Source organism: Dipodomys spectabilis, unplaced genomic scaffold, assembly GCF_019054845.1.
Source record: "Dipodomys spectabilis isolate Male_0828 unplaced genomic scaffold, ASM1905484v1 ptg000241l, whole genome shotgun sequence".
Classification (NCBI taxonomy): domain Eukaryota; kingdom Metazoa; phylum Chordata; class Mammalia; order Rodentia; family Heteromyidae; genus Dipodomys; species Dipodomys spectabilis.
This window is the reverse complement of record NW_024870918.1, coordinates 7,401,286-7,689,643: the sequence shown is the minus strand read 5'-3', so window position 1 is coordinate 7,689,643 and position 288,358 is coordinate 7,401,286. Positions and strand designations below refer to the sequence as shown.

Here is a 288,358-nt window from a genome sequence, read left to right as displayed (position 1 = left end):
CTGTGTCTGAAGCCGACTTATTCCTTAAGACTCTTCAGCTCTGTTTTTCTTTTCAATTGTTACTGTCAAGGTGATGACAGAGGGGTTACAGTTATGTAATCCGCGTAAGGAGTATATTTCTTTTTAAACTGTGTCACCTCTTCCCTCATTCTCTCTCCATTTTTATTTTGTTTTACTGGTATAATTTGAGCTTCATTTCTGTGTGTAGGGACAGAAAGTTTAATACAAAGAGTTAAAGGAAACAATGGAAACAGCTGTTCTAAGGGAAACCAATCACCTAGAGGACAGTGAAAACAAGACCAGAGAGAAGAGGCTGTCCTGTGTTGCATAGCTGCCTTAGCAGCTGTGTGAGTAAATCAACCTTTATGTAGCTCCCTGGCAGATAATCAATGGGAAGAAGCAGAGGCTGTGTATGTACCCTTCCCATGGGCTCCCAGAGCCAGATTCCAAGCTTCATGTCAGCAGCCCATATTGCACTAGTTGCTCCTCTGTGTAAAAGCCAAGCATTGTCAGATGGGAGGTACCAGCCAAGTTCAGTGTCCCAGCAGGATGAGGGTGACTTGTTGTGCTAGGCCTCTGTGCCAACACTTCTTTGAGTAGAATAGAAACTTAAACCCTCATCTTTGAAGTAGCCTTTGTGGGTAACTCCAAGCTGGGCAGTAATTCTATCCGCTGTTCCCAGAGGTATAAGTGATAGTGGCTTCAGAGAGATGATGCCACATCCATGCCAGAATTCAGCTGGAAAAGGGCTCTGTGGTCTCTGCTCAAATGCATGGGGTTTATTAAGGGTGGCTTGTGTATTGTGATAGAATGGAAGAAATGAGTGAGACAGGCTTACCATAAGTAACAGTTCTGGGCGGTGGGGGGGGGGGGGGTGAACTATTATTCTTATAGGTCTGAAACCCATGAAGAGTTTGTTTAAATAGTCATGCAAACGCGGAGACATCACAATCAAGGGAGCAGGGTGCATGTCCCAGCCATTTGGGGGGCAGGAGTCGGAGGATCTGCGTCCGAGACAAGCTCCAAACAAAATGCAGATTCTATTCTAACACAACTAAAGCAGAAAATGTCTGAGGGCACACAAGTGGAAGAATTCCTACGTAGGAAGTGTAAAATACCGATTTCTAACCCTAGTACCACGCCCCCAAAAAGGAACGTTGTCATAGCTTTAGAAATAAGAAAACAACACAAAAAAATGTATGTCACATGGTTTCAAAGTACACACGTTTACACCAAAATTAAATGGAATATGAAACCTTAATTTGTGTAGTAAATTCTAATTCATGATTAAGAATGACAGAAATAAGAAAGGAAGATTTATTTAATAAATATTTTTTGTTTGGATGGCAAAAAAATGCAAAATCAATTCTAAATCAATTCTAGATCAATTAAAAACCTAAATATGGATAGCATATCAGAGGCTGTGTGTGCTTTCCCTCCCAGAGACTGGTTCTAGCCCTAACGCTGTTCTTGTCAATAAGGTTTTATTGGAACCTAGCCACGAGACAGGTTTCAGATCATAGCTGCTGTGTACAGCTGCCTTACGTACTGCTCAGCTTCAGGGGTCACCATCCATAACTGTCTGCTATGAGACGGCACTGGAAGCTTGGCAGTGCATTGGTCCTATTTCCTAACCATTCAGCTGCGGACACGCAAACGTCTACCATAGGAGATTTTTGACAAGGATGAGAAAGGGATCCACAATTGCCATGCCCTAAAGTGAAAACTGACCCAACTTCTTTGAACACAGTCTTCATCTAATGACTGAGAAGAAGATTCTAAAGAGGGAAAATGAGTTGACTAGGAATGAACAAAAAAAAAATGAGTAATGATCCAGTGTTACTCCAAATAACAAAGGTGAAATGGCATCCGTCAACATATTTTTTTTTCAGGTGTACTTAGAAACTGGTAGCCAAAATGAAGAAAACAGAGCAACTGAGGAATACTCATAGTAATAAATAGATTGTCACAATGAATAAAGTTCAAGTACTGGATAGCTACAAAATTGAACACATAGGGAGAAGCAAAGAGAAAATCATTATTTGTGGTATTACTATAAGCATATGAAAGTAAGCTAGATTCAGCAAACTACAACTCCTGAACTAAATCCATCCCTAAAGCTGTTCTTGTCAATAAAGGTTTTTTTGTTTGTTTGTTTGTTTTGCCAGTCCTAGGACTGCAACTCAGGGCCTGGGCACTGTCCCTGAGCTTCATTTGCTCAAGGCTAGCACTCTACCATTTGAGCCACAGCACCACTTTCAGCTTTTTCTGTTTATATGGTACTGAGGAATTGAACCCAGGGCTTTATGCATGCTAGGCAAGCACTCTACCACTAGGTCACATTTGCAGCCTTGTCAATAAAGTTTTATTGGAACATAGCCATACCCACTCATTTCCATATAGCCTGTACTTATTATTCTTTCATAATAGTGAGGAAACATGATAAGCCATCCATCCATGTATCATCCTCAATTACTGATGCTGTTGAAGATGAAGGTGACAGGTTTTGGTGAAAGTGACCAACTTCTCCTTTCTCACAGAAGGATGGATGCCAGCTCTATCTGTCCACACTACAGAGACTTAACTTTGATAAGAAATGTACTTATTACCTTACTCATGTAACTGTAACCCCTCTGTCTGTACATCATCTTGACAATAACAAAACTTAATTTAAAAAGGAACATGATTCCATTGGGGGAGACGATACAGTAAATTAATGATTAAGGCTTAGAAGAAAATCAATCAGAAAAAAAAAAACACATTCAGAGCTTTCTGATTTAAATTGTGTTATGAGGGATAATTTTATTGCAAAGTCAAATTGATTAACCTCTAGAGGCATTGACAAGTTCAAGGCAAGAAAAAGGGGCCTGGGTTGATAGTTGGAAGTCCTGGGAAGATAGCAGGACTTCCAGGATACTATCAGGCTTACCAAACATTAATATTCTCCTCTGTCCAATGTGAAAATTAATTACTAGTGTTCCTAAAGCTTTTTACCACACTTAGAGTGGAACTGTGCTCATCATAATGACAAACAGGTCTCAGTGTCATTGTTGCCATTCTGTCACAGTCAACACAATGCTTTGAAAGTCTGGTGTGAATAATGAACAATATTCCAATAACTGAAAATGATGGGACGTAGAACTCTACAGCGAAGGCCTGGAATCCTCAGGTATTGAATATTTTGTTGGGATGGGCTCAACGCGCAGTAGGATTTAGCATGGATTTAATAAGCCAGATGCCTTCCTAAGCCAGAAGCTTAAAAAGAATTCTGAGCCACTGGGGAGTTTTTGACCATGGTTCTATATTTGGAAATAATGATTTTATTTTTCCAAATTTTACCAATCTCTTCTTTTACCCATTGGAGGGAGAAGTCCAGCATCCTCTTTGTGTAGGATGATTGTATAAACTAATTTTACCATGTGCTTTAGCACTGACAGCCCAACTATGGAGTCTCATGGAAAGCAGAACAATTGTTGAATGCCAGCTTAGTTCCCCGCCTGAAGTGGTACACTTGAGTTAGTTGATGAGGAATGAATAATACACAATTCTATGGGGCAAAGTGGAATCTATACACACAGTGCTTAAATTCCAAGGAAATTATTTTTGGCCTTATCTGAGTGATTCTTAGTATTTTTCAGTTTTGAGAGATTTAATTGCAGACCTAATTTCACAATTTAAAAGAAATGCCTCTTGTAAGAAATCATCTAGTTAATGCTAAAGGAGCTTTCCAGAGTCTTTCCAGGACTTTGAACTCTTAAATCCCATTTCCGCAAATGAACAGATAATTTTCGGAAATTGTATGTGTTTATGGAGTTCATGACCCATGTATTTGAGAAATTGGCCTTCCTACAGGAATATACAAAAAAGAAATGTTTCATAGCTTTGCTGGGAGGAAAGTTATATCATTGTAGAGCTATCCCTCTATGGCTCAAAGGAGCGTTTGAAATCCAGGCACAGGATGAACCATGATACCATCTCCTGAAAAAAAAAAAACCTATTTCCTATGTTTACACACCATTTGTTTTTAAAATGTTTGAACTCTGACTGCTAAATTGGGGTTTTGTGGTGTAAAGCTATAGTGGTTCGACTTCAGAAAGCAATGAATTCATGATTCTCAGGATATTGTCCAAAACCTTTCAAAAACTAATCAGGACCACTGGAGAATGTTTTGAATTAATAGCTACTTTTGTTAGTCTACAGAGGAATAATGTAAGGGAAATCCTCTCATATCCTTTAGCATATGCTCTGAAACAATAAGAAAAATATACAAAAGTTTCCTTTTGAGAATATTCTTGGAGTGCCATCCAATACATAGCAATGGTTATTTATGTTGTCTCCAACATCTAAGAACTATAACTGGAACAGTTGTGCATAGGAGCAACACATATTAAGGGCTGTGAAATTCATATTTCCCAAGGGCATCTATTAATTCCCAGGCCAGATTGACTGTAGTAAAAATTAGGTCTTAGCTGAGCATGGTGATATATGCTTGTAATCTTAGCTCTTCAGGAAGTGTGTATTGTAAGGATCATGGTTTGGAACCAACCTGGGCAAAAGGTTAGGGAAATCTTTACAAATGAATCAGGCATGGTAAGCTGTTCTGTAATTCTAGATGTGATGGGGGCATAGATATGGTTCTCCTAATTAATTAAAATTATAGGGTTCTGTTACTTGTGTTTATAAAATACATAGAATAATTTTATGTTTATAAAATTACACTTATACTTTTATTTTAATTATTTATAAAAAATAACCACTTAAAAATAACCTAGTGGCATTTGCAGTGTGGTGCGCTATTTCCCTTTAACACTTTTTCCCCCCTTTATTTGGATGGTCTTTTTTTGATGGTCCCTACACTCTCCATCTCCTGAAAATCCAGTGTCATCTGCATCATCCATTACTTTTAGTGAAAAATTTACCAGGCGTTTGCTTTTCCATAAAATCATCTGGCAACACCTGGATATTGCCCTATATAGGACTGTATAAGATCTAAGGGCACAGTCTCTCTTGGTGGTCATAACCTGCCATTATCCCTCTGCATGCTGGCTGCTGCATTCTTTTCTCTATATACTCTCTCTGCTGAGCATTGCTGAGCGCCCCCCCCCAACATCTCTGCCACTGTGGAGATGCCGAAGTTTCCAAAAATATTAACAACAGTAGCTCCTCTGCACAGCACCTTTACAAGAAAATAAAAACTTTAAAAATTAAAAAAAAAACAATAAGAATGTGTTTTCTATTTCTTTTCCCATCTTTAAGATGAGATCTTCCTTTTTTACTTCTTCTTATCATGTGGGTATCAGATAAATTGAACAAAAATGCTTTGTATTAATTAAGCTTCTATTAACTAATTTCATTCTGCTCCACTCTGGCCTCATTATTGTGACCAGAGGCCATGTTTGGAAGAGGGATACTGGCTCAGAAGCAAATCTTAATAGCAGTTTGCCTCGTGGAATCAGATTCAACTTCATCTCTGATAAACAAAACATTAGTGAATGTTAAGTGTACTTGGCTGACAGTGTCTACACTTTCAGAATGACAATCCCAAGAAGGTCTGGTCACTCCCTCAAAAGTATTCCTCATAACCTAGCACTGGTGGCTCATGCCCATAATCTTAGCCACTTAGGAAGATGAGATATGAGCATCAGGACTCTAAGCTAGACAGAGCAATGGAGTTGTTGAGATTCTCATCTCCAGTTAATGAACAAAAAGATAGAAATGGACCTGTGACTCCAGTGGTAAAGTGCCAATCAAGCATAAAAGCTAAAGGGCAGTGCCCAGGTCCTGAGTTCGAGCCCCAGTACTGACACAAAAATATACAAATGTACTCCTAATAGATTAATGTGCAACTATGTCTGGACACATCCAAAAATGTCTGGTTATGAGTGGATTTTCATTTGAATTAAGTTTTACCTAGAGCTTTTAATATAACACTAGAGAAATAACAAAAATATGATTTTGTACTATTAAACCTACCAAGAGTGTCAGTGAAATGAAAAGAACTAAAAGGGCTCAAATTCACATCAAGAGAGGTGCTTCAACACACATATAGACACAGACACAGACAAACAGACAGATACACACACACACACACACACACACACACACACACACACATTCCATCTATTCATGTAAGTGAAAGATGAGCAAGGTCAAATCTAAAATGTAGAACAGTAAAGGTATCTATAGATATTGATTGATATTTTTAAGAAAATGCTTCACAACACATGCAAAACAAATGAACAAACTATAGAAATCTGGTTTTATGAACCAAGTTATTTATTTATGAATCAAGTTATTATTAATGACTATGGTTTCTCTTCTGATTGAAAAAAAACCCTACTTCATTCCTTACACTGGGGGAATATAACATAAGAATTTGCCATCTAAAATGCAACTAACACAGGAAGGTATAAATATCATAAGTAGCTATCAAATGCACATTTGGTCCAATAAAAATCAGAGAACTCTTCAGCTGGCTGGAAAACAAAGATAAAAACTAAAAATGAGTAGGGAAACAAGCTGTTTCTCTCATTGAGAATTTTCAGCCCAGATAGAGAAAGGTTTTTATAGCCAGGAAAAAAGGAGAAATCAAGGTTGTTTGACCAGGAGAGGCAAGGTGAAATCCCACATTTATGAATGACTAGTACCCACTGAGCAATGCAAGAGAAAACGTTTTCTGAATGCCTGGATAGGCAGGCAACATTATGTAGATAGAAAATACTCTCCCTTCTTGTGATTTTTAATAAAGGTTAATGTCCATTGCCAGTCTTCCAGCGCTTAGACTTTAAATTGTAGTCTCTCAAATGCCAAGAAACTGCCACCTGGAAGATATGGTAAACATATATTCTTTCTTCTTCTGGAATGACAGAGATACAGACACATAATTGCATATCTTACACTTACTTTTGACAAAGTGGTAAATTGACAGCATTTAGATACATGGCAATACAATTCCCTCTTTCCTCATGGAGAAGAGTATTGAAACCGACTTTGGTCTTGCCCAATTTCTATTGAAACCGACTTTGGTCTTGCCCAATTTCCTAATACATTCTCTCAGAAGTTTTATTGCAACAAATGGGCTTTTTTTTTTAGTGTTCATATTTTAGAGATTGTTGCCATCCTGGGGCTTAAACTTAGGGCCTGGGCACTGTCCCTGGGCTTTTCACTCAAGGCTAGCATTCTACCACTTGAGCCAGAGCTCTACTTCTGATTTTTTGTGTAGCTAATTAGAAGTAAGAGTCTCACATTCTCACATCCCAGGTTAGCTTCTAACCACAATCTTCAGATCTCATGTTTCTGAGTAGCCAAGACTACAGGCCTGAGCCACCAGCACCCAGCTAGATGTAAGAAATAAATTGAAGAAAATAGAGTTTAGGGTGAGAAGGTCCAATGTGTATAGAAATGAAGACAGAACAATCCACAAAAGCAATAAGGGTAACTAGACACAGACTTACATATCAAAATGAATCCCAAAATGCACAAAAATAACACATATATTCAGGAATGGCTTATAGATAATACCATGAAGAGAACATGTGTAAAATGGCTGAAAAAGTAAGCTAATAACATACTTATTATCAATTACCCTAAATTTTTAATTAAGAAAATTTCAAGGCAAGACACAAATGTTTGCTCAACTTCTGATTCTACTAATGTCAGAATAAGTAACTTCCAACTGGGTTTCCACTGAAAAATGGTAGACTATCCAGAGACACAGTGTATATGATGAGCAGATGGGAGTAATCCATAAAGGTGTGTCATTGGCCAACTACACAAAGAAGTTTTTTTTAAAAAAAATAAGTTTTTATTGTGAAAACACTGTAAAGGAGGGGTTACAGCTACATGAACAAGGTCATGAGTACATTTCTTATTAAGCATTGTTGCCTCCTCCAGATTTTACGTTGCACAGGAATCCAAACCAGTAACCCTAGTGTTTAGGCTACTTTTCCCCTAGGGTGTTTTCTGGTTGGAAAAGACAAAGTTGGGCCTTTTCAAGGTCATGTGGAACAGCTTACCACCTGTGGCACCAAAGCATTCCGAATGGATCATAGTCCAGATTGGAGGCTTCTTCTTTGATCTTGGGACATTCTTTGAACCAGGAACATTATGATAACAAAAAACAGTTTAAAAAGAAAATAAAGGCTGGAGACGTAACTCAACTGGTGGAGAACCAGTTGTAATCAAGAAGATGAAAGAATACATTTCCACTTCCAACCAAGATGAAAGAAACAATTTGATGTGCTCTCTGGCCTCTGCTTCGTTCATCTTCAGTTACTGTGGCGAAATCTACTGAGCTTGTCTACTTGAAAGGAGAAAAAGGTTATCTGGGCTCACAGTTTGGGAGGGTGCATGCCCATGGTTGTTTAGCCGCATTGCTTTTGAGCCTGTGACAAGGTAACACATCAGGAGAGGAGTGTGTGGAAGAAGAAGCTGCCTACTCATGGGGCCAGGAAGTACAAGACATGCAGAAAAAGAAAGAGACCAGGGTCCCACTGACACTTTTTAAAGGTGCACCTTCTAGACGTCCTACTACATCTTGTTAACACTTATACTGGCTGCTGAAAGTGCCCGCTGAATACTAAGTCACCAGCACTTGAGCCTGTGAAGTATGCCACACAAAAATTCTAGTAAGCCTTTTTTAATTTAAATCTTATTGTAAAGATGATATACAGAGAGGTTATAGCTATGTAAGTCAGGTAATAAGTACATTTCTGTTTGAGCAATTTCACCCTCTCCCTCATTCTCTCCCAGTTTTCCTCTCCCAATCCCTCTCAAGTTGTATCATTCATTTCCAACACAGAGTCTAGTAAGTATCACTACTGAATTGGTTCACCATTCATATAATAAGACTTTGACAACCAAGTTTACAACAGTTCATTCAGAAAGGGAAGAGAATGGAATTTATGGAACTGAGTCTCTTAAGATCATTCTGATCTTAAAAAGGAGGAGGGTGAAGACAAGGAAAAGCTAAGCTTGACAAAGACATAACAAAAAAGGAAGAAAGGATGGAAAAATGAACAACAAAAGAAATAAAGTGCAAGGAAAGAGAGAACGAAAGAACGAAGAACAAAAGAAAAAGAAAGAAAGAAGGAAAGAGAAAGAAAGAAAGAAAGAAAGAAAGAAAGAAAGAAAGAAAGAAAGAAAGAAAGAAAGAAAGAAAGAGAAAGAAAGAAAGAGAAAGAGAGAAAGAAAGAGAAAGAGAGAAAGGAAGGAAGGAAGCAGGAAAGAAGGGAAAGAGAGGGAGGGAGGGATGGAGGAAAGGAGGGGAAGGGAGGGAGAGAAGAAAGGAGGGGGAGGGAAGAAAGGAAGGAAGAAAGAGAAAGAGAAAGAGAAAAGAAAAGAAAAAAAGCTGCAGACTAATATCCTTCTGAAACAGGGTGCAAATCTTTAGGAATACAATTGTAATCCCAGCACTTGACAGAGAGAAGGATGGTGAATTTGAACCCAACCTGGGCTACATATTAAGTTCCAGGCCAGCCAGTCTATGTAGCAACACTGTCTTGAACTAAACCCAAACTGAAACAAATAAAGCAAAACATAAATAAATAAAAGTATTTTTTTTCATTTGTACAGAATGAATGCATTTGAAATGTTATTACTCTTGGTACTTTTGTTTTTTCGGTCGGTCCTGGGACCTGAACTCTGGGCCTGGGCGCTGTCCTTCAACTCTTCAGCTGTAGGCTAGCTCTCCACTACTTGAGCCTCAGCCCCACTTCCGGCTCTTTCTGCTTATGTGGTGCTGATGCTGAGGAATTGAACCCAGGGCCTCATGAATGCAAGGCAAGCGCTCTACCACTCAGCCAACTTCCCAGCCCATCTTGGTAGTTTTTAATTAGCTATCCATTATTAACCTTATTATTGTTGTTACTATTATTAGCCTCACAGATAAGTTGTCACTTTCTCCTCTAGCCAAGTGTCATTTCTTCCTGTTTTTTGAAAATGTTAGCATTGTTAATCGTAAAAAAAAAATTTCACTGAGGTATTTCTGTTCATTCATATAATGCATTTGACCAAATTCATCCCATACTTGACTGCCTTTTCCTAGTGTCTCAAAAAAAGAAAGAATCAAGAGGAAAATAAAGGAAGAAGGAAGGAAGGAAGGAAGAAAAGAAGGAAGGAAAGAAGGAAGGAAGATACTCAGGAGGCTGAGATCTAAGGATCCTGGTTCAAAATTGGCCTGAGCAGGAAAGTCCTCAATCTCCAATTATCCAGCAAAAAAACAGGAAGCAAAAGTATGTCACAAGTGACAGAATCTAGCCTTGAATGAGAAAAGCCAAGTCTGGAACATGAAATGCTGGGTTAAAAACTGCATATTGGCACACACACACACACACACACACACACACACACACACACACACACACAAACTGTTAGGGAGGGAGGAATTGGGGAGGTGGAGAGGGAAAGGATGGTAGGGGAAAAACAAAGGAGGGGGTAACAATGCTCGATAGGACTTGTACTCATTACCTTACTCGTATAACTGTAATCCCTCTGTACAGTATCTTTACAATAAAAATATATATTTAAAAAATCAGTTTTCATGTACATGTTTCTAATTTGTGCAGCATGGCCCAGTTCACATCAAACAAATAGACAGCTCACATATTTGCAAATCTGGCTGCAGGACTAGGTGTAACATTTAGCTTAGGGATTTAACAAGCAGCTAAAATGGAAAGCCATTGCCTGGGAGTTTAGATTTGGTATGTGGCCATCGCCCTGGGTATGTATATAGAACTTCAACGTGTGGAAACAAATGCAAACAAGCTAATGCAAACAAAGTATGATATTGTCCAAATACAAATTGTTTTCTAAAAAAACAAATAACTTTGACAAATATTATTGCATTTTACTTGTGCAATAAATAAACATTTATTTGGAGTGATATTGAAACTGGAAGAATTTCAAGAATTGAAGCACCTGAGGAGATTTATTGATTCCAAGGTACATATAGAAGGCCTACCTTTATTTGAATATAAATATTTAGATATTAATAATAAGCCTGCATGATATTAGAATGACTGAGACATGATCAATGATAGGAGATCTTTTAGGACATCTCTGAGCTGGAACATTAATGTATTAGTTTCCTGTAGCAACTGTAGAAATTGATCTTAGAGGTTTAAAATAGCACATATTTATTCTCTTATATTATTAGAGGTAGCATATCTGAACTCAGTTTCACAGGATGGTAATGAAGAATGGACAGGGCCTACTCCCTTCTAAGACTTAAGGAGAGAAATCCTTTCCTGTCTTTTTCGGATATGTTGCTCATATTCCTTGGCTTCTGGTGACTCCACCACCCTCAAAGCCGTTAAGTAGCATAACATTTTGTTTTTGTTTTTGTTTTTTGTAACAATGCCTTTGTAGTCAAACCTCCTCTGTGCCTCTCTCTCTCTCTCTCTCTTTCCTCTCTCCCTATGCATATATGCATATATGTGTGTATACATGTGCATAATGTATATATGTGTACATGTGTGTATGTATATATGTATATATACGTATGCATGTGTGTGTAAGAGTATATGGATGTGATTGTATGCAGGGCCTACATAATGCAAGTTATCTCGACATTCCTGATATAAAATTTTTCTTTTTCCATGTAACATTCAGTTTCCAGGATTTGGAAAATGGGGGGAGGTAATAGCCAGTCTAGTAAATTCTATAAAAAATAGAATTACCATCACAACAATTTTTTTCTCAAACATGAATTTGGAATGTCAGAAGTGACACTAATTTGAAGCAGATGGCAAAATGGACTAAACTCTTCTATTTGTTCCTTTAGTTACTTTATGGTTGACTGTAAAAATCACTAATATTGCCGGGTATCTGTGAGACACACCTGTAATCCTAGCTACTCAGGAGGCCTAGATCTGAGGATCCCAGTTCAAAGGCAAGAAAGTCTGTGGGACTCTTATCTTCAATAAATGACCAGACTGGAAGTGGTGCTGTGGCTCAAGTGGTAGAGCACTAGCCTTGAGCTGAAGAGTTGAGGGACAGTGCCCAGGCCCAGAGTTAAAGGCTCACGACTGACAAAAAAAATTTTCTTAAAAATCACTAATATTATGGGGTCACACAGTTGAGTTATATGTGATTAGTAGCCCGATGGCTTTGCTGTAGATCACACCTCTGGTGTGTGGCTTACATGGATAAAGAGCCATGAGGTTATGGTTATGTGTGCTCACATCAAGATTACTTCAACTCCTGACACCTTTCTCCAGGCCTTGAATCACCTTACTTCTTTATTCTATGATTGTCATCAAATTTTACCCACTGGGGGATGCATTCAAGACTTAGGTTTTCATATCCAGGTTTGGCCACTTTGAGAAGTAATTTCTCCCCTGTGATGCAGACAAAGCAGGCATGCTTTCTTAACACACTTAACTTTTCAATTAAGGAGGTTTGCGTGAAAGAGAAATTGAAGATTTTGGCTAAATATCAAGAAATTGACACAGTGTCTTCATATCCTGTAAACAGTATACAAGTTAATAATCTGCCTTTAACTAATTGACAAAATCATCACAAAAGTGTGCAAAGGTTCTTCTAAAGTATTTCCCCTTTTTTGCTAAGTCAGGATTCAACTAACCACCTGATCATTTTACCGTCTTGAAAAGAATATTAAAACTGGTGGCTGGGCATGGTAGTCTATGGCTGTAATCCAAGCTTCTCTACTTTGCGGGCTGAGACAGGAAGATTATTTTGTTTAAGGAAGTCAAGTTCAGCCTTGTCAACAAGGTAAGAGTCTAACATAAAACACAATATTAAAACATTAAAAGGTACTTTATCATAACTTATTCCTACTTACCGTCTTTAAAAATTCTGCATGATAACTAGACAAACAGTTTTAATATTTTCCTGTAGTGTTTTTGGTAAGATGTCTTATCAAATTTTTAGGAAAAGGGCAATCTCCAAATTCTTTTTTCTTAATATATATTTTTTATTGGAAAGATCTTGTACAGAGGGGTTACAGTTACATGAGCAAAGTAATGAGTCCAATTCCTATCGAGCATTGTTATCACCTCCTTTGTTTTTCCCCTACCATCCCTTCCCTCCCCACCTCCCCAACTCCTTCCTCCCCTCCTGCTCCCCCCCACACACAAAGTTGTAAAGTTTGTTTTCAACATACTGTCTCATTGTTACAATGGGTCATCCTGTATCCTTATTTCAGCATTTTGTTATTTCCCTTCCTGTCCCCTCAGAAAAATGTATATACAAGATGCAGGACACCGGAATCAAATCCAGTGACAACAGGGGTTGCACCATGGGGGAAGAATGTACAACGAAACAACAACAGAAAATCACATAGTACATTATAAGTGCGTTAAAAAGAACAACAACAAAGATAAAAACTCTTGTGTCTCTATCTTGGGAGTCATTTCACTTAACATCATCTTATCTGGTCATATGTACATAGCTTTTGACCTTTTCTGCTTGTCCTAGACATATACTAATTATTGCAGATAAGGGAAACCATGGGACCTATATTTCTTTGGGCCTGGTTCACTTCACTTAACATGATTTTTTCCAAGTCTTTCCATTTTCTAACAAATGAGGCGAAATCATTCTTTCTGATGGAGGCATAGAATCCCATTTTATATATATATATATATATATATATCACACACACACACACACAAACACACACCACATTTTTTCATCCATTCATCTACTGAGGGACATTTGGGTTGGTTCCATATCTTAGCTATGGTGAATAATACCGTGATAAACATAGTTGTGCTGGTAGCTTTAGTATAGTCTTGTGATTAATTGGGTAAATGCGCAAAGTGGGATTGCTGGGTCTCAGAGGAGCTCTATGTGGAGTCTTTTGAGGCACCTCCATACTACTTTCCAAAGTGGTTGAATGAGTTTGCACTCCCACCAACAGTGCAGTAAGGTTCCCTTCTGTCCACATCCCCTCCAGCATCTGTTATTAGAGTTCTTGATTATAGCCATTCTAACTGGGGTGGTATGGAATCTCATGTTCTTTTGATTTGCATTTCTTTTATGGCTAGAGAGGTTGAGCATTTCTTCATGTGTCTATTGGCCATCTTATTTCCTGTTCAGAGAAGTCTCTCTGTAAGTCTTTAGCGCACTTATTAACCAGGCAGTTGTTTCTTTGAGGATTTGTTGTTGGGCCATCTCCAATTTCTTACATGCTTTATGGTTGAGATTTTTAGGAAACATCCATTGCTGCTTAAAAAAATGCTTACTTGCTGCATATTTTGCATTTTTAAAATTTTGTTTCTTGTAAAGAAACAAGGCATCTGCCTGGACTCACTGCGATTGAAAATATTCTCTGAAAAACTTGGTTTGTGTTTATCTAACTTGTCCGATTAATTTGCATCCTTGAGTTTCCTGTCTACAAACATTCTGAATGGAACATTTTCTTTTATCAAACTAAAAATCAAGGGGGGAAATTTTATCAAAGGGAAAAAATGAATACATCAGAAGTTGTTTAAGTGGTAATTGGAAGGGGAAAGTAGGAAAGAACCACCACTTTGCGTGCTCCAAGTTACAAAAAATACCAATATTGCTCTACTTGAAGCAATGCGTATTTGTTTTGTTCTTATTTTAACTCTTTGTTGAGTTGTACACTTATTATTTTTGCAGTGTTCTATACACGGCATTTGACTTCTTTTCTTGTTGTTATTGGTAGTCATGGGCTTGAACTCAGGGCCTAGGTGCTGTCTCTAAGCTTTTCTTCTCAAGACTAACACTCTACCACTTTGAGCCACAGCTTCACTTCAGCTTTCTAGTGGTTAAGCATCTCACAGACTTTCCAGCATGGGCTGGCTTCCAACTGCAATCCTCAGATCTCAGCCTGTTGGGTAGGATTGCAGGCATTGAGACACCCACATCCGACTTAGCTTTTGTTATTGAAAAAAAAATAAAAATATAAAACAAGAAATCATGGCACCAGAGCATTTGTGATAGAACACAAAGCTCAGTTATAGAACACAGTGTTCTCTGCCTATCAACAGTCAATCTCCATGCTCCAAAACTTGATTATTCCAAGTACATAGTTACACTGATATTATTAACATTGATTACTTAGAGGGAAAAGAGAGTTATTTCTATGAAAACTAAACCAAATGCTTTGCAAACAATCACCCTGCTAAGTAGTGGAACACATTGTTCAGTAGTCTGTGCATAAGCTGATTGCAAAAAATCTGAGACACAATAAAATTTCTAACTGCTGTAATGCAGATTGACTCATTGTCTTTAATTTCTCTCTCTACTTCAAAGAAAGGAAGTGGAAACCATATGCAAAATATTGAGTGCTGTATATATAAGATCATCTTCCCAGAAGACCCAGTTCTAAGACATGACTTTAGCTTGTGAGGTATATATATATATATATACAGAGAGAGAGAGAGAGAGAGAGAGAGAGAGAGAGAGAGAGGTATATATATAGAGGTATATATATATATGTATATATATATACATGCATATATATATGGGGTGGATAAATAATAATTATACAACAATTATCTCATAGGTGATTCTATCTTCTGTTTGTGTTCAAGGCCTTACTAACCCTCAAGAATCCCACACCACTGGGTCAAGTGAGAGTGTTAGTCACACAGACAGTGATATGACAGGTAACCATTAGGAGAATCAGGTAAAGAAACTTTGTTAAGAATGGTAAACGGACCCACATAACTATGAGGAGAATGGCGAATCTACACACATACTCGGCTTTTACTTCCATTTTTAAAGTCAACCAAGAACAGGCTTTCTCACCCCAAACGAGATCTTTTTGCTAATTTTTTTAAAACATAAAACCTGCATGGTCCATATTAAAACTCAAAAAAGACATGAGAATGATGGGCCATCTCATAAAATTATAAAAGTCCCCCAAAATATTAAGAAATTCTGCTGGAAACAGCTGAAGCCAACACAGCGGACAGACTCATCCAGCCAGGGACAGGCAACAGAGCCAGGAAGCTTCAGAATACCACAGAATGTTCCACGTGATTGAATGAGAAACTCAGCTGTAATCAGTTGTCCAGAAGAATCAGAGAGTGTGAGGGAAGCCATTTTAGTCTATGTCAGGCTATAACAAAAATGCCAGAAACTGGATGACTTGTAAACAACAGAACTTTATGTATCACATGTCTACAGGCCAGAAGGTTAGTCTGGCCATGTTGTATGAGAATCCTATTTTGGGGTGAAGAGTGATAACTTTGGTTTGCTTTTTCCCCTGCCAGGACCCTTCTGCGTCCCTGAGCACTGATTCTATTCATTAACGGCTTTACTTTCATGACATATTTATTTGTCTACTGAAGGTGCCGTCACATTTGAAGCTTCGAATTTTAAAATACGTATTTGGAGGCAACACAAATATTCAGGACACAGCAGAGGTAACTTTGATTTCACCATACAAGCAGGTGCTGCAAAGAAATTTGACTTTAAAAATTTAGTCACGTGAGTAGAAAGTTAAGCTTCTTTTATCTGGTCAGAGAGACTGAGGCTTGAATGTGTTGTACAATGAGAATAGTTTCAGTTCTGGCAAAAGGCATGAGCTATACATTTCTGGTTATTACAAGAGTTGGAGGAAGTCACATAAAAGAGATGAAAAAATGATCATTTTTCTTATTTCTCTCTCTTTCCTTCTGTGTGTCACACACACAGACACAGGCACAGGCATACAAACACATACACATACACACAGATACATGCACACACACAGAAAGGCGAATTAGCTTGTCCCTAAGAAGAAAAAGATGATCAAATATCCTTTGTCAATCATCCCAAGTTAGAGAATTAGCTCTTTATCGGCTGCCTGAGTAAAATGCATAAAAGTCATTAAAAATACTCAGTTGAGTCTTAAGTGTGCGTCTATAACTCCTTATTCTCACCAAAGAAGTCTCCTATCAATGTAACTATTCCCAAGAATATCTTATTCCATAAAACAGTCTCAAAACGAGGCAATATATCAGAAATATATATAGTGAGATATATATATATATAAATATGCACATATATATTGACTCGACTCAAGGTGTGTCTGGGAAGCAAAATCCCACCTTTCAAGTGAATTAGAACTTAAACAATGAATGATGCATGATGCATAAGGGATACTTAGTAAATATTTGTTAAAATTACGTGGACAGGTGTGGTAACCTGCCTCCCAAGCTGTTGCCTTTGTCTACTCTCAGTAATGCTTGCTTTAAAGAGGCTGTTCTTACATAATTATCCAACAAAATACAATTGAGGAGGATGTGTTCATTCAAAGAACAAGGCTACAAAGCCTCACGCTTTCACTGCTGAGACAGTAAATAAGTAGTTTGAATCCATGAACCACTGTGAGACTTGGAGCAGAAGAAAGCAAGAAAACACAGATGTTAGGGACGGCTGGAGTGCCATGCTATGTCATGCATATGTCTGCATGTGACGCAACAGCACTTGTGTAAATGTGCAGCTAACTCAAAACACCTTTGTGAAAAAGAAACCACTCCGTTTTCCAAAAAGGAGTGTTGAAAGAGCACAGAAGTTGCTATTGGGATCTTTAAATGAGGTAGAGGACATTGAAATGTTTTTTCCTTAAAAGCTATCAGGCTGTTACTTGCTGTCATATTTGACCTCACCATTATTATTAATTATTATTAATTTTTTTGCAAGTAGAATTTTATTTAGAAACTCACACATTCATTTACTTACCTATTGTTTATCGTTTCTTTTAAGCAGATTGGCAGAAATTACAACAGAACTGACCTGGCCCCAAAAGATGAAAATAGTTACTTGTTCTTTCCAGAAAGTTTTCTAATCCCAGCTTAGAAGAAATCAAAGCTTAAATCTAAATGTCTGGGGCTCCGTTTATGGAGCATTGGGAAAACAGAAAAAGATGAGCCCAGGGTTGAGGGTTTGTCTGAGCTGTGTTCGTCTTAGATCTGTGATCATAAGCCAGCTGCTGTGCTTCTTTTAATAATCTATAAAATGAGGGTAGCAAATGAAGACCTAAAGAGAAACTGAGGCCCCCACAACTGACGGTGAATTTCTTGAGTCTCATATTCAAGTTGTTATTGTTAAGCAGAACACTCAAAGAATTTTATCACGTTCCCTTTGTAACTTTTGCTGGCGCTTTAACACAAGAAAGCATTGTACTTAAAAAGGGAGTCATACTGTTAAAAATCTTACTGGCTCTGAAAGTTCCCATCTTCAGGCATTTAAGTGATTGGGGAGCGCTAGTCTAATTCCTTCTTTGTACCATTGTGATTGGCAAATACAGATGACCTCCCCAAACCAGAAGTTACTTTCATTTCACAGGAATTTTCCCAGATGACACCGCCATGTTAATCGCTACCTATGGTGGCTGTGTATGGTTGTGTAATCAGTTTCCTAACAGCCCTGAGTTTCTTTTCTTTTATAGCACAAAAAAATCAAAACGATTGAGAGTTTCTGAAATCACACCAGCCACCTTACTCAGCACTGAAGACACTGAGCTGTTGCTTTATTTTGTGTTTAAACCGCTTTGAGGGTCAGGTCTAGATAGAGGGTCTTCTTTCCCAACCCTCACACTAACTTTCTGGGAAATAGATCCATTTTGCTGAGACGTTAGGGTCCTCTCCATTTCTGTTCCTAGGGAGCACCAGTGCCCTTTTACAATCTAATTCTGAAATCTTCTGATTCCAAGTCTGTCAGAGAACAGAATGTTACAAAGTAGCATTAAAAAATAAATAAATAAAAAGCATGAAAAGCTAAAACTAAATCATAATAATAACTGGCTTTAGTGGCCAGAACAGCTGCGCCCCTCTCCCTGATCACAGCCTTCGGCTTCGTCAATTAATTCATCTGTAAATAGTGCAGTGGTCTCCAGATGCAACTTCAATGCTTTCGGCTTCTTAAGGATTTAAGTTTAAAGGCAAAGGCTTTCTGCCCTAGGTGTTACAACTAAGTAGTGTCCTTTTCGGTTCTGCCCGAGTCTGTTCATCCAATCATCTCCCGATATGCAAATAAACCTTAGCCCGTGCAGATAAAAAGGAGCAAATAAAGCCAAGTGCTCTATCAGAAACCAATTGCTGAGCCTGTCACCTGTATTCCAGGAGCCGACGCAGAAATGTCCGCAGCAAAACCAGACATACCTGCTCCACTGGACAACGTGAAGTATGAATACACTAAGGTTAGTCTAACTTTGTACGGGCTGCTTTGTCCATCTCTTGTTAAAGCATAAAAAAGGTCAGTTTAGCCAAATTCTGTAAAGAGCCCTTTGTAAATGGAAAAAAAAAAGGCTTATAAACTACAGGTCTAGTAACCTATTCAAATTAGGAATTTAAAATCCCGCCAACTTGTCATACATTCATTTCTTCAGATCTCTCCAAGTGATAGTAAGCCTGTTGTGTGTGAAAGGTTCTTACACTGGAAGTCAGCGGACTTTGCAAAACTGTTCTGTTCACTTTAGTGCAGCCTGCACGTCTGATAAGTCAGCAGAAAGGCATTAGAAGAACTTGTTAAAACAGCCAAGCAAGTGGGATATATTGGTTGCCATAAACAGAGAAACAGAGCATACTTTTCAATATATTTAATAAAAATGACAAAATCAGAGGACTTAAGGCTGAGAATGGAACGAAGACTTTCAAAAAAAACTTGAAATGAACTTGTATTATTTTGCATATTTGCAGAAAGAAAGCATGCTTCGTTTTCCAGTCAATTTGTTGCCACTGGAGTGAATGTGTAATTGTTAACTGATAAATATTTAGAGCAACAAGAACAAGAGACAGTGCCAGACTTCAGACTCTGCACTAGCGAGAAACAGCAAATAGAGTCTGCTGGAGCTGCGAGTAACTCTTATTTCAATTATGTGTCTGCTTTCCTCATGCATCCCGGCACTCCAAAACAAAGAAGACAAATAAAAAGCAATCTAATTCAAACTATTTAAAATTAGCTTTATGGTGTGCATACAGAAAGTAAAGTAATAAACTGAAGGAGTTTAACTCAAGGGAGAGTTATTTTGCTTTTGGAACTAACCAGTGAAAAACCAAGACCATTAAAACTCATGATAAAATATAAGTCTCCAGTATGTGAGATTTATTTCATTACATGTAATTGTGGTTGGTTTTGAAATCCTAATGCCTGTCACATTTTGAAGCACAGTAAATGCTCAGCTCTTTGGCTCTTCTCCTCAGGACAATGCCAGCAGATATAAAGTTGTACTTATATCATAGTTGAAATGCAGCCATGACATGTGTTTTGGTATTACTTCTCCAGGTTTTACTAGTGAGAAAATTCCTTGCCAATTAATTGTACTGTGAATGGGAACATGAAAAGTACAGAGAGACCTAGTCTCAAACCATTTTCTTTTGACAATGTCAAAAACATCCCAGGATTCCAGTCTCCTCACTTTCTTATTCCAAGTTGGTCATTTACTGAAATTTTATTTCAAAGTAGGTACACTTAAATACACATAGCTCAGGAAGATAAGAATTATTGATGATTACGACAAGAAGTACATTTTCCTGTGGTTCTACCTGGGAGAACATTCTGGTAGTTTCAGGGCCCCTTCACCCTTTATTAAATTTCGTTTTGTAGAACTTTGCAAAGTCATCCTTGTCATGCATTTTAAGGAAGCTGTACAATGAAATAGTCTTTTCAGTGGATTACCCTTTAAACCTATAAATAATAGCACTAGACAAAGGAGATGTTCCATAAAATCTAACGTACAACTGAAGAGCTATGGATTCCATAAGATAGAAAGTTGTGTTTTGAGGCTGAAATCTGTTTACTTCAGGCATTGCACAAGACCATTTGTGGCAAAAAGTGACTAATCTAAGTGTTTAAAAAAGGGGGAAGATTTGAAGTACAGGTATTTTCTCTTTGCATGAGCACCTTTCTGGATAAAAACCAACAGTTCAGTTCAGTGGATTTTGATTGGCACATGCATCTTCTATATAAATCCTATCTGTTCTAGTGGAATTTTATTGTTTGAGCTATAGATGACAATCTTGTCGTACTTGGGAATTTACCAGTTATGTATGTTTTTTAAATCTAAGTCAGTGAGCTTTTACAAATGCCTTTGTATTTCCTTTTTAATCATGTACCACTAAAAAATTGTTTGCACTTGCAAAAGGTGTTGGAAAAATGGTGGCTATTAACTAAGCTTTTGTTTGCAAACCAAGAAAAGAAAAAATTCATAATATTTAAGGAATTGGTTGTAAACCAGCCTATAAACATCTGTATTAGCTTTTCTGAATCATTTTCATATCCTTCTTTTTGGTTGCTACAATATATTGGTTATTGGGGCAAGAAAGAGAGAGCAGACAAGCAGAATTGGACAACAACAATAAAAATACAGCTAAAGTAGTAGCGCTACATACTTACTCTTCAGCTTGACAGAACAAACAAACAAAAACCTCAGGGATGCTTAGCTTCTTTTATGCCTTACTTTCTTCTAAAGGAAGATTATTCTTTTCTTGAGGTAGAGGAAATCAATTAGAACTTCAAAACTGGTTTCTAAACTGATATAAAGCTAAGCATCAGTGACTCACACCTGTAATCCTAGCTACTGAGGAAGCTGAGATCTGAGGATTGTGACCCCAAGACAGCTGGGTAGGAAAGTGTCTGTGAGACACTTCTCTCTAGCTAATGACCAAAAAGCTAGAAGTGGAGCTATGACTAACATGATAGACTGCTAGCTTTGAGCAAAAGAGCTCAGGAGCAGAACCAGGCCTGAGCTCAGGCTCTGGAACTGTGCATGTACACACATGCACACGCATGCTCATGCACACACACACACACACACACATGCAAAATAAATAAAATCCTAAATCCACATTCTCATTCCCCTTCAATTCCCATATTTTCCAACTCATCCTTGGTATTGAGTCTTTCCATGAAGCACTTCTTTGATAGGTATATGAGTTTTTTCCTTTTTAAATAAAATGAAGGTTATCAAGGTACCCAATTTTTTAAGGGGAGTGGAAGTATTTAATGAATCGAATGTCTATAAAGCGCTTGAGTTCACCTGGGGAGTAGTTGACTAGTAAATTGCCCTCAAGCTATTTGGTTTTCTGGGTCCTTTCCAGTTTTTCCAGAGGTGTCTTCTACTGGCCTTTCCTAAATCTGTTTCCCATAAGTGTTCCTTGCATCTCATTTCCTTCTTCAAGTGTTTTGTCCCTCTCCCTTTCACGGTTATGTCCCATCTGACAAAGACCACACTGGAACCAGATTCCCAGGGTTTAACCAAGATTCCAAGGAATCAACAATTTTCTCTTAAAGGATTTGGTAGCTTGGTTTTCCATTCTCTTTTTATACAACTTTAAGAAAGCACAAAAAAAAGGACTTTAAGAAAACAAAATGTTTAACGTGGTTATTAAATTGAGATTATCAAACAGTAGAAACTGGTTTGTTGATGCAGAGAAAGATTTGATCAGCTAATGGTATTTTATGCACACATATGCACACAGGAAATGATAGATACACTTTACAAGGTTTATTCTGCCAGAGATTGTTTGGTTCTTCACAATCTTCTCAAGTGAGTCTCTCATGTTAACTGCTGAGGAGGTTACAGATAAGGATAGTCTCAGGAAGAGAATGGCTAAGTAACTTGCCTAAAGTGACACACATAGTTAGCCTTTGAATGCAAGCAGGGTGAACTCTCATAAACTTAGATTAATGCCATTGTATTGGGACTTCATGGCCCAGTGACAGGCCAACAAAGTAAGTTTACCACCAATTTAGAGGGAAAAAAAAGGTGTAAGGATGATTGAATGAAAAGGGAGAATGGACTGGGGGGTATGGCACTAGTGGTAGTCCACCTGCCCAGCAAGCTCAAGGTTCAACCTTCAGTACTGACAAAATAGGAAGGAAGGAAGGAAGGGAGGAAGGGAGGAAGGGAGGAAGGGAGGGAGGGAGGGAGGGAGGGAGGGAGAGTGGGAAGGAAGGAAGAGAGGGAGGGAAGGAAGGGAGGGAGGGAAGGAAGGAAGAGAGGGAGGGAAGGAGGGAGAAAGGGAGGGAAGGAGGAGAAAGGGAGGGAGGGAGTGATAAAAGACAAACATAACTAAATATAACCCTGTGTGAAGGCTATTTTCTTAGAGAATGTGTGGGGGCAGAAGACAAGGAAGTAAGAGAATAATTCCTCATGTAACAGTAACCCCTCTGTGCAGCATCTTTACAATAAAATATTTTTTTTAAGAAATGGTGTGTAAAAAAAAACACTGAAATCAAAAGGGCAAAGACTCTTACTTTGGATGTGGGTGTCAGAGAGAAGTCCTATTAGTAAGGAATGTCTGGAGTACGCCTGATGCTTGTGGAGAATGAGGTACTCAGGTAGCCAGGAAGAACAAAGATGTAGAGGTAACAGCACATTTTCAAGTCTCTGTGATAGGAACTTGGTACGTTCAAAGAACTGTCACAAGTGTGATATGACCGAAACCAAATGAATAAAGGCTAGAACATGTCAGGTGAGACTAGAGATGTACTCTGGGACCACCCTGGTTGGTGGAGCCTATTTTCAAGGAAGCATGAGTCCTTGAGACAAGATAAGACTTGTGTTCAGGGCAGAGGTGATTCTGCTGTACTACTGATTTCCTTTGAGTAATACTCTTTCACTTCTGACTGAAGCAAGATTTTTGTTCGTGGCTTGGAGGTAGATATGAAACAATAATGGAGTGTCTGCAAGGTGTAAGAGTTTAACAAAACACTACTCGATTCGATTTCCATCTTTTGTACTATTTTAACAATAGGAGCTTAGCCAACAACTTCTGATCTCCTTAAGTTTGAGGCTCCCCATCTGGAACTAGGAATATTCACAACAGCCTTGAAACGCAACTGCCTTGAAAATTAACTCACTAGGACATTTGTGGTAGTGTGTGGGAAATACTTTGCACTCAAATATGTGGTCCATTCTTAAGCTTTCTTTGATAAGATGGTGCCTACATTTCTGATGTGATTCAGTTCTTAGTGTTAGATGAGTTGATATTTATACTACTTGTCACTGTTCAAAGCTCAGGAATCTGAACTCAGAGAGCATGCCTGACAGTAGAGATTACTCAGCATTTTAGATATGAAATCTCTGTGAACTGGATTTTGAACCTTGTCATTTCATATCTGATATTTTCTAGATAATAGTGCATTTCCTTAACTCCTTAAAACAATAATACTTAATCTTACTCACAAAAGCTTAATCAGCAGAAATGTCAAAATAAATACAATGTATACTTCAAGAGTTTTCTAGTCCTACTCCATAAGTATTCTCCATATTAGAAGTGTTTGCCTGACTCTTTAAACATAGAGTTCATTTATTAAATCTCTCACTCTTTTCCTCAATGAAAAGACTAGGTGAAAAACACTTCCCATGACAAGATTACAGGTGTCTCACACCTGTAATCCTAGCTACTCAGGAAGCTAAGATCTGAGGATCATGGTTCAAAGCCAGCCTGGGCAGGAAAGTCTGTGAGACTCTTTATCTCCAATTAACCATGAGAAAACCAGAAATGAAGCTGTGGCTCACTGTGGTAGAGTACTAGCTTTGAACAAAATTGCTCAGAGACAGCGCCCAGACCCTGAGTTCAACTCCCATAACTGATTTTTTTTTAAAAAAGAAAGAAAAGAATAGAAAAGTGTGGCAAACTCACTGGAAGCACAACCCAAGCTAGAGGTCAGGCCTCTAACATGGCCCAGGTAATACGTAAGATGACAACACAAATCAGCAAGGAAGAAAGCTTATGAGAATGCAGGCACTGATGAACTTAGGACATGTCCTTCCTTGTCTTCCACAGAGGTTATCTGGTTTAAGGTGGTGATATATGGAGACAGTTTGGAGTCTCATGATGAGATTGGGTTGAGGAGATGTACAAGACATTTTCCAGACTTAAGTAGCAACCCAGACAGAGCCATGACCCAAAGAACTCCAACAATGAATCAAAATTTAACCAACAAAATCCTTTAAATAAATACAGTGGACTCCCTGAGGCCCAAGTTTGGTTTCTGCAGTTTCATTTATCTGGGGTTAACTGATATAAGAAAATACTAAAAATAAAAGATTTATAATGTTTCAATCACCTGCTCTTGGTTGGAGTATGATAAAATCCTGCATCATTTTATGCTGTCCCACCTGGGAAGTGACTCACCTCTTTGTCAGGAGTCCATTCTGTATTCTCTATCATTAGTCATTTCTGCCACCTGGGACACCAGATCGCTGGTCACCGTGGAGAAGTAGCCCTTGTTTTACTTAAACGTGGTCACAAAGTGCGAGAATCATGATGCTGGCAGTCTTCCTGCTACAAAAGAACTGTAAGAGTGGGCATCGGTGGCTCACGCCTGTAACCCTATCTACTCAGGAGGCTGAGATGTGAGGATCGCAGGTCAAAGCCAGCCCAGTCAGGAGAGTCTGAGAAACCCTATCTCCAATGACCCACCAGAAAACCAGAAGTGGAGCAGCAGCTCAAACTGTTAGAGCATTAACCTTGAGCAGAAAAGCACAGGACAAAGTGCCCAGGCTCTGAATTCAAGCCCCACCACCACCACCACCAACAACAAAAATAACAACAACAACAAAGCTAGAAAGGGATTCCCTTAAGTAGACAGTTGAAAATGAAGTGAGGTATTTCAAGAGATAGATGACATTCATGTAACTGTTATTACAAGATAGTGCTTTAATTGTTCTTTGTTATTATTATTATTATTGTGAAAATACCATTCAGAGGGGTTACAATTACATGGGCAAGGTAATGGGTACATTTCTTATCAAGCATTGTTGCCTCCTCCTTTGTTTCCCCTTCCATTCCCTTCTCCTCTCCATCCCCCCATCCCCCTACCTCCCTACCACCTCCCCCACTCCCCAACCCACACACCAAAGTTTAAAGTTCGTTTTTCCACATAACATCTTGTAGATCTCATTGTTGTAATGGGTCCACCTGTAACCCTATTTAAACAGTTTGTTTTTTGCCTTCCCCTCCACAAATTAGATCAGCATCAAATACAGTGAAAGCAGGGCTTATACCCTGGGGGAGGTACCTACAAAGCAACAAAGAAATCATCTTATAAATATGTTGGAAACAATTGCAAGAAAGAAGAAAACATTTGAACCCTTAACTTGGGGTTCATTTCGCCTAACATCAACTTGTCTGACAGTTTCTGTTTGTCTCAGACATATACTAGTTATTGAAAATAAGGGAAACCATGGGACCTCTAAATTTCTTCCTTTGCCTAATTTCTAAATTAAAATTTGTCATACACATATACATATATACACTTACCTATCTATGGGGAAAAGCCTTAGCATCTATAGTACCAGCATAACTAGTGGCTCCAGGCATTCCCTGAAGTACTGCTCAACTTTAAGTATATATAGAACCTTCTAGTGTGTCCATAGGCAAAACGCTTTATGACACAGAGTACGTGTGGTCCAGAATCTCTCTACAACAGAGTGATAGTGTGACTTCAGTAAATGCAGTACTGTCTTTCTTTATCCCTGTCTAAAGTGACAAGGAGTCAGACTATTATTATCAAGCAAAAATGGAGAGAATTAATTTCTTCTCTTCTGTTTGCGTCACCTTCTCATTTTACTTATATTCCTGTGACTGCAGTTAAGTATTTTCCTCCCATCTGTTATTTCCGCTTTCATTTCCTTTTGCATTTTTCTACTTTGAGTCTCAGCATTTTTGTTTTGTTGCCTCAGGGTTTGAGTTGGAAGAAGCTGCCAGAGAGTGAACTTTGCTTCTGTTCCATGTTTAACAGCCCATCTGACTGACGTTAGATACCTCTTATTGTCTACTCGTCCCTCTCTTTCATCTCTTTCTCTCACCCTCTCTCGTTCCCCCTGGTCTCTGGCCCATTGCTAGGTTTCTCAGGCTGAAAAAGGATCTACACATGTTCAACACACATCTCTCCCTACCTATGTCCATCACCAGCTGCCAACTCCCCTGGCTGTGATCCTGGCTTTGGGGGTGGGAAATCTATACCCAGGGACTGTCATCACCCTTCCTCTCGCTTGGAAAATCATAAAAGAGATGTTTGAGGTCCTGAAAATGTGATCTGTAACAATCTCTCTGCCACTAGCAAAGTACTGGCTTCCCTCCCATGCAAAAGGCCAGAGCAGCTGGCCCCGCATGAACCAACCCTGCAAAGATAACGCCGGCTTGAGCTGGCAGGGGTCAAGGGCTTGCCACTTCACCCAACAAGGCCCCAAAATCCTGAGCAGCAGATGAGCCTATGAGCATCTTCATTTTGCCCAGTAGTGAAAGCCAGAAACAGTTTTGAAACAGAAATGTATTAGTTTAGAATCTTAACTTTTATACAAAAAGCATTTAAACAAAAGAACTTTTACTTTAGAAAAGCAATTGTTTCCCCCTCAAAATTAGAACGTGGACACGATACTACATACAGGAAACAATGACGGGATCAAAATTGATGTACTACATCTCTTTAAATATGACATATCCAAAATGTAGACGATAGAAATCAATTTTTAAGTTTCCTCCATATTCCCATTGACTGTGTGTCTATATAAAAGTACTTGAATATGCATCGGCATCCATAATTTCCCATCAATACTAGGAACTTACAGTTGATGTATATCCTACATCTTCATTATTAAAAAGCTATGCTCAAGATGCTCAACGTTTCTCAAATAGACTAGATTAATGTCAAAGTTAATGAAACTCAAGAATATTTTACTTTGATAAAATCATTCTTTCCCTCCTAATCTTGCCAATGCCTGAATGGAAAATACAATCACTGTTGCTATGATAGAGCATTTCAGTAGGCCTAAAATAGATGTAATAATTACTCTAATAAACATTCACTGGCCTAAGCTTTTCCATATAACAAGTTATTATAATTACAGGAAGGGTGATGTTTCAAATACATTTGGTCATGCAGGTAGCTAGAAGGCAAATACCAAATGTAAATCTGAGAACATTAACACAGTAAAAAAAGAAAAAAAAAAGATAATTGAGGTCGTTCCTACTAATAAATTCTCCATAGTAAAGAGGAAGAAAAGGATGTTGCAAGCCTGGCCCTTCAGGCTACCTCCCTCATCTTATTATCTGTGCTGAGTTCACGTTCGTGCTGATGTCTGGTTGTGGGGGAAATGCACTGAATGTATAACCTGCAGATTTCAGAGTACCACCTTGCAGCCTGCACTGCTACATACTCAGAAGCCGTGGGACTGTGCTCTGAACTCATGAAAGTAGTCTCTGCACTATCATCTAGACACTGATGGCTCCACTTCAAATTGGTTTGAGGGACTTTAATCAGTACTGCTAAAACATCCATTTGATCTCGGATGTGGCTTACGTTTCTCACCCTGGGTTTCAATACCCAACACAAACTGACTTCAATTCAGGTTCCTTTCCACAGGAACCCTTATTTTACAGCTGATTTCTTCACCCGGCTGAAGATACCGAGATGGGTATACTCTTTTGCTAGTGGTTTCCCTTCTTTCCCTGATTCTTACTTGTTCTTCCAATCCACATAGGTCTCTTGTGTGAGTCTCATGGTGCAATGTATTGAGTAAAACATTGCTTTTGCTATTGGATTCTATAACTTTTAGTCCTAACCGGCCGGTCTTGATAGAAACACACTCTTCTGTTAGTTTCTCCAGATGATGCCACAACTAGTTGCTCATTACTTGACAAAAACTTTTCTGATTAGACCAAAGTGACCATTCAGGACTACGTTAAATAGAAGCATAAATAAAATTGAAAGCTGATTTCACATTATTCTGAATGATTTGGGACAGTGGCCAGTAACTGACTTCTGAAGTCTACCGGATAAATCATGTTATCACTTTAGGTTAATCCTCATTTATGAATCATTCCCTAACTTGAATCTGAAGGGAGAACTTCATGAGCATGATTGTGATAATAAAACAAAATAATGCATGCATATTATAAAGATAATTTCACCAAAAGAGTTACCATATAAAGTAAAATAAACTATAATGTACTCAGGCCATATTATTGTGAACGTAACATCACAAATAATTACATGTCTACAGACATGAAAAACCATACAGAAAGTGAAATGTCTCACTATAAGCCCAGTAACACAAAATCAGTTCAGCAGTTTGGTTTTATTTGCTTTTAAATGGGATTTTAAAAACCACTTTATCTCTCAAATGATGAGAGTTATGCTTCCAAATATAAGATATAGAAAGTCTGAAGAAGTAAGATAACCTTTGGAGTTCAGAAGGCAGGGGAAAACAGACTGACTTCAAAACACAGGACAGGTACAATAATGCATTTAGGCCTTTTATATTGTTTTTGTTGTTCCTGTTTGTTTGCAAGCTCATGGGTAGCTATGTGGACACCTATGTTTAACATAAAGCAGAATATCATATGCAATTTCTTAGCAGAATGTAAGCATCTTACTTTGGAAAAATAAATTATATCCTGTTGGAACAACTGTTGAAATCATATGAAGAAGTAATATATTATTAAGCTAGAGGTTGAACTATAAGAAGAAAATAGTGAAATTCCAGTATAAGGAATACTATGAATAAAAGTACAGGGAAGAAAGCGGACTGGTGTTTGACACAGTAGAAGGAGCCCCAAACAACGAATAAACTAAGGACCACACACTGAAATACCAAGCAGCGGCCAGGTAATAAAACATCTCAAGTACAATCCTAAGCAGCTAGACCAAAAGGAATTATAAAGTGGTCTAGGAGAATTGAAGATTTAAAAAAAAAATCTAAACTTGGTTGGTTGAGGAAGATTCCACTAACAGGAAAAAAATTGAATTTCAATCAGCCAAAGGGAGGAGGTGAGGAGAACAGAGAGAGATATTTGTGGGGTAGTGATGAGGAGCAAAGAGTGATCCAAACAAGGAGGTAAGTATTGCAAGTGTCATTAACAGATAAAGGAAGTGTGTGTGTGTGTGTGTGTGTGTGTGTGTGTGTGTGTGTGTGTGTGTGAGAGTGTGTGAGTGTGAGCGAGAGAGAGAGAGAGAGAGGGAGAGAGAGAGAGAAGAGAGGAGAGAGATGGAGAGAGAGGGAGAGAGAGAGAAAAGAGAGAAGAGAGAGAGAGGGAGACAGAAAAAGGCAGACAGATACAGAGACAAAGAAGGGAGCATTTGATGAGGGAACTTAAAGAGAACATAGAGCTTCAAGTGTTTCTATGGCTGGGAAATCCCTTGGTAAGACAAATACTACATGGCAAGAAATAGGAAGTAATAATGGGAGTCTGTATAGTTTGCTTCCAGTAGCCAATGGCATACTTTTCATTTAGTTATTATTTATTATTGTTTTATAAGAAATAGGAATTTCATTCTCCTGGAAACAAGAGTATCCCATAACTAATTTACCTTCAGATGAGATTTTAGCTCCTAGATTGCTTAGCGAAACCTATGAGAAAAGAGGCATGTAGTTGAAGAACCTGGGGAGGGGAGGAAGCAGAAATAAAGATGTTTGTTCTGTGTGCATTTCCATGCAACAGAAAGGTTTAAAAAGATCAGCAGGAGATCATTTTTTAAAGTATGAGTTTCCAATGTTGTAGTCTTGAATTTGCATTTCATTAATAAATGAGCTTTGATAGTCATTCTTTGTACTAGAGAAAAATATTTCACAAAACTAAATTAAGAATTACTCATTTTTATGATGGACTAAAGCCATGTTCTGTCTCTGTTAAATGCTACAACAGCTTCTCTCTTTATCCCTTCATTACTTATTTAAATTTTCCTGGTTATTTAAATATATGTGTCCATAAGTAAGTAGAGGATGTTATATATTTCAACTTTTTGTTAGGCTTGTGAAAATACAAAATAGCTCGCTTAATTTTGAATAATTTTAAATTGATACATACAATTTTCAAGGAAGGTCGACTTATTCACTGGGTTTGAAGCTTGAATCTTTATTCAGAAAACTCCTCTCTTTGTTGGTATTTAAGGATAACTTATTAATAGCTTAGCCCTGAGGAAAAATGTACTAAGGCATGACTTCCCTAAGGTTTAAGTTGGTTGCTATGCTAAATGCAAATTACCTAGTTATTAAAAATTCCACCGCGATAGCTATCAGGGTTATAATTTCTGCAAATGAGTATACTGCGATAGTTGTGATTTGCTATAAAATAGGGTGGAGACAGCTTCTTTGCTTGCCTGTTTGCTACAATAGAATTACTTATAGCACCACAGTATCCTCTGTGTGTTGAAGTGTTCAAGAAACTATAGCATAGACTTGGCCAGAAGAAAAGGGCGGGAAAAGAAATGAAACAGTCCAATGTAGTTTGATGCAGAGACTGATGCGAAAAAGTATATAATATACCCAGATTTGGAAGAAATAGCTCCAAGGCAATTCTTCCTTCTCTGGTAGGGTGTCTGAATAGAGACAAAGACCGGAAAATTCATCCCGTCAGGTCTCCAGAATTTTAAAACAAAGATACTTTGGTTCAACTTGAACTAAGATAAATTCTGACGAACGTGCCGAATTGCCCAACATTTCCCAAGAGTGAATCAGCACAAATTTCCTAAGCAAGCTTTTTAAAAAAAAAAATCCTAAGTCAAAGCTTTAAAGTAGTAAAATAAAGCATCAGATAAATAATCAGTCATTGAATCAAATTACCTGTAGGCCCAAATAAACATAGCCACAAACTGTGACTGTGCGTTTCAATGTGTGTGTGTGTGTGTGTGTGTGTGTGTGTGTGTGTGTGTATGTTTTGTATACATGGGTGTGTTTGGATGCGTGTGTATGATGGATGTGCGTGTTTATGCGTAAAATGCCAGAAACAGCCACATATTTTGAGAGAGCTAGGGGTATGCAGTATGGAGGCTTGTTGTGGCAATTCTCCAAGTTTAAGTCCATAATATTTTCCGAAATTTTATGAACACATCTTTGAGTGCAACTTTGATCTCCTTCTGACCAACAGATCTTCATCAATAATGAATGGCATGACTCAGTGAGTGGCAAGAAATTCCCTGTCCTCAATCCTGCCACTGAGGAGGAGATCTGCCAGGTCGCAGAAGGAGATAAGGTGAGTATCAGAACACTGTTTCTATTCTTTGTTTCTCGCCATTCTAAACCATTCTCACCACTCTTGCTATTCTAAGCTCCTATACCCCACTAGAAGCTGAAGAAGACATCATGAAAACACAGATAAACAGGATCTCTGGGAAGACTGTATTTGTCATCTTTGGTATACCACACTCAGCAGTCATGTAATAATCATGACCTATACTCTGGGGATTTGGTTATCTTCTGAGATAATCATGATCTATACTCTGGAGATTTGGCTATCTTTCTAAGATTATTTTTCCTGATTATTTTTCCATTGAAATATTATCTGTGCTTATCAACAGACAACCTATGACCAAACTGATCATATGTTTAAAAAGTTGAGAAATAATTTATATAAAATTATCCTAAGTTGCTAGATAAAAATAAAATTAATATAGAACTATTAGAAACAATGTCATGCCAAGTTATTTATTTAAAAGTCATTGAATTAACATTAATCGATGCCTTTATAATGACTGAATTTGAATATCTGATTATGTAGTTATTAATAATCACAACAAAAACAAAATCCAAATTTAGTTTATTCTCAGCGCTGTTTTGATTTAGTACTTAAGGGAATCATATAAAGAAGATCTTATTTTTAGCTGCAGTTTAAAGTGATATTAAAATGTTAGAATAGAAAAATTGGATAAGTTACTCAAATTGACATTGCAAAGAAATCATGAAATTAGCATTCAAACAGACAGAGCCTGTGATGAGCAGGCTTTCTGATTTTCCTTGTAATTATTGTAAAAGTAAGACAGGATGACAGTAAATAACCTGAGTTATTATTAAGAACGCAAGACTTCTGAACTTGGAGTGGAACTGTCTGCCAAAATGTGTCTAATTTCACATGATTTTTCTGTTCTTTAGCTGCTTAGAGGTTACTAGCAATACATCTCTGTAATGCATATGCTAAATGCAATGCTAACAAGATTTTTTACTGTATGGAAAAGATTACTGGGAGATGAACTCAGCAAAATAAAACAAACAAACAAACAAACGGTACTATTTGTGTACAGTAGACTTCAGTCCACTTCCCTGCCCAGTTCTATTCCTTCATTACCTCAGTCTGAATCTCTGAGATCACAAATCTCAAAGTACAGACTGAGCCAGGCAGGCCTATTCCCAGACAGCCATAAACTTGGGGAGTTTTTCAGGTGTTTAGAAGGCCACAGCTTCATTAAGTTTGCAGCATTATCAGTACATGGAACCCGGGTCATTAAAAAGCAAAAGTACATTTTAAACACGGGAGTCAACAAAATGAAAAGTTACAAACAGAACCTAACTGTCACGTGTCACTCACTCACTTTCAGATTTTACTTTCTGGGTCTACTGGAGAATTCAGACATGGATCAATTCTTCACGCGGGTTCTCAGTGACTCAGGGGAATAGTCCTCACACAAAGGTCCTTTGTACTATTACTCAACTCTTTCTTTAATGGCTTCAGTCCCAGGCCACCTCATCAACCAAACAATTCCAACTTCATCCCGCCCAGCGTCCCACCCCAAATATTGCTAGCTTGTCCTTGCCTCTGTGTGGATCCAACGTGGGCGTCAGGAACGGGTCCAAGTCACCATCTGCAGTTAAGAGTTCAGAGGTCCCACATTTGTTTTGTACTCACTCTCTTTGAATTCCTCTTTATATAAGGAAATGGAAGAAAAAAAAAACAACCACTTACTTGGACCACTGAATATAATACATGAAGATCTTCAGAAATACTGGATACAGGAAGCCTCAAGCCCCAGTCATTAGCTGTTTTCAAACTTCTTCCAAGTCTTCTCAGATCTGCCCTGATAGAGTTGTTCTTTCCTGCCTCCTCCTGAAACATTGTCTTTGGAGAAGCCTCATACTGTTCTCTCTAATGACTAATTTACATTGCCACCAAAAGTGTATTAGGGTTTCAGTTTTCATGCACATACCTACCAGTGTTAAGTCTCATAATAACCACTTGGCTTATGGCCAGGTAATGTCAGTAAAATACAATTTTTATTTGTACTTCTCTGATTGCTAGTGATATTGGACAAAATCTTCTAATACCAATTGATATTGATAGATCCACTCATACCATTTCCTCCTCCCCTTATTTTTATTTCCACTCTAGGAACTGAACTCAGGGACTTCCATATACCAATGGAACAAATTCAGTTTGTTTGTTTGCTTGCTTGTTTTCAGATAAGCTCTGAAGCTTTGATAAGGCCCCACCGTAGACCATAATCTTTCTATCTCCACTTCCCAAGTAGTAGGGACCACAGGGATATACCTCCCTCTCACACCCTCAATAACTTGTTTTTGTTTGGACTGTTTGTTGATGTTAATTTGCTATGTGTTCTGGATATTAATTTATGGTCAGATAAATAGTATGCAATTCTTTTCTTTTCTTTTTTTTTTTTTTTTGATCCAGTCGTGGGGCCTGAATTCTGGGTCTGGGCGCTGTCCCTCAGCTCTTCAGCTCAAGGCTAGCGCTCTACCACTTGAGCCACAGCGCCACTTCCGGTTTTTTTCTTTTTTGCTTATGTGGTGCTGAGGAATCGAACCCAGGGCCTCAGGCATGCAAGGCAAGTGCTTTACCACTGAGCCACCTTCCCAGCCTGCAATTCTTTTCTTCTTCAGGCTTTTTCTTATTTGCTCTGCAATCTCTGAGTTTTGCATAAAAACATTTATTTATTTTGTTGTTTTGTTGTTGTTTTGTAATGCAGGAGTCTTGTAGAAGTAGATCATTGCCCATACCCCTATCATAATAAAAGTTCCTGTAGTTTCTAGGAATAGTCTCATACCTTTAGGCCTTTCATTCAGGTTTCTACTTGAGTTGGGTTTTGTATGTAATGAATCATAAAATTTGTGATTATCAATTCTCCCAGCACCATTGATTGAAGAATCCATCCTTTCTTCCATTATGTTTCTAATATCTTTGTTGAATATTAATAGGTTGTACATGCACGAAATTAAAAAATAAACAAAATAAAGGACTAGATGTGGACAGAATGAGCTCCTGAGGGCTGCATATTCTTTTTCTGTGCAGATATAAGGCCATTCACACACACACACACAATAACTGCCGATTTATTTATTATTGACAAGTAAAAGAAAACAATATTCTTCATGCTTTAGCTACAAAGCCTTGAACCATTAGATTTGCCCTAGTTTCTTAGATGAACAGCTGGTTTTGCTGCTGAACAAATATTATGCCTAGGTTCCAGCTGAAACAGTGTCAGGCAAGTGTGAAGACTTAGATGTCTTAGAAATGACTGCCAGTGATTGGTTCTGTGATTATTCTCATTATTCCTGTACAAGGAAGAGATTGGGGACTCTCCATAACACCTAGCAATGCTGCAAGTCAAGTCCGAATGCTAGCTAATTGGATGGATATCTGATCAGAAGTTGTTGTTCCAACAGGGAAAAAAAAGTCTAGTAAACTAACATTGCTTACTGAATGGTACAAATCTAGTACATTACACAGTCACAGTAAACCTAATATGCTGAAACTGACTCTTGAGATAATGAGCCAAAAGGTTGTCGTGATTTAATTGATGAGTAGAATGGAGCTAACAATGGCCTGTAGTCTTTATGTTTCAATAGTATCATAAAGAAGGGGGCGGGACAAGAACAAATGGAGATTGGAAAGCAAAGTACAAATGTGGGTGGGAACTGTTTTCTTTTCACTTCGATGGCTCTTTTAGGCTCTTTTGGCTAATCCTGAAAATGCTTTTATAATACTACAGCATGACCTAACAAATAATTGGTTAGATAAAAGTAAATGTCTATTAAAGTAAGTGCTTATGACAGGTATAAAAGTAAAACTGGTCTGATAACTATGTTCTCCATTCATTCCATGAATGAGTTTAATCTGGGAATGTACCATCTGGGAATGATTGAAGAGTTCAGTCCTTCCTTAACGAGGCCTAAGTAGCATTGTATATCATAAACATTTAAACTGCTTTCACGTTTTCAGATTGTGATTGTGGACCTTATTTTAAAATAGAAACATTTTAAATGTCATAGACCACAATGCTAGAATGTTAGCCAATGTATCAAATTAGTTTCTGGTTAATTCAAAACCTATTTCCTTGGCAATGCTAACCAAATCCAAAATCCTTTATGTGCCTAGTAGTTTTGAATAATATAAAAGTTTTGTTATATAATGGCAGTAGTTGAAATTGATCAAAGGTTAATATTAATAAATAAGATGCATACTTGCATTACATTGGTGTATTACATAGGTTTATAAGACAGATAACTAAACTAGTATAATTATTAAATTTAATAAATTAGTTAGCTGACCACTATAGGCTAGAATAAGTATACATTATAACACAGTAAGTAAGGAATATTTATTGCAATATATTTGGGATAGCCTTGCAAACCTATAAGACCTATACTCAAAAGTAGATGTGGGATTGAATGTTGGTTCTACTATCTATTATATTTCATATATGTAAGATCTACTTGCCTAGCAAACAAGGTCCATGATATTTAAGTATAGTAGCAACTTGCAGCCATAAGGAACTGATTTTAGTAAGTGTGGCTTATTAGGTTCTTAACTAGTAGCTATCATCCAGATGGATTCATCCAGCAAGGTTTCTTGTAAGTGGTGATACTTGAACTTTGTCTGTGTAGGAAGCTGACTCAGTTCAAATGACACACTTGGCAAGAGAATTACAGGGGCAAAAGCTGGGTAAGCTAGAACAGAAAGAACATATAGCTTGGGCAGGGTGAGGTGGAACACAAAAATGTTGGACCAGGCACAAGGACTTTGGCCTTGAGATTGTGGATATAGGGGAGTGATTGAAAACATTGGAAGGAAAAGTGATATAGGATTTAAAAAATAAAAAATAAACAGCTAAGTGAAGAATATTAGCCTAGTAGCAATAGGCAAGACAGTTGGAGCCATTTTGTGTCACCTTATCAATAGCCTTCACTCTCACTGTCACTGTCCTGAAAAATAATCTAAATAATAAAGGCCTACACTAGTAGAAAGCAAGAGCACTGGAGGTGTTAAAATAATTACCTGCTTGATTTTCATGTTGGTTCATTTTCTTGGCTATCATCTGCCTCCATCCAATGAGCTTGACCTGATGCCACATCCAACTTTTGTGTCAAGTATTAGCTTAAGAAGTCTTCAACATAACCCTGTGAAGCAACATACCTCAATTTTAAAGTTAAGCAAATTCAGTGGGACCGAGGAGGCTCACATCTGTAATTGTAGCTACTCAGGAGCCAGCTCGGGCAGGAAAGTCTGTGAGACTCTTATCTCCAATTAACCACCGGAAAAATGGAAGAGGCACTGTGGCTCACATGGTAAAGTGCTCACCTCGAGTTGAAGAGCTCAGGGACAGAGCCCAGGAAATTGTACCTTCAAGTAATCGTGAATCGTCATACAACATATTTCACCTTAGAAGACAATAAGCCCTCTATACCTACAAGTTCTGCATCTGAGGTCCAAACAAGGGATTAAAACTGTTATCCTATCACTTCTGGAGACTAAGTGATTAGGCCATTATTTCCTAAGCAATACACTACAGCATCTACCTAGCTTTTGCTTAGTATTAGGTAATCTAAGTTATCTAGATATGATTTAAACACGTGGAAGGATATGTGTACGTTATATGTAAATATTGTGTCAATTCATATAAAAGACTTGAACATTCATCAGGTTAGGTTATCTACAAAGGGATCCTGAAATAAATGCCTCTTCAATGATGAGGAATGGCTATATTTTTGCCATTTGATTGAACGTTGTGGGACACTCTTTTCAGGTTAGCATTTCAACGTTAGCAAACTTGTAATAATGATAGAGGATGAATTGGTATAAAATCTTTGAATGGATGGATGAGCAAGAGTAACCAGAATTCAAATCTGCATTGTAGATTGTTCCCAAACAGTCTATCATGACCCCAATCCTCTAAGATTAAATGCAACCTGTGAGAAAAGGAAGGATTCAAACATAGATACAAGAAAACCTTTATTTGTAACAGCATTTGCCAGGGATGTGCTTTTCATATGGCAGAATTATTTGACTTGGAGCCAGTTTCTGCACATCCCTTTGGGAGACCAGCATGCCCGTATTTGGCTAAGGCCAATGGCAGAAGAATTCAAATGAAATCTGTGTCACACAGACCTGTTTAAACAAAGAGCTGTATGTGTTTTATAAGCCATGGCATCCACAAATCATGCTGGCAATCTAATTCTTGGTCATTGCTTTTTTGTCTCCCTGCAAATAGTACTGTCTTGAATTTAATTTGGAAAAGGTTAAAAAATGTAGCCCCAAATAATATTTAAGTACAAAACAAAAATATGGATAATTAGTAGAATAACCTCCAAATGCACTGTATATCTATTTTACATGAAAGCATTTTATTTTATTCCAAGTACTCATTGTTCCTCCAAAAGTTTGACAGTGATATAAACCAATGTATGATGTAGTATAGTGAAAGAATCTTTGCATATAGTCAGTAAATACTGGCAGTAAATCAGAACAGCTTAGACTACTGAAAATACTTCTTGCACCAGTTCATAACAATTTGGTGAAAAAGAGCAACGGTCCCTGATTTACTGCATTTCTTTCAACACACAATATTTTAGCTTTAATCAAATGTGAAAGCAATACACATTCAGTACAATATCAACTTTGTGTTTCACATTTTGATCTTTTCCTGGGTTAGCCATATGTTGTATTGTACCTTTGTGTTGCCGGGGAAATCTCCCATTTGACCACACAATCACAATTGCAAACAACCAATATGGTAACACACAGTGTACTATAGTCAATACATTAAAATGAGACTCTCAAAACTGTGTCATAGATGGCGATGCTCTGTGCACAGAGCAGCTGAGGTCTGGTGTTTGGAGACTCAGGTGTGTTACATGCACTTTCAGTGTATTTGCCATCTGTTATTGGCTTCTCTGGATTTAACTCTGTTAGGAATCAAGGAGAGTCTGTGTTATTAAAAAAAAAAGTTTATGTATTTGCATTATAGTTTTTGGACTTGTAAGGTTGAGACTTCCCAATGGAATATAACCTAAGGACAGGGATGTAAATTTGAAGTTCTTGCCCCTCTCAAAGAGAGGCTTCATTTTCAACAACTTCAAACCACTAGGATTCTTTCCTTCCTCCCACCATAATTAGCAAAGGAAAATTATGCCCCGTGCCCAAAGTTACCACTTACTGGTCTGTGATATCGTCACGATTGATAGAGTTCCTATAATAGTCCTACGTACAAAAATATAAGATTAGAATTCTGTATGCTTTTAAGACGTTTGCACCTGAGTCGATGGAAGGAATCCCACATGAAGTAGTTATAAAAGAAGTGTTAGACTTGTAGTAGGTACATTCTTTAGGAGGTGAGTCTAAACAGAACTCTATAACACAGGGGAAATGTCAAGGCCAAGTCTGAAGAACTAAAGGTGCATACCTGGTTTAGAAAAACACAATAGAGAAGAAAGCATAAGTTAAGAGTTCCAACTCATTAATATAAGTATGGACTTACTATTATTGGGCCTTTTCTTGAATCAGTGTAGTTTTAAGCTGAATATCATTAGTAAAAACAAAAACAAAAAAATCCTCTTTACCTAATTAGAAATTGAAAAAGGATTTTGCATCTATTTGGGAAATGAGGGTCTAGCACAGGCCGACCCTTCTATGGATCAGTCCATTCTATCTAGTGCTTCTTGATCCTGTTCTCCTCTGCATAAAATGAATTAGTACATGGTTGTAATCGTCTCCAATAGTAAAGTTCTAATTCACTCTTCTGTAAGCTCTTCCTGATTGTGTCTGACTGATAGAGTCTCCAGAGCCCACAGTAGGTATTTGCTATTTGGGATGTTAAGCCTTGTATATAACTCTTCTAACCAAAAGAAAAGGGTATTGAGGAAAAGCAGTGGTCTACAGATGACCTACATTTAAAACTCAGTTCAACAGCTTTAAGGTTATTCACCTCGAACCAATATTGCCCCTCCCCCCTCTCTTCTCATACACACACCCCTTACAAAATGGGGGGAGCATATTTGTCTAATAAGATTTCTGAGAATTAAATGACTGAAGATGTGTAGTTAAGTATAGCAAAGGGTCTTACTGACGTATGATAGAATAACACTTTATCTTTCTAAAAAATTGTTTATTCATCAGGAATCATTCCATCATGCCGTTACATTACACAAATCCAATATGTTGGGCCTATTGAATTGAACTTCTTGTGACTTGCAGGCAGATGTGGACAAAGCAGTGAAGGCCGCAAGACAGGCTTTCCAGATCGGTTCTCCATGGCGTACTATGGATGCTTCCGAGAGAGGACGCCTGCTCTACAAGCTGGCTGACTTGATTGAAAGAGACCGTTTGCTGCTAGCAGTGAGTATGATACACACTGGATGATATCCAAACTGGGACCTTTCAAAAACACTCAGCGTTCGAATTGTCAAGTCCATTAGATCAGAGGCTATGCAGATCTCCTCAGGTGATATACTGGGTTTCCTCAATGACCTTGACCCTCAAAAGTATGTCATGGAAACTTCCATCAACTTTGTTAACAGTGGCCCAAGCATTGCTCCAGAATGAATTTTGCATTTGGTAGTCTAACTCAGCAAAATATTAAATGAATCTTTTCTTTCCCTAAAATGTGTCTGCACACATGCACACAATGTTCACCAAAAAGGGTTTTTTTTTGCATTTTCAAGGGTAAAATTGGTAAAGAATAAAGACAAGAAATCCTATTATTTAGAGAAATTATGTTTTAATGTCTAGCAGTTGTGTTTATTAATGTTATCAATTGTATAAAAAGCACAAAACATGGGTGGGGGAAGGCATTTCTTCCTTGTCTTCTTGAGCCAGGCATTATAATAAAGCCAGTTTAACACAAACTAATACCAGGTTCGATTTCTGGAAAAATAAATGATTACTTTTAGAATTTTAAAGTGGCAGTAATGAGAAGTCCTTTATTTTTATTTGAAGAAATTAGCAATTGCAGTTAAAGGATAATTTATTACTGGGATATACAGAGTAATTCAAATTATGGCAAAAAATAAAACAAGAAGCCTTTTACAATGAAACTGCTTGGCTAACATGTCTTAGAAGGAAGAAAGACTTTGATAAATTTTAGCTTCTCTTACGTATCTGATTTATGGAGTGTATAGTATTAACTAACTGTTAACATAAGTCCTCTATGGTTAAAAAAACCACAGACATACAAAATCATGTTTATTTAAATTTTGGGATAGTTTACAGTTTAGTAGAGAGGCGGAATAGCTTTAGTAGTTAATCACTTGCACATTCCTGCCAATGATTACCCCAAGAACATGACATCCCAAAGAACTTAAGAAAAACAGAACAAAACAAGAAGAAAGTCATTATAAAAGGACTGCTAGACCAGAAAATATTAAACTTTACAGCTTGAAAGAATAATTTGGGCAATAGTACATAGTTTAAAAAAATCTTTATAAAAATTGTATAGATTTTTTAAAAAGGTTAAATTTGTATGAGTAAATTACTTGTATCCAGGTACAATATAAAAGTTAAACAGTGTTATCAAACCATCAGATAGAATGACTAATAATAACTCATCACAAAACACCTGGAACGGTTGGGAGCTAGGTATACTCAAGATTCTGATAGGAAATACCAGGCTTTAGCCCCCACGCTACTTACTACCACACCACTAGTATCTTGCTTTATGACCAAAACCAGCTTAATATTTCGACTCTTTTTAGGTCTTCCTTTTAAAAAGAAGAGTAAGACAAGGTGATTGAAGAGGCCTTCTATTTCCAAATCCTTTTTTTCTTTCCATTTTTTGTATGTGTTTTTTATTGTAAAGATACTGTACAGAGGAGTTACAGTTACATGAGTAATGAGTCCATTTCCCAACTCACCACCCCCCCCCCTGCCCTGGCCAACTTGTAAGGTTCGTTTTCAACATAGTGTCTTGTACATCTCATTGTTACAATGGGTCATCCTGTAACCTTATTTCAGTGTTTTGTTATTTCCCTTCCCCTCCCCAAATTAGAAAAATGTATGTACAAGATGTAGGACACTGGAGTCAAATACAGTGACAACAGGGGTTATACCATGAGAGAAGAACATGCAAAAGAAACAAAAAAAATCACATGGTTATATTATAAATACATTAAAAACAACAGCAAGAAAGATAAAACCACTTGTGTCTCTATCTTGGGGTTCATTTCACTTAACACCATCTTATATGGTCATATCTACATAGCTTTTGACCTTCTCTGCTTGTCCTAGACATGTACTAGTTATTGTAAATAAGGGACCTATGTTTCCTTGGGTCTGGCTTAGTTCCCTTAATATAATTTTTTCCAAATCTTTCCATTTCCTAACAAATGGCGCGATGTCGTTCTTTCTGATTGAGGCATAGAATTCATATATATATATATATATATATATATATATATATCACATTTTCTTGATCCATTCATCTACTGAGGGGCATCTGGGTTGGTTCCATCTCTTAGCTATGGTGAATAATGCTGCTAGTTCATAATACTGACCATATATTTTTCTTCTAAAAATTTTTTTCAGTGAAATTTTAGTTGTGGAATGGTTTGTTTTTCAGACAATGGAGTCCATCAATGCAGGAAAAATATTTTCTAATGCCTACCTGATGGACTTAGGGGGCTGCATCAAGACATTACGCTACTGTGCAGGCTGGGCCGACAAAATCCACGGCTCCACCATACCGAGCGGTAAGGAGATGGGTGGGCCACCACCAGGGCTGTGTGTGGTGGAGACAGTTACAGACCTGAGCAATTGAACCTTCTCTAAAGAGGTCAACCAAATACATTGAAATTATTTTCCCCTTTCTAAGCCAACACATTTCTGAATTTATAAGTTAAATTAAGATTAAACCAATTACTTCTAAAGTTGGGCGTAATCACACAGAAGACAAGACTAGGGGTAGTTTAGAACACTATCAATTAAGAGCATTCATTACTGTCCACTTTTTAGGTGGTCAATTAGTGATTAAAAAAAAATAAGTCTCACTACTTCCCTGCCTGAGGGGGCTTCTAACTGCAATCCTCAGCCTCCTGAGGAGCTAGAATTACAGACAGGAGCCACTGGTACCCAGCAAGAATATTCTTTATAGCTCAAATTACTGATCTGAGTAAATTGTCCCTCAAAGGGCCAAAACTTTTCTACACCGGCCTCTGCAATTAATGATGTAAATTCTATTTCCATAGTGACTTTTCCATCCTTGCTCTAATATAACTATTTATTCTTTCATGTTCCATTATAAGTCTGTTATGTTCAACTGTGCCAGTTAAGACCCAGTAGAGGTAGACCAGACCAATTATACAAACTCCTGATTCGTTTCAAGTAGTTTAAAGTAAAGTGAGACTGTGCTTATAGCTTGAGTTAATAATCTTTGTGTGTGAATGTGTACATATGCAATATTTAGTGGGATGTGCATATTACAGATTAGACATAAAACATTTCACTTGAGGAAGCATTTGGGAAACATTAAGGATAGTATTTAAGTTCTGTAAATGTAGGCCTGTATCTCCAGGACTGGACCTGGTGTGCATTTTTAATCTAATTGCACATCCAGCTTAGAAGTTAAAAGAATAAGACAATAGTAGTACTGAAAAGTGGGCTTAATTTTATTAGTTGTTTCATTTTGCCTTCCCAAATCATGGGAAAACCACTGAAAGCGATGGGTCTTGAGAGGAGAGTTTTTGTTATGATAGCCAAGAAGCTTCCATGGGAACTAGAATGGAACTGAGCACAGAGAACAAAACTCTCAGGAAGACCATGAGCCTTGCCCGTGAATTGGGCAAATTTGAAGGGACAGAAATATCTTGTACTTTGAGCATTTTTTAGAGTTTGCTTTTTTGATTTGTAGGCAAAAAAGCCCACAACACACCAGTAACATTTTAGAACAAGTCCATAGACAGTCTTGTTACTGATAGGGAGATATTTTACCATTTTAAAATCATGTTACCCTTTTAGGGAGAGAGTCTACTACCAATAGAACTTTGAGCTGCTGGGAATGTATTTGAATATGGTTCTTCTCTTAGCTAGAGATAACCCACATCCTATAGCTTCCTTTTCGATAAACTTTGAAAATAAGGATAAGTGATCAAGTTACTTTTCCGAGTATGTTATTGCCTACATCTTTTTTTTTCTACATTGTGTTTTCTACCATTCCAATTTGCCCTTTGGGTGGGGGAGGGACGATGCTTTCATTTTGTAAAAGTTCTTTCTCTGTTTCTTTTTTCTTTCTTAAACTATCTTTCCATGAGTGCCAATGTATTTGCCTATAGAATTGGGTTATGCTTTTCTTATTTTCCAGATGGAAACCTTTTCACTTACACAAGACATGAACCTATTGGAGTCTGTGGCCAAATCATTCCCGTAAGTTATTCTCCCAGATGATTTTCAATGGGGGCGGGGAGGAATAAAACTCTTGTGCTCATTGATTTAGTGATAAGACTCTCTCAAACTCAAATGAATGCTTATATATTCAACAAGTAGGACTTGTTGAATCTGGTCTTGCTGTGACTACCCTTGGATATGAATTAGGGAATCCAGGAAAATATCCTAGCATTACATGACAGTTCACTTTTTAAAATTTGTATTATCTGCTCCTTATTAAGATCCCAGCTGTACAAGCATGCCCCACAGTGCTCACACAGGCTGCTCAGTTGAGCTGCAGGCCACAACTGGAGTGAAGTGTCCTGTGGCCTACTTCTCTGTTTCCGCTTGAAGAATCCTTGCCATGGACACTGTAGCAACCAGAGTTTTCAGATCCCAAAATATATTTTTAATTAAAACAGAAGAAAGAATACCAGAGATGGAGTACTCTGTGGAATATATCTTTAGAAAACAGGCTTGGGATACTGCAGTCTCCTCTGTGAGAACATAGCATTTACATGAAATCACAATGATTTCCTTTACATGGTTTCATTTATGTGAAATCACGATGATTTCCTTTTAAGCCTAAGGATAAGGGAATCATCTAAATATGATCGACACACTGAATAAAACTAAATAGAAACATGATAAAGCATTCTGAAGTTTCAATGAGATTGAAATAGAACGATACTGAAATTTTCAGTAAAATTGCTCATTAGTTCAAAAGCTAAGCACGGAGTCATTCCTTGTTTTTTTCAACAATCTTCAACTTTATAAATAGTCGTCTTAATGAAATATCAATAGAAATCCATAGTGAAATCTTACACAGAGAACAAATTGGTCCTCTTAGTTCACATAGCTGGTGGTGATTTTACTGAGATCACAACCCAAACATCACTCTGTCTCTAGATATTATATTTTGTCTCTAATATTATTTGTCCTGAATATTGTTCAGAGGAAAAGCACTACTTTGCATGGAAAGGGACCTGGTTTTAATTACACACACAAACACACACACACACCACACACATACCATACACACACACTGTCCTAGATATCAGTACTGCTAATAATATTACTGGATCTATCATAAGTCCCCTAAATGACAGGGAAAAAAATCATACTTTGAGTATAAATAGCTTACAACATAGTTATATGTAAAATCATGCAGTAAATTTTCCTGGTAGGAAAAAAATGACAGTATTTGAGTATATTTAGGGGCTCTCCTCTACTTCTCCTATCTATTTAAACATAACTATAATTTACTCATTGTTTAGCCATATTTTAGAATAAAATAGATGATTACACCAAGTAGAACCTTATTAGTTAACATCTACCTGTAATGCATCTAATGTTAGAAGTCGCATTAGCACAAGTAGCTATGAGTAACACAAGCACCCTACTGTCAATGATTGCTTCCTAGTGGAACTTCCCATTGGTTATGTTCATTTGGAAGATCGGGCCTGCCCTGAGCTGTGGAAACACTGTGGTGATCAAGCCAGCTGAGCAGACACCCCTCACTGCTCTTCACATGGCAGCTTTGATAAAAGAGGTAGGTTTCCTGCCGTCAGTAACAGGCGGGCCTCACTGAGTACTACAGTAAACTGTCCTTTTTTACAAATGGCTCCTGGGTAAATGCATGGAGGGCTGGAATTTCTAGAAGCCAGCCCAATGAAATTGGCCCAAATGCATGACAGGAGGCTAGACTCAGCTTAGAGTCAATCACCTTGTGACCAGTTCTTTCTTTTGTTTAGCTCCCAGAGCATAAACTTATGGTGAAATGAGTGCACCATTCTTTCAAATGTTACAATGTTAAGTTGTCTTGTAGCTGCCACTGGGGGCAACTTCGTTAAATTCGTTTAAACTTAACGAAACTTTTGACCAATAGGAAGGTTGGAGGTCACTGTGCTAATGTGCTTGTTTGTAATTCTCAGCCATATTCTTTGTAAGCGCATGTGTCTGAGTGAATGAATAATTTAGATCCCTGTTCCCATCATCGTTTATATTTCCCTGCTTGTTCAAAGTGACAAGGGACACATGAACTTGATCTTCCTCAACTGTCCTCATTGAGTGGCCATACCTTGCCTTGTTCTTCATGCCTTACCAAAAACTCAAAATAGTGTCATCACTGGAAACATAACATTTAGAAACTGTGTAGGCTCGCTGAATCCATGTCTTAAAACTGTTCTTTATGTCAAATTTAAAATAAGCAAAGGAGATGTCAGAATCAAGGAAATTGATTTCAATAACATGAAATTTTAGTGACCCTGAGATTAAGGTCTGTGAACTTTCATCCTAAATGAATAACTGTGCTTGTCTAATATTTTAATTTTACTAATTAAATAATATGAATGACCACTCACAACTCAGCTGAGCAGTAACAGCTATGAGCTAAAAATGTGGCCACCCTTTAGTCTCTTATTTTTACACAAGAGCATAACAAATGCACTGTTTTTTTTTTCTTTTTAAGTATTTTAATACTGACTTTTATATGTTTTATTTCATTGGAGGTCAGGGAGCAATGGGAGTTGAATTCAAAGCCTTGTACTTGCTAGTCAAACACTCTATTTGAGTTATACGCCCCCCCCCCTTCCTTATAGGATGCTCTGAAGCTGTTATTATAAAATTCAGAGACACTATCATTCAAGTCAGGATAGAAATGATCCACAGATTTATCCTGGGGAGAAAGTGTGCCTCAATAATGCAGCCTTTGAACTTGTTCTTGTGCGAGCTAAAAAATAAGATGTGGAGAAGAAATGATGATAAAGACACACGTGAATTTCTCTTGGTAGAGCGTGTCAGAAAGTTGCATAAAGGAGGTGCCTCAACCCTTTCCTCTGTTTAAAATTAACATCTGAGTTCCGTTGTCACTCCTTTTCTTTCTACCTCATAGGCAGGTTTTCCTCCTGGAGTGGTGAATGTGGTCCCTGGATACGGGCCGACTGCAGGTGCAGCCATCTCTTCTCACATGGACATCGACAAAGTGGCTTTCACTGGCTCAACAGAGGTATGTGAACACGTCATCAGCCAGTCCCTCCACCCATCACCCTGTGTAACTATTTGTAAGCCGACACTTTCTTCAAACAACACTTCTTTTTCATGATTTGTTCTTGTTTCTCGCATTCAGATCTGTTTATACTACACACGCAGCAGTAGTTTGAATGAAATGAAATACTTCTTACAATGCCAGAAGGACTAAAGTAAACTGAGTGGGTTTCTTCCTTTCTCTTAGTAGAAATACAGCCACTGAGCCTGTGTCATCTGACTGGTAACATTTATGACAGAAAATACAAATTAGACCACAGAGACTTATGTGAATGAATACAACCGCGTTGTATAGGTTAGGAGAAATGAAACAGCAGAGCCTCAACCTGAGTTCCTTATTTGGGGTTCTCTCTTCTGTGATCATCCTGAAGAGAACCAGAAACCCAGCCTTGCTTGATATTACCAATGGCCTTGCCTACCTTTCCTCTCTGGCTCCAGTATGGCTAGATATAAAATTAAAAGTAAGACAACAGCCATGGGTACTGCAAGAAGAGAAAGTGGAGAAAGAGGCGGGGGACCGAAGAGAACACTAAAATGAACATTCTAGTTGCTGAGTAATGTGATTATTATGGATGAGTAGTTCCTATACACTACAAATGATGCATAGAGATATGAAATGATAAGATGTTAAATTTTATTTCTCATGATCTTCTATTAAAGCTAGGTAAGCAGAGTGTACTTTTTCTTTGTTTTTCTTAGACACAGACTAGAAGAAGATCAAGTTCTAAAAATCCTTAACTGTTATAAGGAAGAGCAAACCCTGAGTTTCAAATTTCCTATGGATGAAAAAAAACCCAGTAATATACATAAGATGTACTAATAGCTGTAGGAATGGAGAGGCTCAGTTTGAAACCTGGCAGAGAAAGTAAAAGAAGAAAGGCACAGATTCTGCAGCCTAGCTTCTAAACCTTCAGGGATTCCAGGGCATTGGGGGTCCAGATAACACACTCAGGGATCCTCTCCCCTTATTCCAACAGCAAAACCACTGCCTGTTTGTCTTGAATCACCCCTGAACCTCACTTGTATGAGGACCTTTACCTATCACAAGAGAACATGGGAAGGTAGATGAATCAGGAACATCTAGGTTCAAATTCAACTCCCCTTAGCAGTGTATCTTCACAAACTTCCACACCTTTACATAGCAGAGGCGACAATATCCATCATACTGAGCTCATAGAATGAACAAGTGAATGAAACATTTAATGATCTATCATACACTCAGAAAGGGCTTGGCTCTTACATGTTTAGAACTCATTTCCATCTTTTTCCTCTACCCAACGCTTTACTTTTTACACTTTTTAGGTAGTATGGCAGCAAAATTTCTGCTCCATAAAATCTCCCCCAACTCTGCCACCTCGTCTACTCGTTTCTTCGTTATTCCATACATCTTGTCATTTCTCCACACTTTTGCATCTATGTAACCAAATAGGACTCTACCATGGCTACCACACGCTCCCCTCTCCAGCAGGCTCCTTGTGTCTGCCCTTCTAAGAGCCTCATAACTATAAGATGTTTTCATTTGTGTTCCTGTTGTCTGTGAGAAATAGTTATGAAAATGCACACCAGCTCCTACTTACTTCTGTTCCTTGCCTGAGTCTTCTCAAAGGCTGCCTTTCTCATGTGTCTCTCCAGAAGGTAATATGATGACAACTTCTGATTAAATACTGAAGAATTAAATGTCAACAACACTGATTTTAGAAGCCACACATCAAAATGTGCATCTATGCTTAATACCCACTTGAATGCTCCTCCGAACCTAATTTTGGTTCTCTTTTGCTTCTTTGGGTCTATTGCTTGGCTTATATTAGGGAACTTTCCAAATGTTCTCCATAAATCAACATCTCTCCATCATTATATCAATGAGACATAGTCTACTAAGTTAATCATTCAAAGTAGCACTTTGAAATACAATAAAACCCTGACCACATAACATGAGGTAGAGCAAGTTAGAATATTTCCAGTAGCACTGGTACTTCGGCTCCCCAGAGCAAAGCCACAGTGTCCTGGTACACCCTCTTACCAGTACTTGCAGTTTTTATCTTTGTCTTCAACATAGACTTGGAGGGGGAAAAAATGATGATAAAAAAAACTTTTTGCCAACTTAAAAAATGATATCATGGTACAAAAATGAATGCGTCCTTGTGTTGCTCCTAACTATCTTTGTGGGACAATTCAAGCCAATCTTTCATTTGTAAAATGTAACCTTACTTTTGACTCATATTTCTGGACAGCTTTTGAATTAGTTCTTTAGACATCTGTAGCTTTTAGAAAAATAGTCTGATCTTCATTTGCCAAGGCAAAAGGTATTTGTTTCACTAGAGTTATTCTGGTAAGCATAAGCCTAACTAGAAAAGGTAGAGAAAAATGAGAGGGAGCAGAAAGAAATTGGGGAGCTTCCAAAGGGGAAAGGACAAATACTTTATGTCAAAAATGAAAAATTCTTCATTATTTCAAATAGAAGTGGTCATCAAAACACATTGTGGAGGCTGGGTGTGTTGTACCACTCCGTTAATGCCAATACTCAGGAGGAGGAAGTGGAAAAATCACAAGTTTTAGGCTTACCTGAACTGTAGAGAAAGACACCATTGAATAAAGAAATAAGGAAGAATGAAAGAGAATGAATTGAGAGAGGGGTGAGGAAAATGGAGAGGAGGAAGGGAGGGAGGGAAGGAGAGAAGGGGGAAGAGGAAGAAAGGAAGAAGGGAGAGAGAGAGGGAAGAATGGAGGAAGAGAGAAAGGGAAGCTGGGAGGAAGGAAAAGAAGGAAAAACGTAAGTTGTGAAAGTAAATGGAAATTTCAAACAAATTTTTCCCAATGAAAATCTACTTTTAGATTAGTTTTCAAAGCATAATTTTAGGAATTTGACTTAATCCCATGACATAGTTAAATAAAACAAAATATTAGCAGATTAATTAATGATCCATTCTCTAATGTACAGAACAGTTAGTTGAGTATACCCATTCAAAATACAATTGTTATTGTGTCATTTAGTTGGAATAAAAACATTTTATTAAAAATCCAACATGTAGATTTAGTCATAAACACTGAGAATAACAAAAGGAAAAAAATTATTGTCCCTAAAACAAAGAAAGGCAAAAATCATCTCAGTGGATTGTCAATCAATACAATAAAGAAGAGGTAATTATTGAAACATGTCAGGTTTTAGAGACAGAAAAACAGAAACAGAAGAATATGTTCTTAATGAACACTAATGCAGAAACAGAAAACAAAAGCAATGTCTTTTTCTGTAAAGGAATAGCTAGCATAAAAGAGGAAACCAAAATTGCAGGATTCCAGTTCATTCAGTAATAACATAGAGCATAGATATAATTTTTCTTCTGTTCCACTGACTAAAGCTGTGTGTGTTAGAGAAAAGAGTGGGCAATTTAAGGGACATATGTATATATATATGCATGACATAAGTATGTGATACATATATATGTATATATATATATATGTATATGTATATTATCATTCAAGGCAGACTCTGAAAGAGTCTTTATGTGTTTCTTTGGGAGACCAAGAGAAGAAAAGGATCTTGTCCACAAAGAATTCAAGGAAGAGCTAGGATATGGGAAGAATACAGAGGTATCCAAGTTGGGAAAGGAATATGATTTTTTAAAAAAGATGAGGGGAGATAAAGAGTCCTGAACATTAATAGAAGAAAGAAATATAAAATAGATGAGTTGTAGTGGTGTCATGACAGACATGTCTAGTCAATCCACAGATTAAGTTCTAAAGAAAATAAAATAACCTTCTGGGTGGCTCAGTGGTAGAGTGCTTGCCTTGCATGCATGAGGCCCTGGGTTCGATTCCTCAGCACCACATAAGCAGAAAAAGCCAGAAGTGGCGCTGTGGTTCAAGTGGTAGAGTGCTAGCCTTGAGCTGAAGAGCTGAGGGACAGCGCCCAGGCCCAGAGCGCAGGCCCCATGACTGTCAAAAATAAAATAAAATAAAATAACCTTCTGTCCAGCCATACACATAGATCATCTATCATGTTCTTTATCCAGTCTCTTGCCTGTGAGTTTTTTTTCTTTTTTTTTCTGATGGATCTCATTTCTGTAAACTTAGAATAGGGAGCTTTTTATATCTGAAGGTGCTAAGTCTTCAAAAATGCTACTCAGTGCTTCGTAATACATTTAAGGATGGCACAGACAATACAATATTAAATGAACCTCTCTTCATGAGGAGAGACTAACCCTCCTCATTGGCTGATACATTTCAGGTTGGCAAACTAATCAAAGAAGCTGCTGGGAAAAGCAATCTGAAGAGGGTCACCCTGGAGCTGGGGGGAAAGAGCCCCTGCATTGTGTTTGCAGATGCTGACTGTGAGTAGCTACTCCTTTGTTCATGTTTCACCCTTCTTCCTTTTCTGAAATCTTACCAAACTATAGAGTGAATTTGAGTGTTACAAACAGCGTTATCCTGACATTTGTACACATAAATAAACACAGTTTAGAATAGGCTATGATATCATAATATGAAACTTACATAAAATAAGTGTTGCATTTTTAATAATTCTACATCTTTAATCATTAGCATTGTTTTAAGTAAGGAGAAGGACCTGAGGCATGTTGGGTTGAGACCAACTGGGAGACAGTGATTTCATACTTCATTCCTGGTCCATTCACTCTGGGTCATATGTGCATTAAATGAGATGGTCAAAGATAAAGGAAACCTATTTACAAACTTTTTTTCCTATCTCCAATAATTGAATTTACATATGTAAAGCCTACAGTGATGATGCAATCCCACATTTATTATTGTAGTTCATTGTTATTATGTCACCAGATAGAATTTCCACAATTCCTTCTTAAATAGTAATTCAGTAGTCAAAATAGATGGTCAAATATTCCTCTGCATTATTGATATGATGTTAAAAACAGAAGTTTTAGGTATTTTGTAGAATCTGCCTGCGATGCTATGGTGATATTAGTTGAAGGTGGGTTTTTTTGGTAATTACTACCATGTTAATCATTCTGTAAATGTAATAAGATTTCTAATTCACCAAACCTATTTGTAAAATATATCTAGTGCAACTTAGTTGCTTTACTGTTGGATTGACTTTGCAGCATTTAGAAGAATTAGGATCAAGAAATTCCCAATTGATCAAGATAACATTGATTAAGATGACATTGCTCAAGACACACACACACACACACACACACATATACTCTCTCTCTCTCTCTCTCTCTCTCTCTCACACACACACACACACACACACACACACACACACAAAGTTCCCAATTAAGCAACTTAGGCCCAGTGTAACATGTAAACCAAACCAAGAAGAGTTTATAGGTAAGAGTTTCTATAATATTATGTGTGATTTTACACTGATTTTTAAAATGCTTTTTCTACAATAAAGTAATAATTTGGAAGAGTGATTGTAAATTTTAGTTGGTTTTGTTGTTAATTTTTCAGAAATATCACTTTTGCTATTCATCAAAATATTTAAGAACATTTTGAAATTATTTGAGACAACAGACTTTCAGCTAGCTAAAACCAGAGGCTCCAAAACACTATTTATACTATACAAAAATATAATAACTATTCTAGTTTACTTATGTGTCTTAAGAAATGGAGTAAATTCACAGTAGTAGAGTATGAATGTCTTCATTACCCATCAATAGATAGTTATGAAATCATTTGCAAAAAATATTTGTAATAACATCTGATCTTAGGATAAAGATCCACATTCTTGGTGACATCCATATTTTCTTCGATACAATGAAACCACAGTTTCTAAAACTGAGCTGAAATAAATCACTTCTAAGAGAAAGAACTAAAATCATATTTTGTAATCTTGGTTTCTACAATTCCAAGTAATAACTGCCTTTTTTCAGGTTCTAGTATATATATATTTGCTATTGTTTCCATAGTAAATATAGGATCACAGCAGTTAATTTCTATCTTACTTAGTAGAGGTGAGCTGTATAAAGTCCATGTCTATACCATACATTACTTTTCTGTAACACTGTTTTGCCTATGAGAAAGATGTATGTGTCTCTCTCTCCCTCTCTCTCTCTCTCTCTCTCTCTCTCTCTCTCTCTCTATATATATATATATATACATATATATATATTAGAATATATTTCCTCTTTACTGTGAATGTTTTCATTATAGTGGACAACGCCATTCAAATGGCACACCAGGGGCTCTTCTACCACCAGGGCCAGTGCTGTGTAGCTGCTTCCAGGCTTTTTGTGGAAGAATCCATCTATGATGAGTTTGTACGAAGGAGTGTTGAGCGGGCTAAGAAATATGTTCTTGGCAATCCTCTGACTCCAGGAATAAGTCAAGGCCCCCAGGTGAGTTTAGAAAAGTTACAGAAGGAATAGCATTTCAAGGGACAAGAACAAAATAAAGTCTATTCTAGTTGTCAATTTTGATTATATTTGTTAGCTTTTCAAATGAATGCCAAGAACCTTAATTCTACTATAAATTGATGTCACTTTCCCAAAAAGAAATTGATTGTTTTGTTATTATTATAATATATTATATAATGCATACTATTATATATTATCACATATTATTATTAATTACTTCTCTCTAAAAACCTGAATTTATCTGAAGCCCTTTCTCAGTACAAACATATAAAAATACATACAAACATACTTATAACCAAAAAGAAGAGAAAAATCTAAGATCCTTCATATTGAACATTGACTATCCAATATTTTCTTCCAATGGAGAATATACAATTAAACCACAGTTTCTAAAACTGAGCTGAAATAAATCACTTCTAAGAGAAAGAACTAAAATCATATTTTGTAATCCTGGTTTCTACAATTCCAAAATAAGCAATCCACTGGTTAAGATTTTAATCTCTGGAAGTGAATGTATTTTTATGACAGGTTGCTCTAAGTAGGATAAGTAGGTATTTTAGAACTTTGAGAAACAAAAGACCAAAACCTCTTCAGGGCTTATCCACCCTGCAATTATTCATCTGTTGCTATAAGAAGGAACTTAGGGAAAGAGACACTCTTAAGTGTTAGCCTAGTGTTTTAGCTATTGGTGATTAAGTATCAGTCTTTTAAAATATAGCTATAGGCTCTTTCTCATAAATGTCACGAGAAAATCATTATGTAGAGAAAATCATGACTAAAAATGTTTATAATTTTAATAATTGTTTTCTTATTTTAGAGCTCTCACACTCAATATTTTTGGATTTTAGAGCAACTGCAATACAGTTGTGCATTATTTATATTATATATATTCATATGAGTATCTTTTCCTCCATTTTTAAAGTGATTTTCCTGTTTGACTTTATAGATCAAAGTATGTGCTTTAAAGAAAACTTGAAAAAAAAATCAGTGTCTTAATTTAAAAAGGCATTATTGAGTGTATATGAAATGTCCAACTTCAGCAAAAATAGCACTTTGTCAAGGCATCGAGTAAGGGATTTTTTAATTACTGGTCATTTTTTAAATTTTGGCTTCTTTCATATTCTTTTTCCTCTTCCATGAGTGACCATAGTAATCTTGGGATTGTGAAGTCATAGCAAATGATAAATGATACTAGATAGATATAGATGAATGATTTATGTATTTATTCTCATTTACCTGGAGAGCGGTTTGTCTTTTTAAAAAAAATTTCTTTCTTTCTCTTCCCATCAAATCTAAGGAATCAGTGAAAATATATAGTCAAACACACAAAAACATACAGTTTGGGTTGGACAATAGTGGCTCACGCTTGTAATTCTAGCTACTCAGGAGACTAGGATCTAAAGTTTATGGCTTGAAACCAGCCCTAGCAAGAAAGTCAATGAAACTCGTGTGGCCAGTTGAACACCAAAAACCCAGAAGTGGAAGTGTAGTTCAAGTGGTAGGGTGCCATCCTTGAGCAAAAAACTAAGGGACAGCAGCCAAACCCTCACTTCAAGCCCTTGTACTTGTGTACCAGTACAAAAAGGGAAAAACAATAAAAGAAAGAAAGAGTAAGAGGGAAGGAAGGAAGGAAAGAAAGGAGGAAGGGAGGGGAGGGAGGAAGGTAGGAAAGGAGGAAGGGAGGGAGGGAGGAGTGGAGGAAGGGAGAGAGGGAGATAGAAAATGAGAGAAGGAAAAGAAAAACATACCATTTGACTATCAGAACTGGGCCATCAGCTCTTAGATTTTATACAGTAATACAGAAGCCAATGAGTTTTCTAGTAGTAAGATCTGATTTGTGCAAACATGATTGAATAGTACCTTTTGTTGAAAGAAAACAAAGTTCATCTTTAGTCTATCTGAACACTTCTGAAGATCCTATGTATTTATGGTGAAACAATATTAACCAGACTAAATTGAATGTCCCCTTAAGAATAGCCAAAACTTTCTCTCCCTCATCCTATGCTCTCCTGAGATGTGCCTCCGTCTTTCCTGTGCATTTGAATGACCTAGCAATTCATCAGGTCTAGGGATAGAACGAAGAAGTTCATTTTGCTACCAGATAATAACGGAACTGCTACCTATAGGAGATTGTCAGGAGCAGAGCACTTAAAGCTGAAGTCCTTATCTTTTCTACATGTTTTCCAACCATTTTTTTTTCAACCTCTTTCTGATGTATAAATGCAGGGATTGGATTTTTATCAGGTATGTACACTGGTCACTGGCAGGAAAACCCCATGACTTGAAATAAAAATATATTATGATTTTAAGGTAATAGTCTGATTAACACCTAGTTGGCTCAGTGGTAGAGCGCATGCCTTGCATGCCAGAGGCCCTGGGTTCGATTCCTCAGCACCACATAAGCAAAAAGAAAAAAGCCAGAATGGCGCTGTGGCTCAAGTGGTAGAGTGCTAGCCTTGAGCTGAAGAGCTGAGGGACAGCACCCAGGCCCAGAGTTCAGGCCCCATGACAGGACCCAAAACAAACAGACAAACAAACAAACAAACACCTAGTAATAGAGACTGCACATGAGGTATGTGATCCTTGTCTACTTATTTGTGAGACCATCTGAGCCAAAAACTATTTACTGCCACCTATTTAGCCTGATTATATCAAAGAATATGCTACAACATATATTTTCTTTTGAATCAACACTTTCATTCCCTTAATTTTCTGGAAACAAAAAGACTTTCTTTGTTAAATGACCTGTTAAAGTCGGTGCACTGAAGAACCTTGAGAAACATTGTACCAAATATCCTTCCAGAGTTTCTAAAATAGTTTCTAACTCTAGACAGCATTTAACTCAGATGTGAGAGCTGAATTATATGAGGTTATAAATAACTACAGAATTTTTATTTCTGAGCTTCAGGAGATGGAGAAGTTTTGTAGAGCTAAAGAAGAGCAGGAGGAATGCCACTTTTCACAGTGAGAAGCAACACATTCAAATACTCCACACCCTGCTTAGCTCTTAGATCTGTTGGGGTTTTATTTGTTGTTTTGTTTTAACAAGCTATACTACAGGCACATAGCCCTCTCTAATGATGTCAGTCAGTTAATGCTTCAACCTCGAAAGTGTAGGAACAGATCTTATATGGTACCCCTCATTCCAGTGCTTGGAGAGAGATACTGTGCTTATTCCCAACAAGAGTTTATACCTCTTTTTAAATTCCTCTTAAAAGTATAATTTTAAAAAAGCACTAATTTCTATAATACTTGCCAGAAATTTGTGTCATCTGTTTAAATGAGACGTAATAATCAGGACTGGCTAGAAATTGTCATCAAACCTACTGACCTAAACTGAGAAAGCTCGCTCAATTCATGGTCAGAATGTACCATCCAAGAGTATCTTCCAAGGAAAAGCTGCTTCAGGGGTAGCAAGATCCAAGCGAAAGAGTTTGAACCTTGAAATCCAAAAGCACCTACATCCAAAGGACTATGTGCGAAACAAACTGTAACCAAACCTCTGTTTTTCAGTCAAATGTCCAAGATTATGATTAAACCTTCATTTTGAAGTTGTGTGATTCATATATGTTCCTAGTGTCAATATATGTTTCTTATATGGCCTTCTATGCTAAATGTAAACAGCCTCCATGGTGTTTCTTTCCCTAAGAATTCATGAGAAATAAATGCACGCAAGAATTAATCTGAATCTCTCTAAATTCTGTGGGAATTCAACATTAGAATGAATAGCAAAGATCCTACATTTTCAAGGCTCAATCATTTAAGTTTACTTTTCTACCTATGATCATTTTTCAAATAGGTAGACAAGGAGCAGCATAATAAAATTCTTGAGCTTATTGAGAGCGGGAAGAAAGAAGGCGCTAAGCTGGAATGTGGAGGAGGACGCTGGGGAAATAAAGGCTACTTTGTCCAGCCCACAGTTTTCTCTAATGTTACAGATGAGATGCGCATTGCCAAAGAGGAGGTAAATGGTTTATGGTTTCATTCTGCTCTGTCCCTTTGGTTAACTCCCCCCTCTCTCTCTCTGATTCTCTCTCTTCCTCCCCATCTCTCTGAAAAACTGTCAGGTCTTTCTCAGTAAATACTACTCTTAAGTTATTGTTATTGCAAAAGGTTTATTTATAATTAATGCCACATACATTAAGGAATCTGTTTGGTCTGACAAGAATTTCTAGCTGAACCCTGAGCAAGATGCTTAACAGTATCTGAGTGTTCACAGCTTGAAACTAACTGGCAGGATAGGAGTCCTGTTACATATGTGATAGTCCACATAAACACAAAGGGCATTATTTTGCATGAAATAGACCAGGCACAGGAAAACACACACCAAATGATCTCAATGTGTGGCATATAATCAAGTCAGCCTCATGAAAGCAGAGAGTGGAATGGTGGCCACCAGTGTGTTTGTGGGAGAATTGAGGTGGACACTAAGGAGCTATTGATCAAAGGATACACTTGCTTTAGACAAGAGGAGTATGTTCAAGATACATACTGTACAGTATAATGACTATAGCTAAAAACAATAGGTCATATTCCTGAGCACATTTTTTAAGTATTTTAACTACAGATGAGTGCATAAGCAAATGCTTAAGTTCTATTTTCTGAGAGGTAAGAGGCCCTGTTTCTACTTATGAGCCATTCAGCCCCACCTGCAGTATGTTTTTGGACCTATATTTTTGATTGGTTAAATTACTAATTTGGCATATGAATGTATACAAATTGAGTATACTTTAGACCTATGTGTGTATAAATTATAAACACATAATGTGCATATATATAATGTGTATATGTCTGTATAATTATTTACCAAAGATTTAACCAATATTAGGAAGTCTAATTAGCTAAAAAATACATGGAGCCAAGTGCATATAAAAGCACAAGTTTGAAATATATAAATAACGTATATATCAGTATATATATATATATAACACATACCATTACATTATTTAATTGTACATTTTGGTTAAATATTAGATGAGATTAAACTAAATAACTTGATGGAAGCTGTCTTCTAGAGATATAATATATAATGAGTTTACATATAAGAGAGGTAAGTAATTTATCTTGTGTACTCTGAGGGGTTTTGAACATGCAGAGATTGCTGAGCTGGCTTTGTTTTGTGAATGTGCTCCATCATACACGATGATAAAGACACTGACAGCTCAAAGCAACTAAATCATAATTCATCCATTAAGTAAATTTGTACTTTGTACTTTATGTCCATAATAAGAGGACCTGTTTCTTTTCTTGCGTGTGTGTGTGTGTGTGTGTGTGTGTGTGTGTGTGTGTGTGTGTGTGTTCCTTGCTTTCTCTTAGCTGTTCCATTGGTTTATTTATGTTGTTAGTTTTGTTTTGCTTGTTTGTTTTACAAACCTGGTGATTTTACTCAAAACATCTTACTGTCTTCCTTCCTGATCGCTGAGATTTCAGACATGTGCCAAAACACTCAGTTCTGAAGTTATTTTCTTTATATCTTCCATGTTGTCAAAGTAAGGTATAAGGAAGGCGTAATCAAGTTTCCACAAAGAAATAAATAAATAGAAACTGGGTGGTGTGGCTCATGCATGTAACCCTAGCTTCTCAGGAGGCAGAAAATTGGAGGATCACTTTTTGAGGTCAGCCCCCATCCCCCAGAAAATTTTTGAAATTGTCATTTCCACCGGAAAAGCTTGAGTAGGATTACACAAAGAAGGGGAGGGGAAACTTACACTATCATTTAAAATACTTCATTTAAACCTACTTTTATGTATTGCTTTCATTTTCCTGATGTAGATATTTGGACCAGTGCAACAGATCATGAAGTTCAAAACTGTAGATGAAGTGATCAAGAGAGCAAACAATACTACCTATGGCTTAGCGGCAGGGATCTTTACTAAAGACCTCGACAAAGCTCTAACCGTCTCCTCTGCGCTGCAAGCAGGCGTGGTGTGGTAAGTCAAAGTGTAAAAATGCACAGGTTTTCATGTGAGCTGCAGCAAAAGGTTAACTTCATTTGTTGTCTCCAGCCCTTAATTTCTCATTTGCAATTTTATGTCTTTCCACAAAGTAGCAACACCAGCAAGCAAGCAGCAACAACAACAAAACTAGAGAAACACTATATTGGAAGAACTATCCTTAATGCTATCCTTTACAAAATTACATAGACTGAACATTTATTTTTTATTAATTCATTTATTTTTATATAATTTTTATTTATTTTGTAAATTGATGTACAGAAGGGTTAAAGTTACTTAAGTCAGGTAATGAGTACATTTCCATTTGAACGGTATCACCGCATCCCTCATTTTCTCCCAGTTTTTCCCTCCTGATTCTTCTCCCCAACAAGTTGTATAGTTCATTTTCTACATAGTGTCTAGTGAGTATTACTTTTACAATTGTTCATCCTTTGTCCCACCATTTCTGTTATCTCCTTACCCTCCTCCAAACAGATCAGAAATAAAAAAACAGCAATAAAAAATGCAAAGCAAAACCACAAAGCAAAATAACAAAAAAAAAATCTCTTATTTCCATTTGTTGAACTTCATTTTAATAATGATCATATGCATATAGCTATTAAGAACTTGTGATCCTCTTCTAAGAATATCCACCTTTGGTCTCACTGTGTGAATGTTTACAGTCCTGTTTACTATCATGTCCAAGTGAAACTTTTTGTCTTTTACCATCCAGTGTGTTTACTTGTAGATTTATAGGCACTTTCTAATTACAACAAATGAGGGAAACCATGCAATCTATGTTTCTTTGGGTCTGGCTTACTTCACTTAAGATGCTTTTTTACAAGTCTTTCCATTTCCTTACAAAAGGTGCAATATCATTCTTTCTGATGGAAGCATAGAAATCCATGGTGTATATAGACCACATTTTCTTCATCTATTTGTCCCCAGAGGCCTCTGGGCTGATTCCATATCTTCACTATGGTAAACAATGCTTCCATGAGCATGGTTGTGCTGGTAGGTTTAGTGTGACCTTGTTTGCGTTCTATTGGATAAATGCTCAGGAGTAGAGTTGCTGAGTCGTAGGGGAGCTCAATGTATAGTCTTTTGAGGAACCTCCATTCTGCTTTCCAGAGTGGTTGAACAAGTTTACACTCCCACCAACAGTGTATTCAAGTTCCCTTTGGCCACATCTCCACCAGCATCTTTTATTGTTAGTTTTCTTGTTCATGGCTATTCTAACTGAAATGAGGTGGAATCTCAATGTAGTTTTGATTTGCATTTAAAAGCTGCAAGTGGTGCTGTGGCTCAAGTGATAGAACACTAGTCTTGAACAAAAAGAAGCTCAGGGACAATGCCCATCCCCAGAGTTCAAGCCACAGCACCAGCCAAAAGAGAGAGGAGAGGGAGAGTAAGAGAGAGGAGAATCGTTACGTAGTTAGATTTTTCTTCTAACACGGAATAGTAGGATGCTTGAAACAAATCATTCATGCAGTGCAAAACTATCTTCTCACCCATCTCCTCACCCCTTGTCTTCATTTTCTTTCAAAAATCTGATTTATGCATATTCTTGCAACTAGATGTTTATATAAACATCTTCAAGACTTTAGTGATATTCAGTCAAATTCCCGTTAACATCTCTGTGTTAGCAGGTTACTGAATCAGATAATGAAAACCAAATTGAGTATCATATGGATTGGAATTACAACAAAAGTTGATTTTAGCCTAATAACTATATAAACTTGAAGATACGTATAAAGCTTACAAATTATTAGCAGTAAAGAATGCAGTACAACAAATCCCACTCTCTAATAACTGCCTGTCTTTCCCTTTATGGCTTACCAGTCGTTCAAGTCTATCCCAAGCGTAGTTGTATGATTAGATTTATTTCTAGGTAATATATGGGCATACTTACTGTCTGTCCTGTCTTGTATAGTGTTTTTCATATTGCTGGGTTACACTGAAATTCAAGTAAATGGAATTACTACAAAGTTTGATGAATTTCTACAATTCACAGTTTTTCATAGGTTCAGTGTTATTTAGACGTTATAGAGAAGAACATCACTTCTTTTGTTTTTTTCAGGGTAAATTGCTATCTTTTGTTATCTGCCCAGTGCCCCTTTGGTGGTTTCAAGATGTCTGGAAATGGACGAGAAATGTAAGAATAACCTTTTTATATAGATAAATACTATCTTTGATGAAAATTGTTGTAACACTTGGGGAATTAATCCATGTTTGCCTCTTTCAAGAAACGTGCCTCTATTCTTTCCTGCATATTCATACCACTAAATAGCTTATTAAAGGTTGTTGTTCTCTCTAAGTGCAGAAAGGCAAAAGCAAAAGGGACAGATAATTTATTATTAAGGTCCTACTGTTCATAGGGACCATATTAAGCACTGTATGTTGGTGGTTCAATTATAGACTACTTTTAAAATTTATTGTTACATATATGATGTACATCTGGGAAATACTTCCAGAACTGAGGTGAATCTTTAAAAGAAGTATGATCTAGTTCCTTGAATATACCTCTTAAATAACTAAATTTGTGGCCTTATCCCAAAAATGATTTAGTGTTCAGATGAATGATTTTCATATATTAAAATATTGTTTATATAGACTCAAAAATTTAAATTACCTGAATGATTTCTTTAGGATTTTAAAAATCAATATAAACCGAGAGGGAAATTTGACTCAGATAACAGTTTTTATGGTTGTGACTAGATTGAGAATATTGTACATAAATATTGTACATAAATGTGCTTATGAGCCTTCAGTTGCTTTTGAAACCAAGATAGATAGGCTTCTTAATATATACATTACATTTTATATATTATATGTACACACACACACATACACACACATAAACCTGTGGCACTATATTTAATGTGCAAGTACCCTTCTGCTCTTAAAATGTTCTTAAATAAAAATGAATAAACCAGAAAAAGATATATTTAAACATGAACTCAAACAAAGGAAAGCTTCCCATTTTGTTAATATCACGTAAAATAAACCTTAGTTTTGAGCCTGAGGGATGACAAAAATTCTATCCATTTCTCAATATCAATAACTGTGTTCTTGCTATGAGTAAAGCTCTAGGAGTCCCAGAGGTCTGACAGTATAGACTCTATATCACTGTGTTGGCAGAAAGAATATGTAAAAAAAAAATAGAGTGGAAAATGGCTATACAACACAGTATGAAATAAGTCAAAATAGTTTACCTCATGAAGTTAGGGAAGTAGTTAAAGACCAAGTGTTGAAGGGCAGAAAATCTGACTAATGATAAAGCATTAATTCAGAATCTCTCTAACAATCATGATGTTCATCTGTTAAAGATGGTTAAGGGTTGTGTGAGAATAAAAGAAGGAAATAGGTTTTGAGATTCTTTTCATGCTGAAGTTTCTATGGTTTGAACTCCATTACCTGAGTACATAAAATGTTAATGGAAGCTGGTCGCCGGTGGCTCACATCTGTAAATCCTAGCTGCTTAGGAGGCTGAGATCTGAGGATAGAGATTCGAAGCCAGCCTGGGCAGGAAAGTCAGTGAGAATCTTATTACCAGTAAATTATTCAGAAAATGCTAGAAGTGGTTACTATGGCTCAAGTGGTAGAGAACTAGCCTTGAGCTAAAGCAGCTCAGGGACAGTGCCTAAACCCTGAGTTCAAGCCCCAAAACCAGCACAATAATAATAATAACAATAATAATAATAATGTTTGCTGGAGTAACAGAACTCACAGAAGCAGCATTGCTACATCTAAGTGAAACAGAGTTCAAGTAAATAGAGAGAAGAGCATTTTTGCACATGATGTGTTGAATGCTGAATGGCTAGTCAACGTGGTTAGTGTAGACTTCTGTGAGGAAGGGTTTGATTTCAGTGTGAAATACATGTAAATTAGGAGGTCCAGAATCCAAGGAAATTGGCTTGGGTCTGCTTATAGGAACATTGAAAAGCCATGGATATCTTCTCTTGAATGGTCAACTATTAAGACGTGTGCAGGCTACGAGAAGACATGGGGAACACAGAACTAAATTTGAGTCATGGCCTCATTCTGTTTTCTGACTCCTGAGCCTCCATTTCTTCATATTTAAAATGGAGATAGCATGCCATGCCACTTTGAATGATTTTACAATTCAAATGACATAGAATGTTCAGTTTCTAGCCTTATGACTACCCACGTGAAGACACAAGTTTTCTTTCCTTTCCTCATTGCTATTCTTTGTATTTTCTATTACTGCAACATTCCTACACAGAACTAATTACTTTCTACAAAAAAAAACTATTACAAAGGTTAGATTGTTTTAAAGGGCAGCTCATGCCTTGCTGGCCCAGTTTCCCTGGGGATAAAGGCAGAATGTACAAAGGGTAAAAATATTAGACACAGTATGTCAATTTTGATGCATATAATTTTGTCAGACTTTAATTTGAAGTATAGGGAAATGAAATAGGAAGACTAGAAGCAGAAATCTGCCATCCATAATTTCCTTAAACTTTATAATTTGGGTCTAAATAATTTCCTTCTTGAAGATACAAAGGAAAAGATTAAATTATAATTATTACTTCAGAAAGTCTAGCTGAGATTGCTACTGTTAGAGTCTCCTACTAAAATTGGAGAATAAATAAGCCAGCCATTTACTGGATGCTTTGTAAACGGAATTACTGAAGTAATAACTCAAGTGACCCTCTAGAGATAAATTATAATTTGTGTTCAGTTGAAAGGAGATCCCTGAAGAAGACAAAACTAATGACATGTGGAACCCAGAGTGTTCAATGGTAACATGGGATGCCTAGCCTGATTTCTGAATCTTTGACCATATATTGCCACTGTGTTGAATGGGAGAAAGCTCTCTCTGTGTGTAATCCTATTTATTATCTCAGAGGTTAACTTCAATCACTTGGGACTTGGCCATTAGGACATTTCAAATTCAATTAACCCTCATACTTCCCAATGTTGTCCTCCCTCTTTCTCTCCCTCCCTCTTTCCTTCCTTCCCTCCTTCCTTCCTTCCTTCCTTCCTTCCTTCCTTACTTCCTGCCTTCCTTCCTTCCCTCTTTCCTTCTCTTTCTTTATGTGCAGATACTGGTGCTTGAAATTAGGGCCTTGGTGGTATCCTATAGCTTTTAAAACTAAGGGTGGTACTCACCCACTTGAGCACAAAAAGGTGGATTGGGGAAATGGGTCTCACAGACTTTCCTTCCCTGCCTGGCTTCAAATCATGATCCTCAGATCTCAGCCTCCTGACTCACTAGGATTATGCATGACTGTACCACCAGCACCTGACTAGATACTACTTTTCCTTGCTTCTTTCAAATAGGGGGTGCAAGGCAATGTTGTAAATGACTGGGTTTACAGCAAGAAATCAGATGAATAATTTTGTGTGATTATATTTGACAGTGCAATTCAGCAAATATTTCCTCCTTTTCTTCTTAATTAGTGCAAAGTTCATTTCTAGGCACAGAGGGAAAAAGGATGTAAGTTGGTACTTTTTACTTAGAGTGTGGCTAGTGGAAGGCTATTAGAAATGCAATCTCAAACCTCACTCTAGAACTACTGAATCAAAATCAGCATTTGCATAAAGTCCCAAGTGATTTGTACAACGAAGGTTTTTAAAGCACAGAACTCGTAACTCATTGATGCAGTAAGATAAAGAAATGAAGCAAGTGTTCTTGTGATCCAACACAGATACAAATGTGTGTATAGGAATCCTAATGGAGGGGAACTACTGAGAGCATGAATGTGACAATAATCTCAATTATAACTCTCCTGAGAGTATCAAATGTTCTTATGACTCAAACTACAATGGAAAGCCTATTGGTGAAAAATCAAGGGTTAATTTAGCTAGCTTTTGAGATAAAATACTACCTTTTAATGGATTTCAGACAGCTGAGTCTAAACCCTTTAATTACTTTGAATAACATGCTCATTGAAGCTTTTAAAAAGGTATTTTCAAAAGCTTAATTGCCCAAGAAAATAATCAGTGTAAGGGGATTAGGTTTCTCAGAGGGGGAAAATAATGTCTTCAATGTACCTGTCTACAGCACAAGAAGAAAGAGGGGAAAAAGGATCAAGATCTCATTCCTTTTCACACCTACATGTGCGCTGGTGTTATGATTTTAAAAAATGGTTGTATATACATGTAATTTCATCTTCTTACCAAAACAATGTAGAAGATAACTGAACCCAATCCTTCTGGGTATCTCTTCAATGAAGGGTAAACCATCCTTTGTACACGTGGTGAGAGGAATTAAGCTGATGACATCATACAGGGTACAAACAGCCTGGCATGTTACTTTGGGTACTTGGTGTAGACTTAAGAGTTACATGAGAAAGTGACTGGGGAAAAAAGAGGTTCTTTAAAGAGGTGAAAAAAGACACATACAAAACTACAAAAGGTAGAATTTAGACCAATCTTTATTGCCCAAGTTCCCTTTTAATACATGCAAGCAATCTAAAAAGAAAGAAAAGCCTATCAATAAGAGGTGAGGTTTTATTTTGTTTATCTTTTTGCTGTAAATCAAATGATAGTCTTAAAACTATAGCTGCAAAAGATGAGAGACATCTTGGAACATGAAAGTAAGGTGTTCTTTCCCTTCACCATCTGTGCTGATGGAAGTGGTAACTATAAGCTCCACTTGAGATTGCAGTTTTTTTGTGTGTTACTCCTAAGTGATTACATAACACAACTTCTCTTGTTTATTTATTTGAACTGAATCCAACATTGCTGAAATTCTTGTTGAATTGCCTTTGGAATAGTTAGAACTTCAATAGACAAGTAATATTAAACATGGACAGACTCTGGGAAGTCAACTGAAAGTATGTGATTATTTATTTAGGAGGGAAAAAATGTTTTAAAGAAGTTTTCTACACAAATAGATTCATGTTCCACTGAACAACTTACGATCAGCGAGCTCTTCTGTGAAATTCTCTGCCCATAGCAAATACCTCCCATTGTCCCTAGCCAAATAAGCAAGAACGAACTTGCACTATATCAGTGACTAGCTCGTTTTCCACAGTGGTGTTTATAGATGTTTTTCCTTCTCTCCAGGGGAGAATACGGCCTGCGTGAATACACTGAGGTTAAGACAGTTGCCATGCAAATCTCTGAGAAGAACTCCTAAAAGAACCCTTACCGAAGTAAAAGGAAGACCCTTCTCCATTGTTGAAGCATCTCCTACAGTTACTAATACAGTCAGATTTAAATAAAAAAAAAGATTTTTCTTTGATTTTTTTAAAACATAGCTAATCATTAGTGCTAATACTACTCATGGAAACCATGTTGTGAATTCTGAAACCATGAAGTATGTTCCTTTTCATATGTGATCCCAATTCCTAGCCTAAATAAAAATGATGGATTTGAGTGCAAGATAGCTCTATGCTTGTCATAGTCATACGCTTTCCCTTGTAGTTACATATCTAGAATACCACCTTGTAGAAAAGGATCTGTAGTTATTTAGCCTTTTTCCCATAATGACTTCTTAAAGTACTTAACACACATTAACTGCACAGTAAGTTGCTTGAAATGTTTCCTATAATGTCATGTCTGCTTGTCAAATGAAGTACTTAGCTGTATCTGACTACAAAGCTTAATAAAACACAATCCTGCATGATTTCTGTTCAGTTTGATTTTTTTTTTAGATGAAAGTTTGGGTTATTGTGATTTATCTGTGTCACTCAAAAACATCATTTTATTCAGCATAAAATTGCACTGAAAAGTAAAAATCCAATCCACTCATCTTCACATGGGTCTAAAGAAATGCTTTATTTTCCAGGGGAATCCTTGAAAATCAGTAGCACACATTTGGGATGGGTCCTTTGTAAATATTAACTTTATATATAGTTTTAGGCAGAAATAGTATAGAAAAAGAAAAGCAAAGGCCAAGCACTGGTGGCTCATGCCTGGAATCCTAGCTACTCAGGAAGCTGAGATGTGAGGATCATGGTTCAAAGCCAGCCTGGCAGGAAAGTCCTTGAGACTCTTATCTCCACCAGAAAACTAGAAGTGGCACTGTGGCTCAAAGTGGTAGAGCACCAGCCTTGAACTTAAGAGCTCAGGGACAGTGTCCAGGCCCAGAGTTCAAGCCGAATGACCAACAACATCAACGAAAAAAGGCAAAACACTGAGTGATCTGTTAAATGGAAGTGCATTACTTTATTGGAGAGCAAAGACACCATCCCTACAACTCTAACTAGGAGGCATATAAGAACCTTAAGACTGAGTGATCTGCCCAAGGGGTGATGATCAAGTCTAGTCTAGAGAATTGGGAATAGTTTAATAATGAGTATTATATTGGAGATGACTCTTCATATTGATAGGATTTACAGTGAGTAAAAGGAGAAGGCGGCAGCATGATCCTTCTGGATACATTTCATTATAAACACCAGGATCATTCTGTAACACTGTGTTCCCTTCCTTAACAATATCTCCTAGGTGCTGAAAAAAACGAAAACCTGTTTGGTTTTTGTTTGTTTGGGGTTTTGTTTTTAAAAAAAAAAATTTAAACTTTTTTATTACAAAGAAGTTTCCAATTGACAAAGTGTTTATAAATACAATCTATCTTGACTAAGGTCACCCCTCTGGTACCTACCCTGTCTCTCTTTCTTTTTGATTCGGTAGGACATACGTGGGAATCTTGGATTTGATTATGTTTTAATATACCTTTTTTTCTACCAAATTCCTTTCCTCTGGCCTCCTTTAACTCAGCTGAACATTAAGGAGAGCAGGTTGGGTGATGCTGTTTCACGTGAGAAGGCATCATTTGGTAATATAGGGAGAAGGATGAGGATCACATATCTGGTTTGAAAGCCTAACTATCCCATGCTTCTACTATACCCTTTCATTCTCATGTAAGAAGCAAGTTAGGCCCAAGTAAAAGCAAGTGAATGTTTACGTATTACTCTACAAATTATAACATCTCCTTAGTTCAACAACTTAAAATTTAAGCCAAGTAAGCTTTATGATAACCTTTACTCCAGATTCAGAGCTTACATCAGTTTATATTTTTATTTTTGTTATTTAAGTCGTTATACAAAGAAGTTTCCTCTGAATAAAGCAGTTTATAAAGACAGTGTATCTTGATCAGTGGTATCTCTGTCAGAGTCCTCACCCATCTTTCCCTTACCCACACCTTCTTTCATTCTTCATAATGTTGTTAGCTATACATTGAATTCTTGGCAGCATTCTTTCCTTCTTCTCCTCTGTATTGATCTATCCCTTTCCCCTTGACCCCACTTCCCCACTTTTGAGGAAATGGGAAGACCTGGAAAAATTATGTTAAGTGAAATCAGGCCAGAGAGACAAAAGCTGTCTATTTTCCCTTATATGTGGAAGCTAGATTTAGCTTATAAACTTATAAGTGAATACATCAGATGGTATGCAAGTGTATACAAATGGATTAATTAGTGTAATTAGAAAGGCAAAAATCAACGGTCAGCAAAGTAAATTTATTTTTATCATTTTACAGTAATTAATACCCTAGTGACTCTGATATTATATCACTGTAATGGCTATTGGTAGACAGGAGCAACAATGTAAGAATGAAATAATTTCAACAATAATTTCAATCCCAATTTTGAGTTCTTCAAACTTGTATAAACTTATAAGATTTGCAGTTTGAACTATCTTGTAAGATTTAGGACAGAATTGCCATCTGAAACCAAATCTCAAGCATTTGCTAGAACTGAAAGGTCTTTAGATGTTGAGAAAGAAAGATATCCAAATAAGGGAAACCATGAGACCTATGCTTCTTTGGGCCTGGCTTACTTCACTTAATATAATTTTTTCCAAGCCTTTCCATTTCCTAACAAATGGGGCAATGTCATTCTTTCTGATGGAGGCATAGAATTCCATTGCGTATATATACCACATTTTCTTAATCCATTCGTCTACTGAGGGGCATCTTGGTTGGTTCCATATCTTAGCTATGGTAAATAATGCTGCAATAGGGGCTTCCAGCCCAAGCGCTCAGTGGTAGAGCGCTTGCCTTGCAAGCCTGAGGCCCTGGGTTCGATTCCTCAGCACCATATAAGCCATAAGAAAAAAGCCGGAAGTGGCGCTGTGACTCAAGTGGTAGAGCGCTAGCCTTGAGCTGAAGAGCTGAGGGACAGCGCCCAGGCCCAGAGTTCAGGCCCCACAAACGGACCCAAAAAAAAAAAATAATAATAATGCTGCAATAAACATAGTCATGCCGGTAGCTTTAGTGTGGTCTTGTTTATAATCATTTGGGTAAATGCCCAAAAGTGGGATTGCCAGGTCATAGGGGAGCTCTATGTGGAGTCTTTTGAGGAACCTCCATACTGCTTTCCAAAGTGGTTGAACAAGTTTACATTCCCACCAACAATGCAGTAAGGTCTGAGTCAAGCAGAAAAGGTCAGGTAAGTTGAGTTAGGGGAATGAACCCCACGATAAGTATTCAAATGTTTTTTGTGGTTTTTTTTCTTTCATGCAATTGTTTCTATCATATTTATAAGATGATTTCTATGTTGCTTTGTATGTCCCTCCCCCACAGTATAACCCATACTTTCACTGTTTTTGATGTTGGTATAATTTGTGGAGGGGAAGGGGAAAAACAAATTGTTTAACTAGGGATACAGGAGGAGGCAACAATGCTTGATAAGAAATGTACTCGTTATCTTGTCCATATAATTGTAACTCCTCTGTATGGTATTCTCACAATAAAAAAAATAGAAAGATATCCAAATACAGAGAAGTGGTGAGTTTTCCTAAAACCAAATAGTGTCTACATTTTAAAATATATGTTTAAAACCATGTGCAAATAAATTAATAGGTAGACACGTTACTGTTACGATAGAATCCCACCAGGACATCCTTCAATGTATAACAAAGAGTGCTGAACAGGACAAAAACCAGAAGCGAGTTTAAATATTTGAAGATTAACTCTTGGTTGTATAAATAAGACATTATAGGATTACACAGAATAATATCTGTTTTATATTCACTCATCCTGAGTCTCTGGACATTATTTGTATTCATTCCATTATGTGTATGAAAGCTATACTGGCAGTAACTCTTTAAATCTTGAAAATTTTCAGTATTTCTTATTAGTCCAACTATAAGAAATTTTTATGAAGAATTCAGTTTTGTAGTCATAAACATGATTTCACTCTCCTCAATGCCCATATAGTCATAAGTATTTTCACCTCAAAGAATATCAAACAAAGTGATAGAAGGTAAAATGCAAAAACATTGTTAAGTCTCAAATGCATATTCTAAAATGTCTAGTCTCAGAGGATTTTTTTCCTAATTTTTCCTTTCTTTTTCTCTTCCTTTGATAGTTTTTCCATATGATATATTCCCCTGGGTTAATTATGAACTAGTCAAGGAAAAACAGTAAAGGGGAAATAAATATTTCTTAGATTCTTATGTCAACTAAAAACAGAACGACTTCAAGATGGAAAGTTATAGCCATTTCTCCACATGATTCAGGAAAAGGGTGATGAACTCAATATCTTTTCCATGGGCAATGTGTGTTTTGGTGTGTATTATAATTTTTGTGTATATTTATAATTTTTCCTTTTCCAATTTTATTTTCTGGCTTATTTTATTTTTCTGGCTTATCAGACTGCCTACAGTCTAATCACAGCTGAGAAGTACCTTGAAATCAATTAGCTACAAATCCTTTAGCCACATAGAAATTGTACTTTCCTGTCAAAGTACAGTTGTGCTACACACATCCTGACCTTTGGAGTCAGGTTCCAGTTTCAACTGCATTAGCAGTATGAACTTAAATCAATTATTAAACCATCCCCACATAGTGATCAAACAACAGGTTGTGGTGCCTTTTGATATTTTGGAAGTAATAAATGTTTAACTTAAATCATATTGGCTCATGGAGTGAAAATCCCTGTTTGCACTCACTGGACTTGGGGGTTGGGATGAGTTTCTCTATCTTTCTAAACTTTATCTCTAAAAAAAAATTAATACTACTAACTACTTTTTGGATTATTCTGACATTAAGTGATGTTTGTAAAAGGTTTAGTAAGATTCCTATGTAGTAACAAGTGTCTATTGAATATAAACGATCTACTTAACATCTTGACCTAATAATTATTTCAACAAATCTTGACCTTGACTCTGTATCTCTTTCCTTCATACTCTTTGTGTCAGTCTCGCTTTGACATGGTAGGCTAATCTCAGTTAAAATCCCATCACATGATTTGCCCATCGCTTTTATATTTTGCTCTTTTTAATCATTCTCTTCAGATAAAGGTTAGACTTCACTATCAAAGAAAGAACAGGGTGGAGAAGAATGTGAGCCAAAAAGCTGGCTTAGAGTTGAGGTTAGAAATATAAATACATGTAATACCATGGTAGAGTTTGTTCTAATTAAATGAACTCAGCTGCCTTTCATCCAGTTACTAGTCATCTCCATTAATCCTTAAGCTAATAGTTAGAGACAGCAAACTAAGTGAATGACAAACAGAAGAAGCTGGATTTCAAAAGCAATGCAGGAGCCCGCAGTGATCGTGGTCACTGGTTGATTGATTCGGAGACTCAGCCCACAGGAATTCAATGGGAAGGATTAGGAAGCTGAAAGGCACAGGGCTTAGCATTTATGCCCACTGTGCAGTCATCCACATTCATGTAACCACAAACGTCAGAGCAGGAAAAGAACTTTGTGTTCTTCTAGCTCAATAACTTCATTTTACAAAGGCACGAACGGAGAAATCAAGAGGCACTTGAAAGGTTGCTAAATATGAGTGGTGGAGTGTTGGTTAATTCCCTATGTCTTTTAACCCTTGGGTCTGTACTACTGCCATTGTACCATGTGATATTTATTGCAGGCATTTATCTGAGTTTTGACTGAATATACAATATCCATTGGCATGTTTTATTTGTGTATGTTTTATTCATGAAGTTTTAGTCATTCTGTATCAAAACAAGAAAAGTTATACAATGACTACTTTTATACTCCTTTTCTATGTATTTTGGTTATTAAAAGATATTTTACTTTTTCCCTAAAAAAAAGCTAAAATGATCATTTAGTGAAGCTGTAAAATGATGCAAACTGGTTTCTATTATTTTCAAAAGAGTCTTGAAAATTTAGTGACAAAAATTTAAATGGATAATATCAGTATAAAATTAACAATCCATTACATGTATGTAATTTCCAGTGGAGAGAGAAAATGTTATGGGCTTAATTCTGAGGACTGAAATAAAAACCTTAAACAATGGGTTAATACTTTGCTGTGCCCAAGCATATTTTCAGGTGACATTGAGAGTTTGTGTGCTTCACAAATAAACAAAAGGCCCTGTTCACACATTACTTTTGTTTTTATAGAAGATGAGAAAGACATGCAGAACTATGTAAATAAGGGACCGAAGGAACAGAGTATCATTTCCTGAGAGGAAACAAAACCACTATTGTTTGAAAGGCAGAAAAATCACTTTCTCCCAGAGATTGAGTTTTTATTTTTTTTAGTGGAAGAGGAAGTATTTTTCCAGCAAAACTCAAACATGCTTAGATTAAGGAGGAAGACTGTTCTGGGAATGAGGGGGCGGGGGAAGGAAAGACCCAGATTCGAAAGCTGAAATTCTTAATTTGCTGGAATATACAGCAAGACAGGTGGTTTGGGGAAAGCACTTGAAAATCTCGAATCTGAAACCAAGTCATAAAAATTCATCAATGAGACACACAAGAACCTTAGAATAAATACTGAATTTGTTGAAGTTGAATTTCTCTAAAAATTTCCAAATATCAAATAATTATAGATTCACATGTAATTATCAGAGAAAAACAACAACAACATAAAATGAGGCTTTCAGTGTGGCTAAAGTGGCAGAGCACCATCAAGTTCAAGGTCATGAGTCAAATCCCAGACATGCCAGAAAAGAGAGAGACAGAGAGACAGAGAGACAGAAGAGAAAATGAATCTTTGCATGTTCTTATCCAGTTTCTCCCAAAGGTAATGTTTACAAAACTCTAGCTGAATTTCACAACGAAAACATTGATGATCACAGCCACGGTAGAGAACACTATCAGCCTCACCTGGGCCCAACCCGTGACTCTCAGATACCAGGCCAATGGCCCGTTTCATCTCACCTTCTGAAGATCACGAGCAAAATACCAGTTGGCTCCTCTGTATCATGTTCCATGAGAAGTCACTGGGTACTTTTCTATCAGATTTAAAATTTCCTTTGTTCCCATCCCCTTTGTTACAGTTAAATCCAGATCTCTCACTGATACACTTTATTGACCTCCATAGCCTAAAGATCAATGTTCAGTTTTCTTGATGGAAGTAAGCTGCGGAAAAACAACTGTAGAACTCCTTTCATGCCTACTAAACATCACTTCCCATAAGGCTCATGAGATATCTATCATCACCCACCCACACACACACACACATCAGCTATATCAGACCAAACTCTTCCTCTATAATGAAAAAAGAAGAGATTTTCCAATACACAAGATTGACTCGGGTAAACTGAAGTGATGATAATTGCTCTACAACATTCCAAAACTTTTAAACTACTGATTTGCAAAGGTAAAATATTATTTGGGTTTGTATCCTCCAAAAACGAAGGGAAAGGTAGTTTGTAAGCATTCAGAATATTGAAAACAAAGGTGAAAGTACAAAGGAGAAAGTCCACAGGTTAAGAATTTTCTCAGAGTTAAACTGTCACTAAGGGAAACAATCCAAGTGGAGCTTGGAGGAATAAGGAATGAAAGAATGTACGCACAGTACTGAAGGGATGGGAAAAGTGTGCTTAATCATGGTGATAACGTGGATGCTGAGTCCTGCTGACTGGCCTGGGCAGTTGTGGCTCATTCCTGTAATCCTAGCTACTCAGGAACTGAAGTGTGAGGATTACAGTTAGAAACCAGCCCAGGCAGATATAATGCATAAGCATCTTTTCTCCAATGAAGTAGCAAAAGACAGAAGTGTTAAGTGTGGTTCAAATGATAGAGGACCAGTCTTGACTGAAAAAGCCTAACAAGAGCATAAGGCTTTTAGTTCGAACCCCATTACCAGAACAAAAGAAAGAAAAATGAAACTTCGAGTCAGTAGTCATCCCAATGCTGATCGCTCTTCTTTGTCTTCCTGATAGCCATTGCTTCTTTATCCCTGTTGAGCTAGTTGACTTTCTTACATGGTCTCTATCAGATTCTGTCGATTTCTCATCTACAATTTGTTGTTCTCAAGTCTAACTCTCGTGTTATTTTTCTACATCCTAGGCTGACCTAAGAAATGGACACATGAGATTTTGAGCTCATCCTTTTATAATATTCTTAGGTAGTTTATTATACTATGTATTTATTCTCATAACTCATCATAGAGTCAAACTATATTATAAAATCCTCATTACTGTCATCTTGGCCTTTCCCTAGTATTTAGTCATATTACAAAAATAAGTAACTTTATACCTTGAAGCATGCGTGTTGAGTCTGCTGTGGCTCTGACGTTTGCCCTCCCATCTTCTGAACGCAGTAAATCTAGAGATAACAGAAAGGTATAGATGGTAGTATTCTGAGGTGGGGGACTGAGTGAGAGTCAGAGCTGCTAGACATCTCATCATGCACAGGATACAGGGAGACAAGATTAATCAGATCAGAAGCACGTGTTTCTTAACACAGCCAGCCACAAGGATAATGGAAAGAAATACCATGGAGATCGTTCTGTAGGAAGCCTAACTAGGACCAGACAGATTGTCTGCCTCGGGCCAGCTCTCCTTTCGGTAAAGCAACAGCTCTGAAGGCTTCCTGTTCTTCTCGCCAGTAAAGATGGTAAGACTCAGTCAATGCAGAGATTTAACTGATGTCAGAACCTCTCTTAACATCAAACCAATCTAGCTCCAGAGGATGTGAATCATGAGGAATCACAGTTCAGTCGTTAACTGCTCAACCATTCATTATGCTCAAGATGGTCGCTGCATTTTGTCAGGAACTGTTCCATACATGATTAGGTTTGATTCTGTCAACAGCTCATGTGGAGCTGGAATGGACTTGTTCTTCCACAGGAAATAGGAGAACTTTCCATTTCTCTGACATTTGCTGACTTGTTCAAGTTTTTAGAGAATGTTGCTGAATGTTGATCTTATTACTAGAGACAGTAGTACTTTGAGGCTGCTCTGACTTTATAAGTGCTTCATTGTCCTTATAAAGTATATTAGAGGACCCTCATAGTATGTATAGCAAAGAATAGAATTCAGTTAAGGAAGAGGAGAAAGAAAGGGTGCGAGGAAGAGGAAGACATCACTTAGGGTCAGTGGAAAGGTGACACTTTAAAGAGAAGCTGCGTGGAAAGTGGACGCCAGTGAGTAGCAGCATGTTCATCACTGAAATTGATCTTCTCTTCTTTCCATTCAAAAGTCCGTGGTTTGACCTCTTACTGCTGATTTTCTTCTCCTCACATTTTATACTAAGCAGAGCATGAAGGATGGGGGCGTAGAGACGGAACAAGAATGGAAGGAGTAGGTTGAAAAGTACAGCTTGTACATAACTGGGCATGTTTCCTCTTCCTTCTGTGATCCTAAATTGCTTTCTGTTTACCAGATGATAAAAGCATCAAAAGAACTCGTGCGTAGTGACGGAGGTGGAATGATAAAGCAATTTCTGAATCATTCATACAAATAGGTATTGGAAGGAACAACAACTGTTAGTAAGAGCCAGAGAACTTCCCCAAGCAAGATTTATAACATAAAACATCTGGAAAATAAAATCTCCAGACCTGGCTGGTGTGGGGACCTTGTTATATAATAGAAAATGAGAAGTCTGCCCTATCCCAGAAAGTGACAAGTCTGCCCTATCTTGATCCCAAGCAGAAAGAGGACAGAGGAAAATGTTTGGCTACAACTTGCTTGTGGAATAATTGCAGGTTCCCAGCAACATCAAACAAACAACAACAACCAAAAAAAAACAAACAGTCCTGACCTTATTGGCATGAAGTGCTATTAGGTTGTCAAGGATCTTGTGATCTCCAACTACAAGAATAGGCAGAAAATGACTGTAGTGAGATATTAAAGGATTGCAGGTTATTCTCTTTATAACTGCATTATCACATTTATCTCCAAACATTTGAGGGGAAAATATCTCAAATATAGTTTTCCCACAGGACAATGGATGAAATTTAAGAAAAGAATGATCTTGCTGAGCTTATAGAAGTTCCATCTGATCTTCTATGATAATAATCATGTTAGAAGCAAAGAAATATTGCCAGCTATGATGTGCTTATATTCAGCACGTAAAGCAGAAGCACTGAAATTAACTTTCCATAAGTTATCTTCATCTCAATTAATTTTCAAGGGATTTTTGTTTGTGGCAGGTTGTTTGCCTTAAGTTTAAGGAAGACATCAGAACTAAATAATAATGAAGTAAATTCCTCTCTCTAGAAACACACAAAGCTTTGCTGGGTCAGGCATAGAGTAAGAAATGCAAAGAGATCCAGTATACCTTATGGCTCAAGCTTATCATTACTATGAATGCTCTAAGAGTGTCTGTTGGACATTTGCTGTAAACTAGCCAAGAAGGGGCAGTGTCCTCACTCAGATCCAATTAATAATTTACAGACTAAGCCAATTCCTGGCATCATACAACCTGGCACTTTTCTCAACATTAAATATGACAACTTCATTAAAAGTGGGCTGTGCAGTCCAGGTAATATGCAGCTGGGAAATCTGTTCATTTTGTCAGCTTGGCATGCATTTGAAGAACTTGCTTTTTTCTATTTTCATTTCATATGGTTTGGAAATATCAAACTCCTCTAACTTCAAAGATAGACTTGCAATCCAGATCTGGCCAAAAAGAATCTTTACCACTCGGGAACTAAAGATTAATGTAGGGCCAGGCATGTGACCTAGATAAGTAAGTCAGAGCATTATCCAAGACAATAGCTAGACCTGTGGGGTTGTGGGTCTGGAGGGACTTCTCTGGAGCTCAGAAGTCCTTCTGCATCCAAGGTTTGACTGAGGAGGGTAGAAGAGTCACTGAGAAATCTGAGATAAGGTACCCACCACAGACAAAAGTCTTCCACTTTTGAACACTGGTAGATTGTCCATATGGTGAGTACTAGACGTTGTACTGCTTCAAACACACACACACACACACACACACACACACACACACACACACCAGTCTTCAATTTTAAAGCAGTATCTTTTATTCTAAATTTGGTGTTCTATTTCTATCTCTTTTCAAAGTAAAGTGCACAATAGCGCTCACCTGAGAATCACTGGATTTAGATAAATCTATATTTGTTTAAACATGAACTTTTGCATTCTCTCAGTTTAATTACCTCTGAAATATAGCCTTGGCACTTACAGGTGAAAAACTACTTTTTGTCTACTAGCCTAAACAGACTGTAATTGACGTCATGAGCAAACAAAGATGAGTTTCTTTATTCTTATCTTTAATCTAAGATTCTATCAAACATAGTATTGTGTTTATTATACACCAGGAAATACACAAAATAATTTTGCATGAATTTAGCCATTCATTTTCATTTTTATATACCTACTGAAGACAGACTCTCTTTACAGACGTGAATTTATGATTGATAGTCTCATCAACAGTCTCTAAGAGTTCACTTTTCCCCATATCCTTCCCAGTTTTTTCCCTGTTCTTAATTGTGGCCATTCAAACTGGAGTGTGGTGAAATGTTAATGTCTTTCTCATTTATATTTCCTTTATGACCAGGAAAGTTGATTATCTATTTATGTGTTCGTTGGCCATTTAAACTTCTTTCAAGAATTGTCATAGTTTATCAAAATGAATACTAGGAGATGAAAGGTGTTGCCAGAAAGTGGGAAGGTCAAGAAGGGAGGGTTAGAAGAATGGAGAGAAAGACAGTCAGTGAATACAGTCATAATATTCAATATACTTAAGTGAAAATGAACTAGGTGAAGGGATGCTGGAGGTCCATATATAAATGAGTCCATATATATGAGACATAAGCAAAGACAAAAACACTAAGAATCTTCTGTTTCTTTCATCAAACTTGGGCCAGTCTTTTCCTTTTCCACTCCCTTTTCTCCTCCTATGTGGCTTCTTCCATGAGTATCTCCCTAAACGCCTTGAACTCATCAAGGTAGTTTATGTTGGGCTGCAGTCGCATATTAAACACCCAAATTCCACTGGATTTACACGATGAACATTTACTTCCCTATGACATAAAATGTCATGTGAGCACTACAGCCTGGCTGCATCCCACACCAGTGCCACCTGCAACGTGGTCTTCAGGGCAGGCATTTCAAAGAAATAGACAGTGGGAAGAGACATTGTAGCTTTTACCAGCCCAGAAGAAATGTATTACACATCCAATCCAGTTTACAGACCCTTGAGACATCTTATCAGATTTATAACCCTTGCCAGCATCACAAGAAAATTCATTATACCTCAAACCCAGATCAAAAGAATACACGTTCCTAAATATTATATGAGCTCAGCTATTTTTTACAGTCTTTTTCAATCTTCCTGTCACCATGGCAACCACATTCCACAAAATGCATAAAGAACTATCAAGAGTTATAAGAAGTCTTTTGGTGATTCTAATTTGGGATTCACTGGGTGTTCATTTCTTCTTACAGTGAAGACTTAGCTTCTTGTGATGGATAGCATCTGTAATTAACCCAACAAACATGTATTGCCACCTCAATGCCAATTATAATCCCTAAATTTATGAGTAACTATGCTCATGTCTAACAGCTATACATCCGAGTAACAAGATTCTGTAAGTCCCCAAGTAACTTGGTAAATATTGAGAAATCTTTAAGAATGTAACAAGATAATAATCAAAGGAAAATCGTCAAAGATGAAAGCACACACACATTTAATACCAAATGGCTCTGCCTTTCATTTAAAAAAATCAGGATATTAAGAAATTGCCATACCAGAGTTTATGTGAAAAAAGAAGTTGATACTTGGCACACTGTTGCCCATGCCAATTCTAATTTATTTTTTTTTCTTTCTTATAGTAAATGGCAGCTATGTTTATGGAACAACAGGCCTAGACCTCTGTACTCTATGTGTATGTGTATATGTGTGTGTGTGTGTGTGTGTGTGTGTGTGTGCATGCATACTTTTTCCGATGTTCTAATCATTCTGTTAAACTACAAGGGACTGAAACATCTCTATCATATAAAGAAGGAAACTGAATCTCAAGGAGAGCAAGGTATTTCAAGGTCAGAAACACAGTAATTGTGAACTTGATATTCAAATCTAACCCTGGTTGACATGACTTCAAAACAAACTGACTTAGCCAGGTACTGATGGTTCATACTTGTAATCCTTGCTACTTAAGAAGCTGAGATCTGCAGGTCATGGTTCAAAGCCAGCCTGGGCAGGAACACCCTGGAGACTCTTATCTCCAGTTAACCACCAGAAAACAGGAAGTAATGATGAGTAGAAAACAGGAAGTAATGGTGAGCAGAAAAGTTCAGGGAGACTGCCCAGGCCCTGAGGTCAAGCCCCATGATCAATCCAAAAAAAAAGGAACTGACTTTTTACCAGATGTAAACATGTGCATAAGCCCTTCCCTAACACACATACACACATACATACATATACACACATGCACACATATACACACAGGTACACACATGCGTGTGCGTGCGCACACACACACACACACACACACACACACACACACACACACACTCCATGGCTCTGCTCTTTCTGCATCAGCAAATGGGTAGGGAAATAAATGAAAAGACTGGCAGGGAGGAACATTGAGGCTTTCCCTTCATCAGAAGCCTGAATAAGAACAGATATGTTGCTAGGGGTGACACAATGTGTTCCCTCTATGCTTGTGTGCTTTCATTCCACCAACAAATTCCTTCCTTTATCCTCTCATTTATGGATCTATTTATTCACTTATTTATTAACTTCAGGCTTTTTATATTATTGTTTAATGTTCTACTTAACACCCTCTCCTTAGCCAAACCTTCACACCCACAAGGACTACATTCAAAAGAATATCCTGCCCAGCCCTCTGAGTAATGAGGGCTCCAGGCCTGCCCCACTGCACCCAGCTCCCCACTTATTGTGACCACTATTGGTTTTATTAGAGGACAATGAAGCAAAACCCACTTGGTAAGGTTTCCTCAACAAAAGATGAATTTTATTTCAATGGAAACTTTTAGAACAAGGTTAGACAAATGAAGAAGAGAAGAGGGGAGAACACAGTCAAGACTCGAATGTCTACCCTACGAAATTAAGGAGAGGTCAGGAAGAGGTGAGTAAGGGGGGAAAGGGATGACGTTAATTAGGATGTACTGTACTCGTTAACTGTTTTGTTAAATGGCAACTCCTCTGTTCCACTGCTTAAAGACAAGGATAAAAGGGAGAAAAATAGGCATTATTTTCAAATCTTGCTTCCACTGATTCTTGTGCAAATTTAAGTCCAAAAATGTGATTTATCATGTGGGGATGAAGATGGAACTCAATCCATTATGTCAACAGATTACATAAAACACACAACACAGGACATAGTACATGCCAGTCACTATTCTATAACCCCTCCTCACCCCCCCCCCCCATGCTGTTCCATGCTCTTACTGAGCACAAGCTAGAACAAGAGGGATGGAGATAATAGGTTAAAAGGAACATCAGACTGCAATATTTTTGTTATGATGAAGACTACTTCTTAGTCTTCATCATAAAGTAGTCTAAATAGTCTTGGACTCTGCAGGATTCAAAACCTAAGCATTTGAAATAACAACCCCCTTCTTGGCAGTCTAGTTCTGTTTGGCACCAACTTCCTCTTATGGATTGAACAGGGCAGAGGGTGACAGGAAGCAAAAGACGCATGAATGGGTCAGTTGATATAAACCCTCTCCCTCCAGCCTCGCCTAGAGCAGATCCATCTCTATTTTTAATGTATTGTTTGTCTACCATTGTTTTTAAGGTTATTTCAAAGAAAATAAAAGGAGATTGAATATTTCTAGCCTAAGCAGATACCCAGTTAAATAGACCTGAGAGTTTAAGAGTGGTATGACTCAGAACTCTTCCACATCCTGATCCTTCATCTCAGATTAAAGCCTGTGAGTTTCCTCACCTCATCCCACAGATTATTACTGAAAATAATCCTCTGTATAGGAAAATGGAAGCATTAGAGGATCCCTCTGAACTTTGCCCAAAGAAGACAGAATAATAAAGTGCTTCTCTCTTTTGTGTGCACACCTTCATCCTGACCTGCAGAGTCCTGACCCAGGTCCCCATCAACAGCATTCGAAAGGACCTGCCTCTCCCTGGAGCACTGGGGGAGGAGTTAAATATTGTTAGAGCACTGCTATGATACACCTTTTTTCTCAGCACCATTTTATATGTTCATTTTGTTTCTTTAAGTGAGTTAAATTTTTGAAGGCCAGAAAATTTTGACAAAGGATTATTAGCCAAGCAACCAAGCAGACTGCTCTCATTCCATCATTAGCAGCTCTGAAAACTCAACTAGCACCTTGCCAAAGCCACATGGCAACCAGGGCTGCTTGCTGCTAAAGCACAACTGCAGCTCCTAAAGGCATAGTCCCAGCAAACAGCATTTGGCCCTCACAGGTCTAACAGAAGACCTGTGGCTGATGTAAATACAGCCCCTCATTTGCAGGAAGTGACTGCCTTCATGAGTGCAGAGGCCCCTGTCACACTACCCTTTCTTTCTGGATATAGAAACAGACCACCACCCTGTGCTGCCCCCTGGTGTTGCAACGTGAAGCTCAATCAAAGGCTGATCTTGCGTGGCTGTTCAGCAGCAGTAGAGCAACTGAGCTGACAACCCAAATGAAGAAGGAGAGGTGGGGCCAGAGATGGCAGCAGGGGTAGATGCAGCAGCAGTGGTGGTGGCAGGCACTTCCCTGGCTGCAGCAGCTATAGCAGCAGAGCTGGCAGCAGGTACACAGTAGGGCAGCCACTACCAGGCAAGGTGACCTTCACCCCTACAGAGTTTGCTTCCTCTGCTGTAGGACAGAGAACAGTTCTAGGACAGCAGCAGAGCACCCTCTGGGTAAAGACAACAGAGTGTAAGATAAAAGGCAATAGCAAAGTCCAAAGTGGCAGCAGAGACATTCACTCAAGTAGAATCAGAAGTAACAACAGTTGTTTTTTAAGTACTAAATTAGATTTAGCTACTTCAATAGCTAGGATGATTTTATTACCAGAATTAACTAGTTACTTACCTATTTTGTTGAGCCAAGAAGAAACCCATCAGACCTGGTGCATTCATTTTTTTTCTTTTCCTTTCATGCATTTTTAAATTATTATAAAGGTGATGTACTTAAATCCAGGAGTGAAATCCAAGAGCAAATTGGAAATGTTGATTTTTTTTCCTCTGACATAGACAGAAATGCTGTCTTATCCCTGTCATTTTTCAAAACTTTTCATTCTTTGGTGTTTAAAGGAAAAATCTGTTATATATGCATAGGAAATAGAGCAATGGTAATCATCCACTCATTCAGTATCTACTGATCAATTTGAATGCTACTGAAATATTATCAATTTCTCCTCATTTCATTTTCTACTATCACAGACATACTTTTTTTAAAAAAAAGTTTATTGTAAAGACGATGTAAAGAGGGGTTACAGGTATATAAGTCTGGTAATGAGCACATTTCCTTTTGAACAGTGTCACCCCTCCCTCATTCTCTCCCAATTTTTCCCCTCCTGACCCTTCCCTCCCAAGTGTGTAGCTCATTTTCAACGTGTCTAGTGGATTTCACTGATAATTTGGTTCACAGTTGGTCCCAGTGTTTATTCTATACTTTCCCAACACCCTCCAATCAGATAATCATGGCAAGGAAACCAGACAGCCTTTTTATAAATCTGGTCTGGGTTCAGTTCATTATCATAAAAATAATGAAAATTTTCATCTATGTGGAGCTGTCACAAAAAAGAAGAGGAAGAAGAAGGAGGAAGAGGAGAAGGAGGAAGAGGAGGAGAAGGAGGAGGAGGAGGAGGAGGAGGAGGAGGAGAGGAAGAAGCAGAAGCAGAAGAAGAGGAGGAGGAGGAAGAGGAGGACGAGGACGAGGAGGAGGAAGAGGAGGAGGAGGAGGAAGAAGAGGATGAGGAGGACGAGGAGGATGAGGAGGAGGAGGAGGAGGAAGAGGAGGACGAGGAGGAGGAGGAAGAGGAGGACAAGGAGGAGGAGGAGGAAGAGGAGGATGAGGAGGAGGAGGAGGAGGAAGAGGAGGAGGAGCAGGAGGAAGAGGAAGACGAGCAGGAGGAAGAGGAGGAGGAAGAGGAGGAAGAGGAGGACGAGGAGGAGGAGGAGGAGGAGGACGAGGACGAGGGCGAGGAGGAGGAGGAGGAGGTCGAGGAGGGCGAGGAGGAGGAGGAGGAAGAAAGGACGAGGAGGACGAGGAGGACGAGGAGGAAGCAGCAGCAGCAGAGATGGAGCCACAGCCAGAATAAAATCAAGAGTGGACATGGCCAAGATAATGAGGGATGGCTGAACTAGGCAGAAGGTGAAACAGTAGATTTCTGGAGCTGGAGAAAATCTGAAGGCTGTAAAGAGCCAGAAGGAGAGAGACTGGGCACTAGTTACTGGAAGATTAACTTTGAAAGAGCTTTCATACTCACCGCCACTGTCTAGCCCCAAGCCCCAAGATTGGGCCATAGGCCTAAGAGTCTTAGTACTAGGGCCTGCATAGAGCTGCCACACTGCTTTCCACTGTGATTGCTGCTGCCACCCACTGAGGATTCTGGTGGGGGGGGGGACATCAACTGTTCCCAGAAGTGCTTTGCCACCTACAGTTTCTATTTGGGTCAAAGGACCCCAGCCTGCTGACTGGGAATACCAAAAATCCAGTCAGTAGCTCACAGGAGAACTTAGGGATAGATAGCCTGTCTGTGTAGGCATCTGAGAGTCCCGGAGGTGTTCCCAGCACATTTGGATATCCCCAGTATCATAAAAGGAAACCGTAGTGTTATTTAGTAGCTGTAACAATAAAGTGTGACGTTTTACAATTGGCCATTTCTCTCAAAGAGGGATAGAACCTCAGTGAAAAGGTATTAAGCCAAGAGCGAGAGACAGAGACAGACAGGCAGACAGCAACAGATGGATGGACTGACAGAAAGAACAAAATAAGAGTTAAACAGAGCTGCCATGACAAGAAGCACACGATCTCCCATTCTGTGAACACAGGTAAATGCCGGTGGTATTGAGAATTCTTTGGTGCATCATTAGCATCCTTTCTACACTCAGATCACATTGCAAAAGCAAGTAAGATTCTGTAATTGCTCTTGGAGGTTAATTGATCATGTCTGAAGACATTTTTGGTTGCCACAACTGGATAGGAAGTGTGAATAGTGTCAAGTGTACAAAGACCAAGGAAGTTGCCGATACTCAAATTTATAGGACAGCCTCCAGCCACAGAGAATTGTCTAGTCCAGAATTTCAGTAGGGCCAAGATTGAGAAACCTTGTTTTAAAGGGAAGAGGTTGAGAAAGATGGTCTTTGATAGTCATGTGCTTTTCTTATGAAAGAGTTAATTGGATTTCTAATAGAAAAAATATTTCCTGCTCTTACCTTGACCAGAAAATACAAATCTCCTTTTCAGCTAAAATGTGTCCTTTCAAGATCCAGTCTAACATGAAGATTAGTAACTGCCAGGAGACATTTTCTTCTCTGATAAAATGATTCATATAAAATATATATTATAAGCATAGGTCCCATGGTTTCCCTTATTTGCAATAACTAGTATACGTCTGAGTCAAGCAGAAAAGGTCAGATAAGTTGATGTTAAGAGAAATGAACCCCAAGATATGTATTCAAATGTTTTTTCTTTCATGAGGTTGTTCCCAACACATTTATAAGATGATTTCTTTGTTGCTTTGTATGTCCCTCCCCCACAGTATAACCCCTGCTTTCACTGTATTTGATGTCGGTATAATTTGTGGAGGGGAAGGGAAAAACAAATCGTTTAAATGGGGATACAGGTGGACCCATTGCAACAATGAGATGTATAAGTCGTTATGTCAAAAACGAACTTTACAACTTTGGTGGGGAGGGGGAGGTTTGGTTGGGGAGGGGGGGGGAGGCTGGGAAGGGATGGGAAGAGGAAACAAAGGAGGAGGCTGCAATGCTTGATAAGAAATGTACTCATTATCTTGACCATGTAATTGTAACCCCTCTGTACAGTATTTTCACAATAATATATATATTATACAAATAATATATTAGATGTGGGTATAAAATATATATTTGTAAGTGTTTCCCTGAGATGACACAAGGAAATCATGGTCAGTTCAGCTGTTCCTGTCAGCTCTACTAAATGTATCATTTGACTTCATCTCACCATATTACTTTTTTCTTCTCTCTGTGGTGCACCAACCTAAATAATCAGGAGAATGTAAATGGAGACTTTTCATCATTTCCAAATAGAGCAATCACTCAGGCACAATTAATTTTCACTAAATTTGGGATGATATTAACAACTCATAATTAGATAGTAATCATGATTGTACTTATCACACAAAAATGATTATAGGATGGGCAAGAGCCTCAAACCTCTAATGCTAGCTACTCGGGAGGCTGAGATGAGAAGGACTGTAATTCAAAGCCAGCCCAGATAGAAAACACTGCAGGACTCTAGCTTCAAAATAACCAGCAAAAAGCAGGCCTGAAGGTATGGTAGAGCACCAGCTATGCAAACACAAGGTAGCTTCAAGCCCTAGTACTGCAAAATAACAGTAACAATTACTATTATAGCAACATACAGAAATATAAATAGAAAAGGACAATTTTTTTTTGTAAAATGTACACTGAAGTCACAGTTATCTCTCGGAGGTTGGGGCTAGACAGTGATCATAGAAGACTAACTTTCTGCTTATGAATATGTAGGCATTAAGTTTTATGTACTTTGCTGATAAATGGTAAACGATGGCATGAAAGCAACTTAATGTTCTTCTTTACCCAATTCTTAGAAACATCTCTTTGTACGTAAACGCCATCCTTCTACTATGATGTTTGTTGAGCCCTGGCTTGCCCCTAGATCTCACTTGCCAACTTCACTTATTTATCTAACCCCTCATCTTTTTTACTTTACCCACCTAAATATAATTTCACATAGTACTTGTCCAGAGCAGTTCAGCTCCCCTTCCTCCATTGACTTTAGACTTAAGTTAATGGTTTACCAAAGCCAATCTTAGAACATCAACTTAAAAATTTCACTAAATTCTAGAATACTTACTATTAGTGCAGAATTAAATATCAGCACTCCAGCTTATATCTGGAAGTTTAGAAATTATAATGCATCTTTTTTTTTTCCTTTTGGATCCTACATTGGTATCACTTTTGTATCAGAAATGATCACAACCAACTTTGCTGTGTGTTCAACCTCTATGTAAGTCTGGCCTTCCCTCCCATCAAACCCTTCTTAGTGAATCATAACCAGAAAAATCCACTAACCCTTTCACTGAACTTCCCACATGTTTTCATGTTAATATTATTATTATAGTCATTTTCACTAATTCCAACTATTTTACATATTCATTTATTCTAAAACCTCTTAATAAATGTAAGCGGAAAAGTACTCAGAGGTGTGAAGGAATTCATGAGTAGCTACCACGAAAGCTGGTACTGATTTCTTCCAGCTAAGGGCACCTAGGGAACAGCGGACGTAGACTACATTAATCAGCTTTCCTCAACTGTAACAAAATAGTTAAAGCCACTATTTATAAAAAAAAAAAAGTTATTTGGGTTCCTGGTTCAAGAGGTTTTGGTTCAGGCCTCTGACAAGAGCAGCCTATCAGAGCAGAAGCTCATGGTAAAACTTGCAACCCAAATAATGAGCCAGGAAGCTGGAAGATACTAGGTTCCCATGACCTCCTTTATGGTCACGCCCTCAATAAGCTGTACGTCTCCCCCCAGATCCTATCTACCAAAGATTCCACCACTTCCCAATCCTGGGGACTAAGGCTTTTCACATGTGAAATTTTGAAGGACAATTAACATCTAAACTTTCACATAAACAGAGACCCTTAGGGATTCTCTTCTTACCTAGAGATGAATCCTTGTAAAGGAATTTGATTGTCATGAACCCATCCCTGGGAATTTTATCAACTAGGGAAGATGACTTCATATCACTATAGAAAGAGACTGGAGTTTGATACCAAATCCAGAGCCTATTGCCTATTCATCAGGCTGGTTCAGATAATACTTTCTGTCTCCACACCAAGAAAATTCACCATACATTTCTTCCACGTACCCTCACACACCTGTGGGTCCACCACTCCCAGGAATCTCAGGCCTCCATTTCTTTCTATAGCTCAGGTTGCTCGGTCACCTTCAATCACCCAACCCTGGGTTTATTTATTAGAGATGCAGAAATGAAGTACCACCAAAGGAAGTGGCTACACAACATAATGTTTTCTCTCAAAGTAGTAGAAGTTAAAAATCTACTATCAGAGCCAGTTACTGGTGGCTCATGCCTGTAATCCTAGCTACTCAGGAGACTGAGATGTGAGAACCACAGTTTGAAGCCAGCCAGGGTAAGAAAGTCTATGAGCTACGCTGCTTGTCTGGTAAGATTATCCTAGATGTATACTAGTTATTGAAAATAAGGGAAACCATGGGACCTATGTTTCTTTGGGTCTGGCTTAATATAATTTTTATCAAATGGGGCAATGTCATTCTTTCTGATGGAAGCATAGAATTCCATTATATATATACCACATTTTCTTGATCCATTTCTCTACTGAGGGCCATCTGGATTGGTTAGCTATGGAGAATAATGCTGTGATAAACATAATTGTGCTGGTAGCTATAGTATGGCCTTGTTTGTGATCATTTGGTTGAATGCCCAAAAGTGTGATTGCTGGGTCATAGGGGAGCTCTATGTGTAGTCTTTTTTTTGGGGGGGTCCGGTCGTGGGCCTGAACTCTGGGCCTGGGCGCTGTCCCTCAGCTCTTCAGCTCAAGCCTAGGGCTCTACCACTTGAGCCACAGCACCACGTCCGGCTTTTTTCCTTTTTGCTTATGTGGTGCTGAGGAATGGAACCCAGGGCCTCATGCATGCAAGGCAAGCGCTCTACCACTGAGCCACCTTCCCAGCCCATGCATATTCTTTTGAGGAACACCATACTGCTTCCCAAAGTGGTATGACCATATAAGATGATGCTAAGCAAAATGAACCCTAAGATAGGGACACGAGAGTTTTTTTTCTTTGTCGCTGTTGTTTTTAATGTATTATGTGATTTTTTTGTTTCTTTTGTATGTTCTTCCCCCATGGTATAACCGCTGTTGTCATTGTATTTGATTCCAGTGCCATGCATCTGGTGTATACATTTTTTTTTAATTTGAGGGGGGGAAGGGAAATAACAAAATGCTGAAACAAGGATACAGGATGACCCATTGTAACAATGAAGATAAACAAGACACTATGTTGAAAATGAACTTGACAACTTTGGAGAGAGGGGAGGGAGAAGTTGGGGAGTTGGGGAGGGAAGGGATGCTCAGGGAAAAACAAAAGAAGGGGTAACAGTGCTGGACAGAAAATGTACTCATTACCTTATTCATGTAACTGTAACCTCTCTGTACAGTATCTTTACAATAAAAAATATATAAAAAAGAAAGTCCATGAAATTCTTCTTTTTATTTATTGTGAAAACACTGTACAGAGGGGTTACAATTACATGGTCAAGAAAAAGTCCATGAAATTCTTATCTCCAATTAACCACCAGAAAACCAGAAGTGGAGCTGTGACTCACAGTGGTAGAGCATTCTCCTTGAGTGAAAGAGCTCAGGGACAGTGTCCAGGCCCTGAGTTGAATAACTGAGCTCAACAGGCCCCATGACCACCACCACCAACAAAAATATCCCACATCAGAGTGTTGGCAGGGTTGGTTTCTTCCCAAGCTGTCACTGGCCTTCTGTGCTTCTCCTTGTCTCTGTCTTCCTCTGTGGACATTGTCTTATTGAGCCAGTGCTAACCTTAATTACCTCATCCTCACTTGTTACATTTACAACAACCTCCTTTCCAAATCAGGTCACATTTGGAAGAACCGAGGATTAGGATTTCAACATATGATTTTTGGGGAGAAGACACAATCCAACCCATAATGAATGGCTAAATGATTATAGTTATGCAGTCACTACAGAGGAGACTATCCAGCGAAAGCCACAGAGAACAGCTACTCACTTCATAGTTAACCCAGTGGGAAGGGACACTCTGAGAAGAAGACAATATAAAAAGGATGCTATTTGAGCCAAAGCTGATCATCCTGTCAGAAAAATAGTCACCCTAAAGTTGATCTCGCCGATACCACTTACCTAAACTCTAGACTGCAACAGGCCTCGGCAGCTCCTTAGACATCTGAAACCCAATTCTTAATTTCCACCTCCGTCTCCATCTTCATCTATTATTCCCTCGCTCCTTACATTTCAGAAAGCCTGCTTTCATTTATCTCCAATCTGTGTTCAGAATAAAATAATTTATAACCTCTACTGATACCACGAACAACTTCCTCTGCCTCGGATGCATTGGTTGAGAATTTTTGACCTCACAATGGTCCGAAAACAACACACTTTCATTAGCAACGAGTTTTGAATCTGGAACTTTTCCCAGACTCTGTGGCAGGATGTTTTCTTGCTGTGGGTCACAGCAGCAGTGAACTACAGTTCCCGTTCAGCACATGACCGTGAGGGGACACAGCATCTGAATCTACAGGGCTGTGTTGCTAAGCTATGATATTTGCTAGGTTAGGCATAGTCAATGTTTACTTACAATGCCTTCCAAAGACAATGTGTTTTATCAGAATGTACAAAGAGCATCTGTACCTTGATGCAAATGACTTGCATTTCTACACAGGGGTCCCCTGACTGAGATTCCAGTTCTACCCTTCCTCCCTTTTCAGTCCAGATCTCCTGAAAAATGTAAAGTTGATCATGTTGCTCTTTTACACAGTATTTTTGGAGGTTTCTCACCAGCACTACTTTTCCAACTGCATTTACACGCTCCCTTTTTTCTGAAGGGTCAACCTGCTGGTTCTCAACAGCCAGATACAAATGTAGCCCAAGTACAAAGGTACTGGCCGTTCTCTTTGCCTGGGTCATTCTTCTCTCAATGTTCACAGCTGACATTCATTTCTTTCAAAACTCTATTCAAATGTCATCTCAATCAAGCCTATGCTAAGAACCTCAATCAAATGGTAACTTTGTTCCAGATCCTTCTGGTATCCTTTGCCCTGATGAAGACTTTTTCATGAGATTTACCCCCTTCTACTCTACTTGTTATGTTTTGAATCATAAATGTCCCCAGAAGGCCTTCATGATCAAGAATGAGTCACTACCTGGGTTACTATTGGGAGACTGTGGAGCCTTTAGTAGATAGAACCTAGTGGAAAGCAGGTTGGCCATTGTGGGCGTGTCCTGAAGAGGGTAATAGGGCGGGACCACTGAGTTCCTTCTTTGCGTCCTGACACCTTAAAGTGAGCCGTGTTCTTCTACCATGTGCTCTCTGAAGGGCGCTCTATGCTGGCACAGGCCCAAAGCCTCAAGCCAAGTGACCATGAGTAAAATTAAGCATTGACTCCTGTGAAAGCAATTTTCTGAAATATTTTGTCACAGTGACCGAAAACTAAAACTGTCTTTTCTAAGCTAGTCCCTTTGTAAATATTTCTGTGTAAGCTACCAAGAGGCAAGGAGTTTTGTTTTTGGTTTTGAAATCAGTTTGGTTTAGTATTGCATTTCCAACCTCTGAGAATGTACCTGCAGATGTTCAACAATACTTACTAAAGAAAGCAGAAAAGTACAAAGGAAGGTGGGAAGCAGAGGAGGAGGAGAAGAAGGGAGTGAAGAGAAGGGAGGAGAGAGGAAGAGAGGAAAAGCAGAGAAAGAGGCAGAGAAAGAAGAAAGGAGAGAGCGGAAGACAAAAGAAGGAAAAAAGAAAGCAAGGAAGGAAAAGAGAACAGAAGAGACAGAAAAGAAAGAAAAATTAGGAGGAACTCATCTGGTTTATCTTCAGGTGATTTTAGTAACCTTCAATGATTTGGAAGATATCTTGTAGTGGGGCCTAGAAGCATAATTTTCTAACTTTTGGACATGGTAGTGATCATCAGGCTCCCGCTGGGATAAAAAGCAAACTTCTGTCCTCCTTTCTTAGTGTTTTCCTGAAATTTGGACATAGAATTCAGTGTAGCTCAAACAAAATCTGCCCAAGGAAAGGTAAATAAGTCGATAAAGTCCTTTTCAGTTGTCTATTTGACCCTAATAATTGGAAAAAAATCCATAAAAATTCTCTTTCTGTCATATAATAGGAAATATCACTGTATTATATGTGTGGAACAGTAGGCTTCAGGAATGGGTCTCTGTGTGTGTGCGTGTGTGTGTGTGTGTGTGTGTGTGTGTGTGTGTGTGTGACTTCACAAGATTTGAGCAGCTTTATCTCTGAATAAAAAAGACAAGAGTAAGAGACGACACTCACCACAACCATTTAATTTTACGTGTCATGTGCAAAACAAAACCCTATTCTGATATTCTGATATTGTAAAGCCTGGCCCAGAAGGGTTTCTTTTGAAGATAGCCTTAAATTCATCTTGCTGTTCTGAAATGTGATGACCACGGTTTGACCACATGTCTCTGTCCTTCCCTTGTGGTATTCCTTTCGTCTCTTCCTAATGTTCTTAGGGACCAGGAGAAAACAGAAGAAGTGACAAGACGAGATCAGGACAGATTTAACCCTGAACCAGGGAGTCGCTAAAATGCAGTTTAAAACGTCTTTGAAGAGCCCTTTACAAGGCCTCTCCTGGACTCTGAGGTAGACATAACAGGCATGGTGACAAAAAGAGGTGACTCAGAACTTGTCTCCCCTGCTCCCCCTGCCCCAGCCAACAAAGATCACAATGCAGAATAATAGGGAAGAGGAAGAGAGTCAATTAGAAACCATAGAATAAAGTTGCACCCTTGCACAACACATACTCAGCCACAAAATGACTCACTGACTCCTTCCCGCAGGATTTCTCAACCTTGGCACTGTTGGAACCTTGGGCTGTATAAGTCTGGGCTGTGTTGGGGGTGTGGGGTGGGGATGCAGCTTGAACAGTGAGATATTTATCACTCTTGAGTTCCTTTCTTCTGATAACATTCTGCAGCCCTGGGGATGGGAAGCAAAGTCTATGCCAAGCTGAGATTCACTGCCTCAGCAACATAGTTTAGCAAGAGATAAGCAATGAAACAAAATCACAGGCCGTTAATAATGCTAGATGCTTTTCATAAGGGATTATTTTCACAGCAATTAGTATAGAAACCTGATCATGCTCCCTTCTCATTACATTCTCCTGGTGTATACCAACTGGAACGATGCCCATTTTATAGGCAAGGGCACTGAGGCACAAAGGCTGAATTGACAGGGTTGCACAATCATAATTAGTAGTACTGCGATTTGAATCCCGCCTGTCATCTTAATCTCGGCCCAGAGCTATGAGAAGTGATTTTTTTTCAAGTGTTGTTAGACTCACTCATTTTCTCTACATGACTAAAGACTGAATCTGGAGCTATGAAGAGAATTTCTGCTTTTATATATAGAGTTGTAATTTTTGCGAATATTTTTATCTTTTCCATTCTGCACCTCATTAACCCAGTTTGTGTTGGAATCTTTGGTTACGTGAGTTCCTGCTCCTATATCCAGAGAAAATATAGGCTAATTTGAAAAATGGGGTACATTTTTAATCTTATCTTTGGCAGTTCAGTTACTCCATAAGGCCAAAAATAAATCCCTAAGTTTAATAAAATATTATGAGCTAGGACCAAATACATCCAGTTATTTCTACTGAAGAGGCTCCATCACAGATGAAATCTAAATGCCTTCTTCGTATTTCATTTTAAAAAAATAGCAAAGGATTTGAATTTTAAAAAAACTTTAATTTACATTACCAATTCTATAACTTATTCAGAAAATACTAATTGGATTGTTCCTGTGTAAACAGGATTCTTACAGAGTTCATTAGCTTAATTAGGATGCTTGATAGAGTAGCTATCATTTTATACTCATCCTCTTACTCCAATAGAACATTAGATACGGCTTTTAGTGACTCAGTGTCTGTGGCCTATTAGTATATTATTCCAAATCCAGAAAATACTTGAACATCAATATAGGAACCATAATTGTTATCAAAACCCTAGTAATTCACCACATTTCACTATGGATGGTTCTTTGTGGAATCAGAGGTTGAGGTAAAGCCACCAACTAGATTCTCTAGCTGGCACCGTAATTCATAATGAAAGTGAGACACCGGAAAGGTCAGGAAGGCTAAGGCCTATGAGGTCTATTAGAGTGAAGGATGCATCATTGTGCTTAATTATGGCCCAGATGCTTGTCAAGTGATGTTTTGTAATCTTGAAGACTTAATTTAAATGAAACATTCTATGGAGCCATGACACTGGGATTATACCCTCTTGCTATTTAAGAGGTGAGAAAGAGACCCAGATCTGTTAGTTAGTGCGGACTAAACTTCCTACAAGAAGCCAGAAGAGCAAATCACATAATATGTATGGCAAGTTATTTTTTATGCACTTGCAAGTTATATTAGGCTTGCAAACATCAGGCAGATAATAAATGTATAGTTTCTACCTCCAGTTACTACCATTAGTAAGTATAAATAGTCTAAATGTAACCAAACCATAGATATTTCTTTCACAGCTTTCTGCAATGAAGAATTTCTACCAACTCTGATAAAAATTTCCTCCATTCACCTTAAATATATTTACCCTATATTAAAACATTAAGCTACTTAAATAACAAGTCTATTGCTCTTGTCTGCAGAAGAAAAAGATCAGTTCTTTCTGGTTTGACCCTTTGATAACACATCTGACTTCCTGATCTATTCTCAGTCTGGCCACGTCCTACTCATCTTTTGGGGTCTATTTTTAAATGTCATTTTGAAGACAGGTCTTTCACTAACTCTTAAGTAAGTTTCAATGTTACACACTGTCCCTAAAGTTATATTGTTGCCAGGTGCTAGTTGCTCACACCTGTAATCCTAGTTACTCAGGAGGCTGTGAGCTCAGGATTGAGGTTCAAAAGGAACGTAGGCAAGAAAGACTACTAGACCCTTATCTCCAATTAACCAGAAAAAACTAGAGATGTAGCTGTGGTTCAGTGGTAGAGTACCAGTCTTAGTGAAAATGCTAAGTAAGAGCATGAGGCCCTGGGTTCAAACTCCACTACACACACACACACACACACACACACTCACACACACACACACACACACACATACACACACACACACACACACACACACACACACACACACACGGAGCTATATTGTTATAAATAGCATTTTATAATCTTTTTGGTGTGAGCTTATTTGTTTAAAACCTATCTTCTCCTTTGATGCCTTTTAGTCCCTTGTATCCAGGCCTGGAACCATAGTGGAGACTTCATGTGTATATAATGAATGAGTAGTAAATGTATGGAAAATAACGATAAGAGTGACCATATCTTGCTTAAGACAAGCAAAGAATTGGCCCCTGCTCCTCGTAAGCTCATTTCTCTTCCACAAATGTCTGAGATATCTCTGTGGCCTATTTAGAATAAAATCCTTTTTTTCTTGAGCCAGCTGGAATGACTCTGCTACTTGTAGCAAAAACGTCCTAAGTCATAGCCAGAGAATGGAGACACATTGACTCAAGAGTCAAAGCAACTATACAAACAACAAGGCAACATTCCAGCAAGAACATCCATTGGAGGGAATAAGCATTGTAAGTGTTTATAAAACTCTAAACAATACTTGTTTTTATACTTGTCTCTTCCTCAGGCTTACACAGAAACCCTTAACCAAGCTTACACTTGAAAGTTAACCCTTTATTAAACTGACCTCTGCCTCCACCTGGTGGAGATAGACAGAACCAGATGCAAATAAAGATCAAAAGCTATTGAAAGTTTTTTTCATGACCCAAACCACAACACTTACCCCAAAATTCAATTAGATGACCTTGTGGAGTGTGTTTTACTCAGATGCACTGCAAAAGACATAATTGGGGCTGGACACTGTTGGCTCACACCTGTAATTCTAGCTACTCAGGAGGCTGAGATCTGAGGATCATGGTTTGAAGCCAGCCTGGGCAGGAAAGTCCATAAGACACTTATCTCCAATTAACCACCAGAAAACCTGAAGTGGTGCTGTGGACCAAGGTGGCAGAGCACTAACCTTGAGTGGGAAAGACTGGTCAGAAGTTGAAAAAGAAGAGAGAAGAGACTTGCTTCCTGTTTTAGATTCAATTGCCTTTTTTTTTCTTTTTTAGCAGCAAGGATTTCAATTTTCCTTTTGTCACTAGTTTATGGCTAGTCTGTTATATGTACAACAGTATCATTATTTTCCCAAACGAGTAAGAAATTAATATTGTTTTAATAAGTATATTAATCATTTAAATTTCCTTTTGTGTTAATTGCATATGGCATACTCTGCCTATTTCTATTAGCTTGTTTTCATTTTCTTCTTAGTACATACAATGTGCTACACAACCAAGCATCAGTGGTTCATACCTATAAGCCTAGCTACTCAGAAGACTGATATTTAAGAATCATGGCTCCAAGTCAGTCTGAGCAATGATTCTGAGAGATTCTTATTTCCACTTGACCAGCATAAAGTGGAATTGGAGGTACGGCTCAAGTATAGAATGCTACTGTAAATGAAAGAGCTGAGCAAGAGGTCTTGAGTTCAAGCTCCACCAGAAAAAAATTACCATCTATGTTTTTATTTTTCTTTAGGAAATTTTTCCTAGTTTAAGAACATGAACTTATTTTCTTTTTCTGTTTTTTTTTTTTTTCTGTCCTAGGGCTTGAACTCTGGGCCTGGGTACTGTTCCAGAAAGGCTAGCACTCTATCACTAGAGCTTTGAACCGTAATCCTCAGATCTCAGCCTCCTGAGTAGCTAGGATTGTAGGCGTGAGCCACAAGCACCCGGCTTTATTCACTTATTTTAAAATAATCTTTCTCATATTTTAGTCCATGTAGAGTAATATGAGGTAGAAACTTAAGTAGAAATCTTTCCCTCTCTGCCTTGTCATAGACCTGTGCCTTTTATATGCTTGACTTGATTGATGTTCAATATACGTTTTCACTGGAACATTTTAATCATGTCAGAGACAACCTCTCAACAAAAGTGATATAACACTGACAATGTTTTCCGAATCCCACCATCCACACACAACCAGCAGCTATTTCCGGGGGGTGGGGGGAGGAGGAGGTAGCGATAAACGAAGTTCATAATAGCGTAACAATTCAGGAGTAGATTCAAGACAAAAAATCTATACTTCAACTGTCTGGGTTGATCCATTTCAATTACAGGTACCAGTTTTAAGTTAAAGACTTTGTGCTCAAAAGAAGAAAGGTTCTTAGCCATTAATCATGCCATAATCTTTGTGTCTCAAATTGTCTTTTGACGGATGACAAAATGACACCCATCTTGGTCAATAAAAGATCAAATAAAGCACATTCAAAGAGAGGTGGCATTGATCAAGATGCATTGTGCTCCTAAATTGTCGTGCAGAATTGAAACCCCTTTCTACAACTAATTAAAGATAAGATTCTTTAAGTTTTTGGAAGATTTCATATTGTAACGGTGATATATAAAGGGGTCACAGTTATATAAGTGAGGTGATAAGTACATTTCTTTTTGAACAGTGTCACCGCTTCCCTTGTTTTCCCCCAGTGTTCTTCCTCTCAACACCCTCCCCACCAGTTGTAAAGTTCGTTTTCAACATAGTGTCTAGTGAATTTCACTGCTGCATTAGTTCACCCTTTGTACCGCCATTTCTGTGCTTTCCCTTCCCCTCCCAAAATCAGATAAACTTACACAGAAGACAAACAGGTACAGAAAATTTAAAAAAAACAGCCACAAAAAGGAAAAAACAGAAAAAATACAAAAAGTAAAATGAACATGCTCTCATCTCCATTTATTGTTCATTTCCATAAAAGATAAGATATTTAAAAAATAAACATCCAGCTATTTCACTGGCTCTATGTATTATAACTAGTGCTAATCTCCCTTACCACTACTGTTTCAGATACTCAAATGCTCATTTCCCCCCACCGTTACATGGAGAAACCCTGAAATTAAGCATCAACACTGCTACCATTTAAATATAACCCTCCCAATTTATATATCGGACATTTAATCTTAAGTCCAACTGTATTGAGAGGTGACCTTCAAGAGATGGTTTGCGGGGCTGAATTCAGTAGAAGAGAGCGAGAGAAGAAGGGGGAGATGATTTGAGCTCTTAATAAATTATCATTGTTATCCTAAGAATGAGTTTATTTTCCCCAAAGTGGAGTCCGTATAAAGGATGAATTAAACTGCCTCTCTCTTACCCACATGATACCTCCTATAGTGTATATAACAAGGTCCTGAACAGATGTGATCCCTCCATCTCCAACGTCCCAGCTTTCAAAACCGTAAGCCAAACAAGTTTGTACTCACTGTAAGTGATCCAATCTCTGGACTTCTGTTATTATGGCACAAAATCAGCTGAAACAATTCGTAATAATAGTAGCATCATGACTGTCATCATCATCATCATCATCATCATCATCATCATCATCATCATCATCATCAATGAATCATCACACCATGCTGTTATTTACTTAACACATACCTAAGTCATGCTTTTTTAAACCTATAGATGTTATTCTACTTCACCTTCACAATCTTACAAGGTAAGTACATCATCCTTCATTTTTAAATGAGAATATCGCATGGTGGTTTCCCCACTTTCAAACCAATTTCTTACCCTCATTTGAAACTTCCAAAAAGTGCATTTTATAGCAGCCTTGGGTCATTTGGTTGATTCTTTTCCTAAAATGTAATCGATCAAGTAGTTCTTTCTTCACATGTAGTCAAACATGTGGAACACATGTCTGTAAGTAAACTTCATTGATTGATAAGTGTATATGTTGTACTCTTAAAAAATAAAACAAAAATTAATTAATTAATTTTATCAGTCTTGGGGCTTGATCCCTGGGCCTGGGCTCTGTCCCTGAGTTCTTCATCTCCTGGCTAGCGTTCTACCACTTGAGCCACAACACCACTTCCAGTTTTCTGGTGGTTAATTGGAGATAAGAGTCTCACTGACATTCCTGCCTGGACTGGCTTTGAACCACGATCCTCAGATCTCAGCCTCCTGAGTAGCTAGAATTATAAGCATAAGCCACCGGTGCCTGGTAATTAATTTAATTAAGGTGTATGCCTTTATATTTTGTTCTGAATATTACATAATGGTGTAATGTTGTAATGTGTTTACAAAGGTGACTGCAAAATTTTTCTGTGTTACTGTATATTACAATGCTATAAGTCCTCACTTGAACAAGTAGTGTCTCTTCTCCCAGATCATGGCTTTGACAAGTTTCTTTGTGTGGCATTGGCTTTTGACAAGTTGCAGGCCAAAGTTTCAACAGGCCAAGTAGCTTCTGCTTTTATTCTCTTGAAACTCTGAGGCAGATCCAACTGCCTGACAGAGATAGATTCCATCTTGGATTTCCAGCACAGCTGCTGGCTGGCTGCAGCTGCCTACAGGAATCTAAGCAAAGCCAGTAGAACTATTCAGTCTATAGAATTGTCTGAACTAATAACACATCATAATGCTAGGATATTTCTGACATTGTAAGATATAACTCATGTAAAAGCATAGATGCAGACAATAGTAATTTTTTAAGAAATTTCTCAGTTGAATAAAAATTTTCTTAGCATACTTTAAAGGGCAATATAGATTTTGTAAGGACAATGGTAGACTTTTAAAGGCTTTTTAATAAGGCCTGTAAAGTTTCTCAAAACAATGAGTCAGAGAATATAGAACATTAGTCTTTGCCTTCTTCTGGTAAAGGAATGTATTATGAGCTGTTACCTGCTCAGGAGACCTATAATTTTTTTTAATCTTTTGACTTTTATCATCAAGTAACTTTATTGACATTTAACTTATGTTGCTTTGCTTCCCTTAAAATGGAACTTCAATCCACAAAATAAAAATTAAAAAAACAACCCTTTCCATCCTTTCCATTTATGTATCATGTAGGAGACTGACTTCTGTTTGTAGATTTCCCTCTGTGGAAAACAAGGGGCCACATCTTCTTCGTCTCTACCCTGATACTGTCAGAGGTATGTCTCTATCCTTAAATGACTTTTCCACAAAATAAGTCAAAACTCTGCCCATGTAACTGTAACTCCTCTGTACAGTATGTTCACAAATAAAATTAAATTAAATTTAAAAAAAAAAAAAGAGCCATACCCAAAAAAAAAAAAAAAAAAATAAGTCAAAACTCAATTTCAGGTAAAAAAAATCTGTGCATTTATTGTAAGCTAATAATATGTCATGAAATGGATTAAGACTCTAAGATCAAGCCTAAGGGATCTAGAATGGAAGAACTCCGAAGACCTCAGGAGAAGAAAGCAAGAATACACGGCAGGTTCAATCCTGAGAATGACCCTGGCAACAGATACCCTAAGGCTGCTAAGTCTTGATGTACCACCAGTTTAAGGCAATTTCTTAAGATAGTTCCTGACTAGTGAATGTCCATTGCAACACATTTCTCATTGTTTCTTACATGTCCTTAAATTTATCCCTTTTTATTTCTCTCAAGCATATTCTTTATTAAAGTATTCTAATAGATTGACATCGATCTCCCAAGTACAACTAGAGAATTCTATTTTTAAGAATTGAATTCTTTATCAGTGGTATCCATAAACAATGCTAATCTATATTTCTATGCAGGCAGGTCATTTCTCCTATTTTTTTGTTTTCTCTACAAGCAATAATGTGAATAGCATTTTATGAAAGGTTGATAAATATACATGTTAGTTAAGTAGAATTTACAGACACCTTCGAGTTTACAACTTGTGCCTAAAATACTAGTACATGTAACTGGTTCTAAAGAATTCCATTTTTATCTCATTGTACTGTGACTTTTTTATTTTCAGTTTTCCACCTGATATTTTCTTTCTTAGAATGAAAATTCAAATGCCATCATTTTTTTGAGTTGTTTGATCTTCATTGACCAAATATTGTTTTTGTGAAATTACAATATTAAGATGCATTCAGCATTGCAAAAGTTCACAATGCTCACTTGTTGACTGTATCGAATTCTACTACAAATATACTAAAATCAGTGACTTCTTTTGCCCATGCCCCCATCTTTTCCCATGAGCGTTCATTCATTCCTGTTTTTCCTGTGATAAATAAACCAAGGCTTAGAGAAAATTATTTTAGCAATAGCAGAAAAGATGTGTAAAGGGATATTCTATCTCATCTTGCTTGTTTACTGTAAAGCCTTTGCTATATAAACAAAAATGATGTAACCAAGAAGTGTGTCATAATGATCAATAGGATTGATGCCTAACTTGAACATTCTAATAAGCGCCTGTTAATTGGAGAAGTCTAGGTGCTGGGGAAGGTAGATGTGAACAGGAAACAGATAGGAAGCAAGATCTTCTCATTGTAGGAAAGCTGTCTCTATGCACATAACTGATGTTTAAATGGCACAGTCTAAGAGAATATACCATTTAATCAGAAATAGATTAAAGCTTAATAGATTAAAGCAATTATTTGCAATGTGGGGGCTTCTTTTACATTCAGATAAGCAATCAAAACAAAACAACTGCTCATGGAGCTACTTACCTCTCCGGCACATGCTAAAGGAAGAGTTCAGCCTCACACCATTCGTCTCTAGAGGCTGCTCTTTCTCCCCAATGTCCCCACAACTGCATTTATATTAAAAACTTCTAACTTTAAAAGAGAAAATGCAAAAATATGGAAATATTATTGCATAGTATTCCCCTAGGAAGTCAGAAATTGATCTAAAAATTGGAATTACTGACCAGATGCAGTGGTCCATCACTGCAATTCTCACTCTTTTGGAAGTGGAGATTAGGAGGATAATAGTTTTTTGCCTGGGATGCCGGGCAAAACAGTTAGCAAACAAATAAGCCAAGTATGGTGGGTGTAAGCTATAACCCAGCTGTGCAGCAAGCATAACCTAGGAGATAGTATTCCAATACCAGCTCAGCAAAATGACCAGACCCTTTGTGGAAAATAACCTAAAATAAATAAATAAGTAAACCTAGAGATGTGGCTTAAATGGCAGAGCATTTACCTAACAAGTGCCAGACCCTTATTGAAAACAATAATGCTCTCCATAGGGGGAAAAAACCTCACAATTTTTACAAAAAGGAAATGAGCTCATAAGAAATCATATGTATTTTATAAATTTGAACTTTAAAACAAGTGTGATGCATCATAGGAGCAAAATAGAAAATTTTTTTGCCACATGACAAGGATCAAAATGATGGCCTATTTTATTTTCAAAATGGGAGTCATGGCATGAACAGCACCAGGCACAGCAGATACACAGAAAAAAAAAATGTCTGTATATGCCCAACAATACCTGTTGGCCAGGAAAGCCAAAACTAGCCTAAAGTAGCATATTAGCATCACAGAAGAGTAAAGTACTAAAGCTGATGTCAAGATCTGGAAGCCATATTTGGAGGGCTCGGGTTTCAGCTGAGATTGGAAATGAGAGTTGTCATCTGAAGACAGAACAAATAGAAGTACCTGTAGTCCAGGTGCAGCCAACAAAGCACTATCCAGAGAGCAGAAAAGACCAGGAAATAAAACAAGTAAACACAAGAAACCACATCTCTGTGCAAGCCAAAGTATATGAGCTGAAGAGTGAAGGTCCAATTGTAATGGCGAAAGGAAACTGGGAACCTGTGGAAAAGACATGATCCTAAACTGGAAATGGTGATTTTAGCTTCTCAGCCTGCAGACACGAGTTTCTTTTTTTAACCTATTTTTTATTTTAAATTTAAGCCTTGAATTGCTGACCTATGGTGTCTCTGTTCTTCTGGAGCCTTTACCTCAGCAGTAATAGGTTAAAAATAAGTAAAACATCACATGAAATATTAGAATTTATGCTGTATTTGTGGCTTGTTTTCTGATCTGGCATTTAGAAAGACACAAAAGCAAGTCACACAGAAATCTCAGAAGGAGATATCTTAAGTTGGTACCAGATAATAGTTGAAGAATTTCCCTTCATTACTTACTCTGGGTCTCATTGTAAGACTCTTTAAAAGAGAACAGTTTTAGCTCCACCTTGTGGTAACCTATGTGGAAAGCCAGGCTCAGATCCTGCTCCTCTGTGGGGTAGGGGAGTAGTAAGGTATAAAGAAATTATTTCATTTCTTTTCGTAGGAAAAGAAATTTGCCTTGACCAATAGTCTCAGACTGTGCAGAAATGGGCTTTTTGTGGGAAGCACTTCTAATATCAGAAATATCAGCATAACCACTGCTGATCTTTATATATCATCTTGCCAGTAGACCTTATGAGTATGGCTTTATACTAGTGCTAATGTTCAACTGTAGTAATATATATTACAACAATCCAGGTTTCTAGATTCTTTTTCAAATTCAGAAGATCTGAGAGCATTAGGTCCACAATAATTAGCAGAACTAAGTATAATGCTTGGTATCTATTGCAGATCCATTCCAAGTTGGAAATAGCAAAAGCTGTGTAAAATAAAACATTTTGTACACCAACAGTGTATAACATGTTCCTTTACATCCTTGGCACTGCTAGTTCCTGCAACAATTTAAATGATGTTTATTTCTGTGCAAAAACATAGTGTGGGAAAAAAAGAGGGATGACACTGTTCAAAAAGAAATGTACTCAATACCTGACTCATATAACTCCTCTGTATATCTGTATACAAACCATAGCCCTGTATATAAACCATAACCCCTCTGTATATAAACATAGCCCTTTACAATAAAAATTAAAATTAAGCCAGGTGTTCCCTGGCTCATACCTATAATCTTAGCTTCTCAGGAGACTGAGATCTGAGGATCGAGGTTCAAAGCCAGCCCAGGCAGGAAAGTCCTTGAGACTCTTATCTCTAATAAACCACCAGAAAACCAGAAGTGGAGCTGTGTCTCAAGTGGTAGAGCACTAGCCTTGAGCTGAAGAGCTGAGGGACAGTGCCCAAGCCCAGAGTTCAAGCCCCATGACCAACAAAATGTTTTCACTATATTTGATGTCAGTGCCCTGCATCTTGTATATACAACTTCTCTAATTCGGAGAGGGGAAGGGAATAAACAAAATGCTTAAATAAGGATACAGGTTGACCCATTGTAACAATGCACTGTGTTGCAAACAAACTTTACAACTTGGGGGGGGGAGGTGAGGGGGAGTAGTTGTGGAGGTGGGAGGGAAGGAATGGTAGGGGAAAACAAAGGAGGCAACAATGCTCGATAGAAACTGTACTCATTACCTTGCTCATGTAACTGTAACCCCTATGTACAGCATTTTTACAATTAAAAATGTACAATAAATAAATAAATTAAATTAAATTTAAAAAAAAACAAAAAGCAGAGTGTTAAGTATCACGACTACCTAGGTTGTGATCATTCAGTCTTTTTGATAATGTCCTTCCCACAAACAGAGTGTTAAGTAACACGACTACCTAGGTTGTGATTCAGTCTTTGATGAAGTCCTTCCCACACCGCTTGGGGCCTTACAAACACTACAGGAGTAGACTCTGGTCAACCGTGTGGCCTCAGTGTATGTCAGTCTCGGTGTATTCCTGTCAGACAAGCTTGCCTATCACCTGGTAGAGCAGCTGTAACTATAATCTTGACTCTATTTTACTTTCTCATGATGTCCTTATCAGTAGTAGATTCTGGGATTTTTCCTCGTGCATTTATTTATTTCATTTTATATCATGGTTATATAAAGAAAAATAGGCTCCAGAACTTAGTACCATGTCTGACACTGCAAAATCTTCTCAGTCTAGAGGTAGTGCAACCCGACTTGTTGAAAGAATGATTGGATAAAATCCATTCATGTTGTCTTCAGTTCAATTAGAAAGGAAAAGGGGAGTCATGGATGTGCTCCTGCTATTGCTAAGGAAGAAGGCAAAGCCAGACCGCTCAGAATCGAGCAGGTATTCCTTGGCTTTGCTCGGCTGTACGCACACTGTTGGAACTTACTTACCAGTCAGCTTGACCTTGAATGTGATGCTAAGACCCTTCCAAAAAGGTCTTCCTGGATACCACCAGGAACACGGTACCACTTGATTTCCCCACATACACACAGGTTTCTGAAATTTATTTTTCATAGTGTTTCTGATCCAATTCTAAATTCTAAAATGTGTGTAAGAATCAGATAATTAAAAAAATCGGAACAAAAGCTAGGGTTTTTGTTCCTTAGAAGCAGATGCCTATATGAATCATTTATAGTTTATTTTCAATCTGCCAAGACATTAACAATAGTAAAAACATGATTGATAACCACATGAACAACATATTTAAGAAAAATGAAACTGGAAATGCATGTCACAATATCTTGTTTTGTCTTTTTTAGATGTATAGGGCTTGGAAATTAATATTTAATCTTTAAATAAATTAGCCTACATGAATAACTACAGAATATACTAACCAAGCTATAATAATAAAAGGAACATTTTGTTCATTAAAAATGTCCCCAAAGTCATTTATATTAGATTATAATATACTAAATGAAAAAATCTATAAAACTAGATGCACTGTAGGATTGAATCTATTTATGAAATCTGTGTATAAAGATTGTGAGTCTGAAAAAAATATATCAAAGTGTTATCAGAAGTTACTCTGAATGTTTTTCCTATCCATTTCTTCTATTAAAATGGATGTTTGTTAGCATTAATTAGCCACTACTATGCATTTTTAAATAATCAAAAGGATTTATATGAGAATTTTTATGGTATGAATGAAGAAAATGTTTGTCATATAATATCTAATATCCAAGATGAGGTGAAATGGTTAGATTTGTTTCCTTTACTCATAAACTTTGAGTCATAAAATCTAATCATGGAAAAGCAGCAGGACCATCCAAAGAAAAGTAGTCAAAGCAACCGTTTATAAGAGACTTTTGTTGGTCATGAGGCTTGAACTCTGGCACTGAGTGCTGTCCCTGAGCTCTTCAGCTCAAGGCTAGCACTCTACCACTTGAGCCACACCACCACTTCCAGTTTTCTGAATGGTTTATTGGAGATTAGAGTTTTACAGCTTTCTTGCCCAGGCTGGCTTTGAACTGTGATCCTCAGACCTCAGCCTCCTGAGTAGCTAGAATTGCAGGTATGAGCCACCAGCACCCAGCTTGTCAGACTTCTTAATTCCTCTCACAAATATTAAAATACTTGGTCTAGATTCATTTCTTTGCCTTCCAATTTTTCCTCACAAATTTAATTGATATGCATGTGAAAAACAATATAGAAATAAATCATAGCAATCCAACCTTCCTAGTAGAAGCCTATTCAAAATAGCTTTGGATGCAACAACCATTGTTTAAGACCTTTGTCTCTGTAGTAACACAGAAATGTTTGAAAAAAATGTTTGCAACATCTCTCTGGAGAATGAAAAGTTCAACATTTCTAAAAAAGATTAAGCATAAATCAAGGAAATATTTAGCTGCTATCAAGTTCCAAATTGTGCATTTACTTATAGAGACATTGATAGTTGGTATATACTGTCTGAACATTTATAACATTAACATTTGTTCTAAAAGTTCACCATGCTGGGCTCATGCCTGTAATCCTAGCTTCTCAGGAGGCTGTGATCTGAGGAACACGGTTTGAAACCAGCCTGGGCAGGAAAGTCTGTGAGACTCTTATCTCTAATTAACAACCAGAGAGCCAGAAGTGGAACTATGGCTCAAAGTGGTAGAGTGCTAGTCTTAAGCAAAAGAGCTCAGAGACAGTTCCCAGGCCTCGAGTTCAAGCCCCATGACCAACAAAAAATAATTATAATAAAATAAAAGTAAAAGTTCACCTTTAGGAGATGAACACTTTTAGAAATACATGTCTTATTTCATCATCCTTATGAAATAGATTAAAAACACCTCCTATATTTGACAACATAATAAATAAATTATCTGAACTTATTACCACACAATGCAAGGATGGTCCAAGTATAAATTAATATTCGCTTTATTTAGTCATGTGCCTTATAACCTACAAACAATAAATCAAGCCCATTGATAGTTAATCAATTCCTTACATCATAGCAACATTTCTTATGCAAATCACAGAAGTTCTGTTTCACAATGCAACTGCCTTAAGTTAAATTGATTCAATTGAATCCACAAGCATTTCTCCAGTGCCTACCAGTGCACAGCACTATTCTAGGCATATAAAAGAGTAAGAAGATAGGATCCCTGCTCATAAAGAGCTTACAAACTGGATAGCAAACATGACTTGTACATACAAGAAACAATAAAGGCCCATGTCAAATCATATGGAAATTAATCAAAATAAGAAACTGGAGGCCAAAGAATCCAAAGAAGCTCATGGAGGGCATGATACAGTTGGAAATGGAAGTAAATCTGGACAAGATAAGTAAAGAAAGGAAGTCTTCATTGACAGAGGAACCAGTGACCATTCTTTTTCTCAGTAGAAGAATGAGGAGAAGAAATTCAAATGGTAACCAGAACCAGAAAGTCAAATGGCAGGCAAATTGGCTAAGCTCTGGAGAGGGATACTGTAAATTTAGGAGATGCAGCAGAGGCCACAGCAGAGGAATAGGAGGGCATGGAGTACTACTCACCAAAGTCAACTCCAATGGTACAAAATTAATCATGCTTAAACACATCAATACACTAAACAAATCCATCCATTAAAACTCCCTTAACAAAGAAGGCAAGAACAATGATAGATTACGGGAACTGAAAACCACAGAATATGCTAACTGGAGGCCAACTGAGCAGACCACGAGGTGACAGCAGTCACATCTAGTGCTTTATTAATTTTTTATTTCTTTATTCTTTTTAAACTTATAAACTGGTTGGATCATTTAAGACCCATGTGTCTCCTCAAAGTAAGATACGTTTTTGGAGCCTGGGTTGATCAAAAAATCCTAACTAAAACAGGATGTTCTTATCTAAAATGTCTATTGCTTTCCATACTCGATTCAACAACCGGTCAAAAGGTTGTGAGTATCTATTTGTGGGGAATCACATTGGGGAGACAGCTTAAATAAAAGGAAAAGGAATTGGTTCCAAAAGCAAGTTTATACATGATGGCAATTATTACTTAAGTTAGAGGAGAGCAGAAGGTCACATATTTGTTCTCATAATTCAAGAAAACAATGGCAGAACCAATATGTAAGTTGAAAGTTCAATTACCAAATATACTTGGTAACCTACACTTATTGGATCACACTTATTATTAAACTCAGTTTGCTTGGATAAAAGGTTCAGAAACATCCAGGGGAGAAGACGGTTCCTTCTCTGACAAATCCTTAAATGGGAAGAAGATGAGGATCCTAGCTGGAGAAAGATGGGTGATTCCGTGTTGGACCCTGTGTGCTTGATAAGCCCTGAGCATCAGAATGGAGCAGCTGTAACTCTCCAACATTTGTTCTTTAGGTCTTTATACCGTGCATTCATTTAAGCAGGAAGGTAAGGAAGACTTCTGCACATTCCGGTAGCTGTGAAGGTTACTGCCCACCAGCAGCTGCAGCTGTTTAAAAAGAGGGTGGGGGAGGGGAGAGGGATGAGAATTGAAGAGTCAAACGAAACTTTAGCCTTTAATGTGCTAGTGGTATCCTGTATTATCCCAGAGGTGCTCCATTCTGCAACAATAGTTATCATTTTGTACTAAGAAGAATATTTCTATATTTCTTGTTTTACAAAGTCTTCTCAAATTCTAAAGAAACAAGAATGAAGGCTTTACCTATTGGTTACCATAATTATCATATAGATAATGGATCTAGACATCTATTCTTTCCAGATTTTTAATTTAAGATTCCTTCATTGTTCACAGAATATGGAATATGATAGACATTCACAGAGTGACAACACCTCATGGCAAAACATCAGATAAATAGCATCCTACAGCATGATGCTATCATTTTTTAACAATAAAGAGTATGATGAGTCTTGAGCAGAATTTGAGTTTGAGAAGTCAGAATTTTCCACTCACTACTCCAAGTACTAATTTGATAAGGCAATATTCTAAAACAGTATGTGTGAGATGCATGCTTCTAATCCCTTATCCCCAAAGGAGCTAGATACTGCTAATCAGGACATATGGAGCTGTGCTGGTCTTTATCAATTCACAGAGAAAGAAGCTCAGAACTGAGCATATTCTAAGCATAAAATTAGAAGTGGACTGAATTCATACATACTACTACTCCCTCTTTGTTATTGTTTGCTTATTATTTTTGTTTTCTTTTTTGTTTGGGGTTTATTGTTATTTTGTTGTTTTGGTTTGGTATGTTTGTTTCATCTAGACTCAGCATCTTGTGCACACTGGACTTGCTTGTTCAGCTGGTGCTTGAGTCAGATCTCTATTCCTTCCTCTTGTTCATTTCTCTAAGAAGTTCATCTTTTTAAAATTAAACCCGTTTGATTTTTTCAAATTACTTATGTGGGAGAAAAGTCCTACTAATGTAAAAAGGTGTAAGGTTAGGAATGGAGGCTAAGTTGTAAAAGACTAAGTGCTTAATTGTCTCTGTCACATAGGGCTCAAGGCACATGATTAGCTTTTGCAAATAGGAATCTACTAATTTGAATATAGCCAATCCCTCTCCATCTCTGCAGGAGACTTGTCCAAGCCCCTTTCCCCCACTCAAAGATAGACAAAGCTAAGCTGTACCACTGTAACATTTAGGCAATCATGATGACACAATGACCCAAACATTTTCAAAAGGCAGTTCATCGGATCTTCAGATGCAAACACTACAGCTGCAGGGCTAACTATATTTAAAAATGACAGAGGTTGAATAAAGAAAGGTTAGCAGGTTAGAAATGCTTTCTACCACCAATTAGGATGAATCAGAGGAGGATCCTTCGGAGACTTTCCCAAAATTTCTTTCCATGTATAAAAACAGTCCAAATGAGCACTAATCACATTTGCTATTTGCATAAATTAGAGGAAGGTTTTTACCATTTCTGGTCAGTTTTTAAGGTCCATTTTTTAAGTGCTATTAAATTTGCATTATTCAATATTCCCTTCCCCATTCTCTTCTTTTCTTCCCCTCTCCTTCTCTATCTTTCCCATCCTCTTTCTCCTACCATGGAAAGGAAATCAACTCCATGAATGTGATGCTTTGTGATGGGTTCAGACATAGACAGTGAGGATTGTGGAATGACTGATGAGCAACAATAAGGCCCCTTGCTGTCAAATGCCTGATGTGAAGAATAAAACAAGAGGAAGCATCACTTGTTAGTAGGAAAATCAGCACTGACAATGCCATCAGGTCCAACCTGCTCGCGCGGCTGCCATCTTCTTGTTTCTCATCTTGTTCTCCAAAGCTTGCTACATGGTAAGAAAGAACACAACCAAATTAGCTTTCCCGGTCTTTTCAACTGTGTAACAGCAACAAAGACAGTGATTTTAACACAACCACCGTATCCTACCAGTTTCATCTTCTTCTTCAGGTCCAGATTTGCTGCCTTTTGGCCCTTGGCAGTTGCATTGAGATAATAGATGGCCAAGCTACATGAAAAACAAAATAAAAATGATGGTGGTGTCTGCAAGGCTCTTCTTAAATTTCCACTTACAGCGTAGTCCTTATCATGGGAGTGGACACTAAGGTATTTCCTACTCCAAATCTAATTTTGTAGATTAAAAAAATGAGGTCTAAGGAGATATGGAAGCACATGCACAATTACAGAGGGTAGGATGAAGGTTTGGAGTTGGTCCAAAGACTCCTAAATCCACGCTTCTGTCTACTATTCCACCCTGACCCTTACTACCAGCTTTCTCTGGGAAGTCTGTTTACATCAGTGTACATTATAATGAGAAGCAATGTTTTAAATTGATGACAGTGACATCCAAGGAAACAGAAAGCCTACTGAAGCTTGGAAAAATATGTTGAATCAAAATGGGGACGACTTTCTGCCTGAAATTCCCTCCTTTAGTCTTGACAACTAAAACTGCAATCTTCATAAGCGGAGCCTTGTTTTTTTTTTTCTATAGACTGCATTGTTTTCATATCTCCTCACCCTTTCCCTCCCCCAAAGATGTTTTATAAAGGTATATTTTTGGATTTGTCAATGACATTTACATTTTTGGAAAGAGTAAATGCCAGCCCAGCAATTCTGCAAAAAGTAAATATGTTCCTTTTCTCTTGAGGCAACATGAACAAAATGCAGTTAACATTTGAAGAAGGTAACTGACTTTGTTCTTTGTTGCAAGTAACTGTATCTTGAACACATTTCTCCTACTTACTAACATGCTGGATAATATCCTTTATGAGCCATCTGGTGCAAGCTGCAAATTTACTGATATGGTCTAACTGGGTTTGTGTATCTCGTACATGACTAACTGAAATTGCATACATGAAAGCATCAGAGGTAATGTCTAGCATGAATAAGTGCTCAATAAATGTGTATATGTGTGTGTGTGAAAGAGAGAGATAGAATAGAGAGGGAGGGAGGGAAAGAGGGAAGGAGGGAGGGAGAGAAAGTGAGAGACAGAAAGAAAGAGATTTATAAAGAAAAGTCCCTGGATATTTAGAGTGATGGTCTCTTTTATTTCTGAATTTTCTATCTATCCTTAACCTTTTTTCTGTTTTATAATGCATCTTAAATGAATATTCCTCCAAAACCACTTTCCTTCTCCAAAGAACAACGCTAACTACAGAAACCTGACCTGAATTCCACTCAGATACCTGAAAAATGTCCAGGCAGGATTAATATAGTCCACTGGTAAAACTCAACCTGTTAGCCTATAATCCTAGCTACTCAGGAAGCTGAGATCTGAGGATCACGGTTCAAAGCCAACCCAGGCAGGAAAGTCTGTGAGACTCTTATCTCCAATAAAACCACTCAGAAAACCAGAAGTGGTGCTGTAGGTCAAGCAGTAGAGCTCATGCCTTGAGCTGAAGAGCTGAGAACAACACTCCACCTGTTTGTAACATTTTCTAATTAAAGGTCATAGAAATCCTAGCCAACTCTAGGAGACCCAGGAGACCTCCAGATTTGAATAAAATCAAAGCAGTAATAAACTGAATTTTTGCTTTTAAATTAGAAGCTCAAGGCTAAAGTCAACCTTTGTAGACCGCGATTTAACTAGGGATGCTGTCCGCTTTCCTCTGGCTGTCTCTATCAAGGATTGGCAAACTATGGCCTTGATGCCAAATCTAGATCTCAGACTGTAACCTTTTTGTGTTCTCTTTCCTTTTTTTCTTTTTCCACCTCTCTCTCTCTCTCTCTCTCTCTCTCTTTTCACTCTGGGCCTGGGCGCTATCCCTCAGCTCTTCAGCTCAAGGCTAGCACTCTACCACTTGAGCCACAGCACCCACAGCTTTTTCTGCTTATGTGGTGCTGAGGAATCGAACCCAGGGCCTTGAGCGTGCAAGGCAAGCGCTCTACCACTGAGCCACCTTCCCAGCCCCTCTTTCTCCCTCTTGTTTGTTACAGTGCTAAGGGCTGAGTCACCCAGGGGCTTACCCAGACTGTTTTCTATGTCCCATGTCCTAAGAATATTTTTTACTTATTTAAATGTTTACCTTAGTTTTCATATATAATATCCTCATTTTCACCTGTTGGTCTAAAATACATACTATTTTGACCCTTTAAGAAATGCATGCTGGGGGGGGGGGGCGGGGGGAGGATGGGAAGGGATGGGAAGGGGAAACAAAGGAGGAGGCTACAACGCTTGATAAGAAATGTATTCATTATCTTGCCCATGTAATTGTAACCCCTCTGTACAGTATTTTCAAAATAAAAAAAAAAAAGACATGCATGCCATGTGTCTAAAGTATACCTAGTAACTGCTCTAAACACTGACTGGAGGTGCAAATGAGTAGAAGAATAAGAAACAAGAGTGAAAAGAGCCATGTCTCATTTCCACCTATTAGCTGCTTCATTTGGGGCAAATTTTCCATGGGCTATTTATAATCTGATTAATAAAGCCAACCTCTTCAGGTTTTTGTGGAAATTTACACCAGCCATAGAGAGTGACCTTTGAACAATGTTGCTCCTTGGCTTAAGAAAAAAAATTGCTTTCAGCAAATTAATCATATTATAACAAATCTGATTTTTGTATTGCATGTTTAAACTCAATTTCATTTATACTACTGAAAGGCTTGGACGGCCAAATGTCTCAGGACAGCTATTAGTATGCTCTTATAAGCTATTGTGTGGTGACATGGGGAGCAAGATTTTCCCTTCAAGGAACATCTGGTGAGTATGCCATATTCAGCATATCATTCTGCAACACATCTGCACCACAGACTTGCTACTAGATTCTTAATAATATCTCGTCATCAAGGTTTGGCAATAAACAATAGTAATCCATTTTACTGTTCAATTATTCTTATGGTTATTAGCTCTTGCATAGAAGGTGTTGTAGTGTAGAGTGAACATTGGATTCACCCTGAAAGGGTTTCCTTTTCCCTTTCCTTTTCCTTCCCTTCCCTTTCTTTTCTTTTCCCTTCCTTTCTTTTCCTTTCCTTTCCTTTCTTTTCTCCTTTCCTTTCCTTTCCTTTTTCTTTTTCTTTCCTTTTTCTTTTCCTTTTCCTTCCCTTCCCTTTCCTTTCCTTTCTCTTTCCTTCTCTTGTTGTCAATTGTGAGGCTTGAACTAAGGGTTTGGATGCTGTCCATGAGGATCTTTTTGTTCAAGGCTAGCACTCTACCAATTTGAGCCACAGCACCACTTCCATCTTTCTGGTTGTTAATTGGAGATGAGTCTCAAGGACTTTCTAGCCTGGGCTGGCTTTGAACCATGATCCTCAGATGGCAGCCTCTTGAGTAGCTACGATTACAGGCATGAGCCACCAGCACCTGGCAAAAGGGTCTGTTTTGATTCCTACGTTACTTTAGCATTATCTTCAGTGCTTAAGAAAAACAACTTCATTCTTGTATGTCAGTTGCTTGATGTATTTTAAAACTGAAGGAAAAGGCTCCTCTCCTCATGATCTTCAGAGGATGTTGGATCCTCAGTCCTATACTTCATACCATTGCACGTTTCCTTCCTCGCCTAGCATTGTGTTGCTTTTCCGTAAACGAGCCCAGCTTTGTGCATCAACTTTGTTCCTGAGATGTCCTGTCCTGGAAGAGGCTTACTAATTGCCTGCCTTCACAGGAAGCAATGGCAACATCAGAATTCTCATTTGAGATGGGAGGGGGGATTGAAAGAAATAGGCTTTTATGTAAGTTTAGCTATTGTGATCAAGAGTTAGAATGAATGAAAGCTGTATGGGAACCAAAGCCTGCGATGTTCCTCTTTGGAAATCACTTCTCACTTTGAATTCCCACACCCTCTAGCGCTCTGATTTCTGATTTCATTATCGTGGTCACATAGCTATTGACAGGTCTCTAAGAACAACAGTGGAACTATTTTCAAGAACCTTTAGGCCTTTCGACCTAAAATATAACCCTTAGGGCCCCTGAGGGGAACATTAACTTAGAGACTCATTATTTCTGTATATTCACAGCCATCTGCTTTATGGACAAGAGGTGGGAGACATGCTGTCAGGGGAAAGCTCAATGTGCCGATTAGATTTAGCTTTTAGCATTTGTGTTTCCCTTGCTTTAGTTGTTTACAGAAAATTATTTTGGTTACTTGGGAACAAATCTTATAATCCTGGGAAAGCAAAGACAGATGCAGATGGCTGGGAATTACATCCAATAGCATCAGCACACAGCTCAGGAATTTTAGCTCCCATCACCATGTAATCCGTGCTGAATTTGGTGATCTTACAGTACACCCCTTGCAGGAAGGAAGAAACAGGCAGGCAGGCAGACAGACAGACAGACAGACAACAGTCAGTAATATAGGCAGACAGACAGAGACAGAGAGACAGACAGAGACAGTGAAAGAGAGAGAGACTGTGAGGAGGAAAAAGAGCTAGAAAGACACAGTAGGAGAGAGAGAAAAGAAGAGAGAGACAGAGATGAGAAGGTTGAAAGGTAAAAGGAGCCCAGAAGAGTCTTTCTATGAGAAGAGGAGATACATACACCATCACCAGAATGATAGCGATGACTAGTCCAGGGTTGGAAAGCTGTCTCAAGATTTTTGCCATCCAGCTTGGGAAGTCATTCTCTAGAGTCTCACCAATGACTTCAAACATTCTGTTTTTGCCACTGTGAGGGGAAAAAAACAAGAGTGACAAAGAGAGGGTGTGTGTGTGTGTGTGTGTGTGTGTGTGTGTGTGTGTGTGTGTGTGTGTGTGTGTGTGTGTGTGTGTGTGTGTGTGTGTGTGTGTGTGTGTGTGTGTGTGTGTGTGTGTGTGTGTGTGTGTCTATTTAAAACAAATGGGAAAATCCTGGCTACAGCAAACAAATGGGAAATATTTCTCAAAAACTGCCTCAGAACCCTTGGGTTGAGAATCTGATCGAAGCTACATCTGCTGATATTTCAGCTTAATCCCTTCAACATATGAATAAGATTTGAGAAGTATTTTCCCATCATGCAACATGGTCCAAGTTGCTAAGAAATTAACTGCAGATTAGATTTTTCCATATTTCATTGCTAAGGGTTTTAATTGAAATATATTTCACGTGGAGCTTGTAAGGCTGCCCCTCAGCTAGCTATACTTGTTTGAAGTGAACACAGAGTACTCAATTTTTAATTGGTTTTGGAAATGAGCACAAGAAATAGCCTGGTGGAAGAAAAGCCACAAATAAAATCAACTATCTGTTTCCATGCAATAGTTTCCATCCATCCTGTTTTCCACCAGACCTCCCTCACCAAGGATGATAGCAGTTTTCTGAATAATTTGCCCTTGACCTTCAGTGCTCCTTCTGCTGGAGGGCCCCAAATGAAAACCAACAAAGACCTATTAAGTTTATCGGAGAATAATTCCTTTAAGCTATCAAAGTCAAAGCAGGATGTTTTAACTTAATATAAAGTAATGTTATAACAGAATAATCATTAGAAGTGACTTTTCTGTGTACATGCATTAACCCTACTATAAAAAGTTGTGATTTTTCAGTAGTGATTTGTTTTTTGTATTTCAAACAATCCTGTGTACTTAGAGTAAAAGTTTAACACTTAATATGGTACTTAGTTCTCCTTTGTTTTTTAATGTTTAAACATTTTCAGTTGCTAAATGAACATGACCCCTAAGCCCCAGAGAATTTCTTTTTTTCTTTTCTACTGATCAAATTAGTATTTTCTCTCATCACACAAGAGTGAGTCTAAGTAGTCACGGGTCTTTGGGCTTGTGTTTAGCTTCATTTTTTTTTTGTTTGTTTTCTTCATAAATTACAAATCTGGAGAGAAACAAACAAGTATTGTAGTAACACCATATAACTTTCATTGTCCCTAGTGCATGATCTCAGTTATTTATAAAAGATCTATGTAAAAGGAAAATAGACATATAAATGTCAAAATACAGAGTTGTTATTTCATGTTTATGATATTATGGATAATACTAGTTTAATATTACAACATTTCTACAATTTCTATATTTCCTGGGATATATAATTTTTGCAACACGGTGAAAACATATAAGGATTGAAATGCCACAATATGTGTAAAACCAAGGGAATTTCTATGCATTGGTAGTTAACAACTATGAACCTTGCTACTCAGAGGCTGAGATCTGAGGATTACAGTTCAAAGGCAGCCCAGGCAGGAAAATCCATGAGAATGATATTTCCAATTAACCGCTAAAAACCTGGAAGTGGAGCTTTGGCTCAGCTGGTAGAGTGCCACCTTGGTAGGCCCAGGCCTTGAGTTTAAGCCCTAATATCAGTGTCTGTACATGCGCATGCACACACACACACACACACACACCCTAGGGAACCAGAAATTGTTCAGAATTATTGACAAAAAGTGAAGGGGAAGTGGCGCTGTGGCTCAAGTGGTAGAGCGCTAGCTTTGAGCTGAAGAGCTGAGGGACAGCGCCCAGGCCCAGAGTCAAGCCCTATAACTGACAAAAAAAAAAAAAAAAAGTGAAAAGGGTATCAAGTGTTGAGACCTATGACAGAACAATTAAAATCGTCTTAACATGGAGATCAAAGAAATAATTTTTAAGTTGTCCAACTATTTGAGGTAAACCCATTTAATAGTCATTGGAATAATTTTCTCGAAAATTTGTTGTGTGCATAAAGGGTCAATACGCATCACATCTGGAAATGTCTGCAACTTAATCTACCTCAAATTCATCTTTACCAATCTTCTCCCCAACCCATAAGAGATCAGGCAACCTTTAGCAGACACTTGAGACTAATCAGTCCGTGTAGACTTTGTAGAGACAAAAAGCAAAAATAACATGCTTCTCATTTCTAGAGCAGAACACACTTTTCAAACTCTTGCGCAGACAAAGAAACATTGCCTTTTTTCAAGAATATGAAAGAAAATGACTAAGTAGAATAGACATGCTCCTTCCCAGAGATCCCCCCCCCAAAAAAAAATTAAATTTCCTTAATCTCAAAATAGAGAGCCATGTACTGAGAGTACCTAAATTTGGTGAAAGTCAGATAGTATGCTCACAGTTTGCGACATGGAGAACTTGAAAACCTGTAAGAATTAATTAGTATATACCACAGAATTGAGAAATAAAAGGGAAAGTGTAGGTTGAAAGGGGATGAAGATGTTGAAATCATGACCCAGATCAAGGCACATTATATACATAACCAACACAACATTCAAGACACACCCTAAAACTAAGAAAAGTGAGGGCAGGCGTGGGTTTGGCAAAGGTGGGGGAGAATGTGGAAAGAGGCGACATTGCTCGGGATGTACTAGATTTGTAAACTGCTTTGGTGAATGCCAGCTTCTTTGTACAACTACTTAAAGATAATAAAAATATTCAAAAATAAAACAAATCGTCTAGGTTAGAAAAACAGAAAAGCAACTAAACTTGTGCAGTCCTTGTCTAACCCAGTGGGATGGAAAATCTAAATACACTTGTACAACCACTCACCTCTGTATTTTCATGATGAGCTATCCTTCAACACCTAAGGCTTTTTGCCAGGCTTTTCTGAAAAGGATCGCCTATCAATTAAAAACCTGAACGTATTTTAAAATTGTGACGTTGAATAATAACACATCTCCTGAACTTTGTATGTAGATTTATCAAAATGTCTCCTTCGAGACTGTAATTTCACCTTTAGTCTCCAGATGTCACTGTCTGCATGATTGAAATCAGTCCATTTGAAAACACACACACACACACACACACACACACACACACACACACACACACACACACACACACACACACACACACACACACACACACACACACACACACGATTTCCTGATCCTCACAGAAATCCAGCTATCTTCTGGCTACACATTTTCTTTCTTTTACCAGGAAAGTAGTAACTTACACTATCATTAGAGCACAAAATGCCTTTAATGTCAAGTATATGGCCAATGAACCTTTGACTTTAATTTGACCACTGGGGCCTGACAGCAGGAGGGGTAAACACAATGTGGCCCAGCATCATGTTTATTATTCACATGGACTTCAAGGTCTCATTCCCTTCAAGCTGTGTGAATGCTGGCTGGGAATTCCATATGCATTCTCAGGCAGACTTGTGGTCGATCCACTTTTAAGTTTCTCTGGGAAAAGTAGTCCTACTCTGCAGACCCCAGGGACTCTGCAGTCTGCAAGGTAAACTTTAATGTGGATCAAAGAGCCTTCTTGACCCTTCATTGCTGACTTCATTCATATTGGGGAGACAAACTGAGGAGCATAAGTACTTACTAACATAAAACATTTGGGATCACAAATAGTATGATCCTCTTTATACTTAGTAGTAGTTAATAATGTTTCTCCTTCCTTTGTTTGAACAATCTCTGTTTTAAAGGTGATGCCTGACCCCTGCAGAGATGCATTAAAGAATAGCTGGCTACCGGTGGATATGATGATAAGCCTCAGAAGCCTCACACCTCTAGATCATGTGATCAAACCTCCCGCATAGCTAGCTATCCCTTACTGTGGAAACAACTCAGACTCACCAACTGTGTTTCACTCGGGCAGTGCCTAGAACAGCATAAACCATTCCCCCTTTTATTATACATGAGAAAATGGATGGACACTCCCGAAGACTCTTCCTGTGCCTCTCATTGCATAATCTTGACTACTCAGTCTCATTTCTACCAATCAAAAATGTCATTGTTTAAAAAGAAAAAAAGAAACTAGTCTGCTGTGTGGGATAGGTGGCCATCCCCACTTCCTCCTCCAAATGAGCATGATGGCTCAGAGAACAAAGAACTTAAAGACAAGAGACCTGAAAGGGCCACAATCAAAAGATGGCGGGAGAGACACGATCATGTAGAGGACAGGCATGGTGGACAGGAAGAGGATGAGCAGCAGCATGCCCAGGTAGAAATTATTTGATCTGGACGCTTTGAAGACCCTGGCTTCAGGAACGTTGCAACACATCACTGCCCAACACTGGAAGTACATGGACGTGTGGAGCCGGAGGATATTGATGCCCGGGAGGCTAGGAGCAAAGAAGGAGCCCATCCTAGAAAGAAAACAGAGATTTGCTTAGCGTTCAATCTCACCACATACCAAAGACAGAAAGCATCTGTTTATTTCATGCTGCCTTGTTACAAAGGGAGAAGCTGTATTTCCGTATTGAAACACAAACTTACTGATAAGTAAATCTAACCAGTCAATTTCCATCTTCTACACATATTTCCCACTTTATGATAGGTAATGTAAGCACCATTCTTTAATAGAAATTATGCTCTGAACTGATTCCACATATCATTAGCAAACATAAGAATATAAAAGTAAACAGTATGCTACAATTGTTTTCATTTCTTCATGCCTTTCCTAAAATGAACCTAATTTCCCCTAATACTCATGTCATTAACATATCTAAAAAATGACCCTGAACGTCATTCATTTTATTCAAATAAACTGCACATTTAGATCAATCGTTTTTGTCATGGGTAAATAATTTTGGCTTGTTGAATAAGAAAACATTTAAATGCATTTTTGTTTTTCTGATACCAGTCTTTTTCTCATTAAACCAACTATAGCATTTTAGAGTTGAGTGGAAAGATACATTTGTATGGATATATGTATTATAAATAAATGATATTTTCTTGATAATTCATAGTTAGCTTTGTGTGTTTTCAAGATCAGATTCTATGCATCCATTTGCATGTAGATTATCTTCCTACTTTCTTATGTGACTTGTCCTGGAAATCCACTGCTTTGTGCATCTAATTTTTTAAAGTGTTTTTGCCAGTTCCTCACTAGATTTGCCTATGGCTGGTGCTTGACTACTTAAACCTCTTAACTGCTAATTTTTAAGTGAGGTCTTCATTCTATTGTTAAAAAATTCTCTTATTATCATTAAGTAGTTGTACAATTCAACATGACAGTTTATGAATACAATTTACTAGTTAATTGGAACCAGAGTCTTGTGGCTTTATCGGCCTATTCATCAGCCCTCCAAAATCTCAGCCTTCTGAGATGCTAGGATTATAGGTGTGAGCACCAGTGCCAAGGTTGGATATCTGCTTTTAAAAACTATTATTAAATGCCATTTTTAAACAGAAATTACTTAAGCAAGGTCACTTTTACTTGGTGAGTTAGTTGATTATATCAATAAAATAAATTTCCATTTTCTTAGATTGGAAAATCTATTAGTTCTATAATGCAATATGATTGCAATTGATTAGTGCAAAAACAAAAACAAGATACATACGTATTATTTTATAAGTAGACTAAGCCTTCACTTTTCAACTGTCCTATCTGTAATAAAGCCTTCAGCATTTTTGGTTAGGTTTAACATTTTATACATACTGAACAAGTCAGTATTCAGTTTAAATTTGGTATATACAGAAGTAATTTTTATTTGGATGTGGAAATTAGCTCCTGCTATTAATGAGTCAGGCCAACCCAAAGTTAACTCATTTCTTTAAAAACTTGGGAGGACGCTGGCAGAGGTGACACTGATCACGATGCATTATACTCACAAATTGTTATGTTGAATTGAAGCCACTTCATACAACTAAAGATAATTTGTGTGTATGTGTGTGGGGGGGGGGTGTAGTGCGCACGCGCAATTGTGTATATGTGCATGCCTGTGCTGGAGCTTGAACTCAGGGTGCTTTATTTTTGTTTGTTTGCTTTTCTTCTCAAAGCTAGTGCTCTAACACTTGAGCCAAAGCCTCCCTTCTGGCTCTTTGGTAGTTAATTAAGTACATTCCTGCCTAGACTGGACTCAAACCATGATCCTCAGACCTCAGCCTCCTGAGTAGCTAGCAATTAATTGCTGAGTATCTCAGCAATTAAAAAAATAATAAAATCTTGCCACAATTTGGGCTATTTTGTCAGTAAGAGTTAGAGAACAGTTCTTTAATGATATTTAACATACTGAATTGACCAAAATGTTATTAAAAGTTATTTTTAACAGAAAGGTAGAGTTTAAAACAACTACTGACAACCCCATTTACTTTTGCTACGAAACACTAAGACAGGACTTGGAACTCAAACAAAGGATAAAGTGGTGATAGTACCAGCTGGTGGGTCAGAATTGCAAAGTCCTAATTTCTGTCCCAAATTCTAATTCCTGAGAGATAATACATGAAGATGACCAAGCTCACATGGACTTTGCGGCTTGCTTGGGCCACTAAAATAGGAATAGGAGCTAACTGTCTCATGCTTTTTTGATGGAAACTTTGTAAGCCATGAGTGGGTTCTGTTCTTTTCTCCCTCTTCTATTGTGACCAACAAGGTTGTAGACAAATCCCAGCTCATACGTTTATGTCTTTAAAGCAAAGGTGAGCTGTCTTCTAACCTGCACTGGACATGTTCTTTCCGTAAGACAGTAAGAGCTGAAGGCTGAGTTTCATTTCTGTGCAACCTGATTGAATCTGAGACAAAATTTTGCATGTCATTCCAAATCTAGACATTCCTAAAGCCGCCTTAGACCTGAACACAAATGGGCATTGTCTATAAGCAAATACTTGTACACATATTATGTGCATATATTGGTAATGAATTTTAAAATAAATATCACATTGACATTATAATCAAATGACTAAAGAGCAATAACCTAGAAAAATAGGTCCTGGTATATTAATGTCTGAATCTTGAAGATTGGTTTATCATTCACAGTTCACTAGCCAGGTGAGCTCACTAAATCCTTCACCCAGATTTGATCCTATCACCTGAATTAAAAAATTATTGTGATAATTTAGCCCTATGAAATTCTTCCTTAACCTTATGCAATGACTTTCCATGAAAATCAAAACAAAAAAAAACCCACAACTCTTCCTTTATTTAGCCTTCCTATTACTCCAAGACCATGTGGATGTAGGTAAATAATTCACATCTCTGGATCAAGTAAGAAAATGAATAAAGAAATCTCCTAACACAGAATATTCAGTGGAACATTGTTGGAGCAATGTTCAGAACTCTTCTCCTCAATCTCATCACTGTGTTTGGTGGTTCACACCTGTAATCCTACCTTCTCAGGATGCTAAGATATAAGGATCAAGGTTCAAAGCCAACTGTTGCCTCTTATCCCAATTAAGGCCAGAAGCAGAGGTATGGTTTGAATTGTAGAGCACTAGCCTTAAGTAAAAATGCCAAGCAAGTCCACAAGGCCCTGAGTTCAAGCCCTATGTGCACACATAATATATATTATATATATAGTATATGTGTTTGTGTATATATGCATTTGTGTATACATATGTATAGTTGTTTTAAAAAGAAGTGTGTAAATACAGTTTTATTAATCATTTAGACAAATTATAATGTGTTTTGTCAATAACATCTACAAAAATAACTTCCATGTTTCAGCAGTTCTAAACTAGAATATGAATGTCTCTAGTCACAAGCTAATGGAATTAGATGGTAAAGCCCCATAATTTTTATTGTTTCTCTCCGAAATGGCTAACTCAGGGATCAGATCCTTACAGCCCATGAAATACTGGCATCATCAGCATCTCTGGAGACCTATTTGCAGAGTGAGCCTGCTAATCTTATCTTATACCTCCCTCATACAAATCTTCCTTCTGCATAACATCCCCACTCCCACACCAACCCCCCAGCGGCTAGAAGAGTATTTATGAAAAGCATTTGACCTCATGGTGACCAATGGTTATCTCCTTCTGGAACTCTGGAAAGCATGTGAGCACCTCTGTATATTCATATAACACAATCACTCCGTAACACCCTACTCAAACTAATCAGAAGCAAGCTTGGCCAACGAAAGAAGAATGAATATACAGAAAGCATAAAGGAAGTGGATTGCAGACACTTTGTGGTACATCTGGGAGAGATGTTTAGATGTTTCAGAACTTCAGTGAACAATAGCGGATTAAATAGTTGCAAAATGGCACACGACACCCATCAGGACAGCAGTTATATCAGTCTTTTGGACAATAAAAAATGATTTCTAAGACAATCTGTTGTCTTAACTCTGAAAGAACACAATAGACAAACAGCATATGTTTGTGCTAGTGGCACCCACTAGGACTGAGAACTTAATGACATTTGTGTGAAAGGCATAGATATAAGGCAGAGGTTTCCTCATTACTCCAAGACAGATGTGAGCCATTTTCTGCTATGACACCAGATTTCCCTCCAGAAAGTGAAAGACCAGAATCCAGGGCATCAGTCATCTCTCCTTGAGCCATCTTGACTTTCCTCCCTTCTTGGAGAATGAAGCACATAATCCAGCCCTTCGTGTCTCTTTAGACATTTGAGCCATATTTGCAAGGATGGGGACAGACATTGCATTTTTAAACACATCGGACAGAGAAAATGGTCTGTTTATAGTGTTTTCTCCATTTTGACTCATCTAGTAAGACACAGGAATTTGAGAACTCCCACTGGTACGATGCTGTACCTGTGAGGGTGGTCTCAATGTGAGTGAAATAAGATGGTTTTAATATTTCCAAAGGGTTTAGTCTCTGTCAGAATACAAAGGTTCAAAAATATACAGTCTGGTCATGGTTAAGGGATTTCAGAGATGTAAGAAGCTTGTTGAATACCTGAGGCTAACCTGGCACTGTGGTAGGACAAGGTGACAGTAGTGTGATTGGTAGCACAATACTGTATTGGACACATCTCAACTGTGACTGCTTATGGGTTAGGATGCTTTTAGTTCAGAGTGACAGATTTCTAAGACACATGGTCCCCGGATGAATTGCATGCTGTGATTCTGTTTTTAAACACAAAAACGGTTTCTACTATATTAACTTATCATAACTTGTCATGGTTTACAGTGGAGATGCTTCCATTTCCTTCATATCAAAAGAAACAATTCTAATATAAAAAGGACACTGTAAAACAAGTTACAAACTACAGATCCTACTTTAAATTTGAACATCTAAAAACATGTTTTGTCTCTATAGATTATTGAAGATCATTTTTAAATAGCTATAAAATGTATTTTAAATATGTTTGGTAGTGATAAAAATAAAATCTGTTGCTCAAAAAGACTTTATATTGATGTATTTTGTATTTCACAGGTGATCATTGCTGCTTACATATTAGATCTTGGTGTCACAGAATATAAAAAGACATTTATACAAATAAACTTATCAAGTAACACACACATACCCATGATTTGATGAGGAAGGTTTAGGAAAACAGGAAGATGAATTTGAAGACAATGACTTAGAATATGCAAAAAAAAAAAACTATTTAGACCCATGTAGCTTGCAAAAAATAAAATTAGAATCCACAGACTGTTCCCCTGTGACCCTCACCCTACAGGACTTTCTGCAAAAATGACCTTGGAGACTTTTTTTATAAGGATAAACTGCTCAACAACTGGCCTACCATATCATGCCTTGATTGAAGATCAAAGCGAGGACGTTGCCACTGATATCAAATTCTGTGTATGAAGGCTAGAGAGAACACAGGTATTCATGAATGAGCATCTCAAATGTAAAAGTCAGGAGTGCTTCTGAGTAGGTCTGTCTTTCAGTAACAGCAGAATAAGCAGTAGTATACATAACGAATAAGAAAGTCATGTTAACATTGTAACACTCACGTCAAAATGCTGCCATGCAATTCTGTGTAAGTATTTCTAGTCACTCTTAACCTCTGATGGTGAAAGTGAAAACTGTAGCCAAATTTTGGGGAAAACAGTTTGATGATGCATAACAAAGAATATCATTTACTTTCATCCTGTAACACTACTTCTAGGAATTTATCTTAACAGAGCAACTTGTGACAGTGATAAATTTTAACAAGAAATGAAATCATCTGATTTTCTAACAATGGTTGAATTAGCCCAACATATGACAGTATTGAAACTGATTGCAATCATTTTAAAATATTGTCATGGGTAAAAACTACGTTTTAATGATAAAATACCTGTAATGTTATAAACACATTTTCATCAAATCTACAGGAAGTAATAAATGACTGAAAGCTAATCAGCAGGTGAGAGTGATAGTCTGTGTTTTTAAATTTTTTCTTTTTTACACTTTTTTTTCTATTTAACAATGCTTTCAACAGCAAGCAAAAAATAAAAAAAAAAAGTGAAGGACTTTGGTGACACCACCATAGGTAAACTCCCCTTAGTGCTGCTCCCTCTAGCAGCCAAGAAGAAGACTTTGAGAACGCCAGGCTAGACATAGATACCCCCAACAGGTCTCAGCTGGCCAGCTGTCAACACCAGCTCCAGAGCCTGTGCGACACCCATGGGAGATCCCTCCCTTGGGGAACCAGCTCTCGGTGGGGACCCAAAGTTCCCTGACCAGATTCCCTGCCTGAAAGAGAGGGATCATATCTGAAGAGGGCAAAGACCCAAACTCTTTACCTGCACCTTCTGTGGCTACCCAAGAAAAGATCCCAGGACACAGCTCCCCTTCCTGTGCCAGCAAACTACAAATCCCCACTCCCCCCAAATCTCCCTCCAACTCCCATTCCCACTAAGTTAGGCTGAGAGGAGAGGCACAATGTCTCCAAGCCTGCAAAGCAGAACATTTTCTGCCCCTTGAAATAATCTGATTTGACCATCCATGTGTTCCCCTTTAGTTATAAGTTAAGATCTGACGATGGAAATCTAGGTAACAGGTTCACTCCAATATCAAGGGGATATCTGAATCCACAAGGAAAACTAACCATGGGAGGGCAATCATGACTCCACCAAGAGACTAAATAGAGAACACTAACGAGACACAAGCTCTCACAAACAAACTGGAAACCTCTTAATTTTTTTCCTTCTTACATCTTCATTGCTATTGTGTTTAGTTCTAGATATACAGTATGGTGGTTGCTAGGCTTTTTTTCCCCTATTTATGTGCATAATTAATTCTGGTTGTATTTTTGATTACTCGGTTTTCTATTTCTCTATCAAGTACTTTTTTAATTTTAGCATTACTTTTTTCTCATATTTTTTATTTTTATTTTTGTTCATTTATTTATTTTAATTTTCTCTTTTCCTCTGAATTTAGGTCTTAATTCCCTTCATTCTGTTCCTTTCCCTCTAGATACTCATCTACTTTTATCAGCATCTCCCTCTATTTTTCATTATATCCTTTAGTATTTCTTTTCATTTTACTTTTACCCATTTCCCTTCATTTCTTGTCCTTCTCCATATTCTTTAGTCCATTGATCTCTAATTGTGTGCATCTGACTTAGAGTATATTTGGTTCCACTTATTTAGAGAATACCTATCTATGATATCAAACCTCTAATGTATGTACAACTAGAAAGTGTTGGGCTGATTCTTATCTTAAAATCATGTTCTCTTGTCATACTGCATTGGCTTTTGTTTCCAAATGGGCAGAACAACCCATAGACACAGAAAAAATAGGGCAAGTCAATGAAACTCAACTCCCATTGAAAAACAGTCGGTGAAAGACCCAAAGGATAGCTCTCAAAACACTTTAAAAAGTGCTGCTGGTAAATATACTGAATATGGCTGCACATGGCTATGAATGAAAGTGATGAGGTTAATAGAGGAATTCATGGAATCCACAATAGAAGGCTGAATGAATTCCAATAGAAGGAAAGGGAGGCCAATGAAAATATGGCTACTCAGCTAAAGGGTTTGAGAGACATTAGCTCAGGACATTAGCACAAAGCCATTCTTCATGTAAACGACTACTAATAGTACCAACGTGAGATCCTTTGTAAGGATAACCAGATAAAGTTATCCAGGTGATACATAAGTTATCAGAGCAGGAAATTTTCTTTCAATGGAAGTTCGTTTCCAATAGCAAAAGTAACACAACTCTATTATACTTAGTTTGAGATGGAGAGTTTAGAGTAGATGGACTAATTCAGACTTAGAATGTCAGAAGGTGGCCAATATGAAGTAAGACTATGAGACATGCCTATAAAGGGAAAGATCCTCAGCAAAACCTCAGATATTAATATTTCCAGGTTTACTTAAGCACTTCCATATCCCTAATACAATTCTCAAGCCATACACACACATATTCACCCTCACAATCACACACACAAGATAACCTGAGAGAAACTCTGCTTTTTCTAAACCTTAGGACTCAAGAATATTTATGTAATAAAATAGAACAGCTCTCTATTTTATAACTCTCACAAAACTATTTCCAATAGTCAAGTACCTTGTCTCCAAAGTCTCATGAATCCAGTTCCAAGTTAATCACTTTTGCCAAAGGCAATAGTGCTTTTCCTTTACAACTGATGCATAAGCATTTCAGGAAATAACAGGGATTAACAGCAAATATAGCATAGCAAGAATCATTAAGTAGTAAGATAAAACAGTCAAATGATGTCTAATAAAATAATAAATACCTCTGTATAATAGATACAATAATGACAACCCAGAGAATTTCAACATAAATTAATTGAGGACACTGTTAGAAGGTACATAAAGTGTTAAATCTATTCTGCTGCTTTTCTAGAAGCATAATGCTCACAGAAGGCAAAAATGGTTGGTTGGCAGGTTTTGTTCTAAGATAAATAATGATAAAAACGTGTCCTTCACAGGAGAAAATATTGCTTCTTAACTGGAGAATCTGAACTTCAATTCTTTCTCCTTTTATGGGAATATTTTGCCCTGGATCATCTATGTTTTTCTCCTAGAGTCCAGCATGATCAAAGAACACATTCAGAAAAAAAATGCTCCATTGGGTGGCTTATACTGTCTGTGAAGTGGGAATCGTTTTTCTCTGTGTCAGTTCAACAATTAAATCTTCAACTTCCTTAGAATGATCTCACATTTAATCTACGAAACTATGGAACACAGAAAAAGAAAATTCAACTTCTAAGTTGCTTATTTTCTTTGATCTCTCACAAGTACATAAATCTCTTGAAAGGCATTTGAGATAGTTCATAACTACTGGATAGGAAAGCACAAAAGACACCCTTGGGAATGAATCCTTGATCTACATCTTGAAGGAGGAGCAGCTGTAAGAATAAAAGCTTTGATTTTGAAACTTTTCTGATGCAAGCAGGATATGAGAGAGTCCTAACTACCAAGGGTTCTTGTGGGATAGACAATTAACCTGGATCTAAATCTATCACACTTTGCCCTCCCATTTTGCAGCTAGATGAGCTGGATCAGACATTTACCTCTCTGGGGGCCTTAGTTTCTTCACAGACAAACTAATGAAATGAAGTGGGTCAAAGGTCAAAGCGCATTACAACCTGTAAACCAAATCAGCACTGTCCCAAACATGTGGATAAATAAAATCTTATTTTAAATTAATCTTATGGTAAATAAAATCTTATTGTACTAAAATTTATTTGGCTGAGCATTTCTTTCATGAAAACAAAAACAGAGCTTACTGGCTACAGAGACCATAGGATTTTCCAAATCTAAAGTATTTTCTGTATGACCCTTTATGATTTCTACAATCCTTTTCTTACCTAGGAATCTAATTGGAACCAGATATTAAAGAATTGGAATTCAATACATCATATATAAAACATAGAACATCCCATTCTAAAAATGAAGCACATGCAAGAGCAAAAAACAACAAAAAAGTGACATATGTGGAAAATTAAATGCTCATTCTGAGGTAGTCTAGGAAAAAATACATGAGATTATAAATATATTTTAAAATAGTAAAGCAATATGTCACTACATATAAAGTAATTTATAACATGCTTGTTGACTTGCTTCTACAATAGAAGAAAAAAGGTCAATGATGTTGGGTAGGGAGAGGTTTTCTTAAAACCTGAGACAATGCTGTGATTCAAATAAGAGAAATGAATATTAAGTTCACTCATGGGTACTTCTACCCACACTGTAAGAGGCCAGCCACAAGGGAGCCTATTTGGATTTGGGCAGGGAACAATAGTGAAGGGATTAGATGGTATTTTCTTAATTCTAGACCTTTGTTTGTAGAAGGCCAACATCAGTCAATTGCCCGGAGGGAAGACATACGGTACCCATAGAACTGAAAACGTCTGGGGAGATCCATTGTCTCCTTGTAAATTCATCTATTTGGAGCAGATTGTCAACCTATGGATATTGTGACATGCAACTCGGGACCTCAGAAAGAACTAATTCTATCGTTGAATGACCTGTCTGGCATTTTTCACACAAACCTCAGTTGCCACAGCTGGAATCACTCTACTTGGAGCTGTGGGGCTGCTCTGGTCTTAGCTTTAGATCAACCATTCTCCAGTGTGGTCTCCAAACCAGAGTCAACAGCACTTTCTGGGGAACTCGTAAGCAAAGTTAATTCTTTGGTTCTGTCCCAGAGTTACTGAATAGAAATGCTGTGTTTTCCCAGGTCGTCGGGGAATACACATTCAGCTTGACAACCACTGATGGAAGACAAATCTTAGCTTCATTGACTAGGATAACTCAGCTCTTGGAGCTTTGTACTTGAACCCTAATTGATCGTAGGACCCTGTTGACTTCCAATGGGATCTGTCCACATGTTTGAGTAAGACTATAGTCTTTACTATATTGTCCCTGTTTCCGTGTCTTACACCTTCTAGAAGATAGCAATGTCTTCTGCTGATGGTGTGTTTTGCTATCTTCTTCACTGCTACCTAGTATCTCCATGTTCCCAGTAGGGAGCATGAGTTTATTTTCTAATTCTATATTCTACCTCCTCATCCTAACACTACTCTACTGCAAATAAACTTGAGTGAAAATGCAATACAGTCCGGGCTCTAGTGGACCATGCCTATAATCCCAGCGACTCAGAAGGCTGAGATCTGAGGATCTCAGTTCAAAGCCAACCTAGCAAGAAATCCATGAGAGTTTTGTCTTCAATTAACCACCAAAAAGCCAGAAGTGGAGCTGTGGTTCAAATGGTAGAGCACTAGCCTTGAGCAAAATAGTTCAGTTATGGCCTCCAGCCCCTGAGTTTGCACACACACACACAAACAACATTCAACAAGGTAGAAACCTAGTTGTTGGGGGCTGGAAAGGTGGCTCAGTGGTAGAGTGCTTGCCTTGCATGCATGAGGCCCTGGGTTCCGTTCCTTAGCACCACATAAGCAGAAATAGCCGGAAGTGGCGCTGTGGCTCAAGTGGTAGAGCACTAGCCTTGAGCTGAAGAGCTGAGGGACAGCGCCCAGGCCCAGAGTTCAGGACCCACAACCGACAGCAACAATAACAACAACAACAAACGTAGTTGATGGCCCTGAAGTTAATCTGACATGGGTTTAATTTCACATTCTCTAAGTCTCCGTCATAGGAATAAAATAAAAATAATATCTACCTCACAGCATTGCTGTTAAAGTTACATGAAATACTATACATAATCTCTTGTGGCATTTCTGAAGCATATTAAGAAAGTAATATATAAAAGGTAACAACTTTATACACTATAACATGGAATACAATGTACTGTGATTGTGACCCATGCAGTTTGTGAATCATATGGTATTTATTCATGGATGATCTTCTGCTCCTTCATGAAGTCTGAGGAAATTTCCCATATTTTCCATTTATATAATTTGAGCAAGGATCTCCTTTCAAACACAACTGTAAACAAGTTCCTCAGATGTCAGCCTCCTTGAGTACTAGTATTACAGGTGTGACTCACCAGTAGTCAGCAAATGTTGCATTTCTAGTACTTAAAAAAAATGTCATTAAATTTATTTTTTACCAGAATTCCAAAAATAAAATTGATTCATTGTAGAATATTTGGAAAATATAGTAAAGCTAAATATGAAAGTAAAAAGCATGGGTAATTCTACCATGAATGAGATTATTTAAATCAAATAATAATATCAATATAATTTTTGGGTCAATGATGATATGAGCCACAACCAAGATAAGTCATTCAAAATGAAGATTAAAATCTTGTTTTGATTTTGAGCGTTCCGTCAAAGAGCCTTCCTAAGATAACATGAGAGAAAATTCTTTCTCTAGGACCTAAAACAAAACCTTGTTTCCTGTATTTTGTAATAACTCAAGAGCTCTGTCAGCACTCAATAAATAATAAATTACAGTCATTTAATTGCAGCTTTTATGCATCCAGGTCATGTTATTTTTGACTTCATATTTGCAGTCAAATTTTCTACCATTTTAAGGAGAAAGCAGCAAGGGGATAAAAGACAAACAACAGCCAAACAATGGTCTAAAAAAGAAATAGCAGATTTTACGTGTGCCCTAGAAATGCTGAGTCAGGTGAGGAAAATAGAACTGAAATGAAGCCAGCTGGATATCTCTTAGCAAGCAATGGAGACGCATCGCAAGAGGATCTGGGATCTATACCATCACCTCATGTCGTGCACCAAAGGGCATTATCTAAATGGGAGGGAAGCACTTCCAGAAAAAGTTCTAGAGATGAACTAATAAAAGGCACTGTCTCAGAGTCAGATACCCAAAGGATCTAGCCCACAATCTTGTAAACAGTCTTGAATGTAGGACTTGTCCAGAAACTAAGAAACTAGAGAGTATGAGACAAAAGAGATCAGCTATAAAGGAAAGAAACTGGTGAGAAGAGAAACATCATTAGGTCTAGAACACCAAGCTGGAATAGCTCCATTGGCCATCACTGGAAAGGGATCTTCCAAAAGGAGAAAGGAGAGCAGTAACATAAAACCAACACTGTAGGTTAACAGCCCTCTCCAAAGGGACAGAATCCTGTCATAACCAGATCGTTAATGGCACCAGGAAGTGGAAAATCAAGTTCAACAAGGTGCTCAACACATAACACCAGCTGTGTGACCAGAGAACTTCTGGTTCAAGTAATAGAGGTCAAAGATTAGTTTCTCTTTTCAATGCTTTTGTTCTAGATGAGAAAGAGAGTTAAACACATTTGTTAAAGAATCATCAAATACTGCTACTATACATATATACTATGTTTACTATGTTGTATATAGTATATATATCATATCTACACATATATAGTATCTATGTATATATAATATATTTACTATATATGTATATACAGATATGTGTGTACATATGCATACATATACACATATATGTATATATAGTATATATACATATATATACTATATACACACACACATATATATATATATATATACTCTCTATATATATATCCAAACTACAGGTTGGACTAGAGATTGCTTCATAGGTTACATTTGATTGAGTAGTCAGGGAAGAGAAGATTTCCATCAGCTGAGTTTTTAATGATGAGATTAATGATGAGAAGGAATCTACTATGCAAAGTTGTACGAAGCTCATGCCTTGAGAGAGAGGAAGTAATGACTTCTTGTGGTTGACCATAAACACCAAAGCTCAAGTCTGCGAGCTTTGTAAAGCAAGAGCAAAGGTTATAATAGATCTCAGAAAGAAAGGAGTAGATCATAGAGTGCATGGGAATTTACGCCAAGTGCTTAGGAAGCAGCTGGAGGATTTAGACAGAGTACTATCAATTCCCTTAGCTCAAGTTTAACTCCAGGATAACTGGGGCCAGTTTCATTTACCAAAAAGAAAAAGAAAGAAGGGACAGAGATGGGGGAATGGACTGTAAAAACCTGGCAATGCATTAGGGCACAGATGATGCCTCCTCCATTACCTCCCTTAATAGAGTCTGTGCCAATGGGGTTTAGAGAAACCTGTGTTATTCTATCAAGAAATTAAGCTGTTCCAACCCAAATTTGACGCTACTTAGCAAATCCTTAGCAGTAAAAGTCTTGAAACTTCATACACACACACACACACACACACACACACACACACACACACACACACACAGAGTACCAGTGTCTCTTTTAGGCTCTTGTTAGACTGCGAACTTCATAAAGAGTGAAATAGTTACTGGATCCTTTTATCTGCCAGTCTACTGCATGGCAACTGACATATGATAATTATCTCGTAGTCTAGGAGAACTCAGAGGAATTAGTCGATACCCATCTTCCCCTGATTCTAAAGATGCCAGCTTTAAAGGGAGGAGAATGGCAATGAAGCCAAGATTTTCCGAGCTCAACATTTTCACTGGCAGATCAAAGGCCATCGCTTTAGCTGTCCTGTGTTGCTTTTTATTCCAATGTTAGAAACTCAAGTATATAGAAACTCAAGTCTGGCCTCTCTTTAATGACAATTGTACTCACTGGTGTTCACTTAAGGACAATCTAACAAGGATATCTCATCCATCAGACCCGGGAGCCCTTCTCTGCATAGCATGTGTAAACGATGAATCCCCAAAGGAAATCTAAAGCATCATACTTACATATCCATATTCCAAATCCCAGCACCAGCAATAATTGCAAAACCTTACAAAACACGCCCTGAGGAAATCACCAATGAGGATTGTGACGTAAGTGGTGAGAACATCAGAAACGGTGAGCCGCACGAATTCCTGTGGAGAAAAGAAGACAGAGACGTCTTCCAACGGCCTTAGTGGTAATGTCAGACTTGTCTTGTTTTGAAAGGCTATCAGCTTGAAGATGACGATGAACACTTAACAGAACTCAAGCAGCATACCTCAGAAGTAAAAAACTATTTGTCTGTATTTTTGTTGGTCTAAAAAGATTCCCTCACCATCTCCAAATTACTATACCAAAGCTTTTCTTCTTACTTTTTTAAATTCGTTTATAACTATGAAACACAAAGTCAACTATGAAAATATTCACTGCAGAGGAATTTTAAGACGCCTAACGTACTAAATTGCATATTTAAAATAGGTAAAATGTTTGATTTGAAAATTACATTCCAATATAGTCATTTAAAAAGTGCTGAAAATCCTGATAGGTAATGGGATTTTCAATTTTACAAAATAAGTTAGGTGATATGAAATAATTTTTAGCAATGGGATTTTAAATTTTACAAAATAGGATATGTGATATGAAATAATTTTTAGTAAATCACACTATATAGGTAGAAATGATTATGCCTACGGATATGTGTATATAAATGTGGAAATGAATATGCAGATGTGCATGCATGTGGAAATAAAAGTTATGATATGGATTTGAATTTATGAGCAAAGTATATCTATTATGAGTTAGTTAGAGAAGAGGGTCATTATTTCTTCATGGAAATCAGATGACAATAATTAAGTGTTAAGAATGAAGATACAATCACACATTTTCCATCATCGTAGCTTGTTTCTGCAAGTCTCTTTTTTTATTTCGTTCCAACAATTTATGCTTTAGGATTGAAACATTAACCCTAATAGGTCATAATTTTTCAGAAGTACTAGTGTTCTATGAGTCTTTTGGCTTTCCTTTCTAGCAACCTATCATCTCTCTTCCCTAATAATTAGAGAGTTGTCTCATAAGACAGAGGTGCACTTGGTGAAGGGCATTAGATTAGTTTCTAGCCTTGAACTTCAGAGCTGCGATTCCTACACTTTCTGCTAATGTCATCTCCTTACAAGTCCAAGTACCATTCCAATAACACTTGAAATGTTATTAGCTACTATTTCTTTTAATTTTAATATACTTTATTTTTTAAATGACTGGAACTAGTATCCGTCCACAGTGTTCATCAGCTAGCTATAATGGAAAGACAAGGAACAAAACAAAACATTATTGAAAATGCATAATTCAAACAATGTCTTAGCATTCATTCCCATTAATTCCCACCAAGAATAGTAGTAGGAGTCTTCTTGGAAGTGATCTCAAAGAAAGAATGATACAGTAACGAAAGAGTGTCCTCCTCCCCCCCCCCCCCCCCCCCCCCCCCGGTGCCTTCCCATGGTGACAGCTTGTAACAGTGAGCCTTCACCCTCTGGAGACCTGCACAAGCAGCTCTTTATATTCTTGTGTTGCTCCTCCCTTTGTCCCAACTCACTGGCTTTTGTTCATACCCTCATACTTCACCTTTTTCTATAGCAGTGGGCCTTCGTGGTACTAATCGCTCTTAACTCACATCTTATCTCAGTTTATACTGATTAATAGACATCATTGCAACATTACTAACTAAGAAACCTTCTTTCACCTCTGTTATAAGGCCAGCTCTCAGAGCCCTCATTTTATCTTTGGTTACTATTGTATTTTTGCCTTTTTGTGGGTGTCATTCTTTTACTAATGATCTTCTCTCTCTCCATCCTCCATAGATAATGATTTTTTAATATCTTTAAAATATATCACAGTGCTTGGTGTTTAGCACTTGTTCGATACATATGGAATTAGTCTCAGGTTTCAGGAATATGGAATGAAGAGCTTTGAAGGTAATCATTCTATCTCCCGCTACTTGGGTCCTAAATTTATCTCTTCTAAACACACACACACACACACACACACACACACACACACACAAACACATATTTTATTTCATTTATTATTTATAGGTTTCTATAAACATATATGAAATATGCATGCCTGAAAAATTAGTTCCTCAATAAGTAAACAGGATGTGACACAGTTTGGGAAATATTTTTAAGTAAAGTCAAAGCTTTTCATTGTAGCATACATTTTGTACTCATGTATGTTCAGTATCACATCTATTTATTTAATTTTTTTCTCATAATTGAAATCACAACTAATTGGCCTTAACCCAATGAACATGAGATTAAGTTAGACATAATATCAATATTTGTTGAAATGATCTTAGTAAGTACACAGCAAGACGTTATGCTAATAATTTCCCAAAGAGGTTGCATTACCGCTGAATCTAAATGGTTGTCTAACAGAAGCATTAAGATAAATTCAAAATTCTCTGCTCCCAAAGAAAAACTAAAGTCAATTTACTAAATAAATGCACATTACAAATGTTAATAGAATGAGTTAAAACAACACACTTCTCAAAATAAAATCTGAATCTATACAAAAATAAGAGGACCCAAAATGAGTCTTTGTTGGTTTTGTTTTATTTGATTTGGTTTGTTTTCCCCTGATTAGAAAACAAGCTATATGAAATGTTATTCCTTTTCTCTAGTAAAACACACTACTCTTAGATTAAAGGAATTTACATAATTGTCATGAAAACAAATAACTTAAAACAATATTTCCTCTAAGACTCAATTTCCTCTAAGGCTTCAGGGAAAAATCACTATTTTATTCAGTAATTATGATTACTACTAATTCTAGTATTCGTGTATGTTCCCCCAAGAAACAACTTTTATTTTGATGTTTTTGGCAAGCAAGTAACACTAAATAGAATTTCTTTGAAATATTAGCTTAAAGCTGTATCTAAATATAGGTGCTTGATTAGAAAATAAGCAGATAGTACAAATTTCTTCAGACCATTTCAAGCTATTGTCCTTTTAATGTATCACACACACACATAAAGGTAGACAAGAATACTGATATTATATGCAAATATAACACTATATTGTATACAATATATATAAATATATGTATATAAATTTATATACATATATTTATTTCAGGGAATGAGTATGAGGATTGCATGAATTAATGTATATGAAACTCAGAGATAGAAAACGCAGGGTGCTCAATAAAACTGAGCTGTTTTATTCATAAACAACCTGCTCTTTTATTCCCACCTGCTGATAGCATATTCTGTCTTCATAAAATTACCTGTCCCACCATTGTTTCCCAGCAGGGTCCTCGTGGTACATCTGCAGGATGCACGTAAAAGGGAGGCCCGGTGGTATTCCCTGAGAGGGATGCATTGTAGGCCTTGATCATGTTGGCCTCCCACAGCGTGATATTGGCCTTCACATGCTTCTCTTCTTCAATCTAAAAGGCAGAGATGGGAGAAGAAATCAGACAATTTCCAAAGGCAGTTCTAGCAATCTCAAGACTGGGAAAGTAATACACTGGTGGCAAGGACATTCCAGACAAAGACTCACCTTGTTGTTAATCTCATCCATCAGAGCAAGAATAAAAACATACAAGTTGCCTAAAAGAAGAGCGAAAATGCGTCCCAGAAGCCATTTCAGAGCAATGAGAGGATGATAATCTTCCAGTTCAGCAAATAAGTCAAACAGTGTTGGACAGAACATTCCCAGGAGAGACATAACCATGTTCATCTACCAGGAAACACAGGGAATGAACCAGGTTAACGAGATTTTAGAAATTACTATGGTTTTCCTCAGAATTTGGGGGGCTTTTCGACTAGGTTCCTATGATCTTTTATGCAATGGAAAAAGACTTTTAGAATTTAATCACAATAAAGACCATATTCCACTCACATTCACAAGATGCATATGTGTATAAGATTGCATATGCGCCAGTAAAAATGATTTGTCTCCTTCTATAGTGAGGGATAAAATTTACATCGCTTTCTTCCCAGGGAACACATCTTGTTCTCCATGGTAACTGATTGTGATATGATGATGTGCTTCATGGTGAGTGAAAACAAATAGAAAATGATCTGCTTATGAAGAAGGTCCAAACTGGGAATACTAACTTATCAAACACCAGCACATGAATTAGTTTAATCAGCTACAATGGACAAACTCTTTAAAATTGCCTTAGGACTAGATATTGAAACTTAGGGAATGCAAGTTTTGAGAGAAAGAGAGAGAGAGAAAGAGAGAGAGTAACAAAAGGAGAATATATATGTATATGTATGTGTATTCCACTATTGGGCATCTTTTTATTGTATTATTATACTAGATAAGATTAAAAAAACACCACAGAACATAGGCTAGTTTTATAATGATGAAAGAAAGCTTTCAGGTAACTCTGTGTTTTCTCCAAGTTTTTGGCTCAAATTGTCACAACTGAACATTTTCCATTTTTTCCCTGAGTATTTATACTTGGAAAGATTATAACTACCAGACTATCCTTAGAAAGTAACTGCTATTACTTTTTATTAAAAGCATCCTATCATTATGGTCAACAAGATATAAAACTCAGCCTGGCATAATATTAAATCGGCTTGAAATAATTTTAGCCTCACACACACACAAAAAACAGCAGATGCTGTGCAATTAGGCATAAGGCAAATTTAAATTTTGTTTCACTAGATTTCTAAAATTGTTCATGAGTCCCCATTATTTTCTAAGTTTGCCTCTAGGATTCAGGGGCTTCTAAATTCGATGTTCGACAGGTTCCTATAAAGGATGACCCTTTTAATGATAATCACACGCATCCATCAACAAGGCTCATTTATTCTAAAATAGTATCAATATAAACTAAGGACCAAAGCTCCCTAATAAACTTCCCTATGCATAATATTACAATTAGAAGAGAGAATGTTGAAAGCAAGCTTGGTAAATGCTTTGAGTTCAAGTTAAAAAAAAATCCATTTTCTTGGGCTGGGAAGGTGGCTCAGCAGTAGAGTGCTTGTCTTGCATGCATGAGGCCCTGGGTTCAATTCTTCAGCACCACATAAGCAGAAAAAAAAGCCAGAAGTGGTACTGTGGCTCAAGTGGTAAGAGTGCTAGCCTTGAGCTGAAGAGCTGAGGGAAAGTGCCCAGGCCCAGAGTTCAGGCCCACAACCGAACCCCCCACCAAAAAAAATCCATCTTCTGGACAAAGGGTGAACAAATGCAGCAATGGTACCCACTGGACACTACATGGGAGATGAACTCTACAACTTGTGGGTGGGACTGGGAGGGAAAAACTGGGAGAGAGTGAGGGAAGGGGTGACATTGTCCAAAAAGAAAAGTACTCAGTACCTGATTTACGTACTATAATCCCAATGTACATTACCTTTATAATAACAATATTTTTAAAATCCTCCTTCTTACTGACTTACTTTCCATTACACATCGGATGTTATAGTCCCTTAAATGTATGGTTCCTCATTTCTATTGCTGCATATAAATGCCTAGATTTTTTTTTCATTTGGAGCATTTCCATATGTAGCCTATAGCATTGCTTCTCTGAGACTTTGCTAACATACTCTATATTCATGGAGATTATTCTTAATGTTTAATTTTAACAATTTCCACGAAGCTCTGCAGATGTTTCCTTATGGGAACTCTATGCTTATCACAAACTGAACCTGAATCTGCATAGACTTTAAATATGCTCAAATTCAAAATCATGTTCCATTGTATACTAGAACACGTTAAGAGAGAGGCCATGCCCTAGCAGGAACTCATGACCAATGGAGTCCAGATTCTAAATTTCTACCTCTCACCTCTTATGGTGACACAATCAATGGGCAGACCCTGAGGGATCACTTGACAAAGAGCTGGCCCTCTTACTGACTAACATTATAGAACAACTGCAAGCTTTGGGGAGAAAGAGACAAGGGTGTGCTGTTCAACTTCCCAAGCGAAGAAGAAACAAATGAAAACCCAGACTTGCCCATAGTTGGCAAGCAGTGTGAATGCTTCCAGTGAAAAGAATTTAGGAAGCAAGGGCAGGAAAGTAGCTGTTGAAGAATTCAGGAAACTTAATCTTTCAGTGGCACATCCGAGATCTTTGGAGAAAACAACATGGCTTTCTAGAAAAGACGGTTGGCTCCTAACACTGTGACTCTAAACCCTATTGCTGCTCAGTCTCATTCCATGTGTAAAACAGAGTGCTGGGACTCCATCCTTTCTCAGATCTATTTGGAGTTTAATCTTCCATCACATCAAAAAGTGAAAGATAGTACAGATTAAGAGACAGGAAATGTGCATCAAGCAGGGTTAGCCACAGAAACAGGATGGAGGGATAGATGGAACAGCTTCATCTAGAGTTCCGCCTTCGACACACAGCCCTCCCAATAGCCCATGTCAGGTTCGAAGCACGTAAAAAGCATGCAGAAACGAACTTCATTTTTCTCCCACCACCCCAGGGTGTCAGGATCTTGCTGTGCAAATTCCTGGGATCGTTTCACGGCCCAAAAGATGAGGTAGCCACTGGCACCGAGTGTCAGAAACACAAAGAAGTTAGCCAGAAATCTCAGGAATCTGATCAGATGGACGTTTTCTTCTACTTGGGCGGCTCTCTCTTCTGTGATAGCTTCCTGTACCAGGCAAAGCACAATTAAAACAACAACAACAACAACTTTAGTTACAGAGAGTACTGTGAACTCCGCAGTGTAAGAACTAAACATTTATACTCAATTTGATATTCAAACCCCAAGGAAATATTACCCATCAGGCCTGGCAAAGAAGAGAAAGCAGCAAAGATGCTGGCAAACAAAATGAACACTGAAATAAGACAATCTGCATTCTTAAAAATAATCGTGTTTTCAAGGAGAGGATCAACGGGGGAGTGGGAGAGGAAGAAAGGAAGGATGAGAGCTGTTCTCATCTTCAATGCGCACGTGCAAAAATGGTACTAGGGTATCTGAGGAACATCTTCAATGTGCACATGCGGAAATGGTACTAGGGTGTCTGAGGAGATGGGTGAGGATGGGATATTTGGGGAAGAGGTGACATTGGTCAAGATGCCTTGTGCTCAGAAGCTGACATGTTGAAATGAAACCTTTCTGCACAGCTACTCAAAGATAATGAAAAATAAATGAATAAAAATAAGACACCCTCCTCCATGTATGTATGTAACGCTGTATAATAAAGCTTTATAATCATTTTATATGATGAGCTCAGGGTGTGCTTGTAGATAATTAGTAAGGATCGTTCTTCTGTTATTCAATTTATCTTATTCTGATTACTGGTGGTCTCCTGTTTTAACCGAACAACACTTTTTAAACCAAATGTAGAGGTGAAAAGTACACGCTGGATATTTCCAGGTCGACATCAGAGCCAGAAGGCAGACACATGAGTTCACCCATCTTCTAACTGTCAAATCCTTTGCGAGGTAGAGCACATGCAGTGCCTCCAAGGTTACTCTTTAGAAAACAAGGAGCAGACTCCCGAGCTTTGTCTCTTTACCTTAAAGTTCATCGTGATGGAATTGAATTTGTTGTCAGCTGTTTCGGGGTTGCCTATGAGGTAGTCCCAGCTGCAGAAGACCTTCCAGCTGAAGTTGAAAGTATTGTCATCGCCACCTCCGTCGTCACCAATGTTTTTGGTCATCCTGTCAAGACAGGGAGTTAACGCTTGTTCACAGGCACATAATCTGTATTAGTCTTTCCTATCCCTCCTCTCTCTGCTCTTCATTTGAAGCAGTTTTGATTACAAGATGACTTTTATGCCATTTTCATACTACATTTAATGTGCTTCTAAAGTATTCACCCCTTAGTATCATCGTGTGTGTGTGTGTGTGTGTGTGTTTGTGTGTGTGTGTGTGTGTGTGTGTGTGTGTGGATGCTTGTCCTGGGGCTAAAATGCAGGGCATGAAAGCTGTCACTGAGCTTTTGTGCTCAAGGTAGTGTTCTGCCACTTGAGACACAGCTCTACTTTCAGTTTCTTCTTCTTCCTCTTCTTCCTCTTCTTCCTCTTCTTCCTCTTCTTCCTCTTCTTCCTCTTCTTCCTCTTCTTCCTCTTCTTCTTCTTCTTCTTCTTCTTCTTCTTCTTCTTCTTCTTTTCTTTCTTCGTCGTCGTCGTCGTCTTCTTCTTCCTCCTCCTCCTCCTCCTCCTCCTCCTCCTTCTTCTTCCTCTTCCTCCTCCTCCTCCTCCTTCTTCTTCCTCTTCCTCCTCCTCCTCCTCCTTCTTCTTCCTCCTCCTCCTCCTCCTCCTCCTCCTCCTCCTTCTTCTTCCTCTTCCTCCTCCTCCTCCTCCTCCTTCTTCTTCCTCCTCCTCCTCTTCCTCCTTCTCTTCCTCCTCCTCCTCCTCCTCCTCCTTCTCCTCCTGCTCCCCTCCTATTTCTTCTTCTTCTCCTTGAGTATTTTGTTGGAGAATGAAAGTCTCATGTACGTTCCTGCCTGGGCTGGCATCCAATTTCAATCCTCAGATCTCAGCTTCCGGACTAGCTAGGATTACAGGCATGAGCCACTAGTTTATGTCTAGATTCCTCATAGCTGGAAAACATGCAATATTTGTCTGTGAACTGGGCTCAATTATACAGAAATATGAAATTATTCTGTTTAACTGTTTATAGAAAAGTGGGTGGGATTAGAGAACACCATGTTAAGAGACATAAGCCAGGCTCAGAAAGACTTTTGTGCAATCCTAATGCAAATTGGTTACATGTATTCAAATAAGAATTTAGTTTTTTGCTTTTATATATTATAGTGCATTCATTATAGATTTAGTTCAATGGTTCGAAATTCAACCTACTGCACATCTTTTTTTCTCTGTCACTGTAAATTAAATTTTACAACGCACCTATTATGAAATGAGCCCATACGTGTTCTTTTTTTTTTTAATAGTGATCTGAGACCAAAAGGAGGAAGAAGAGCAGTAACATAAAACTAGTACTGTAGGTTAACAGCCCTCTCCCAGAACATCTAAATCCCTGTACCTTTAGCCCTACTTTGTATGGATGCTTATATATTCTTTTGAAATTTATTTGTTCATTTTGAGATGTTTGTTTCCTTACTAGGAAGCCAGGTGGTTCTGGAACTTCTGAGATTCCTACCTTCACTTCCCTCACATTGGGAGTACAGACATGCACTGCCAAAGTTCATATTTTCTATACAGCCTAATAGGTTATGAGAAATACCTCAACACAATTATTCCTTTCATCCGTCTCCTACGTTACCCCTTGAAAAGGTTAATGTCACGAATTTTCATACTTGTTCTCATCAAAGCTTAGCAAGTGATCAGGGAGTTACTCGTTTTCTCTTTCTTATACCTGAGCAGGTTGAGTCTCCAAGTTATAAAGTCATTTTCTGGACCTTATCTAGCAATAACCAGGCAAATACATCAAGATCTCAGGTTCTCCACCTTTATTCCACGTCCAAACGAGGACATCAGTGAGGAATGCTAAACTACATACATGTCTCTTTTTTTTTTTTTGGAGCTTTGAAAGGATCAGAACCAGATAGTTCTTATCATGAACCGAGGGAGAAAATTGTTTATTTGATAAACATGGCATTGTCACTGTGCAAAGGGCAGAGCCCCAACTAAAAATGCCCACTTGGCAGATAAGTGATTGATGGATCTCTATTACAGAGTTTTACAGCTGAAGATAACCTCTGACAGAAGGAGCTTTAGCTAGAGGCAAACTCGAACACCCTGACATGAAAATCACATGGAAAAAGATAAAATACTGAAAATAACAAAGGAGGATGTCAAAGGTAAAGCTGCTCACACACATTTTTATGGAGGTTTGGACCAGACACAAAGTCTTCCACGTACAGCTCTACTTCTTATCTAAAAGAGCACAAATGTACCTACATATCATGTTTTTCCTTCTTCAAAGGGGTTATAGTTCTGAACTGCTTTATCTATGAAAAATAATCTCAATATATCATTTACTTTGACAGAGCTGTCAGGGAAGGTAATTTATACTATTGCTTAACATTTTTATATTGAATTTTTTTGTCCTGAACTTCAAGTCTACCCTGTTATTTGCACACTGGCATGATTTGGTTATTTTATGATGCATGGAAGTTTATATATATATAGATATAGATATGTATATACATGCATATGTAAATATATGTATATGTATATATATGTTCTTATGGTGCATGGACATTTTGAATAAATCAAATAAATTCCTCTTTAAAATCTTAAATCAACTCTGATACTTGCAGATAGCCTTTAAGAGAAGTTAGGAAAAGGAAGAGAATTCTGAGGAAGGTAAGAAAAGAAACTCTTTAGAATCTGACAGAATAAGACATAAACACACACACACACACACACACACACACAGAGCAAATCGTTGAATGGATGAAACAAATTATCATGTGCTGATTTCTTCACAGAAAAAAAAAACAGGCAAAGAATAACACAAAAATATATAGGCATAGTACATTGGTTAAAACTACTGGTCAATCTTTGTAGTCTGTTTCCTAGCTGGGAACCATAAGAAGAAGGACTTTTTAATTTCATTCACTGTTAAATTCCCAGATACTAGGCCCTCCCTAGAATTCCTATCAGAGGTTCTCCATATATAGTTACTTAATGAATGAATAAAGCTGCTTGAGTTGTACACATAAGCATCACTTGGAAAAACTCCCCTAAATAAGTAAAAATATCATAAATAGCTTTTATCTGAGACATAGCATACATGATTGCTGTGCTATTGTTACTCAGACGGACCTTGTGATGGGTTTTCACAGTATTCTCTCACTTTACAAACCACTATTCCTAGTTCATGTTCCCATGAAGAAAGATCCTCAGACTACAGTTCATCACTGTGGATTCAGAAATGGACTGTGGTGAATTCATGTTTTCCTACCTCATTGCTTTTCTACCCTAAACATTTTCAATAGAAGCTCAAGTGTATTCTGTTGTTGGTGATTCTTTTTTCATTTTTGTTTATCTGTTGTTGGTTTGGGGTTTTTTTATCAGCTGGTCCTAGGGTTTGAATTCAGGGCCTGGGTACTGTCCTTCATGCTCAAGACTAGTGCTCTACTACTTCAGCCACAGCTCTGCTTACAACTATTTTCTGAGAAGTTTATTGCAGATAAGAGTCTCACAGACTTTCCTGCCCAAGCTGGCTTCAAACCGAGATCCTTGGATCTTAGCCTCCTCAGTAGCTAGAATTACAGGTATGAGCCACCAGCATCTAGTTTGAAGTGCATTTTGAAGGGGAGGCATGCTATTCCATGATCTATTATAGGTTCTAAAATTTGCCATTTGTATCTAACATTGTCATCTTCGGTGAAAATATCCCTGAAGAGTAAAAATATTGGACTTAGATCAATGAGGAGCTCTGATTGGTTAATCAGACAAAAGATAGTTTATTTGTGGGTGGGACTGAAGAGGCCAATCCACATCTACAGTTGTCTCACCTTGGTAATCCTCACCAGCAGCATGTGTTTACTGAGCCCCAAAAATGTGACTAGTAGCTAGGTGTGCCTACAAATTCAAAGCCATGGGTTCAAATCTCAGTACTGAAAAATAAAGTGCATAGAGTAATACACATCAGGTTACAATGACTTTATTCTCTCCCCCCCCCAAAAAAAAGATACATAAAATTTCATTAATAGATTAGGGATTTAGCTCAGTGGAGAAGCTCTTGCCTAGCAAGTGCAAGTTCCTGAGTTTGATCCTCAGCTCTGAAAAAAAATCAATAATGATTTTATAATGAGTACATCTGGAGAAGATATTATTTTTGGAAGATATTATTTTTGAATATCATGCCCTTAGCATGCTAAGGGCATGATATTCAACCTTGTTTATACTTTTATATGGCTACAAGAAATTTTTAAATCCTATATTTGTCTTGTCTTGTACCATCTTGCTGGGGATATGTTAAGTTTATCCAAGAGGAAACTGTATTAAGCACAAATTTATTAATGTATATATTAATGCACAACCGCATACTCATTTGTGGTGATCTTCTCTTGTGCAGCTCTGGGAATTAAACCCAGGAAGAGTGTACCACCACCCCTGACTCTATGCTCTGAGAATATCAACATTTTTAGAATAGGCTAACAATATCCCCACAAACTTCAATTTATGTATCATAAATAACCCCCTGAGGGGTGTTACAAAATTCCCTCTGCTGGTTAGAGGACAGTCAGGTAGAAAGTCAGTGAGACATTATCTCCAAGAACAAGCCAGGTGTTATGCTGTGGTGTGGTATGCCTATAACCCCAGGTATACAGGAAGCATAGGTAGGAAGATTATGGTCTGAGGCCAGCCTGGCCAAAAAGTACAAAAGGGTTAGGGACATAGTTCATAGAGTAGAGCACCTGCTAAGAGGTACAAAGCCCTACTTCAGACTAGTTCCACCAGAGACATACAGAGATAGAGACAGAGGCAGAAGCAGAGAGACAGAGATAGAGAAAGAAAGAGCAGGAAGAAGAGGAGGAGGAGAAGGAAAGGAAGGGAGGAGAGGGGAGAAGAAGGGCAGACAAGGAGGAAAAGAAGGAGAGCAGAAGGAGAGAGGAGAGAAGGGGAGAGGAGAGGAAGCAGGAGAGGAACAGTGGTTCATTAGTGATCATTAAAAACACTATCTGGCACCGCTCAGTGATGACTTGCCCAGGGCTCCACATTCAGGAGGTATTAGATTCCATTCTCATCCTCTCTCTCTCTCTCTCTCTCTCTCTCTCTCTCTCTCTCTCTCTCTGTCACACACACACACACACACACACACACACACACACACAGAGCTAAGTACAGTAATTAGACGTGCAAACACATTCTAAAGTCTATGAACACTAAAAGAGTAACACAGAAATGACACATGATACACAACCCAGCCATAGAAATGATGCATCTCATTTTTTTTATTCCAGTCAAATAAAATGGTCCAAAGACCAGAAAATAGCGTGGACTTTGTTTTTTACAGTTTGGTTCTTCGTTATCAGATGAACAAGATATTTTGTAGCTTAGATTTCTGATTACATTTGGAACAGTTAAGAATATTTTGGATATGTGTTCTTAATGCGGATTTTTTTCAAGTCCTGAAAAGATTCTTGAAATGAAATCTGACATTTTTCTTTGAATGAGCAAGCAAATGAGGTAAAGATAGAATGCAAGACATGTCCCAGTCTGCACCAGAGCACCCCTGCTTTGGCTAAGTGGATATTGTAACCCTTCTTAGGCTCTTAGACAGAAAATATGCCCACAGGGAGGCAAAATGTTTGGTTTAAACATCAAAACAGAGTTCATGGTATCATGACTGTATGCACAGCTAAAAGAACAGGGCCCTTAATTGAGATATTACAGCTCTTTTCCTCATCTGGTTCAGAAAATTAACTAAAAAATGGTTTTCTTTTATAGTCCCAAATAACTGTGGTAGGTTTTGGCAGTGTCTTTATGTAATCAATGTCCCAGTGAAATTCTTTCCTCTACTCCAATAAACCCTTTCCCATGACAAACTATGATTATACAGTTGATTTCAATGATCTCACGGGGTCTTGTTCATTTTTGTCAACTTAAAAAGCTAAAGTTTTGTTTGTGGATGAGTGATTATATACTGGCTTAAAAGAAATTAACAGAGAATGCATTCTGCCTACTGAGCTGATGCTGCTTCACAAGGCTTTTTGCATGCAAGAGGTCGGGAGCTTCTCCCTTGTCTTGGAACCCTTGATTGATACCTTGAATACAAAAAGGCCCTTTGCAAAAATGTGCAGTTTTTAAAATACAAGATAGGCACCATCATCCTAAGCCTTTGAAGGTGACTCAAAGGTCTGGGTTCTTGTTCAACCCTTTTGCTTTGGAGAATATTACTGTCCAGCATTTGTACTGATATTAAAACTACATTTCATCTCTCCAAGACTGTGCAAACACTAGACGTGACATAAGAACAAACTTATATCCAGTTCTCAAATAAGTTCCCCCTTTGATTCCAGGAATCACTGTGTATTTCCCAAGAGACACGTAAAACTTACGCTTTGAGGACCACCAGAAAGCTGTATCCGATGCACATGATCCCCACCAGGAAATAAGACAGGGGAAGTCTGAAGTTCAGCCATCCGATCGTTCGTTTATTGTCATAGTAGCCATAAAAGAGGATGGAATATTGTGCCAAACCCTAAAATCCAACAATAAAACCACTTAGCAGATACCGCAAAGAGAAACTCAAAGGACAAGAGAGCCTGGAGAGGAAGAACGAGATGACATTTCTTTTCAAATATGGGGTCACCTCTCTGACAGGAGCCCTAGTTTTTGTTCCACACTGTGAAGGTTTTGGCTGACACAGGATTGACAGCTTCTTGGTTTACATGAAATTCAGTGACTTGTAAGTAGATAACATTTTAAACCAAGCCCAGGCTTGCTCCACTGTGAGTCCATTACCGTGACAAACCCCTTGATTTAAACATCAAAACAGAGTTCATGGTCGCATTCGCTTTACAGTGTTGAAAGCTTGCTTAATACGGTCAGGGAGGAAATTCGTGTCAGAAAAATGATGTAGCAGGTTCCCTTTTCCAACCAACTGAGCCATAATTAAAGCAATTCTACAAAGTGGGGAAAGAGAAGGAAGGGGTAACATTGTCCAAAGAAGTAATGTACTCATTACTTGACTTATGAAATAGTAAACCCTCCGGATAACACCTTCATAATCACAATAAAATGATATTAAAGACAAAAGAGCAGTCCTCCTTCAACACAGAGGTTGTGTTTCACCTCCAACTTATCAGAAATACGAAGTATTCAGGAGCATACTGGAGGCTGAGATCTGAGGATCTGGATCAGAAAGTCTATGCGACTCTTAACTCCAACTGATGACCAAAAATCTAGGAATAGAGCAGCGGCTTCTTTGGTGAAGCAACTAGCTTTAAACATAAAAGCTCAGGAACAGAGCCCAACCCCTGAGTTCAAGCCCCAGGACCAGTACAAACAAAGACAACCAGATGAGATGACATTGGGTCTTCCATTCATAAAGATTATAACAGCATTTTCTCTAATAAGCATGTCCATTGATATATCGTGTTTTCTTTCCTAAACATTACTTGCCAAGAGTTACCATTCCCCAAAGCCTCCCAAGAAACTCCTGTTCATACAGATAATACTAGCATACTTTGTTGTTTCCTCTTCTATGGTGTTCCTCTTCTTCCTCACCATAGAAGAACACACACATCCTCTGTTTTTCACTCATCAATATTAATGCATGGTGTCCACATTACCATACAGCCGCTTCCATCTCCTCTCTGATTTCTCTCTAACAATCGTTTCATATTATTGTGCTTTGTAAAATGAGAAGACAATAACTTGCCAATTTGAGAGATTCTCTTAAGATCAGATGACTCAAACTAGAACCTTACAGAACTTAACTGCTGCCTTTAGCATCTTTACTAACTGCTTAGTTGTGGGACTTACAATCCCACAATGCAAAAAGAAGTGGGGAGACAGGAAGTGTGGAAAGGAAGAGAGAGAAATGACTCAGATGCCAAATTCCTGGGGAGAGAATGATGCAGAGTAATTGAGAAAATAGCCTTAAACAAAGATCATATCTAACTCAAATCAGAGGTTAATGGAGATGGAAAGAAAAAAAAAAAAAAACAATCGCTTCCAAATTTGCGGCAATGTTTTTAATACCGGAAGAACTAGTGGGAAATAAATCAGCAGAAAATCTCCCAGGAACTCGTGGGTTTAATTAGGGCTGGGATGAGATGAGAGGGTTGTAAGTAAATAGCGCTGAACTTTCCTGCTCTACACAGGCCTGTATTTTTTTTAGTTTCAGAAAAATAAAAGAAGGACATTATGGGATGGTTAATCTTGTGTGTCATCCAGCGTGGACCCTGAGGAGAGCAGATCAAATAGTTTTGGGGTGCCTCTGGGAGGGAGTTTCTGGATGAGATTAGCTTAATCTTTGAGTCAATGAACTCAGTAAAGCAGGTTGTCCAGCCCAGTGCATTGGGCCTTGATCAAGCCATCTGGGGACTGAGGGCAATGCATAATAGAAGGAAGAATTTTCTCTTTTGTAACCTGTCATACTGCTTCAGCCCGGCAGGCTCAGCTCATCTCCTCCTGCTCTTAGACTGGCTTCCATGCCATGAGTCCCTTGGTTCCCAGGCCATTGGTCTAAGACTTAATTACTCTACTGGCTAGCATGGTATGCTAGCATTCAGGAAGCAAAGGACTTTGCCTCCATAAATGTGAGATGATTGCCTAAAATGAATTTCCTCGTGTATGTAATAAATCCATTATTTATACGTACTGTCAATTATATATACCATACAAAGATTTATATATCATAAATCTAAATAAGCAATTGAAAGTCTGCCTATATATTAGTTTGGGGCTATCCATTTCTGGAGAACCCTGACATATGCAATCCTGATGAACACTTGGAGGTAAACCATTAGCAAAAATTAAATAAAATCTCAATTGTAGAGCAAATGTAGGGCTAATTGTGTGTCAAAAATTTAAAAAAAATAGACACGGATTTATCAAGACCAGAAATCTTTAGGACTTCTAAGCACTGACTTCCATTTCATCTTCTTGTTTCATACTAATCTAGTTCAGGCCTTGCCCTCAACTGTGTTAAATCCAATCTCTTTCTATTCTGTCCAGAATCTTCTCACTTGTTACCCTAGCCTGGGGCAATGATAGCCTGTTTATTTTCCCCCATGGAATGATGGTTTCCAAGTTCCTCTGTTTTCTTCACCACTGAGCCTTCCCCCACTTCCTTGCCACAGTCCTGACACTCAGCATCAATGAGAGCTGTGATAGTAGCAATCAATACATATTGTGAATGACTGAGCAGTCTTGAGCGCCTTCCTGCGGCTCACAGGATTCCCTTGGGAGCCTGAGGAAGTTGCCACTGTGAGAAATAAACACTTCCCCTCTCTGGGTGCTCTGTTCCACGTGCCGGAGATCCATAAAAGTAACTCTCTCAGTAGTTCTGGGCGGCTTCACTCTGACCCTGAGGAGTAGAAACCAAGGGAATAGAAAGGCAGTAACTGATAGAGTAGAAAACTCCTTTCCTGCTCCGGATAGCACACTGTGTCCTCTGTCCCTGCAAAAGGAAGTCTGTCCTGGCAGAAAGGGCTGGCTGCAGGCCTACTTTGTCCATAAAGTGTTGCCACATTCTTCAAGGCCTCCTTATACGGTTACAGAGATGACACGTCGAACTCCACCCAGCTTACGCTCGTTTGCTGTTGTCTTTGTGGTTTGCTTGTTTGTGCCTGTCCTGGGATTAGATCTCAGGGCCTGGGCACTGTCCTTAAGATTTTATGCTTGAGGCTAGCTCTCTACCACTTGAACTCCAGCTTTTTGGTTCTTAATTGGAGATAAGAATCTCACCGTTTCCTATTCAAGCTGGCTTAGAATCTCAATCTTCAGATCTCAGCCTCCAGACTAGCTAGGATTACAGGTGTGAGCCAGTAGCACCTGGCGTTACTCTTTGTCTGTTCTCTGGTTAGCTCAAAACCTGGGCTTAACAATAGAGGAGGTATTATAAACCACAATAGTTACTATCCTTATACCTATTTTACACATAAATTGAGCCTCAGAGAGGTTAAGGAACTCCTCCAAGTTCACACAGCCAGTAAATGATCGTCGGAATATGAATTTGACCCAACCTCAATGCCAGGTAGTTAAGCACTTTGCTATATTCCTTCTCCTGGGCTGTTTTTGTCTCCCAAGATTTGTATCATGCTACTGCCATATATTCCCCCAGTAAGAAAGAAAAACAGAAAGAAGAGGAAAGCAAAAAAGAAACAGAGAGAAGGAGAAACCGGAGGCCATGGCTCATGCCTGTCATCCTAGCTATTCAGGAGGCTGAGATCTGAGGATCACGGTTCAAGGCCAGCCTGGGCAGGAAAGTCTGGAAGACACTTATCTCTAATTAACCACCAGAAAACCAGAAGTGGTGCTGTGGCTCAAAGTGGTAGAGTGCTAGACTTGAGCTGAAAAGCTCAGGGACAAAGCCCAGGCCCAGAGTTCAAGCCCCATGACTGACCAAAAGAGAGGGGGGGAGGGAGGGAAGGAGGAAGGAAGGATCATACCACTACGCATGCGTGGGCTTGGATCTGTGCCCTTGGATTAGTCCTAAAGGTGGCAGAACCTCTTAGAAAGAAAGAACCCTAGACATCTTTTTTTAAGAGAGAACTTCTTCTCTATATCCGTAAATGTGATAGTCTAGCGTTTTTTCCTAATTGATAACTTCAGAATTGGGATCAAAAGCCACCTTGAAGATGACATGAGAGGGAAATGTAGATCTATAACTAGCAGCTGGTAAGCTTGTTGGGTGAGCACAATAGCTCCCAGGCCTCTGGCTCATCTGGAGTGTGTACCAGTCAACATATGTTCAGCGGTTGGCACTTCATAAATATTACACCACACCACGGTGGGGGCGGAGGGCATCCTGATTCTATACCAAGCTTTTGCTCCACTTGCCTAGTTGCTCTACATAGGGAGAAGTGTGTAAATGGCAGAGGTATTATTAACAAACATCGTTTGAACACAGCTTTATCAGACGCATCTTAGGAGCTCATTAAGGTATGGCTTGAAATACGTAAATCTTAGAAGCCAGGAGGATACCCCTCCTTTCCACCCAGTGGGCATGTGGCTCCCCAAACATCTCTGAACACTCTGCAGAGGACATCTGGGAATGACTAAAATAGAAATGAGTCGTAGCCCGGCCAGTGTTCTACTCAGTTTCCATGTCAGTGCGTCCTGCTTTCTCTGTGGGAGCACTCCCCCACCCCCAAATCTATGACAGAAGCCGAAGCTGGAGCCAAGGGTCAAAGGAGCACAGAAAATTCCAGCCCAATGCTGAGATTCTATGCTAGAACAAATCTCTACTGATTCTGTTGAGAAGCTGCAGTAGGTCTAGGCCAGAGTCCCTGACACATTTTCATAAGAAGGCAATACTTTGATTATGGGGTCACTATGAATCAGCTCCCATTTATATAACTAGCATATATGAAGAACATACATTAATATTTGCCAAATATTCTACGTAGACAGAATGGGAGGCTGGATTACAGAGGTGCCGAGGAGTTTTGCAGGTAAAATATCTATTCATAAGTATTTGTCACCTGAAAGTACAGTCGAATACCATCTCTTCAGGGTCTCTTAAGATTATAAAGGAATAATCACTAGGTCAGCAAATCCTGTCTCTGGGAGGTGAATGAGTTTCATCACTTAAAAATCTACTGGACCATTAATTTGGGGGAAAACAAGTTATACAGTTTTAACTGGTGGGAAAGGGAAGCAGCATTTACAAAGCATACTTGTTAAAAGTATGTGAGGGAAAAGTGAATCAGGGTACACTTCTACTTATCTCAAAATTGTTAGCAATACCTTCATATGGAAACGAGTTCCAGGTGTGGATAAAAGAGGGATGATTTCACTGAATAGCTAATAAAGTGGAACTTGGGAGAAAAGCAAGGAATGATCACAAATCAACACTGATGTCACAATAACAGCAGCCAGGCTGGCCCCAATCGGCTGCAAGCTGACACTCAACCACATCCTCCTCTCCAAACAGACCCAGCAGGCTTTTGCCGTCACATCTGAGTTTTCCTTTCTCTTTACTGTAACTTAGATCTAGATCCCTAAAACATGTCATGTGGAATGAGGAGATTACAAAGAGATAGCAGGGCTGGGCCTTAGCAGTTCTTCTACTAGCTGTCTCTTTCTATGTCTTTCTATCTTCATAAAGGGCACACAGGCAGAGAACACAGCTGCTGGAAACTTCCTGCCATCTCGTGGCATCACCATCAAGATCTTGTTCCTGTTTGTTGTCCCTCCAACAAATTAATGTGTTGGTGAGATTAAGTATCCAGAGCAGGCATTTATTAAACATCTACTGAGAGCCAGACATGATGCTAATCACTTATATATACAATCTCATTTATTTTTATGACAGCCCGATAGGTGAGCATCATTCCCATCATTTTACACGTGCCTGTGGTGGTTGTCTAAAACCTCACAGGTAAGTGTGTTGGCAGGATATTTAAACCCAAATCTGTCTGAATCCCATAGCTCAGTTTCCTTCCATTTTTGTGCTATAATAATTGTGCAGTTGCATTTTCTTTTCTTTTTAATTTTTTACTGTGGAAACACCATACAGAGGGGTTTCGATCACATGGGCGAGGTAATGAGTACATTTCTTATCAAGCATTGTTGCCTCCGCCTTTGTTTCCCCTTGCATTTTCTGTTGTGTCATAACAGATACCTATTATCCAAAGTGGAAAATTCCAGACCCTTGATTGGACGCCCATGGTGCCTCATGTCACTTGGATGTTGTACAGAAAGTATATACTCAGCAGATTTAAAGAGCTGCCCCAAGCCTCTTTTCTTCTTTTCTTGGGGTATAGCCCTCCCAACACAACCCAAGTTACCCCCATCCAAAAACCCAGGCATTTGCATCATTGTCTCAATTTCACCCACAATCCATATCCAATTGCTTAATGAATCCCCAAGTTCCTATGCCCCCCCACATTAAGACATTAGATAGAAATGTCTGAACTACTACTATTCACACGCCTCATGGGCTTCAATTTACATGACTCCCAACCTCATCTCATAGTAGCCCAATAAGACCGTGCATCACACAGTGGTCTTCTGAAGAATAGATCAGACTATGTTTCTAACCTGCTTCAAAATCCTCCTATCTCTCTGCTTCCAATGGGAACGATCTGACTCTTGGAATGATGAAATTATCCTCCCTGACTAGATCCTTCAATGTGTGTGTGGTTGTACAGCAATTTAGTCTAATCTATTTCCATGAAGGTAGGCATACTGTCACTTGCCTATAACCCCAGCTACTCAGGAGATAGAGGCAGCAGTATAGAAAGTTCAAAGACAGCCCATACTGAGTTTGTGGGGAAAAAAAAATCTTATTTCAAAAGCAAAGAAAAAGTGTCTAGCATTGTGATTCAAGTGGTATAATACCATGAAACCCCAGGTTCCATAAATAAATTAAATGATACGACCTTAAAGCCTCTACAGACCCTCTAAATCAGACCTAACTAGCTGTTCCTGGAGATATGAATGCTTATTCCTTTTTCTTGGTAATTCTTTCACATCCCCAGAGTTTCACTAAATGAATCACCATTCAACCCTCATCTATCCTTCCTTCCCCGCAAACACCAGGGAGATGACTGCAGTGATTTCTCCACTTGATAAATGGGGGATTTATGAGGCTGCTACCTCTCAAAAGCAACTTCTTCTTGAAAATAAGCTGTGATCAACGTAAACTGGACTAATATAGAGTTATATAGAAGCAAGCCCATTTGGCTAAGGGTCCTCCTGTTTGGTCTCTTTTGGTAATGGTTGTGGGATGTTTGATCTGCCTCTCCTTTTCAGACAAATTGCTCTGAGCTCAGATGGGAAAGAGTTATTGTTACTGGGTCCTCTCAACACTCTGATAAACTGAACTCCAGTAAATCTCAACTCTGTCCGCCTCCTCTCATTATGCCTCAATGTGCCTAAAACAAGGATCTAATAGCTTAGATTGCCAAATTAAAATGGAAAATTTTTGTTTGTACAACCAATTATGGCATAACATCTCTGTGCATAGGGAATATGTTAGCTGTCATGATACCCCCAGTATTCTGCATTCAATTTGTGCTTGCAGAATGACTGAATGGAGAAAGACATTGCTTCTGGTGATCATTAGCAGTCCTTGGTTAAAGTAAATGCCTTCAGATTGTCCTCTAAGCCACACTTTTCTATTCTCCTGCTCTGTATTCACCCATTTTAATAAACCAGTGTTAAGTCATTCAAGACAGCAACATGACAATAGTAATCTTATACTCAGGTCGAATGAGTCAAAGCATCAAAAAGGGTCTGAGAGACAGTAAAACTAGAAAAACGCCAGTGTTTTCCTATGATCTAATTGGCTAAAACTCACAAAATTAGTCAACATCAGTCCTATAAAAACAAGCTGCTGTGGTGATTTCATATCACAAAGAAAACGTACTCATGAGCTGCAATGTGGTTTAGTTGTCTGACATATACAAGGCCCTAGGTTCTAGCCCCATCAATGCACATGAACACGTGCGCACACACATGCATACATACACACACATACACACACACATACACACACACACAGAATTGCTACAAAGTAGCAATTAAAAGCATCACGTTAGGAAGTTTTCTTGGATGGTTTTGTTAGAATTCTGAAATTATTAACTACCTCCTTGTTTTGTAAAGTCACACAGAGAAGTTTCATACTTGAAACAAAAGCTGTGTGGTCACCTAGATGCAGCCTATATTGACTACACTGACTATTATCTACTTAAGTGGGAGTCTGATGGAGAAAGCACACCAGTAAACACTGACTTAGGGAAAACGCACCAGAGAACATTAAGTTCTGAAATGTTCAGTCTCATATGAGGAGCATATATTCTATTTCAGACATTTCAGTGCGTGATGTCATCCATGTCAAGCATAATTTACAAGCAATTGAAGGCATAAGGTGCTAACACACAGAATAAATTCTTGACTGAATTACTTCCAAATGTTTGGGAAGGTAGCAATCTATCACAGTAGAGGTATTAGTCTCATGTTTTGGTGCCATGTGCTCATAATCTACAATATCATTTAAGAGGTTTGAGATTCTCATCTAAGCCAATGTTCAGAGATCAGAAATCCCCTACCAGGGGTAAGTTAGCAAACAGTCTTAATTTCTCACTGGCACACACTGATACATGTAACGTGGTGGTATCCATTTCTCAGGAAATCTGAAACAAGCTCCCATCGAAAAAGGAATCCCCGGACGTTGAGCAGTTAAGCAACTCTTAAAATAAAGCATATTATTCTATGCACAGATTCCAAAAACGTCTCCTCTAAATGTAGCCACTACAGTAAGAGATGAAGGAACTTAAGAAAGCTGAGTTATGTTCCAGAGTACACCCTCTTACTTTGGAAGACCAGGATTTAAAGATTTATCCATTCTGAGTAAATAAGAAACTTAACTTCTGTTCATCTACATTCATGCTATCTCTGACCAAGATCCTTTGAGGACAAGCTTCAAGGAGGGGATATGAAGAAAGAAAGAGATGTGGGAAATGGAGTAAAACAAGCCATAGGTGTAACTTCTCCTTTCCTGTCCCTTCTAAAGTTTCTCTTACTTCCTCCATCTATAATGACCAATTGAAAAGAAAGCAAAGTCAACTCACCATTGCACAATTTGCACATACATGAGCAAAGTGCAAAATGCCTTCAAACTGAACACTACATGCATTTCCCTTTGCTCACATTTAAGCCTAACTGTTATCTCTCTGTCTAAACTGTACAGTCTCTTTCTCTTTATAATTCCTGTATCGTCCTTGTGCCTCCAACCATCCTGCCAATCGGTGTCATCTTCTTCCTAACTACCACTGTCAGCTCTTCACTGTCTCTTAAGGGCTCATGTATTCAGTGGTTGGTCTTTAGATTGGGAGGTGTGAAGCACTCAGGAGATGGTTCCTGGTGGGAGGCCCTTAGGTGGTTGGGGGTGTGTTCTTGAAGGGGATTGTGGGACCCAGTTTCTTTGTTTTTCCTCCTTTGCTTCCTGGCTGTGAAGTGAGCAGTTTGCTCCACTACCAACCCCTTGCCTGGCATTGTTACCAGAGGCCCAAAGCAACAGGTCTACACAGTCTTGGATTGGACTCCACAAACCTCTGAGCCCAAATAACGCCTTCTTTCACAAAGTTAATTATGTCAGATAGTTCCTTACAGGGAAGAAATCTGACTAACACACTGACTTGATTCATTCTGCTAATTCTACTCATTCAAATGACATCATTTCTGCCAATTTGATTCACAGCCTCTGTATTAGATCATCTCCCTGCCACTGACAGTTTTAATAAAATAGATTTCTCTCCTGAACAGGAAGAGACACCACAGGCTCTCAAGGAGAGTGCTTTTCAGAGGGTCACTTGGAAGAGTCCTAAAGCTGGCTGGCTGGTTTGGATATATCAAATGGGACCTGTCTAGGGTTAAACAGAATTTGAATAACATCTGATCTCATTCATAAGTGAAGGAGAGCTGAGTTTGCCTGGAGCTCAAAAGGAGGATCCAAGATTTCCACTGGAAACAAAAGGTTTCCAGCACCTCACAAGCTTCACACCTCTACGCCCACTTTTCTGACTCTCTCCTCTTTCAATAGGCTCTTCTACTACAAGAGGCCAGGGTCATACTTGTTCCTTTCATTTATTTTTTACTGTACTATAAATGCAGAGTTATTTTCTCTACCCATCTTCAACTTCACATTGATAGAATGTTCTTGAAGGAAATCAAACACCGGTTATCCTTGCAACTGACACAGGCCTTTCTTTCCTGATGTTCCCAGGGTCTTTGGAAGTCATCACTGTGAGTTTTTAGGGAACTTAATGTTTTGACAATGGTTTCTCCCATTATGCCATAATAAATGCAATACTGCACTTATACTACTGTCTGCTATTTTCTATAAAGTGATTGTTTGGAAGATCAAGTAAGAAATCAGATAGGAGGAAACACTGAACCTGACGCTCTGTTTCAGAAGTTGGCTTAGAAATTGCTAATCTATTCTACAGGAGAAAACGGGATCCACCTGCTTCACTTTTCCCTTTGGCCATAAATAATGAATTAAACAGGGTCAGTTGGTGACCCAGGACAGACAGTCTGTGAGGAGTTATTGGAAATTCTAAAAGGATTTTTTTTTCATAGGATAGAAGACCTACAAAGATTAAGAGCTTTTCCACTGAAAGACCCTAACCTTCCTTCTGAAACTCAGTTTCTCTGTCTATCTGGGACATATCTATCTAGGTTGAAAGATCTGTAAGGGCATTTCTCATCTCTACAGTTACCTTATTGTGAGCGTTCCCAGTACAAAATTATAGTCATTCCAGGGATTTGTGGAAGCTGTAAATAGAGGTGGTTTCTTCAACACTTCAGAATCAGATCAAGTATGAGAACCCCATACCCATCATTTGCCACCTATGCAAACTGAGAGAAATTTCAAATCCCACCAAACTTATAGTTTCCCCATCTACAAATTCTGGATGTAGATTAGAATATGCATGAAATTATAATATAAACAGAACAGTGATCTAGTTGTTAAACTACTATTTTTTGAAATTATAATATAAACAGAACAGTGATCTAGTTGTTAAACTACTATTTTTTATCATTAGATCCATTCTTTAGTCTCAAAAAAGTATGCTATCCCGGATCTCTTTTCTTCTATGATGGACTGAATTCCTTCTTCATCTGACAAAAATGGAAAACAGAACATCGCTAACATCAATCAAGCTCTTTCCTAGACATATTTAGCATAAAATCTTTGCATAAAAAACAGAGACAAATTTCTTCAAACTACAGAACACATATGTTACATAAAACTCCTTAAAGTGTCCATAGGAGACTGTCTGTAGGAATAATGGCATTCAGTGTGCAATAGCTTAACCTCATCATTCCATTTCCCTGAGTTATTGGGTGACTCCTCATTACAGCAAGAATGCTTTCATTGTTTAGTTCGTAAATATCACATAAACAGGCATTCGTTACCTGGTCCCATCTATAAATCTGGCATTGTCTGCTATAATCAGCCCAGCGTCCCAATTCTCTTTCCAAATAGTTGGTTGCCTTCAGGCAAGTTGTAGGTTCTTGTTGTTGTTGTTTTTAAGGAATACTTACTGTGTGTCATTGGTTCTGTGCTACAGGCCCTTTCATAGAGTATCTTAATGATCTTTGTGTTAGACATTATTATTAATTTCACCTTACATATGAGAACACACACTTAATTTCAGTTAAAAAATACTCCAACCATGAAAGAGTTGTGAGGGGATGTGTCCTGCCTGAGACTCACAGTTCACTCCTAAGTAACACAGGAAAAACGAACCTGTTCTTACTTAGGTGTGTAATCTCATCATGGATACAAAGAACAGAAATAGTTACCAGAGGCTCAAACGTGCAGGCAAAAACCGGAGATGATAAACCAATTATACAAAGCCTCAGTAAGATAGGAAGAATAACTTTGAAGGGTTTTATTTTTTCCATATTGATTCAATGATGTGATGAATACAGTTAATTTTAATAATGTGTTTTGATGAGGTCCCCACTGTCTGGGGCATGCTGGGGAATGACGTATTGAGCCTGAGCCTACCCTTCTGATTTTTTATGTTGTTTTTGAGATAGGATCTTACTGGCTTTGCCAGCACTTGCTAGCCTTGAATTCTTTATCTTCCTGCTTCCACTTCCCAAATAGATGGGACTACAGGCATGTGCCACCACATTTGGCCATTTCTGTATCTTTTAAGGAGTAAGCCTCAAATGTTCGCATCACAGTTGTCAAGTAATGAGTATGTTAACTAGATTGATTTACTTACTCCATATTATATTAAAAATCATATCTTTATACCTCATAAGTGTATACAACTATAATTTGTCAGTATCTCATTTGAAAGGAACAGGAGGTTAAAATGGCAACAAGATATACTATGATTCCAACAAGATAGGCTATAGTTAAACAGACTAACAGCCAGGCACTGGAGGCTCATGCCTATAATCTTATCTATTCAGGAGTCTCTGATGTGGAGATCACAGTTCAAAGCCAGCCTGGACAAAAGAGTATACTAGATTCCCTCTCCAGAATAACCAGGAAAAAGCCGGGCTGGAGTCATGGCTCAAGTAGTGGAATGAAAGCCTAGCAAGCATGATCTCCAACTAAAAAAACAAAACAAAAAAGTAAAAATACCAACTGTTGAAGATACAAAAAAGGTGCTGCTCTCAGACACTGCTGTGTTTGTATTAAATTCTGTACAACCATTAATTGGTATATCCACTCTTGAAAAATTGTCATTTCTTGCAAAGTTAAGCATATATTTTTAATATTACTGATTTTTTATTGTCAAGGTGGTATGCAGAGGGGCTACGGCTGCATAAGTGAGGTAACACATACATTTCTTGTCAAACTTGTTACCCAGCCCTTAAGCATGTGTCTATACAGTGATTCCCTTCCTGTTCTTCATTCAAAACAGAAAACACACAAAGACATGTATGTGTTGTTCAAAAATCAACAAAAAGAGATCTCTTATTTTGTGGATGGGGCTGTTTTCATATATTATACACGGTCTATTTGCATGTATATCTTTGGGAGGGCTGGGTGGTGAGCATAGAACTCAAGGGGAAAAGGGTGAAAAAGGGCAGCAGTGGAGTTCACTGGAAGCAGTGATGAACGTAACCTGTATAATTTGTGGGTGGAAATGGGAGGGAGGGACTGGGGGAGAGGAAGCAGAGGGAAGACAGCGATGAAAGGCAATGTACTCATTACCTGACTCATGTAATTGTGATCCTTTTGTACATCACATTTATAATAACAATAAATTAAAATTTTAAAATAACTCAAAAGAAGGATAATGCAAATATCCAACCATTGATGATGGATAAATAAAATACATAGAGCCAATACAATGCAACACTACTTTGGAATGAAAAAAAACTATGGATGCATATGAATGTACAAATGAAATTCAAGAACGTAGCACTAAGTAAAAGACATAAGAAACTAAAGGCTAACCATCACATACTTCCATTAATTTTAATATGATATGAGACAGTACTCAATTTGGTATAATAGTCACCTTAATATTATTTAAAGTTAGAATTTGATATTTGTTGGTACATAATGCTTACCTTTATTTAGTAGTTACTATTAAGTATAACTGGAGAGAGACATATTTAGAAAATGGGGATTTTAATATGTGGATATTAATATGTGGATAAACTAATTCTCCAAGGATCCAATGAGATTTCCAAAAAGAAACGTTTGCAAATTCTTCCTTTATCCTATTTCAAAGGCAGAGGTTCAATATTTGCTTCAAATCTTTGAACTCTGAGCTCACCTTTATTCAGTAGTCTCCAATTCCCTTTTATCATACTCTCATACTTCATTTTCAGCTAATTCTATTATCATCTTGCAAAACCTTACCCATACATATATGTACATATTTGTATGTGCATGGATCTATATGTGTCTTCTTTTCCTTTTTAAACAGAAAACATGGATATTACGCATAGGATGTTTAGTCAGCCCTGACAGAAAAAAAAGGCTGAAACCATGAGGTCTCCAAATAAAATAACGTCAGGGAGAACCCATTCCCTTACCAACACAGTTGAGTGGAGACAACTTACATTGAAGTCATACAGCACGCCAAAATTGGCTGCAGAAGCTTCTTCGGCTCTTGGGACGGTTTTCCTGGGTAAGCTGCCATATGGTAAACCCCAGAGGTACTATGTGAAGCAAAAGGAGCAGTTAACAAGTAGAAACGAAATCTGAGCCACACATGTGATCGCAAATGGTTTTATTTAAAAACACTTCTGCGACTTTTTCATGGGGACTCTGTGGATCTTCACGTGGGGTCCCATTTTCTGAGAACCAACTAAATTCGGCATTAAGAACAAAGAGGACGCGAACATCCCTGCTCCAAAGTTCTACAGACCGACTGCACGGAGGACCAGCCACAATCTCCAGGAGCCTGGCTGAGAAGCCCCACTACCATCTCCAAAGAGATCTAGGAGAGAATAGAGGTAGCCTTTAAGGCCACACAGTCCCCCGTCCAACGGCACTGCCCACATTTCATGTAAGAATACATCCTTAGGGGGTTGGGATGGAGGGAAATCCTCTCACTAATTTCAAGTAAGATGCAAGACATAAAATCAGCCTTGGAAGTGAAGGCTGTCTATAAGGAGGGGACAGTTGTTTCCTGGTTACAGTGTCAGTGTCATCTCAAATTCAAGATCGCTGTCCTGAATTTGTTCTGCCACAATAGTAGAGGAGCTTATACGTGGAGAATCATACTAAAAAGCTGTTGACCATCAAAAAGAGCAAGAGTAGAGTCACAGGAAGGTGTCTGGGTGAATACTGGCCAAAGCAGCCCAACCTAATGGCTTTGCCTATTGAAAACTAGTTGTCTGACATGGAGCCTTCCTTCCCTGGGGCTGGGGCAGAGGATGGGTACAGTTGGCAACCTTGCTGCGCAGTTTGATTGGGCAAAGGCTGGGAACCAACACCCGATCCTTTCCCTTTACATAACCCGAGCGATCGTGCACTGTTGCTGCTTTGGTCTCTCTGGCTTCCTGGTCTTTGCAGAGAGGAAGTGCTCTCTTACGTTTAATTGCTTCACCTCCAACCACAGAGAACACACGAGACCGAGGTGTTCATGGTAGTAAGAGCCCTGTGGTTTAGAGACAAAGAAGTTTGGGCCAAAAGAGCAATGCCGTGGCGTAAAACTGAATGAGTCTGCTGGGTAAAATGATCGGCCTATGGGTGGTCTCCGGCCGTTCTGCAAAGTCAGAAGGGAGCTCATTCTCTTGGGCTCTTATGCAGGTGTCATCATTACCAGGAAATGCCTTGCCCCTTCACATCTAACACAAGCCTATGAAAGAATACTCAAAGTCAATAAGCTCCTAGTTCTCAGGCTACAACCAACCCAACACATATCCATCCATCCCATTCGGGGCATTGCACAATCTCATTCAGTTCAAAAGAATTAGCAACAGCCTCACATTTCTCCGAAAAGGGGGCAGCAAGATGTGGGGGGCGAGTAACTGTAGCTGACAAGACCGCATCTCTACTCCTTGGGAAGCTCCTCAGCTTCCCAAGTGGTTTAGTGGGTAATGAATGAATGGTGGACTTGCAGATTTTCTTAGAGAGATGAAGAAAAGCAACAAGCTGGGGCATTTGAAATAGATGAAGTATGCACATTCTTCAGAGTATTCAATTGAGAAATAAACTACACAGGACTTCTCACTTACATCCACTGTCTTCTATGAGCCAGACAACCTTAGAAGCACCAAAATTATCTCAGGAATTATAAACCTAGTTAAGTAGAATCCATACTTTGAGGGGAAACTAGGATCATGGATTTTAATTTCACTAAGTCCAGCACTAGTGGCTCATGCCTGTAATCCTAGCTACTCAGGAGGCTAAAATCTGATGATCAGAGTTTGAAACCAGCTAAGGTAGGAAAGTCCATGAGACTCTTAGCTCCAGTTAACCACCAAAAAGCCAGAAATAGAGGTATGGTTCAAGTGGTAGAGGACCAGCTTTTAGCAAAAAGCTAAGGGACAGAGTCTAGGTCCTGAATTCAAGCTCCAGTATGGGCACAAAATAAATAAGTAAGTAAGTAATTTCTCTAAGACTCACTAAGTCATATAACCGTTGTATGACTTGTTTACCACGTGGTTTAAATACTAAATGGGGGATTGGAAACTTCTACACTGTCCCTCTTACATTTGTTGTAAGGCTCTACATGTAAAAGAAGGGAAATTGTATTCCATTACTCAAAGCTATTACCTTTTTGTAACTGTTAAGGCATTACTACGGTGTTAAGGAAGAGGCTTAGTACACTAATTTTAGGCTTTAGTCACTGATTTTAGGCTTTCAAGGTAGAAAGTCATTGACATATCAAAGTTTGTCCTTGCTAATGTATTGCACAAATTCAATGAAAATACTGCTACTTGAAAATGTCGTTTGTAAATTAAATACAATCTGACCCAATTCAGCTATGGTAAGCACCTAAAGAGATCAGTCATTTAACTTCTTGTGGACCCAGGTCACACTCAACCTGGCATTGTGATCTCAGTTTACCTCATCCATATCAGCTCAAGGCTCTGCCTTCTTATGTCTGGACTCTTGGCCTGCTTCACTTTCTGAATTGGGTGAAGACCCAACTTCAACCCATTAAAATATGGGTAGACATGTAAGGCAGAGAGGTATTGTATCTGCTTGTTTTGCGCGTCTTCCCTTTAGAAAAGCTCGGTGCCTTAAATTTTATTACGAAGTTTTACTTTGAAAGCAAACTTAACAAATTAACCACAACTTACAAGGTGTCAAAGCCTTTTTCAAGCACTGTGGCATTGATCTGTGCTTTGAGAGTCTCCCAGGAGACACTAACTTTTCCACCAAAAAAAAAGTGCATTTAAATGTAAGTATACTTAAAAGGGAAAATATTTAGGTTTTGTGTAAAGATGACTTTAACTCAAATTTTGTGACTAAACGTCAGCTTGAATTTATGTTCAAGATACAAATTTATATTAAAGGTATAAATTCAAGCCAGGTGCCAATGGCTCACACCTATAATCCTAGCTACTCAGGAGGCTGAGATCTGAGGATCACAGTTCAAAGCCAGCCCAAGCAGGAAAGTCCATGACTCTTATGTTCAGTTGCATAACAAATAAGCCAAAAAGTGGCACTGTGGCTTGAGTAGTAGAGTGATAGCCTTGAGCAAAAATGTTCAGGGGTTCTTTGTTGTTTTGTATGTCCCTCCCCCACGGTATAACCCCTGCTTTCACTGTATTTGATGTCAGTATAATTTGTGGAGGGGGCGGGAAAAAACAAATCGTTTAACTAGGGATACAGGTGGACCCATTGCAACAATGAGATGTACAAATTATGACGAAAATGAACTTTACAATTTTGGTGGTGGGGGGGGAGGAGGATTGGGTGGTTGAGCGGGGGAGGCTGGGAAGGGATGTGAAGGGAAAACAAAGGAGGAGGCTGCAATGCTTGGTAAGAAATGTACGCATTATCCTGCCCATGTAATTGTAACCCCTCTGTACAGTATGTTCACAAATAAAATAAAATATATTAAAAAAAGAAATGTACTCATTATCTTGCCCATGTAATTGTAACCCTTCTGTACAGTATTTTCACAATAAAAATAAGTTTAAAAATTTTTTTTAAAAATGTTCAGGGGCAGTGCCCACATCCTGAATTCAAACCCTAAGACCAGGACAAAAAATATAAGTTCAGCCTCCAAATTCATATTAAATTTATATGTTAATTACTTCTTGTCATAGTAACAGGCTTACTGTCTTGGAAAATAGTAAATTACATCTTACATGCAGGACTGATTTAGATTTGCAAAGAGCACTTGTTTTGGTGAGTCTTCTGCAATATTTCAAATAAAATAAATTATAAGGAAAATAGATACAGAATAAATATAAGTGCCCCACATTTTACATACACTTTCACAAGAGTCAGGCACCCTCTGGGAAGGCTTAGAATCTTTGGCCTGAGGGAACCCCTTTGAAGGTTAAATTCACTAGAAATCCTATTCCTGCAAGAAGAGAACATAGCCAGCTAGCTAATCACTCTTTTTTATAAAGAGATGAAGAGCATTGCTAGGACAGCGATGACATAAGAAAATTTTCTCTGTGCACCTTATAAACTGAAGTCATATCTCACCTCAGGAAGCATGATCAGGGTAAATGTCAGGATAAAGAGAACCATATTTACGCCATACATCCATCTCAGGAAGAGGAAGTATGAAGCCACCGATGAACCAAACTGACCTGTTACAAACAAAACAAGAAGGTTTGTATAGACAGACAGACAGGTAGATAGATCATACACACACACACACACACACACACACACACACACAATGGAATTCTACACTTCCATCAGAAAGAATAACATTGCCCCATTTGTTAGGAAATGGAAAGATGTAAAAAAAAAAATCATATTAAGTGAAGTAAGCCAGATCCAAAGAAACATAGGTCCCACAGTTTCCCTTATTTGCAATAATTAGTATATGTGTAGGATAATCTTATCAGATGAGTAGAATAGCTCAATAGCTACAATCACAAGACCATATAAGATGATGCTAAGTGAAATGAACTCCAAGACATGGACACAAGAGGTTTTTCTTTGTTGTTGTTGTTTTTAATGTACTATGTGACTTTTTGTTTCTTTTGTATGTTCTTCCCCCTATGGCATATCCCCTGTTATCTCTGTATTTGATTTTGGTACCCTGGTATTGTGTATAGGTTTATTTGAATTAGGTAAGAGAAGGGGAACAGCAGAATGGTGAGACAAGGGACAAGGGAGATCCAGTGCAACAGTGGTATACACAAGACGGTATGTTGGAAGTGATCTGCGCAACTGGGGGGGTGGAGAGTTAGGAGGAGTGGGAAAGTAGGGAAAAAATGAGGGAAGGGATAACAAGTTTGACAAGAAATATACTTATTACCTTACTTATGGAACTGTCACCCCTCTGTACATCACCTTGACAATTAAAAAAATATTCTGCCAACTCACACCCATCCCAAACAGAGAAGAGTAAAGATCTGCCCAGACATACTGGCTGAGGCAATTCTCAGCTCTTAAAGCTGAGAATTCAAAAAGAAACAAAAGTAGAAAGCTGAGGTTCTCAGGTTGAGATGGCCTAGATATTTACGAAAGCTGGCTTCGCTGACAATCACTAAAGATTCAGCGTCCAGTTACTAGTGTTCCCAATCTTTCCAATTATTATTTCAGTTCCTCAAGAAAAACCAATGACCAGCCTCCATGATGCTCCCTGGATGAGCCTCCCATTCATCCAGACTCCTCTTCATGATTTACACATTTCTCTACACTGCCAGCCTTTGAAGTCAACCAAATGGGAAACATTTCCACTTCATGGGGCAGAAGAAAGTCCAACTTCTACTTACCAACACGAAGCTACCACACAAGACAGTAATACCTCTATTTCTGGAATACCTCTATTTCTGGAACATAGGTTTTTGTTTTGTTTTTGTTTTTTTGCTAAGTATCATTTCACTTATTCTTATAATACAGTGCAAGTTTTTCTTTTTTTAGGAACTTAAAAAAAAGATGACTCTAAATGGACATTTTAGAAGAAATCAATTAAAGAACTTGTATTCGTTTCACATCACAAGGCAGGTGGCATGCTATATGATTTCTAAAAGCATGTAATTTTGATATAATATTCTCCCAGGTGCTGAAGCCACATGCCCTGGTCTGTGTGCTACAATTTCAAAGCAGCTCTGAATGTCCCAGGACATCTGATCGCCCACCTGGCTCCCAGTGATTTCATATCATTTCACGGCTGTTATCTATGTTCTCTGGTAACAACTATCAGAGGCCTGCACCGCCAGGCTCACCCATCATGTTTTATTGAAGGCAGTGGGCTTCCAGCCTGATAGTCAGCAGCACAGTCCCACATTGACTGGAGGAAAGACCCACTGTCTGTCTCTTAGCAGGCCTGGGCAATTTATTTTTCTTGAAGCATGTGTGAGAGCTTCTGATGTAGAGTCTAAATACAAACAAATATAAACTTGACTTTCTCCCCCTCTCTCCATCGTTTTTTCCCTTCCTTCCCTCTTTTCTTTCTCTTTCATTTCTTTGCTCCCTTCCTCTTTCTCTTTGTTCCTTCCTTCCTTTGTGTGCTTTTGATTTCCTAGCTCTCCCCATCCTCATCTACAAGCCCTGGGAAACGACATGCTCACTATGCAAAAGAGAGAAGTGAAAGAAGATGTTTCAGAAAGTGTATTCTCCTCCTCCGACACGCACGTGTCTTATGGATAAACATAAATACTTTAGATTCTAAAGCTTCCAATTCCACTTTGGGGACTTCAAAGTAAATTCAAAACTATTATGTTGAAAGTACATTCTTTATCATGTCCAAGTATATTATGTTTTTGTCTTTTACCATCCTGTGTGTTTACTTGTAGATTTATAGGTACTTTCTGTTTCTTTGGTTCTGGCTTAGTTTTCTTATTTTTTCCCCCAAATCTTTCCTTTTCCTTATGAATGAATGGTACAATATTATTCTTTCTGATGGAAGCATAGAATTCCATTGTGTATATAGACCACATTTTCTTGATTCATTCATCCTCTGAGGGGCAGTTGGGCTAGTTCTATATCTTGGCTATGGTAAACGATGCTGCAATGAACATTGTTGTGCTGGTAGCTTTAGTGTAGCCTTGTTTGTGGTCTATTGTTTAAACGTCCACAACTGGAACTGCTGGGTCATAGGGAAGCTCTATGTTTAGTTTTGAGGAACCTCCATACTGCTTTCCAGAGTGGTTGAACAAGCTTACATTCCCAGCAACGGTGTGTTCAAGTTCTCTCTTGACAACAGCTCCACTAGCATCTGTTATTGTAAGTTTTCTCGATAATGGCCCTTCTAACTGGGGTGAGATGAAATTTCATTTATGGTCAGAGATGTTAAACATTTCTTCATGTGTTTACTGGTCTTTCTTACTTCTTTCGAGAAGTCTCTCTTAAGTCATTAGCCCATTTATTATTATTATTAATTGAGTTGTTGCTTCTCTGCGGAGTTTGTTTTTGAACTCAAGGTACATTTCAGGTATGAGGCCCTTGTCTGTTGTTTGGCTGGTGAAGATCTTCTCCCATTCTGTAGGCTTTCTATTGATATTGCTAGCTATGTCCTCTGTCATGCAGAAAGTCTCCAGTTTTCACAATGAGACCAAAGGAGAATATTCTTAGGAGAAGATCACAAAAGTTCAATAGCTATGGGCATATGATCATATAAAATGATGCTTACAAAAATGAACTCCAAGAAATGGAAACAAGAGATTTTATATTACTTTGCTTCTTGATTTTTTTTCTTCTTTGTCACTACTTTTGATTTTTGTACCTTGTGTCTTGTTTTGTATCTTGGATGAACAACTGCAGTAATGATACACACTAGGAACCACATTGAAAAGGAATTATGTAACTTGTGAGGGAGGATGGAAAAACTGGGAGAAAATGAGGGAAGAGATGACACTGTTCAGAAAGAAATAAACTCACTACCTGACTTATGCAACTGTACAGTGTCTTAACAATCACAATAAAATTGAAAAAAGGAAGTACATTTGTTACAGAAGCCTAAATGCAAAGAAAACAAATTTCAATGAAGAAGATTTCATCAAAACTGTACTATTTTTTAGAAAAGACCCAGAAACATCTCAGACAGACTGATGAAGCCAGAGGACAATTTTCCATCCACGTTGGAACTGTAGTAGCAGAGGGGATAAGGGAAGAGGAAACAAACATATTAAAACCAGATTAAACAAACCAATTGTTTGACATCAAAGCTGAAGAGGACCTTGCCCTGTCTCGACATAAAAGTGAAAGAAAGAAGTATTTCTTCTGAGTCCCACTTATTCTAGCAGTTCTGTCCTACAGGAAGTTGCAAACAAAAACTAGTGTTCACCGACAAGAGAATCTTCTATACAGTTTAGCTGAGAGGCCTAAGAGATGAGACAGATAATTTGGCTTACTTAGTGTCTCAAATAACACTGACTGACTTCCATGAGGGGAAAAAGAGTGGTAGTAACAATAATAATTAACAGCCAGTATCTCTGGCTGGTCAGTCTGTGTACTAGGAAATGTACCAGCCCCAACTTGGCTGCCTCTGGAACCCAGTGAGCTTACGTGTTGCCAATCTGCTCTGTAATCCAGCAATCAGATTTTGAGCAAAGCAGTTGGCAGAACCATAGGTTAGTAACTTCTTCGTAATCAATCTGCTCCAGACATCTATTTTATCTCTGTGCATTAATTTATTTAAGCATCATCAAATCCCTATCAAGTGGGAACTATTTTGCTCCCATTTTATAGAGACTTAGGACTATGAGTACCATAGTTGGCTTTAAAAAAAAAATGAAACCAAGGTTCTAGAGCAAGCTGACGTCATCTACAGGTGTTTGAATCCAAATCTGATTCTCTGAACCACCATCTTACAGCCTCTCCAAATAAAATTATAGATGATTTCTTAAACAATAGGAAGTACCAAATAAATATGGGGGAAAATGTGTGCATGTCTGAAAGTATATCAGCAGATAATCCATCAGTCAGCCAAGGCCATTCAAAATCACAATTTAAACAGGACCCATAAATAGCCAATCCTTTTTTCTCTGTCATCTAACGCATAAGTGATGCTGTGGTAAATTATTAATGTGTTAAGTCTTTGACATGTGTTAAAGTGAGAATTAAGTGTCGGCATATTCTTGTCACGAATTTTCTTGTGTTTCTTTCAAATTAAGATTAAAGTTTACCTCTCCCTCCAGTTATTTATTACTCAGACAATGTAATTTGTAATTTGTAATGATATATAATTTCCTCTTGAACAGATGTACAATAGGACCAGCAGATAAGTATGGGTATTTCTATTGAAAAACAGGCCAATTAAATGACCTGCTATACGAGTACGACATAAATACCATTATGGTTAGCTAAGATATGAGGCATAATTTTTAACCAGCGAGTCTACAGGTAGAAAGTTAAATGTGGCAACTTTGATTTGTATTTTCTCGAGGCCATGGATTAGGAGAGAAACATGAGGCTTAAATTCTGGGCTCTGGATTGCCTATCTGAAGCTACCTGAAGCCTGGAAAATAAATCAGTCACACCATATTTTGGGAGTTGTGTTCTACCTCTAGTTTGAAGGACATCCAACTATTCACTGAAAGTAAACAGTAATGTCAGTATTGCAGTTTTCATGTGATTCCTTGGACCAAATAGACTTCGAAATGTGGTTAAAAGGAGTCACAATGAGATGTGTCTTGCATCTGGCTTAGAAGGCTGGTGTACATATCTCCTGGCATTTCGAAGGGATGGAGAGGTTCACAGCAGCTTTGGTGGCAGGAATCATTGAACGTTATTTTTAATGAAAGAAAAGTCACAACTTGGGTGAATATCTGATCCATTCTAGAAAAGGGATTCGTGTCTTACTGCAAATGACATGGTAACGGCATGAGTTTCAGACTTGGGTTTGAGCTCTTCTCTCATCATTCCCACTATTAGTCAGGTCTTGGGTAAATTCAGGGAAGACTGGTCATTCGAGACTCCACTAAAATTGTTCGCTACATATAAACTTACCAGTTGGGTAGAAAGTAGAGGCAAGTGAATTAGATGGATGTGAGTGAGGTACTGCTGCCTCTCTTTGGAACATACCACTTACCACAATACCTAATAATTCTCTCTGTTCAGAGTTTATATTTTACGATCTGTCTTCCCCATCCAACATTTACCAATTAATACATTTGGATACATAATTAATGAAGTCGGAGCTTTGCTTCTCTTTAACAAAAGCAACAGTGCTTAGAAACACACCTAACACATGAAAATCTTTCAGTGAGCATTCGTTCAGGTAATTAACCAATAATGCCAAGATCATTCTGAAGATTAGATATTGTATCTAAAATGACTATGGCATTTAGATTGAATATAACTTTTTCTGAGCCTTTATATGATTTCAATGGCCATTTCTTTTAAAGTATTAATACTTGTTTTATAATTAGATGTATTTTATACATAAGGCTCATATTTATCCAACTTTATTCTGAAAATAATTTAAGAAGATGATTAATTCTATAGGCTGTCAGTGTGAATGTTTCCCCTCAAAATTTTTCAGTAATTTTCCCTTCAAAATAGAAAATAGAACAATTTTACCTGCCTAACTGTATATATGGGCCTAAAAATAACTGTATCATACCTACTCAATCTCCTAGATGATATGAAGCCCTAACTGTAGAATGAGAAGACAAGAGGTTAAAAAAGATTACCCAGAGTATAGAGCAATGGGAAATAAAAAGGCCTCAATGCTTTAAAAACTCATTCTACGTCCCATTGCTTTTCATTTTCCATTCAGTTCAGCTTCAAAGACCATCAAAATTTGGACTTTCCTAGCTCTGGTAGAGTGCTTTCTACATCATGATCACTCTCATCCAATGAATCTGTTCCTCAAGAGATTTCATTCTTACTACCGGGTGTGATAGTCCAAAAGCACATTATCCTCTTATTATTATCACTGATAGTTTAGTACATTTGAATCATATGGAGTATGAAATATATTATTAAATAACTCATGCAAAAATATAAACTCTTCCGCTGAACATACTCCTAACTAGTTAGGTGGCTGAGATCTGAGCATCATGGTTCAGATTCAATCCAGGCAAGAAATAACACTAGTGGTTATTTCTAATTAACCACCCAAAAGCCAGAAGTGAGTCTGTGGCCCAAGTAATCGAGCACTATTCTTTATCAAAAAGCTCAGAGATCATGACCAGACCCTGAATTCAAGCCCCAGGACTCTCTCTCTCTCTCTCTCTCTCTCTCTCTCTCTCTCTTTCTCTCTCTCTCTCTCTTTCTCTCTCTCTCTCTCTCTCTCTCAATCTCTCTCTCTCACACACACACACACACACACACAAACACAATAAACATTCAAGAAAATAGGAACTAATTCCCCATGTGAGATAGTTTATCAAGGAGACATGTAATTACTCATCCTGTTAATGACCTGGTACAAATACAGAGCATGCTTTAAATGCTTAGAAATCTTCAGTAGAGCCAAAAGCTATATAGGCTTGAAACCAGACAGACTCTTTTTGTCCACTATTAGCTATTCCAGGACAGTTATTTAGCCACAAGTAGACTATAGGGAAGTAAATGTACATACTGAACATCTAATAAAATCTGTAGAATATCTGACTCATGGCGGTACTTCATAAATGATGGTTGTGGTGGTTGTAGTGATGTTTGATACACAGAAAATATGGGTCAATTATTCACAAATGAAGGGAAAAAAACTATTGACAGTGAATAAGTTAGGAGAACCCACTCTACAGAAAAAAAACACATTTGCATCATTTTCTAGCTGTTAGAGGAAGAGCTCAGGTAACTGAAGGAATTTTTGAGTAGCTCTCCAAATTTCTCAGGATGCACCTCACAACTGATCAAGATTCAACCCCATCGTTTCACAAGTTTATAAACAAAAACCCAGGAATGATTGGCTCAAACACAAACCAAGAACAAAGCCTGAAATTCTTTCCACATTGATTTGACCAGGATCTTAAGGTTCTACGGAGTCTTCTGTTCCTCAGTCCTTCTCCAGGTAACATAATTCAACTATACTACTGAACCTGATGGCTTCATGATGCCTTCTGTTTTTCTTTTGTGACTAAATTTGTCTATCTTTCCTAAAATGGAACCATTTGGAGAATGTGCAAATCTCTACCATGTTAGCCTGAAGCAAAAGGACAAAGTAACTGTGCGATAAAATAAACCTTCACTACTTTTAAGTTGATTGTTTTTGACACTTTGTTACAGGAGCTAAAACATAGAACTTGTCAATGACAAGAAAAGAATAAATAATGGGTTTTTTGGGGGGAGGTGTTTTTTGGTTAGATGTTTTTATTTGTTTGTTTGTTCCTTTACCCAAAAGGCCAGAAACTCAGAACAGTAACTGATAAACTCCTGAGTCCTCTATCCAGAACAATCTCCCTGTCTATTGGGTTAGGATGAGCACTTACTTTCAACTGCCTTAATTTTGTTTTCCCATGGGACACAAGCAGCTTTGAAGTTCTCGAAATCACGGAGGAATTTTGCCCATTTCTAGAAAAGAAGTAAAAACAGCAGAGTTCAATCTCTTGGATTGTCAAGATATTTATCCTTACCGAAAAATGACATGGTAATGAGTTTTGAAATATCTTTCTGTCACTAAATATTACTTTCTTGTGAAAAGAGAAAAGAGCAAGTTTTATATGCCTGTGTATTTTCCACCATCCTCAGACTAACCTAACTCAAAATCATGTTTATTGTCAGCCACGGTGGTTCAGACCTATTATCCAAGATATTTGGGAGGTCGAGGAAAGAGAATTACAAGCTAGGATTCCAAGTTTTGGGTCAGTTGCAGTAACATAATGAGAGACTATTTCAAAAAATATTGTCCAAAAATATTTATTGACCCCTGTGTTAGAGAAAATGCTGACTGCCCCCCAAAAAGTCTGAGTATTCTACCAGGCAGTAAGAAAGTAGGAATTATAATATGCTCTATGTTTAAGTAACATTCACTATGTGATTAACATGATGAAATATAAATGAGATACAGTTCCTGACTGTAATTCTCCAGGTCATTTCAACACAGGGTGATCATGCAAATCTGTCTCTTAGTATACAGCAGTATACATCAACTTAAATTTTCCTTCCTCCACAGTTGATTTTTAATTGCCTCTCCACAAATTTTAATACGCAGGTTCACTGCATGTGTAGTTACATATCTGTGCTTTATGCATACAAGAGGATGGATTTTTGGTTTTAACCTCTGTGATATAAACAGTGTTCTGCTTTTCTGGGGGTCGGGGGGAGCAGAGAGTTGACATGTTAGACGCCAGAACAATTTGTGAACATACCTACCTTGGCCATCATCATCTTAAATGCAAACCACTGCTTTCCTTTTCCTTTCCCAAGAGCCCCTTCGTTTTCGCTCACGAATTTTTTTGCTTCCCTGAGAAAAGAAATCCAAGTAAGAGGTAGAAGTAAGAGGCAATGAGTAGACTCACAATTTTTATTGCATGTGTAACTTTTCAATTCTAGTGAAGAAGAGTAAGGTAATTTAGTTCCCCTTATTAGTCCTCTAGAGTCATTGAAAAGTAAGGAATTTATGCTAAGTGTCAAAATAGAGAATCCTAGTCTTTCTCATTTCTACTGCATGTGAATTTAAATCTGAAGTTTATTTTGGATTCTGGCAATTAGAATGTTTAGTTTTAAAATACTTTCCTTCCCTTAAAAACTTCTTTTATAAAAAATGAGAGTTTAGGACACACTGACATAAAATATACTTACTGTCCTGGTATTTAATCCCATAAAAGCAAGTGTGTGTGTGTGTGTGTGTGTGTGTGTGTCAGTGTGGGGCCTGAACTCTGGGCCTGGGCACTGTCCCTCAGCTCTTCAGCTCAAGGCTAGCACCCTACCACTAGAGCCACAACGCCACTTCCGGCTTTTTCTGCTTATGTGATGCTGAGAAATCAAACCTAGGGCCTTATGCATGTGAGGCAAGCACTCTACAACTGAGCCACCTTCCCATCCCCAAAGCAAGTATGGTTCAAAGCAGAAAGATCATACTACAAAGCAAATAGGGTTAAAGAAACCCAGGAAAATGATTTTTTTTCTTTGTCTTCATGCCAAAAATGGGCATGTTTTCTTAAACTAGGAATGAATCCAACTCTTCACTCATTCTACCCCTTGAACCTTAATTCCAAACCTAACTTTTTGTTTATCTTTTGTTACATTGGTAGCAGAAGCAGCATCAGTTTCTCTGGTATTAGATAAATCTGCAGGTGTTTGAATCATCATGTACTTGTGTTTTAAGACGTTTATGTATATCTTGCTTCGAGGGGCTTTGTGAAACCATGGATTCCAAGGTCCATGAAACAGCATCTGAGGAACCTCCTCAGATTTGAATAGCCCTTCATATTATGACAAGAGAAGCTCATATGCTCCTTTCTATTAAGTAGAGCATATGGTCTTCAGCTCCTCAGAGAAGAAAAATCCATGACAACTCTATTTTTGAAGTAATTTTCACTGAACAGACAACCATCAAAAGTGACTATATTAGAGTTAATACTGAGAGACCAAATTTCCATAGACTTTGTGGCTTCAAACACAAACATTCGCTTTCCGAGTGAAAAGAAATACACATCACCAAATCCCAATTTCCCTGACAGCAGATTTCTTAACCAGAAGACATCTTCCACTGTGCAACTAGAAAGAAGTTACAAAAAGAAATTGCATGAGACGGAGATCAGCATTAGTCAGCACACTTCACACTAACATGCCTGTGACAAAATCACACTGCAAGAAAATAAATTACAGAGTCACTCAAACACTACAAAGCAAGAAAATGTCTATATTTTTCCTGTAGTAAATCTGCCTTTCCATCCATTTCCATTTAAGTAAAGAGGCTTGATTCCATGGCTAAAATGTCATCGGACTTTGTGGCTACTCTTTGAATATCTGTTGGCCCTATACGATCCAAAGATCTGACTGAAAAATGTGTGTCATCCCCTTAAACTTCCTGCCAAGATTGTAATCTTGTCTCTGGGTCTCGGGGCTCAAACAAGCCTGGTACAATGTGCTCTGCTCTTTGAGCTGTAACCCCAGACCCAGTGATAAATAATTGAGTGAGGTCTATTTAATGACAATAATACCTGGCCTCATCATTCATTTATCAACCTCTTGTGTTGGTAATTAGAATAATAAAGTCTAGTGGGCTTTCAAGAATGCTTTCACAGTTAGTTGAAGGAAAACACTTTGGCCTAACTTACAAAATAGATAATTTACCCATAACATATGATACAACCCTGACTGCAGAGAAGAGTTAGGACATGAGCCTTTGACACATTCTCCTCCCAGGAAACACATTCCTCTCTGGGTTAGGTTAAGTTGACTTTCCTCTCCTCATGTTTTCAATTTGACGTAATGATTGAGCAATCTATTTATCACTCAAAAATAAATAGAAACCATGCCAAAACTGGTGTGTAGGACAACTATCATCAGAACATGTATTCATGAACATTTAAAGCAATCAGAAGAATAAAGAGTCTCTTTCTACTGAGTACCATCACTTAAAAAAATTAACCTATAGTCAAAAGAACTCTAACTTGTCCGGAAATACTGCTGAGTAACTCAAAGACTGTTACAGAGATTAAAAATCTACACTAGGGATGCGGTGTGGTGATAGAGCACTTGCCTCACGCACGTGAGATCCTGGGTTTGATACTCAGCACAAGCAAAAATACCTGTGTGTGTACGTGTATGTATGTGTGTGTGTGTGTGTGTGTGTGTGTGTAAAAAGCTTTATATGTGTGTGTGTGTATATATATATATATTTATTTAAATGCTATTATATATATGGGTAAAAAGTGATGCTAGTAGTAGTAGAACTCCATAATTAGTTCATAACTAGTTTGATACTCAGCACAAGTAAAAAATGCCTGTGTGTATAGATATATACATATGTATATATATATATATGTGTGTGTGTGTGTGTGTGTGTGTGTGTGTGTGTGTATACATATATGTTAAAAGCAGCATATATATAAGCTATTACATATACAGGTAAAAAGCTATGCTAGTATATACAGAACTCCATAATGAGTCATAATTATTTAACTTATCTTGTAGTGATTCAGAGTATGTGTTGTTTAAAGAGGTGCCAATGGCAGTACTTTCAATGGTTATAATGCTCAGTAGGTTCATCGATAAAAATGGGGATGATAATGTAGCTACTTTGGAGGGCTTTCATAATACTAAAATGGACAGAAAGTATACAGCTATTTGGACTATGATAAATAGCAAAAGCATGATAATTTACCTATGATTAAGAACAGTTGTGCTAATAAGGTTAATTTTTGTTTCGTAGTGCTTAATACAACACATGCTACCAGTGTGAATTTCAACGCTTCTAATGGAACTAACACTGGTGAGAATGGATGATGGATGACAATTGAGACTTGGCTCCTGACTGCTGGTACCTTGAATCACTGCAGTTTTATACAAATTTTGAAAGTCTTCTCTATGCTAGATCATTTAAGTCATAATCTCTAGGAGTAAGATACGTGCACCATTTTTTTTAAGTTTCTGATTCATTCCAATATGCAACAAGTCAGAAGAAAAATTTAGAACTAAACTGAATTCATTTTCTGAGAATACTAAATTTAAGAGATCAAGCAATTGTCAGAGGATTGCACTAAAATAACCCACTCTATCACACACAATTGTTTCCATGTCCCCTCGGAATGCCAGTACTTACATATTCAGAAACATGTTAATTGCCTGTGTGAATAACTTTATTTTCTATATCCCTAGTGCATTCTTGATCTTATATCACTAAAGCAGCAAAAATAAGTTGCATATGCAGGTAACCTCTCTTGGCTTGTATATGTATAATATGTATGTATGTATATTTTCTTTTACATACAACTATTCACAGATAACATGTATGTAGGCTATTAGAGCTTCCAAAATTTTTATCATTAGCAAACCTTAGTGACCAGTATTTATAAAGAATTCTTAAACAAAGGAGGGGGTAACAATGCTTGACAAGAAATGTACTCATGGGCTAGGAAGGTGGCTCAGTGGTAGAGCGCTTGCCTTGCATGCCAGAGGTCCTGGGTTCGATTCCTTAGCACCACATAAGCAAAAAAGAAAAAAGCCGGAAGTGGTGCTGTGGCTCAAGGGGTAGAGCGCTAGCCTTGAGCTGAAGAGCTGAGGGACAGCGCCTAGGCCCAGAGTTCAGGCCCCATGACCGGACCCAAAAAAAAAAAAGAAATGTACTCATTACCTTACTCGTGTAACTGTAACCCCTCTGTAAAGCATTTTTACAATAAAATAAAATTTAAAAATAAAGAATTCTCAAGGCACTTGTTTTACTAGCTCCAATGTTATGTTTGGAGATACATGGAAGCCAGATGCTGGGACTGGTGAAGAGCTGAAAGCTAACTTGAGCAAGCCAAATCTGTATTCAACTCCAAGTCCCTACTAATGGAAATATTCCAGACTTTGGATACCTTCTTTGGTCCCTTGGGCTCTCAACAGTGTTAATTTTCATGGCTGACTTAAATGTCAAATAAACGAAAACACATTTTAATCATACCCTGAAGGTCAGTCAAGCATCCCAAGGTAATTTTAGATATATTAAGAGGGTGGGGAGGAAACTTAACTAACTAAAGAACTGGGCTTCAGGGGTTTAATATATTAAAAAACAACAACAACAACAAACTAACACTAGATTCTCTCTCTGCTTACTAATTATTTCCTAATTCTGCGTTGTACCCGGTCTATTGAAAAATTAATTTACCCTTTGAAAACTCTGTTATACTGGACATGGAGCTGTGGCTCAGGTAGTAGAACACTATCCTTGAGCAAAAAAGCTCTGACAACTAACTCCTTTGTACAACTACTTAAAGATAACATAAATAATTTATAGAAGTAAAACAAAAATCCTTTATATTACAGTAGCAAGAGAAAGAAGAACATATAGATTGCCCAGGCACTAAAAATCTTGTGCTCTGTTTTAAATATTGAACATAGCACAAACTGGCTTTCTTTTGTAGAAGAACAAAAATATCCAAGATTGTACTATTAGCATTAGCAGTGACAACTGAGGGGTAACAGAATACAGCATCTCTGAATATGCCACTTAAGTAGTATGCCATAAAATAATTTTAAAAAGTCAAAATATATGCCAAAATATGATCGAAGACTTACTTTGAGCTGCAAGCACTTGATAAGAAATAGATAAAAGTCCTCTGCATTCCTATTTACCTGAAAGCAGGATATACATTTATAAAGAGGTCTCCATCAACCCTTATGTAACCAAATTACCATAATGAATTCTTTCTTGGTAGTAATTGTATAAATCACTCATTAGCAATCTTCTTTAAATTCTATTTACCGGATTTTATGTTTTATTTATTTTGGTTGTCTTTTGTTTTAATGACTATATTTAGCAAGGAATTTCCAGTACTACTCCTGAAAGGAGAGGCAGTATTATAGGCTATAAGGTACCAGGCCGTGTCTGTATACATCTAGGAACTTCCCAGCCTACTATTATAACCCTGATGTTTAGCTCAAGGCTAATGCTCAAGGCTACCACTTCTACTTCAAGGTTACCAGCTCTACTTCTGGCTTTTTAATATTTTTTGGTGATTAATTGGAGATAAGAGTCTCACAGACTTTCATATCCAGGCTGGCTTTGAACTGAGATGTTCCTGTGTAGCTAGGATTACAGATTTAAAACCCCTGGCTGGCTGTATTCTTTACTAAAACAAACAAAAGCCCTCTTAGTGATCCTCAGAGGATGCATGGAAAAACAAAACAAAACAAACAAAAAGTTCTTAATCAACAATCTTTGCTAGTGTTTCCTCTCTCACTTATAATGAGCTTATTTTCAGAAGCAGTTAGACATAGAAGAAATTATATGGATACTGTTTTCTCAGAAGGACCCATTGACAATTCTAGTTAAGAAACAGGTATAGTGTGTTTCTATCATCTTTCTTTTTCCTTTATACTTGGTCATATTTTCCATAGCATTAACTAAGTGTGTCTTTGGTTCTTAAAATTATGTTCAGTGTTTCGAAGCAGTGAATGTATAGATTTGTTTTCTGCTGTTTCAACTCTGCTAAGGAAAAAGCAACCATGAAGGGTAAAGGAGAAGACAATGAAGGCTTTAAGAATTGTTGAAGACATCGTAGATAATAGTTTCGTTGATATTATGGGACTAGAAGAATTTGCGTAGGCAGAGAAAGCCATTCCAGGCATCAAGCCTGCAGGAATTTCTAGAACAAAGCAAGGATTTCTACCATGAGTTCCACACACATAACCTATCCTGTCAGATACACTAACAATTAAGCTCCTTGCAAGGCCATGGCGGCTCAGCAAATAGAATGTGTTCATTTTGCTTGGCTCATGTGCAGTCGAAGCAAAGATGTTTTCATGACTTCTGAATACGAGAAAGCAGAAGAATGATCGAGGTGCTGCTTCTAAGTGAGAAAATCATTGCTTCCAAAGTTTGGTGGATCATTCTTTTCCATCCTGAATTATCTGTTCACATGTGTACCCTTAAACATTTCATAGCAGTTTGAAGTGTTTCAAACTGCACGTATTTAAGAGTGTGAAGTGCAAACGGTTCTGCCTTTTCAATTCTATCTTTTGACCCAGAGGGGAGGCAGATTTAAAATGCATTTAAATCCATGGCAGTTCAAACGGTCCTGCAAACAATCAGACCTACCTGGTCAGTCGGATTGCTTGCCACAGGACAAACTTAGATTTGGAAAACAGCTCCATGTACGTTAGAAACAAACCTCCTTTGAGGCCATCACAGAGCACAGTATGTCCACGTGTGAGCTAGTCTTTTTGCCAAATTGACTTGAGTCTCACCATTTTTGTGTCCTTTCAAAACTACCCTGACCCACAGAACTGATATCTGGGGAGGCCGTGACCAGAAGGATCACAAGTAGAAGCCAGCTTAGTGCAAATGTTCACCAGACCCCACCTTAAACCAGGAGCTGAACACCATGGTGAATGCATGCAGCTGTGTGGATGGCTAGGATCAAAAGTGTGGTTCCCGGGTAGCCTAGGCATCAAAGTTTTCAAGTCTCCATCTCAATTTAAGAAGCTAGTCATGATGATACATGCTATCCTCCTCGCTATTGTATGAAGTATAAAATAGGGGGATCAAGGTCCAGATAAAGACTGGCAAGAAGCGAGAGCCTACCTCAAAATTTACCAGTGTAAATCATGGCCAAGTGTGCAGGTTAGGAGTAGAACATTTGCCTAGCAATCAGGAGTCCCTAAATTCAGACCTCAGCACAGAAAAAAAGAATACCAATCTATGCACAAAGTATAAATAGTAATTTTTTTCCTTCTGTAGATATCTCAGTGCTTATGTGTATATATAATTGTATATAGATATATTTACAAGTATATATGTAAATGCATGCATATATTACAAAAATATCAACACCATTGTTTTTCTTACTGTCATCTAATTGTTATTAAAATGCTTTTCAAACATAGTAAAGATTAACCATTTTCATGCTATAGCAACACACTTAATTACCACTCCTCCTTCAAAATAGTAAACAATTTATCTTTCCTTCATTTTACATGTATATATATGCATATATATATTCTATAGAAACTACATAAAGAAGAGGGTTATCTTAACAATAAATACTTTACCTAAGATGGATGACATTTTTCCAAAACCTCAAGGACAAATTTCTCTAACTATTGTTAATTTTCCCATTAAGTACACATTTGCTCCCTTCTACTGCTAATATAGTATGTCAAATTTATTCAAAAACATTTCTGGCTAATCATAAGTGATAATTAATGCATTTTTCTTTTCAATCACCTTTCAAAAATAACATTATATTTATAGGCTAATAAAAATGGTGAAAATTAGCTGTTACTGGTAGCGAGCATGCAGAAGAGTATAATTCAGTAATTTACTATTGAGTAAAACGTGTTGGCAAGTAGCATGCTCTGGCAATCTGAGAAAACTGATTCCATGGCTATGCTATACAACATGTCCATTAGACCACGATGGGAAATAGAATGTGATGAGGCTTGATAAAGGTAATAGTGGGCAAGGTGTGGGTCAGAGATGGAGCAAGTACTTATCATGCTTCAAGCCCTTGGTTCTGTACACAACACACACATACACACACACACACACACACACACACACCCCAATAACAAAATAACAAACTAAAAAACCATGGTTGCCAGGCACCAATGGCTCACGCCTGTCATCCTAGCTACTCAGGAAGCTGAGATCTGAGGATCGCGGTTCAAAAGCAGCCCAAGCAGGCTTATTATCTCCAATCAACCACCAGTAAGCCAGAAGTGCTGCTGTGGGTCAAGTGGTAGAGCATTCACTTTGAGCTGAAGAGCTGAGGGACAGCGCCCAGGCCCAGAGTTCAAGCCCCATGACCAACCAAAAAAAAAAAGAAAAAGAAAGAAAAAATAATAGATGAGAGTAACCATACCATACCTTCATCTGCCAGAAAGAAATCATTAGAATTTTCTGTCTATTTTTATTATCTATTATTATTATTATTATTATTACCACCAATCAGCAAGAATTTCAGGAAACATCCTCGAATTTTAATATATACAAACCCATTTTTTTATGTTTACTTGGGTTTGGGGTTTTTTTTTTCTTGGTTTTATGTTGTTTTGTTTTTGTTTTGTCTGCTGTGGAGCTCGAACACAGGGCCTAGGTGCTGACTGAGCTCTTGTCAAGGCTAGTGTTCTACCACTTTGATCCACAGCTCCACTTCCAGTGTTCTGCTGGTCAGTTAGAGATAAGAATCTAATGTATTGTCCAGCCTGGCCTGCACTAGAGAGTAAGACCTTGTCTCAAACAAATAAATAATAAATAAATAAATATTTATAAGGTAGCAATTACCATACGCGAGTTAAGCAGCCCAGTATTATCCTTTACTCACCTGGTCATCCTAGCCTTTAAATAGCCCTTAAATATCATGTTAATGATCCTCCTATTTTGGAAATGAGTATCCAACAGCAACAGAAAATGTCACTAATATTGTCACCTACACAGGAGCCATTAATCAAATGTGATGGACAAAGTAATCTGCTAGATTCTGAGCAAATAAGGAGCTGAAGGTACTTTCTAGGTCCTGAAAAGCTCAAAATTTATTCTGAAAGGAAGCTTTATACATAATTTAAAAATGCAGTGCAATGCCAAACAAACCATTCAAAATCACTGATCTCTTTGTTTCAATAGATATATAGTTATATAGTTATAATAATATTCACCTGGAACAAGAAAAGTGAAATGATGGTTTTAAAATCATAACAAGTAACATGCAACCAATGATTACTATATGCCAGGCACTATTTTAAAAGGTTCATGTCTTTTGATTAAATTCTTCAATAATTCTACATAATTGTACCTTTTTGCTCTCAGCAAGGAAACTCAAGATAAAGGTGTTAAGAAACTATTGATAAATTAACCTAAACAGAAAGGACTATGGGATATTTGAACTACCTATGTCTGAAAATGGAACCTTGTAAAATTATCATAATGCCTACAGCAAGCACTACTTTTGTAGTCACTGATGTATCCTGGTAGTTTTTCTTTCTTTCTTTTCCTTTTTTTTTTTTTTTTTTTTTTGTGGTTAATTGGAGATAAGAGTCTCCCTGACTTTCCTGCCCAGGCTGGCTTCGAACTACAATCCTCAGATCTCAGCCTCCTGAATAGCTAGTATTGCAGACATGAGCCACCAGCACCTGGCTTATATCTTGTTTTTAATAAAAGCTTCACTTAAGTTTTTTTCCTTCAAGAAAGACAAAAAAAAGAAACTATTGATATGGAGTTACTAAAAACAGAAAAATAGATGACAGTATTATATTTTGGTGCAGGAATTGTCTGTAGCTTCTCTTTAGATAAAAATAGAAAGCACTGTAACTCAGGTGGTGGTACTGTAAGCCTTCACTAAAGGCTTGTATATTCTGAAGGCTTATACTTGAGTTGAGCTATTGGTTAAAAGTAGTCAAAAAGCTGGGTGCTGATGACTGATGTCTATAATTCTAGCTACTCAGGAGGCTGAGATCTGAGGATTGCAGTTCAAAGCCAGCCCAGACAGGAATGTCTGTGAGACTCTTATCTCCAATAAACCACTCAAAAACCCAAAAATGGTGCTGTGGCTCAAGTGGTAAAGTGTTAGCCTTGAGATGAAGAGCTGAGTGACAGTGTCCAGGCCCAGAGTTCAAGCCCCATGATTGACCAAAAATTAAAAAATGAGTCTAGAATCACTGGTTCATACCTATAATCTTAGCAACTCAGGAGGCTGAGATCTGAGAAATATCTTCAAATCCAGCCTCAGTAGATACATGACTCTTACCTCCAATTAAACAACAGGAGGCATAGCTTGACTAGTAAGGTGCCCACTGTGAGTGAAGAGCCCAAGTCAGAGTTCAAGCCCCAGATTGGCACGAAAAATGAAATGTAAAGATTCAAAACAATTGAAGCCAATGTTGGTGGATTGTTCACAGGCATGAAAAACTTCCTGTGTGAAATCTTGTCTCTTCATATTATCAGGTGAAGGAAAGATTTTCATTAACTAACATACAAACCATGATTGTTGCTTACAAACACCTTAAGATCTAAGTAAGATGGAGAGGAAAAGGAGTCTAAAGGAGAGTGGTTTTCACAGATGGCTTCAGCAGAAAAATTAACAGTGGGTTTTTTTTCACTTTTTTAGGAATATATTAGTTACCCAAGGTGGGGGGAAGAAAAATAAATTAGCTGCACAAGGTAGAATGTTCCCTTAATGGCTAGCTGATCGTTTCACGCACCTGTTTAAGTGTAAATGAAGTCCTAAGGGTAAGTTTCTTGGCTTTACTGGGTATCTCATTAGTAAATCACCTGGCATGATCTGTCAATGGACAGTTCCCAGAAGTATTGCGTCATGGCACCACAAGTCCAGAAACTTACATAGCCAATATAATGGCTAAGTAAGGTATTCTATAGATGAAATTTTAGTCGTTGGCTTCTAAAAGGTCAGATTCTGTTTTAAAAAATGTATATTTGGAGTATTCCTATATCTTAATCTGTGGATGCATAAAATGTTAGAATTGTCCTCTGCTCAAAATAAGTGTTTTTAAATACCCAGCTAAACAGGACCATTGTGGTTCAACTTGTTTCTTATTATAATATCCATAGACACATTCTTTGAGTGAATGGTTCCTATGTTACTATGTTGTGTAGAAGAAAGACCCTGTATATGTGTTCTGTTGAAGCTGGCTAGAGGTCAAGTGGTCCCCTCTCTTGAGCTCTATCTTTGCTCTGAACTGATTTTGTCAAATCACTTGACCTGGGAAGACAGAGGCTGGAAATCCATGGGCCATACTCCAAGTTCTTTGCTTTATAAATAAATCAATAAAAGCTCAAAGAGCTGAAATTAGGATCAGCTCTGAGATCAGGGCCTAGTCTCTTAATCTTCAGAGAACAACCAATTCTAAGACAACAAAAACAAGATGCTTGGTTATTTAGGTTTAGTCTTAAGGGCTTTTAATGTTTTAATCTACCACTTAGAATGTTCTGATACAGTTCAAAGTTTTTGGTTTCAGGATGAATGAGACCAGTTATTTTCCACCCAGGTGTTTTATTTCACTTGTGATGGCAGCTATGATGTAATTACTGCCACCTTTTATGGGTAGGAATGATCTAGTCATCCAACTTCTCAGCAAAAGCCATGAGCTACTTAAGAACAAAACATAATTAGTAGCTTCACTGGTGGGTAATTTAAAGTTAGATAATGAAAGAAGGAAGGAAGAGTGCAAGGGAAAAGAAAAGAACTGAATTCAGGTAAATGGGAGGAAAAAGCTATTTCCCTCTCTTTGCTTGTAATACACACACACACACACACCTATTTAGTAAACTATGTGAAGCAGAGTGGCTTACTGATTTTCTGTTCTTTAAAGTTTAACATAGAAGCTCTCAATCTGACTCGGACCAGTGACTTTTCACTTAGAGTAAAAAGTTAAAATCTGAGTCATTGGTCATCTGTGCTAGGCATACCTGTCCCTCTACCTAGATATTATTATTTACTAGACTTAAGGATACATGTACTGGATGTGTGAAACTGTACAAGGAAACATTAAATCATGCAGAGAAGATAGAGCACAATTCTTCAGTGACAGTCAAAGGGAAGGAGATAATTTCCTCTCAGCTCTAGAAAGTCAAACCCGTATTTGATGTTGGTATAATTTGGGGAGGGGAAGGAGAAAAAAATGTTTAAATAGGGATACAGGTTGACCCATTGCAACAATGAGATGTACAAGATGCTATGTTGAAAAAACGAACTTAATGATTTATGCGGGGTGGAGGGATATAGCTGAGGAGGTGGGAGGGAAGGGATGGTAGGGGAAAAACAAAGGAAGCAACAATGCTGGATAAGAAATGTACTCATTACCTTGCTCATGTAACTGCATGTAACTGTCACCTCTTTGTACAGTATTTTCACAATAAAAAAACTTAATTAAAATATTTTTTAAAAATGCTGAGCTCTGGTTTTTGAGCCATGTTTGGGAGTTCATATGGATTTGCAACCATTTCCTAGTACTCGTGCCTATGTGAGAACCGTTAGCCATCTTTTGGCTTGTTGGTATTTTTTTGGCAATGCTGTAGTGATTAATACCCCCAGGGTCTTGAACATAGTAGATAAGTGCTCCGCTACTACCATGGGGTTGCATCCCAGGCTCTATTAATCATCATTGGCACTCACAGCCTGGTGATGCTCGTGTTCCTAGTGGTAGCTGTTTATATATACCCACACATATACATGTATATATTTTATCTCTGATTAACCAACAAAAAGCCAGAAGTGGAGCTGTGGCACAGGTGTTAGAGCACCAGCCTTGAGCGAAAAAGCCAAGTGAGCGCATGAGGCCCTGAGTTCAAGCCCCAGTACTGACACAAATAAATAAATAAAAATAAATAAATAGCAATCTTACCTGAATCACTTTACCCTCAGAACTATAAACTGTTATTCCTAACGTTCATATCTTGGAACACTGACCTTGTTTAAAATTTGTTTTGTAAAATTTCCCAAGTTGGGCTGGGATGTAGCTCAGTGGCAAAGCACTTGCCTAGTAAATGCAACACCCTAGGTTTGATCTTCAATACCAAAAGACAAGACAGAGACCAAAAAAAAAATACATTTAAAATATCACAAGTTTTTCAAAGTCCCAACGCAGATCCAAACTTGTGATTTAAACATCTTTCCCAATACTATTGAACCTAATGTTTCCATAGACTTCGCAAGATCGAAGACGGATGGCTAATTCTGGGAATAACACAATGTTTAGAAACACACTTCTTAGAGTCGATTACTCTGAAAGAAATAAAAGGTGGACGGACACTAGCTGGTTCTCATGCCTGAGAAGCATTAGGACAGAGAAAAGTTCCCGGAACCTGCTCTAACTGACTGTTCACTCTGACACTGTGATTGGAATCCATGGGGGAGAAACCCAATACAGCACTAGAACACATACAGAGGGAGACAGGTCCGGCCCTTTAGTATTCAGAACTTCATCACAGAGCCTGAAAACAAAGAGCATCAAGCAGCCCAGGGTTGCTGGCTCCTGCTGTGCAGAGAATTGAAACGCCAGAAAGTAAAAGCCAGGTCCACAGATCATGGAAAACCACCAGTGAGGCCTGCTGACAGGTGAGCAGCCATCGTAGTTTCTTCTCTGGGCCTGAGTTTGTTCTTCCATTCCATGAGCTGACTTTGGCTTTGTTGTTCTGAATCATTGACTTGGTGACATGGCTAGCTTGCTCTATCGCTGGTCTGGGGGGAGGCAGCAGATTTGAATGCCTGCAAGGTCCAATCCAGCAGAAGAAATAAGCAATGTAGATTCTTTGAGAACTATTCTAAATGAAGAGTGAGTTTCTCATTTACAGGGACAGTTCTTAGAGCACCAGCTGTAGGGATGTGGCACAGGGGAATGTTTTAAGCATAAGATCGCCTATAATTTTCAAAAATATATAGGCACAAAAAAATCCTATGATTAGGTAAGCCTAAAACATTTTAAATGGACAGTTTTATTAATACATATTTTAACCACAAAGTACAAGAAAGGCATTTAGAGAAAGAAAAGGGAACAAAAAGACATTTGGGCCAAATAAGAAAGAAATACTCGTGTTCTAGTCTGAGCTGAGCTGCAGGCTCCTATTTTCAACTTCTGCCCTAGTACTAGGATTCAGTGTTCTCTTACTTTTCAGAGCAATTACCACTTCTCACTTCAAAGACTTTGTAGTCCTTGGACTTCAGTCCAAGCATATGGCAGAAGATAACCCTAAGGATACATATTAGAGGGTTGAAGAGGAGTTTGACCTTTTAATTCCTTTAGTTTGAACCTCAAAATCAGATATCTAATCCAGACTAGGACCAATGTACCCACAATTCCTCAAGGCTCCTGGGGTCTCCTTCGAGCTAGGTTTCGTCTCTACTAGACCCCCAAACTCTCTCCATCTCTCCTGTCACATTGTAGGTCATGAAGCATCATTGAATCTGTTCATGGGGGACCTAATAACTACAATTGTCTTTCCCAGATACCCATAATACTTTAATACTTTGTTAAGTGTTTTATATCACTTAGGTCACTTTAAGATTCCCAAACAATTCCATACATGAGTATAATTTTAGAAGAAATCAGAGGTCGGAAGCATTACACATTTCATCCAACTTTGCAATTTAAATGGATGATCTGAGATTTGCAGTCAAGTTTGAAGCCCATATCTATCTATACTTTTTCAGGGGTGATACAGACAAAAGAGTTTTGTTTCTATCTTTCATGCTACTCCTAGGCATTCTTCCTCAATTTTGTCATTAGAAAATTCACGTTAGCACTTTCCAAAGTACAATCACCTGTGATCGCAGGTTTGGGATTTTATAGGGCATGCTTATTTCAAAATACATTTAAGACCAACAAAGGGCAGCCAAAATTTTATTGTCTAGTTCAGGATACTTCTAAACCCATAAGTTAATGTTATTATCATTTCATTAAAGGAAAAGTATTTCAAGAATATGGGCAAATTGAGGCTAGGGATGGGATGGCGAAAGATGGGAAAAAATAATAGAAGTGACATTGGTGAAGATATATTGTACTTATAACTCGACCTGTGGAATTGAAACACCTTTGTACAACTACTTATTAAAATCATAATTATTATACAAGCACACACACACACACACACACACACACACACACACACACATTAGATTCCTTGAACAAGGGAGTCTGCGTGTCATTGCCTCCATTCATGGTAAATATGTTCATGCACAAAGAGTTTCCAGGTAATCATTGTGTAATGTTGCTGTCCCTGAGTTTATTTTGCTCAAAGTTAGCACTCTACCACTTGCACCCAGCACTACTTCTGGCTTTTTGGTGGTTGATCGGAAATCAAAGTCTCAGAGACTCTCCTGCCTAAGTGGGCTTTGAACTACACTTCTCATGTTTCAGCCTCCTGAGTAGCTAGAGTTACAGATGTCATCCACCAGTGAGTGCCCAGCTAGTGCTGTAAGTTTTTAAATGATGACTAGATCCCAGAACAGAGGGTTGATCTTGAATTTCATCTTTCTTCTTCTTCTTTTTTTAAATCAGATATAAGGTAATCATCTAAGTAAAATGATTTCCTTAACTAACATATAAACTCTTCCAGAGCCATGACTCTAGAGAAAACTATCTTAACAGCTACTTTACATTACACTCTGCTTCCATTTTAACAGCATCATTAGTTAGACAGATTTCAGGAAGTAAGTTCTGGAAACTTAACATTATTTATTTTCAAAATAAAAAATACTTGTGGAAAAGTAGTATTTGTTCAAAATTTGGGAGACACAGGCACATCAACACACAACACAGGAATGTTCTCTTTATTTACATCCTGCCGCCCCCAACCAGGGGTGAATCTGCTCCCATCCCCCAAGCGGCATGCTCTTTGGATCTTGCATATGAGAAGTTGATAAATCTGCTCTGAGCATATTGTACCCACATTACCAGTCAGCATCAAACTGAAACTGGATCACTGACATATTACCAAAGAATCACATATTAGCATATCCCTTAATTGGAATCCTATTTGCTGGACTGTTGGCTTAGTATACTCACTCTGTCTTCAAAAGATCCATCACCTGAAAAAAAATCATCACCTGAAAAATAATCATATGACCCTAAAGAGAAACAACAGTGTGCAAACACATTAACTTACAAAGTTTAACTACATTTTCTCTTTCAGGGAGATGGTAATCAATAGGCTAAAATAAGGAGAAATCAAGTTAAGAAACAAATGGTTGAAAGTAACCACAGAGGTTAAAAGATCTTGACCAGGGAAAATATGTTATGTGTGTATATGTATATATAGTATGTAACTTACCTAAATAACACATCATAGTATTTTCTACCATATATAGCAGATACATGGTAGAATATATAGATAGATAATACTGTGACGATTTATGAGATCAGTATCAAAGAAAGTTTCTACATTATGAAAAGTAGCAACATACTTGAGAACTTCAATTTTCTTCTCCATTTTCCAAGGTTTGCATTTGACATTAGCAATCATTTGTCTCTTCTCATCTAACTCTGCCTTCAATCTTTCCAATTCTTCCTGGTCAATTTCTTCTTCTTCCTCTCTTTAATGAAAAACCAAAACAAACCGTAAGATTAAGCTTTGCTTGACTCCAGAACTTTAAAAAGGCTAATGTTAGATACTCAGCATTTTGTTTAGCATAGACATATACAGTCAATATGAAGACCTATAAGAATTGGAACATTGATTCAGGATTATTGGAATTATTATAACGTTAAACAATACTGTTTTCATTCTGAAGTCCTGAAACAAATTTATCCTCTTCTATTCCCAGCCTTGAGCTCTCAGAACTAGGAAATATATGAAAATAACAGTTACAGATCAATAAAGATATTTGCCTCTTTCCTTTTTCCCTCATGTACCTTGTCTCTCTTCATTTAAAGGCTTTATTTTTCAATAAGGATAATAAATTAAATGTGAAGCTGTCTTTGAACTGCCCTTAAAAATTTTAAATTAGCCTTGTCTCAAGAGAAAGAGGGGAAAATGAAATGGAAAAAACTAAAAATCTATTTCTCAAAAGTAACCTAATCTGTTAATTAAGCTCAAGACTTCAATTGATAAAATTCAACCTGAAATATATTTGGTGGAAGAAAATCCCTTTGAAGAGAACTTCAAAGGAGTTTGAGTCCTCACTATGTTCCTAGTATTACAAAAATAGAGTCTGTAACTCAAAGAAAACAATCTAATACAAAGTACATGGCTGTAAGTGAACATTGTAATACTATATTGTAGAAATCAATGTTTGATAATAGGTTCAGATATTAAGCCATTGTCTCAATTTCAAACACATCTATTATACTTAATATTGTGGTAATGAGACTGAGATTCTGTAAGTCACAATTTGCTCTGTCAGTTGGCCCAGTTTTATACTTAGATTATAAAAGCTATAAATAGGAACTCAATCTGCTTCCTGTTGGCTTTCTGCTACTTCCTGTTTGCTTCCTGGTGTAACCTTAAAAACACTTTTTTCACTCCAGGAGCTGAAGGATCTCTCCATACCTTCAGTCTAATCTGCCCGTTCTCCCAACGCTAGCAGACTCAGATTGATCACCCTCTACACAAATCAGCTGCTCAGTTTCGCCTCTGCCCTGTCATTTCTATCTTTCCATTGTTCATTCAGGTTGTAGCTGCTTCCTAAATCTGCTATCATCATATTTTTTAAATTCTCTATCTGACTACTCAGTAGTCTAGTCAACAGTTTCTTTATTTATAATACTTTAATGGTTTTCTTTCCAAATTTTCTTTAATTAGCTGTTGAAGTCTCATTCCTCACTAGACCATGACTAATAAACAAACTATAAAGTATTCAGTGCCACTCAGAAGTATATTTTGTCATTCAATAGACTCAGGACTAAGTACTAGTTACTAGTATATTTTTGATTGCCATTAGATTATTTATGTTTTAATTACCATTAGTTTATTATGTAAAAAAATCTATGGTGCTCTATAACCATGGCATAAAATAATTAATACTTTTCAACTCCACTTACATTCATAGTCAATTGTTTCTTTTTAATTTGCCAATGTACAATATATAGGTTGGTTTGACTTAAGAATGGAAAACATGTTTTAATGCAAATAATTGACATTATTTCTCTATTAAATCTAAATTATACACTTATTTATTTATTTATGCTGGTACTGAGTTCTGAACTCATCATTGAAACATGCCTATAAAACTGGTTGTTTTTCAGATAAGGTCTTGAAAGCTACCTACGTTAGGAACAGCTTTTTGTTGAGAAGGATCTCACAGACTCTTCTTCTGACTGAGATAGTTTTGAACTACGATCACAACAATCTCAGCTTCTGAAGTAGCTAACATTACAAATATGAGTCACTGGCACCTGGCTGAAGATGTTCCTGTGGCTGAAAACAATTATTGAACTGGCTGTTGGTGGCTCCTATCTGTAATCATAGCTACTCAAGAGGCTGAACTTGGGACAATAACAATCTGAAGCCAGCCTATGCAGAAAAGTGCACTCAACTGCTGTTCACCTAATAGCTAGGCACAGTTGTTCTACCTATATGTGAGACTGAGGTCAGGAAGATTGCAGTTCCAACCAAGCCCATGCAGAAAAAGTCTCTGAGACTCTCTTATTGGGAGACTATGGATATTATGATATACACCTGTGATCCCAGCTACTTAGGTACAAATAGGAGGGTTATCATCTGAGACCAGCTTATGCAAAAGACTCTACCTGAAAATTACACTAAAGCAGAAAAGGTTGGAGCCATGTTCAAGTATTAGAGTATCTACCCAGCAAGCACAAGACCCCAAGTGTATATTCAAAACTTTCCTGGATATTCTCGGGTTATTATCCCAAATCTAGTGTTCACATCAAAGCAAACTATAATCACTCCCTGCCAGATGCTGGTGATACAGAAAAGACATTTATTTCTACACTGAATGACTCCAGACTGGGATATTTTTTAAGACTTTGTTATTAATTGTTGATTGTTCCCAGGAGGACTATACTCTGCTGTGGAATATACTGATCGACAGATAAGTTGTCTTTAAATATGCAAGGAATTAAAATACTGTTCTCACTAACATTACAAAGAAACTACTTTTCTAGGAACACACCACAGAAGGGCTATTCATAATTTTTAAAAGATGTAGGATACATACATTTTTCTTTCATCTTCCAAACTTTAGAATTAATCTGTGCAAGAAAAAATTTCTATCTTAAGCTCAATTAAACAGTTGTTAAGGAAAAGAAGGCATAACATCTGAATGTTTCACTACTATGAATATATTACTTATTCTCTTAAAACTGGGTCAGACAAAAGTCTCTAATGCTATTATAAATACTCGAAAATGTCTAACAAGGCAGTATTTTTTAACTGTCTCCAAAGAAGGATTACAGCCTCAATTTCAGTTGATTTCAAATGGTTTGTCAGTGAAGGGGAAATTCCCTAGGGCATTGCTTGAACATGTTCACACACAATAACAGACCCTGGATGAGTTGATACAAATCCATGTGCTCTGGTTTTTCTACTAATTTACTTTGAAGTACATTTGCTAATAATTTTTTAAAGAAAATAGTTTCTTATCTTCAAAATCAACAACAGAAAGTAGCCCCTAAAATATTGATATGAAACATCAAAATCATCATAAACAATCAATAACACTATTTAGATTAGACCAGATGTGTTCATGTGACTATAATTTGCAACATCTATGGGGGAAAAGTTGTCACACATGGGTGCTTATGGGATTCTCTGAATCAAAGTGACAATGAAGGCAGTTAAGAATAGACCCTATGTTAGGAACAAAACCTCTCTGATTCACCTGGTTCTATCTCACAGAGGATCATACATTGACCAGAAGATCAGAGAAAAGTCTACCTTACTTACATTTTTAGAAGGACTTCCTGGGTATAAATGAAGAGAAAAAGCAAATTCTGGAATATAGCCTATAGCATACACATGTCTATTGATGAAATTTATTCAATGTCACAAAGCTTAAGGTTTGCTAATAGGACATAATCCTGTATAACAATAGAACTTACAGTCCTAACATTATATGGGACTTAAAAATTGATTTCACTTTATTTCTACAAAGAACCAAGATTTTTAAAAATATAACATAAAAAATAAGTAAATATCTTGGTGTTCAATAGGAAAAAGAAAGAAATGTAAAAACTTAAACTAGACTTACACTAAAATATAAAGCAGATGGAATTGAATTTATTCTAAAAAGAAATGCCCTTTGAATGCTAGATATAGCTTAGTCTCATATTATCCATAAAAGTTTAAAATCCAGCAGGTTGTAATCCCAGCTACCCAGAAGGCTGAGATCTGAGGATTGCAGCTCAAAGCCAGCCTGGAGAAGAAAGTCTGTAAGATTCAGCTCACCAACTAACTACAAAAAGAAGGAGGAACAGGAGAAGAAACAGGAGGAGGAGAGGAGGAGGAGGAGAAGGAAAGAAAGAAAGAGAGAGAGAGAGAGAGAGAGAGAGAAAGAAAGAAAGAAAGAAAGAAAGAAAGAAAGAAAGAAAGAAAGAAAGAAAGAAAGAAAGAAAGAAAGAAAGAAAGAAGCCACCAACAGTAGAGCTATGGCTCAAGTGGTACAGCTCTAGTTTTGAGCACAAAAGCATAGGGACAGCTCCCAGGTCCTGAGTTCAAGGCCCAGGACCAGCACACACATACACACACACACACACACCTTTAAAAACTATTCTTTGCTCTTAAACTAGGTATCACCATAGTTTTCCAACCCCTACACTGTAAAATAAGGTGACTTAAGTTTATTCATGAGTTTTCTACTTAATTTAGAAACAATGAATATATAATTAGTAGAAAATTTCAAAATAAATTATTTATAATAGCTTAATAACCTATTATGATTTAAATATTTCACCAAGGATTTTCTCATACTCCATTCTGTATATATTCCCTTGAAAAATACAAAAATAATTAAATTAAGTGGACTAAAATGGCAGAATCAGATTAGGCCTAGTTTTAATTATCAATTTTAACATCAACAAGTATCTACAAGGAATGGACTTCCTTCAGTGTCAGATGACTTTGAATCAGTAACACATTCCATTATATATCAAGTGTCACTTACGCTCCTCTTCTCAATCTCCTCCTTCTTTCTTTTTCTCTCGCCTTCCTTGTTTCTTCATCCTCTGGTTCAGGTTCTGGGTCATCTTCATTGATAACATCTCTCTTCCGTTTCCTCTTTGGTCTTAAGCTCTCTCTCCTAGGTAGTTTGTCTCCCTCTTCTTCACCTAAATATGTTGATGATTCCATGAGCAACATCAGAAAGTGTTTTTTTCTGTCTCTCTCTTTATATATATACATATATGTACATATATATATTTATATATATGTACATATATATGTATGTATACATATATATACGTATAAATACAGAATGTATATGTATATATGTATGAATATACATATCTATGCACATGTACACATATATATGCATATATACAGAATAATGATTTAAAACAGGAAGGGAGAAAGAGAAAGTAATTGAAAGGGTGAAGTTAAAGTGTATCATATGCATGTATGTTGGCATTTATGACAATGTGGATGAGCTTTGATGATGTTAAGTGGAATAAGCTAGTTACAGAAAGACAAACATTGGATGCTTCCACTTGTCTAAGGAAAGGTGCCTGAATTACTCAAGATCAGAAGGAGAGAATCAAATATTGAAGTCAGAAAAAGAGGAAAATGAAAAGGTTTTGACCAACAGTTGTAAAATTGCAAATTATCCAAGAATAATAAATTCTTGAGATTACTGTACAATATTGTGCCTACACAATCATCAGTTTCCTTTGTTACACATCCACTGGCTCAACAAACCCCAAACTGAAAATATTCAGAAAAAAAATTGCCTTTTCTCCATGTGTACAGGTGGTTTTATTCTTGTCATTATTCCATGAACAGTAGAGTATAACAGCTATTGCTAGCATTTGTATTGTATTAGGTATTATAAGTAATCTTAAAGATTAAAGCATAAAGGGATGTGTGTAAGGTGACACAAAAGTACTTTCCATCTTACATAGGAAATTTAACCATCTACAGATTGTTGTATATACTCCAGTATAGTCCTAGAACTAATTCCCAATACACACTCAGTGATAATTTAGTTAACAATATTGTATCATCCATTTTGAAAGTTATTAAGATGACAGATTTCAAAATGTGCTTTCTTATAATAATGAAAATGAATAAAGATATTGAAAACTTGATTAATCAATGTGACTTAACATACAAAGAACAGTACCTAACAACAGCACGAAATAAGTTTGGGGTAGTTTGAATATTTGCTACAGGAACTCATATATATACATATATATTATATTCTTTTATTCTTTATGCCAGTCCGGGGGCTTGAACTCAGCCTGGGAACTGTCTCTGTGCTATTTTGCTCAAGACTAATACTTCACCACTTAAGCCACAGCTCCACTTCTAGTTTTGTTGATGGTTAATTGGAGATAAGAGTTTCATAGGCTTGCCTGTCCTTGCTGGCTTCAAATCACAACCTCAGACAGCAGCCAGCTCAGTTGCTAGGATTATAGGCAGGAGCTAGTGGTACCTGGTTTATATTCTGATTCATAAACAAGTGCCAATACATTCAAGAGTCTAAGTATCATACAAGTTTTATTATTTCAACCATAAGAGAATTAAATTTTTTAAATATCTTTTAAGAATTATTTATTTAGGGGCTGGGAAGGTGGCTCAGTGGTAGAGTGCTTGCCTTGCATGCCTGAGGCCCTGGGTTCAATTCCTCAGCACCACATAAGCAAAAAGAAAAAAGCCGGATGTGGCACTGTGGCTCAAGTGGTAGAATGCTAGCCTTGAGCTGAAGAGCTGAGGGACAGCGCCCAGGCCCAGAGTTCAGGCCCCATGACTGAACCCCCCCCAAAAAAAGAATTATTTATTTATATTTATTTTATTTATGTATATGCATATGTATTATTAAGAATTATTTATTTATTTTATAGTACTGGAGTTAGGACTCAGGGTCTTTACTAAGCACTCTTAGTTATGACTTAAGTCATAACTTCATGCCTTGGATAATTTTTAGGTAGAATCGCATGCTTCTGGAAGATACTGATCCTTCTATTTTCATCTTCCAAGTAGTTGAGAGGACCAACATAAACCACCCTACCCAAGAGCTTTCAAAAAAGTTTAGTGGGGTGACAATAGATGTATGAGTGGAAACAATCCAATTTCCTTGAATTTAGTTTTTAATCTATTAAATTTGCCCAGTTTTATCCTACATTAAGTATGAATTATTAAAATTACCTATTGCCATTTTAGAAACAAAAATCAGTTTTTCATACTTTATCTGGTTGCCAGTGTTCTGGTTCTAAGGAGAGAATTGGCTGCCCGCTAGACTCCCAATGCTGATGTCTGGCTCAAGTCACAGCACCAGGACCTATGTGAGATGCTGAGCCATTTTCACCTAGAAGGCACTTGAGTGATAAAACAAAGGGCTTGTGAGGACTCACTGGCAGTCACAGTGTGTCCTGATTGTCCCCTAGCTACACTCTTCTTTAATTTCATTTTTAGTAAAATCAAAGCTTTTGCTCATGTAAGGTCACATCATGTGTTTGAGCTAAGTCTGTACAAAGTAAAAACAAGACAGTCAAATAAAACAGCCATGAGCTGGGTATAAAAGTCGTGCTCTTCCAGGTCAGTGCCTCCTGCCTTCATTCTGAGCTACTCTGGAGGCTGAGTATTTAGGATGAAGACTCAAAGTCAGACCAAGTAGGAATCAAAAAACAAAACAAAACAAAAGCCTGCTATCTCCAGCAAAAAAAAAAAAAAAAAGGTGGATTCTAAGCATGAATCAAGTGGTAGAGCGCTAGCCATGCACAAGAAATCTCAGCATGGCCCTGAGTTTAAGCCTACATAATGGTGCATGAGTGTGCACGCACATGTGCACACACACACACACACACACACACACACACACACACATACACACACACATTATTTTATTTGAATGGAAGCACCAAGCTAGTTAACTGAGTCAAAACAGCCAATGTATTCTATTATATGACCCATGTTAGAGGAAAACTATTGTATTTGAAGACGTTTAAGGTAAAAGAAGAGCCATAAGAAAGCAAAATGTTTTGAACTACACCTAGATCACTAATAATTTATAAGTTGTGTATGTGTGAGAGAGAGAGAGACAGAGAGAGAGAGAGAACTGCAAATGAGGATTTTCTTTGTTCTGTTTATTTGAAACACAAGCCCACAAAATGACAGGAGGAATCCCCCGACTGCTACAATGAACAGGAGCTGGTTTCCTAAGGTATATTCTGCTTACTTGAGCTTTCCTCAGTATCCTCTTCTTTTTCCTCCACTTGGATTTTCACTGTTGAAGAAAGTATAAGTACAGCAATTACTTAAATGCCTGTATAATTGTTAATAACTGACTTCTACTTTTATTATTTCTATAACGATCTTGTGCAGTTAATAAAAACATTTCTCAATAAATGTGTCAAAATGAACATTATTTGTTGAACATGTAGAGCCACAGCCTCTTGCACAATGCTAAGTAAAGACTGCTCTACTTTATAGCCTACAGAGATTTACAAAATCTATCAACTGTAAGCCTATCAGCTCAATTCAAAGTAACTTCAATGAAAATAAAATCTGCATTACAATAGCTACATTGAGGTTTCTTGGGTCATTTCGTTTTATGAGAAACTGAATTATTAGTAAAGCTATATCCACATGCCCAAACTAATTATGTTATAATAACCAAACTACTTACAATATAGAAAATTCATTCAAAGTAGCTTGAAGTAGCATGGGTAAGTCTTTAGAAAAAGTACTTAAAGGTCTCATCTTTCCAGATTTTAATGATTTTATAGGTATTATGCTAATACAACATATATGTCCCAGTAGCTGATTTGCCTTGATAACAAAGGAATAGGTACATTCATAATTCCATATAGCACAATTTTGAAATTTGCTTGGCAGTAGTGAGGTTTGAACTCAAGACGGAGATTCTTAGGCATATGTTCTAGCACTTGAGCCACACGCAAGCCCCTCTTTTGTCAGTTGTGGGGCCTGAACTCAGCCTGGGTGCTGTACCTCAGCTCTTTAGCTCAAGGCTAGCTCTCTACCACTGGAGCCACAGTGCCACTTCTGGCCTTTTCTGCTTATGTGGTGCTGAGGAATCGAACCCAGGGCCTCATGCATGCAAGGCAAGCACTCTACCGCTGAGCCACCTTCCCAGCCCACCCCAGCCCTTTTTAACTTCAGTTATTTTTCTGATAAGTTCTTGTGCTTTTATCCGGACTATGATCATGCTGCCTACACATGCCCATGTACCACTATACCCAGCACTCGATAAAACATTTGTTTTATTTTCCACTCCATATTCATATAGCATTTGGGGTTTTTTTTGTTTTTGTTTTTCCTTCACTTTTATAAAAGAATATACAAAAGATTATATAAACGTTTTAATAGTATGGTAATATAAACTAAACATTAATTGGCAAAGCTTTTTCTAATCTCAACCTAATGTCCCCTGATTATGGGTTCAGTGACCCAGAGATGGAACTCTACAACTTGCTTTAATAGAAATGAAGACTACACCACTGCATAAAACTCAATGTCTAGTGACTTATTATGTACATATTATATACATCAATTTATGTTTTTGGCTTAAGGTAGAATGATAAAAATCCAAAAAAGTAAAGAAGCTCTGAGTAGATGAAACAATCTCTGGTTTTGTTTTTGCTGTTGCGCTCCAAAGTTTCTTATTCAGTGCCTGACAGGCATATTGAAAAGTTCGCATGCGCCAACCGTGTAAATGCCATTCACAAAGCAAATGATTATAAATGCCTTCTTTGCCTTTAAATACTATCTGCATAAAATGTTTTAGGATATGCAAAAATGTTATCACTGAACCTCAGCCTTGGAATGTGAGAATAAATATCCTTTTGTTCAGGGTGGACGTGCTTCTTCTGTTCCTGGTTGTAACTAGATCTGCACTGGACAAAGATTTTATGTCACTACTGAGAGCCTGCAGTAATGAAGGCAGACACTTCTGAGTAGATATTCCACATTCCACATTAGGTCATGGTCTCTTATTTGCAATTAACGAAGCTTCTGGAGTCAAAGAAGAATTCCCTAGGAAGGCATATTAATGACGTGAGATTAGTCTTACAGCAAAGCCTTATCAGTATGAATAATATAAAAGAGTTGAGAACAAATAACAAAGACTGACCTACTGCCTATTAGGCCACACAGTTATAGAATGCAATTTTAATTTCACAATATATTGTGCTAATCTGAAATAATCAATTCAATAGAGCATGTTGAATAGACAATTAAATAGAAGAGGAAAAGCCACAAAATGGAAAAAAAAAAAAAAACAACAAAGAACATAAGAAAATCTTTGGGAAGGTTTTGTATAGTAAATAAAAAGATGCCAAAAAAAAAGTCCTAAACCAAAATAGAGAAAAAGTTCTCTCTCCTCTTTCCTATCTCCTTCCTCCCACCCTTCTCCCTCCATTGCACATGGTATGATGAATTGAACTCAGGACCGCATGCTTGCTACACAAGCAATCTTCTACTTAACCCACACACTTTGTCTTCAGATTTCCCTAATAACAAGATGAGCAAATGAGCAAGGCTGGAAGACTTGGGTCACTTTCTCTGGTATACAATGGACAGTTATAAATGACCGTTAAAGAAGACCTATAAGAGAGCTTTGAGGTCAAGTAGAAAACTGAACAAGAACTATGATTTCCAAGTGGTACAATGAAGAACATGAAAACACTGGCTTATCCCAATAATCCTAGCTACTCAGAAAGCTGAAATCTGGTTCAAAACCAGCCTGAGTAGACATATCCATGAGACTCTTATCTCCAATTAACCAGCAAACAGCTGAAAGTAGTTGAGCATCCATCCTGGGAAGTAAAGAAATGGCCTATTTCTTCCTCTTACATTGGTTTTCCTATAGAAACCCTGCTCCTGCATGGCCATCCCCAGGTTCTTATTAGGTAACATCTTGACTACACAGCATTATTTTGCCCAAGGAACAAGCATTTTTGACAGTCATGTGGATAATAACTGTTTTGTTCTTGATCCAAACCCTCAACTTAAGGCAAAAACTAACCAGCAGCTCTGTGACCTACAGACTTCACTCTACCAAAATCCTTGATGGATTTTAATGAAGCAGTATTTTCCCTGAAAATCACTGTCCACGCTAGTCTGTTTTACCTCTAACTCCAAGCAATGTTAAAGAATCATGCTAAAAACCTTCTCTCAGACAAAAGCCTGTTTATGCAAAGAATAAATTCACAACACCTAAGTGGGAGCAGGCACTGTCTTTCCTTTCCAAGATAATCTTTCCAATGGCCTGTTGCCACTCCTTCTCTTAGCAATCCCTGGTAGCTAAGTCCCAATTGTATGACCCTCCCCCATGCTCTGGCTGCTTCCCAAAGACTATTATGTTGTACTTTAAAAATAAGCCTTCTCTCAAAGAAATGGTCAGAGGACAGTAAAAGGACAGAAAATGGAGATCTGTCAAAAAGTTGGAGGCAACAAGCAAAACTGCATTGAGGCTTGCATACTTAAGAGAAGAAGATGCAATTGGAGCAGATGAACTCCTAGGCAACCCAACTCCTTATTTCATGCAAACAGAGCCAGTAATTAAGACCCATAAAAGGAAACAACACCAAAATGTCACATTTCAGAGGCATGGGAGTTGTTCAGAAAAGCAGATGTTGTTCTGGACTTTCGTGTTTAATCCCTAGTGCTGAAAGTCCTTTATGCTTCTTCAGAATCTCAGTCATCAAGTGGCTGAATGACACACTTGGTCCTCTGACCTACATTTAGCTCTTGAAAGCAATGTGTTTGACACCAGATTAATAGTTCAGAAACTGAAGCCTTATTTATTCAATTAACACTTATGTGTGCCAGCAAAATTGTACAGAACAAATGCTTGGGGTAGGAGTGTGTAGCTGCTTTTTTTTTTTTTTTTGTCGGTTGTGGGGCTTGAACTCTGGGCCTGGGCGCTGTCCCTCAGCTCTTCAGCTCAAGGCGAGCGCTCTACCACTTGAGCTACAGCGCCACTTCCGGTTTTCTGGTGGTTTATTGGAGATAGGAGTCTCACGGTCTCTCCTGCCCGGGCTGGCTTTGAACCGCGATCCTCAGATCTCAGCCTCCTGAGTAGCTAGGATTACAGGCGTGAGCCACCAGCGCCCGGCTGTGTAGCTGCTTTTAAATAAAATACCCTGACTCTTAAGAAGAGTCTGGTGTGTCCCGACCCACAGGACGTCAATGAGGGCAGTGAACCTAAGCTAGAAGGAATGAAGGGACAAGAGACACGAAGAATGACAGCAAGACAAGGATTCTGATCAAGCTGCCCAAGCTGCTGCTAAATTTTATTTTTCACACAGCTGTATTTATATGCTTGGAATAAGGAAGCTTTTTCACTGGCTGTTAAGGAAGCTTTTTCACTGGCCGAAGCAGCTGTAGGATGTTTGCTTAGGGCAAGGTGAAAAGGTGGTGGTCTTTAGCAGCTGCAGGGTGTTTACTTAGGGCGTGGTGGAAAGGTGGGATTCTGTAAACTCAGCCTCAAGATGTTCCAGTGAGATAGTTAAACCTAGTATGTTGAGAGACTCAACTTTTGGCTCCCAACACTGGTGAGTTAATGAACACATAACTTCAGAACAATGAGTTCTGAGATTAAGTATGTGCGTTGGTGCCTATTAGTCAATTGGATATCTGAACCCCAAGTTCATAGAAAGGTTTAGGATGGAAATAATGAAGCAGAGATGCGAGATCTAACTGGCGCCATCTTGGCCATGTGGTAAATAGGGAATTGGGTTTAACGGGTTCCATTTTGTCTTCATGGTAGAGGAAGGGGAAGTCCCACCTCCCAGAAGATAGGCATGCCTGAATTCCTAGAAGCAGGGTTTTGGGTGATAGTTTACTGGACCTGTCAGTCCTGTGCCTTGAACTTGGGAGACTCTCGAGTTTCCTGTGACCCTGCCCCCTGACTTGACCCTATTTGAGGGTCAGATCAGCTTCCTGTTTTGTGTCTCTGTGGAGAACATGTGTCCCACTTCAGCTCTCCATTGGGTTGATCGGAGTTGTTGACATGGTTTTTCTGCTCTTTCTTTCCTCTCCTGTGCTCATGGCTCAGTTTTCTGACACTGTTAAGTGTATTCAAGAGGCTGCAGGCCTTGGTGACAGGAGTCCACCTGCAGACGCCAGCTTTCTAATAAAGACTCCCAAGTCGACCTCTCAAAATGTGGCTTCTCTTCATATGGAACAATAAAAGACCCCGAATAGCAAAAACGCTCCTCAACGGAAAGAACACTGCTGGAGGAATATCAATACCAAATTTCAAACTCTACTCTAAAGCCATAGTAATCAAAACAGCTTGGTATTGGCATAAGAACAGACCTCAGGACCAATGGAATAGAATTGAAAACCCAGAAATAAACCTACAGACCTATAGCCATCTAATCTTCGATAAGGGAGCTAAAACAATAGAATGGAAGACAGACAGCCTCTTCAGTAAATGGTGCTGGCAAAACTGGTTAACTACATGTAGAAAACTAAAGCTAGATTCTTATATATCACCCTGCACCAGAATCAACTCCAAATGGATCAAAGACCTTGAACTCAAAGCAGACACTCTGAAAACATTACAGGATGGAATAGGAGAAACCCTGGGTCTCCTTGGCTCAGGCCCAAATTTTCTGAATAGAGACCCAGAAACACAACAAATCAAAGAAAGGTTGGACAAATGGGATTGTATAAGGTTGCAGAGCTTCTGCAGGGCAAATGACATAGCTAGCAAGATCAATAGAAAGCCCACGGACTGGGAGAAGATCTTTACTAGCCATACAACGGACAAGGGTCTCATATCTAAAATATACTTGGAACTCAAAAAATTAAACCACCCAACAACAAATCCTCAAAGAAACAACTGCCCAATAAGTAAGTGGGCGAAAGACTTAAAGAGAAGCTTTTCTGAAGAAGAAAGAAGGATGGCCAATAGACACATGAAGAAATGTTCAACATCCCTAGCCATAAAAGAAATGCAAATCAAAACAACATTGAGATATCACCTCACTCCAGTTAGAACAGCAAAAATCAAGAACTCTAACAACAACAGATGCTGGAGGGGATGTGGACAGAAAGGAACCTTACTTCATTGTTGGTGGGAATGTAAACTTGTTCAACCACTTTGGAAAGCAGTATGGAGGTTCCTCAAAAGACTTCACATAGAACTCCCCTATGACCCAGCAATCCCACTTTTGGGCATTTACCCTAATGTTTACAAAAAAGACCACACTAAAGCTACCAGCACAACTATGTTTATTGCAGCATTATTTACCATAGCTAAGATATGGAACCAACCCAGATGCCCCTCAATAGAGGAATGGATCAAGAAAATGTGGTATATATCACAATGGAATTCTATGCCTCCATCAGAAAGAATGACATTGCCCCATTTGTTAGGAAATGGAAAGGCTTGGAAAAAATTATATTAAGTGAAGTAAGCCAGGCCCAAAGAAACATAGGTCCCATGGTTTCCCTTATTTGCAATATCTAGTATAGGTATGAGTCAAGCGGAAGAAGTCAGATAATGTGATGTTAGGAAAACGAACCCTCAAATATGTATTTTAATGTTTTTGTTTCTTTCATGCATGTGTTTCTAACGCATTTATAAGATTATTTCTTGGTTGCTTTGTATGTCCCTCCCCCACAGTGTAACCCCTGCTTTCACTATATTTGATGTCAGTATAACATGTGGAGGAGATGGGGACAAACAAGTCGTTTAAGGATTCAGGTGGACCTGTTGCAACAATGAGAAGTACAAAATGTCATGTCAAAACCAGCTTTACAATGTCGGAGGGGGGGGAGGGGGGGTATGATTGGGTGGGGGGGAGGGGGGTGGCTGGGAAGGGAGGTGAAGGGTAAACAAAGGAGGAGGCTGCAATGCTTGGTAAGAAATGTATGCATTATCCTGACCATGTAATTGTAACCCCTCTGTACAGTATGTTCTCAAATAAAATAAAATAAAATTAAAATAAATAAATAAATTAATTAATTAATTAAAAAAAAATGTGGCTTCTCTGTGTGTTGCCAGCTGGATTTACATTACAACAATACAAATCTGGAATTGTTATCATATAGTTCATCTTTAAGCCAAAAGGCTAAGTGAGATTGCCAAGAAAATGAGTTCAGTAAACAAGCAACAAACAAGAAACAGAAAATGGTTAAAAGGACACAGAGAAGAAGAAGCAACCAAAGGGCCTGCAAATGAGCCATCGGTGAGGCAGAAAGAAATAAGACACCATGGAAAGTAAGTGTTGTGCATCATAGCTGTGCCATGAGCGGCTAAGGCAGCAACTACAAGGACTGAAATTTTGCTACTGAAAATGTTCTTGATTTCTCAAAGAAAGATCCAGTAAAAATGAGAAATTGATGATGAATGTTATTAAACAAACTCCCTTGAACAGTGTACGAACAACACGAATAAGATCAGCATTTTTATTTCAATTCTGTTCTGTTGTTCTTGTTGCTTATCTGACTGAGACTTTATTAAAAGACTGAGAAACTTATGAATACATTGTTGCGTATATTTTGGGCCACAGATTGCCAGTACAAATATATGAGACTAAAATGTCAGGATGGAAGAAAGCAAGAGAGATGAAAAGACAAGCAGGAAGAAATAAGGAGAGGAAGAACATAAAAAATAGGAAATTAAAAATATATAACAAAGTGGGAATTGTAACATATGCTGAAAAGAGATAAATACAAAGCCAAATATAAGGCAAAATGTACTTTGGTCCTTGGAACCAATGATAAATGTATTTGTATATACGATTGCCCTCTGAAGCTGCAAAAGAATTGGTTTCAGGCCCCCCCATGGCTACTAAAATCTACAGATCCTCAAATACCTTCTATAAAATGACCTAGGATCTGCATAACCTGGGTATCTTTCTGAGTGCTTTAACTCATCATCAGGTAGTTTATAATACCTAATAAGATGCAAGCAAACAGTATATTTTATTACTTATGGAATTATAACAAATAAAATGATTTTACATGTCCAAGATACTAGGCTATTTTTCTGAATTTTTTCCTGAATTCTGATAATGCTGATGGTGAGGTAGAATCTGATATGGAGAAAAAAGTGTGTATGAATGCATGTGTGTATGTGTGCATGTGCACATGTGTCCCAAGAACTACACCTAGATCCTTGGCTTTTCTAAACTGGAAACAAACAAACAAAGTAAATGAATCCACAGTTCAAAAGGAACAAATAAACTTCATCCTAAAGAAGCATTTCCCAGCCATTTGGATATATGTTGAAATCACCATCATACTGAGGTACGATCTCCTCACATAGAGCATCCCAGCTCTTTGTTTTCATTCATTTATTATGACACTAAGAATGTAGGTGAGATAGAGAACAAAAGCCATTGCCAATAAAACCAAACCCAAAAAAATGAGTTATGGTCTTTCTTCCTCTAGAAAAATGTTTCCCTAAGACCTCAGATCTCAGGCTCTGAAATCACTTCTTATTTATATCACTTTTAGGTAAGAACAAGAGATGTTTATGGCATTCATTTTTGACAATTCTAATTCATCCAAATGATCGAATTTAGCATGATAACATTGGAAGCAGAGAGAATGATTAATTTTATGTCACTCCAATGCCTTAATAAACTTGCAAATACCTTAATAAACTTCCAAATGTGGAATGAGATACTTCTAACTTAAATGTCATCAAAGTAGCTGGGACAAAGATTTAATTTGATGGAGGTAGGCTAACATTCCCTCTGCATGGTCCAGTACTTTCTCCTCTTCCTTCACTCTAACTTTGAGAAAGCTGAGAGCCAGCCACATATACTGTTAGGGAAAGATCAAAACACCCTAGTGGAAACTTTTATAACAAATGCCCACAAAAAAAAAAAAATTGTTCCTATTTTTCAAACATTAAGATGTCTTGGAGATGCTAAATAATTATTTTAAATTTATGTGGATTTCAAATTATAAAGAGAATAATAATTTTGACCTGTGGTAAGACTCAACCTCCTAAAAGAACCCACAGAATAATTATTATAATAATAGTTGTAGTCCAGTGTTTTCTCCTTCTAGATTATGCTCATTTTTGAAGCTCTGCCCCCCACCCCAACAAATAGAGAATAAATAGCTGCTGCTGACTGTTTTATTAAAAGCACAGTATAAAATATTGCAGCTGCCAACTGGAACAGAATAAAGTCTGTGGAGAAACACATTTTCCTGTGTGTGAGGTCGCAAACAAAGGATTGCTCACGCTAAGAAGAAGAGAAAGAAGAAAACTCACTCAAAATAAAAATTCCCTCTCTATCCTTTTAGGATGAAAAGAATTTTTATGTACATATACAAGGAGGAGTAGGAGTGTGCATTAACCATGCATGCACTTGTCCTCTGGCTTTTATTATACAAGAAATTATAATTAAGCCCAGGCTGAGCAAAGTGAGTAGTTGGTATGCTTCCAAATTCTCCCACCCCTGAGCTAGAAGAGCAAATATGAAATGCTGAAACACAGTTCTTCACATGGAGAATTACAGGCTAGAGTATTTGTGTTGTTTTTTTTTTAATAAGATTTTTATTGTGAAAATACCGTACAGAGGGGTTACAATTACATGGGCAAGGTAATGAGTATATTTCTTATCAAGCATTGTTGCCTCCTCCTCGGGCTAGAGTATTTGTAAGAATCTGCAATTAGTTATTTTATAAGACCATCCATCCACACAAAGAACAAAAGCAGGTTTTTTTTCTATGTGGTTTGGACAGTTGGCTTTTTCCCCCCTTTTAAACAATACAAATTCAATAAGCAACGAGTTAGAATTCTCTGTGGTTACAAATTTAGTCAGTGGTGAGTGTGGCTTTTTCTTTGCATTTAGATTATTTGTGGTGGGGGAAAGAATGTGTTGTCCTAATAACTATTCAGAGCGTGTGCTTTCTCTTTGCAATTACCGCCATAAAGGACAACCACTGTAAATAAGTGTGGTGAAACGCAAACCCTTGTGAGTTTTCATGGCTAAAACCTTTTTATAGTAATAGGATATGAAAATAACAACTGGATGAAAACGCAAATGTGTGGAAACCCTTTGCTGCTATGTTCTTAGCCTCGGATTACTGAAAACACAAAGGAATCTTTCTGCTCTCTCCCTTGCATTTCTGCACCGCTCCAAGCGATAGAGAAGAATGGTCACTAGGATGGCGAGATAAACAAAATTTAATAAACAAAAAACACTAGAGAACTGTGAGATCAATGAAAGCAGAGAACTGTTCCAGAAGCATAAAGAGGCTTGCAAGGCTAGATGAACTCTGCCTGCATCTTTATCCTTCCTTTGTTCCCATCAGAGATGGAAATTAATGCTCATTAGCATACATTAGCAAATGTTAATCAGCATCTTCTAGAGAACAAAAGGATGTGGGGGCAGGGTAGAGGTGGGTCTGGTAGTTAGGAAGGTCCTCAACTGAAAACTAAGCAGAAAAGAGAAAAGAAAATTCAGGATCTGAATGTGTGGTTTCTTCAAACTTGTAACATCTTTCTGATAAATAATAAAACTGCACCAAGAAGTACAACTTATTACCACCACTATATACTGGTGAGAAATTTTCAAATAGTTACTTGCCTTCCTGACAGGAATACATAATACAACAGGAATACATAATCAGAATTCAAACTCATGAGCATGAGTATAAACTCCAAAATTAATGTTCTTAAACACTATAATTCACTATTCATTAAGATGAAACATCTGTCTTCAAAGTGAAAATGGACAAACAGGATTCACATCCAAGATTTATCTGTGTTGAAGAGCTCTACTACTGAGATCAATAAACACTAGTTCAAAACTAGCAACAAAACTAGGAGAATGTTTTGACAAAGGCCAAAAGGCTTGCCAAAGGTTATATAACTAGTAGGGAGCAAAACCATGATTTAAACCTATCTTCTAGGTCCACATACAGTTGTTTTTATGCTATGCTGCCTCAGGCACAGCCATCGTTAAAAAAAGTTCACCCCAAAGTTGCAACACCTTTGTTATAAAACCAACAACAATGAGTGGAAATGTCTCATTTCACAGTGATTCTAAAATAGATAGGACACTTACCTGGACCCAAATTGAGCTTCCTGCCAACAACTTCATTTTCTATAACAGCAAAAGACTGACAAAAACTAAAGGCCACATTTACTCTGCAGACTCTATTCATTTTAGGAGCTTCTCAAAGGTCTTGGTCAGGGCTTTACCACAGCAGATGCTCAAAAGGATTATCGAGTCAAATTTAATCCAGAAAACAAAAAGAGAAAAAGTCATAACAACAGAATGTTTCTAGAGCAACTTATTATAGAAGGAAGCAATCCCAATATTTTCTTTTCTTTTTTTTTTTTTGGAGGGGGGGTCCAGTTGTGGGGCCTGAACTCTGGGCCTGGGCACTGTCCCTCAGCTCTTCAGCTCAAGGCTAGCGCTCTACCACTTGAGACACAGCGTCACTTCCGACTTTTTTCTTTTTGCTTATGTGGTGCTGAGGAATCAAACCCAGGGCCTCATGCATGCAAGGCAAGTGCTCTACCACCGAGCCAACTTCCCAGCCCCCAATATTTTCTGTCAGTATTGATTGCAGGCAGAGTGGATAACAAGTATGGGCTTGTAATCATTGGCTGCTACGTCTAAACTTTATTCTAAGGATAAGTTAGCTAATGTCATTCTGTAAATAATATTGATTATTCTACGCAAGTCTCAGTGTTCATTATTACAAAGAAACGCCTGAATTATTAAGAGTAAGTTCATTTTTGTGTTAACTTGACTGGGCCACAGGTTGCCCAGTGTTCAAGCATTGTGCTCTGTCTATGAAGATATCGTTAAGTAAAATTATCACTTGACCTGATAGAATGACTACATTCCCTTCCCAATGTGGAAGTGTCGCATGGGAATTCGATTGGTGAGATACGGAGATGCTACCATTTAAGAGGTCAAATCGGGAGTCTTCATTGGAAAGCGGGTGGCCACAGGTGGACTCTTGTCAGAAAGATTGCAGCCTCCAATGTCTTTTGCACAAAGTTTTTAAAAGCAAACACCACATGTTGAGGTGGAGACCAAGCCATACTGAAGTGTTATATATAAAACAGAGCAAGTTAGATGAGGCCAGTTATTCCTAATAAAAGTATTACATACGGCATATCAAACCATCCAGGGGAACTCAGGGCCCATCAGGACCCCACTTAGCTAGAGGAAGCATGATCTTCCTGGAGCTCAACAACACATGACATATTTGCAACCCAAAGAATGGCTTCTATCACCTCTAGAGTTCTCAGAATGTCCCCATCGTCTAGTAACTTCTATCATGATGCCAAGATGGCATGACTTAGATCTAGTATCCATATTTCAGATGAACTTAGTCTAATCCCATGGAGGCCTGACTAGAATTAAAGGGTGAACAAGAGAAATTTTTCTTTCTCTGCTTCAGGTCTGGGAGCCTGTACATTGATCTTCCCCTGCCTTCAAAGTCTGACTAGAACTTGCATTATTAGATTCCCCTGTTTTTTAGTCCTTGGAAACTGAAGATTTAGGGCCTTCTTACTCTTCATTAGTGAACTCTTGATGCAATATTTGCTATTTACATGCATTAAATCCCTATTATTTCTGTTTCTCTGGTGACAGCTGGCTAATACAGAGAAGCTGTGCCTCTAAGATTACTTTTTAGAATCAGAAGCATACTGGAAACAATATACAAAAGATAACTTAAAAAATCCCACCAAAGAAATATAGGAGAAAGTCCTAAGATAGAAATACAGAATTTAGGGTAACATTTTATTCTTAGTATTTACCTTCAGGTGAACTGACCCTTCCTATTGGCTCAGGCCAAATATTATGACAAAGATTATGACAATTCTCCTACTTTCAGAGTCAGAGTAAAACACAATAGGCATGTTTTCCTTACCTTCCTAAATTTTTAGATGCAAGAGGCCAATATTTGAGTGTAGAATGTGTTAAAGCATTTGAGCAGCACCCATAGCATCTTATAAACTATATCCTGTATCACACACTGGACTATGGACATTACACATATTTACTATTATATTTTGCTCTTACAAAATATATAATATATATAAAAAGGACCTACAGAACTTTTTTACTTTTTGTTCCTCAAAGATTGTTTGCCTCCTGTAGGTCCTTTGTATATATAAATAGATACAAAATATATAATCCTGAGGCTAGCTGGGTTAGGAAAGCAATAGCAGTGGACAGAGCTGCATTACAGCATGATGCCATGTAACTGCTCAGACAAGACAGAGAAAAATTACCTATGACAAGCTTCCACCTCCCATCTCCTTAGTCATGAAATCTCACGATGAGTTATATATGCACAGATGTGTTTGTGTGTGTGAGTGTGCATGTGTGTGTGTGTTAGAGAGACTAAGATGTAGTGAAAGCTTTCAGAACCATGAACTACATCTCTCTCAAGCTTCTCTTTACAGTAAGTTAGTACTAAACAACAAATTATGCCAGTTATTTCTCCTTGGTAAAGCTTTTTGTTCACCCTGAAGCAAAACCATCAACAATACCCTGATGAGTAAATATGAGATTCGCTTATTTCTTATTCATCAGCTCAGCTTGGCAGCACTGGGCGTATAATGTAATGGTTTTCATGGACGAAGGCCATCAGTTTCCCTTTTTATTCTGTGCTACAGATTCCACCACTATCTCCATACTAGTTTTCCTGTCTCTCCGATCTTGGAGGATTTCTGTCACAGAGAAGCCAAGACAATGCTTCACAAAATTGAATATTTATTATTATCACCTGGGGATGTGGGGGCACAGGTGGTCTTGTTATCACCCGTAGAGAATCTGGTTTAGTAGACTAGCTAATTGTCTTTTCTGAAAAACTCTGAAGGCATGCTAATGTCACTAGTTTTCTTTGGGAACCACTGCTTCAGATAATATCCTGCTGTCTGAAAGATAATAAATTTACCACCTTCTTTCAAGAAACATGACTCTCATGACCTCAAAATTATCTTTCTGTGTGTATCATTATGCAAGTTTCACATTATTTGGATTATTGTTGTGTTACAATTAACTTTGAGGGTAAGTGTATGTCTTCCAAACTTTTTTACTTTTTGTTCCTCAAAGATTGTTTGCCTCCTGTAGGTCCTTTACATTTTAATATAAATTTGAAGATCACCTTGTCAACTTATGCAGAATTTAAAGAGCAGCAGCATCCTGTCAAAATCAGACAGATTTTTCTTTAAAAATAGTGCTACATTTCAAAAGCTGACCATAAACAACATTCTATCCTCTGAGTACCAACTTCCATTTCATGAGTCCTGAAAATGATTATCTCATGAAAGTACTGTGATGAATAAATATATGTGTCACTGACTGATATTCAGAAGGCATCAGTACATTAATTAATTTTGGCAACTACAAAGTAAATAAGATATTTTCATTATAGTATGTCACCATCTAGCTATATATATGTATATATAGATATAGATATAGATATGTATGTTTGTCTCTTAGGTGATTGCCATTCTGACTGAGGTAAGGTGGAATCTTAATATAGTTTTGACTTACATTTCTTTTATGGCTAAGGACATTAAAGATTTCTTTATATACTTATTAGCCTTCTGTATTTCTTCTTCTGAGAATTCTTTATTCAGTGTGCCCAATAAAAATCGGACTATCTGTTCTGTAGCTGTTCAACTATTTGTGTCTTTTGTACATTTTAGATATTAATATATTAAAATTTTCCCATCCTGTGGGTTGTCGCTTGATGCTGATAAGTTTTTCTTTTTATGTGGAGAAGTTTATTAATTTAATACAGTCCCACTCATTCTTGCTCTTATTTGCTGAACTATTGTAGTCTTACTCAGAAAATAGCTATGCCTGTGCTTTCCAGATTTTCTGTGTGTCTGTGGACGGAAAAGGGATTAAGCACATATGTGCCAGTTTTGGGTTTTCGACTCAGGGGCTTGGTACCATACATTAGCTTTTATCACTCAAGACTGGTGTTCTACCACTTGAACCGCACTTCTATTTCAGCTCATTGATGATTAACTGGAGATAAGAATTTCATGGACATTTTTGCTTTGGCTGGCTTCAAACCTCCATCCTCAGATCTTAGCCTCCTGAGTCGCTAAGATCACAAGAGTAAGCCCTGTAGTCGTTTTAAAGTTTCAGATATTATAGTAAAAACTTGGGGTCAGTTGGCTTGATTATTATACAAGTTGGCTTGATTCTTATCCGTGTTGTTCGTTCTTGATAGTGCATCGTGAATGAGTAGATGAATGAGTGAATAAAGTAGTTAACAAATGAAGCAATAGGGTTATTACATCCTAATTTCCTTTCCAGGCTCACATTGATGGCATTAGGACTATGGACTACCACAGGACACTTTTCCAAGAGGAAAATCACAGGAAGCAGGGGCGTCGATCATGAGTGAACGGAGCAGAGGTTTGCTGGACTAGCTTGGAGTGCCCCTGCAGGATGCTCCCATACCTTCCCTAGAGAAAGAAGGTCTTCTAGGCATCACAGTGCTTCTCTCCTGCTTCTCTGGATCACAGCTCTTTTTTTTTTTCTTAATTGTAGCTCTCACAAATCTGCCCCCTTAAAATTCCACGTATTTTAATTTGCTGCCTCCTGATCGCAACATTTGTGCAGTCTGGCAGCTTTGCTTTTACAGCACACAGATTTCCTCCATTTAGAGGCAGTTCAACCAGGGGACGCTGGGGAGGAACCCCGGGAGGGAATAGCAAGTCATGTTCCTCACTTCTGAAAACAGTGATGCAGGTTCATCCCAGCTCAGGGAAAGCAAAGGCTCATCGTGGGATAGCTTCTCCTCCTCGCAACTCACACCGATGGCACACAAACATCTTCTACCCCCACCTGCTACCCGTCAAGAAACTATCTCGTGGGAAGCAAAAGAAAGACTAAACAGATTTTCTTTGAACAGAACAGATTCAATAGGCTTAGCAGATATACCTGCAAGTCTGTAAACTCAAGGTAACTTCCAGATCTCCTGACCACCACTGAGTCACTAGTTACTTGTGAACTGGCTGTGGTTTATTTCAGTGTGCCAGCGCATCCATCCATCCATCCCAGGTCATCTACATGCAGTGCTAAAGCACCTCCTAGGTGACATCCTACCTGTGAAATATCTTTGCTCCACTTTCCATTGCAATCTACCTCCTAAGTTACCAGATGTAAAATTAGAGCTGCTTCCTTCACTTCTGACTTTCCACCCAACAGACGGGAGGCCAGCCTCTTTTCCTAACACACCATTCAGGCAGGAGCTGAGGACAAGGAGTGAGGACCAGAACTACAAAGGTCTCCTTGGATGGTTCTTAAGGCCCCTGGAGAGTAAGTCTCAGCATGGTGAGAATAAATGATGTCATGAAGTCCAGGGTCACTTTGCCTCTCATACATACACACTGTCCACCTAGTTGAACATCCATTCAGAAAGTTTCAACTATTCTTGCATATATATCATAAAAGACTAGCCATGTCCCTGCTCTTCCAGTGATCCAGTGACTTATTCTGATATTTGTGGAGGAGTCCTGATGATAAAGATTTCATGGTCAAGTTGTTAATGGTTAACTTGTTGTTACGATTGTTTTCTTCTCTCATAAACACATTTTTTAATATATGGCATAAATAAGCAATTACTTACAATTTAAGACCAAAAATGAAAGTTTAAGCATTATTACCAAGCCATAAAAGATGGCACAGAGCTGGATGCTGGTGGCTCACGCCTGTAAACCTAACTACTCAAGAGGCTGAGACCTAAGAATCACAGCTCCAAGCCAGCCCTGGCAGGAAAGTCTATGAGACTCTTATCTCCAATTAGCCACCTAAACACAGGAAGTAAAGCTGTGGCTCAAATTGGTAGAGCACTAGCCCTGAGTGAAAAAGTTTAGAGACAGGGTCCAGGCCCTGGGTTCAAACCCTACCACTAACAAAACAAAACAAAACAAAAAGATGGCACATACAAAAGCTTCCCACAGAAACAGAAATGCCAGCCAGGTTCAGGAACTCACAACTGTAATCCCAGTTACATGGGAATCAGAGTCCCAGAGGAGGTTCATTTGAGGCTAGTTCAGGCAAGCAATGGGGGACCCCCATCTTAACCAAGCTTGGTATGGTGGCTCATACCTGTAGTCTCAGCTATGCAGTATGCTTAGGCAGTAAGATAAGGGCCTGAGCTTAGCTCCTAGCCAAAAGTTAGACACCTTAACAACAACAAAGAAACATGACTAAGCTAAAAAGGAATGAAGACAAGGCTTGAGTGTGAGCCAAGCAAGCGCCTGGACCCAAGCTCAACTATCAGAGCTGTCAAAGTCAAAACCAGACAAACAAAAAGCCTTAAGGGAAGCAATAGATGAAAGGAGGAGAGGAAGAGGGCGAAAGGAAGGATGAAATGATGAAGGGAGGGAGGAAGGAAGACAAGAACGAAAAAGGACAAGGAAAAAGGAAGGAAAAGTCAAAGCAGGAGGGTGTAGGTCTTAGCTACGTGATTTTTTTTTGGGGGGGGGGTCTGGTCGTGGGGCCTGAACTCTGGGCCTGGGTGCTGTCCCTCAGCTCTTCAGCTCAAGGCTAGCGCTCTACCACTTGAGCCACAACGCCACTTCCGGCTTTTTTCTTTTTGCTTATGTGGTGCTGAGGAATCGAACCCAGGGCCTCAGGTATGCAAGGCAAGCGCTCTACCACTGAGCCACCTTCCCAGCCCGCTACTTGATATTTTTGACCAGGACTCACACACATCATTCCCCACATCTCCCACAGATACTATTACAAGAACAACCTTGTATATCATCGTGACAGGAAAATAAAATCTAGAATGTATTTATTTTTTTCTGAGAATTCAGTGAAGTGTATTCTATTCATATTTCCGATGTCTCTATATGCAAAATCTTGTGTGTAAAAGCCAAAGAAACTCAGATACCCTCTGTGTATTTGTAAACTTGGAACAGAACTAGAAAAGACAGAAAGACTTTTGTCCTTCAAGTCAAAAACAAAATGTTATTTTTTTTCCCAAAGATGATAGAATTGAGGAAGAGGATGGTATTTCATTAGGCTTTGTCTCTCAAAACCCAGATTTAAGGACTGGAACTCAGCTGAGTATAATTCAGAGAGTTCAAGCGGACAAAAACATACCTGTGATAGAGATTTCTATTTCACAAAATCACCATATGTGAATGAAACCTTGAATTAAATATGAGTGTAAATTGCACATAATATTGGCCATGGAGTAAAATATTAAAAACAACAGAATCAACATAGAGAAATACAGCTACTATTGATGAGACATCTGCTTATTTCCCAGAAACCGTCATGATGGTACACAAATCAGGGATAGATTTTTCACTCTAGACTTCAATAATCAGAAGAGGACAGGAAAAGCAAAGCAGACAAAATTATCCATCTGCACAGTGTGTAGAACATCGGTCTTTCAAGGAGAAAGAATAGACATGAAGATTAAGGAACACATGAAGTTTCAGGAGTAGAAAATTACTTACAGCATCATGTGGTCATTACAAAGGAATGGTTTGGGAAGAACACTCAGCTATCAGGAACTAAGACCCAGGAATTGCAAAGAGATGTCATAGCTAAGAGCAGAATAGAATGTGCGGAATAGCAGGTTGTGTCTGTCCTATTAACAACTTCCCTTATGGGTTATTTTCTCCCTATAGATGACCCTCTTTCAGTCTATGGAAACGATATCTTTCCCAATAAGCTTTCTAATCCCTCACTCTGTTTTCCTCTCGTGTGCACGCATGCACATCTCCCCACCAATTCTTTTCCTGGATCCAATGACTGAGGTAGATAGCTGAACTGACTCCCTGGTAAAACATTTTTCGGTGCCAAGACTCAGCTCAAACCTGTCGCTTTGGACAGGAGAAAAGAACCCTCCTTCCTGTCTCTGTCTTAATTGAGGACATGTTTTTCTACTGTTTGTATTCTGACTTCTTTTCCTCACCCAATATTGTTGTCAGATAGCTTGGGTAGGCATGACTGACTTTGAGGTTCTTTCCAAGGCTGCCCCTGAGAATATTTTTCTGGGCTGCTGCACAGGGACCTTGCATGGAGGAGACTTCATTCTGGTATCAGCTAGTTCAAAATGGTTACAATTGGGGGGATAGAATAATAGAAAGCAGCCACACAGAGGGCTTGGACATCTTTGAAGTCTTTCAAATTTGAGCTGATCGCTGCTATGTACATCCATGTGTGGTGATCACTGTAAGGTCCGCTCCTGGATGGCTAGCAGACTCCACCCTCCTCGCAGCAAAGTCTCCACCCAGTACCTGCATTACTTAGGCAACTGGGACACCTGGAAGAGGTCACATCTGCATCCGCTGAGGTCACATCTGAATTTGATGTGGCCACACCTTTCCCCGCCCATACCCTACATAAGGCCTAGCCCAGGCCCAGACGCTCTCTTGTTCTTCTTTTCTAGCTCTCTCTGCTATCTCTCTGCTCTAGCTCTTTCCTCTCTCTTTCCCAGCCACGTGGAGTGCCAACCTTGCCTGGTCCCAGCAGGTCCACTGAATAAACCTACCCCTTACCCGAATACCACGTGAGTGCTACTGTTCTTACCCCTCTCTCTGCTCTTTTCTAGCTCTTTCCTCTCTTTCCCAGCTCTCTCTCATTGCCAGGCCTTTCCCAGCCACGTGGAGTGCCAACCTTGCCTGGTCCCAGCAGGTCCACTGAATAAACCTACCCCTTACCTGAATACCACATGAGTGCTACTGTTCTTACCCCTCTCTCTGCTCTTTTCTAGCTCTTTCCTCTCTTTCCCAGCTCTCTCTCATTGCCAGGCCTTTCCCAGCCACGTGGAGTGCCAACCTTGCCTGGTCCCAGCAGGTCCACTGAATAAACCTACCCCTTACCCGAATACCACGTGAGTGCTACTGTTCTTACCCCTCTCTCTGCTCTTTTCTAGCTCTTTCCTCTCTCTTTCCTCTCTTTCTCAGCTCTCTCTCCTTCCCAGGCCTTTCCCAGCCACGTGGAGTGCCAACCTTGCCTGGTCCCAGCAGGTCTACTGAATAAACCTACCCCTTACCTGAATACCACGTGCGTGCTGGTGCTGTTCTTAGTCGGCCACCTCTTTTTAAAAACCTAACAATCACTAAGGTCAGGAACAATCAAACAGTTCGGTGCTAAACAATTCCTGGAATTGAGGAGGTTTGGGGAAAGTTTAGATTATCCACTAGTCAAATAAAAATTCTAATCATAGGCTTTGTTTATAGTCCTTAGAAAGCTTTTGTTTTTTTATTTTTTTACTAAACCAATTTAGCCTTGCTCTATACCTGTCCAAACTAAGTTTGAAACAATTCTCACAAGCATACTGTGAATCCCAAGCTGATTCTCTGTATTTGTAACCCAAGAGGGGGAGTCAGAAAAAGAAATAAGGAAATTATGATTGAAATTATTTTAAACTTGATAGCCTTGTATTGATCAAAGACCTAACCTGGGCACAGTGATATTAGGTATTCAGAAAGTAGAGATTGAGAAGATTGTGGTTCAAGGCCAGCCTGGGTGAAATGTTCATGAGACTCAGTCTCATCCATTGAAAAGTTGGGTCTGGTGGCATATGCCTGTGGTCTCAGCTACTGTAGGAAGCATAAAAAGAATCGCAGTCTGAGCCAGCCTAAGCATACACATGAGACTCTATTTGGGAAACAATAAAAGCAAAAGGGGCTGAGAAGGTGATTAACGAGGAAACTCTAAAGAGTTAATAGTTTGTTATTCTGTTCCAAATGATGTCAAGTGAAAGAGAAAGCATGTCACATGGCTACTCTTTAAATTGCTACTCAGAATTGCTCTCATTTTTCCACAAATGGCCCATGATTGGTCTGCAGTAGGAGCTATTACTCCACGATGTACTGAAGTCCTGCAGTGACCACCCACCCTCCCTCTGGGGACTGACTGGGCCTTGGCTTCTCTGACTCTCTTCTCTCCAGGGTCTCTTCTCATCCCCTGACCTACCCATTCTATTTCCCCTTTAACTCAATACTTTTCCACACACCACAAAACGCTGAAGTCACCCAGAGTGCTATTATTGGTCCCTTTCCCTGGCATTCTGTATGCTTTCTTAGGAAGCCACGTAAGCACCCGGGATGTCGCTCAGTGGGACAATGTTTGCCTAGCATTCATTCACAAGGCCCTGGGTTTGATCCTCAAAAATGAGAAAAAAAAATCAAGGAAGTCACATGATTCTAATAATGACATCAAAACCCACATAATCAATATTCACCTCCCTCCTGACTAACCCGAAACCCAAGCATGCCTTTTCTTTCTGATGCCTCCCAGTTTCACATATTGAAATTTAATTTGGATTAATCGGCCAAGCCCAAAACTTGGGAGTTATTCTTAACAACTTCTCCTTCGTCTCCCCACGTCCCACCTTCACCAAATACTACTAATTCTATGTATCAAACATGGATAGAGTCCTGCCTGTCAGAAGCAAATGTAAGTGCTAACTTTGAGCCAAAGAGCTCAAGGACAGCACCTTGACCACCACCAGAATCCCATGTAAACCTCAAGTACTTCTGTAAACATCCTCAAATGTGCTTTTCCTTCCCAAGTCTCCAACTGCATCCCATCCCCAATCATCCACTTGCCTTTGAGGTATCAAGAATACAACAGTATAGACCACCTGCCATCCCAGAGATCTTAGGTCCTCTGTCATCTTCACACTTCATTGGAAGTGTGAGGGATGTGGAACCCTAAGGAAAGCCCTGTTTACCAAAACTCGTATGTTGTGTTAATTCTCCTTGGAGGAGAACTGGGAGATGAGAAAGAGCCAAGGAAATGAGCTTGCTTTTCTTCACCTCTTTACGTACAATCCACAGGCACGTTTTTTTTCTTGTGTCCTGTGGGAGCAATTAACATATTGTGCAATGCACTATGCAACTGACTTCTTTCAGTTCATAGCTTGTTGAAATTGGTAGGAAACATGTTAAGAAATCATTTCCCACTGGTTCACATCTAGCTATCATGTTGACTCATTATTGTGCATTACCTATTGTGCCAAACACTCAATAATCAAAGCTATTAATATGATACCAGATAGCATATAAATCAAAAGAGGCAATGTTATCATTCTTCACCTTCCTTATGACGCCTCAACCAACCATGTCTATAAAATTACATTCATTTATGTATTAACTTGCATCTACTTTATTCACCTTATTTCACTTGACATAATAACTGTATGGACCATATATTTCTGGGTGACAATGTGAGATTTTGAAATATAATTACATTAAGTCCATTTTCTTGAAAGTAAATCAAATGTAAAAACTATGGAAAATATCTAGAAGATACCCAAATGCCAATGGTGATCTGTCTGTGGTTGAATTCTATTATTTTCTTAATGTATTATTTAATATTTTTTCTGAATTCTATAAATCTTCTCACTCATGATGTTCATAATCAAAATTTTAAAATAGCATTAGTAATCAACAAGAACAATCAATTGTAGAGCTGGGAATGCGGCTTCATGGTACATGGTACTGTGGTACATGGTACATGCTTGCCTAGCATGTACATGGCCCTAGATTCAACCCACAGAACCACAAAAGCAAAATTAAATCAAAAAAAAGAATAATCCTTACCCATTTAGTGAGATGAATCATGGAGGTCTGATGGAGGTCTAATATTTTTTAAAGCCTGACAATTTCATAACTACCTAAATAGACAAAGGACTTTGAGGACCCCAGGATCAAGAAATCTTAGGTAAGACTAGAATCTTCCCCCTTATTAACAGAAAACCAACTTCATGCTGTCAAAAGATAATGAGTAACTCTGGGCTAATTTCATTAACTTCTTGATGCAGATATAGAGAAGCTTACAAGTATTTTTTTTTTCTGGAAACAGTGGCTTACTTCATTAATGATATTCCTAAGAATCTCCAGATGATAGACATTAATAACATGACTGAGCACATAAAGTAGGATACTACTCAGATTACCAAGATACTGGTCTGAAGCCGGATGGCTTTAGTAGATTATCTCCAAATGAGGTCTCTGTCTCTACCTTCCATTCAAAGATCAAATGAATCAGCCGGACTGCCTAGACTAAGCATTCTTACTGAAAAGCAAGAATGTATGTCTACATTTTTTTTCCCATTTGAAAGTAGTTCTACTAGATTGTTTTTGAAGTATTTCAACATTATTTAAATCAGATCCAAAGCAAAGCAAACATCACAAAACAGCTACTGACCATACCATATTATTCACCAGATATTGAAAGATCAATAGCAAGTCATAACAATCAATGATATATTTCATGACATTTCCCATTTCTTTCCATAAACACTTCTGCAATGTGATTCTATGTCTCTGTTCTTATCTTTCCTTGTCTTATCCCCTTTCCTCCTCAACTTTACTTAAAGTTTATTAGATGGACAAATTATATCAGAACACAACCCTTTCAAGAAGCTGTGTATGCACCAGTCTGCTGACCGATCACAGCTACGAAGCTTCAGTCTGAGTTGCTGCTGTGGAACCTCTGTCTATTTTGCCTTTCCCACTGTCTCCCTGAATGCATGAAAGGTAAATTTGGTCATCTGTCAGGTGGGAAAAATCATACATCCAAACAAGAAACCTTAATGCTTTTCTACTTCCTAAACAGAGGATTCTATCCATGTTGCAGGGAGAGGGAGGAAGAGAAGAGAGGAAAGCTGTGCAAGAAAAGACAAATATTGTGAAAAACATTTCACAAATAAACATATACCTCTATAGAAGGCACACTATTTCACAAAGAGATCTGTACTTTGAAATACCTTTCTTTGGTGGCATCCTGGTGGTGGTGTCCTGTTAGAATGGCTCAGTGGGTGGCCGGCTGACTCAGGAAGGGATTGCAGTTTGGGAGTATGGGTAGGGGGGACCAAGGTTTCAGGTTTGATCTAGCACACCTGCACACGCCTGCCTGCCACCCAACGTCTCCACCGGTGCTATTTCACGGTCTGAAATATAAGAAGGTACTAATTTCCTCACCATTAAATTTTCATGAATGTTTAGTTTGCCATTTAAGGATGAGAGTCTTCGGGTCACCAAGGTCACATTTTGGGGCTCATGCTTGAAAATACAATTAAATGAGTTCTGCAAGTCTTGTTGGGCTGAAATCTGGCTTCATGTCACCATGTGCTCATTTTCAACTCCCCCTCTCCCAGCCTTTACCCTAATTACACATGCTAAGGACAGTGTAAGTTCACTCTTAGAAAGGTGAGAAATACTAACCAGCAGGTACACTTGATAAATGAAATGAGTAAGTAACGCAGCTTCTCCTACACCCAGGAGTTTGAGTTTAGCAACGAAGTTATAAAGCATTCAGCTTAGCCATTTATCTTCCATGTGGAGATGTTTAAAAAAAAACCCAATAAACAAAAAATAAACAAGAACAACAACAAAACTTGACTCTTCTTTTCTCAACAACTACATAAATAAAAATTGCCATAAAGTATTTATTTTTTTTTCTGAAGAGCTACTGACTTTTTCTTGCTATAGAAACTTCCTTTAGAATGATCATTCTAGAATGATAAACAAAAATAATGTCCAGGATTTGAATGAAAGAAAGGGACAGAAAGTGTTGAAATGTCACATCGCGGAAGAGGGTGCACTTTTAGAGTGAAGTTCAAGCATTCTCTGGTTACCTTGGCAATAGCTGGCGAGGCTATTCTGACCGTGGGAAGAGAAAGTAATGTTTTGAAATGGGTCCTCGTGGCATATTTATACCAGAGCAGCATTGGCTCCGCAAATCAATTGGTGCACTTAGAAGATCCTTCTAGAACATATAGATAGATAGATGAGTGTCTAATTTTAACCTATCCAGTATGGAGCAAGGCCTCAATTGTTTCAAACAAACTTCACAAGGCTGATGTTTATCTAGAGTGTTTCACTTTTCTAGACACCAGATCTGGACACTGGAACAGTAAGACAAGAGGCAGCTGGCGCACGTGTTCATGGTTTAAAATATCCACAGTGGTTCTTTCTCTTGGGATCTAGGAAGAGCTGAAATTCTGTTGCTACAAAATTACAGAATCTATCATCTAGAGTGAGATTAATATGAAAATATAAGCACAGATAGAAAGCAATTCTAAATACTATTCTGACAAAAACCATATAAAAACTAGTATAAATTAACAAAAGATGTTCTATAAGGCCTAAATCCACACAAATAATAATATAATGTAATATAACATAACTGTGTAATTAACATAATATTACAATTACATCCAGACACAAAACAGAAAAGCAGCTGTGAAGGTACAATAAGTTAAGCTAATTTAACTTTGTTAAAATAATTTCTATTTATTAAAAGATGTTTCAAAGATAAAGTAAGTGGGAAAAAGTTGCAATTCTCCTAGTATTTCATAGGACTAATATAGCAAATAAAGATCTCCTACGTATCCATATGAAAGGACAAAACATTGAAATTAAGGAAAATAACACAAGGTATGAATAGATATTTCATATGTGAGGACATAAAATGACTTTGAACACAATTAAATAGTGAGCAAGAACACACATATTGATTTTGAAGAAGACAGAAGCATATATCCAATGCACCTATGAGGAGAGGAACCCAAGATCATCTGAGAAAACAGAAATCAAGACCACAGATAGATAAAAATGGATAACCATTTTTACCTATTTGCCTTTCAAAATTAATAAACGTGCCAAGGCCAACTATTAGAGGACAAGGAATAACAAGATCTTTCCTATATGGGTGGTAGATTAGCTCAAATACTATGGCTATCCATCCAAAAGTACACTGTAAAGTTGAACTTTTGCTAAACCATGCATGATTCGGGAAATCTACTGCTAAAAATATGCACAAGAAATTCTCAGAAGACTCAAGAGGAGTCATCTACCAGCACTATTCATAATAGGATAACATTAAAAATATAACTATGGTCATTAATATAAAAATTATGGGGTAGTCACAACATTGCAAAATATGATTTTGAACTATTATGAAAACAATGTATAAAACAGTAAAAGTAAATAATTTGCTGATTCAGAAATATGTACAAAAATAGAAATTAAAACAGAAAAAAACTTTGTAAAGAAGAAAATAGTTGGAAGACTCATACTACCTAGCTGTAATACTTTATTAGAAAGCTGCAGTAGTCAAATCAGTATAGCACTTCTTACCCAAAAGACAGACAAAACGAATCACAGGGACAGAGGAGAAAATCCAGAAATACTCATATAAGCAATAAAGTTAAAGAGAATTCAGCTTAGCAATTTAGCTTCAAGTGGAAAAGCCTAAAAACATTACTTTCCCTTCTTCAATGACTGTGTAAATAAAATTTGCATTAAGGAAACTCATATTTTTCTGATGAACAATAATTCTTATTTTGCTTAAGGCTAGTTTCCTGCCACAGCTCCACTTCTAGTTACTTGGGTCTTATGGACTTTCCTTCTTGAGCTGGGTTCAAACTGGGATCCTCAGATCTCAGCCTCTTGAGTAGCTAGATTATAGGAATGAGACACTGGGGCTCAGCTCCAAAACCTTCTTGGTATTTTCATGTGCAATCAAATATAAGTTTTAAAAAATGCATTCTAACAGGAAGAATGAGAAGAGGTAAACACTTAAATGATGACTTAAATGACTCATCCTCAGTAAGTAAAAAAAAGACAGGTAATAAGTGGTGGCTGGTGGCTCTCACCTGTACTAGCTACTAGAGAAGCTGAGATGTGAGATCCTGACTCTCTCTGCTCTGTCTTCTCTGTCATGTCAAGGATAACTGCAGAGTTCCATGAACTTGGGGAGCTGTTCAGTGTAGTTGATAGTTCCAGTGTATGAAGCAGAGATAACCTCTGTCCCTATGCAGTGAGGGCATCTGCACTTAAAAAGAAAGTGTGTTCCATGAGCATATGCTGAGGTGGCTTGGCTTCGATCAGAACTGATCAGAACTGCTTAATAATATACTCTGATCATTTTACACTATATCCGGAACAATCGCTAAGCTCATTGTATGAAAGAAGAAAATGAAGATCAGAACCAAATGGCTGACAGAGTAACACCAGCAATGTTCATAACCACCTCTGAATCATGGTGAAGGGCCAGGTGTCTGCTGTTGTTGCTAAACCTGGGCAGGATAAAGCACGTGGACCCTATAGCAGGATGAGAGAGCAGGGACACATTATTTTAAATGGCCAAGATGTGGCATCGAGCTACGTTTAGCCTAACAAAACACAGAATGTCCATGTTTGACACGAACCCCATGAATACCTGGCTAATGCATTTCTTTTTTTGTTTGTTTCGTTAATACATAATAACATCCTTACAGAAAATGCAGAAATTTCAAGAGAATAGCACAGTGAATTTTAACCAAATGACAAGACCTTCTAGCTCCCTGGCAGCCTCCTCCAACGTAGTTTTATTCAAGGCTGCGTGCATGCGCTACTGCTCCACAATAATAATTTTTTAAAAAGCCTTATTGGGATTTTGATTGAGTTGCATCAAAATAATTTGAGGATGGCGTTAGATTGGGTCTCTCTTACTTCCCTTAGTGTTCAAATGAGTCTTCTGATAAAGATTTTGGGGGCCTTGTTAAACTGGGGGGCTATGTTTGGAGCAAAAAGAGTGGATTATAATTAAGGATTCAATTTCTTTATTAACTAGAGAAGCATTCAGAATTTTTTTTAGGCTTTCTCCTGTCTGTTTTGCTAAATTTCTAAAGAAAAACAGATCCCATCCCATCTACATTTTGTAATCCATTGGCTTTAGGGCTGTTCCATAATGCATGAAGGAATAATTTTGTGTGTTAGAAACGTTCTATGTCTTTATTTTGGTACTAGTTACACAAGGGTACACATTTGTCAAGATTCATTGAATGTGCATTTTAAGCAGGTATCTTTTTTATAACAAGCGTTTTATCAGCATACATTAATTCTAAAATGGGGTTTCATCATGACTAATAATTCCATAGATGGATATAGTACACTTTAAACAAGTTCATCCCTCTGCTGCATCCCTTTTACCCCTCTTCTTCCCTACCTACCTTTACAAAGGTATTCGTTTGATTTCAGTAAGCTGTTTAATTTTTAGTAGTGCCAAGGATTGAATTAGGAGCCTCAGACTTTCTAGGCAGGTGCCCTACCACTTAACCTCTGCCCTCAACCCAATTTGGAGGCAAAGGTTTTTCTCTTTGTGTTTCCCATGAAGCACACAGGGGGGGTCTGCTGCACTTTATGCCTGAGCTAGCCTCAGACCAGGGTCTTCTTGATCTTTATATCCCAAGGGACTGGCATTACAGGCATGATCCACAAACACCTGTCTCTATGCTATTTATGTATCCATCCATCCATCTAGATAGATAGATAGATAGACGGACAGATAGATAGATAGACAGACAGACAGACAGACAGACAGACAGACAGACAGACAGACAGACAGACAGACAGACAGACAGACAGACAGATAGATAGATAGATAGATAGATAGATAGATAGATAGATAGATAGATAGATAGATAGATAGATAGATGGATGGATGATAGATTCACTTCACTTCCAAGAAGTCTGTCCTTCTCCCATATCCCTCAAACCCCCAGTTACTCTTTCTTTTACACTCATGTCCCTCTACTATAATATTGACATCATCATTTTAGATGGGGATGCCCTGTATTACATGTCAATACGTGTTACCCAGCTTCTTAAACTTGGCCTGTCTTGTTTAATGTGTTAACATCCGTTCGTTCTCCTAAAATGGCTTCATTTCATTCTTCTTCATAACTGAGTATGTCTACATTTTCTCCATCCATTTATTGCTTGTTGAGTACCTCGTCGGACTACATTTTCTCCATCCATTTATTGCTTGTTGAGTACCTCGTCGGATTCCACAGCTTGGATATTGTGAACAGCATTACACGAACAGCAGGTGCCTTTTTAGCATGTTTACTTACACACTCCTTCAGCCATATGCCCAAGAGTGCTATGACAAGGTCATAAAATGGCTCTATTTAAAATATATATATACTGATTTCCTACGTGCTCCGACATGTTTACTCTCCCACCAGTAAGATACAAGTGTCTGCCCCACCCCACCCAGGATGATTACCATCTGAGTGAGGTGATATAGAATCTCAGGGTAGTTTTGATTTGCATTTCCTTTATGGCTAAGGATGTTGAACATTTCTTTGTGCATTTATACTTCTTATACTTTCTACAGAAACTGCTTCATTTAGTTGGGACCTCCCACATACAACTATGTAAGCATAGTAAAAAGAAACAATCAAAAGAACTATGTGTTCAACTCATTTACCCATTTGCTGTTGTTGTTACTATTATCTATTTATTTTTGAGTGTTTTATGTATTATGGGATATTAAACCTGTATCCATTGGGTAGCTGGTAAAGATTTTGTGTAACTCTATGGATTATACCTTCATGTTGGGCATTCTCTGATGTGCAGAAAGTTTTCGTTTGATACAGTCCCATTTGTCCATTCTTGCTATTATTTCCTGGGAAATCACAGACCTGTTCAGAAAACAATTACTTGTGCCTGTATCTTCTACTGTTTTTCCTGTAGTAGTTTCAAATTTTTATCTTACATTAAGATTTTTCATCCATTTTGACGATTTTTATACAAGGTGTGAGATACAATGTCTATTTTTAATCTTCTGAATGTACGTAGCTGGTTTTACCAGCACTATTTATTAGAAAAATGATGCTTTTTCTCCAGTGTATATTTTTGTCTCCTATGACAAAAATCAGATTGCTGTGGTTGTGTGATTTTATTTCTGGATTTTTATGTTTCATTGGCCTTTGGGTATGTTTTTATGTGAGTATCGTGCTGTTTTTGTTACTATGGTTCTATAGTATAGTTTAAAGTCTAATATTGTGATATTGCCAATATTCCTTATCTTTGCTCAGGATTACTTTTGCTATTCAGGATATTTTACACATCCATATGAATATTTAGGGTTGATTTTTCTATTTTTGCAAAGAATGACATTGGAATTTTGATGGGAATTTCATTAAATCTTTAGATTCAAACAGTAGATGCTACTAATCCTCCATCTTGTCGTGTCTCCTCTCATGTCTTATCTGGAATATTTATTCATTCATTCATTCATTCATTTTTTTGTCAGTCTTGGGACTTGAACTCAGGGCCTGGGCACTGTCCCTCAGTTTTTCTGCTCAAGGCTAGTGTTGTATTGCTTTGAGCCACAGCACCACTTCTGGTTTTCTGTTGGTTAATTGGAGATAAGAGTCTCTTGGACTTTTCCAGCTGTGGGCTAGCTTTGAACTGTGATCTTCAGATCTCAGTCTCCTGAGTAGCTAGGATTACAGGCGTGAGCCACAGGAGCCCAACTTTTCTTGAATTTTTCATTACACATTTGTATATAAGTATCAAATTATCATGATCTACCCATCTAAATGTATACAAATGTTATGTGTCTGCCAGAGACCACTGTAAAACTTTTCCTAAAGCTATTGTTTGCTAGAGTGCTTAACCACAAAGCCAATTGTCAGCTCATTGATTAAGGAATTTTGTAACAGACCTCCCTGTGGCTTAGATTTATGGTAAAGATAGATACTGATCTTTTACTAACTCCACCCACCTGCATTCCATTTTTTTTGTAAAAAACTGTGTTACCAATATATTGCAACCACTTCCTCATTCATTTATAGTATATACGCCTGCTTGTAAGTTCAATAAACAGACCTTGATCAGAACCCTGTCTTAGTCTCCTTCCTAGTGTCTGGTTTGTCTCTCATTCAGGTCAGTTCTTCGAGCCCTTGTTGACCAACCCCGCGGGCTGAGGCATGTGTCGATTAAAAAATCAAGGAAAGGAGAAAATAATAAATGTACAGCCAAGCCTTGCATTTAAGCAACAAAGTGTAGAGGGACTCATTAGGCTGAGGACTTTTTTGAACAAATCGAAGAAAGAACTTGTGGATATGTTGTCAAATTCTCCTGAAATTTAGTATTACGTAAGAAAAGTTAAGATTTATTTTAATCTTGGTCCTTTCATTGGCAAATGAATTTCTATAGCCTAAGTGCTTATTTAAAAAACATGGAATTAACATCTTTTAAGAATGTCACTGTAGGGTCCTTAATGCCTTTCATTAGAGTTTGTGATTCCTTCTAATCTATACACCTTTGCCTCTTCAACACAAGTCCATTTTACTCCTTTATTTGTATCTTTAATGTTTGTTCTGTTTGTAATGATCTGTCTTGCTTCCTTCAGAAGACTTGAAAGTTTTAGATTTTCTAACTCCATTTTGCCCTCCATGTCCATTACCTTTCCCTTTCCAGATGTTTGTTCTTCTGCTCTGTGCCTTGGACCAGCTGCAGCTGGGTGGAATCTTACTCCCTCAGCATGGCTGTTTTACTGCTTTGTGTTGCTTTATATCCTTGTCAGTCTTCACCATTCCCCTGTGTCTATTACCAGCACGGCCTGCTGGGTTGGCATCTTGGTTTACTTTCTTTTAGCCACTGTATGATACTGACTTGGGGTCTTTTTTAATACTATTCTTACTTTTATAGGCCTCACTTAAACCTTTCCTGTGATTTTTCACTTCAATTGATGTTTTCAGGTAAGCAAAGAATGTGATGATCTGCTAGTTTGAGGAGTATCAGAGAGCTGACCCAACTTCCCAACAACTTAAGATCCAGCATCTTAGACAAAAAGAACCATTCAAGAAGTTAGATTTGATGTGAGCCTAACTGCAGGCCATTGTACCCTAGGAGATATGACTCACAATGCAAATGTCATACTACTTAATAGAATTTAAAGCACTTCGTAGCTTGTACCTAGCCTTGTATTTTATATTGTTGGTCATAAATTATCATGGTTACTGTTTTTCCAGAAAGCCAAAAGTAAGTGGCTGGTAAAGGCTGTGAAGGAAGATCTCATTCCTGTGCAACAGGGCTGTCCAAGGAGAAATCTTACCCACCTGTCTAACTATAAACTTAGTGGTAGATGTTTACTGGACATCAAAAAAAAAAAAAACCAAATGGGAAATTAGAGACTCTGATGCATTCTCCTGGTCCATTACCAAAATTATTTCATAATTTTAATTTCTATATTCAATTTGATTTGTTAAAGTTAAAACAATTAAAAATTATCACCCAGAACATACCCATCCTCATATGTACACAGACTACAGTGTTTCTTAGAATCTAATAGCACCTTGTAACTTCTTCAATAGGACATAATATTCTGCATCATAATTGATGTTCTTGTTTCTTCCTTTCTGGTGCTAGTACTGAGGTTGAACTGAGGGCCTGATGCTCTTGCTCAGCTTGCTTGTTCATGGCTAGCACTTGAGACATACCTCTAATCTAACGGTTTGGTGGTTAATTGGACCTGGAGTCTCACATACTGTACCTGAATGGCTGGCTTCCAGGCCTCAACCTCCTAAGTAGCTAGATAATTTATGTTTTTAATAGATTTTCATGCTATTCTATTGATCCATTGGGAGCAGAAACTTCATTTTTGCTCATTTGCTTGTTTTTAGGTCCCAAACCGGGACCCAAACTTGGTAACCTGATGTTTTCACTCATTGGCTATTTACCAACTGAGCCATACCTCCAATCCCTCTTCTTTGCTTTTAGATTTTTGCACCATTGATCACAGTGATTGGAGAAAGTAGAAACCCAATAAATGGCTCTATAACTCTGGATCATATTGATCAATATGCATAATTGCCTTTCTTGCAGCAGAATGCATACGCCTCAGTGATGCCTTCATTTGGAAGTGCAGCTTGTTTGAGTACCAAGATTATCAACTTAGTTGGCCAGGCACAGCCTCCAGCTTCTAGCTCTGCTGCAAACAGGCCCTGTGTTCTTCATTATCCAGAGCCCTTGAGACTCCATGGGAGTATGGTGATCATAAAAATGCCATGTCGGGTTTTGTTGAATATAAAATGAGGAAATAAACACGCACAAAGAATGTGGCATACAGTGGCAACTTAATAAGTAGTCTCTGTCCAGTTATTGATAAGACTTTCCATTATAAAAATTATTAACAAATACAAAGAACTGATTTTTTTACATATTTTTCTTTGTGTCATAAAGACCAGGAGACAAAGCCAATAATGACATGACACATATTCTTGCTGCCTTGGCAAGACTATTTTTTTCTAAAGCAAAGCTGAGAAAAGAATTAAATCTAATCACAGCTTAGAAACGAAGCTTTGTGTTTTTCCACAGGCAAAAGAAATAAAGTTCACTGTGAAATAACACATGCTGTAATCATCTGGTACTTATTTTTTTTCCCCTGTTTGTCCCATGAATATGACTGGAGGTATTTGAAAACCTGAAATTACTATTAATAAAAATACCATTATCCCTGATGGCAGAAGAATAGAACTTTTGAAACATGCTCTACTTTCCATTTCTAAAAATATATTCATTTGGGCCACCCTAAGGATTCATGTGAATTCTGGAGTTTGGAAATCAGATCCAGACTGGTGGCATGTTCAATACAAGAGCATGTCCACGTGCACACACACATACATACATATACTCCAAAGACTCTCTGAACATTGGCTTCTATTTTACACATTACTATGATTCAGACATGCCTTCTGTGAGCCCCCCAAGACACTAAAAAAGCATTTTGCATCCATCTGCCCACCAGATGAACCTGGAGAAAGAGTCACACAGACAACATGAACGTGATGGCACAAGTATTGGTGCAGAATCTATTTGCCGAGATCCTTTTCCCTCTCTCCCTAGCCCAAACACCATATCACAAGCTCATTTATGGTCCCACAGGCTGCAATTTTCCATTCAAATGACAGCTCAATCTCCCCCCACCCCACCCTCCCCCACACACATACACAGGATTTCATGGTCCCAGGCCTAATTCCAAGCAATCCTATGTGATTAAATCAAGCATGGGATAGTTGTAGGATGGCAGAGACTGAAATATAGTCAGGACGTAAACTGCTCCAATGTGACATTTTTTTTCCTTTTGTCAGTCCTGGGCCTTGAACTCTAGGCTTAGATACTATATCTGAGCTTCTTTTGTTCAAAGCCAGCACTCTACCACCTGAGCTACAGTACCACTTCTGGCATTCTCTGTGATTAACTGGAGATAATAGTCTCACAGACGTTCCTGCTCAGGCTGGCTTCGAACTGTGATCCTCAGATCTCAGCCTCCTGAGAAGCTAGGATTTTCAATACGACTTTTGTCTCTGATCACCTTCTATAGTCATAGTTCCTTCCCAATGGAGTCCAAGTTGCTCTCTCAAGCGGGGTTCCTCAGATGCTAAGAAATGTCTAAGATGTTTCCATTGTAGAGTTTTCTTGAATCCTAAAATAATAAAGACATGCCCCCTGATAAAATTTTCAATAACAGTAGAACTATTTACATGTTTACGTCTAGTAAAGGAATGTTTTTCAATAACATTCTCTGTGGTGATAATTACAGGATAACTTAAAGATCTGTAAAAGATGGTACAGACAGTAGACCCCAAAATATGACAGAAGTTGAAAGCACCTGTTATGTGTATCCTTCCTGATCTATTCATAGTGATTTTGTCTATGTGTATAACCTCATTTTCAAGTGACATTTGAAATACAAATCTCAAGTCATTTTTAAAAATTTTTTTATTGTGAAAATACCATACAGAGGGGTTACAACTACATGGATGAAACACTTCATTGAAAGGCTTTATTCTTCTTTTTATTTTTTGTCTGGTCTTGGGGCTTTAACTCAGGGCCTGGGTTCTGTCCCTGAGCCTCTCTGTGCTCAAGGCTAGCAATCTACCAGTTGAGCCATAGTGCTCCAGACTCTCTGAATAGTTTATTGGAGCTAAGAGTCTCATGGGGACATTTCTGCACCTGCTGGCTTTGAACTGTAATTCTCAGATCTCAGCCTCCTGAGTAGCTAGGATTACAGGTGTGAGCCACCGGCACCCAGCCGAAAGGCTTTACTCTTGACCCAATGCCCCTCCTTGCCAGACTGATTGCCTGTATACATCAATGGAAAGGAAAACATAATAAGCAAGTAAGGAGAGACATGGCTTAAAATTTGCCTTCAAAAGAGGCAGCCGGGTGCTAGTGCTCATGCCTGTAATCCTAGCTACTCAGGAGGCTGAGATCTGAGGATTGCAGTTCAAACCAGCCTGGGCAGGAAAGTCCATGTGACTTTCCACCAGAAAACCAGAAGTGGTACTGTGGCTCAAGTGGTAGAGGGCTCACCTTGAGCTGAAGAGCTGAGGGACAGACCTAGGCCCAGAGTTCAAAGGCCATGACTAACCAAAAAAAAAAAAAAGTATAGAAGCTTCCAGAAGGCAAATGAGGTCTCTGTAGTAGAATCAACACACAGGCTGGGCAGAAAGGAATTTCTCTATAAGCCCCTAGCTCCTGTGGCCAAGGAAGTCTTGTTCAGCCTCCACCCCCATAACTCAGGCCCACAGCAGCCTCCCAGTAGTGTGAGCTGGATTGGAGGCCCTGACAAGCAAGCAGGCCCGTGAATCAGCCAAATATGACTCGAAGCATGATTGCCCGGCTTCTCTGGCAAAAGCAGGCTATTCCTCCTGCCGCGTTTATAACTTTTCAATGGAGGGTGTTTTTTCTGAAGTAATTACAAGGCCCCAATGAGCGCTGAATACCAGGTACTATTTTAAATGACCGACTATTGTAATTTCGAGAGAAGTAAACAGTAAAAGATTTAAAGTGATGGTAATGACAGACCAGAAAAAAAAAAAAGAGCCAATTGGACAGAACAGTATTAACATATTTATCACTGAAAAGTATGGCTAAAGTATAGCATTAAATATACCCCTGGAAATGACCTGTGCATGCTAGTGTGGAATGGTAGGGTTCGCGATATGATGGCGTAGATTTTGTGTTATTAAACTGTAAGAAATAAAAAGAGTTATACGTGTGCAACCATATGGAGAAGGGAGCCATGATCTACAGGAAAAGCAGCATGGACTTTGATGTCACTTTCTGTCACCTCCTTCTCTCCCCTCCACAATCCAGCTTCCACCCACGTTACTGCTTCTCATTTTCCCCCAGCAATACAAACTCATTGTTGCCAATTCCAAAGTACACTGGAGTCTTTTCTTGCTTCCATAGCGTTAACTGTGAACTGCACTCTCCTTTCAGAAATACTGTCATGTCCAGCTTCCTTAGCATCATTTCTTCGGTATTATTCAATCACTCCTAACACTGATTCCTTTTGTTGTTGTTGTTGGTGGTGGTCGTACTTTCTTGCTTCATTCAGCCTTGTTATTGAAGATGCTGCTCTAGTTTTCTTTTTTTGTTCTTCCTCCTCTGTATACATTGTCCCCTTGGTGATGTTATGACTTCAAGAGCTTTTTTTTGTCTTCCTCTAGAGCTCTAGACTGCCTGCCAAATACCTGTAATCAATTATTTAGTACTATGCCAGGTCTGGAGGTACATGCCTGCAATCTTAGTACTTGGGAGGCTGAGACAAGGAGGACCATCAATTTGAGGCCAGCCTGGGCTACATAGTAAGACACTGTCTCGGGAATAAAAAGAAAGTAAAAAGAGTTATCTGGAACTTCCTGTATAATAAAGTTCTCCCCTCCGTCCCAGGACAGTCACTTAATTTACGGTGAATTAGTTATTTCACTCGGTAATCTGGAAGTTAGCGAGGCTCAGTGAGGCAGCTCTGACTCAGAGTCCCTCACGCAGCTGTGGTCAAGCAGTAAGCAGAGCTACCATCATCTCAGTCTTCTTCACCTTGGCTTTCTGATGACTTGAACTTTGGGCCATCTCTCTCTCTCCTTATGGTGGCTCACAGTGACCAAACTTCTTCCATAGAGATGAAAGCTGTGAAGACGACAAAGCAGCCCTTCATATCCAGAACGGATCCATCACTCTCAGCTAAGGCCTGTTCCTCTCCTGCTAGCCATCACAATATACAGAATAGCAACCCCACATGAGGCTACTCTGAGCCTTGATAAAATGAAACAGGAGAAATCTACTTTGTAATCTTGGGTTACGCACAGACAAAAAAATAAAGTCATTATGCCAGAAAAAAAAAATCAATGTATAGAATTACCCCATTTTCAGCCAGCATCCAATCTACAACAAATTCTGTTTCCTTAAACCCTTCTTAAAAGGATCCAACCAAAGCTCAAATGCTGAAATAGGCTTTTTTCTAAGACCTTTGTACTGAGAAAACTGATGGTCCCCATGACATGTGTTTTTCCTTGCTATAATGAGTAATAAGCCTATGTTGTTTAACCGCAGCTGAGCTCCTGGTGAGCTTTAGTTTAGGATAGGGGCTGTCCCCAGAGCAAGTATCTACAGAGAAGGTGATATGGTTTTAGCTAAGCTAGTCCTGGATCTTACACCATCACTTTTATTCTATTCTCTTCATCAAGGCTGTCACAAAGATCCATCCAGAGTCAAGAGGAAGAAAATAGCATTCTACTACTTAATTACTTCAAATAATTTTCAAACCCGTTTTAAACTACCACAACATCTATGCCGACGTGACTCACAGATACTCAATATTGGAATGAATCATTTCTAATAGTGAACTTGACCTATCCCTCTGTCTACTCCTCTTCTTGCCATTCACCCAGACCAAACTTCTGGGGAGAAGTTGGCCACTCTGTCCTTGGAAAATCCAAGTCACTCACAGACTATCCTGCTTACGTCATCGCTCTTCACCTTGGTATGGAAGTGTATTTACACTGGAACCACACATAGGTTCCATGGCTGGAATCCACTGAAGATCAGTGAAGCGTTTGGGTGCTGGCTCAAAGAGTCTACAGGAAGCGACCTAAAAGCAGTTGATGATAAAGGAAGCAGTCGAGTCTGCTTCATTATTGGGCTTGGTGTGATGTGTTAGATCTAGAGAGCAATAATCTGATGTTGCCTTGTATTCCCACCTGGCGGCCTCAAAAAAGAAAGGTGAGGAAAATCCCAGCAGGCAGCACTGGGAGAACCACACTTGTGTTTGTCTACTTCATATGGAAGACCTGATCCGCAAATACTGAGCGGCTGAACTATTTGGATAGGAACCTAAAAGGAAACAGATATGAAGACAAGAGAAAAGAAAGTCTGAGAAAGAGGTTATACGTTATACGGGTGAACCTACTATGAACACAAAGTAGATCTCATGTTAATGGCTACCAAAGAACATCTACTATCTAGGACATGCTCAACAAACGTCTGTACCAGATGATTTAGCCTGTGATACTTAGTAAGTCCTATCTTCATCCACCCAAATGCTTGTAAACAAAGCCCATGAGCAGTGTCCTTAGTGCTGCTATAAAGATTTTTGCATTGACCATGAAAGATGGGCCAATGACTGGCACGGCTAATTCTCAACCTGTCAGCAGCAGGGTTTGATACCATAACCGTAGCTCTGGGAAACTTGCCAAGCTGCCTGGTGGAATATTACTTCTATAAGAACCACCTGTCTTGGAAGGGAAGGAATAGCAATTTGTCTGTACATAAATCGATACCCACTGTGGGCATATATTTGCCTCCCATCTTAGTGAGTACCACTACTAAGGGTTCATGAGATGACTAATGCATAAGTATGGTCTCTCTTTTGTCAGCAAAGGAAAGCACCAGTGTATCCATTAGTGTGGGAGTCATCGATCTTGTCAGTGACCCAAAATACCAGAAATACCCACAAAGATGGGATATCGTCTAGGTCAAAGCTCATTTAAATCATAAGCTTGGAAATAAACCTTCATGGCTTTCAGGATATGGCAGGCATGCAAAACTAATAATAGCTGATACACAACTCTCTGCCCAATAGCTAAAATGTATGGGTTCGGGAATTAAGGGGTAGAAGCATGACACATCCTATGTATCAGAGTGCCCAGTGACTCACCACCTCCCCCAAAGCAAACAAAATAAAACAGAACAAAACAAAAGTTGTGCTTTACTGAATGAAGACTCTTATTCTTGGAGCGGGGTAATATTCCTATTACAGGGCACATTAAGGTCCCTTTTTATAACTTACTCTACAATAAGAACAACAACAACAACAAAAACATGTAATAAAACATTTTGGCTGACCTAAGGCACCTCTCAGTACTTCTGGATCAAATTCCAACAAACGAGTAATTACAACAATGATGAGCTTAGAAAGGAGCAAGCAGGGGCTGGAAAGGTGGCTCAGTGGTAGAGCGCTTGCCTCTCATGCATTGAGGCCCTGGGTTCAATTCCTCAGCACCACATAAGCAGAAAAAAGCTGGAAGTGGTGCTGTGGCTCAAGTGGTAGGATGCTAGCCTTGAGATGAAGAGCTGAGGGACAGCGCCCAGGCCCAGAGTTCAGGAGAAAGCAAATAAAATCATTTCAGACCAGGACAGAAGTCACCTCGTCAGGCAAGAAATAGACCATTAAACAAAAACAATATTCTGACAATACATGGCAGTATGTGGAGGCATGGTCATTTATCCAACTCATTCTTTATTGCTGAGGCTTTAACTCCTAAATCATTCCAACTCCAGGCAGCGGAAAAATAAAGCATACAGTTATGTGAACAGGGAAAAGGTAATACCCCACAAATCATTAAGTAGTAAGAGGTAACTCTACGCTGAAGAAGTGGGCCAGATAAAGACAAGAAGCTCTTTTCACCAAAGTTGTTTTCATAACAGATATAAATACATGCCTCATGCCCAAGCTCAAACCATGTTACAATAAAGTATCATGTTCTGATGACTAGTAGTTGCAGATTTGGTGACATTACTTTCCATGTTCCTAACACATACCATTTTGCATTCTTTAACTGTCTTTACTGCAATAAAATCTCGATGCGATGAATAAAAATAGAAGCGAATCACATACTGAATGATCATATATTTGCTTTTGTTCCTACTTCACTTATTTTGCATAGCCATGTAAGTACTTCTTTTGTCTTATTATAATCAACAAACTGCATCTCCAGCTTAAAAGAACTCATGAAGTAAGCAAGCACCCATTGGAGCGAATTCTATGTGGCATTGTGCTTTGATTGTAGGTGCTCTTTTTTATGTTTTTTTTATTGTAAAAATAGGGTACAGAGGAGTTTCAGTTATATGAGTAAGGTAATGAGTACATTTCCTACAGAGCATTGTTACCTCTTCCTTTGTTTTTTCCCTACCATCCATTCCCTCCCCACCTCTCCAACTCTTCCCTTTCCCACTCCCCCACCCTCCCGCTGCCCAAGTTGTAAAGTTTGTTTTCTACATAATATCTTATACATCTCACTGTTACAATGGGTCAACCTGTATCCTTGTTTCAGCATTTTGTTATTTCCCTTCCTTTCCCCAAATTAGAAAAATGTATGTACAAGATGCAGGGCACCAGAATCAAATACAGTGACAACAGGGGTTACAACAGGGGGGAAACACATACAAGAGAAACAAAAAGTCACATAGTGCATTTTAGATATATGGGAGGACAGAGATAGTAAAGGGAAACAAAGGAGGAGGCAGCAATGCTTGATAAGAAATGTTCTCATTACTTTGCTCATGTAATTGTAACCCCTCTGTATGGTATTTTCACAATAAAAAACTTAATTAATTAATTAAAAAATAGCAAGAAAGAAAAAACAAGTAGATCCTCATCTATCACCCCGAACCAGAATCAACTCCAAATGGTTCAAAGACCTTGAAGTCAAAGCAGACACCCTTAAAACATTACAGGATGGAATAGGAGAAACTCTAGGGCTCCTTGGCACAGGCCAAAATTTTCTTAATAGAGACCCAGAAACACATCAAATCAAAGAAAGGTTGGACAAATGGAATTGCATGAAATTGCAGAGCTTCTGCATGGCAAAGGACATAGCTAGCAAGATCAACAGAAAACCAACAAATTGGGAGAAGATCTTCAGTAGTCATATATCAGGCAAGAGTCTCATATCTAAAATATACTTAGAGCTCAAAAGACTAAATCCCCCAACAACAAATCCTCAAAGAAACAACTGCCCAATAAATAAGTGGGCTAAAGACTTAAAGAGAAACTTCTCTGAAGAGGAAATAAGAATGGCCTACAAACACATGAAGAAATGCTCAACTTCTCCAGCCATAAAAGAAATGCAAATCAAAACAACATTGAGATTCCACCTCACCCCAGTTAGAATGTCTATAATCAAGAAATCTAATAACAACAGATGCTCCTTTAATATCAGGGAACTTCTAATGACACAAACACTTCCTGGAGTCAAGCAAGTATCACAAAATGAATGAAGCAAGAATCATGGAAAACAATAAGGGTGTAAAATACAATAACAGACATACAGAAATCCGAGAGACCAGACCCCATTCAAAAGCCAAGTATGAAATATATACTAATATGAAACAAAACACTTTTTAAGGAAAAAATATTTAAGCTGCATTAGACTAGCAGCCGGTTTATGACTTTTGTGTCAAGCACAGGTAAATTCAATTAGAAACTAAGTAATGTTAAGAAACAAAGAAAAAACAAGATTAGCCAGACAGATTCTGAGGCAGAAATCCCGTTGATTCTAGCTCAGTCTCTTCATATGCCCTTCCTCTGTCAACATTTCCTTTTGACTTCTGAGATACTGGCCCCTTGCACTTTTCATATCATCCTTCCTCTGGGCCACATTTGAGACCTTCCTTGGGTAAGTGGTAAAAGTCACATAGCCTAGAATTTGGTGGGCAGTGCATTGGTACTCAGCACACTGAATTCCACACTATGTGAACTCACAGAACTGTGCAACCAGCACTACTACCCAGTTCCAAAGACATTATGAGACCTGATCTGTTAAAGCACCCATTCTCCACCTTTTCCCCTAGCACCAAGAAGCTAGCGATTGGCTTCTTGTGAGGACTTTATTTACAAATGTAGTTCAGTCAACAGCCAAAAAAAAAAAATTAAACCTGAAAATCTGATAATGTAAGAAAACAGCAATGAGGGAAGACTAAACTTTCTATTGGTTCTCTGAATTTAAAGTCATGACCAAAGACAAAACACACATGAGCGTACAAGCATGGCATGTGCGCGCGCGCGCGCGCACACACACACACACACACACACACACACACACATACATACCACCCTAGTGATAGCCTTTTTTATTTCTGTAGGCTAGTAAAGAATCTATCATGACCCCCCCCAAATAAAAAGATGTGACATTTTCCTATTCTCTCAGTTTTAAACAGCACTCATTATAAATTTATCTAGTTTTCTTGTTCACTCCTTTTAAGACAAGGATTTTCTAAATTACATCATTTTTAGGACCATAGATGATGATCTAAGCCTAATGAGATGATTTCCTTACTAACATGTCTTTCCTGTTTTTCAGTTGGGTGTTTTCTCTTCTTAATGCGCTAAACTGTAGCTGATTATGCTTCTTTGCCCTGTAATTACTTGTGCTTTATGCTTCAAGTCAGTTGAAAAGTAGCCTAAATCTACCTGGCTTTACTCTCTGTGGCAAAGCACTTTTGACACACTCCACTTTTCACTGATGTCAGTCTACTAGTCAACCAAGTAAGGTGCTTAGGAGGCCCCTCCAAGGCCCCTTTCTCTAAAAGGATGAGTTGCCCTTATTCCTTACAACCTTTTGTACCTAATTATATCACTACTTAGAAAATAACCTCATAAGATGTGATGGAATCATAATAAATCGATACAGTCAGATCTTGAGATGCTTGGAGGTCATTTTAGTCATTGGTGAATCAATCCTGATAAAGACATTTTTAGAATATTTCACCATTCTTCTCCAGGCTTGGACAATAACTTTCAAGTTTTGCAGACATGGAGTATCCAGGTTAACTTCAAATGGATTTACATTAATGTATTTATATATTTAATTTAGATTCCAACCAATCTAATTTGAAAAATGTAAGCATGTACTTTTCTTTTCTTTTTCTTTGTTTGGTAAAGATATGTACCATAGCTAAGATATGGAACCAACCTAGATGCCCCTCAGTAGATGAATGGATCAAGAAAATGTGGTATATATACACAATGGAATTCTGTGCCTCCATCAGAAAGAATGACATTGCCCCATTTGTTAGGAAATGGAGACTTGGAAAAAATTATATTAAGTGAAGTAAACCAGGCCCAAACAAACATAGGTCCCATGGTTTCCCTTACTTGCAATAACTAGTATATATCTGAGACAAGCAGAAATGGTCAGATAAGTTGATTTAGGCAAAATGAACCCCAAGATAAGGACTCAAATGGTTTTTCTTTCATGCGATTGTTTCTAACATATTTATAAGATGATTTCTTTGCTGCTTTGTATGTCCCTCCCCCACGGTATAACCCCTGTTTTCACTGTATTTGATGTTGGTATAATGTGGGGAGGGGAAGGGAAAAAACCAATTGTTTAAATAGGGATACAGGCGGACCCATTGCAACAATGATATGTACAAGATGTTATGTTGAAAAATGAACTTCACAACTTTGGTGGGGGGGGAGAGACAAGGTGGGGATCAAAGGGGGATCAAGGGGAGGGGAGGATGGGAAGGGATGGGAAGGGGAAACAAAGGAGGAGGCTACAATGCTTGATAAGAAATGTACTCATTACCTTGCTCATGTAATTGTAACCCCTCTGTACGGTATTTTCACAATTTAAAAAAAAGATAGTCTTTAGTGAATTACTTTCCTGGATTTTAAAATGAAAAAGATATGCAAACATTCATTATTTTCAATGTACAGTATGTAAAAAAAATAAACTATGTAACTTAAGGGTAGGGACAGAAGAATAGGGAATGGAGACCAAAAGAAAAGATGAACTTGACCAAGAAGCTTTGTACTCATAACCTAATTTACGGAATTATAAGCCTTTTTATAACTACTTAATAATAACAATAAAAATCTGCAAATAAATAAAATGAAAACAAGTTTAACTAAATCAGTAGTTTTCTACCCAAGACACTGAATTTTTGAACCTCATATAAGGATTATTTGTAATCTGAAAAATAATTCATTCACAGGCTGCTGTTTTATAATTACTTGAACTAATTTTTTCACTCAATAAATGTTTCTTATCAGTATCTTTGTGTGCATGTGTGCGTGAGTGCGTGTGCGTGTGCGTGCGTGTGCGTGTGTGTGTGTGTGTGTGTGTGTGTGTGTGTGTGTGCCATTCCTGAGGCTTGAACTCAGGTTCTGGTTGCTGTCCCTGAGCTGTTTTGCTCCAGGCTAGTGTTCTACCACTGTAGCTACAAGTCCATCACAACTCTTTTTCTGGTTTTTTAGTGGTTAATTGAGATAAGAGTCTCACAGACTTTTTTTTTGCCCAGAAATGCTTTTGAATCTCAGTCCTTAGATCCTAGCCTCCTGAGTAGCTAAAACTAGAATTACAGGTGTGAGCCACCAACACCTGGTTCAGTAATTAGTATCATTTATATTAAAAATGCAAAGTTATGTGTTAAATGTGGGAAATTAGAGACAAAAGGAAGATAGAAATCACCTGTAGTGATTATTCATAGTTGACTATATCCATTTGCATCCTGCTCTCTCTCTACATGTATTCATGCACATTATTTTTTAAAAGTCAGAATATACCTTATGCACAACATTTTATGACTTTTTAAACCCAGTAACATAAACATACCTTTAAATCATAACATTTTCTGTAAAGTTTAAATGGCATTTCTATAATAGGGCCACAGTGCTATTTTTCAATGTTGATTAGGTGTTAATTAGCTTATAACTACTATGACATGATATTTGCAATCATCAACTCACAGGGAATAAAAGGTTAGTTCCACTCACAGTTGCACAGGTTTTACTTCATGGGTGTTTGACCCTCTTCCTTGGGGTCTGTGGAAGAAGTATATGGCAAAGAAGGAATGTTCACTCTGTGTTGTTTAGGGGGGGGGGAGGGAAAGGGACAGAGAGAGAGAGAGAGAGAGAGAGAGAGATGGACAGGGAGAGGGAGAGGAAGAGGGAGAGGGAGAGGGAGAGGGAGATGGAGAGGGAGATGGAGGGAGGGAGGGGGAGGGAGGGAGAAACAGAGACAGAAAGGAGGAAGGGACCAGAGGCCCCAATATTGGACTCTCTTCCTTCCACCAGGCCCCACTTTCTAAGGGCCACCACCTCCCAATAATAACTGAGACTTTGGGGGAACATTTCAGCTCCCAACTGTAACAGCTTATTTCTAACAGTTTATTATTTTAATGCTGATACAGACGGTTATGGTATTATTAAATCCAAATTATTATGAATTAAATATTGCTGAGTCAATGGCTCAAGAGGTCAGGAAGATCCTGCCTAGCAAGCTTACGACTCTTTAGAAGCTACAAATTATGGTATTTCTCTGGAATTGGAGTTAGGAGGATTTCAGTTGGAGGCCAGCTGGAGCCACAGACACACATATACATACATATAGCAAGACCCGATGCCAGAAAATTATCCAGGCATTGTGGTACATGTCTACAGGTCCAGCTACTAGAAAGCAAAGATAGAAATGATTATCATCCAACATTGACCTAGGCAAAAGTTCACCCAGAAAAATAAAAATAAAAACAAAAGAAATGTAAACTGTACGGTCGTGATTCAAGAATGCTAAGTACAAGGCTCTGAGTTCAAATTCAACTACTACCAGTAAAAATTAATGAATAAAATAAAATAATTTTGATTAATGTTCAAATTATCTTGTCTCTGGATAATGAGGGTCTCTTTGTGTTGTCCCATGAGTTCTTTTTATGAAATCACTATAGTCTTTTATAGATTCCCTGCTTTCCAGTTTGATAAATGTTCCAGGCACATTTTGTATGTGTTCTTTCTGTATTTGAAGCAGCCAATTCTCCAAAGAGCCTCATTTGATTTCATGGAAAATGGTTTTTAAACTGAACCATCTGGACACAGGAGTGATTATTGTTGTTGTCACTGGGTTGGTAATTGTTGTTAGCTGTGCTCAGGAAACCGAATTAGGAAATAATTTTTAAAATAAAAATCAGTAAAATTTGTTCTAAGATTTCCAGTTTCAGTTTAAAAAAAAGATTTTATTAACTCTTTAAATTTAATATTTTCATCACTCTTAAACCCAAACCATGATTCCTAAGAAACTGCTTTTTAAAACCACAGTTATAAATGATCCTGGTATTTACACATCCACATGTAAAAATAAAGCACATGTTAAGCATGCGTGCATATAGTATGTTAATGTATATGTTATGCAGATTATAGCTTTAGAAAGACAAATCAACATTATTGTTAACAATAGGATTATTGAAAGCTAATTAGTGGAGTCGTTCTTATTTTGTTTATATTTCATCATGGGTATGCAGTCAAATCACTATTTTGAAAAAAATGTGTGGTGCCAGTTTTGGGACTTGAACTCAGGAGCTACTTTTATTGCTTTTTCTTTTTCTTTTCTTTTTGTCTTCTTGCTTGTCTTTGAGATCTGTTCTTACTATGTCCCTGGAACTCACTATGTAGTCTGGCTGGCCTCTAATTCAACATCCTTATTCTTCAGCCTCCAAGTGTTGGGATTATAGGTGCGCTTCCACCACATCCGCGCTTACGTAAGCAACTCTTTGGTTGGTTGATTAGAGAAGGAGCCTTGTGGACATTTCTTTTCCAGCTGACTTTGAATCACAACCCTCTGATCTCAGCCACTTGAGTAGCTAGGATTACAGGCATAAGCCGCTGGCATCTAGCTCAGATCACTATAGCTTGATTTCTCTTGAAATAATTTCCTGTTGTGTGATTATGCTACCAACCCAGCTCAAAATAAGGTTAATATTCTTATTTTTACTTTCTATCTAGTAACTTTTCTTTGTTTTACTTTTTGTTTTGTTTTGACTGATGAGAAATAATAACTTGATCTTAATAAGGTTAATGTGCTTATTTTTACTTTCTTCTTAGTATTTCATGTCTGCTCTACCTTTGTTTTGTGTTGTTTTAAATAATGGAAAATACTTAACACAATTTCAACATCAAATGAAGTTATCTATCTATATTCTCTGTCTTGGCATTTTAAGAAAATAAATAATACTCTATCTTTCTGGAATTCCCATAACATATACAAACGTACATCCTTGTAACAATTAACTCCACTTTCCTGTATTCAAAATACTTACAGAACTGAGCACCCTATGACTTGCCCTTTAGTTTAGGCAAATAAATCATTTAAAGATTAGATTTTACTTCACTCTGTTCTGGGCTTCAGTGAGTAAGGTACTGCTGAGCACTAGTATAACCTCCGTTACATATTAGCTTCTAGCTATGAGGTTCTATGATGATCTTCAATGTCATATTCGTGTGTGTGTGTGTGTGTGTGTGTGTGTTCTGTTCAGAGATCCCTAATATGTAATACCTAGAATTTACAAGAGTTGAAATTACAACCAGTAGTCTATGGTGCTGCGCCATCCACACTAAACAAGGCTAATGTGTTTCCGTGATTTGAAGACGTGGAGGCAGAAATGGTGTAATTCATGAAGAGAGCTCAGGGATCTGAATTTGGATCATTCTAGCCCAGTTCTGCTTTGTGAATTTGGATAAACCCTTGACTTTCTGGTTTTCAGCTTCCTCTTCTATAATGTAAAGAGACTACATTAGATTAACGTGACAGTGTTTTACAATCATAACATTCTACAGCATTTTTATACAGACAAAAGGTTCCATATATAACAGAACAAGTCAAACAAGATTCTCCCTATTATTTTATCTTATTTTATTTTCGTCGGTCGTGGGATTTGAACTTGGGGTCTGGGTGTTGTCCCTGAGCCCTTTTGCTCAAGGCTGGTGCCCTATCATTTTGAGTCATAGTGCCGCTTTCAGTTTTCTGGTGGTTAATTGGAGATAAGAGTGTCAGAGATTTTCCTTCCCAGGCTGGCTTTGAGCCATAATCCTCAAGTCTCAGCCTCCTGAGGAGCTAGTGATCCTCAAAACTCAGCCTCTTGAGAAGCGAGGCTTACAGGCCTGAGCCACCAGTGCCTGGATTCTCCCTGTTATTTTGCTGTGGAATTTCTGAGCCAGTCATTAAACACCAAACAAAGCAGCCACAGCAAAAGAAGAATGGGAATTCTGTGGATCTAGAAGTAGCTACTCCGAATTATTTATTGTTAAAAGGATAAATATTTATTTAAGGATGTGGTTTTTAAAAGAGAAAAAAACACTATCTTATAATCACTATATTGGAGTGGAAGAGGCATTTTGAAAATTATTCAGCACAATCCATCATTTTACACATTCAAGTATGTGATTTTCCTGAGATCACACAGCTAGTTTGTACCCGACTCAATATTTGTTATTATCTGAGTTATCAAGACACAACATGTCACAACACCCTCTAAGTTGTCTTCTCTAACTTGCTACCAAAAACACAGAAAAGAAAAAAATACAGAAAAGTATGACAAGGTGGTTAAGAATAGACTCTATCATTTCTGGTGCAAATTTCCAAACAAAATCACTCACTCCATAAACTCTTTATGCTTCAATTTTCTGGTGGCTTCCCCATCTGAAAATTGAGATAATAGAACCAAAAGCAAAAAAGAATTGAGACAATGGTTACGTAGGTTTTAATGCACCAGGATGATCAAAAAAAGCAATCCATGGAAATTTTCTGGTATATGCATAGTACATAAGAAATAATACATAAATGCTATACATAGGATTAGCCTGGCTAAATTTGGCCTGATTTTTAAATTAATAATTAAGTCAAAATTGTCTCACTGGTAATCATAATTATTCTGAAACAACCTTTCAAGAACCGTCAGTCTAGATTGTGAGTATTGATAAAAGACACCCACTGATGAAAATGAAATTATAAGCTTTTTTAATGTTCTGGAGCATAAAGTTGTTTCCTACATAGTATTTTAAAGCCATGTTACTCCCTTGAAGATCCTGTAAAAATGAGTCACAATCATCATATAAATAATACCTCATGCACTCTTCTCAAGATTTTTACCTCCATTAGTTAATTGAGAAGTTGATTTCTGCCAGTACATACACATTGCTTTGACTGTGTTTAACCGACTGCTGATTAAATCCATTCAACAAAGCGCGTGACTCTCAAAAGGCCTTTCCGACTATTTATCTCATCTTTGTGGACTTTAAAACTTAATAGCTTAGATGGCAATAAAGAGGTAATTGTCAAAAGCTGAGCATCGCTTCAAGGCCACCAGCAGGCTGTTCAGTTGAACACAATTATGATGTCACCCAGACACAGAGCTCCAGGTGTCCTTGCTTTTCAACCTGTGCACTAATTAACAATGCAAGATGAAAATGGGGAGATGAGAGTTGCATGGCCTTCTGTCATTAAACAAAGGCATTGGTCAAAGGCATTCTCAGTTCATGGAATACTATTGTTGCAGTTTTGCTCTGGTTCAATTGTTTTAGGATGATACAGGTTCATTTAAAACTCACAGCACAGTAACAATCCCCTCTTTTCCTTCCTTTTCTGAAATAAAAGCCCAGAAGAACATAGTAGGACTAGCTTAAGGGCACATCCCCCAACTTACCTTTTTCATCTACTTGTATTTCCAGCTGTCATCCCTCCTCCCTCTCTCCATCAATAAAATATCCCCATTCCCTATCATCTCCAGGAACCTTCATTAATCTTACCCACCATCACCAGCCCACCCTTTCCCCTGCAAACACACTTGTCAGGATTCTGATTGTGTATATTCACTCTTCACACACACCCAGTGCTCACCCTCCATACACACTCAAGCCATGCTCATACTCATTCACTGGGCCAAACCTGATGCTTTCACTGGTAGCCCTTCATCTTAAGACCACACCTGGGAAATCCAAGGAGACATAGATTCAATGAACTAGCCAGACATCATTTATGAAATGAGGCGTGAATACATTTATTACCCCAAAAATCGTCACAGGCAAAAGGAGCGATTTGAACTGGATGAGTAAGATTAGAATGGTGGGGTTGAGGGGCAAAAAAACTACTACGGAACGCATCACATTTCATAATAAAGCAACATTTCATTTTTCTAAGAAGCATCATTAAATAGTTTAAAACAAAACTAGAAAGAAAAGCTAGTCCCAGCAGACCATAATGGTCATAAAATAAACCATGTAGCCAGTTGCTGATGGCTCATGCTTGTAATCCAGGCTATTAAGGAGGCTGAGATTTGAGGGTCAAGGTTCAAAGATAACCCTTACAGAAAAGTCCACAAGACTCTTATCTCCAATTAACCACCAAAACTCCAGATGTGGAGCTATGGTTCAAGTAGTAGAGTACTAATCTTAAGCAAAAAATCTCAGTGACAGTACCTGGACCTGAGTTCAAGCCCCAGGACCCTACATGCACACACACACACACACACACACACACACACACACACACACACACCAATAAAATAAATAATAGGGCTGGGAAGGTGGCTCAGTGGTAGAGCGTTTGCCTTGCATGCCTGAGGCCCTGGGTTCGATTCCTCAGCACCACATAAGCAAAAAGAAAAAAACCGGAAGTGGCGCTGGGCTCAAGTGGTAGAGCGCTAGCCTTGAGCTGAAGAGCTGAGGGACAGCGCCCAGGCCCAGAGTTCAAGCCCCATGACCGGACCAAAATAAATAAATAAAGAAAGAAAATAAAATAAATAATAATGTGATTCTTTTTCTCCATACCACAGTAATATGACCAAACTGACAACCTTCCTATCAGCTCCCTCATTAGCTTTCTCTCATCCTCCACACTATTGATACTTGAGTCAGAGATACTTGAGAAATGATTGTTATTGCAGAGTATCCTGTGCATTGTAAGATGCTTAGATCAGCAGTACCACCACATGTCACCTCCAAAATGTCTCCAGACCCTCTTAAGTGCTCTGCTGGGGAAGCCAAAATAATTCCAATCTGAGAACCACTTGTATAAATACAGAGAGAAACTACTTGCCATAGATCAGGGATCAATAACCTGTGGCCCATAGGACCACAGAAAAAGCCACTGCCTATTTCTGTGAATAAGATTATTAGAACACAATCACACTCATTTTTTAACTTATTGTCCACAGTTGCTGTCTTAATAGAAAGGAAGAGAAGGAAAGGTAACAATTGTATGGCCCACAAAACCGAAAATATTTGCCTTCTCGCTATTTATAAAAAGTTTGCCAGGGGCTGGGAAGGTGGCTCAGTGGCAGACTGCTTGCTTTACATGCCTGAGACCCTGGGTTCAATTCCTCAGCACCACATAAGCAGAGAAAGCTGGAAGCGGCGCTGTGGCTCAAGTGGTAGGGTGCTAGCCTTGAGCTGAAGAGCTGAGGGACAGCACCCAGGCCCAGAGTTCAAGCCTCACAACCAACAAGAAAAAAAAATTGCCAACTTCTGCCTTCATCTGCTGGTTTCAAAGTTTTTCATAGAGAGGACAATGTTTTTATAATGAAATCTTACATAGAACCTGTGTCAGACAAGGTCCAGACAAAACATCTAATTGGGTAATTTGAGGAAGTAAAGCATGGGCTGAATTATTTATGTGAGCAATTTTACGACATGGCAGGATATAGAGAAAGTACAGAGGAGAAGAACACTGAGCATTATTACCACTTCTCAGAGCCCAGATGACCTGTAAGGAGGCCTTCAGGGAAGAATAACTCCTGAGTAACCTCTGGTCGTTCCTCTGATCTCATGTTAGTGCTTCCAAAGGCTGAAGCCACTTAGAATAAGAGGGCAAAACAACCTAGTGGTTCATCTAGGTCTGTGTACGAATCTTCCTAATCACAGAGCAATCCTGGAGAAGAGAGAAGAGACCTGTGGTCAAATAAGAGATATCGCTCATAAAAGCACAAAGAGCAAAGCTCTCGGGGAGAGTTTTAAGATCATCCCAGGCTATCTCTTTCTAACCCACTTGTGATAAGAAACCAGCATAAATCCCTGGTTGCAAGAAAAACAGACATGCCCATAGACCATTTTTTATGACTTTCAAAGGAAGGTCTGAGGGTACCAAATAAGTCTCACTGGAAAGGGACTGGCAGAGTTGAAGATGCAATTCCTAGAGCCAGAGTTGCTGGTACCATCTTGATACGCAGTTTTGGGTTGTGTTTGTTTTGTTTTGGTTTTTGTTCCGTTTTGAACAAGTGGTCTAGTGCTGAATGAGAACTGTACATTACCCTCACTTTTCGTTGCTTGGGATACCAGGGCTGGTGGTAGGAGCCTGTAAGGGTGTCATGCATTTGGCAGGCATAGTGGCAAAAGCATTAACTACACCTCCTCTGCCTCTGCACTGCTATCCTTGACAATCACGCCACCTTGGTTACTCTGACTCCACCACCAAGGGGGGCAGGAGATTAAACACATGCGCTGCTTGCTGTGATCTAACTAATAGCAGCGGTGCCATCAAGGAACAAGTCACACATCTCAGAGAACTGAACTCTCCAGCTCCCTGTGAGCCTGCCCCCTAACTATGACCCTACCCGGCTGCCATTACACCATGGCATCCCGCCTTAACTGTCCATTAAAGTTTATCAGCTCTGATGACAGTGTTTCCTGCTCTTCGAATACACTTGTGACTCAGTTTCCTAATGCTTATGAATGAGTCATTTCTGTGTAACAAAATGTAAGTCCCTTCCAAAACCTTTTTACATCATGCATTTCTCTCTCTCTCTCTTTTTTTTTTTTTTTGCCAGTCGTGGGGCCTGAATTCTGGGCCTGGGCGCTGTCCCTCAGCTCTTCAACTTAAGGCTAGCTCTACCACTTGAGCCACAGCGCCACTTCCGGCTTTTTCTGCGTATGTGGTACTGAGGAATCGAACCCAGGGCCTCATGCATGCAAGGCAAGCGCTCTACCACTGAGCCACCTTCCCAGCCCCATCGTGCTTTTCTCTTAATGTTCTCATTTTCCTAGGTTCGAACTCCCAAAGTGAGGACAAAACAGAACTTTTGGAACTAGAAGAATCTCTAAAATTACCAGCCCTCAAGGGATGTGAACAATGACTTCATCTTTTGCCTTCAGGTAAAGATTCTAAGAAAGTATTCCATGGGAAGGGGAAACAAAGGAGGAGGCTACAATGCTTGATAAGAAATGTACTCATTATCTTGCCCATGTAATTGTAACTCCTCTGTACAGTATTTTCACAATAAAAAAATAAAAAAGAAAGTATTCCAGCCCCTGCTTTAACTAGCCTTTCCCTTGGCTTTGACAACATTAATAGGGTTGCTGAGGATTTTTTTTTTCTGGTGGTGGAGGAGGTGCTGGTGGAATTGATGCTTGAGATGGAACCTAGGTCTCCTATATTCTAAGTACACTTTCTACCACTAAGCTCTGCTCCATCCCCCATTAGCTTAAATGCTGTCATCTGTGAGGTGTTAACAGATGTTTATCCAGCGCTTTTAGTCTTTACAATGTTTAGTTTTACATGTCCATTTGACTGAGTGACAGGGTGTCCAGACTTTTCTCCAATAGGAAAAAAAAAAATCACATATTATTCTGTGGGCTATGAGGGAGTTTCTGGATGAGATTAACATGTGAATCAATAGAACAGGTAAACAGATTGCTCTCCTCATGTTGTTGGGCCTCATGCAATCTGTTAAGAGCCTGAACAGAATGAAAAGGCAAAGGAAAAGAGTATTCTTTCTAATTGCATAGGAGACAGGGCTTTGGCATTTTCCTGCCTTCCGAATTAAACTGAAGTGTGAGCTTTTCCTTGACTATAACTGTATCATCCTGGATCCTGGGTCTGATCAGAGAATGGGTCAGATTCCAGTTCCTAACATGAATTACATGAGAACTGTCTGTATCCTATTGGTTCTGTTTATCTAGAGAACTTTCACTCATATAATTGTCTCGCAAACTGTAGCCCAGTGTTTTCAAAACCAAGTTTAAAAACCTCTGACAGATGCAGTGCTAGGAACTCCAACACAAATGAAAAAAATTATTTTTTGTTTGTTCAATAAGGATTAACTAAATGTCTTCTGTGTACTAGGTACTCAAAGTCAGTTCCTGCCCTTAAATGGTTCTCTAGGTAATGGTATTAACAGATATGTCACAAAAAAGTAGTATGTAGTCATAATTAGACAGAGGTATCAGGGCAAAGTGCTAAGCCAGAGGGGAGAAGAGGAGGAGAGGGAGCTGCTATAAGATAAGATTTCCCAAGGAGTAAGATTCAAACAGGACAGAGTCATTCACCACAAATATGATCTGTAGAGAACATAGCATTTCAGGCAAAGCATAAAATATGTGGGAAGAAGCATTTAAAACAGTTGCAAAAAATGAAAGTAGGTGTTTAAGGGTATTAAGAATTATGATTTCCGGGGCTGGGAAGGTGGCTCAGTGGTAGAGCACTTGCCTTGCATGCATGAGGCCCTGGGTTCGATTCCTCAGCACCACATAAGCAAAAAGAAAAAAGCCGGAAGTGATGCTGTGGCTCAGTGGTAGAGTGCTTGCCTTGAGCTAAAGAGCTGAGGGACAGCGCCCAGGCCCAGAGTTCAGGCCCCACGACTGGACCCCCCCCTCCCCAAAATGTTCTTATTTGCCAGGCACTCATGGCTCATACCTATAATCGTAGTTACCCAGATGACTGAGATCAGACACTGCAGTTCAAAGCTAGCTTGAGAAGAAAAGGCTGCAAAACTCCATTTCCAATCAAGTAGTAAAAAGCCAGATGAATGGTAAGTGCCAGCTGTGAACAAGAATGCTGAGTTAATAGGGCTCTGAGTTCAAGCCACGGTGTACACACACACACACACACACACACACACACACACACACACACATACACACACACACACACACACACACACACCACTTCCTTAGTGACCACACAGCAAAATCCAAACCCTGTAGTCTGTTATTAAAATTACTTCATAATCTGACAACAAACAACCACCCAGTCTTACCTCTCCGACCCCCTTCCCAAACAGCATACCTTATCTGGAGCCATTGTGGGCAGGAAAGGGGGGACATTTTCTGATGGCGTTTTCTGTTTTCTGGAATAATGGTTTTGACGTCATGGCATGGTTTATAACCTTAAGCTTTAGCTCAAGGCTATATGCTATCTTTCATGACAAAGAACTCAGTATGTGCTTCTTGCCATCATTTTATAATGCTCCCAGATACTATGACCTTTCACGGTCAGTTCTACTATAAATTCCATATGGCAATGCATATGTGTCATACACTAAGATTTATTAAATCCCTACAGTGCATCCAGTATCACATCAGGTTCTGCACGAAAACAAGAACCGGTCTTTAGCATGTCTTTCATACCAGGACCTAGCTAAGTCTTCTTATATGTATTAACTCATGCAATCCGTATAAAACAGATGTCATTTGCTTCTTCATTTCACATGTGAGAATCTCAGGAAACAATGATAAAATAAATTGCTCAAGTTGTCACAATGTTGTTTTTTTACCCATCCTGGGGCTTGAACTCAGGGCCTGGGCACTGTCCCTGAGCCTCTTCGTGATCAAAGCTAGCACTCTACTACTTGAACCACAGTTCCACCTCCGGCTTTGTTAGTTTATTGGAGATAGGAGTCTCATGGCCTTTTCGGTCCAGGTTGGCTTTGAACTGTGATCCGCAGACCTCAGCCTCCTGGGTAGCTAGGATTACAGGCATGAGCCATCAGCACCAGGCAAATCACAATTTTTGAACACCAAAATGCACATTCAAGCTGAAAGCTTGAAGTTAACTGCAATTTTTATTAAGAGAAATTCACCCTTGGGCACTAATATTTGCAACATTTATGAATTTGTTTCACAAAAACTTCAAAGTTCTCTAGGACTAATATAACTCAATCCTGGGAACCGTAACCCCCAATCAGTTATTACGGCAGCTAAAACATTTCATTGTCACATTCTGGTAATAAAAGTACTTAAAGTTATATCAACACATGAACTTTTGTCACGTATATGATGCTTATTGTTAGTACACTTGGAGTTAGCTCCTAATATTCATACCCTTTGTATGGCCCTCAACCACTACCAATGGAATATGGTAATGAGAAGAAGTCTATATGTTTTGTCTTGGATCTTCCTCTCTGTCTCAATTTCTGTTTCTTCCTGTCTGTCTGGCTGGCTGGCTGGCTGTCTGGCTGTCTCTCTCTCTCTCCCTCTCTCTCCTCCAACTCAGATGACTTGTTCTGGTGGAAAAACTAGTTGCTATGTCATGAAGTCACTTGTAAGCCTACATGTCAAGAACTAAGAGCTTAAGCCATCTGTCAGAAGGATGGAGCAGTGCCAAAGCAGATGCGTGATATAAGCTCATCCTTCCCCAACCCATCCATCAGCTGACTATTAGCTCATGAAAGACCATTACAAGTTAAATTGTGTCTGTACCCACAAAATGCCTATATTTGACTAACTTCAGTGGCTATGTCTAAAGAGGTAACGAAGGCTAAATGGGTGTTTTACGAGTGGATTCGACTTATATTTGACTGCATTTTGTAACCATATTTTGAGAAAAGGCATCTGAACTGGTAATGTAGCTTTTATGATGGGCCTCAATCTAATCTGATTTATAGCCTTACAACAGGAGGTTTAGATTCAAAAGAGACACCCAGGATATACATGCACAGAGAAATGACCTTATTCTGAATAAGGTCAGTAGGTTTCCATCCACAAGCCAAGGAGAGAGGCCTCAGGAAAACTTGGTCATGAACTTCTGACTTCCAGGCCTGGCACCAGTGGCTCACACCTATAATCCTAGCTACTCAGGAGGTTGAGATCTGAGGATCAAGGTTCAAGGCAGTCTGGGCAGGAAAAGTCCGTGAGACTCTTATCTCCAATAAACCACTCAGAAAACCAGAAGTGGCGCTGTGGCTCAAGTAGTAGAGTGCTTGCCTTGAGCTGAAGAGCTGAGGGACAGCGCCCAAGCCCAGAGTTCAAGTCCCACAACCGACAAAACAAACAAACAAACAAAAAAACCATCTTGTTTTCTAAGCCACCCAGTTTGGGGCATTCTGTGATGGCAGTCTTAGCAAATGAGTACAAATAACCCAGCACCATCCAGTTAATCTGCTCTTAGATTTCTGACCTTCAAAATAATGGAATCATAAAGGATTGTTCTTTTAAGCTACTAAATTTTAAATTAACTTGTTATGTAGAACCAGTGAAGCAAATTTACTCAATTACTTAGATTCTTTGTCTTACGGTGACAAGTGATTTGTCTTTCTAAATCCATGCTATGATTAAATGCCATTTTGTTTTTGACATATGTTAGAGATAATGCTTTGTTATCTCAATTGCCAAGAAAGTATTTATGCATGAAGTTTAGTTTTTTTTTTTTTTCCATCCACCTCATTTCAGAGAATAGCCTCCAAATAGACTTTAAAATAATCTAGGACAATTGGACAACATTTCCCTTTCATATTTGTTTTGTATTTTCTATACCACCGGTATAAAAACTAGATTTCTCAGCTATTAAGTAAAGTATGTACTAATATTTCTTGTTCTGTTTTCCTCATTACATGGAAAGCCTCAGAGATGAAGAATTACTCCTACCCAAACTTATCATTGTACATAGTACAAACTTATTAGAGGTTTATAGTTTCTTGAATTTTTTTTGTCAGTGACGGGGCCTGGTCACTGTCCCTCAGCTTTTTTGCTCAAGGCTCTGGTCTTCTGGTATTTAATTGGAGATAAGAGTTTTAGAAACTCCTGGCCAGGATGGCTTCAAACCTCAATCCTCAGGTCTCAGCCTCCTGAATAGCTAGGATTATAGGTGTCAGCCACCAGTGCCCAGCTTTTAAAATAATTTTTAGTTCCAATGATGAACATTAAGCCAATATCTTTCATCCATTGAGCTATTTATTGTCGCCTATTCCTGCACCAAGTATTTATTTGATACCTACTATATGTCTGTCTCCTGTCATGAACACTGAGACTATAGCAATAAACAAAATGAATGAAAAAAAATCCCTCTTTGTGGAAATTTGCAGATAGGAATAAACGTGAAAAATAAGTAAACTTTTATCATGATGGAAAACTGTCACCTCAGACTCTCAAAATGTTTCCAGCTAAGGCCAACTCTTCCCTGGATATAGAAATGTAGATATTTGGAGCCTGAAAGAAAAAAATATCTTATAGATCAATATATAGCAACAATAACTATTGAAGCATGTAAAGTTCCAAGGGTGTAGGAGTTATATTCCTGTTTGTCTCATTTTGGTGCTAATCTTGTGATTTGTTTCAACGTAGAGTTTCTTATTTTTGCATTTATGTACAGGATTATGAGCACTTATTAGCAGTGGAGGTGGCATATATGTATTTGAAATGTCTTCCATTGCGACAGATTGGCACTGGTGTTAAAAGCACGTTAGATATCAATATTTTCTCTTTGAAAGTAAGAGTATTGATACAAGAAACTGTCATCAATAAGTATAGCCTTTTCTCCTATTATATTCCAAGACCATAATAACTTTAAAACTGAAATTGGGTGCCAGTGGCTCACACCCATAATCCTAGCTAATCAGGTGGCTGAGATCTGAAGGTTGTGTTTCACAACCAGCCGTGGCAGGAAAATCTATAAGACTCTTTCCTCCAATTAAACACTGAAAGTCTGGCAGTGGAGTTGTGGCTCAAGTAATAGAGTGCTAGACCCGAGCACAAAAGCTCAGAGACAGTGCCCAGGCCCTAAGTTCAAGCCCCAGGATCAGCATAAAAAAAAAACAAAAAACTCTAAAGATGACATTGCCATAGTAAGAGGAGTTATTTTATACTTTGCTTCTGAACACAGAAATCTTTGTTACCAAATCTAGCAATGATAAATGCTGTGTGTGTGTGTGTGTGTGTGTGTGTGTGTGTGTGTGTGTGTGTGTGTGTGTGTGTGTGTGTGTGTGTGTGTGTTTGAGAGAGAGAAAGATACAAGGAGCCAGAGAGACAGTAATGCATCGCTGGACACTATACTTTATTACATGTACATGGTTATAGATAAGGAAAGAAGACAAGCAAAGAACCAAAAAAAGCAATAAAAAGCTTTTGAGTGTGGCCAACCATGAAGTTATAACTTGGGCCTTCAGTGACTCTAGAAATGAGTTAATCTGATAAAGTGTGTGTCCATTTTAGAAACTCAAAGGGCAAATGAAACAAAGTGATTTACATGACCAATTTCCTCTGAGTCAGGACCATACTCTTCTATCCCAAGGTGCTTCAAATACTTATCTGAGCCATCTGTACTCCTGAAAAAATAATCTCAACATAGCTCTCAAGACCACCTCCATACACAGTATTGTAAAGGCCATTCGATAAAATAAAAATAAAATTATCTACAGTGGGTGTTGATCTATCCTTCTGCTACCACCCCCCCAAAACCAACAGCCATCAACTAAATAGTAGATGCTCTTTATTTTCGTTATGAGTCAGCAGGTTTGGCAATTTCTCTATAGTCTGATTATTCATTGGTGATGAAGTCGATTTATATCTAAAAATATAGCTGTCTTCACAAAGTACAACATTCATCTCAGAAGGCAATATTAGTTGCACAACCTGCCGGCACAATGTTCTCAGCTTCCTGAGGTTTCTTGAAAGGTGTACACTCGAGAGATACAAATGTACTCACTAGAAAGATCAAAGCTGCACATTTGCATATAGATTTCTGAGTTCCTTCTTCGCACACCACTCATTGGCTGAGCGGCCTTCGAGGATGTGCTGCTTCATTTTCTTACATTTATTTCAGTGTCTTCATCTGTAATGCTATGCTACTAAAAATGCCTACATCCCATGACTGCCAAGAGGACTAAATAAGCTGATCTGATTTAAGCTATCTAGAAGAGGTAGAATACAGGCCAAACCTGCCTGTTATTCTTTCTCGGGACCAGCAGCTTCCACAGCTCCTGGACACTGGTCAGAATGCAACATTTTGGGGGCCCTTTGCAGGGGTGGGACTTGTCATTGGCCTTAATAGCCCTCCAAGTGAAGCTGATATAGGCTGAAGAGTAAGAGCCATACTTATTCTTTTTTTTTTCTTCTTCTCTTTTAAGTTGGTTGTGGGGCCTGAACTCTGGGCCTGGATGCTGTCCCTCAGCTCTTCAGCTCAAGGCTAGCGCTCTATCACTTGAGCCACAGCACCACTTCCGGCTTTTTTTTTTCTGCTTATGTGGTGCTGAGGAATCGAACCCAGGGCCTCATGCATGCTAAGCAAGCACTCTACCACCAAGCCACCTTCCCAGCCCCAAGTCATATTTATTCTATCAGGGAAAACAGAAAATAAATTCTAATGGTGCATAATTCATTATGAACAACTTCTGGTGCCTATTTAAACACAGATACTTGTGAAGGAGAGAAAAGTTCCCTCCTTCGCTCTCTAAATTAACACAAGTGATTAAAAAGAGAAAAATCGCATCCATTTTCTTCATTTTAGGTGTACCTAAGGATCCTCACCAAGGACTGAAGCTCAAAGAAATCATCAAAGTCTGATGTTTTTATAGCTTTTAAAAAATAAAGAACAATTTTTTTGAAAGGAGGACAGGGAAAAAAATGGGTACATGCACCAGGATAGTAAATTCTAAGGATGTTACTCAGAGATACAGTATGTGTGAGAGAGAGGTGGGGGGGGAGAGAGAGAGAGAGAGAGAGAGAGAGAGAGAGAGAGAGAGAGAGAGAGAGAGAGACTGTGTGTATGTAGAAACCAGTGAAAGGTAAAAGCTATTTGTGAGTTTCTCCATTCAGCTTCTCTGGTGATGAAGTCTCTTTTCCAGCCTTGCTATAGGAAGACATTCCTCTAGAAAGGCTCTCTGTGGCTTGCTAGAGAAAGTCAGATCAAGTTGCCCTTTCTAAAGTTCTGGATTCTTAACAAATTTTAGCTAAAAGTAATCAGCATATTTAATTTAGTGTATGGTTGAAATGGCATACATCTCCTTAACTTCTTTAGCATGCTTATTGTTGTTGTTAGTGTTCTCATTATGCCAGTCCTAGGGCTTGAACTCAGGGCCTAGACACTGTCCCTGAGCTTTTGTGCTTGAGTCTAGTACTCTACCACTTGAACCATGGCTTTACTTCTCATTTTTTTTTGGTGGTTAATTGGAGATGAACATCTCCTGGCCTTTCCAGGCTGGATTTCAGCTGTGGTCTTTAAATCTCAACCTCCTGATTAGCAAGGATTACAGGTGTGAGCCATTGATGCTCACCTTTGTATGCCCAATTTTAAGAAACTAAATAACTAGAAAAAATAAAGTATTTCAGCCATGACTTGAGAGCACTAATACTTTTTATAGTAAAGATAACTCTTACCAACCCTCTGTTTTACTTTGCCACACAAAGAGGTTTATTTTCCAACTGTATTTTAAGATTCTATAAAGCCACTAGGTGCCGGTGGCTCACCCCTGTAATCCTAGCTACTTAAGAGGCTGAGATTTGAGGACTGTGGTTCAAAGCCAGCCCAGGCAGGAAAGCCCAAGAGACTCTTATATCTCCAATAAACCACCAGAAAACCAGAAGTGGTACTGTGGCCCAAGTAGTAGAGTGCTAGCCTTGAGCTGAAGAGCTGAGGGACAGTGCCCAGGCCCAGAGTTCAAGCCCCATGACTGACAAAAAAAAAAAGATTCTATATAGCCAAATAATGGATAAAACTAATTTGAGAGGGAGCCTATACAACATTGCTCATACTCGTGAGCATGTACATTTGAACACAGCTCATCAGCTACCTTCCTTGTTTCTCAGAATACTACTGTAAGGCTGCAAAACTAGAAGATGAGCATGTGATCATTCAGGGACAAAGTTGGACAGAAGCATGCAAGCAGGATTTATTTCCAAGTGTAAATTTGTTGCTTGAGTTGAGGTCAATAAGGTATAAACATAATTTAAAATTGCCATTTAGAACAAAGTGAGCCAAAGCATGTATTTTTGTCACTTTCTCCTGCACAGTGCCGCCGTCATGGTTTTTTCTGAAATACATATTTAATCAGGTCACCTCCCAGATTAAAAGAGGGACTTGGCATCCCTCAAGTTAGATACACAAGAGCCTTTGTTCTCTAGTGCATACAGACCAATTATACAGACCCCTGTCCTACAATTACTCCTTTTCCATCAAGTTTTCCCTGACCCCAACCTCCATCACTAGAAAATGAGTCCTTCCTTCCGCTACCCTTCCAGAGATTGGCGGTGCAGATCCCTACTGTAATTCTTACATTACGTTGTAAGAGCTATTAAAATATCAACCTTGCAGCAAGACATTCGTTGCACTTTTACTAACAGCACAAAGTGCATTTTCATTCCTATGCCCCTCCCCAGCAGTTGGCAGAAGGCTTGGCACAAAAGAGACACTTGGTAAATAAAAACTTTTCATAGCTCTAACGTGTGAAATCCATGCATGAACCAGAGAGCTCAGCCCAGGAAAACAGCAATCAGCCAGAGCCTTTTTCCAAGGACCAGCATCTTTGAATTTTGAGAATAAAGCTCCGCCACTGGCAAGGCGCTAGTGATATCTTCATTACATCTCCAAGTCAGCACACCCTAACTGTTGTTACTGTCTCCCGGCAATCACTAATACTCTTACGTTATTTCCAATACCCTGAACTCCAAAGCTGATATTTGCATTGAAATCCTCAACTTTAGCCTTTGGCTTTATAGCTGAACTTTGTAGTTTCAAGACAAGACAAAGCTGCAAAAGAAAAATGGGTATCACAAGCATTTTAAAAGCAACCAGTATCCTGTATTTGTTAGCCCAGGAGGTAAGCCTCTTGGCCTCAACTTTCAAGATTCCCTGATAATCCTCTGCTCATTCACAATGGTCCCGTCTTCACCAGACTCCCTTGCCACCCAGCTACCTTTCACATTTCACCACTTCTCAGATTTGCATTTTAGCTTACTTTTCCCTTTCCATTTGGCTCTGCTCCGTGCCCCTGGTATGTTATTCTTGCTAAATCATTTAACTGGAAATATTTGGCTCAGGGTAGCTGGAACAAGCCACCAGCTATGGAAGCCAACTCTCTCCCTGAAGCACTAGATCTTTAACAATCATGGCACCGCAAATCAACTGTACGTTGTTTGATATTCCTGTTTGTTTGTTTGCCTATCATCACCTCTCCCTACTGTTAAGTCTCTTAAGTAAGATGATACATTTCCAGGGCATTATTACTATTATTAATTATTATTGTTGCTTGTAAAAGGAGGTATCATTCCATAAGTCAGGTTATGAGTACATTTTTGAAGTGTATTCAAGCAATGCCTGGATATCATTGGGTAATGGAAACTGATCCTTGTAAGTATCTACTTCTTCGAGATCTGCCTTAAGGAGTCTATTGACGGTTCCCTGTTGCTGATCCTGAGATGTCTGAGGCTCCTTTTTCCCTCTAAACTTTTCTAATGTCCTTTTGTTATGACCAGTGGAAACTTCATCTTCACAGGACTTCTGTAAGGATTCGTTCCTGTAATATAAGCAAAGCAATTGGCACATACCATGCACATTGTTAATAATTAATACACAGTATTAATACTGTGCATTAAAAATGGATTCTTGAAGCTTCATTGTTTCCTAGAGCTGAGATAACAAGTAGCAAAAATTTATTTAAAACAACAGACATGGACCATCATTAGAAAGAATAGTATCATTTCATTTTCAGGGAAATGGAAGGACCTAGAACAAATCATGTTAAGTGAGGTAAGGCAAGTTCAGAGACCCAAACAGCACAGGCTCTCTCTCATATCTTGAAGCTAGATCTAAAATACACTGGGACATGATAAATTATACAGGACTCCAGGCATTCACACACAGTGAGACCAAAGGAAGAGACTCTGAGGAGAGAAACACAAAGGCATAATGAGACTAAAAATAGAAAAAAAAATGTTCATAATACAAATTCTTCCCCAAAAATCTCATTTTCCTCTCTTCTGGTGTCCTTGTAATATGGTTTACTTATAAAGATTGTGAGTTTAGGGGTTTGTGGTGTTGCTTAGTGGTACAGTGCTTATACAACATGTACAACACCCTAGGTTCCCTCCCCAATACCAGAAGGAAGAACAAAATGGAAGGAAGGAAGGAAGGTTGGTTGAGGGAGGGAGGGAGGGAGGGAGAAAAAGAAGGAGGGAAGGAGGAAGGGAGGGAGAAAAAGAGTGTTGAAATTGTGAGATTAGTTTGGACTTTATAGCAGAAAGAAAGCAATGATGAGGAATCTCATGGCCTAAAATCAGGCCCTTGGCCTTTGAAAACTCAATTACTTTGTTATCAGAGCTCTGTACCCACAGTTATAGTGCACTAGCCAGCAGCCTCTGGGAATAGAAAAGATAATAGTTAATAATAGGCAACCTTGTAAGAGAGAGAGAACAATCAGGCCCACACAGTGTTCCATTGCATTGTTATTCTAGTAATCAAGAAAATCAAAACTGACTACCATCAACTCTTACTTCCAAGGGGGAAGGCTAAATGGGTTCACGGTCAGGGGTCAGGGTCACAGGTTGCTGGGGGAGTCTTGAGAGTTCACGGCACAGAATTGGCAAGTCCCCACCCCTGCCTCTAGGAATTCAGGCACACCCATCACCTGGGGTGGGAGTTCCTTGCCTCCACCATGAAGACAAGATGGCGCCAGTTAAACCTAATTCCCAGTCATCCATCACGTGGCCAAAATGGCCGGTTAGACCCAGTATTCTTATTTCAGTATAGAAATCTCAGAGGAACTAGAGAAGAATAGTCTGGTCTAACAACTGGATTATTGTTAATAACCACTGATAATTATTGTCAATAACAGTACTGATAATGCTGTTACTGTCATTACTTGCTTTCTGTTATCCACTGGGTAGTTGGCAGCACCCAGCAGAACAGACGCACAGCTCTCAGGGCGACATCCACATTGGGGTTGGCCCCCTGTGTTCTGAGCAAGGAACCGGTACAGATCTCATCACTAGGCCCCTTAGCCACACCAACTTCTGTTTATACTCAGGACCATGCAGATGATGTGGTTGGGTCCCAAGATTGATTTGATCAGCCAACACTGCCACCAGATACAGGGGAGAGTTGGTAAAATTTCCCTCTAAAAGCTAGGAGTCTGCACTTAAGGTCCTTGACTTTGATCGCAGAATAAGAATTTCTGGACAAGTCATGATGGTGAGCAAACTTGGCAGAGCTTTCTTGAGTAAGTAAACAAGCAGGCAAGCAGACAAATAGACAAAATGCAGACAGACAGACAAGCTGAAAGACAGAGGCACGCTTTAGCAGAGTGCGGCTACTCTTGAGGGGAGAGGCAGAGCTCTTTGGCATCAGGGGTATTTATATGATGAAGGCAGAGCGGGGCTCTGACATAAAGTTATACAAAGACGGGGGTTTATCTTTGTCATAATCACTCTTGGTATTGCTAACATACTGGGTTTTGTTTACTCTTTAATTTAGGGGCATTTTTCTCAGGACGGAATGCATCCTTCTAAACAAAATGTTAATTCTTGAGGTAAGGACTACATCCTGTTGTTTTTCTTAGAAGCAAATATGCTGATATAACCTTGTTTCTGGTTTGTCTTTACTAGGCCTCATTTTCCCTAGTCTATCCTGCCTCAAAACCATTTCAGGCCGGTGGCTAAAACGCTACCATGTCCAACTTTACACCAACAGTGGGTGCACAACGCAGGTGTGAAGATAGCCCTAGGTTTGTCCAGAACTGAAATCCATCTCAGAGCAGGAGGACTCCACAGGATTCCTAGATCAGCCAGAGTGCCTTGTTTTGAGAGTCACAATCCCCAAGTCCCGCTGACTTGCTAGGCAAGGGCTTTGCCATGCATGAACAATGCTCGGATCAGTCCTTCTGCTCTATGGCTGGCTGGGACCTGGGCCCATTACCCACCGACAACATGCTTCTCAAAGAGAAGGCAGTAGTAGAAAGTCTCTGATGATAAACTTTTCTATTAGGAATTCCATCTCTCCTCATCTCAGAAGTCTCCCACATGGTGGATTTGCAATAGGCATCCTGGCTCACTGGCATAAGCAGCACGGTTTCAGTTTGTTTCAAATCTACAAATCCTTCAGTGTGGCTTTCCACACCACACAGTGGCGAAAGGTCCTGACACGTTCACAGTGCAGACTTACAAACATCATACATTTTTCACAGCCCTCAGTGATTTGGTTTTTTTTCCCCAAGCTTTTAAATTTACTTTGATTATGTTTCTTCCAAGAAAGAGAGAGAGAGAAAAAAAGAGGAAGGAAGGAAGGAAGGAAGGAAGGAAGGAAGGAAGGAAGGAAGGAAGGAAGGAAGGAAGGAAGGAAAGAAGGAAGTCTTTTACATTTGAATGTGACTGAGGAGATCTATAGATACATAATTCTTAACTTTTTAAGATGTACATGTAAATAATGCTAAATAAATGTTACACTCAGTTTTCATAGAAAAAAAAACTATATCCTTAACAATCTGTGGTACAAACTTCTGCTCTTGACCATTTTCTTCCTGAATGGAAAAGCAAATCACTCTAATTCCACATTCAGTGGAAGTCTTGAGTCCTGGTCATGCAAACAACTTCCCACTTCTCTCTTGGGGGCTTATGTGGGCTGGGGGCAGAAAATAAGATGATACATTTCCTGTCCCTTATATTCATGACAACCCCCCATAGAGCAAAAGACAGTTTCCCAAGAGAAAAAAACAGCAAATGTACTTGAACATACTTTTACATAATAGAGGAGCCTTCCGATGAAAGATTCAAGGATAAAGAATGAACTATCTATTGTTATGCTTGGGTCTGATGAAGCATGAGTATCATTTTGAAATCTGATTGGATGTAAAGAGTAGGAAGTCATAATAGTAGAGTGGATGGGAAAAGCCAGCCAGGCCTACTGGCTCTTCTGTGTATCCTTCTTTCCTTCTAAGTATGGGGCAGTATCCATGGAGAGCCATCGGGGAGGGTTATGTCCTAACTCTCAAAGTAGGTTAGAGAATTTTGTTACATTCAGCTCCAATTCAAGGAAAATGAAAACAATGGCTTCAAGCTATATGGTTTTCTATGGGGAGTGGGGAGGGCAGGGTGCAAAGGAGCTTCTGCGACTTGTCCCAGGAAAGATGACTTCTTGTTATTGTGGTTTGTCATGAGATTGGGGGAGGAGGGAAGAGACAGGCCAGAGAAGAGGAGGGAAAACAGGAGGACTGGAGGTCAGAGAAACTTTGCCTAGGAGGCTGCTTGGGAGGCCCCTGTGCAGACTGACTTTGTAAACCTCACCCAGTGTGAGGACAATCACAGGAGGCTAGGTGAGGTAATGTGATTAGCTCTCGCCCCAGGGCAAGTAAGCCTGGTGGCTTCAGGGCTGGAGCATTCAAGGCTCCTGAAAACCCTTCAGGGGGTCATTGCGTCCACTGCCCTGAGCAAGAACGGTGTTCCCATCCAAGCAGCCCCGAGGAACGGTGACACAGATACTAGAGGAGCAGCTGACAGACGTGCCATTTTCCACCTGTAGCCAGCCATCACAATTCATTCAAGAAAAATGTTCACCCTAACCAGGAAGAGAAAAACAGCCTTGCTCATGAGTGAGAACCTATCCTGCAAAGACTCTAAACAAACGTCCCTTCAACTACTTTTATTCCCAGCTATCTATTGCTCTCTGTATCTCCTAACAAATTGCTCACAATTTACAGGGCCTAGCCCAAGCCCTTCGCCCATTTTTTATTTCCTTGTTTTCTCTAGAAGATATAAAATCTTTCTGCCACAGCCATTTCTTTTCTTAATTATCATTTTATTATCTTTAAATAGTCATGGAAAGGCATGGGCATTGGCCTTGGGATCAGCACTCCTGTAAAAATCCATAAATCGCAAGGTTTATCTCAGCCTATCTCATGCCAATGTTCAACCCTTGGACACACCTGAAGACCAACAAAGGCTGAGAAGAGAATCTAATCTCCTCCCCGGGACAACAGAAATCAGAAACAAAGAGAAATGTCAGAATGAGTGCTCAGAGGAGCCTGGCCTGGCCTTTCCACCCTGGCTGTAACTGAGGTCTGCTTACTTATCAACCTTTCAGCCCTGGGTCGGGAGGAGCTACAGAGGAGACAGCCAATGAGGCTCTAACTGCTAGGAAAGGCTGACAGATCACCCAATGAGTAACACCCTCCCTGACAGTCAGCCTCAGAGCCCAGAGCCCAGCGCAGCCTCTGAGAAACCCAGCCTTCTGCCCGTTCCTGTTGCTATCTGTGTTGTTTCGGTTGGGTGGAGAGCTCTAACTTCCTTGTTTCCACACCTGTCATGTCAATAAGCCATCAATGATAGGGATTTGAGTATGCACCTCTTCTTCAAACACAGAGCCCTGTTTTCAATGAATATGTCAGAGTCCAACTAATTCTTAAAAAAGAGAATCCATATTATTCTTTCTAAAGAATTTTTCTTGTATTTTTGAAGTTTAAGGGGACGGGGGAAGGTCATTAAAAAGTTTGCTCTCAGAGCAGCGTTGTTGAAATAACCCTGAGCTTAGCCAAGGTAAATTTTTCTATCATCAATGTCCACCAGGTGGCGCTGCCGGTGGCTCATCTACCCATCTACTTGCTCTCCTGGCCCAGAAAACAACTGCTTCAGAAAGGTAACTGCTGGTCCCTGCCCCTGAGAAGTCACCGCTGTGTGGACAGCTACCTTCTCCTTCCCTGGTCCGCTGGACACTGAAGAACTCTGAGAGTTGGTTGAGTATAAGATGATGAGATATCCTATGGTGTTCTCTGGTAACTACAGAAACGGATGATAGGGGAGATGATCCTTTAGCCAATGCACATTCAAACACATCATCTCAACTCAAGATTTGTGCCTGAGGAGGAAATAAATGTATCGTCCTGCTAATACTGCACATAACCAAGTCTCATGGATGTGATCCAAAAAGAACTGGAGGTAAATTGAGAAGAGAGGGGGAGGAGGAGGGGGAGAAGGGGGAGGGGGAGGAGGAGGAAGGGGAGGAGGAGGAGGGGGAAGAGGAGGAGGGGGAGGAGGAGGAGGGGGAGGAGGAGGAGGAGGAAGAGGAAAAGGTAAGACGAAACCAAGGAAAGGGACTATTGCACTTTTGGTAGGATCGTGAATAGGAGAAAAAGCAGAGCTTTAAAACCAAGGATAGCAGTGAAAAAAAATATAACTTAAAGCTTTTGTTAGATTGCAATTAAAGAGCCAAATAGTGGCAAAGGACGGAGAAAAGAGATTTATTATGTGGCACCTGCATACCAGAGGACAGAGAAAAATAAGCATTTCAGCCAATTGTGGAGTACAGACATAAGCTTGAGGTTAAAATAGAGGAAGACTCAAGGTAGGGAATAAAAAGTACTTTCTGTACTGCCTCTTTACAAGAAAAAAAATTAAGTTTAAAAGAATAAGTAGGGACTGGGAAGGTGGCTCAGTGGTAGAGCACTTGCCTTGCATGCCTGAGGCCCTCAGTTCGATTCATCAGCACCACATAAGCAAAAAGAAAAAAGCCAGAAGTGGTGCTGTGGCTCAAGTGGTAGAGCGCTAGCCTTGAGCTGAAGAGCTGAGGGACAGCGCCCAGGCCCAGAGTTCAGGCCCCACAACCAGACCCCCACCAAAAAAAATAAATAAATAAAAGAATAAGTATACATAACTACTATACAGCCCTGGTCACATGGGGCCCAGGGGTCCTAGGTGTCCCAGATGCTCAACAACTCGGGCTGGGCAGGTGGAGTCTTGTTGCAACAGGAAGCCATTGATTGTTTCCAGCAGGGAGAAGCTTTTTCCTCTACTGCACAGGAAGTTCAGCCATCCTGTTCTCTCCTTCCTGGAGTCCAAGATGGCTGCAAGAGGACGGCTCAGAGCAAAGGCCACAGCCACAAAAGGAAAACAGAGAGGCCACACTTACATTCTGCTTTTAGGGTCTATCTTCGGTTGTATTATTTTTTGGTTCTTCGTTGATTTTCGTTTGGTTTTTAGCAACCTCAGCTTCTAACTACCTCATATTATTAAAAGAGAACTGGTGATACGTCTGAGCACAAAGATCCCTTCATTTGTATCTCGATCATCTGCGTGACACACGCAGCACTGAGCTTCTAATTTCCGGTCTGACACATGGGCTGTCTCCTGACCGTCAGCGAATGGCATGCAGTGTCCGCACTAACCTGCAATGTTTAGAGCATTCTGAGTCTTCGAATCCTCCTTCACCTCCAGCTCTACAAGCTACCACCACATACTGTTGACTTTTGCCTACAGATCTGACAGCTTGTCTCTTGGCCAGTCATTCTCTAAGTGTGATCTCTGAACAGCCAACCTTAACCTTCTTCCCTCTCCCTCCACTAAGAAATACGAATGGTACTCAATATGTTACCCAGAAATCTGGATTTTTGCCCCACCCAACAGAAGAATCCACTGCCTTACAACCCTATTCCATCATTCTCTGAGCTACCTCAGCCTTCTTATATTTTCTTCTTCAAAGCTCCTTCAATGGTGAATCTCAAGCATATCAAGCCTTTTTACCTACTAACTAAGCTAACCAAACCAGGCTGTCTGGTGGTAAGGCCCAGCTTTGAGTATTCTTTAAAAAAAGCTTCTCTTGGAAAGCCAAGGCTGACAACCACTACTCAATTCGAATCGTTCTACTCTGTTGCTAGACTGAGTTATTTAAAATGCAAATCTAGCCTCGCAATGTTCCTATTTTAAACTCGATTTGATAAAGCCCACAAAGGCCAACAGAGCAAAACCATTGTACAAGACCTTACACTTGAAGCCACCCACCAGTCAGATCTCCTGTCCCAGATCTTTTCCTGCAGCCTTCCGCAGGCTCTCAGCCTTTTCTGGCCTTAGAGTTTCCCTCTACTGCTTGCTCCCCTGCCCTCACTCACTTCCTCCACTCACTGGGTAGATGTTGAGTCCTAGCAAAGCTGTGCTCGGCCTTGTCCATCACCGTAACCTGACGTTGGGAGGAATCCTTGGGCTTCTGTTTACCTATAAAAACTTGATGTATGCCGGCCATTCCAGCATAATGAACAGCATCGCGTTCACCCTTGAAGATGTCCCGTTTGGGACGAGAAATTACATCATTCTGACACCTGTGCCACGATCTCCACGCATTCGCACATCTCTTCTCTGTGACTCATGACAGTTGCAGCTTCACATTCATTTGTGATGATTTGATTCAGGCCTATCTTCCTCACTGAATCGCAGACTACAAGGCTGGGACACACAGGCTGGGTGTAACAAAAATGACCACTGCCCGGCCAAGAGACATTTTGCAGGGGACCTTAATTCATGCTCCCTGGTTATAAAGGGAAGGTGAGTTAGAGAATGTTTAACATGTCTCACCAAGATCACTCAGCATTAGATGGTGCCGCGGGAATCCGAATTCAGGTCCTGAGTTTTGCAGGCTCCTAACAATGAAGTTGCTCATGCTTGAAGATAGAGCTTTCTTGATGTCTGCTTCTGGGAAACTCCTCAGCAGCTCAGGATGAAGCTTATTAGAACTGAACTCAGCTTGAAAGCCGCACAGTTATTTCCTTTCCATTGAAATTTCAATCTGCTCCAAGGAAATGAAGCTTGTGGCTCTCCCAGTATAAAAGGGCAAGTGTGTGGGAGAAGCCAAAGATCAAACAGTCAAGTACACTTGTTATAGAATATTTCATGAGCTGAATTCAAATGCTATCATTTGAATCCAACCTTCTCTCCCCAGGATATAAAAGATCGAGAACAAAGGAGCTAGGAAAGGCAGCTGTCAGTGAATAATCAAGAAGGCAGAGGGAATAGTTCAGGCCCAGGGACAAAGAAGAGAGGCAGCTAGGGGTTGGGACAGAGGTCAAGAAAGACCCACTGCAGCAGAAGCTGTTTTCCAAACACTGGAAAACAGCAGTACACCACCTACACCAGCATCTACACCATCTTCTACCAGCAGCTTTCCCCCTCCCGTATAATTGTGACTTGTAACCCATTTTACCTCCCTACGTCCATCTGCAAAATGAGTACGTTCAATCTAGATGAACTTCTGACCCACACAGCACTGTTAGGATTCACTCAAGAAAGCTAGAAACTAGAATATTGGCAGGAATCCCTTGCACAAGACTGTTATATGGTCCCCCAATCTTTGCAGCGTCTCCTGCTTGCTCAGCCACTTCTGTCACGGGCAGTCTGCTCTGAGATCTCATCCGAACCACAGAGTTCAAAGCAAACTAAATGCCACTACCTTCCAAATCGGTCTGCCATGGCAAACGCACGCACTGAATTAATAGAGAACATTCTGTGGCAGTAAGTTTTTTTTTTTAACATTTTAGTAACCTCGTGGGTTTGCATTATGAATTCATCGTGTGTCATTTTAGACCATGAAATTAAAAAAAAAAAAAAAAAAAACAACCCCAGACAATCATTTACAGTTGTGAAACACGGTGTATTCATAGACCTTTTCTTCTTGGATGGAAGCATTTCGTGAGATTTAGGTCAGCCTGGGGAGAAGCGAGGGGTAGGGCCTGGTAGGAAACAGAGATGGATTCAGCCGCTCGTGTTTTGGCTCAGGCTCTTTCCTTTGTGTCCAATGCATGCTCCCTCCGTTCCTCCTGAAGAAATCTTGGCTTTTTTTCACATGGTGGCCTACTCATCTTTAAACCACAGCTCTCCCACGTTCTCCACTGATGCTGCTCTCCACGTACAGTGTCTCGGTTGCTTTGCCTTGAAGGTGGCCTCTGTTCCTGGGTGCAAAGAATATGATGGGAGCAGCGCTGCACCGGTTTCTAGACTTGGGGTTTCAGAAAAATTGGCAGCATTTCCTCTCTGCCTGGGAACACAGCCACCACGCTGCAAGAAAGCCAAACTGCCACATGGAGAGCCACCAGTGCATGGTCAAAGCTGACAGCCACAGCTGGTCCACAGCCAGACACGTGAGGGAGCGGCATTCCACTCCCCACCCTTCCAGCCCCAGCCTCGCAGCTAATGCCACTTGCTACAGAGACAAGCAGGTCCCACACAACCCTGTTCACAATACAGCTCCGTGAGCAATGCAAGGGAGTACTGCCATCTTTATCTTCTAACTCTGGGGCAATTTTTTTTAATATACAGCAATAAATAACAGAAAGAGAAGCTTTCCTTCAATCATTATAGCATCCATGACTATCATACCATAGCAAGAGGATTGGCTAACATTGCTCTCCTTCTCTCTTCCTTCAGTATGCAAGTCACAAGTGTACTAATATGGACTCCACACTTTTGGGGGGTTTTTTTTGGTCAAAGGACTTGAACTCAAGGCCTGGGTGCTATCCCAGAGCTCCTTTTGCTCAAGGTTAGCACTTCTACCACTTTGAGCCACAGCGCCACTTCCGCTTCTCTGATAGTTGGTGACGCAAGTCTCACAGACTTTCCTGCCCGGGCTGGCTTGGAGCCATGATCCTCAGCTCCCAGCCTCCTGAATAGCTAGGATGACAGGTATCAGCCCCCAGCTTCTCCCCACGTTTACTGATATACCACAGTCAAAGAAATGTGATTGGGTAGAACATAAGTTGATTCTGGGTGGAAGCTTGAAAATACAGACTGTGATCCACCCCATCCCTTCTCCTGCCTCGGTGAGGGGGGGAAAGAACACAAAGAAATGTGTTTCCCATTGTCCAGACTCCACAGCGCTAAGAGGAGCCAGGCTACGCTGCAGGCCGGGATGGAAAGGAGACAGGGTAGGAAGAGTCTTCTGAAGCTTTGTAGGTTAAAGGCTTGGTCCTTGGGATCTGGGGATTGGTAGAAGGAAGTTAGGACTTTCCTAACGAGACTATCAAGGGTATTTCCCAAATAGGACTATGGCCTCTTCTACTTCTTTCTATCACATCCCAGCAACAAGGGAAAGACGCAGCTCTCCCATGCAGTCTAACTATAGCACTCCTCCTCCCATCTGAGGCCTAAACACAATGGCTGCGCCTCACATCTCTGGTAGGAAGCACCATAGCCGCTGCTTAGGAAATCCCACTGGTTCTACTCTACTGCTGCTGCTTGATGTTGTAAAATAATCACCCAAGGCAGACAGTACAGCACAGGGACAATGTCAGTAGGAGCCCAGCCTCAACACCATCACGATCCCATGCCCGCCTCCCCAGTTTCTCTACACCCACCTCCCAATCCTACACAGCGCTTATTTCATCATGGCGGATGGCTTAATGGCATCAAAAGTATGCTCCTATTAAATCATCACCAGTTCCTACCATGACAGCGCAACTGTAGGACCCATCGGCTTCCCACCGCCATTTCCCCCCGATGTTATCATGTGTCATCTCAGCCTTCCATGTTGGTCAGTCAGTGCAGAGAAACTCTATCTTGAAGATTCCCATAGGATATTTATCTTCATGCCTTCTTTCTGCTTTAGAACAATCTAGCTCTTTGCTGTCCTTGTGGCTTATTTTCTTGGTTTTTCATATTATCTTCTCCTTTCCTCTTTTGCTTAATGACAAACTACTGTGTAGTAGATTTTATTTATTGTTTAATAGACATTGGTATTTCTCACTGCAATTTAACAGTGTTATAGTTTCTTCCTGCTGCCTCCTTGGCTTGCAGTGACCTTTGCCCCATTACTGGCCTTTGAAAAACCTTCTTTACCTTTTAAGTTCCTGCAGAATAAATTGTCCTCTGTACCTCTGTATCAAATTGTTTTACTGCTACCTACCACTTATTTATTTTGTCTTGCATTATTCATAGTTCCCTCTTCCACTCTAGCCCCAAAGACACTTCGGAGAGTGAAGAGCTAACTTTCACAAACTTATAAATCACCTGCCAAGAAAGCATACAAAATATATATGAAAGTAAAATAAATTAGGAACCTGAAGATCCCTCCCAGGGTTGAGCCTGCAGAATGTATTATTTGCCAAATGATTGACTTATTGACTTATTAATATTCTCCTATTTTCCATAATAATTTTTGAAAGCCTATATATACTTGCATTTATTTATTTGTTCATTCATTTACTTATTATGCCAGAACTGGAGGGTTTGTTTATTGTTTATTTATTTATTTCTTTTTGTCAGCTGTGGGGCTTGAACTCTGGGCCTGGGTGCTGTCCCTGAGCTCTTCAGCTCAAAGCGAGCACTCTACCACTTTGAGCCACAGTACCACTTCTGGTTTTCCCTTGGTTAATTGGAGATAAGAGTCTTCATGGGCTTTCCTTGCCCAGGCTGGCTTTGAACCCTGATCCTCAGATCTCAGCCTCCTCAGTAGGATTACAGGCGTGAGCCACCAGCACCTAGCCAGTACAGGAGTTTTAACTCAAGGCCTGGGTGCTATCCTTTAGCTTTTTCACTCAGAGCTGAGTCTTTGCTGCTTGAGTGGTAAAATTCCACTTTCAGCTTTTTAGTGACTAATTGGAGATAAGAGTCTCAGGTTTTCCTGCCTGGGGTGGCTTTGAATCTCAATCCTCAGATCTCAGTCTCCCAAAGTAGCTATAGACCTGTGTGACAGGAACCTAGCTACTTTCATGCTTGCTTACTTATAATTACATATTTTGTCAACTAGAGACCATGATGAAGGTCAATGTCAAGGAGAAAGAAAGTGTCCAAATATACAGTTTGTAAGATTTTACATACCCACAAAATTGAGGCTACAAGCTTGGTTCTGAGCTTTCTGGCAGTCAAAATGCAAAGGGAAGTATGTTCAATTATATGGTTCTCACTGTCCAGGAGAAAATAAGTCATTGGTTGAGGAAGCAAAATTTTCCTGGCACTTAGTCCTGAAACAAATGTTCTTGTATAAGATTTCTCAGCGGGAATGTTAAGTGGGCAGACCGTTGTCTGGGTTAGAATCTGAGTGCATAATTTATTTGTTCTTTGGACTGGTAATGAATCATCATGAAAAAGGAATTGTAGCAAAACATATTATAGCAGTCCAGCTACTATCTCTGTTTTCCTTTTTAATAACAAAAAAAGTAGAACAAAGTTAACAAATACAGCTCACGCAAAATCTCACAGCACCTCCCAAACACAGGTGTAAAAATGATTTCATAGCTGCCTTTGGTCTTGTTTATAACAAACTGAAGGCATTTATATGTTTTGATTCTGTGGAAACCTTAAATGGAAACTTTAAACTCGTAGCTATGGTTTACTGATGGTCTCTGAACTTGGCATGAGTTTAACAAGTGGGATATTAAAAAGGCATTGAATAACTTACATTGAATTATTACACAAGAAATCAGCTGAAAATCATTTCCCCTAAAAATCTAATATAAAGTACTCCAATTTCCCAAACTCAAGGGCTGTATCAAATTGTGTTTCCCCTATACATTGAGATTGAAGTCCCAGAGATCATGATTATAAATAACAAATTAGCATATGGAGAGCAAGGGTCAACAAGAAGAAAGATAAGATGAGTAAAAGGGAGATCACCACCCTCGTCACCGTCTGCAAAGGCATCAGGTGAATTTCACTTTGAAAACTAGCTCAGCCTTTATATGATAACTCAATCCCAAGTTAGTATACACACTGCCTACCCAAACCAAGATGAACTATGTTTTAAATTTCATTTTAAACATTCAAAGGAGGGAAAAAAAGTAAATCAACTCTGTAGCTAGGATATTAAAGCATAGTATAATTTTCAAAATGTGTTTTTCTCACCGTTTGCCAACATTTACAAATCCTTGTACATTTATTATTAAATATAGGACACTGTGATTCCCTCTAAAGTTATTCAACATGAAAATTGATAGCACTGTTTTCCTAAGTCCCCTTTCTGCATGCATCTCAAATTATTCTCTATGGGGGATGGGGGGAGGGGAAGAAATAGCTTATTTTTCAATGTGGTAAAGTATAAGAATGTAAAATGTTAAGTATTCTCCCCAAGAATAGTTTACTAATATAAATAACCAGACTTCGGTCATTTCTCATTGTTGTTTTTATTTATAGAGTTCTGTGCTATTACTCAGGAAAAACCGGGCAGACGAGAAGGCAATAAATTCCCAAGCAAAATATATCAAGAATAATATTTGAAATTTAAGCAGATTTGAGTGCGCTACACTGATGTATCTTGCAAGGTCACTCTGGGATGACACTGTAATTCTTTTCGTAATGAAGCTGACTCAAGAGCTTGGAGCACTAAGCCAGTGAGGACCCATTTAGAAAAGAAAGTGGAAGTTAGAAATGGGTTCAATGCATCTCAACAGAACTTCAACTCCAGTTGGTATTCATTCCTGTCAGACAGTGGTTGAACAGAAAACCATGAACATTACAAAGGGTTGGAGGAATGATATTTATTCATGAAATATTCTTGTGAAAGATGGTACTGAAGAAACAATCTTGGGAGCTGAGTACACTAAAATAAATCAAGAGCAGAGAGCATCATGGGAAGGTCTCTGGCTTGACTTGAACAATCTCTAACCCTGAATGCAGTGATAGTTTTGAGGAAATTCCATGTTATCAGTAGATTTATTTTTGATATCCTCCCCTACTTCGCTTTGAAGAGATAGTTGAGTGCTGGATAAAACATTTGAAAGTCACTAGATGTTTGCATTTCTTTAGGAACCTTTGTGTGAAGTAGAATTGCCAGCAAAAAATTCTCAGCTGTGATGCATGAATTGAAGCATGTATGGTCAAGCTACATTCTGTGTGTGTGTGTTCTGTGTGTTGACACTTTCACAACCACTCCCAGGTTTAGAGAAGGGTCTGGAAGCCTGTGTCTTCAACGTCTAAAAAACATTAAAGGGGCTGAGCACTAGTGGCTCACGCCTGTAATCCTAGCTACTCAGGAGGCTGAGATCTGAGGATCTCAGTTCAAAGCCAGCCTAAGCAGGAAAGTCCATGAGACTCTTATCTCCAGTTAACCACCAGAAAACCGGAAATGGTGCAGTGGCTCAAAGTGGTAGAGCACTCGCCTTAAGTGAAAAAGCTCAAGGACCATGCCCAGGCCCTGAGTTCAAGCCCCATGACTGGACAAAAACAAACAAAAAAAGTTCAAGGAAAGGAATGTAAAAACTAAGGCAAAATAAGGCAAAACCAGACGTAGGCTGGATTCTTCCACTCAATATAATCCTATGAGGCAGTAAAACCACTGCTTGAGAAAGATATGAGGCAACACAGTGAGCTAATAGCAGAGCTTCTGGGAAACAACAATTCTTCTGAGCAATGCAGTTATGAAAAACAGAAGAGACAAGACCTTGTAATGGGAAAATACATGGCAATCTAGGTTGATGCTTCTTAAACGTTGGGCACCTAATCTTTTGGGCTTAATCTTTGACACTTAGAGGGCTTGATCAAAGATATTTCTGGCCCATTAGGTCTGCAATAGCAAGCATATTTGCCTTTCTACCAACACTACATGTCATACTGATATGCCAGACCCCAGACCACATGTGTTTAAGTGCCACAGCTGACAGATGGGAGTTACGATCCTTGCTCTGCCACTTTGCAGCTGGACACTTTTAGGAAATTATTCAGTTCCCCTGAATCTCTATTTTCATCCTTAAATTAAAAGATGATAATATGCTATTCTTTGGTGTGCGTATGTATGTATGTATGTATGTATGCATGTATGTATGTATGTATGTGTGTGTGTGTGCCATTTCTGAGGCTTGAACACAGAAGCCTGAGCACTGTCCCTGAAGTTTCTTTTGCACCAAGCTATTGCTCTACCACTTGAGCCACAACTCCACCTCTGGATTTTCTGGTGGTTAATTGGACATGAGAATCTCAAGAACTTTCCTGTCCAGGCTGGCTTTGAATTTCAATCCTCTGATCTCAGCCTCCTGAGTAGCTAGAAGTAAAGGCACTAGTCACTGGTGCTGGCTGACAATATGCTATTCATTCTTATGACTGTCATAAACATTAGATAAAATAACCTGGAATATAATATCCACCTGACCAACACTTCCATGTAAATCCCCTCTAAGGGCAGAGGTAGGAGAAATGGAATCACAGCCTGGAGAGATTCCAGGAAGAGACCAGAAGGCTTCGAGCTCAAAAAGCAGAGCAGTGGTTCTCAATCGTAGGGAGACCCACCTGGAGAGCCATTTAGAAGTGATAATGTATTGATAAGTCAGAAGTCCTAATGACTCAAGCACTTCTAAATCACTCAGCAGCTGGCCCCCAAGCTTTCCTACACGAATCCCCTGTAATCCTAGCTACTCAGGAGGCTGAGATCTGAGGACCATGGTGCAAAGCCAGCCCAGGCAGGAAAGTCCATGAAACTTTTATCTCCAGTAAACCACCAGAAAACCAGAAGTACACTGTGGCTCAAATGGTAGAGCGCTAGCCTGGAGCTAAAGAGCTGAGGGACAGCACCCAGGCCAGGAGTTCAAGGCCCACAATTGACAAAAAATAATAACAATAATGACTATACCCATCACATTAGTGTGATGAATAGCCCTGAAGCACTTCCGTGTAACATCTCCAGTGTCACTCATCCCTCAGCATAAACAACAGAAGCAGGCCCTACAACTGCTCTAGAAACTGTCCTGTCTACCTGCCTCACTGCCAGGATCTGGGATGGAAGACCACACTGGAAAGGCAGAGTTGTTTGGACTCCGAAGTCCTTCCTGTTCAAAGGAAACTTCAAGAGCTTGGCTTGTGTGTCAGCTGGCTTTCGTCACTCATGTGGCTGAGAAGACGAAAGTATGTTACAACACACACACACACACACACACACACACACATGCATGTATGCACACACAGAGTGAAAGGAAATAAAATAGTATTCAAAAGAAAATGGCATGCTTGAGGGGGAAAACCATATTGTCACGAGGTAAAGATGAAAACACAGTATGTTGGCTGTGTGAAGAGCCATAACTCAGTTGGCTTGTTTTCCATTCAAGCTAATATTCCTCTCCCTTGAAGCTTCAGCTTGTAAACGTATTTATAGCTGCTCACACATAATATGCTCGACACTGAAAAAACACTTAGTCATTGTTCCTGGTAAACCAGTTTCGCAAGAGTTAACCTAATACTTCATATAAAGCTGAAAATAGTTGGGCTAAACGCTTTAGCCAGGAAATCACCTCCTGCCCTAAAGGTTAGCTGATCTCAATCAATCCATCCCAGAAACTCACATATTATTTATTTAGAGTGGGAACTGTTTGGGATCTGTCTAGAAATCAAGGCCTTAAAGGCTTCCCTTGACTGTATCTGGGCTCATAGACTGTCTTTCATACACTCACAGTAGGGGTCTAGAAAGGTGTTGGGTTTGTTTTTGTTTGGATTCTTCTCTTTCTGTTCCACCCAGCTATGGGTACCAGTCAGCTAACGTAGGACTTGGCGAGGTAAGCCTGCCAACCCTCCCCATCAACGCCTAGAACTTTAGAAAAATTAGGTGACTCCCCTAGCTAGAATGGTAGCACTAGAAGCACCGTAAGGAGGGCAAGGAGAAGAAACTGTATTGGGAAAGGAGTTATCGGAGGCCATATTACCAGCCCCCTCCCCTATTCCACCCTCCCACTTGAAACTATGATTTAATAAGAAATATGTTGAACCTTAGATTATATCCTATAGATCTGTGGAAATAGTAAACTTTTCTAAGAATAAAGTCATGTAGGATTGAGGAAAAAGTAGCCAGGTGCTGGTGGCTCATTCTGGTCATCTTAGTTACTCAGGAAGCTGAGATCAGAGGATCAAAGTTCAAAGTCAGCCCAGGCAGGAGAGTCTGTGAGACTCTTTTCTCCAATCACCAAAAAGCCAGAAGTGAAGGTATATGGCTCAAATGGTAGAGCACTAGCCTTGTGCAAAAGTGCTCAGGGACAGCATCCAGGCCCTGAGTTCAAGCCCCAGAATATCATTCTCTCTCTTTCTCTTCCTCTTTCTCTTTCTTTCTCTTTCTTTCTCTCTCTTTGTCTGTCTCTCTCTCTTTCACAAACACACACACACACACACACACACAGATTGAGAAAAATTCCAATTTTCATATTACAAAGTAAGAATGCCCAGTCTATTAAGTAAAAGGCTGCTTCAGGAGAAGGAAGTGAGGCTGGAAGAGAGTCTTGCAGAGCCCCCCGAGCTGTCCACCAGCGTTAGGCAGGAAGTAACAGTTAATCCATCCTGACCTCCAGCTCTGAGCTCTGTGCTTGTGTGGGAGTCCACGTACTTGTTGAGTTGAAGGGACATTGAGCACTTAATAGAGAAGAGTAGGGAAGAAATAGGAACTGAAAAGATGAAGGGAAAGAAGAGAAGAAAAAAAGAGGGTAAGAAAGAGGCAAGGAAGAAAGGGACAGGAAGGAAATGGAAGAGAAAAAGGAGGGGCTAGAAAGACCGAACAGACCATGCATGACACACTTGGTATACAAGCTGAGATCATCAAGACTATTTATGGGGTTCCTCAGAGTTCAAGTATATTTTTAACCTCTTGGCCGACAACTCCAGTTTTGGAAGGTTGCCATAATCACAGCTCTTGTGCTATAAAACTGGGCTTTATTTTTTCTTTCTAGAGCTGACTAATCATACAGATTTTTTTCGATATGTGTGTGTGTGTGTGTGTGTGTGTGTGTGTGTGTGTGTGTGTGTGTGTGTGTGTTAGTAGAGATCTAAAATTTAGGACCTTCTGCATGCTAGACAACTGGTCTACCACTGAGATATATTCAGTGTCTGCCTTGGCAGACATTACCACCAAAACTCATTCTCCTGCCTATGTTCCTCTAACAAGTTCTTCCTGTCTTTAGGGACATGTGTTTGACAGAAAGATAAGCATGGAACCCAGGCTTAATTAGAGAGACCAGAGAACCAAATCAGAAACTAATGTCACCTTGAGCAGCTTTGTCATTTGTATTTGAAAGAAGAAATATATCTCCAGTACTGCAGTGTACAGTCTGAGGTGAGTGATGTTGATCAGATCCACATTCACCCCTATCTCCCTACTTACAAAGGGATATGTGATATTGTACTTGGAAACAGGGGTGAATGAAATGTCATGATGGGGACTGGAAGGAACAGTGTGGTAAAGAGATAGCCATGAATGAGTCTTAAGAGCGTTGAGAGTTGACAGCTGGCTTTTCTGACCAACACCAACTCTAGCCATTAAAATCACTCACAAAGCCGGATGCTGGCAGCTCACGCCTGTAATCCTAGCTGCTCAGGAGGCTGAGATCTGAGGATCATGGTTTGAAGCCAGGCCAGGCAAGCAAGTCCATGAAAAACTCTCATCTCCAATAAACTACTCAGAACAGGCCTCAAGTAGCTCAGTGCCTCAAGTGGTAGAGTGCTAGCCCCAAGCAGAAGAAGCTCAGGGACAGTTTCCAGTCCCAGAGTTCAAGTTCCAGAACTCTCTTCCCCCTCCCCCAAAACATTACTCACAAGTTCACAAGGTACTGTGCTAGGATTGGGGATCATAGAAGTAGGTAAGCATTACAGTAGCTTAAGTAAACAGTTACACTGAGTAATTCCAACAACAAAATATAACTGGCAGTGGATGTAAGGAGTAGAGAAGGCTGCAATCAGACGATCCTTCTTGGAAGAGTTGACATCTAAACGTTGTTTTGCAGAAGGCTAGGGGTTTGGTTACACGTTAGAACATATACCCACAATGCATCAGACTACCAACTTGAGTGTGGATTGAGTGGTGCTGAGACCAAGGACAGCTGTGTACTGGTGAGCCAGGCTGATGGAGTCCAGCCTCCACAATGAGAGCAGGCTCTAGAACAATGCTCCCAGGCTGGCTTGGCAACTCGGGTGCCACCCTGTCAGTCCCGGAGCTGAGGAACCAGTGAGGATGTTCACCTGTATGGAATGTCAGGTACCTTGAATGTATCAGGAGATGAATGACATTGCACTTCTGTTTGTCTTCCTTAGCTACCTGTACTGTCCACGGCTCTCTTCTATCTTCTTCTACTCATCTCAATCCTACCATTTCAAAAATGTGTTGTTGGTAAAATGCATACGAAAATGGAGTGCAGAGCTTGGCTACAGTCGAATAATCAACAGAGGAGGAAAAAAAAAAGATTTGAAAATAAATCATTGGACAGGAATACGTGTAAAATGTTCTAGAAGCAGAAATTCTAAGAGAAGGGAGATGAAATGAGTCAGATTCCTCTCCTCCTCCTCCTCCTTCTCTTTGTCCTCCTCCTCTTTGGGCAACTCCCCCTCCTCCTCCTTCTTTTGAAAATTAAAATTTTATGGACCACGTATTTATTTAGTCTTAGCAACACATCAGCTTTTTTCTCTGAGTCATTTAGAACCATTATAAATGGTACAGCCGCGCTTGGCTAACCCACCTTGCAGAGCAAATTGTGCCTGTCTCCACAGTGGTTTAAAACAAAGGATGTTCTTTTCCAAGGTTCAAACATGGGTCTTAGCACACATTTCCCCTTTCTCTTTCATTCTGGGCCATTTCGGTAGGTAGAACGCTGCCAATGTCACCATGTACCAATCATTCCATTCGTGGGTGGACTTTAAAGGTGTGCATTTACCCTCTGTTTTCTTAGTCTAAAACACCTAATTGTAGGAGAACACATTGTTCATTTGCCTACATCACCTTTCTTTATTTTTGAATCAGCTTTCATGGCTCCTGAAAGTATATTCACCGTTGCGGATTTAGAATGAAACCCGGGGAGATATATTTAAAGGGAAATATCAGAGAAAGAATAGTTGGATAGACTATGACTAGATACACATCGAGTGGGCCAGGAGTGTGAACAGGAAAATTCATGAGGAAACCTAAACAGCTGATAAAGGTGTGGGAAAAATTGTTCAACCTCCCTAGTTACCAAGGGAAATGCCTATTCAAATAATGAAATATCCTCTCATAACCAGCAAGACTGACAAAAAATGTTTATACCAAAAAAAAAAAAAGAACAGGTGTAATCAAGAATGAAATCAATAGAATCAGGAAAGCATGCAACTATGATTGGAAATGTAACCAGGTGTCATCTTTTTGGTGACACATTTCTTTCTAGATAGTGGGGTTGAGGATGGCTCTCTCCAGTTGCTTGTCCATGAAAGCCTTTCAGAGATGAGCCAATGAACACATTGCACAGCTCCATGACCAGAGAAACACATTTTTTAGGAGAGTAGATCTTTTAAAGTCCCTCTGTGGAAAATATATGTCTAATACAATATTGAGTCTAAAGACAATAAACTACAAAAAATGATAACATATGCTATGAATATAAACTGCTTAATAGAAATAATAGTAGATAGGATATTAGCAGTTAGGATAACAGTAGAATAACAAAAGATTATTTCATGTTACTTCTGAATAGATACATTTGTAGAAAATTATTTTTTTAATAAACATGCATGAGACTGATTCATACCCACTTCAGAATAGTACAAATTTCTAGGATATAGAAAGAGAAAATGAGAAATAAGGAATTTGGAAAAAGGTAATTTGGAAAAGTGTTATAGTTCTTAATTCTAAATGGTGAGTATATTCACACCAATGCTATTCTGTTTTCCCATATATTTGAAGTATCTCAACTTAAAAATGTAAAAAATGTATTTACACAGAACAATAGTATAGTCCTATAAAAATATACTGGGTGATTTTTTAAATGATACATTTAAAAATAAAACAAATTAAGCAAACAAACCTAGAAAACTGTAGACCAAATTAAAATTGTTAAGAGTACTTTAATAGTTTTGTTTTTTGTTTGTTCTAAAGCTTTATAATTTGTTTTTAGACTTTTGCCATGAATTACTTTTGTAACCAGAACCATCTACCAACAAATTAGAAGAAGGTGTCAGAGGTAAGGAAAGCTATAAGCTTACATTTAAGAACCCATGTGCCCAAATTCTCTGAGCCTCATCCCTTGGTATCACCTTTCAAGGAATGAAAGCTTGTTTGTTTATTTTCTTAGAAGCCAATAACGAAGCCACAATCTTGCAATTATGCAAAACCTGCTTCTATTTCTGAACAGTCACTAAAAGCTAAAAAAGAGGCTTATTGAATTGTTCTGAAATGAACTACTTTTCCTTTATACTCTCAGAATAAGCATGGCTATCGGGCTGGCCAAGTGCAGTCAAATCTACCATCCTAATCAACTTTATGTCCCTATTCTCATTCAAACATCATCACCTACATTTAAGCTGTCTCGTGCATGGATCTTCCTTCCTTCCTCTGGGGAAGCAGAACTCACAAGATCTTAAATCAACCCTTTTTAAGGTCACAAGACCTTAAATCAACCCTTGTTTCAATCACCTCCCCACAATATATCCAACCATCCTTCTTACAGTCAAGATTATACATTCACGCTCTTTGGAATAGCTTCTGAGGCCGGACTCCACGATAAAGGACCCTCGTCTACTTCACCATAACATCTGCTCTTCATACTTCAGCAATATACTCGCTGCAGCTGTCTGGAGGCCTGTGGACTTTGAACTGCATTTTATGTTGTTTCTTGCATCTCCTGAGAGAACTAACAGTATGTTTACTTCACCAATAAGTTTGGTTCAGGACTTGCCTTATGAAGACTTTTCTAAATTTCATTCACACACACACACACACACACACACACACACACACACACACACGTTCACATACTACACACTTGCCATGTGCACGGTCCCTCAGGCCAGTTTTATTTTTAAATTATACCCCATTCTCATTCAGGACTAGTTTCCTAGTTCTCTCTGAGATTACTAAATACAAGATATTGTTATTGTTATTGTTGGTTATAATTTATCTTTTTATTCACTTTTTTTTTTCTTTTTGCTTATGTGGTGCTGAGGAATCGAACCCAGGGCCTCATGCATGCAAGGCAAGCGCTCTACCACTGAGCCACCTTCCCAGCCCCTTTTTATTCACTTCTGAACGTCAATTTGGTTTTTTTTTTCAAGTTCTTGGTTTTCCAAACATGTCTAATAGTTCTATTGTTTACTATTCAATTCACCTTTCCTTTTGAAAAATATTTGGAGTCTCTTATCTAGTAATTCTATGCATTTCCATTCTTTATGCTGTGTTAATGTACTTAATTTTCCACCATTCTTTGACTTTAGGGAGGTTTGGAAAGCACTAGGATATAGCACTGTAGGCCTTCAGAATCTGTGGGCTGAAAATCCATGGGTTCATTCAGTGAAGAATTGACAAGTTTGTGGGCCATACTACTACTGAAGAACCTTTTGTCATTAGTATCCTTAAATAATAAAAAAATTCTCATTTTCCATAGCATTTTCATTGGATTGTGTTGTAAGTAATCTAGAGATATTGAAACTATATAGGATTATGGGTGTAGGCTGTATTTAAACACTACACCATTTCATGTAATGGACTTAAGCATCTATGTGAATCTTGGTATTTGGGGGTGGGTCGAGAAATTCAAAACCAATTTTCAACCAGGGGTCAGTCTAACATCTTTGATCACAAGGTGGTCAACCATTTTAGACTCCAGTGACTTGATTAATGTTGTTTAATAATGAGAAATAAGCAAATAGAAATTGTAGGATATGAAATATATAAGAATAAAGGTCAAGAATATAATAGTTTAGCAGTCTCTGTTCTGTAATAACTGTGGAGATTACTACGTAAGCTTCTTTGAGGAAAAGTCTACCCTCTCTCCATCTTTGTATGGGTAGTGCTTAGACTTATGCCTAACTCATAGCAAATCTTTAATAAATAGTTGTAGAATCAGGGAAACATTAACAGAAGTGCCTAAAGTAATCTTCTTGCTTCTGTTCTGATTAATCCATGAGTGGAATAAGATTCCAGTCTAGTTGCCATTTTTATTAGAATGCAGAGAATGTAGACAGAGCTAACTATACATAGCATACTTACAGCAAGGCTTTGTCATTTCAAAGAAATATATTTTCTTAACAGGTCAAGTTTGGTGACCAAGTGTGGAAGATGCATCGAAGAGGGAAGTATTTGGTTTGAAGTTTGAGAAGAGAGAGAGTAGGAAGAAGAAAAAAAACCCAAGCCAAAAGTAAACTGGGGAAAGGAACTGACCACAAAATCTAAACTATTTCTTATCAGGCAGATACTGAACATCTCTTTTCCTACTAGAAATTCTCAAAGAAATGATATTCAGTATGAGTATCCCTCTGTCTGCCTTCTTCCCTCCACATCTCTCTATTTACACATTCTCCACTCCAAATGCAGTCCTCATAGGCAGCAAACATGGGGATTTGAGCTAAGTATATTTTAACCTATAAAAAAATAATCTGGGACTGAGATCTCTTACAAGATTATTAGCAATCTTTAAGGCCCTAAGATCAAGTCTGAACTAATACACAAGATGTAAGAAGTAGAATTCTGTGTTGTAGACAAAATAAAGCCCGATGGGTGTCTTAACTTTCCTCAGATTGACAACCATTTTATGAATAATGCATTTATCTATAGTTTAGATCTTTAATATCCTCACAAGGCTTTGACAAAACCTTTAGAAGGTGAAGCCTAATTGAAGGAAGAAGATTCTCCTGGCACCATGCCCTTTGGGGAGGTATTGTGACCCTAAGTCTTTCTGTTACTTCCTAGATGCCATGAGGTGAACAGTCTCCTCTGCCTGTTATCCCCACAGTGATATACTGTTAACCACCAGGGGTCCAAAAGAAATGGCACCAAGTAACCATGAACTGAAACCTCCAAGGAAAGCTTTCCCCCTTCAAAGCGGATTATCCCGGGTATTTTTGTCACAGGGATGGAAAGCTAGAGAGCACGGTGGATGGATCCCTTTCGTTTGGAAGGACTAGCTTTTGTGAACTACCACATACCCCAGCTGTTGTGGCAAAAGGTGGTAGAGTGATAGGGAGATTCTCTCCCTGAGAAGAGAACACAAACCAATGCACATGCCAAAAGAAGTTGTGTTCCATCCTACTATGGGCCAATGACCAGGTCTATGAGAATATGACAACTTAAGAGTGAGGAATTAGAAAAACATTTCAAATCTAAAGAATGAGTACCTCATGCAGGGATAAGTAAGATTAGTGGAGATCTTCCATGGGAGGAAAAGGGAGAGGGGAAAAAAAGTGCTATGAGCTACGGGCTGACACGCATAGATGGAAACTTTGCCCAGTCCCACGATGTTGTTGGGTCTGGAACAGAATCCGGTTTCCTGATTCCTGCACCATGCTCTTTGCCTTAGACCTGGAGAGCTGGCATGAAATGTGTGTTTAAGGGGACGGCAGCCATTCACTATAGAATCCCGGGACATGTTCTCCCTCAGTGCCAAAACTAATGCCAGATCTTTTCAATGTGTGTATGGCTTTGTGTTGGATGGAAAAGGTTTCCTTTTCTTTCTTTTTCCAGCACCACCTACCCCATTATCCTGTTTTGAAAGGGAGTTCTGTCGGGCACATCAAACGTTCAAAGCAATGGGAAAATTTGGAGGTTTGTATGTAATGTGCATATTTTTCTCACCAATGAAAACTTCACTCCTTGGCTATCATACCAAAGAGAGAAAATTTGTTGCTCTCCTTGAGAGAGAGAGAGAGAGAGAGAGAGTGCTTTAAAAACCCTTGGCAGAAACTACTACAAAGAGTGGAGAAATAAAAATTTCAAGCAAGATCAGATGAGAAAGACAAAAGAACACATGTGTTCAGGATAAAGTCTTTTCCACTCAGGCTAAAATACTGCTGCTTCATGATTCTGAGAGATTATCTTTACAACCAGATTGTAGTCAACAATTTTATGAACAGTTTTATGATTTTCCCCTTGGTCACCACAATTAGGAAAACAAAACTGAGTGGAGGGGTCAGCTTTGAACAGATTGCATTGAATACCAACTACCAAAAAAAAATGGTAGTGGCAAAATTACAATTTTTCTAGAGAACATAATAAAGGGTTGGTGCGTAAGACCTGACATTTCTTCTTTATATACATGGATGTGTATGATTAAAATTATCATCAGGATTGATATGATCACCGAGGAAATAATAGCTTAAAAGAGTACCACTGAGTTCAGGCTCCTGATACCCCATTAACAACTGCCAATTGCAATTCTGTATCTCTCTGCCATCTCCAGTTACTCTCATCCCTGGATTCCCCTTAGCAAAAATATCATCAATCACTGAAGAAATTATGTCGTTCTCTGCTATGATCTTCTCTTCCTACCCTCCAGAATGATCTTTCAAATCCTTTCTTAAATAAATAATAATAATCATTGCAAACCCTAAATTCTATGTCTTTGGAATCTATGTCCAATGTTAATTTTAGCTTTCCTTGTCTCTTGAATAATTGCCAGATGAGGTTAATGAATTGGTCCCTTCCAGCCTACTCTTATCTAGCTCCTTCGTGTATTTTTATGCCAAGCTAAATTTTACCATTGTAAAAATATAAAGCTGATAATGGCTTACAACGTTCTGTGGTTCCCTAAAAAAGGCAAAATTCATCTGATCTGGGAAAGTTTTGTGAATTCCATACCAGTCCACTCCCTGGCCTTTCCACATGGTCAGTCACTCACTACTATGACACCCATCCTGAGTTTCAAGTGCTGGCCATCCTTGGAATTCTCAGAATTTTCCACCTCTTTTATGCCTCCATGTACGCCACACTCTCTATTTATAAATTCTGCATTTAGCTTCCCATCGTCCACCTAGTAACTTTCTTTTTACTGAAAAAGAATGTTCTTTGATAGTACCAAAAACTTAGTTACATCTTCCTCCATATTTACATACTTTAGTTAATGAGTTGGGTTTTTTTTTAAAACCACATATCCCATGATATGCTATATTTTACTAGGAAACTCCTTTTAAATTTAGGATTTAGCCGACCATTAATAATTATACATATGCTTATGAGGTAAGTAAGAAAATTTTCAGTAGATTAGATGGTAGTCTTCTTGGACTTCCAGTTCCTAATATAATATTTGACAAAATTGGGATTGAAATGTTTATAAGCCCAATTAAGTTATCTAACTTTCCCCTGGTAATAATAAATTTGAGTTATTTTCACGTATACTCCCCTTAGTTAGATTTTCAACCATCAGAAGGGTAGATGGGTTCTCAAACAATATACCATGGCATAAGCTCTACTGACATAGACACATCCTATTCCATGATGTGTATCAGGCAACAAGTTGAGCAGATATGACTAAGTCTAGGATAAATTGAACTTGGCACATGCAAAAGCTTAAAAAGAACGATGTAATACAAAGTCAGTGAAGCAACAAACTGAAAACAAGTACTATTAGAACACCTTTGCTTGGGAGCATGTAAGAGAGTGAAGTCAGGGATGAAGGTGGTGTTTTTTAAGAATGAATCAATTTTCAAGGGCAACCAAGTGGGAAGAGATGGTAACTGTGTATACCATAATCAGGTGAGATGTGCTTTGACAATAGTTACGATCACGTACAATTATTGCTGGTGTTCTTGTGGCCTTTGAACATTTACAACTTCATGACTGGAACTTCTAGTGTTTGAAGTTTGACTACAAAGTAGAGAAATGGTTGAAGCAGAATTGTGTACTAGAGATTTAAAATAGGGCAGCCAGGGTCTAAATTTCATCTCTGAACTTATAACCTGTTTTGAGCTTAACCTTTGGTCTCCAGATCCACTGTGTAATATGTGACAAATCCTACTAAATAAGGTTATAAGGATTATATTGTAAACTCTGCCTGGCTTGAGCTATTCATTGTTAGATGTTATCTATTGTTATTTGTTAATGTTGATGTTGTTGTTTTATTACTTTGAATCCTGGTGAGCCTAAAGCTCTAGTTTCACTTATCAGCCTTTTCTATTACTATGACCTTCTACAACTGACAGCTTTACTTGCTTAGATTTGTCTCCTCCATTTCCATAAAAATCTAATAAATGCTTCAGAGAAACAGGGTAGAAACAAATGTGGTGATGTCATTTTCTAACCTAGTCATCCAGAAACAGAATTGAGCTCTTGTCATTATTCTGTATAAAGTAGGAAATATTCACTTGCTTGAAAAATCAAATCTAAGCATCTCTGGCCAGTAACTATTCCTACAGAGATCTACTGCAATCTGCAAAATCATCTTTGCTTGGGAAGGAAAATAAAACTCACTACAAGCTTAGGTGAGGAAATCTGGCAAACCTTTCAAAGCATCACTTGGAAGCAGAGAGTATGTCAACACCCAAAGAAAGAAAATGGCAAGGTGCTGGGCACTGATGGTTCACCCCTGTAATCCTAGCTAATTGGGAGGCTGAGATCTAAGGATCAAGGTTCAAAGCCAACCCAGGGTGGAAAGTTAATCAAACTCTTACCTCCAATTAACCACCAGAAAACCGGAAGT

The 288,358-nt window shown here is 38.6% G+C and overlaps 2 protein-coding genes across 2 annotated transcripts; one reads left to right on the top strand and one right to left on the bottom strand.

Moving 5' to 3' along the window:
* Positions 1-18,996: 18,996 nt before the first annotated feature.
* Positions 18,997-67,195, top strand: Aldh1a1 (aldehyde dehydrogenase 1 family member A1). The gene is made up of 13 exons (XM_042699324.1): positions 18,997-19,120; positions 31,800-31,904; positions 40,131-40,271; positions 42,490-42,619; positions 44,227-44,288; positions 45,712-45,840; positions 47,182-47,295; positions 51,559-51,661; positions 53,460-53,644; positions 57,462-57,626; positions 59,435-59,592; positions 61,676-61,750; positions 66,634-67,195. Exons 1-13 carry the CDS (start codon positions 19,058-19,060, stop codon positions 66,704-66,706), a joined length of 1,503 nt encoding a protein of 500 aa, XP_042555258.1. The 5' UTR covers positions 18,997-19,057; the 3' UTR covers positions 66,707-67,195.
* Positions 67,196-107,987: 40,792 nt separating this feature from the next.
* Positions 107,988-235,987, bottom strand: Tmc1 (transmembrane channel like 1). Its single transcript, XM_042699367.1, has 21 exons — positions 235,808-235,987; positions 235,519-235,651; positions 197,957-198,004; positions 194,729-194,891; positions 190,070-190,198; positions 173,877-173,967; positions 172,994-173,075; positions 165,138-165,244; positions 161,081-161,179; positions 146,914-147,056; positions 140,450-140,594; positions 139,384-139,578; positions 136,520-136,699; positions 136,245-136,406; positions 132,989-133,117; positions 124,218-124,285; positions 118,690-118,929; positions 114,460-114,585; positions 109,912-109,990; positions 109,759-109,810; positions 107,988-108,010 (listed from the first exon to the last, which is right to left on the bottom strand). Exons 1-21 carry the CDS (start codon positions 235,985-235,987, stop codon positions 107,988-107,990), a joined length of 2,574 nt encoding a protein of 857 aa, XP_042555301.1.
* Positions 235,988-288,358: the final 52,371 nt, after the last annotated feature.

Excerpts from the sequence above, each read along its gene's own strand:
- Aldh1a1 (XM_042699324.1), top strand. The coding sequence starts at position 19,058 with ATGTCCGCAGCAAAACCAGACATACCTGCTCCACTGGACAACGTGAAG. Across the intron at positions 31,905-40,130 it reads AGGTCGCAGAAGGAGATAAG|GCAGATGTGGACAAAGCAGT; the intron begins GTGAGTATCAGA and ends TGTGACTTGCAG. Across the intron at positions 61,751-66,633 it reads TCTGGAAATGGACGAGAAAT|GGGAGAATACGGCCTGCGTG; the intron begins GTAAGAATAACC and ends CCTTCTCTCCAG.
- Tmc1 (XM_042699367.1), bottom strand. The coding sequence starts at position 235,987 with ATGGTATCAAACCCTGCTGCTGACAGGTTGAGAATTAGCCGTGCCAGT. Across the intron at positions 190,199-194,728 it reads AGGAGATTGAGAAGAGGAGC|AGAGGAAGAAGAAGAAATTG; the intron begins GTAAGTGACACT and ends TTTTCATTAAAG. Across the intron at positions 173,076-173,876 it reads TTAAGATGATGATGGCCAAG|AAATGGGCAAAATTCCTCCG; the intron begins GTAGGTATGTTC and ends CTTCTTTTCTAG.